General features: G+C 44.0%; 3 protein-coding genes across 16 annotated transcripts; 2 read left to right on the top strand and 1 right to left on the bottom strand.

Moving 5' to 3' along the window:
- The first annotated feature begins 57,813 nt into the window (after nt 1-57,813).
- On the top strand, nt 57,814-72,607 carry LOC120754701 (1-aminocyclopropane-1-carboxylate synthase-like protein 1). 2 transcript variants are annotated; one of them, XM_040068587.2, is made up of 15 exons: nt 57,814-58,530; nt 59,627-60,237; nt 61,723-61,782; nt 64,356-64,426; nt 64,965-65,034; nt 66,129-66,195; nt 66,644-66,741; nt 67,309-67,386; nt 68,398-68,498; nt 69,177-69,266; nt 70,252-70,297; nt 70,437-70,578; nt 71,181-71,323; nt 71,714-71,867; nt 72,078-72,607. In XM_040068587.2, the coding sequence occupies exons 1-15, from the start codon at nt 57,894-57,896 to the stop codon at nt 72,374-72,376; spliced, it is 2,667 nt and encodes an 888-aa protein (XP_039924521.1). In that variant the 5' UTR covers nt 57,814-57,893; the 3' UTR covers nt 72,377-72,607. The 2 variants fall into 2 exon arrangements, with proteins under 2 accessions (XP_039924521.1, XP_039924522.1); XM_040068588.2 differs by having other exon boundaries at nt 58,131-58,178.
- Nucleotides 72,608-79,105: 6,498 nt separating this feature from the next.
- On the top strand, nt 79,106-152,799 carry EXT2 (exostosin glycosyltransferase 2). 12 transcript variants are annotated; one of them, XM_040067003.2, is made up of 17 exons: nt 79,187-79,502; nt 79,820-80,139; nt 80,931-81,040; nt 82,211-82,770; nt 82,942-83,031; nt 87,764-87,880; nt 91,235-91,430; nt 94,720-94,859; nt 95,753-95,846; nt 112,718-112,849; nt 122,404-122,593; nt 134,939-135,105; nt 142,026-142,169; nt 142,685-142,813; nt 143,996-144,078; nt 150,044-150,224; nt 150,373-152,799. In XM_040067003.2, the coding sequence occupies exons 4-16, from the start codon at nt 82,235-82,237 to the stop codon at nt 150,180-150,182; spliced, it is 2,157 nt and encodes a 718-aa protein (XP_039922937.1). In that variant the 5' UTR covers nt 79,187-79,502; nt 79,820-80,139; nt 80,931-81,040; nt 82,211-82,234; the 3' UTR covers nt 150,183-150,224; nt 150,373-152,799. The 12 variants fall into 12 exon arrangements, with proteins under 12 accessions (XP_039922932.1, XP_039922937.1, XP_039922928.1 ...); XM_040066994.2 differs by having other exon boundaries at nt 150,044-152,799; XM_058420928.1 differs by having other exon boundaries at nt 81,992-82,770; nt 150,044-152,799.
- Nucleotides 152,800-160,179: 7,380 nt separating this feature from the next.
- On the bottom strand, nt 160,180-202,841 carry ALX4 (ALX homeobox 4). Of its 2 annotated transcripts, XM_058421222.1 has the most exons (5): nt 202,829-202,841; nt 201,324-201,722; nt 173,113-173,423; nt 165,492-165,620; nt 160,180-163,435 (listed from the first exon to the last, which is right to left on the bottom strand). In XM_058421222.1, the coding sequence occupies exons 2-5, from the start codon at nt 201,718-201,720 to the stop codon at nt 163,112-163,114; spliced, it is 1,161 nt and encodes a 386-aa protein (XP_058277205.1). In that variant the 5' UTR covers nt 201,721-201,722; nt 202,829-202,841; the 3' UTR covers nt 160,180-163,111. The 2 variants fall into 2 exon arrangements, with proteins under 2 accessions (XP_058277205.1, XP_039924658.1); XM_040068724.1 differs by lacking the exons at nt 201,324-201,722; nt 202,829-202,841 and adding an exon at nt 196,416-196,523.
- Nucleotides 202,842-288,358: the final 85,517 nt, after the last annotated feature.

Raw genomic sequence — 288,358 nt, 5'->3', positions numbered from 1 at the left:
ATGGGGCCACAGGTCTGGTTAAAGTCTTCCCATGCAGTCATCTACGCTCAGCATGCCTCCACCCTGCCTGCCTTTGCGGATGCTTTAACCTGGTGAAAGCTCAGGAAGAGCTCTGACCCCTTCGTGTTGCTTTTTTAGCATGATTAATACAGTGCCAGCCCCAGCTGCTCTCACTGCTCCTTGGAGATGCTCCAGCCACCTGCAAACACACCTTAACACCCTCACAAGCCCACACCTTGTAAAACAAGGGTTCCAACCTACCACAAGGCCCTCTTGTTTTATCCACTGCTTACGGATGCTGGAACACTAAGCCGGCACATCCCATGCGCTCCTGCTTGAGTGCACAAACACAAACCCACAGCTTTGTTTACCCGGGTGCTACATGTGTATGCTGAATGCAGAATGTGTCCTCATGGCATAGGGTTTGTCTTCCAAAGAATACGACAGCCTTTTGTGCGCAGCAGAAGAGGAGCCGCTCGAGCAGCTCCGTGAGAGAAGCAGCCTCCAGCCCAGTTTCGCTGCGGGGTGGCTGTGCTGCTGGAGCAGATTCATCTGGCCCCTGCCGAAGCCAGAGCTGCCAGCTGAAGACAAAGGCTCCTTGCAGTCTGGGGCTGCTGTGGCCAGACTGAGCTACAGAGAAAATCGCTGCATCAATACCTTCCCGACCCGCGCGCGCAGCTCCGTGTGCTGCCCAGAAAGGCACCTAGCGCGTGCCCGGCGCGCACGTTTCCACGTGCTTCCATATGTAATCCGTAAGATCGGAGGTGCCCTATGCAGCACACAGGAAGCCACGTGCAGACTCCAGTGTGTGTCACACCCCTGAGTGCCAGCACTACTCATGGCACCGAAGACCTGCCCGCGTGCAGGGACCTGCAGCCGCTGGCACCGTCCGTAGAGCAGGAGTGGGCATGGCTCCTGGGGATGGCCGGTGGATAGACCTCAAACTGAAATGCCACTGGGGTTTCAGGGGTGGGAGAGCCTCTGGTTTCCTGGCATCTGAATACCGTGTATGTATCCTCTTTTTAGGAACGAGGACATTAGGAAGATGTTTTTCACGGAAGGGGTGATCGGGCGTTGGAATGGGATGCCCAGGGATGTGGGAGAGGCATTGTACCTGGAGGTGTTTAGGTAAAGACTGGATGTGGCACTTAGTGCCGTGGTTTAGCTGACGAGGTGGTGTTAGGTTGCATTTGATGATCTCAGAGGTTTTTTCCAACCTAGCTGGTTCTGTGATTCTGTAATTATTGGATATCAGCTGGCTAGTGGTGAAGGGATCACCAGAGGGGGAAGGAGTTGCCATTAATGGCAGTGGCACTGAAAGGCACAAGTGAAAATCAGCCCTTGGCTTGTTGAGAAGAGACTTATCCCTTGATCCTCAAAACTGAAAACCATCAAAAGAGCACAAATAGCCCTCAAATCACGACTGCTTGCTCTTAGATCATTGTGTTTTACTAGCAACCTCACAAGGACTTAACCTAAGGCTTTGATTTCATATCTCTCTGGGCTGGGGGAGAAATTTCTGGAGTCTTCTCTTGCCCCAGGAGTTTGAAGCGACCATGAATAAACTGAAGGATTCAGGTGGGTTTTGCTAAGGCACAGAGTGGGCTGGGCTCCTGCTGGCTCAGCTCTATCATGGAATGTGTCTGTCAGCCCATGGAGGCAGGAGGTTTGGGCTCCTCCTGTCTTGCACAGCCACTGTCACAGCATGCCTCTGAGCCAAGGTTTCACCCCAGGTTTCTCATACTTTATGTACATGCTGGAACAGAGAAACAACCTGCAAGACAAGGACAAGACTGAGTGTGCAGGGGGCTGTTAATAGGAGCAAATTTCCTTGGAGGAAAATTGAAGGCATGAGTAGTTGCATTTGAGGCTTTTGAGATGGACAATAAAGAACAGGAACCTCAAATATCCTTATCATAATCACTCAGGTACCCTCCACTGCTCTCAAACAAAATGAAATCAGAACAGCATTACCTTATGGTAATTTGGGGTTCTGACCATTGGTGCTCAAATATTTAAGGCTGGAATGGTCAGGTGAGGTAAGTGCTATTTGTTCCAGGGACTTCAGCATTCTGGGAAGGATTCTTGCTGGAGGCAATATGAAGGTGTCAGAACTGTCTGTTCTGTTCTGCCTTCAGGAAGGCTAAATGTGGCAGGGAAAATAGTGTAAGGTTGGATGAAAACAGGGCTGAATGCTACAAAGGCTTGGATACTGTGGGCATCTTTGTTGACACCTGATGCACAGCAATGCTGAATCGGTGAGAAGCTGTAGAAACAGGTACTGCTCTGTATCCTTGGAAAACCACTGTGAAAGAAGATGTCTGATGGCATCAGGCTGTGGAAGAACTAGGAAGGGCAGGTTGGGCTCTGGGAGGCTTGCTGTGCAGATGGTAGTACACATCAAAAAGAGTCCTCTGTGATGTGTTTTGCCCTTGGTCTCACCACTGAGCCTGCCTTGAGCCCCACTTCATGCTCTCCACGCTTTCTGCGGGGATATATCTGAGCTGAGGTCAGGTTTCTCTTGCTGTTAGCTGGGACAAGAAGACAGTAAATAAAATCCAAGAGATAAATGGTGCCTGTTAATCCCTTCTGTGTGTTCCAGTGGACTGGATTTGTTGTTTAACAACCAGCAGCTCTCCCTCTGTGCAATGTTCCCTGGAGACAAAATGCTCAGCTCCTCACATATCAGGTTCCAGCAAACAGGGTTCCAAAAAGGCTTTTAGAAGAGAGGTTTCTGCTCAGTCCTGGGTTATTGATCAGTGGAAAGAACAACATGCTCCTCATGCTGTGGGAACCACATATCCTTGTATCTTTAGCAATAAAATCAAATGCTGGCTTTTGAAATACAGCCAGGGCATTGTGTGGCAGTCCTAAGGCTGCTGCTTCTCACTGGGGCCCTGCTCGTGACTTCTGCTTCTAAGAAGGGGTCAGCAGAGAGGGTTTTGCCATGAGGTGAGAAATGTGGTTAGTGTTTTATTCGTGATTCTTCCAAAGTCTCTGCATGAGTGGGGAGCACAGCTCCCTCTTCTCATCTGCCTGCTTCTTTTCCCAAGAGCCTGACCATAGCAATGGATGCACTTGATGCACATCAGCATCCTGTCTGCAGGGCATGAACCAGGGGAAGCAGGCTGGGGCTGGATGTAATCCTACCACAAGTCTGATCCAGCATTTATCTCCTGGCTAGGAAACAACTCCCAGGAGGTGCTGATATTTTGAAGGAAGCGATGTGGATTGAAGCACGTTGCACTCGGCATGGGGGACTGGCTTGCTGCAGAAAAGGTTTTCTCTGGCCTGGTGTGACAGAACATCCAAGCCCAGACAGAATGGATCTATCCTTGAACCAGCACAACCTTCAGGGAAGAAAAACATCTGTCAGTATTGGTGGGCCTTGGCTGTATAACCTGCAAAGGGTAATTGTGTTGTACATTAGGGATGTACTCCGTAATCATCCAGGCAAGCTTCCCTACACGACCATGTGGTACCTGAGGGTGCAGCAGCTGTGTGTGCAGCTGTGCAGTGGCAGAAGCTTTTACTGTGGCCTTGGGGCCACCACAGACTTCATGGGACTATAGCTGTCAAAGAAAGGGTGCCTCTTCCCTGGGCTGGCTAGCTGGGCTGTGCTGGAGTCGTGCTGAGAGTGTGAGACCTTCCAGTGTGCTCAGCTCTGGGCAGGTTTATCATTTAAGGCATAGCCTCAGAAAACTGGATCCCAGAACCAGATGACTCAAGGAGCTGTTATTTATTAATTTAATTCATTTTTAATAGATCTATATTAATATTGTGTATGTAGTTCTTCTTTAATACATCTTCCTTTTTGTTTTATTAATGCATTTCCCATTCAGTTATCCGCTTAGTGCAGGCATTGGAGTTAGTCATGTCAATACCAGGCATTGAATCTGTTGTCCTGCCAGATATCAGAGGGCAAAGCTAAGGCTGAACATCCACCCCAAAGTCATCACTTGCTAGTCCTGGAGGACTAAATCCAAATGGGACCCATTGTGTCTTTGGAATTCTGTACCTAACATTTAAGTGTCACAGTCATTCCACCTTAAACCTGTAGGTGCTCAGCTAATCACGATAATCAAGTTTTGGGTTTTCTGCCCAACACACTGTCTGAAGTCTCAGACTGGCCTGATCCCATAACTATACTCAGAGCAGGTCACCTAGAATAGACCTTCAATAAACGTCAACAAACACTGGCATTTTTGTGCTACTTTGGCCTGCAGTCCAGCAGATAGCCTTTGGGGGCACAGAAATGAAGACTTACTTCCCATCCTTACTCTGCCTGATTTGGCTCTGGGATTAAACCTGATTCCACCACATCCTGGAGGGAAGTGTAGGCAGAGGAGACAGTGGAACCCCTGTCTGTAGCTCTGTGTCTGGTTTCGTCACCCTAGCCAGGCTCTCAAGCTCCGTGGTTCTGAGGAGAGAGACGGGCTGCTCCTAGCCTAGAGGCTGCCACCAAAGCCCTTCTCCTTGGCCCCTCCTGCTATCTAGCTGACTTCCAGCTTCCTCTGCCTCTACCTTAACAATCTCCCTGTCTTGTACAGTGAACCCTGAGAACCTTATTCTTGACTGAACCTGTCCCTGGGTGAAAAGACACCAAGGAGCTTGGCATTGCCAGGCAACTTGTGAGCTATCTGTGGGCTACTTGGGAGCGCTGAATGCTACGACCCCCTGGGAAGCTGTTGGTGGTGAGGCAGCACAGGGCACAGCCAGTTAAGCCCTCCATGGCTGCTCAAAGAATCACAGAGAAGGAAGATGATTTCAAAACCGACTCCTGACTCCGGAGCTCACAGGAAGCGCTTACAAAACCAGGGCTGGTCTCAGGCAATGAAAGTCTTTAAGGTCCACACCTTATGGGCGATGAATGCGATATTGAGGAAGGGTACAGGGCTTTGAATTGCTCTTTGATATTTATAATCCTGTTGGGTTTTAAAAGCAGTTTTTCTGGTGTGTTTAATACCAGGGGCACAAGGAGGACTCAAGAGGCCCAAGGCAAGAGAGAGGATTACTCTTTACATCCAGGCTCAGCAGAGCGATGTCCTGATGTAACAGGATCAGACACCTGATTCATTTCTTCATAGAGGACTCAGGCAATCAGCCCCATTTGCCCCTGCCTGCTCAGCCATGGCCTCAGGCTGTGGAAAATAGGAATTATGTGCAGAAAAAGATTTGATACTAAACAAAGTATTAATTTTGGTTTCTTCTTGTTTTCAACTACAGTTCAAGAGACTCAAATACTTTTCTATACACAGGAGGACCAGAAATGTGGTGGTTTTTTTCTGAGCAGAAACTGACAATCTTATTCAAAGACAAAGATTGGGATTTAAAGATAGTAATGAATGTGTCTTGAGCTATCATGAAAAAACCCCGAAGCACATGGGTCTGGATGAAGTGCAAGACTGGAGTGTGAGTGTTTGGGTGCAGTGGGATGAAAGGAAAGGCTTTGTTCTTCTGCAGCCCAGATGTTAGCCACAAGCCAGCAGTCTTGCTCTTGAAGTTTACACCCCTTTTGCCAGGTCTACACCTTCCACATTACAGCACCATGTCTTCTTTCCCACTTGGCAGGTTCTCCCAAGGTGCCTGAGAGGAGGCCACACAAGTCCTGTGCAGGAAGGTGCTGCAGAACCCTCCAGCTGCAGTCCTGAGCTGGTGGTGCTCCCCCTCATTGTGGATTTGTCCCATCTGATGTCCTGATGAGAAGGTAATTTCAGGGCTGTTTCACACCCAGAGCTACACCTCTGCCCGTGGGTCAGCCACAGTAGCTGCCCCTCTGCCCTTGGGACACAGTTTTGGAGCCACCTAAGAGCTGCACCCAACAGTTTTGCTCTTTCAGCAGAACTGGGGGGTGCAGGGATGCCTTTGCCCCTACACTGACTTACTGCCAGCAAGTCCACATATAGATCTTGCTATATATAAACAAGCAGGGTCAGAGCTCTATTTTCAGCCTAGCTCAAAATATATCCCTCTCAGTGCATTTCTTGCCACCAATTTCTAGGTCTGTCTTCTTGCCACAAAAAGCCCTGTGAGGTCAATGAGGTCTGTCAGCCCCGAGATCAAAGTGGGCAACAGGGTAGAAAGTTTTCCTATGGGACATCCTCCAGTACCATGCCCTGCCATGAGCAAAAAGTGAGCTGGGCATTTGTACTAAAACATCCCTTTAACATTTCAGGTGAGAAAGTCTTCAGGACAATTTTTAGCATTCAGAGTCAACCACACTGTAAAATGAAAGCTGTGGACATGGGGGGAGTATTGAGAAGGAGTGGATACTGTGGGACACTTGTCCCACCATTGTAAGTCCCTTCTGCTGTACCGGGTACATTCAATTCTGTCCTCTCTAGGGCTGAGCTTGGCTTTCTCCTGTAGCTGATAGGATCAAGGAGTACAGGGCAGGGGTGTCCCATTTATCTTGCGCCAGTACATGATGCTATTAGTGCTGCAGTGTGATGGTTCCTGCCATGCTTCAAACATTTCCTGGAGCCATCATGGCAGTGACAAATGGAGCGCTGCTTCTGGCCTGCAGACCAGGGCAATTTTGGGGGATTCTTCATTGGCTTTCCATTTTCCTAAAGCCAGACACCTTTGGAGGTGTTTGCAGTACAGCTGATGTGTCACTGCTGCTATTTAACCTGCCTACACGGGGGCAGGGGGTGGCTGACCTAAGGCTGGACAGCAGCTTTTTCATAAGGGGAAAGGGGTGGAGGTGGCAGGTGAGAGGGCAAAGGGAGCAAAACCTGGGGGCCATGACTCCTCCTCTTGCAGTGACAGCTCTTGCCCCTGCCTGCACACTCTGCCTGCTGCTACAGCCCCCGTCCTCTGGCTCCCGGGGAACCTTTTTGAGGAGGGCACAGCCTGCTCTGGGAAGGTGCAGCGGAGTGTCCTGTGGTCATCTCTCCTGCTTCTGCTGCGTGCTCGGGTCCCCCGGGACACAGACATCCCTAAGGGACAGTTTGCTTTGAAGGGCTCTGGGTTCTAAAGGTTCTCCCACGCTCCCTGGCTCTGCCATGCCATTGCAAGTCCCAGCGCAGCTGCTGAGCCGGGCAGCTGTCTGAGTGTACGTGCTGCAGCCCAGGATGAGCAGATCATCTGTCCTAGGTTACAATGTAAAATGTGCCCAAAGTATGTATTCTATCACCATCTACATGAAATGTTGTTGTGCACCACTGTTTCCCGTGCCCCCTCCCTCCAGACTATCTTCTGTTAATGGCCCATCAATACCGTCCTGCATGACTCATAGATAACTCTCCCCAGGAGCTATCTCTGTTTAATAGGCAATCAAGGACCCATTGCAAAACTGATAAAATGATATCAGTCCATTGTGAGATGCTCCGCCCAGGGGGAGGAGCCAAGCATTCCCACCTGGATATAATCGGGGCCTTGGGACAGCACAGGCAGCCTTACCCACTGGACTCCCAGAGGACAAGAGCTACCAGACCTTTCTGCAAGAACACTGCTTCAACAAGACCACTTCATCTGGACTGCCACCACCACGGTTTCAGGTTGTATTCTGACTCTGTCAGTGATCTTTTGTACCATTGCATGTGTTTTTATTTTACTTTTTTTTTTTTTTTCCTCTCCTATTAAATTGTTTTTTCTGACTTGGAGTCTCTCGCTGGTTTTGCCTTCAAGCCAGCACATATATTTTGGTGCCCAACGTGGGGCAGGAGGTACTGAGAAAAGTCAGAATTACAATTTTGTAGTGAGGAAAAAAGAAACAGCTGTCCGCTATGATGCTCAACATGCTTTCATATATCTTATACCTAGCTCTCTACATTTTCCCACACATGGGGCAGTATTTGCCGGTCTTAATGCTCATGTGTAGACCAGGGTATGGTACCAAAATTGCTGTATTGGTCTATTATGTTTATTGTATGATAACCTCTGAGGCAATGAGCATCATTCGGAATATATACTCTATTTTGTGTTCTTGTCCTGGTCCAGAATGCTACATCTGGGCTCTCAATAATCGCACCCAGCCCCTGTGGGGAGGGGTAAAGAATGATTTTTTCCAGTCTTTTAGGTATGGCACAGCAGTTTTCAAAAGTATTGAGTTCTCTCTAGGTGCCAAGGACAGCATAATATTGTTGTTAGTTCTGCTTTGCCTTCTCTGCACGGCCTGCACCATGTTTAGAAATCAAACACTACATGGGGTGGTGCAGCGTCTCCTTGAGGAGGAGGGAAAAAGAAAGAAATGCAAAACAACGGCATCCGTGTCTACACAAACTGTCGTAGAGGAAACAGGAACCGCATCTATGCAGACTGTCACAGAAGAGAAAAGAACCAAAAACAAGGCAACAGTTTCTGCATCTACTCAGACCATCACAGAAGAGAAAGGAACCAAAAACAAAGCAACAGTTTCTGCATCTACTCAGACCATCACAGAGGAGAAAGGAACCAAAAACAAAGCAACAGTGTCAGTGTCTACACAAGCTGTCACAGAGGAGAAAGAAACCAAAAGTGCCATCAGCATCTCCACACAAACTGTCACCGAAGCAGAACAACCTAAACCAGTGGCAGTTGCCCCTGTTCAGAAGAAGAAATCAAAGAGCAAATCAGTCCGCATAATGACTGATGAGGATGTGGCAGGACCTTCGCACCCAGCAGAAGAGACAGAGCCAGAGATCATCACCCGCTCTCTATCCCTGGGTGAACTGCGTGACCTGCGGAGGGAATTCACCCGCCAGACAAACGAGTCCATCCTAACCTGGCTGCTCCGCATCTGGGACGCTGCAGCCAATGACACCATTCTGGATGGAAGTGAGGCCAGGCAACTGGGATCGCTGTCTCGGGATGTGGTCATTGACCAGGGGATCGGGAGAACCCAACAAACTCTCAGCCTCTGGCGGCGACTGCTAACAAGTGTGAGGGACAGATACCTTTGTAAAGAAGACCTCCAGGTGCACCAAGGAAAATGGAGCACAATGGAACAAGGTACCCGATGCCTGAGGGAATTGGCTGTGCTGGAGATCATTTTCTCAGAAGACGAGAGATTTCCTAAAAGCCCAGATGATGTCCAGTGCACATCGCAGATGTGGTTGAGATTTGCACGGCTTGGACCAGAGATGTACTCCCGTTACCTGGCAACGCTGCAGTGGAGGGAAGGTGAGGACAAGGTGGGCGTCTTGGTCAATAAACTAAGAATTTACGAGGATACTGTCACCGCCCCATTTCGTACCCATGTCTCATCCGTGGAAACAAGGCTGGCTGAGCAAGTCCGGAGCTTGATTGAAGAGGGCCATCAGAAACTAAAAAAGGAACTTAAGGAAGAAATTTACCACATCTCGCCGGAACCAACAAGAGTCTCTGCCATTAGGAGCAGGTACCCACCAGCCAGGGAGAGAGCATACACTCCACGGGGTAACCTCTGGTCTTTTCTTCGGGAACATGGAGAAGACATGAGGAATTGGGATGGAAAACCCACCTCCTCCTTAGCAGCCCGGGTACGTGAACTGAAGAGAGAGACACCTACCACGAAGAGCTCATCTAGAGCCAACATTGCTCCAGTCTCAAAGGCACAGAACCCCAGACAGTATAAGAAGAATGATATGACTGATCCACTTGAAGGGACCTCAGGAACATATTTACAGGAAGAAAGCAACGTGTACCATGACCAGGAATAGGGGGGCCCTGCCTCTAGCCAGGTAGAGGAAAGGGACAATCGGATCTATTGGACTGTGTGGATCCGATGGCCTGGCACATCTGACCCACAAAAATATACGGCTTTGGTTGACACTGGTGCCCAATGTACCCTGATGCCATCAAGGTATGTAGGAACAGAATCCATTTCTATTTCTGGAGTGACAGGAGGGTCCCAGCAGCTGACTGTATTGGAGGCCGAAGTGAGTTTAACCGGGAATGGATGGCAAAAACACCCCATCGTGACTGGCCCAGAGGCCCCATGCATCCTTGGCATAGACTACCTCAGAAATGGATACTTCAAAGATCCAAAAGGATATCGCTGGGCTTTTGGGATAGCTGCTGTAGAGACAGAAGACATCAGACAACTGAGTACCTTGCCTGGTCTCTCAGATGACTCCTGTGCTGTGGGACTACTAAGAGTTGAAGAACAACAGGTACCAATCGCCACAACAACAGTACACCGACGGCAATACCGCACCGACAGAGACTCTGTGACTCCTATCCATGAGATGATTCGGAAACTGGAGAGCCAAGGGGTGGTCAGCAAGGCTCGTTCACCTTTCAACAGCCCTATATGGCCAGTGCGTAAGTCCAGTGGAGAATGGAGACTGACTGTGGATTACCGTGCTCTGAATGAAGTCACCCCACCACTAAGTGCTGCTGTGCCAGACATGTTGGAGCTTCAGTACGAGCTAGAGTCCAAGGCAGCAAAGTGGTATGCGACCATTGATATTGCCAATGCCTTCTTCTCCATTCCTTTGGCAGCAGAGTGCAGGGCCCAGTTTGCCTTCACCTGGAAGGGCATACAGTACACCTGGAACCGACTGCCCCAGGGGTGGAAACACAGCCCCACCATCTGCCATGGACTGATCCAGACTGCACTGGAAAAAGGTGAGGCTCCTGAACATTTACAGTACATTGATGACATCATTGTATGGGGGAACACAGCAGGGGAAGTCTTTGAGAAAGGAGAAAAGATCATCCAGATTCTGCTGAAAGCTGGTTTTGCCATTAAGCGAAGTAAAGTGAAGGGACCGGCCCAAGAAATCCAGTTCCTGGGAGTAAAGTGGCAAGATGGACGGCGGCAGATTCCCACTGAGGTCATCAATAAGATCATCGCCATGTCCCCACCGACCAGCAAGAAGGAGACACAAGCTTTCCTAGGCGCCATAGGTTTCTGGAGGATGCACATTCCTGAGTACAGCCAGATTGTGAGCCCTCTCTACCTGGTCACCCGCAAGAAGAACGATTTCCACTGGGGCCCTGAACAGCAGCAAGCCTTTGCCCAGATCAAGCAGGAGATCGCTCATGCGGTAGCCCTTGGCCCAGTGAGGACGGGACCAGATGTGAAGAACGTGCTCTACTCAGCAGCCGGGAACAATGGCCTGTCTTGGAGTCTTTGGCAGAAGGTGCCTGGGGAGACTCGGGGCCGACCACTGGGATTCTGGAGCCGAAGCTACAGAGGATCTGAAGCCAACTACACTCCCACAGAGAAGGAAATCTTAGCCGCCTATGAAGGACTTCAAGCTGCCTCAGAAGTAATTGGCACTGAAACGCAGCTGCTTTTGGCACCTCGACTACCAGTGCTGGGATGGATGTTCAAGGGAAAGGTTCCTTCCACGCATCATGCCACTGACACCACATGGAGCAAATGGATTGCCCTCATCACACAGCGCGCCCGTATTGGAAACCCGAATCGCCCTGGGATTCTAGAAATTATAACTAACTGGCCTGAAGGTGAGACTTTTGGACTATCTTTTGAAGAAGAGGAAGAACAAGTGACACGTGCCGAGGAAGCCCCACCGTATAATGAGCTACCAGAGACTGAAAGACAATATGCCCTTTTCACTGACGGTTCCTGCCGAATTGTAGGCACTAACCGGAAATGGAAGGCTGCAGTATGGAGCCCCACACGACGAGTTGCACAAGCTACTGAAGGACAAGGTGGATCAAGTCAAATTGCAGAACTTAAAGCCATCCAGCTAGCTTTAGATATTGCCGAACGAGAGAAGTGGCCAAGACTCTATCTCTACACCGACTCGTGGATGGTAGCTAATGCTCTGTGGGGATGGCTGAACCACTGGAAAAAGGCCAATTGGCAGCGCAGAGGGAAACCCATCTGGGCTGCTGAGATTTGGCAAGACATCGCCGCCCGAGTAGAGAAGCTGACCGTTAAGGTTCGACACGTGGACGCACATGTGTCCAAGAGTCAGGCTAATGAAGAGCATCACAACAACGAGCAGGTGGACAAAGCCGCCAAGGTGAAAGTATCACAGGTGGATCTAGACTGGCAACACAAGGGAGAAGTATTCTTAGCCCGTTGGGCCCATGATGCGTCTGGTCATCAGGGGAGAGATGCAACATACCGATGGGCCCGTGACCGAGGGGTGGACCTTACTATGGACAACATCTCACAGGTCATCCACAACTGTGAGACCTGCGCTGCAATCAAACAGGCCAAGCGAGTAAAGCCTCTGTGGTACGGTGGACGATGGTTGAAGTACAGGTATGGGGAGGCCTGGCAGATTGACTACATCACCCTTCCCCAAACCCGCCAAGGCAAGCGCTATGTGCTAACTATGGTGGAAGCCACCACTGGATGGTTAGAGACCTACCCTGTACCTCATGCTACTGCTCGGAATACTATCTTAGGCCTTGAAAAGCAGGTCTTGTGGAGACATGGCACTCCTGAGAGAATCGAGTCAGACAATGGGACCCATTTCAAGAACGGCCTTATAAACACCTGGGCTAGAGAACATGGCATTGAATGGATATATCACATCCCTTATCATGCACCAGCTGCCGGGAAAGTTGAACGGTGCAATGCGTTACTTAAGACTACCCTGAAGGCGCTCGGTGGGGGGACTTTCAAAAATTGGGAACTGAACTTAGCAAAAGCCACCTGGATGGTCAACACTCGAGGGTCAATCAATCGAGCTGGTCCTGCCCAGTCTGAACCCTTGCACACAGTGGATGGAGATAAAGTCCCTGTGGTACACGTGAAAGGCATCTTAGGAAAAACTGTTTGGATTAATCCCACATCAAGCAAAGGCAGACCCATCCGTGGGATTGTTTTTGCTCAAGGACCTGGTTCCACTTGGTGGGTAATGCAGAAAGATGGGGAAACCCGTTGTGTACCACAGGGAGACCTAATTTTAAGTGAGAACTGAGTGTAGGGTTTCATTCTGTATATGTGTATATTTATCTATCTAGCTGTAAGAATGTATTAATTTAGGTATAATGTAGATGGTCATAGAATAAGGGGTGGATTATGTCCTAGGTTACAATGTAAAATGTGCCCAAAGTATGTATTCTATCACCATCTACATGAAATGTTGTTGTGCACCACTGTTTCCCGTGCCCCCTCCCTCCAGACTATCTTCTGTTAATGGCCCATCAATACCGTCCTGCATGACTCATAGATAACTCTCCCCAGGAGCTATCTCTGTTTAATAGGCAATCAAGGACCCATTGCAAAACTGATAAAATGATATCAGTCCATTGTGAGATGCTCCGCCCAGGGGGAGGAGCCAAGCATTCCCACCTGGATATAATCGGGGCCTTGGGACAGCACAGGCAGCCTTACCCACTGGACTCCCAGAGGACAAGAGCTACCAGACCTTTCTGCAAGAACACTGCTTCAACAAGACCACTTCATCTGGACTGCCACCACCACGGTTTCAGGTTGTATTCTGACTCTGTCAGTGATCTTTTGTACCATTGCATGTGTTTTTATTTTACTTTTTTTTTTTTTTTTCCTCTCCTATTAAATTGTTTTTTCTGACTTGGAGTCTCTCGCTGGTTTTGCCTTCAAGCCAGCACATCATCTTACTGCCTTTCATCACGGGCTAAGCTTAATTTCATTTGCCTTGCAATAGTCCTGGCTCTTCCTGTGTGCGTGGCTGGTTACTCATGGTAACTCATGTCACGGTAACTCAGCTCTGAGCCCCAGCTCTGGCAATTTGACTGTAAATCTTATGCTAGTTCAGGATTTTTTCTGACTCTCTTGGCTCCTGGAAGCCTCTGGTCTGGCAAATATCTGTCCTTTTGCTTCTATAACACTTTCTACACTTCCTGTTATGGAAAGAAAGAGCATTAAAATGGGATTCCAATATTTTTGGTAGACTGGGAAAACAGAGGGGAAATGCATCAACTCTTAAAAATAATCATGACTTTCTAGCAGTTTCATATCAGAGGGAGACAAAGGTTTTGAAACAACCTATTCTGTTAACTCCTTTAATGAACCATGGCTCTTTGCGAATTTATTCCTGTCAACTGAAAGGCAACAGAAAACTAACGGCATTTTGTCTTTCTTAATGTTTGTACAGGGGTTAATGTGGATTTCTAAGCAGGAAAACTGGAAGAATCCTAGAAGATCAGTCAGTGGAGCAGACTGTTGTGAACCCCAGTGCAAAGATTCACAAACTGCAAATCTATACCAAAAAGAAGACTGTGCACAGAATCTCGTCAGCAAATATGTGGAGGAGGAAGGTAAGGATTATGAAGATGTGTGGAACAGACAGCTAAGTTCTTATAAGTTGTTTACAGTTAGCCATGATGCTGTTAGTGGAAAATACATTAATTTATGATTCATTGCACACACAGGATTAATTTTCTAACTCCTTATTTGTAATCAACTAATAAATATGTAAAGCACAAGTCTTTCAATGCAAAAATGTATTTACAGGGAGGCAAGAGGCTATTGCTATTTAAGCAGCAGTAAGCTTGCCACCTTGGGTTGAGTACCAGTATCAGCTGTAACTGATTTTTTCATTCATGGCCTGATGACTACCAGAATATCAACTAGGAGAAGAAAAAGCTGGTAATGTAGGTTTACTACGGACTCCTGTAGCCTAGGAAGAGTCTGGAGACTGCAGAAAACAAGGAAAGACAGCAAAGCTGTTGAGTCATAGTGTGCCTTAAAGAAGAACTGCCATTGAGCAGGGTACCCTGATGTCTAGAAGGGCACACCTAGAATTTCCTGCCTGACTCCTGCCTCCCTCCCACCACAGATCACAGAGCACTCCCTGCACACAGTGCATTCATTGCAAACTCACTTCAGGCAGCGTAGAGGATAAAACCCGCAACAGCTTTGAGGTGCTGTGGGAACAGGATGTGAATGATCAGGAGCAAACCTGGTGTTCTAGGTCCCAGCTGCAGCAGTACAAAACTCTAGGATTATTCTAAGAGACAGACTGTATCCCACCTCACCATGAAGCCAAAATACATTGCTCTGCCTGTGACCTGTGACATCTGATGAGGTGCACAGACCCCCGGGAGGTGGGGGAGAAGCAACGAGTAGTTTGTTGAGACTGAAATGGGCATCTCTTCTGCTGGCCAGCAGGGCCTCATGGTGCTGAGGAGGTGGGCAGACAGACCAATCAGCTAACCCCATGGAGATAGGATCCCCATCTTCCTCTGTTTGGTCATGTCTGGGATTTGGTGGGGTTGTCCCTTTTGAGAGGGATTAATTTGGAGAGCTGAGCTGCAACAGCTAACTCTGGAAACAGCAAAAGCTCCTGAATTCGTGGTGGATATTGGGCCAAGAGACTCACTCTGCTCCCAGTGTAGTGCATGGCAAAGTTCCCACCACTGTTGTCAGCTACTGTCTTAACAGTAGTTAGTAAGTCCCACAGCAGTGGGACGAGCTTTTGGAAATCCTGACCTGCCAGCTTGTCTTCTAAGACCAAAGGCTCCATTTTTTTTTTTTTTTTTTCCACTATGCACCTGTTTTCTCACAGCATCAGCTCACCTCTTCCTCCCAGTTCCACCATTTAATTGTATATGGCTATTTAGTGACTAAAAATGTAACGGGAAATTGGCACTTTCCTTCTGTTAACCCTTAAAATATCTCCCTTCAAACTTCGGCATTTCTCTCACTTCCAGGTATCTGTGAAGGGAATATTTGGATATCCACAAGACTAAGAGCAGGATCAGGCAGGCAAAAAACCTGGCCAGTGCCTAGTTCCTGATATATCACCATTTTGTGGTAAATGGAGAATCCATGCTGTCTGGTGGACACAGTGGCCAAAGCTCAGATTCCTTGGGTCCATATCGTGGGGAGGGGAATGGATGAAGAAGCAGAGAAGATTAGAGTTTGAATTTTGGCCACGGCCTGTTTGCAGCTCCCATCTACAATGCCCCAAGTGCTAATTATAATTCCCTTATTCTTCATATTTGGCCAAGGCAAATGACAAAGTGGGGTGAAAGCCAAAAATAAGCAGCCGTCAGAATAGCCCTCTCCACATCTTCCTGCTAATGGCATCTCTGAAGAAGACTGCTTGTTCCCCTTCAGACAAGCTTTCAGAGGCTATTTTAATCCATTTTTAGTTGCAAATAGAACTTATCAGAATAAGTGTGGGCTGGTTGCCAGCTCCTTCAGATCTTTGAGGCCTGGAGGGGCAAGTCTCTGAAAAATAACTGAGTGTGCTTCTAGCGCATGTTCCCCTGCCCAGGGGATTTTGGGGACATAATAAGGAAGCATTCATCTGATGGAGCAGAGTCTAGGAAGCAGTGCTTTACTAAACCAGCAATTCCTCTGTCATCAGCACTTGTTCCCAGGAATCAGAGCACTTGTTTCTGTCATCAGTGGAGTTGCTTCAGATTCAATTTTGCAATCATTAGGAGGCAAAGAAGCAAGGTTGGCAAAAAGGTTAGAGAGTCCCTCATTTCTGAGTCACTGCTTAGAACATGACCCTAGCTAACTGTGTTCAAAAATCCTTGCTGACAGTCATCTCATGGCCACTCCGTGGTCTCCAGTGAGTTCGCCATCTTTGCCAAGTTCATAAACTGTTCAAAGTTATATTTTAGAAAATGCCATATTGAACGTTAATTGGCATTCCCAGGGAAAGGAACCTGGAGCAGGCTGAAGATAAAATGATTAATTATTTAAAAGATTAAATGTCCCCTTTCCCTGGAGAAATTTTGATACCAAGCAGTACCTGGGCAGCTTGCCCTACCTCTCAGTCCTGGACTCTGGGGCTGTCATCTTTCATCAGTTCTAAATCAATTCTAACATATCTTAGGAATAATACGTATGGTGACTTACTGCCCGACTTCCCTGGGAAAGGGGTGGCAGGCAGAGGAGAAAACCCCAACAGAGGGCTGGGGGGTAACATGAGGGATCTTGGGGTCTGATAGAGGTTGCCGTAGGAGAAATTTGGGAAAATACTGCTGCATTCATGGTGCATTGCTATCCTCCAGCATTTGTCATAGTGACTTTGAAGACCACTTGATCTGGCCTTGATCTATTTATATCTCTTATATTCAAAACCAGGCATCTGAAATGCAGATCAGAAGGGGTTCATGAACAGTACCATGCAGAAAGCCTGTTGAACGTGTGATACCTGAGACAGTTTTGGATGCATGATCCTGGCCCTGGGTCAGCATAATGACGATAAATCCTTTGCTATGATGGGGGGAAGCGCTGCATTTAATCAAGAATACAATGGTACCGATCCATTTTTCTCTCTCTCCTGACCTGAGACCCAGTTATCCCTTTTACCATGTGCAAAATATGCGTGCGTATGTTTTTATAGTCACAATAAACATTTCAAGATGATATGGGAATTTTCACAGAGCTCTTGTTTCTTTATTATTTAAAAGGGTAAAGCCTGGTAGGGACAGAACCATCAGACTTTAATATGTAGATGCAAACAAGCCTTCAAGGAATATTAGCCAGCCTTTTTTTCCCCTATTTTATTTCACTGTTTGTGAGAGGAAAGAAGACTTGGCCGGAGGTGAGCAGGCGGATCGTATTTCTAATTATGTCAAGTTTGAAGGCTGGCTAGACAATCCTTGTGGCTACTGTTGACCTCCATCCATTCACTGTCAGGCTCTTGTGACCTGTCATTTGTTGCCTGGAAAATGCCAATAAACCTGACTTGCCAGTCGTGTGCCATCCTCTCAACGCCAGTAGGGCAGTTACAATTTCCCAAATAAATACTGCTCCTTTAACTTGACTGTATGAGGGTTGCAGCAGAAACCAAAGGGCAGCCCTTACCTGCTAGCTCGTGTCAATCCTTTTTCACACTGCTTCCACAGATGCATTTGGCTGATGAGCAGGGCAGTCTTTAAAGAGTGGAAAGAGTCGGGGATGACTCACTGTGCCGCAGCAAGCTGGGGATGCTTCTGCTCGCTGCCTCCAGACTAATTAATTTATCACGAAAGTGGAGGAGTTTTGCTGAATGTCACCATGCTTGTTTTCCCTGCCTGGGCTTCTCCCATTTTTTCTAGGTGGATGTTTAATGGATAAATCGGGTCTGCCATCTGTAAGTGCACCCGTCTCTCTGATGATGTTTCTGGCCTAAATGGGAAACCCCAGCAGCATTTTTGCTTGCATGACTCCAGGCCCTGCATCGTGACAGCGTGCCCAGGACACGTCAGAGACCGCTCTGCCGAGAGTGGGGATAGCACCTGAAGTCCCATGGAGAAGGCAGCTGCTCCTGGCTCACTGCCCCACATTCTTGGCTGCTTCCTGCCTTGGTGCCTTACTTGTTGTGCCAGCTGGAGCCTTGGGGGAGCTGCTGCTGATTTAATCGTTCAATAAATTCCCCTGTGCAAATACAGATGAAAGCGTCCCCCTCTCAGGGAGGGCTGGTGCCAGGAGTGTCAGACAGCAGTCCAAATAGTTGCATGGAAAGCTGGAAAGGACATTTTATCATCTTACCAACAGGTTTGAGTCACAGATGTCCTTCCAGTCATGCACTCCTGAATTCAGAACCTGAAGTGCCAACTGCCTTGTCACAGCTATTCCTACTCAGGACAAAGATGGATTTACTCTGATGCAGATTATTCATGGAAGTCAGCTTTGACGTGTGTTTTATGTCGTAAAGCTTGGGCATCCTCATAACTACCAGAAGTTCTGCAATGCTTTCAACTGGGGAATAAACCCACATTTTTAATCTTGGCTCTACTGAATTCTCTCCCCTACATTTTCAGGGATGGGTGCTGTTCCTCACCTAGTGAGGGGGTATTCAAGACATTGAATTTAAGTAGAAGGTTTAGCATTTAGAATTAGAAGAAAGCTTGCATCTCTGAATGTCTGAAAGTGGTAGATGATGAAATAAAACTGAATACTTGTGGGGAAATTCTTTATAGGCCAAATGAGAAGGGATGAGCTCTGACAGTTCGTATTTGACTACACCATCTGCAGAAGGTCAGAGGCTCCATTTTGTGTTGAGGAAATGCTGAGGGCAGACTGTGAGAAGGAAGGAGGAAGCAAGCAGGGGCTTAAGGAATAAAAGGAGAGGAAACCAGAAATGCCACTTGAAGGCAGGAAGGCTGATGGAGAATGTCAGCTCCTTGCAATCACAGCGTTGCTGAAACAAAGGGGAGGTACTACCTGAGCAATGAAGGGAGCAAGGTCTGTGTATCTGGGCATCGTATTTATCTAGGTTTTTTGAAAATGCACTTAATGTTTGGTTCTGTCTTTGGATATTTATATAAATATGGGGGTAGAACTTATCTTAAAAGGCTTTCATTGCAGTCTGGTAAGCAAAGATTCCTTCTCATTTCCCCTAGTTCCCCTGAAGTCAGCTCCCAGGGCAGAGGCAGTACGCAGTGTGCGCGTATTCTAGGGGTGGCAATACAGAAATGAGTAAGCAAAGGGCTGCCTCTTGCTTCGAGTTCAGAGCACTCGGACATGCTGTCCTGGTGGCAGGCACACACCAGAGACAGGGGGCAAAGTTTACTCATTTCCCGACAAGCCGGAGCTGTCTTTAGCATCTGAGTTCCCACCCTGTCCTCCACCGCCCTCTCGTAAAGGGCACTTGGACAGAACACTGTTTTGGATGGGCTTCCAGAGACCTTTTAAGGCTGTGGGGTTTTTCCTTTGTAGCTACAATTTACTGGTAAAACTTGTCTGAATTATGCAGGCTTTTTACGGTGAAATGGGTTCAGGAACCTCTATTTTTAGTCCAGCTCTAAACAAGTGCAAGAATTACCGCCTGCTAGTCTTGTGTTCCTCTGTGGCCCTTTCCCTCACCAGGGCTATCAGCTCTCTGTGCCAGGTAGCCGTAAGATGGCAGGAACAGCCAGAGAAACCGGACTATTTAGTCTGAGAGAGACCCTAAGCTGCTTTTCCAGGACCGCAGAGAGCCCATCAATCCTCTTGATTTGTCACAACAAGCTGATGTGACATCAGCTAGCAAGTCCAGGTTGCTCTCCGAACAGGATACCTGAAAAATGTTCGGGCTTTAGGGAGATTGCTCCCGGCTGGGAGGGAGCATGAGGTAAATGTGAGCATGTAGCGCTGCAGCAGCGAGCGTGTGTGTGTCTGTGCACGGTTGACGTAGCGATGTGTCTGTGCACGGTACGTTACAGATATTTAAAACACACCTCCCATGACGGGGAGAGCTGTACTTGAAAACCCATTTGCAATCATAACAAGGACTTGCGGAAATGTTAACTGTGGCGGAGTTCCTTACTCCAATATCCGTTTATATAAAGCATGTGTGTGCTGTCCCTCTGTTTTATATACAAATTGACATGGAGTCCATCCCAGGAAGATTATGGTCTGGGCCTAGCACTAAAGGGTGCTGACTGTGGCACGGATGGGAATGGCTGGAAAACACACAGGACCCCACCTTCAGAAGAGACAGTGATTGCCACGAACCCACTGAGCTAATCCTTACCCATATTGTTTCTTGTTTGACCCCAGATCCAGCAGGTATCAAGCAACCTTGCAGCACACCTACAGCCAGCTGTCCCAGGAAGAGCCCTGGGGAGCAGGAATGATGGGCTACACCGTCCCAAGGCTGCCTCTGCAGCACACACATGTGTGTCCTGTCCCAACATCAACCTAGCCTGTTGCCTCCTCCTCAAGGCTCAGCTGCAACTAATCCACCAGTGCAGCTTCCTTATATATACCTCCTTGAAGAGATGATTTTGTAGTCTCTGTGAAAGCAGCTTCAGTCTCCTGGTCCTCTCCTTGGTACAGGGGTGGTCCTTGGAAGTGCAGGAAGTGTGCAGTCACCTTGCAAAGCCAGTTCCCTACCTGCTGGACTTCTCACCACTGGCTTTATGGCTGAAGTTGCTCAGGCTGCTGCTGCTCTATCAGGCAGACCCCTACGGCTGAGGATGGGATGGAGGTGTGAGAGATGGTAAGCCCCAGGGGGGTTGCTTGACTTTGGATGGCTGGGCTGTGTCCCAGGGCTCCTGTGTCACTGGATGCAACTTGAACCCTTATGCTCAGACAGTTCTGTAGAACAAGCAGAAAGGCTCTCAGGGTGAGTCCAGCAGGGCCTGTGTGGAGCTGGTTTCAAGAGGCATTCTCACACAGAGTTAGGTGTGCATGGAGGGAGGTGACACGCTTCCTAAAAAGCTGTAGCCCTCAGCTCTTCCCCCTTGCATCTAAGTAGCGAAAACCCATGGGGACTTGAGTAGGTAAAACCTGTAACTGTCAGATCATCTTTGCTTTCTCTTGCCAAACGACCATTGAGAGCTCAGCACAGGCCCTGTCCTCCCTTCTGGCACACTTGGGAAAATATTGCCTTGTCTGTCTCAGCTCTCTTCTCATGCCTCCTTCCACGTTTCCCCAGCTCACGAGTGGTTCTGAGGCTGTGAAAGGAAAGGACAGCTTGTATTCCAGCTCCCAGAGCATAGCCATGCCCTGTGGTGCCCCAGGGGGATGCACCTAGGGCTAGAAGAGCAATAGCAGTAGGTATTGTCAGGGTGCAGCTCTGGGGCTGTGGGCCAGCTTGGCACGGCACAGCCCCCTGGGTTGTAAGTCCCAGGGGTGAGTTCCATGTGGATAATTGTCTCTCTGCTTCCTGCAGAGCAGCACTGAGGCATCTGTTGCTGCTTTTCTGCTCAAAATATATTCATCTGCAGACTGAAATGAGAACCAGCTGGTGGTTGTTGGAATTTATTTTAGAGGAAAAAAAAAAAAACAACAAAAAACCAACAACTTCTGTAAGGCATTATTCTGTTTTGAGTTCCTTTTTCCTTTCCCATCTGCCCAAGGAGCTGGATTTGTAAGTCTCCCACCGTCTGCACGTCCTCGCTCACGGCATGGCTCCTCTGTGCTGGGTCCTGGTGTGGCTCCAGTAGGAATGCTGGGGTTACTTTGCTCCCCAGACGTGCACAGGGGAGAGCTTGTGCAAACTCTGTTTGTTAGTTGGGTATGTTTTCATCTGCTTATGGTTTCCCTCCTCCCGAGTTTCCTGGATTTGAGCAAACCCAGAAATCTCAAATCAAAACACCACTGAAACACCATCTGGTTTCACATCAGAGCAGCGCTTCCCAGGCAATCCTCTGCCAGGGCTTGAGTCTCCCTTGCAGCCTGAAACTGCGCATTGTCACTGGCACCAGCACAAAGTGGCTGGTGTGGTGGTATTCTGCACCCACAAATCCTCTGCAAATAGACCAAAACACAAGGCACAAGGCCAGCTTTCAAAAACTGGGAAGAGCAAACTCAACCGCATTGAGCAATCTCTAGACTATAATTTTTACACCTTTCTTTGTTTTCTGTGTTTGGTTTTATGAGAGTAAAATCTCTGCCTTATTTGTTTAAAATGAGAGGCCAGGTGTTGCTCTCAGTTGCACCAAAATTAATCTACATTTACACTTCAGTTTTGCAGAAAAGGAATACTTCTGTGACCTCTTCTTGTTTGCTACAGATGTCCTTCTTCTTTTCTTCAGTTGTTGGCAGTAACGTGAAGGATTTCCTCACTGGACTTTTAATATTTATCAAAGAAATTGTGGCTTTCAAAAAGATTTAATTTTCTTTTGAAACTTCTAATAGTAATTAAAATCTCTTTCATAACACAGCACAATTTGTTCAGATATATTTCAGTGCTTTCAGAGGTTTTTTTTCTGTTCTTCCTGGGCACTTTTCATATTTTTAAGACCAGAGGGAACTTTACGATTATCTGTTCTGACAATAAATCTCACCCAATAATTTCTGCTCCAACATTTCCTGAGATGCATTGTATCTTTGAAAAAAGGCTGTTTTTTCTTCAATTCAAGGTCTCAAACTGTGGAAGCTTATCCCAGTCCTATGTAAATGGTTCTATTATTTAATGGCTTTTGTTAAACTCCCTGTAGTTCCTCTGAATTTGCTTGGCTTCTAATCACCACATCAAATTATATTCCTGGGGTTTTTTCTCTACTTTATTCAAAAGCCTTATTTCTTATACTTTCTTCTGGTGCTGGTAATTACAAATCATCTTTTGACCTTCTGTTGGATAAACTTGGATTGACCTTCTTAAGATTCTTGCTAGAAGTATGTTTTCCAGATGCTGTATCTTTCTTGAAGCTCTTCCCTGAACTCTTGACCATTTCTGTGTTGTTTTTATACTGTGAACACTGACATAAAACTACACATTCTCTTTCGATACAGCGGAGTTGTTTCCGCTGCTGTTTCAATGGCAGTGCATACTAGGATAATGCCACATCTCTCCTATTGCAGGGTATTTTTGTGCTTTTAGGTCCAAGAATCACATTTGTTCTAGCAACAGGATTGTTTTTAACTCTGTACCATGACCCTTGGGTTGTCACATTTTAACCATCCCTTATGGAGATGCTATTTTGCAAGGGACCGTCTTCCACTGTGTCCGTGTAACCCTCACCATCCTTTACTACCATATGAGTGATCCAAATTTGAATGCATTAACTGTTGTAATATACAACTTAGTTTATCATGTTGGGCAGGCTTCTAGGTGGGCCTGTACATCTGAGCATGCTCCTTGTCTTTCCAAGCTCACTGTTTTTTGTATCATAGATAATGCTACCTGCTTTCCGTGAGCAATATTAATGTCGTGGATTGCTGTTTTCATATGACAATGTCAAGCCAGGCTGTAAAATGACTCCTGACATAAATGCACTGATAGAGTTATCTACATAAAATAAACTAGTGATGTCACCAAATATGGGACTGTGTCTTACTAAGACCTGATCTCATAAAAAGATCAGCACCTTTCCTAGAGAGAAAGTGGAATTTTTGTCTCTGCAGGTACTAAAACAGAACCAGACAAGTCCCTGAGCAGCCTCACCACCTAATGACACCGGTTTGTGCGGAAGCTTGGATGAGGTGACTTCCAGAAGTCCCTCCTAACTCCAATTTTTCTGTAATTATATAATTATGTGACTAATATATGTGACTATAATTAGGTCACTACTTTTAATAACTGTCACTATTCTCTACAGTCACCTTTCTGCATTTCACCCTGTTTTGAAGACAGGTTAACTAGAATAGGCCCTTCAGATTTAAATATCTTTTGCAGCAAATCTACTTAGAGAACTGTGTTTATGGATGAAACAGCATTTCATTAACAGGTAATCCTGCTCATGCCAAATACAAAACAGAGGTGCTTTCCAAAGGTGTGTTTCTCTGCAGGCTGACAATGCTGTGGTGGGTGTCTACTGTAAGTGCGTCTTGGGGGCTGACACTGGGGTGCCTGCAGACATTTGTCAGGGGCCTCTCTCTTGCATTCTGGCCAAACAGATGCAACCAGAGCCTGTGGCTGGACTCCTGTTGTCCCTGGAGCAGGGCTACCAGGCTGGTAGTCTCCAGGAGAGGTCACTCCTGCCTGCCAGAAGCTTTCGGCACTGGACAGGGAGCTGCCTCTTCCTAGGACTCATCTGCACCCCCGCCTCTGCAATATGTAAAGCATGGTGGGCAGGGAAAGCATCTCTTGAGAGTGGAGAAAGGTGCCTCTCCTTTTCTCCTCAGTCTGGCTTTCCCATTCTGGAAGCATCCAGCAATATCAGGAATGTCAGGTGTATATATGACTGGCCTGTGATTTCAGTAAAACCTATTTGATCAAGTTCATTTTAATAACAGAGTATTTCCAAGTTGTTTTGTCTCCCTAATCACAGTTCTCTTCCTAAGCACTGTGAATAGCCATTTTCAAGCTCCTGTTCTATTCCAATTCTTAATGGTAGCTTTTGATCAAACACCATTGTTTTAATTTGGAGTGGAAGAGATCTCTGAAGATCACCTGGTCCTTCCATCCACTCAAAGCAAGACCAACTGCAAAGTCACTTGGGGCCACATCTGGCTTATTACTGAATATCTTCATTAATGATGAATTCATAGACTCTCCAGGAACTTCTTGCACTGCTTGACCAGCTACATCAGGGTTTGTTTTATGTCTTAATACCCAAGGAAAATTCCCTTGCTCTGTCCTTTGTTGACTTTAAGTAATCCTATTTTTGTGCTCTTTATTGAGATCTTCTAATGTATTCCTGCATCCACTTTCCCTTCCATTCCCCATATTCGTCTTGCTGCCCTTCCTGAAGTGTCTGAACCAGCAGGGGCCAAGCATCTACTTACTGTACCCGGGGAAGTCTGGGGCACTACAGCTCCGCAAGTGTGCTTCATTTTGAGAAATACGCTTTGGTGCTGGAGAAGCATGCTAGAGCAGGAGGCGGCGGGAACCTCTGGCAGCTCCAGAGGGGCCTCTGGGGTGACATGGGGGATCACATGCCCAGGGCTGTGTTTGTGCAGCCATTTACCCACCTCTGTGATGCAGCTGCTGCTTGGTTACCGCTGCCTGAGCCAGGCATTGTGTTCCGGCTGCCTTCCCTGTTTGTTTTCTTCCTTGTGGATTCGGTTGTTTTGCATCTGTAAGGCTGAGTGGGTGGTATGTAGTTTCTGTACAGTCTGTTCTTTCACTGGGTTTGGTTTAGTCTGTGTTTTTAAATGCAGGTAGTGCTTCTCAGAAGGAACATTACTGTCATCGAATGGCATCATCCATCTAAATACCTGGTTTAGATTTTACACCAGAAAATCTGATGAGATACCAGCTGACATCTTCTTTTCTTTATCTGGTTAGAGGAAGTCACGATGTTTTTTCAGGGAAATCTTTATTCAAAGATCTGAAAATGTATAAACAAGTAGATACTTCCTCTGCTTTCCTTTGTCAGGCTGTCAGAATTTTCCCAGGCCACACTGGTTTGTGTTTTTCACTTGTTATTCCTTCTTTCGGATGACAACAGAGAAATGAGTTGACAGGCAGTGGTATCTGAGGCAGAGACTTGCTCTGGGGAGACAAGTGTTCAGCTGAAAAGAAAACTTTGCTGTACTTTTGGCAAGGCTGGATCAGTGACTCTGCCACAGAGCAATGATGACTTCTGTCCAAGAGTGTTCGTACTGCTAAAATATACAAAATGCCTGAAAGAGCTGTTCCCTGGGACTGTCCTTTGTGCATGGGAAGGTGTGCACAGCTTTTTTCCAAGGGATATAGGCTAGGCTACAGGATATAGGCTGAAAACGTAAGCATGGGCTGACTTAATTATAAAAGACTGCCAGGAGTTCAAATAGCATATTGCTTTCCAGACTCCTGAGTGTAGGTCCTTACCCTTATTCTGCTCTCACTTACGCTTTTATTTCAGCAACAGGAAGTGTTGAACCAGTAAAAGTGTTGGCTCAAGCCATAGGCTTCTCATCGGTTGATTTTGTTTGGACCCAGCCAGGAGTCTGAAGGCTGAGTGCAGGGAATCGACTGGGACAGCTGAGGTCCCTCTGGCCTTCGACTGTCAGGATCAGACCTTAGCAGGTCACAGGATCTGACTCTTGTTAGATGGGAGCAGGAAAGCGTGCCTCCAGCTTGCACAGCTGTATTGCGTTGGTTTGAGCTTAAAAGAGGAAAGGGTGAGGAGCAGTGGCTGGTAGGGGTTGTGCTAGCCTGTAACAAGTCCATGATGACTGGAGAGAGCAGTCAGGCTGGAAAGGAGCTTTGCTAGGCTCAGGAGAGAAGAGCAGGGAGAGGAGAGCCTTTGCCATGAGATGGAAAGGGCTTGACACAGGTGTAATGGCTCTGTGTTTTAGAAGCCCATGTGATGGGTTGGAAGTTACAGGCTGTGGAAAGAGAGAAGGGTGAGGAGTAGAACATGAGGGCAGAGAAAATGAGATTGGAAAGAAAGAAAAGCTGGAGTGGTACAGACCCCTTGAAAAGGGAGAAGTCAGGCAGGTGAAAGATTTTCTGTGTTGCTTGTTGAAATTTGTGATGGCATCCAAGTTCTAAATATTAATTGTGCAGCCAGACACAAAGGACGTGCAAGGAAGCTCAGGTCTCGGGACTGTGACTTGTCTACTTGTCTTGTCTCTTCTTCTTGTTCTTCCTTCATCTGTCAGCCACGCTCTATGGCTGAACAAAGCTGGAGGTCTCCAACCTTCTGCACATGAGCCTTGTGTAGAGAGCAGGACCTGCTGCCTTCCCTCCTTGTTCCCAGGGAACCACTAACCATTGCTGTGAGGCACACAGGAGCATGTCAGGCACCTTCTGAGCCAGGCAGCAGCCAATCAGTTACGTGAACGAGAAACTAGTGACCAAGAAAGGGTGCGGGAGTTATGGGGATGAACATGAGGAGTGTGGGGAGGGAAGGATGCACGATGTGGCTTTGGTTGCTTGAGGTAGTCAGGGAAGTACCCGGCAAGGTGCTGTGTACACTGCCTTGCCAAAATCCACACCAGATGCCAGTGTTGCCTGTGTAATAAATACGATAGACCAAATTCAGTAAATCAAAATTTAAAATTTTATTTTGAGACAAAATAACAGTCTCCGATAGCCACAGTTAAAAGGTCAGTGTCGAACCCCGGGGTTTCGGTGCCGGGTGAACACGGTAACACACTCTGTCAGTCTGTCACCCCCCAAGTTCACATTTTGGTCTGGGGCTGCTGATTTTTATACACTGGTTCGCTGAGAGAAAATCAGGACCCTAAGACTCCCCCTTCCAAGGCAGCTTCCTTAGATATTCATGTTCGGGTTCTGGTGGGGTTGAATGGATTTGTCTGGAGAACAATGTCATGATTGCTGTGTCCGGGGATGGTGTAGAGATGTTAATGTCGGGCGGGGACGGATAAGATATCGATCTGATGTAATCATTCGGTCCTCCGGGTTCTCCATCTCCCTTTTCCGTCCTTTTGTCCTTTTGTGTTCTCCTCTAACGATTCCCGGCAGAAGTTTTCTCGTGTCCCTTTTTGTGCAATTCCTGGCATAGCTTCCTTGTGTCCCTCCATGTAATCTTCAACAGAGAATTCCCTGTGTCCCACCATGCTGTTTTAGTCACAGTTAACCCATTGTATACTCGATTAGAAATAAAACTTGCTCCTTATGGTTATCATTACATTTACAGAGAATGAATTACATATTATAACATTTAACACAAATTAACTTTAGGACATATATCACACCTGGACACCATAGGCACGGCCATTCCTCTGTTAACCTTCAGCATCCCGTGCGGGACTATGTATAGGAAGGAATAAAAGCCAAAGGTACACATGTTCTCCTGTGGTGAGTGTGAAGCCACAGAAGAATGTTCTGTAGCCTCATACAAAAGTTACTTGGCAGCTGTCTGACAGAATTTTGTCCCTGTTAGAGGAGGGTGCTGTGTTGAAAAGTCGGAGCAGAGTAATGTACCTCCTCAAGAGCGTCCTGGCCTTGCCTGTTCTGGAAGTCCTGGGTATGCTCTGCTGAGCCCATGCTGCGTGGTGTGGGGAGTCAAATGTGTCATGGCTAATGTCCTCTGGAGCCTGTACTGAGAGCACAGAGTTGGAACACAGGTCTAAGTGGCAGCTGTCTGGCAGAGGGTCCACTGCAGGGGCACCTCTGCTCCCTCAGGCCCACCACTGAACAGCGGTGCCTTCCTGTAATGCCCAGGTCAATCTTTCATGGGCTTTGTTTTGCACCCATGAAGCGACACCTTCCTGATGTAGACTCACAGCTGGCTGTGGCTCATGGTGTGCATCAGCCTGTCATTGTTGTGACACTGATCATGTATTTCCTTCTCTCACCCTCTGCCTCTCCAAGGGGAAGCTGTGCTAATGACAGGTCTACTTGTTCTTTGTCACAGAAATTGGGTATAATTGCTCCATTTTGGCAGCTTTAAGATGTGCAGCAAGGGAACAGGCAGGGTCCTTTCTTAAGACATCAGTCATCTGAAGCATTTGGTAGATGGCACATCAGAGCTGGGAAATGACTCAACCGTCTTTGTTAAAAGCCATCACTCGGCTCTGAGAATAAAATTAGAGGAAGAGAGCCGAGGGAGGTGCAGGAGGGGAAAGGACACTTGAGCATCAAAAACAGAGATGCTGCATTCTGTGTCGCTGTCACAGCACAAGTGTTTCTTCTTGCTAGAGCTGTATCTGGATCATCCCTTCAGTCAAGGAGCTATCCATCAGCCAGCCTACTCAAGGCAAAAAAGGGCAAGGTGTCCCAGGGAGCAGAGGAGGCCAGTGGGTGCACCTGGGCTCAGCACAGCCACACTGCTTCTGTCAGCAGCATGAGGGTGCTGGGTGCTGGGCTGAAGCTCCTTCATGAGTGACTGCAATAGTGTAATTTCTGTGAGGGTGTTGGGGTGAGCTCAGACCTCTCTCCAAAACCTCTGGGATCCCTTAGAGAGGTGTGTGGAAGTGAGTGCTCTGATGTCTGCCTAGCTCTTATATATCTCCTGTTTTCAACTTAGTGTTGAGGTCTCAGCAGAAGAACCCCAGCTTCCCACCACTGTGGGAGCCAAGACGGGCTGTTATTAGTGGAAAACCTCTTTATGGGAAGTGAGGATTGCCAGGGAATTACATGGTCTGATTAAACTGGCTTCCTGTTCTCAGCTGACATGGTGCATTGTAACCAGGGTAGCCTCCAGGTTAGCCCTCTGCCCAGGGAGCCTCTAGCCCGTGGTGTGCTGCCGAGTGCCTGGATGGGCTGCAGCTTTGCCCTCCTGTCACAACAGCAGAAACATCCAAAGTGGGAGCCATTTCTCCTCCTGTCTGGGCTCACAGAAACCTAGATGGGTTGCTCTTGCCTGCCAGTGAGCCTTTGCAGATCTTGTGTGACAAACCACTTTGTGGCAAAACAAGCTGCTTCTCAGTGGGCGTAGCAGGAACTAGCTTTGTTTGTTTTTCCTGCTGCCAAGGCCTTGCTTATCTAACCTCCATTTCAGTTCTGTTCCGAGTGGAAATATTCTTATTTATGCAGCTGGGGCAGAGGTCCTTTTTGTTTTAACTCTTCTAAGTTCGAACTTGTGGAAGAAAAAAAATCTCTCAGGGTGGCTCTATCTTCTGGATGAAATGTGGTGGCTGATATATGGGTTGTGCAGACGAGCACAGGTCATTAGATCTGTCCCCTGGTCAGTAGTGAGCCACAGTAATTTCTTCAGTGCATTTAAACATCTACTTAATTGCATCCAGTAGAAGTTGACTCGGACATTCTCTGTCCGAGTCACCCCATGTCAGTAACATCCAGAGGCTCCAAACCTGATTCAAGCTATATATAGGAAACAATCCCTGCCCCAAAGACAACTCAGAGGTGTGACACCATAGCTGAGAGACTCGTTCAAGAGCGCCCTGATGTCATCTCAGTGGGGTGTTCTGTGCTTGGGCACATCTATTTAGGCTACTCTGCAGCTGGGCTGGGGGCTGCTCATGAGGAGACAGGTCACTGGGCACACAGTGCTTGTAGCCACCCACACCCCACATGAGAAGATGTAGCCATATATCCAGGAGATGCTACCACTTTGTCCCGATGTTCCTGTCTTTAGTGTGGGTACCAGCATCCCTGCTGGCCAAGAGGGACTTGGCAAGGACTGCTGTGACAGTGAGGACCTGATGATCTTCACACACTGATGGACCTCTTGGATTGTGGGAACTAAAATGACTGGGTTTTCTCTTATACAGAAAGAGCTGTATTTTTAATAGCAAATTCAGTAATTTTCAGAGTTATCTGGTGCCTCCTACATGGCTGACTGAAGTGTGAGGACAGCCCCAGTATTGCGGCTGTACCCAGTACTCTGCGTTCCTATGTGGTACTGTGAAAACATGCAGAAATGTGATTTCTTATATACTGCTTCCTTTTATAGTCTCTCAATGCACTAGTTTGTGTTTTTGTTTAAATGCTCCAAGCTCTAGGTTTGCTTTGTTCAGCACAATCTGTTCAACACAAAGGAAAGTCACTCATTGGTGATTAAGTGGAACATGCTTTCCTTTCTTAGCTGGGCTTTTATGGACCGTGCAAGTGTCTGTTTCCAAAAAAAAAAAGGTTGTTTCTGTGACTCCACTCTGAACAGCATCTACCTGTGTTAGTTTATTACTCCACAGTAATTAATGAAGGGTTGCAGAGCTGGTCAGTGCCTTATTTAGTGTGGGCCAGTGTGTTTCTAAGTACTGTGACAAATTGGTTAAGGGAGCATGTGTACAGGATTTGCTACAGCTGATGAATGACAGTAACAGAATTACCCTGTCCATCTGCATGCTCAAAGGATCTTGATATGGTCCTAATGACAGCTCTCCTATTGCTTGTGTGAGAAGAAATTGTAATTTTGTGGGCAAGCAGAGCTAAGTAGAGCTTGTTTCCACAAGCTGAGTAGGAACTGAGCAGGAATGTTTCAACAAAGCTGATGCAGTTAGCAAACGTGTGTGTGCTGAAGCAGAAATGTTTCAAGGAAACATATGTGGTCTGACAAATTTCCATTGTCAGTCTCATGTTGGACAACTTGCCTGTTGTATCACAAGTTTGACCTGGGAACAAAGCTGCTGAGGTTTGCCCAGGAATTGCTGCCCTGTAGTCAGTCCAGCATTCTCTGGCTGGCTGATGTAGGACTTGTTTTACTTGTTTTAGAACCTGGAAATTTGATTCTTGTGTGAGGCTGATGGGACCCTTCAGTTTTGTTCTTGCTCCCTCCCAAATACTTTTGCCATCCTCGTTCACTGCTGAGCTGCCATGATATTGGAAAAAGATTGAGCCATGGCCAGTTTTCTCAACAGCTATTGAAGTCCTGGTCTGCATCTAATGTTTTGTATGTAATTGAAGTCCTGGTCTGCATCTAATGTTTAGTATGTAACAGCATTTCTGAAATAAAATCTTACAGGATTTCAGCTTCATAGGAAACTCGCAAACTTTTTTAATGCCTATTTAAAATTACGTTTCAAGCTAGTTAAAATGTTTACAGAAAGGAAATCCCATTAGTCAGCTAGCCTGGGACCTGAATTCCACTTATTTTTGCTGAAATTTTGAGTGGAGGTGTTGTGACAACCACTATACTCTTAGACAGTAGTTGCTTTTATTGCTGTTTAAAATATAATTTACACTGAGGTTTTCTTCCACACAGGCTCCAGAGGCTCATCCAGTGGAGACTAAGGGTAGAACAGATTTGGCCATTTCTGAAATTCTTTGCAAGAAAGAAAATTGTTTTACTGGTTCTGATAAGATATTGTTCTGTTCTGTCTCTACAGAATGAGTTTTGGAACTCAATACCTCCAACAAAAAATAGTGTTAGTATTTTTTACATTCAGGAGATGTTCCTTTCTTGGGAATTTGGTCACAGGTATATTTAGGGCTTGAACAAAACCCCACCCCAGAGAATCAAAACCTCTAGGGAAGTTTAATTGTTGGCTGAAGAGATCCTATGACCCAATTCTATGGAGTTGTATCAAATCTGAAGTATTATGCCTCCAAAGCCATGGCATGCCTACTGTTTCATTTCCAAGTTGCTTCACAGGATTTTGAAGTTGTACTACCTGTGAGATACTTGAGTTTCTCTGTGTGCAGTTTTGCCAGCCTTAAGTAAACAGAGACAGAGATCTTAATGAAGTGGAGTGAATTCTAAGAACTGCCGTCCTGTAAGAAAAATGAAAAACTCACCCACAGCCATCAGTATTTACCTTCTAGATCAAATCTCAGGTCAGGCTTGGAGTAAGGTGTCGAGAATTAAAGTCCTGACCTAGGGACAGAACAACTGGTTTTGAGTCAGCTCCTCTGTCAACAGTTTTATGTGAAAAATTGGGCAGTTAGGTTTCACCTATTCTTGGCTCCTCATTTTCAAAGCGGGGGCAGTAATATCTTTCTGTCTCACAGGCGTGGGAATACAGTACAGCTTGTGAGGCTTGGTCATTACGAGTTTGGAAGTAGGACAAATCCACCTGCTCTCCTGATTTTACAGATGGCAAAGGCAACGTGGGGAGCTGGTTTTGTCGGAGGCTGTGCTAGAAATGATGGACTAATCAGCACAGGGAATAGCATGTTCTGATGCCAGATCCCTGCTTTGGCTGTCCTGTTGCTGTCTGCTATGCTTGGCTTTGCATCTGGGGTGCAGAGGAGTTTCACCTGGGGGAGTAACTGGAGGTAAAACCCCATAGTTTCTCTCCTCTACCAGATGCATTTTCTTCTTGGAACAGTTTCAGATTAGCTCAGTCATTAGGTTCTCTAATTCCTTTAAAGAAGCTTTGTTTTTGCTTTCACATGCTGACAACATGCTGATGCTTGTCACTTGACTTGGCTGTGTAGCACTTCCCATGACCCCAGCAAGATATTTTGGAAAGGGTATTAAAACAAGCATAAATTGGCCCTGAAGAAGAGCATGTTCAGTAAGTGTGTGTTGCAAGCACTTACGTCAAGGAAGCTAGAAATCTGTGCAAAACTTTTCTGTCCCTGAAAACCTTGTCATGAAGTAATTTTCTGAGGTGCTGACTGCTGATACAAAAAGACCTTGATGCTGTTTTTGTAAAATTTGGTTGTCCTTCCCTCTAGTGTTTAAAGCACCCTTGTGGATCCCAAACAGCCTTGTTGATCTCACAAACCAGAGGAACACAGGAGGCTTTGCTCACATGTTTCTTGAAGCATTGTACATCTGCCTGGTACCACACAACTTTGGGTTCTGCCACACAGTGGGTTTTCCTATTGAAATGTTGCTGACAAAGCTGCATGTGGTCAAAAAAAGTGTGTCCATTTTCATCACTGATCAAATGAAAGAATAATTAATGCGAAGATATGAGAAATTAAATCCGGAAATATATACATATTACATTTTTTTCTCCACCTTACCAGATTTTCTTTTAATTTTGCCAAAGACTGCAGTATCCAATTGCTCAAAATGATTGATTAGTTTATGTAAAAACAAGCAGATTGTTTTGTCTGTCTATGGCTGAATGTAGACTGATCCATTTTTTGATGTTTCTGTAACAGGATATTCCACGTTTTGCAGACTGGGTTCCTATGCAGAACTGGCTAGCAGTTACTGCTGGGTTTCCCAGTCCACCCACTAGGGCAGAAGATCTTTTGGTGTGGGAGACCCATATCCAAGCCTCCTTTGGCAAAGGCTGATGCCCAGGTGCTTCAGTCACCAGGGGGTCTACATTAGGTTTTGTTGTAGAGATGGATGATGGCTTCAGAAGCAAAGCCTGAAATACACAGGGAGTATATCTGATGCTTTGTTGATTGGGACCCTGTAAGAGGAAGGGTAGTTAGGGCAGATAGAAATACACGTACCTGGGATTCTCTCCTACATTATAAACAATAAGTGCCGGGGCTACTCTGCTTTCTGTCTCTGCTGAAGCTGTTCTTCTTCATTTCAAATAACTCCTAAGGTCAAAGTGGGTTCCATGGCCAGGTGCTTGGCTCAGCCCAAGTGGTATTCTCTCTCTTCTGAAGCCTGGGAACAGTTTCTGCTCTTTCAGGAACCCAGCCATGCTGTCTGATTCCTTTGGCTTTTGTAGAAAACGCCTCCCAAGGGAAATTACTTGATTTCCACCTAATAAAACATTTCACTTAATCTGAAGCCAAATGTATCCAATTCGCCAGATATTCCAAAAGAAGTGATTCTCAGGAGGACCCACAACAACACTTCATTTTGGTTTTTTTTTTCCTGTTTCATTACAGAACAAAATTAATTAACTAGTGCCTCACCTCCTCTCACGCTAAAGGCGAGGCAGCAAAAGTGGCAGAGCTCTCTGCCCTTGCCTTGCAAAGTGTGCTCAGGCTGAGGGAAACACTGGGGGCAGTGATGAGGGGGCACCCTCTGACCCCGAGCTCCAGCTCACATCCGAGTCCGTCACACCTGTCCGTTTGCTTCCCAGTGAAAAAGCAACCCTGCAATAAGATGTGAGTGGTTCAGGGCTGTCCTCTGACAAACAGATGAGTTTCACAACACCGTTTATCCTTTGGGCACCTTTTTCTCTACCCACTGACAGCTGAACTGCTCCTTTCTCATGCCATGGGGCCACTGAAGTTCTCCTTTAAGCTGTCTGCCTTGCTTGAACAGTGTGAAGGTCCGAAGTTCCTGCTGTCATGACAGTGACCTTCCTCCAGGCACCGCAGAAAGTGTCCAAGGAAGAACTGTGGGCTCAGTTACATTCCTCCCCTGCAGCTGCTGCCTCTGGCTCTCTTGTTCCCCAGCAATTCTGCCTGCAGGCAGAATGATGCCCGTCTGTGTTATGGGGATACCTTCACCTCAGCCTCCAATGTCAAATCTGTGATTTCACTCACCAGTCTTTTCTCTCCTGATCTGTCATTTGGGCTGTGATAACACCCCTATGTTCCTCAGGAAGGACAAACTGTCTTCCAGCAAAGCAGGAACATAAAGCTGGAGCTGCAATTGCAGTTAGAGAGCACATAAAAGCCCTAATTTCTTTGCCAGTGCACAGCCCAGAGACAAAGCCTCTGCAAAGCCCTGCTGGCAACCACCCCAGACAGAGACATCTGCGTGGCACATCCCCACAGGGGTGCAGAGCAGAGGGGATGATATGTCTCTACTCTGCAATTAAGGCTCTCATTTTGTCACTTTTATTCCCTTCTTGTGGAAGTGGGTAAAATGCTTTGCTTCTTCCCGACTCCCACTCTCAGCGCAGTGCCTTATGGTGTTTGGGTGTTCCCTCCCCACTCTGCAGAGCAGCTGCCACCCCATCTCCCGTCCCCACTATCCTGGCAGGGCTGGGTGACCTGCCACCCTGCCTGCTTTCAGCTGAGGGATAGTGCTCCAGCTCTCCTGACCACAGCTGACCGGCACTGACCAGCGCAGGACTCTGCTTCTGGGAAACCACTGCCTGCAGCCTTGCTCCGAGGCACACTGCAAAGGCTTTTACTATGTTTGTTTGCTTCTTGGGCTTGGAAGGCCTGTCCAGGCCTTTCCCTGTTGTTATTTCAATAGATTTATTTGGATGAATCTTCTCTTTCTATGTCTGTGATGTAAAGCACTCAGTAGAGTGCAGGCTCCATGCTATAACCACTTGCCTGTCCAGCTCTCCTGTCCCACCTGATGCTGCGCTGCCAGGGCACACCAAAGTGCTAAGATCTGAGTCTATGGGCTGCACTGCTCAGATGCACAGCAGCTACTTCTGGGATGTTATTGATCTGTCGTGGCTCTATGATTTCACAGAGGCTGAAATCTGCACAGACCCTGGGAAGAAGTCAGGTCTGCTGTGCTTCACTGTCCCATCACACTAACATGTGTTGCAGGCTTCCCTCTTCTCGTCTGCAAGATGATGTTGTACATCCTTTATCCTTCCTCTGTGTTCCCTCACACACAAAGATCATTTCCAAGCAGGATTGTATTTCTCAGCATCCTAAATGAGGAGTCATCAGGCAGAATTGAGTCACTAGTGCAATTTTCCATAGCTTAATCTAAACTTTTAGGGCCTGATTTCATTATTTTTTTCCTACTTTAAGTGCTTTCTTCCTTTGTGCTGAAATCAGCAGGGTTTCTTGTTCACTTGGGTGGAAGGTTTTTAGAAAACACACAGGTTGTTTCAGGTCAAGGGGAGTGAAGTACAGGAAGAAGTGCTGGACAAGTAAACAGTGCTGGTGATGAAAGCTGGCTTCAGGCAACCTTTTTTCTGTTGCATGTCCTTTTGTGTTACTTAAACATTTGAGTGATTGAGTAACTTCTGTGAGCTCCAGACTGATGGGCTGGCATGCAGTAGGGTGGATAGGTGGCATTCAGTGGGCAGCCAAGAAATGCCATGTGTCTTGTGGAAATGTGAAGATTTTGGAATGCAGGGAGTTAGACACAGTGCTGTTCTTTGCATTTCCTTTTCCAAGAAATCCTCACTCAGGAAATGGAATAACTTCACCAGGCCATCAGAGCTGAGTACTCCAGAAAAAAAACATATAAGTCTTTGAAAGTACCCAAGGACCTGATACCCTTTCCTCACACCTCACAAAATAGATCTCTGTGATTTCTCAGGAAGTGTACATGCCATTACATCATGTGGAAGGAAAATTAGAAAAGGAAAAGCTCAGCTAGAACTCCATCTGACCACCAGTGCGAAATATAATAATTAAAAGAGACTTTATAAGTACTTTAACCACAAAAGGAAGGCCAAGGAAACTCTATATTCTTCATTGGATGGAAGGCAGGAGGAAAGTGTGTTTCCAAGGATGAGGAAAAAGCCGAGGTACTTAATGGCTTCTGTGCCTCAGTCTTTAGGAGTGCTTATCCTCAGGGTAACTGGCTCCCTGAGCTGGTAATGACAGGGAGCAGAACAGACCTCCTGTGATGCTCACCAGTCTATGGGACTGAATGTGCTTCATCCAAGGGTACTGAGGGAGCAGCAGAAGGGTTTGCTAAGCCACTCTGCATCATTTTCGAACTGTCCTGGCTAACTGGGAGGAGCCCAGATTACTGGAGGTTGGCCAGCGTGATGCCCATCCACAAGATGGGCCAGAAGGAGGATCCAGGGGACTTACAGACCCGTCAGCCTCACCTTGGTGCATGAGAAGGTTATGGATCAGATAATTTTGACTGTGATCACACAGCATAAGCAGGTAAACCTATGGGATAGGGCCCATCCATCGTGGACTTGGGAAAGGCAGTCGTGCCTGATTGATTTTTATGACCAACCTGATTGATTTTTATGACCAGGTGACCTGTCCAGTGAATGAGGGAAAGGCTTTGGGTGCAACTAGCAACCAGACAAGAGGACTAGTCTCAAGTTGCTCCAGAGAAGGTTCAAATTGAACATCAGGAGGAATTTCTTCAGAGAAAGGGTTGTTAAGCATTAGAATGGACTGCGCAAGGAGTTGATGCTGTCACTGTCCCTGGAGGTGCTCAAGAAAAGACTGGATGTGGCACTTAGAGCCATGATCTAGTTGAGAAGGTGGTGATCAGTAAAAGGTTGGACTCAGTGATCTCAGAGGTCTCTTTCAACCTCATTTATTCTGATTTTCCAGCATCACAGATCATTCCTCTTCCCTCCTATCCTTTCTGCTAAAACAAACCCAGTCCCTCTACAGGATTTCCTAACATTGTGGCAAGTCTGACTTAAAAAATACTCTAGTACTGCACCTTTCAGACTTACTGTATTACATTACCTTTTCCCTACTCACATCTTTCTTCTTTTTTTCAAGTTAAGTCCTTTTCATGCATTAAAAAAAAAAAAAAAAATCTTCTGCTTATTTCTGCCATATTTGCAGACGTAGGAGCATATCTGTTTTGTCTCTCAGCCAAATGGCAGACACAGCTCAGTTCTGAGAGTCTGGCTAGAATTTGTTTCTCCTCTCTGAATTCACACTTTGGTAATGTCTTACTAGCAATGTGCTACACACAACTAAGTGTAAGTATCCCAGAGAATATCATCCACAGATCTTATCCAGAAGGATTGTCCCTTCTTTCCTTCAGGTCAGGATATATTTTCTCAGATTCTGTCGAAAAAACTTTTGCAGAATAGCTTCACCTCCCACTACCAGAGACTTGACTTTTTCAAGTGCAGCTGAGGAAGGAAGGCTTTGACCCTGCCAGATCTAGGGCAAGAGACCCCTGGGGATACCAAATCAGGTCGTGGACCCCCACTGCACTTGCGGCAGAGCACTGGTGAGTCAGGTTGGTTACTGTGTTCCCCAGTGAGCTCTGCCCTACTTCCTTTCCTTCCTTTATCCCTTTTTCTCTATTCCTTTTCTCATGGCAGAAAGAGTTTGGCCCATTTTTCTTCAGTTAGTAACTTTTTTTTCTTAATTCAGTTCAATCTTCCCACGCTGCAGAGATTTTTTTCCATGCTGGCTGTGATATCACTCTGTATGGAGACCCTTCTCTTTCTGTAACCCTTGAAAGCATGGGTGAAAACAGTAGAGTATATTCAAATATTTAGAGAAAGCGTACAATAATAAAAAGCTAATAAATTAATACTAGAAAATTCAATGTTCTAACTCTCAAAATGATTAGATAATAGAGTAGGTCAAAAATATGCCTGCCCCACCTTTTTTTTCCCCCTCCACTTTCCTTATGTTCCATTTCTGTAGTTTTTAATCCTTGTAATAGCAAATGCTTTGGGAGCAAGAATGAATCCCTCGAGACTAGTGGACTTGGAAGGCCTGTAGCTTTTCCTTTTCCTGAGGCAAATAGTAATTTTACCAAGCTGCATAATCTCTGAGAATATTCTCTATATAAACCATAGGATCTCCCAAGCTATTACTTGGAGTAGAAGTTGTTGAGCGCAAAGGCTGTGTTTCGGATGGAATGAGCCCTGGTTTTTAGGCTGAGGTGCATGGGTAATGAATAAGAATTGCCCTTGCACATTATCCCAGGAAAGTGTGTGCACTCATTGATGTTTTCTGTGAGGGAATAGCAACACTGTCCTAGTTTTGGTCATGACACAGATGTTAATCTATACCACCTCACATGGTTGTTGAGGGTGGAGGAAAGGGACTCTCCGTGTTAGTAAAAGAAGAATGTATCTTCTCGCCAAAAAAATGGGGTGGGCAGAGGAGGGAGGGTAAGCTGTCTGTTCTTCATTGTCTTGGGGTCTGTGGTGAGCGTTTTTGCATGTGAATCACCCTCTCTTTTGTATACTTTTGTAATAAATATTGTTGCTTTTACTGTTTTGTTTTGGTTTTTTCCTTATATCATTGCTGTTTCCAGTAAATCGTTCTTATCTTATCCCATGATCTTTATCTTCTGTATCCCAGTTCTCAACTTTATCTGCCAGAGTGCGAACAGGGAGGAGAAGGGGAAGCAAGAGAGTGGCATGCGATTTGAGAGAGTCTCAGTAGGGGCACTGAACTGGGGAGTAGCATTCCTGAACCATGACAAACACATAGGTGAAATCCAAACCAAAGAAGAAGAAAAGGAGAGTAGAAGTTGAGCAGAAGGCAGGCTGGTTTAGGAAGAATAGAGTAGAAATGGAAAACTTTTCCCACCAGGTTTAGCAAAAAGTAAAAGAGGGGCGATGAATGGGGTGGTCAACGCCAGCTGAGCTCTTCCCAGATTTGAAGGTGATGCTTGGGGGTCTGGCAGGTCCCCTGGGGACAGCAGCTGATATGGTTTCCTCTTTGGCTCGGTGTAGACTTGCAGCTGGAAAAGTCTCATGGGCTACTGAGGCTCCATCTGCTCCCTGTTTGTACTGTGATATGCTCTGCATACGGACTTGTTGAAACATGGACTCTCTGCAGAGAGAACATCCCTTGTGCCTCGGTGCATTGTGCCTTAAGGAACAGGCATAAAGCTGCTCCCTCTTGCCAGAACCTCCACCGGCTCAGACCTCCTCTGAAAATACAAAATGCTCAGGTGTTTGTTACAGCTGTAGGTTTGAAAAATCTATTCTTCTCAGTGTATGTTGTCTTTAGGGATCTGACAAAGAGGTGTGAGTCTGAACATGGTGTACCACCTTCTACAATATTTATCAGGATCTAGAAGTCTGAAAGTCTTAGAGGAAAAGTTGTCCTTCCAGAGAGACTACCCTAGACCAGTCAGCTCTCAGAGATGGGGCTGAACTTGCCAAGTTCAAACTCTTACACCGGGCTTTGTTATTGCTCCAACAGAGTTGTATTTGGAAGGGGGCTTTGGGCAAGTTCTGCTTGCTCATTCTTAGTGAGAGAAAAATTTTCTCATGCTTGCCCAAATTGTGGCCTGAAATTCCAGCGCAGAGCCTGGCTCACAACCCAGCCCACCCAGGGAAATGGGAGTGAAATTTCCAACAACTGTGGCTGCCCTGACCTGCCTGGATGTTTATTGACCTCTCACACGCAAAGTGGGTTTTTTCTCAGAAGAAAAAAAAAAGAAAAAACACTCTCGATCTCCCAAAACAGTCAGTTGTGATCAAAGTATAACCCAATTTGACAAAGCATTTGTGAACTTGAGCAGACCTGGCCTTCACTCCGGCTTGCAATGAAACCCTGAACCGGGAGCTCGTTGCCTGGTTCCAGCCTGGGTTTCACTCACCAGCTGGGATCAATGCAGCCTCAGCCAGTTGGGTTCAATTGCTGCAGACGCCTACGCTGTGCAGGGGGATGCAAAGTGGAAAACAGCCTTTCAACCCCTCGTGTTCTCAACAGACTAACACGAAAGGGGTCCAGTGGCTTCAAAGGGCAGAGGGTTTGGATGGGAGTCACAGGGAATTTGCAGGGGGAATTCTGGTGGAGCTAGGTTTGCGCAGGGGCCAAGAGCATTCCTGGTGCAGCACTGTTGACGTCAGTGCCTCATGCGTTCAGCATCGCATCCTCATTTGTATTTTTCCCTGAGCTCACAGGGCCTGGCATCTAGTTTGTGCTTTTGTTACAGCAGCTGTTACTGGTCTGGCTGCCTCAGTAATTTCCCCAGTCCCTGGAAAACCCACCCATGAGCCCATCTCTAGAGCTCTGTGATTGCACTCTTAAGCACAGGCTTCCCGGATTGACTCCCTCTCCACAGACTAATTCATCTGACTAATTATTCCCTCCTTGGTGCTACTTTGTTTTGAATGCAGAAATTTGGCCGTTGCAATTTGTTCTATTCTTTAAAATTCCAGAGTCATTGAACAACAATGAATAGAAAAAGCCTTAGTTCAAATTTAGCAGTGACAGAGGCAGCCTCTCTGACCTGGCATGTGAGACTGTCTTTTCTGAAAAAGTGAGGCTGTGGCCCCAGAAATTCATCTGCTTCAGAGAAGTCAGGCAGGAGGCTCCCCCTTGTCCGGTACTGCAGCAAACACTGCTTGCAGGCACTTTCTTGTGCAATATAGAGGAAAATTATTGGGAGATTTTTTTCAGTGGGGAAAAAATGAAGAAGAACCACTGACTCCTAGAAAGGAAAAATGGATTTCCCTCAGTGGAAGTGGATTAGAAAAAGAAATATTTATCAGCACCTTATCAGCACAGCACTCTGGTACAGGAGTTGTCACAGTGGCTTAGACAAAAGGTTTGTCATTGAGCCCAGCTTTTATTGCTTCAAAGGACAGCACAAAACACCATTAAAATGGACATTGGGTAGCACCATGTTAGCAACCATGTTTGAGTATGGAGAGTACTTCTGTTGTTCCCATAAATCTCTGCTAGATAATTTTGCATTCCTGTGAGCACTGTTTCTCAAGTGAGATCTTAAGACAAATGTCTTTCAAATTCCTGTGGAGCTGTGTTTTAATGTGAGGTCATTAGGGGTGCCTAAATGATCTCTTACATGAGTATGCTTATGTCTGCCCTCTTCTATTCTTGCTCATCTGCTTTCTTTTTCTCGTGAAAGAACCTTTCTCTAGGTCCCTCTCTATGTTTTTATATGGATTTTCAAATCTTTCTAGTTGCCCCTTCAAAAAATTCAATTTTATTTTGGCTGTTTCTTCTGAAAAAGAATAATGAACACTGTTATTTTAGTGTAAGTGGTTAATTTTGTTCTTCAAACACCAGCAAAGGCAGTTTGCTGAGTTCTTTTTAGAAGTTAGCACCTTCTGAAATTCTTTCGGTTACCTTTTCTTGATGTCAGGGGTAAATGATGTACTTCTTAGTTCAGATACCTCTATGCCAAAATGACTGTTTATGCCAGATTTGCACCTGATGCATTTTTGCTTAAATGGGTATTTTGAAATTATCTGGATGAGCATTCTTATCCCAATATCACCTACATTTAGAGAAACCTGTTTATGCCTCTCTGAGAGTAACTCACAGACATTCCTTGTTTTCTAGAAGGAATATGACTACAATGATGTTTTGGTTTCATGGAAAGTAAGGTAAAGCTAAAATTCCCTGAAGGAACTCAACAGATTGACTCAAAGTCCATGAAAACCTTGTTATTGTAAGGCAGCCCTGGAATGAAGGATGATCTTGCTTCTGTCACCTTCCTGACTCTTTCTTGAGGTCATAGCAATCAAGCTCTCACCTGGTGTTGTTTAGTGGCATGTCTCAATCCTGTTCCCTGGGGCAGTTCTGCTCCAGACAAAAACCACCACAGCTTCTGTCTCATTGATCACATCATGAGGAAAGTGAAATTTGAGGGAGAGATTGAGTCCATTGCCTTCTGATCTGTAGATGAAAGACTACATCCCTTTCCACCTACCTTAAACATGTTAGTTTAAAAGAGGTGGTTTTATTATTAGCTCTGGATGTTGCCTTGCTAGGTGTCTCTTATGTTTCTTCTCCAAAACTCTGTGATATGCAAAGTGACTTATGGTCAAAATATTTCCCGTGGTTAACTGTAGAGAGGACCTGTGAATCCAGATTTAGACAATGGTGGGTAAAAAGAGTAGTGAGACATGGTCATGGAGAAATGAAAAGAGTTCCTATGAATGGAAGACTTCCTATAAAAGACCACACAGTATTACTTGCTTATCCCCATTTGTCTCCCTGGAAAGCTTTAGGTTGTGCTGGAATACAGCCTTCTCACATTATTTTCTGTCTATCATGTTATCTTCTTCCTCTGCTCCTTTCCCCCTGTCTCTAATATTTTTGTTTGAGTTAAAGCTGGACACAGTGGGAGAGAGATTTGGGTTCCCTACTTTTCTTCCCCCGTGATCTCTTATTTATGTGTGTAAATGTTTCGTTTTATTGATGCACATTTGCCAGAGAAATGCTGGGCTCAGCTCCAGGCAGTCTCAGTTCCCTCTTCCATTTTGAGACATTCCAGACCTAAACAGCATAAGCTTGCACAGCTAAATATTTAGGAGAAAGCAACAAATCTCTGTCACCAAAAAGCTCTAAATATCCCTCAGAATAAAATGATATAATTTAGTATGTGCAGAAGAAGAAATATCACACCGTTTCTATGAAAAGTCTTGGATCAGATTAGGAAAGGTTTATACGTAAACTATGAATCATTGTAATCAGCATACCATCTCACATCAGTCTGGTATCAGAGGTAAAACACCACCATACTCATCTCACTTCTAACCCCAGAGCATTGAAATACCAGTGTGCTGGTGACTTCTTGATTCTGTAGGATCCCAGACCCCTCCTAGCACAGATCAGCCTCTTTCACTGAAGATCAGCATCTTTATGCTGTTTCCATGCATTCCTCTTTTAATCTTTTGGTACTTTCTATGAACATGGAGAGGAATTATGGATTAGCATGATTTGTTTGGAGCACACACTGTACTGCTCCTCTTTGCTGAGATAAACATCACTCACTGCTATGAGTGCTGAACCTGACACCAGAGACTTTGTCTGCGAAGGTTTCTGAAATTTCAAAACTTCTCATAGAAATTGGTGCAGAACTTTGCCAAAGGTTGCCACAACCTATAGGAGTGGTGAACTTCAGGAGAAAAGTAAAGAATACAGATGCGACTGTCTGCCTTTCTTACACTGTTGCAGTTAATTTTGACAGAGGCAGTGAACTAGAGCACAAAGTCTGAAAAAAGTACCAGAGTTTTAGAATATTTTCTTCCGACTTTAGTGCTTGTACGAATCAAACCTTCAGACTGGACATGTCCGTGAAAGCTGTTCTTTTTCCTCTACTGCCACATGGCCTGGGATATGAAGGCAGTAGAGGAAATGGAAAGCAAATGGGATTCTGGAAAAAGACATCCAATTTATCCTCAGTGATGCTAGAGTAACTCAAAATGGAGGATCCTTCATGTCCAAATGCATGAGAGAGACAATGACTGGCTGCCCGTCTGTGCTTGCTCTGCCTGGTAGTGACTGGAGCATGCTGCATCCTCCAGTTGCCTCCTGCCCATAGTAAAGGTTTTTAGAGCTTCCCTCATCGAGTTAGAGCCATGCTGTATTTAATCAGTTTCCTGTCAGCCAGCACAAGGCCTTGAAGTGGTCTGGGAGAGGAAATGCAAACACTGCACACCTGCTTCCAGCCACTGCCCAAGATACGCTCAATCACACCAGCACTGCCATTGGAAATACCTGTAGCACATTGTTTCTGGGCTACAACCAAAGGCTCAAACAGGGCTATGGGTTACACAGACGTGCAGTACTCTTTAGCTCCTCAGTTTATGGGAAACATCTGAAGCCTGGTCACATGCAAATAACTATTCCCAGTGGATAAGAGGCAGGAAAGAGAGCGAGAGAGAAGAGCTAAGGCAAAGGCTTGACTGACAGCAAGTGGGAGAAGAAGTGAACCAGAACTGCGTTGCCAAAGTCTGGGATTCTTCTATCGGTCCTGTGGTTGCTTTTGTTTTCCTTAATGCCTCAGCTTTATGGAGTTCAGTGTTTATTTATTAATATTTAAATAATTTTTGAATATATTCTAACTCAATATTTTGATGGAATATAGATGCTGATTTGATTTCTAATTTTATTTATTGGAATAGGGACACACAGGCATCAAGAAATTAGATATTTTTGTATCTATTAATATATTTTTTTCTTTTAGCTGAGCACCTAATGTAGAAAAAAAAAATCTATGAAAGATGTAAATAAAAATTCTTTTCTTCCTCTCTTCTTGCAAATTGTTCTGTAAATTGCTATGGTTTTAGACTGGAGGCCAGACCTTGACCATTTAATCAGTGGATCAGCTGTGCCTTTTCCCCAGCATCATTTGTGAGCATCTGGCATATTCTCTACGTGGGACAGGCATGTGGCTTGCACCTGGGTTTGGAAGGGAAACAGCAATAATCTTGCTCTTCCCCCAGTGGTTTGGAGCACAGGAGAGTGCCTGGTGACACAACACGGCTAAGGTGACTCCTGCTTGGACACCCAAGGTCTTCTATGCCTTCCACTCCTGGAGATACATAGGTGATAGACAGCGCTGCCTCTGGGGTACCAAGTGACCACTGTCATTTAGCAAAGTCCCTGCGTCAAAGGTCAGTAATGCAGATGAAATGTGGAGTGGTTTAAAACTAGCTGCTGTTATTAAAGCAGATTAATATTAGCTTAAAGAGATGCTGATGCTTTCTGAAAGAGGTATCCCTCTGTTTGCAGACAAAGGAGTTCAAAGTGTGCTAATGAGGGGAGCTGGTTTGGAAATTTGTGATTTCTTTCGTAACATAATTATACTCCGATTTCTCTCCTTTTGTATATTTGAATTGAGTGAAGTTTAAGGAGTTTCATGGAGGTAGAATGAATGAAGTCCCATCAGAGTGAAGCAGCCTGGGTGCAGGCAGAACGCATTTCAATGTATACTGCCTTTGCTTGCCAAAATATTTTTTCTTCTAATTGGAAAAAGGCAAGGTCCTCTGTGGGACAAACAGCCTGCTTGAGTCATGACCTCTGGGCCAACAGCAGACTTAATGGTTTTTCTATTAGGTATTTATTCATCATTCCTAAATAACTGACTCAAAATGTAACTAATTTCCTTCATAAATATTTCTGTAATTTTGGTCACTTCTGAATGAAAGCAGCTTCACTCAAACTGAAAAACAGGAAAGCAGAAAGAAGAAAGATGGTAATAATGCACATGTTTCAAACTGAAAGCTAATGTGTGTATTTCTTCATAATTACCCTATTCAGCTGCAGTGGAACCAAAAGTGCAGAGGGGAAGGGGTGAAGGCACATGAACTAAATGTGATCAGTAAGATAACTTCAGGGTAGACTCAAGTTTGGGTTCAGTTAAAACAAAATCTCTTTAGGGTGAGGATACTCAAGGAATGTACAGTCAGATGACAGGACAGACTGAAAGGCTTAGAAATTGGGAAAATCATGTGAAGACTCTTCTTCGTAACTCTTTGACAGTACTGCAGGTGAGATCACGTTCCCTCTCTCCCACATGTTCTTGATTTACAAAGGGTGAAGGCTGCTACTACAGTCAGGGTTATAGACATCTGACTCCAATTCAAGCCAAGCAACTCACATCTTTAATACTGGTCAACTCTATTTCCTTCCATCTGTCAATGAGGGTGGCGATGGTCCTGGACACGTTCCAGTAGTCTGGAAGAGAGATTTAGGTGGAACTGGCCTCTGCTTAGTTTTCACTGCACAACACTCATGGCACAAAAGAGTTCCTTTTCTGAAGTCTTGGCAAATGCATTGAAGGCTTAAATAAAAACTGAAAAATGTATTTTATCTCTTGCAGTCACCACTAGTTTTAAGCTGTGCAATGGTGGCAAGTCGCAAGGGGAAATCTTCCTTTGTTCACTGAACGTGACATGCCCTTTCTGGCTGCACTCAGGGTATGAGTACCCTGACTCAGTTCACTGCCACTGCACTTACCTACTATTTTAAGAAACAGCTTACTTAACCAGAGGAAATTCTTTTGCTCCTACAGTGTATCACATTTGGAAAGTGACCTCAACATATCAGCAGCAGAGACTGGCTTTCAGTGGGCTTGAGGCAAGCACCTGCAAAGGGTGCTGGGCCTCAGCTTGACAGAGCTTTATTAGCTTTGGAAAGAGGGGTTTCAAGTATTCCCTCAGGCTTTGGGGTCGGAATTTGCTGTGACAGTCTTGGGTTGGGGGATGACCTCTGCAGAAACCCTCTTTGCAATTCTGAAGTTTCTGAAGAGGCTAAAAAACAGTAAGCATTTGCGTTCTTCAAGGCAGCAACATCTGATTGTTACTGACATCTCAACAAGTGAGTAGATGAACACCTGTCATTTGTAGACCTAGAAGTATTTTCTTACATGTTTCTAGAACCTTTCATGAAGTTCCCTAGAATGAATCATTGTTTAAAAACAGCTTAGTAAACATGATAGAGTTAAAATTATTTGAATATAGCATAGTTAAAACTAAGACTGAGTTTTCAAAGAAAAGGTTTGCCAGAAACTGCAAAATAAACTGTTCTTTTCCTTAGTGTAAGAAAACACCTGTCCGCCTCCAAAGAACCAGATTTTCAGAAGTTTCTAGCAATAGCTGTGAATTCTGAATACTCACTTCCACCCCAGAAGGCATACACCTGATGATTGATAACCTGCACATATTCTGCTCTTTAAGTACTTTGAGGAAGCCACATGACTCAAACCAGGGGCACAAGAACATGGCCTCTGATTGGGAAAACCTTCCAAGGGGGGTAGGGGGGTGGTGTGTGATTCTCACACATGCTTTTCTGGGACCTTCTTGATGCAATCTGATGAACGTACCTGACAAAGTAAATAAACACCAAAGAGAGCCTTTCCTCAGCCTTTTTCCAGAGTTATAACTGCAGCTGTATCCAGGATCATAAGGCAAAATCTAACTGAGTGTCAATCCAATTCTTCTTCCAGTAAAGTATACAGGTAAGAACAAACTATTACTATCTTACTCTAATTGTGTTTTGCTTTAGCTGTAAGGTATGAAGAATTATTTTTGTTTGCTTAGAACAATGGGTTTAATTAATTTCTGGGGCATTCTCGCTCTGGATAAATGAAACTTGTTATCATGAGGCACTGAACTCTGAGAAGACATCCAGCATCTTTGGTTGGTACTTCTCTGCAAGAAGAATCTTAGGTTAGTACTTCATCTGACCTATGACAAGTCACTGAATTGCCCTGTGGCCCTCTTTGCAAAGTGGAAATAAACTGTATGACTCTGTTGTAATGTTGCAGACCTAAACACACAAGGCATTTGCCCATTCTGTAGTAGCCAATGAGATTGGTGTGACCACGAACTGTATTTTTAAGAGTAATTATTTCCATTTGCTTACCCTTTTGGAACTGGACCAGCATGGAGGGATGTGTGTTGGTCAGCTCCCCATTGTTTGTCTGGTAGGGAAGAATACACTATTTATTGGGATGAGGAAGCTGCATGTTGAACCAAACTAGACACAGGACCAGCAGATCTAAGTCATTTTGTGGCAATCTCCTGGATGGGTCTGAACCTCTGTAAAGCACACTAGTGAGAAGAAACAGTGGAGTCTGGCAGAGATAATGAGGTCATACTCAATATTGCACGAACGTGGTTGTTGTGGCTTTGAGGACTGGGTGGGCTGATAATCAGTGTCAGAGGGAATGGGCCTCTGAGAGATTGGAGCTGGCTTTGTGTAGTACCACACAACCTGAGGATTGTTCAGGCACTGCCTAGACACATGTCTTCATGAACCCATGATGAAGTCCATCATTAAGGGAACTGGCTGAGAAATATTAGGAAATATTTCTGAGCTATCACAGGAAAGGGATGAGATTCCAGAGTATAAGATAAGAGTGCATGTAGTGATAGAGTTGAAGAAAGGAGAAAAGGAAGTGAAACGAACTAGGCAGTAGTCACCACAGTTGCAGTTTCTGGAAAAAGTGGGGGAAATGCGCTGTGTGTAAGCCTACAGAAGATAACAAAGTGATAAGTCACAGGCACACATGCCTGTCAAGAAGAAATCCTATCAGAGCCATCTGCCCTCTGTTTTTTTGACAGAGGACCCAACCAGGGAAGAAAACTATATTCTAACTTGGTTTAGGTTTTCCATGTTCCTTCACATGATACCCATAAAGCAGCTATGGACTCAGACCCCATGTGAAACTCCAGGAATTTCAGTCACAGTCCCATGGAAAAGCTTATTTACTGGATAGTCCTTGGAATTTGCATGGAGTGGAAGGCGGCCATGAGGGGACTCTTGCCATTAGTGGCTTCATAGGTACAGCAGAGGTAATGCTTATCAAATGTGATGGCAGTGTCACGCTGACGGGCATAAAGCACACGAGAGAACAGGGTCAGAATTCAAAGGGGTCTTCAGGTGCTGGAGGACCAAATGAAACAAGATTCAATATGGAGAGGTACAAAATAGGAATTAATAATCCACTGCACAAATACAACATAGGTTGTATTTGCAGGACAGCAAGAAGGTTTTAGTGATTTCAAGTGATCACAAAATGAACATTTCAAAGGCTTTGCTACTGTTAAGAGTCCATTCTTATTCTGAGATGAACAGACATGAATACAGTCTCTGAAACAGCCTCCTTTCTCTGCTTTGCACTGGTAGGTTTTTCGATTGAGCATTATGCCTAACTATGGATTGCAAGTTTCACAAAAGCCATAGACTAGTTTCAGAGAGTTGAGGCAAGAAAAATAAAAAAATAAATTTTAAAAAAAAAAAAATCAGATGCCTACAGAAGATATTCTCTAGATTTTTTTCAATTTGTTGACAAGGCTGTAAACTAATCTCTCAGCTTGTTGTACAAGAAAGAACAAAATATTTTCTGAGTCAGCACTAGACAGAATAAGAACTCTCCCTTACAACTTAGATTGTAGCAGGAGAGGTAAGCGTCAGCTTTTAGGAAGCCCTTCACATTCCAAATGTAGAAAAGCACTAAGTTGCTTAGGAGAGTTTGTGAGCCTTTTAAGTGAGATTTCTAAAACTTTGCATCTTCCAGGAATTGTAATGATAGTGCTGCCATTGGTAGAGATATAAATAACAAGAGAACAACAGGGTGCCCAGATAGGATAACTGTGCAAACCAGGCAAGCCTTTGGGCAAACAAGTTTCTTTTCCAGTCTCAGGCTCTTGGTAATCTTACTGTGGAACAGACCAGACAGAGCCCCTGCCAGTCTGTGCCAAGAGTAGAAGAAATCACTCAGTGAGAAAAGAGGTGCTTGTCAGCCTGTTTAGAAACAAAGTTAACAACACCTGCACACTTCTGTTGACTATTTCTGTCTTATTTTAGTCTGCAAATACTAATGATGGGTTGTGCAGCTGCTGGAACAAGAGGCTCTTCTCTCCAGCTTCAGTTTACGTTTCTGGGGGCCACTGGTTTTAAAGAGATTTCAAATTCTGGTTCTGGATCCATGTGTGAAATTAAAATGATTTCCAGTCTTGGGAGACTTGACTTGCATCCCAAACACTTCCACATTTCTTTTCCTGACCAGTTCTTTTCATCCATGCGCTACTTTGAAGGGAAGATAGACTCTTAGCTGCATTGGCAAATATCTACTTACAACTACCAAAACCTTGTCCTAATCCAAATTCTGGTTACCTCTTCTTTCCAGACAGAACTCAATCCAGTGTGGTGATATTAATTTAAGCATTAGCATAACATTGCTGCCAGCCTTACCTAAAAATTTATTTCAGGCAGCTCAAAAACCTCCCTCTCATTCACTCCCTTGCACAGCTTGGACAGTGGTGGTTTCACCTGCCTGCTTGCAGGAAGTTTGCATTAAAATAATATTTAAAAAGAGGACTTTATTTTTGGTCCACATCAAGTTCAGATAATGATAACATAGCTGGATGAGATGCGAAAGAGTTGTGCAGATGAGGCAGTGGCCATTACACTGGGGCAGTGTTGACCCAACAGGGTCTCAGGCTCTTTCCTGAGATTCTGGTCATTACAAAAGGACAATAATGCTCCTGGGAGTAATTGCTGATTTTTTAAGGGCAGCATCACTGAAGCTCTCACACAAGATAGGGAGAATGACGGCAGAAGAGAAAGGTCTCTGTCTCTCATGAACTGACTGCAAAGAAAAGCTTAAAAAGAAAAAAAAAAAAAAAAGGATAAAAAAAGTATTTAGTAAGAGTTGCTAAGAAAGCATGACAACTTGTGAGGGGACCACCCCTTATTGGGGGTTATATCTGGCTCAGGAAAACAGAAGCTGAGCACAGCTGAGCCGGATGGACACATGGATGCTGTCTTTGTAGCCCTCTGAGCAAGGCAGGCAGTTACAAGATCTGTGGCTCAACCTCAGACACAAGGCAACCAGGAAGTGTTATCACCATTTGTTATTCTCAGGCCTGGCAGAGAAGAAAAGAAGGCCAGGGTGAGGACGTTGATCTGCTGTCAGTGCAGTGAGGCTAGAGCAGAAAAGCTGTGGGGCTCCAGCAGGATTGAGTTGCACCGGCAGAGCCCTGTGAAAACCAAGGACACCTGTAACAGTGGCTGGTCTCAAAAAACTGCATTGATACCATCACCCCTCCCTAGAAAAGGCTCTGTGTGAGTGAACAGGTCCTTTTGAGGGGCATTAGAAGTATCGCGCTTGGCTCTTAGTTATGCTACAGGAAACAAGATCCCAGTTTCAGCTCAGGTAGTTAACTCAGGCAAAAGTAGTATAAGCTTCTCACTATTATAAAATACAGAAGAATTCTCACCCACAGTTTTATATAGAAATTGAATTCTAACTGTTTATTGTATGAGACCAAACATGGAGGTCTCTGTCTATCTTTAGCATCAGATAAGGGCAGTTAGCCTGCTCTTCCTTGAGTCTGGTTTTTCTCTTTTAAGGCAAACGCAACAGATCCTGAATATGCCTTACGTAAAACTAGAGAGACCAAAAAAAAAATCACGGCAACTGAAGGCCACAGTCCAACCACGCACTGGGAGAGAAATGGGTTGATACCTGATTTTGTTGTGTTGTTATTTAAGGAAATTTATCTCTTGTATTTACTTAGTGATGAGTTAATCTGAGTTTGGGGGCTACAAAAGGGACAGAGGGGTGTCTGGCTTGGTGTCTATGGGTTCTGAAATGACCCATGTCTTCTCTTCAGGGAGAAAACATTTGCAAAGAACTCCCAGACCAGAGTCAGTCCAAGCAGCAGTAATAGCCAAAAAAGAAAGAAACCAGACAAAAATGCATGCCTGACTAATATAAACAACATGTCAAGATGGAAGCAACTTCTAGTCCCCATTTTCTAGCTAGAGCCAGTAGCTCTTCTTTACCTCTACTCCCTTGAACATGGCTTTTCCTTGCAGTCGTCTTCATCAATCAGAGACTATGAAGAAACTGCAAACAGAGGTCACTTTGTCAGATGCCACACCGTGTCCTTCATGGTGAAACCTCTCTGGGTTTCTTTATCTAGGGCAATGCAAAATCTCTGTGTTTAGAAAAGCAAGATTTCAATGAGCCCTGCAAGGAACTTAAATGTACGTGTGAATCTGGAAATGCTGAGTTGTCTTTGCTTGCCTTGGCCTTGGGTGCCTGGCAAGCCTTAGTGGAGAACATGAAGAACTGCAAGAGCTTTCTCGGCATATAGGATGACAAGTGTCAGTGTCACATGGAAAGTTAAATTTATTTGCCCTAATAGATATATTTGGTTTGATTTTTTTGCCTGTGGTATCAGTCAGTGTTACTTCACCCTGAAGAAGAAAAGGCCCTGATATTACCTTGTAGTGTGCTCAATAGTTTATCAGAAGTGCAATCTGCTCCTGCCCTGAAATTTGCCGCCACTTAATCTGTAACATAAACACTTATTCAATCACAACTTAGAGAAATCATGTTATGGCAGCTAAATCTACAAAAATTTAGGTATCTTGAAGAAGAGGAGGTTTTATAGGAACCTGGATCCATTTCTTCTCTTGAATCCCCCCTAACAAATGAATTTAGACACTTAGATTCCCTTTAGCTCTGTTTTTAGCCACAGGTTTATCCAGCCCTCAAAACACCCCCATTCCAACCACCATTTCCTGCTCCAGGGAATACCAGGAGTAAGCAGACTTGGCTCTTACCAAAGTAATTTGCACAGAAAATATGTATACCACAATTCCTTAATTGTGTAGCTGTTAACGCTGATTTTGAGGGTGGAAAACACTCTGGACTTCCAATAGCTCCCTCTGCCTCCAGCGGGACAGGTCCTGTGGGTCTGCTCAGAGTTTTATCAGAAATACAATGTGCTGTTTAATCATGTACAAAACTGACTTCGGGGGAAAAAAAAAGAATCAGTCCCATAAAGTCTAGGAGATAAACAGCCAAATTTTTCTTCTGCAGTTTTCTTTGTCCACCTCCACTTTACAAAGTATTTCTGAAGACTGTCCTACTGCCCTCTGTGGGCTTTACGGTGAAGTACCTTAAATAACCCAGTGGGCATGCCCTGGGATATGAATCCCTCAGAAACTTTTGCTTCTCTTCTCTCATGCCCATGTGCTGCAGCTGCTTATTAAGTGATACCTTAATTTAGCAAAGCCAATTGTCGACTCCCCACGTCTTCATGTGCCTGCCAATGCAATAAGAAGCCTAAGAGAAGGTATCTGTAATGGCTGTTTGGTCTTGTTGGTTCTGAAAGCCAGTGAAATAAAATAAACTCACCTCTAAATAAACATACAGAAATAGAAGAACTAGTAATAAGTTTGGGAGGAAGATCCTGGTACTTACGAGATCCTGCCTTAGTTTTGGTTGAAGTGCTTTGTTTCAGTCAGCATTTTGTGGTTTTCAGGGGCTGGCCTGAGGGGATTTGCAGGAAATTGAGTGGATAATGAATATTATTAATAAGCTTTACACCTAGAAAGCCTTTGAAGCAGAAAGGGTGTTTTCCATTTCTTTACAACGTCAGTTTTTAAAGAATATAAAAATAAAGGCTGCTTTGGCTTCAGCTATTCAGTGCTTCTTGGCAATCTGGGGAATCAGATGGAGAACAGAGAGTGCCTAGGGGTTCTTTTCTGTACCATCACTGGCCAGAGCAGTAGCTCAGATCCACAGAAACTAGCAGAATTAAGGGTTTTAACTTATTCCCATTTGTTTGATAACATGGCAAAAATAAAATATTTATTTATTTTAACTATCTACCAAACTAGGGAGATGTATGAAGTTGTTTGTTTGTTTGTTTGTTGTCTCAATGGTTGATTTGGACTTTAATTTGTAAACTGCAATTATGGCAATGAATTTTTACTAGATCTACCTCTTAGGAAATAGACCTCAGTCGGCTCAACTTGTCTGGTTCCAAAGCAGTATGTAAATGGCCATCAGGTGGTTGTGGTTTTGGTCACGGTGCTTCTGGGCTTTACTTAAGTGCTGCCTGCAGCCACTTCACATCCTGGGGAAGTAACCTTCCTCTGATCTACAGCATCGTAAGAGCCAACCCAGCACCCTTCCCCATGCTGGAGGCCCTTGAAAACCATTGTGTTTTATTGCAGCAGAAACTTCCCTTTACACCGAACCACGAAGAGCCACGTACGGAACTTCTGGAAAACAGGCCTGCCAGGCGACTGGCCCTCCTGTCAAATCTCTGGCTAACACATTCCCAGCCTGCCAGGGTCCCCCATAGGTTCCTTCCCACCCGTAGATTTCCAGGCAAACCCACTGCGCCAGGCAGAGGAGCGTAGCTGGGGCTGGAGCACCCTCTGCAGGGACCTTCCTCCCGTCTCCGCGCCCGCCACGCCTGCCTGGCAGGGACACCCCAGGCCACCGCGGCTTCTCCGCGCCGCCAAGGTGCACGGGGACAAAAGGTCAGAGAGGTCCTGCTGTGCGAAGCCTTGGATCCGGGAGTGTCAGCAGTGGGAGCTGCCAAATGCCCTCTCCTCCGGGAGGGGATGCGAAGCGCATTCTTTGGGAGAGGGAAGCAGCGTGACAGTGGAGATACTAACCCAAATGCTGCTTGGTGTGAGCCATCCTCTTTGCAGCACGAAGGCATTTTAGTTTTAAGGGATTATTATTATTATTGTTATTATTTCCTATGTAATTACAAAATAATTTACTCTTACCATCTGTCATTGAACTGAGTTGCAAGGCCTGTATTACTTTTGTAAATTTTTTCCCTACCAAAACCATCATGATGGTTGTCGTATTTCCCAGCTGAAGGCCTGATACTCAGTGAGCCCCTTTCTCCCAGCTTGCAGATGTGGTGGAGACAAACAGAAATTCTAGGGCTTTCATTTCAGTGCTGTCTGTGACCACACCATCGAAGAAGAAATTTGACAAAACTTTATTTTAAATATCATTGCTTATGGGCAACGGCAGAGGAGCACAGACCCCTGCTCTGATGGCCTGCAATGTTTAGGGTGAGCATTATTGTCTTAGATTTAGTTGATCATCAGGTAGTTGCATCAATGCCTTGTAGTCCTATAATAAACTAAAAATAGTGAAATAGTGAAGCTTAATATAATTTTTTAGAGGCAATATGTTCAGGATCACATGTCATGGCTTTTTAGAAATGGAGTTGTGATATGCACTTTGCTGGGAAGGAATGATGTGTAATGGAGGCACTTGGCTGTCATCGGTTGAGATGAAACTGAGGCATGGAATTCTCTGAAAATAAGGAAAGAACTTTATGACAGCATTTGGTTTGCATTCCTGAGATTGCTGCATGAAAAGAAAAGGCAGAGAGGTGGTGTTTTTTTGTTTGTTTTTTGTTTTTTAACAAAGGAATATTAAAAGGATTAGCCTATCTTGGATACATCAAATTAGGTGGCACCTCTACTTTTGTCACTTAAGGAAGTGTACAAAACACTTCAGAAGATGAAGTCTTTCTTTTTGGTTTTGCAATTTTCAGCGAATTGCTCTGTGCACATTTTAACATCACTTCTTGCACTTTGGGAACACAGACCCTCTCAGTTCTCTTCCATTTGAATTGGAAAAGCAGCTCAAAGAACTGGCAGGTGAAACAAGTATCTCAGCAATATAACAGCACATGATATGTTCCTTCTCAAATTGATGCTTGTCTATAACTTCCATGGTTGCAATGGAAGTCCTAATTTTCATTTTAAAAATCAAGTTTCCATTTCGCAAGGCATAAGAGGATGAAAACCACTGAACCATGAAAAAGAGTTCAAGATTTATTATATTTTTTTATACCACAAATCTGGGTTCCATTCCTTTTAATGTTTGCATTTTGAAACAGTGCCTTTTCCTGATGCCAGGACATATGACAAGTTACTTTTGAGAATAATCTGCTGCTGCCTGCCTAAATTATGGCCCTCAGGTATAACAGGGTCTAGCCAAGCTCTCAGGCTTCTTTGAAAAAATGACTTTTTAAATGACTATTCCATGCTGCCTTTAATCTATTTATATTTACTACTAAACTTCTATTTATATTTACTACTAAACTTCTATCATCAATGACTCCATTCATTGTTGCCCTGGTCTTTGTGTACTCCAGTATACAATCTACCTAAAAGTCCTTATGTAATTAGGTGTGTACTTGTAGAACATAGAGTGCCATTCTCTTGAAAAAAAATCCAGGAGAGTAAAAGCACACCTTATGGGCTTATGGGCGTGTGGAAATACAAACTTTAGCTCAGCAGACCACTAAAAAATCCAGACTACTCCTCTGGTCGTAATTTATTTTAAAAGGCAGTGTGATTTTTAAAGCTGTCTTTTTTTTTTTTTTTTTTTTTTTTTTTTTAATTGCCCCTGTCCCCAAGACAGGGTTTAAAGTATGTAATGAAATTTAACAAAGATAATTTTTTTTGTTTCCATTTTGCAGACTGAGAAATGGAAACATAGAGGTTGTGAATGATTTATTAAAATCCAGAATGAAGGTAATAACAGTTGGATAAAAAAACCCTAGTGCTGCATTAAAGTAGATCTTTTGGTCCAAGAGAAAAATTACAAATTTAGTATGCGCTTCACCTCTTGTACGTTGGTCACAAGTGATACAGAATATGGACACACTAGGTGGGTTCCTCATTAATTGCTGGTTTATGTTTGTACTTGCTGCCTTAGGGCTCAGTCCTTATCCTGTCAGACTGGGGTCTGGACTGAAATTTCCGCACCGATATGGCACGGTGCTTCTACCTCTGTCCTGTAGCGTGGCTTGAGGCCACCTTCACGGCTGATGCGGCAGGATAGCTCTGTGAAGTCGAGTTCCGCAGTTACAGATCCCTGCAGGGAATTCGAGATGGTGTGGTGTAGAGGAAAAGGAAGAAATCTTGCATTCACTCTCTACAGTCCGATAGCCCAGTTAGAGATGCGGGTACTTGGAAGGATCAGCTCACTGATGGTGGGGTGTAAACAAAGGAACGAACTGCTGTAATGCCTGGTCGCTCGGGACGGCCAGACTGGAGGCACGAGTCCTTCGCTGGTGTCCAGGAGCGGCGGGCAGTGTCTCGTCCCCGTGCGTGTCCCCGAGCGCTGCCCGAGAGACACAGGGGCAGCGGGGACAGCCGCTGTCAGGGGCCGCCGCCGCAGCCCCGCTGCTCTCGCCAGGCCGGGCCCGCCCCCGGCAAAAGCGCCCTCAGTGACCCGGGCCCGGGGCCGCGGTGGGAGCGGGGCCGGCCGCTCCACCGGCGGCATTCGGCAGCACGGCTCCCGAGGTCTCCGCCTCGCCGGGGCCGCAGCCGGGGGGGATGCGGGCGCGGCCGTGCCGGGCCGTGCCTGGCAGCGCCGGGCGAGGCGGGGCGGGGCGGGGCCGCGGAGCCGAGCGCCGTGAGGGGAGGCGCGGCTGTGGCTCGGCACGGCCCGGCACGGGGTGATGCGGCACGGCACGGTCGGTGCTGCCTCCTCCCGGGCCGGGGCGTGCCGAGGGACGGACGGCAGGAGGCAGGGAGGGAAGGAAAGAGGCAGGGTGGGAGGGACCCCACGGCGCCGCTCGGAGCCCGGCCCGGCGCCGGGAGCGCGACAAGCGCCTGGCACGGGATAAAGTTATCCCGGAATAAGGCTGCACGCATGTGCGTCACCCCGGATGTGAACATGTCGGCCCGGCTCCCCGCTAGCTCGCTCCGCCTGGCTCCAGCGGATGGGCTGAGCTGAGCCGTGCCGAGCCGAGCCGTGCCGAGCCGTGCCGTGCCGAGCCGTGCCCGAGGCCCTGCGGCCCGGTAGGGGCTGGAGGAGGCCGGGCCGCCCGGGCGCCCTCGAGGGCCGAGGTGCGAAAGCCCCTCCCGGCGGGCCAGGGGCAGGTGCGCAGCCCGGGGCGAGCAGCGGGCGGGACACCGGGAGCGATGGATTTTCGTGGGAAGAAGTACGAGCGCGGCAGTAACTGGTCGGACCCCGAGGTGGTGGAGCTGCTGCAGCTCTGGGCCGACGAGTCGGTGCAGATAGAGCTGGAGAGCTGCTTGCGCAACCAGCACGTCTTCAACCGCATCGCCGAGGTGCTGCGGGAGAAGGGCATCCACCGGACGGGCGACCAGTGCCGGGAGAAGATCAAGAAGATGAAGCTGGAGTACCGGCGGATCAAGGACAATAGCAAGGCCCCGCGGGGCGGGCGGACGTGGAAGTTCTACGAGGTGATGGACAGGGTGCTGACCAGCCGGCCGGCCCTGGCCTATGGCTCCCTGAGCGGCAGCATGATGGCTCAGCAGGTGCTGCAGGGCAGCATGGTGGAGAGCTACCACCACCAGTTCCCCTCCTCTGCCCTGCCCTTTGGACACTCCCAGCACCCTGAGCTGATGGAAATCAAATGTGAGGAGGTGAACTCTGATGACCACAGCTTGACCCCAGAGCCCCCACAAGCCATGTCTTACCAGCAGGGCTCCCCTGAAGAACAGGAGATGGAGAGAGCCTTCTTGGAGAGGGCCCAGAACGACTCTCCCATCTCCAGGGTGGAGATTCCCATTGAAACCAGTGTTTCACCTTCAGGTAGGGATAGCCTTTTACACTCCAGCATAAGGTTTCTGCCCGTTTTCCCAGAAAGAGAAGATTATTTCTGGTGCAGAGATAGACACCTGGTTTTCTCATTGACATTTGGATCCTTATTTTTCCACATCCCCCAAAGATTTAAAGTAGAAGGCTGATATCTGAATTTATGGTGTTTTGGCCACTCCCAAGATGCAGGTATCTCACTGCAGGTAAATATAGTCTAGAATTACTGAGCTAGGCAAAATACTGTGTATGAAATCCAAAGGGCTGTGTAAGCTGGGCTAGTTACATTTCTGCGTGCAATGCTGACAAGTAGTTGCCTTATTGATAAAAAAAATTTGCATGCTTTTTTGGTATCACTTGAACATAACCAGAGCTGTCTGCTCTCCTCGTGCTGAATTGTATCAGGACACCCTCTTCTGCCATGGTTGCACTATAAACCTGCAGGTGAAACTGTCCTTGCATTGTTTCAAAATATATTCCAGACCTAATATTTTAGCGCACTCAACAATCATTGCCTGACTTTCTGAGCTATTCAGTGGCACCTGGAAAGAAGATGTTTTTGAAAGTCATTGGCAGAAACAGTGTATTTGTTTACAGGCGATGAGATTCTTCCACTGAAAATGCAGTTGGCATTGCTTAGCTGCCAGCAAGGGTACAGTCTGGGAATCCTGGGGATTTCAAACCAGTCTAGGACAGGCTGATGGAATACCATGAATATTTGGAGAAGAAGAGATGATAACAAGTGTGAGGTTAATGTCTGAGGTCAGGAAGGAATGGTATGTCCTCTTGGTTGTGGTGCTTGCATAGTTAGCCTAGTGGAGGGAGCTGGTGATCATTCAGGTTAATACGGAGGCCATGTAAGGGGCAGGGGCTGGCAGCATCATGGTGTTCCCAATGTCTGATGTTAAAAACAAACTTAAAAAAAATATGTTTGCAAACCTCAGGATGTACCTGACAGGTTTTACTTTGTTTTTTCTATAAACTCTACGGTAGATAGAAGGGTGTTCTTAGGACAGGCAGGAGAAAGAAGCAAAGCATGCCCATGCCACTTTGCTTGCTGCACTTTTTCTTCTTTGCTTTTGTGTATTCACAGGTTTCAGTGAGCCAAACATGGCAAACCCATCACGGATCCAGAACGTTGTTCCCCGGCCTGGCTTCTCTACCTTGCATCGGCTGAGAAAAAAGCGGAAAGGCCAGCGCATGAGGGACCCACTCGATGATCTCCTGCTGAAGACTCTGACATCTCAGCGGGCCATGGAAGAGCGCTTTTTGCAGATGGAAGAGCGCCGATTTCAGCGAGACTTGGACGTGGAGGAGCGCCGGATGCAACTGGAGCAGCGCCGGTTTGAACTGGAGCGAGAGCATGAGTTTCGCATGTTCAATGTCTTTGCTCAAATGCTCAGCATCCTAAAGCAGAGCCATAGCGGCTCCTCCTCTGTTGCCATGCCTCAGGGTTTGGACTTCAGCCAGGCACTGTCTGAAATTGAGGGGATGGGAGGAAGAGGGAGCAACCTGCAAGAGATGAGGGTTCGGCCACTTGCCAAGAGGAGCCTTGACATGCACGGCTTCTGTAACCCCAGCGGCTTCCAGAGAAGCCCCTACCTCTCTGCTCGCGGCAACTTTGCCAACATTTTTCAGGGCTCCACTGAGGAAGGGTACAAAGCCTATCACGCTGACAAGTATGATGAAGACAAGAACCCCAATGTGAGTAAGAACCTCAAAGTGTTTTCCTGGCTTCCTTGTTAGGAAAAAGTAGTTTCTTAGAGGTTTGCTGACGGATGTGCTTGAAGTGTGGGGTTTTTTTGATCTCCCTAATACAAGGTGCTTGTTTGAGGAAAGGAAATTAAAAGTAGCTTTGCAGATCATCTAGATACCAAAGATGAATGCTCTGTTCAGCTCAGGTTTGCACATTCTGATTTCTTTATCAGGGTAGTAATATCAGTAGCAGACCTTGAAAGACATAAGAAATCTACAGGAACAGAACTCATGTTTCTCCTTCACCTTCATCACCTCTATTGCCCACTGAGGACCATCTCTGATTATCTGATTATATCTGATTATTTCAGGTGGTGGCTGCAGGAAGCAGAACTACTTAGTAGCCTTTTTTTTTTTTTTTTTTCTTTTTTAAATTACTGTTAATAACACTCGGCACTTCTGCCCGTTTACACTCAGCTGCTCAGTTTTAAGTAGCTCATCATAGCCCTCTTGTGGCACAAAGGCTGTGTTAATAGTTCATGACAAATTATTACCGAGTAACAAGGATAGTAAATATAAATAATTTGTATGTGGATTACTTTTAATTAGATCCTTCATTCACATACTGAACTACTTGAAATTTTAAAAATATTTTATTATTAGCCCTGACTTTAATTGCCCTGTGTTGTGGGGGTGAAAACTAGATTGTTAAACTAGAAACACGCAGGGAGGTTTTTGTTACAAGGTGTATTATGAGGTACAGGCTGTTGCTTCTATAAACTGCTGTCTATGTAGGAGGTAGTTTTTTAAAACAAATACCTAAAATTAGACTTGTACTTTAATAACTTCAGAAGTGTACAGTTGTTTAGATTTTCTTTCACATTTTAAAAATTTCTTTACCCAAACTCTTCCAATAATAAGAATGTACTTGTAGATTTGAATTCTTCAGGATCGAATACCATGCTGTATATGGCCAAATCATAAATCTGGAACTGTAGGGTCATCTCTCCAGTGGGTAAAATCAACTACGTGTTTACATGACTAAATGTTTTTTGAGCAAATCAGTAGAGTGGAATAGTAATTAATGGTAAACAAATGCTTTTAAGATAAAGAAATTTATCAAAAACCTTGTTTAAAACTGCTATTGAAGGGTAAACCTTGCTTTTTCAGAGTTATTTTAGGGTTTCTTTTTTAGTTACATATAATAGTGAGTGAATTCAAGATTAAATTATGCATGTTCTGTAAAGAAGTATAAATTATTAGTACATGTTCATTTGCACATAGTTAATTGAGTCAGAAGCCAATTGCTTGGGTTATATACTGAAACTTACACACATAGATGCATGTCTTGAGTTATATATGGCGAAGTTTGTCTGAACTGTTTATCTAACTTATCAAGGAAAAGCTTTTTGGAGGCAATTTAGTGAAATGATAGCTAAGGTGATGTACTCACATGTTTTATGTGTTTATAGACAATACTGTTTCTTTTTCTAGGGTATAATAAATTTTGGCACCAGTGAGAACAAGCTCTGCTTTGACCTGATGTCCAAGCGGGTAAGTTCTATTCCAAAATAAATTACTAAATTTGCTCTGCAGTTCCTCTTCAAAGCTTGCACTTTTCTAGAGTTACTGCTGTTACTCAGGTTTCTCTGGTAAAGTTTTTCATTGTGAGTTTTAGATTTGTTGGAAATAACTTTTGACTACAACTGCTTCTACATTTATTTATTTTATTTTTCCAGGAGGATAGAAACATGGGTGCTTTTCTCTTCCTCTTCATGATGGGTTTCCCTCTGGGGATGTACTTATTTCAGAAAACTAGATGAAAACAGGAAGAATTTTATTTTCCCCTGCTTACAGTAGATGATTTAAATAACAATGTTTTGAAGTTAGTTTTAAACTCTATTCAATTTTGAGTATCTTTACATCTGTCCATTATAAAGTCACACAGCTTGGACACCTGGTGCTGAACTCACCTGAAATGTGCAAGTGTGGCAGCAGTGAACTCTCTCAAAATCAGACTGGATCAGCTGCTACCTGCTGGCTTTGCACCAGGCGGAGGAGTGGAACACATAGCAGAGCTGGAAAAGTAGCAAAAGACAAAAAGAAACAACAGAACTGTGCTGTACAAGAATGCTTCTAGATTGCCATTAAAATCACTTCCCAGGTGGCAGGCAGCCTTTGAGGTGGGCAGGTAGCGCCTTTTCCTACCTGTGGTTGTGTGCAGGGAGGGGAGGCGACTCAGGCTTGGACAGTCAGTCTCTGCGGCTTGAAGTTCACGGTTGCTCCCATTCCACCACTTCCCACCCTCAAAATGTTCCCTGTTTTATTTCTGCCTGCTGCTCCACTGACTTGGGGGATGCTGCCCCACCACTCCACCTTCCAGCTAAAAGAACAGGTAAGGCAGAGCTGCTGCCTGCACGGAAAGGTGTCTTCCAGGCTGTCTAGGTGGTGCCTTCCTTCCTTCACTGTCTTTTCCCCTTTAAACTAACACCACGTCTGCAGTAAGTAGTGCAGAGGGAGACAGTAATCAGATTCATCTTAATTAGCCCTTCTGTGAAAATGAGTTGAGATTTTGTCAGGTGTAGTGTTCATGCTTGTGGCAACAAGCAGAACAAAGGTGTTGTTGCCAGCTTCTCCGTCCTCGCAGCCTTGAGTAATAGTATGGATTCACTAAGTGCAGCATCAGCTGGGATTGTAGGCAAATATTTTTTTGCTATTTGGGATTAAAAATACTTACTGCTGCCACTGGATAATGTATCCAGTTTCTGATTTCAACTTCTGACCCTTAAATTAGAGAATACTTAACATGTTACTTTTAGGTGTTGTCCTCCTATTAATTCATAGTCATTTTTGGCCAAGTTTGCTGGTATGCCTGGTGTTTCGTTCTCTAGATAAGTTTAATAGAGAGATGTAAGGAGGCACAGTTCTTGGAGTTACAAAGACTGCAAGAACATCTACAGCTGAATAAAGGAACTTTTATCCTATAATATCAGGTTGTAGTTCTGCGTGGGATAAGGACATTGTCTTTAAACTCCAGAGCTTGGCACCAGTTATTAAAACACCTATAGAAAATGTTATGGTTTTGTTATCATGTGCAAAACTTTCACATTGTGTGTGGAATTTCCCTCCTCCTTTGCACTATCACCTACTTGTGTCACCCCCACCTTTACTTTTTTTGGGATTAACTCATAGATTTGGTTGCCATAAAATATTTGGAAGGGATATTGTACATAATGCTTGTTTATTGCCTTTTTGTTTATCTAAAATGTTCTCTCTGCCTGTATCAACACTGTGCTTTCCCTTGAAACTTCACAGAACTGGATTATGTGAAACCCTGATACTTATAACCCTGAAAATATTTAGGTAAAAGCAGTGTGCATGGTTTATCTAATTATGAATATTAAAAAGGACCTCCACAGTTCAGGTCAATCTGTCTTTGAGATCAGAAGGAACTTCTCATAAGGAACAAAGTGCCTGCCCCAGGGAATAATTATTAGGAAGATAATTTCATTTTTCTCCTGTGTTTTGAAAGCTCCTGTTACACTTCAACACTTAGCAAACTGATCAGAAATATAAATCTGAAGAAGCTGCAGTAACTTTGAACTGAGACATAAATGAAAGCTATAATTCATTAAAAATTAAAATATTGAAAGTTTATTAAAGAAAATACATATCTGACTCATTCAAGTTCCTTTCTAACTTTTTCTGACAGTCTAGACCTGAGCTTTCACAACGGAGACTTATTTTTCCAGCTAAAAGCTGTTGTCCTTGGGCAGAACAGTCCTGGGTTTGCTTCATTTCCTGAGAAAGACTTTTGCAGGTGCCTTGGTCATGGGCATTGTATGTTGTAGATTTCTGTAGATTTCTTTGCAGTTAAGTTTTGGCTGCATTAACTTAGCAGAAGCCCGTATTCCGTACAACCTGAAGGTATCACAGATCAGTTTGCTGGTCCTTGCTTCACCAAGCTACATTCATTTTGATCGTCAGTAGCTTTCCCAATCCAGTTTTACAACTGTTGATGTTGCACAAGTGTCTGTGCAGGTGTGTGCCTATACGTGGATCCTGTCTATATCCATATATCCCTTCTTGGTAACTGGGCTTTTGATGATTCTTCTCATTTCTCCCAGCTGACACAGGCTGATATGAATCTGATGGACCCTTCACTGCTGCAGTATCCTGACTGGAAAGGACATATGTTGTAAGTCTTTTCTGTAATGCTTCTCTTTTTGACTACTTGTTTAATAAACAAATGGATTAATACAAACCTCTTCTGCTACATTCTCTAGTTAAAACTTTTCTAGGTCACTTAATCATCTTTTTCTTTGCAAAACTTTACATTAGCTGTTCTACCAGCTCATCCAGTTAAAAATCCTTTTGTATGAGAGAAGACGCAAATTTTCTAAAGCAGAGTTTTAAAAGCACTTGTATACATTAACAAATTGGGTAACTCCAAACAATTCTTTGAAGCATAGTGAACACTTGGGGTTGTTAATCCTTCTCTTCTGTGCCAGATTAAAGCTCATCAGAAACACATGCACCATTATAGGCATTATTCGTGGCACCTCTGCTGGGTGTAAAAATCATGTCTGTTCCATGGCCAGAGCTATCCTGTTTTCTAGCTATTTTCACCAGACTTTACTGTCACTGACTTGACTTTCCTGAGATGTGAACCTGGTTTGGAAGCCCAGCCTCTTGGAGAATATTTGAATCAGTATTTGCTTACGTGTATTTTTCAGTTTACGGGAAGAAGTGGCTCGATTTTTGACCTATTACTGCAAGGCCCCCGCACCTCTTAAAGCAGAGAATGTAGGTAACCCAGTGTCCATTGGTGTCTGTTCTAATGTATTGCCATTTGTTGAGAAACAGTTTCTAATTCTGTTTTTTTTAAACAAATGATTTAGTAAGAATGCAAGCTGTTATCATGTAAATGAGATTGATTCTTCATTTCAGTAGCTTTTCTGCCAAACTCTTTCAGGTCTACTGTATATTTGCTTCATGTTTCACTTCTGTGTGCTATCTCCTCCTGCTGGTACTCTCAATGGGGCTTTATATTCTGATCTCCCTATTTAGCTCAGGGACCTGCTCTGCCTGTATTCCTCAGCCTTGACAAAGAGTGCCCACTGTTTCAGTTGATTTTCACATCATCACATTCCTCTGTTATATCTCAAGACAAATTGTAATTGAGCCAAGAGTTAGTTTTAGCCTGTAAAATTTGTGGGAGTGTTGCTAGAAAGACATTAAGATCTGAGTCTCTGCAGGACTTGCTGACTTGTGAGAGATACAGCCTGGATGAAGGGGCCAGTGGAGGTCAGGGATTCCTGTCTCTGCTCAGTGCTGAAGGCAGCAGGAACTGGTGCAGCCATTGCTTTTCTGGTTGGAGTAATTCAACAGAACTGAAGACTTCATGGGAACTGAGGGCGCCCCATGTCAGTTTGCTCATCACTGCCTCTTCAAGGCACCAGATTCTTCCTGATACTTGGGATGAAACTCACGGTGCCTGTGAGCATTTGTCCTGTAGAAGCAGGAGCCAAACCTGCTTCTGTATGAGATAGTAGTTTACACTTTTGTACAAATTTGGCAGGAGATCAGAACTGCTGTTACTATGAAGAAATGATAACATATTAACTGTTGAAAAGTATTTTGCTTTACTAGCATCTCAGAACTGCTCCCCAACTTTTTCTCTACTTTAAGCTTATTCTTTTTCTAAATTGCTTATTAGAATCACAAATGGTGAAAGAACAGGATTAAAGTTATTCTGGTAGAAGCAGGATTTCAGCAGGAAAATTCTAATGGAGAATAAGGGATAAAATTTATTTCAGTGATATTGTCAGGAATTATTATTTTGTAGTGTTGAGTTTCTATGTATGGATTTATCACTAGCTTCTCTCTTTCTTCTGTAGGTGATTGTTTTAAATGGTTGTGGCTCTCTATTTTCTGCATTAGCTACAGTCCTTTGTGATCCAGGGGGTAAGTGGATAGTTGGAACATTGTTTTGTTTTATTCTGCTGGGAAATAATGTTACTTGGTTTAAATACTGTTAGACGGAAGTGAAGTAGTAGAATTGGCATTGGCCTGCTGCAAAGTTCTTGTTTCCTGCAAAGTTGTGCTGTGAAATTCTTGATTTCCATGGTTTGCAGATGTCATGCACTCACAGTTGGTGCCTGCCCTGTCTGCCTTCACTGTTTTTGTGGTGCCCTGTTTAATTTGCCAGACTAGACGTGGGTGATACTCATGGTTACCTGTGCTCTTGCAGAAGATTAAAGAATTAATGTAAAAAAAAAAGTGAAGAAAGAGGCAGTAGAATTACAGTGTTTCCAGGGGACACAGCTGTAAAAAGGCTTTCATCTTTAGCTAAATCACATTAGGAGAGAAGACTGTGACCTGTTGATAACCAACTTTGTTTTCTTGGTTCCAGAAGCTGTCCTGATTGCTACTCCCTTTTACGGTGGTATTACCCAGAGTGTCTTCCTCTATGGTAATGTCAAGCTGGTGTATGTCTATTTAGACAGTAAGGTAAGATCTGAGAGAAGGGAATAACAAACTCTGTAGTTAAACTGGAATGCTAAGCTTTGGAAACCTCTTAGCAGTTCTCAGAACAAGGGTACGCTACAGCCAGTGAACATTTACAGTTTATTGCTGGGAAAATGGGCACATAGTTTACAAGAAAGTCACTTGAGACCATGAATCTGGATTCCAGTTTTGTCCTTTTCTTGTATCTTACTCCCAATAAAAGTCCTTGAAAGGAAAAAAAATACCATTTTGAACCTTGGAGAGAAAAGTTATGCTGTGTCCTACTGTCTTACTGTGGTCTCAGCATGGAAGAGCAGATGGAGATCTTACATTGCTTTAGTTTTTCAAAGATAGCAAGAAAATTCTGGTTTTGGCCCGCCTATGATGGCCTTTTCTTTGGTTTTACTTATTGATTTATTTATTCTCTCTGTAGTATAAAAGGATAAGAAGATGGTTGCTAGGTCATTATTGTTGGGGGTTTATTTTCTTTCAGACAGCATTTCTCAGTGGATTGGCTCAAGGCAGTCTCTATTGAAACTTTGCCTTTTTAATCTTTTTTCTGTCTTTCAGATTACTGGAACAAGCACTCGGCCTTTTCAACTTACAGTGGAAAAACTGGAAAAAGCTTTGCAGGATGCCCGGGCAGAGGTGAGTTTAGCTGAGCTTCACATTACCCCCTAAGTTTACAATATATTGCAGATGTCACATCCCAGAAGCGGCCTAAAGACCAAAGCATCTTCAAAACCTAGCACCTGGCTTTCTGGTTGTCCTTGTAGACCACCTGAGATGATGGCTTGCAAGCTCAGGGGCAGTTCTAGGGGGAATCGCACAGTGTTGTGTTTGTCCTGTTTTGGTCACAGCAGAAAGGATAAACCAGACTATTCACAAAGCACAGGAACCCATTCATATCAACAAAAGAAATTTACTTGGCTGTGCACTTCGGATTACCCAGGATTTCTCCCTCAGAAAGGCCAGCTGGGTTACCTGAAAAGTGACTGCTCTCCACAGCAGGGCAGATGAACACAATAAGAATGCTGAGAATTTTTGCAGGACAGAACTCTAGAGGATAAAATGCAAGTGAATATCACTTTTCTGAAGAGTTGGTCTGTAAGGTTGGCATTGTCCTAAGTCCCATATATTTTTAGCTGCACCTTTGAATTGTTACCAGCTCTGACATCTCCAACCAAGTGTGCTCTAAACAAGTACACTTTGCATCCGCCTAAGTCAAATTCTCATCTTTCTTGCCACTTTCATGGGCAGTCTCCAGTAATTTATTACTTCCCAATTACTACGGCAGCATAGAAAAAGTACTTCCATACTGAGATCATGTGAGACCGTTTTCTGATTAACTGGTTGACCAGATGGCAACCAATTGGTGGTGGCAGTTCCCTCTCTTCAAAATCATACATTAATTCTATAACATTTTGCTCATTTCACTTTGCAAATGATTTAAATGTAAAAAAAAAAAAAAAAAATTTAAAAAAATCATAATTTGTGTCTGAAAGTTTTCTCATGCAAATGTAACATACGAGGTGAAAAGTCATGGTGGAAGCTCCAGGGGAATCCTGTGTCACACTCAAATTGAGGGATTGCTCAAATAGAGGAACTGAAAATTTATGATAGGCACTCTCCTAATACTATGGAATTTGTATTCTGCAGGGTGTCACCGTAAGGGCCTTAATTCTTCTGAATCCCCAAAATCCCCTTGGGGACATCTACTCCTTGTCAGAACTACTGGATTACCTGGAATTTGCTAAACGGTATGTCAGTTTGGAGGGCTGAGATATCCTGAGTCAGATACGGCTTTCAGAATCCGGTGGACTACTTGCTGTCCCTGAATTTATCTGTGAATATCTTTTAAGGCAGGCAAATAGTCTGCTCTTCACATACATTGGTGGATTTAAGAAAGGAGAGAGGAGTGCTGGGATCATTGACCATGCAGTCATCTGGGGTGGCAAAGCAACTTGCATCAAGGCATGCAAGTTTTATTTTTCAGTAATGCAAGGGAACACTATGGCACTGTGCTTCCCTGACAGGAAGCTGAATTCTTTTCCTCTCAGTTTCTCTGTATCTGTAAAGACAAGGAAGTAAATTAATATGGGTTACCAATTTCATCATGGAGCATAATACTCTTTGAGATTCAGATTCTTTAAGATGCTGAGTGGATGTGTAGTACATATAGGAATTAATTTTTGCATTGACAATGATGGGATCTTTGTCTTGTTACATGGTTACTTACAGTGGGTGACAGTTAAGCGGGTATACCTCAAATCATTTCAATGTACACAAAATAAATCTAAGTTGAGAAAAATTGCTTTATTTCTGCAAAATTTGGCATCCCCTCTTCTTTGTATAAAGTGAGTGTTTGTAGGCCTGAATTTACCTCTGTTAAACCAGAAGCAGCCTTATTTTGTAATCTCCATTTTGTCCTTTTGCAGACATGAATTGCATGTTATAGTAGATGAGATCTACATGCTGTCAGTTTTTGATGAATCAGCCACGTTTCACAGTGTCCTAGGCATGGACAGGTAAAAGCAGCTCCTACTTCCTTGGCCATCTTGCAGTGACCGTTCAACATGAGGCCTTGCTGAGAATTTGTGACTGGAAGTTAAGTCATGAGCTAGCAAATTCTGAATCCACCACTTTACATTGATTTCTTCTTTTTTTTATTTTTGTAATTTCTGAATGGCAAATGCATTTTGCGAAATACAATCTAACAAGTAAAAAATGGTAGCTAGCTTTTTATTGTGGTATACTTCTCAATGTGTGCATCGGTACTTGGTTATGACAGTCCCCAAAACTGAAAACAGATTTTTCATTTGTTGAAGGTGATGCTTTTCTTCCTATCTAAACATCTTTTTCCCATGTTTCTATTGATGCTCGTAAAGACTTTCTATTGCTGTTTACTTCCTAATTTTCCAGAGTAGTCCCAGATCGCAGTAGTATTACAGACTGGATAGTGGCTTTTATTAGGTATTGTTTTAATGAGATGAAAAAATTTATAAATATTTTTTAAAATACTGTGTGGTGTTGAGGTTTTTTTGGTTTTTTTTTTTCTTTTTTTAATTTCTAGTCTTCACCAGTGGTGCTAGATTTTTTTGTGCTCAGTTGCAAGGAAATAAAATATACTCAGTTAAGTGTTAGCTCAGTGTTGCTGAGCTTACATGTAAAAGAATGTTGCTTTTGATTCTTGACAAATACATTGGCAGAAGCCTGATTTCTAGCATTAAATGTACAAGCTTCATATATTCAGGAAATCTGCATGTAAAATGTAGCACTTGTAAACATCTCTGTCTTTGAAATGTTTAAAAATTGTGTCTGAAACTACTTCTAAGAGGTTCATAGCTTCTAAAGTTATGTTGCATTTGAATTTTCCCTGCTTGACTGCTGTTCAGTGGTGCACTGTCTATCATTGTGTAATGCTGCCTCTCTGTTTCTGCAATGCTGCACTGGTGATCCAAAAGCTTCAGCACCTATGACACTAACTGCCCATCTGCATCCTTCTACATACAGATTGCCTGATCCACAGCGGACTCACGTGATGTGGGGCATAACCAAGGTGAGTGCTGGTTGTTATCATGCTGTGCCTTTGTGGCTGGTAGGTTTTGGTCTGGCTTCCTTGCTGGAAAGGTCAAGTTTGTAGTAATAGGATCCCAGTTGTTCAGTGTGATAAAGTAGTCTCTCTGTGTCTTCTGCAGGATTTTGCTGTTTCTGGGATTCGTTTTGGTACTTTATACACAGAGAACCAAGATGTTGCTAATGCAGTGGCTTCTTTGTGTTATTTCCACGGGGTTTGTGGACCTGTCCAGTACAAGGTTGCACAGCTGCTTAGAGACAGAGGTGAGTCAGGAGTTCCATGTGCAGTCCTCTGCCATTCTGTGTGTCTTGGTACCTGGAAGATCTCCCCTCCCCTTATGTTCCTTAGTGATCTCCTCTTCGTACACCTTAATTGACTGTCTTGCATTACCCTGAAGTTGCCCATGGAACACAAGGCTGACAGCTCTGCAGAAAATGACCATTTCTGCAGAGCTCCTTATCAGCAGAGTTAGAGGAGCAGCTTGGAAGAAGCATGGTGGCTATTTGTACAGAAATTCCCAGTGTTATCTAGAACCAGATGAGCAGAAATAGAGAATACAAGCTTGTGGGACAAGGGAAATGGAAATGGCATTCTAACTCTGCCCAGGGTGGAATGCTAACAGTCCACTGTGACTAAGAACTATAAATGTAGGGAAACTTCCTCAGGAAGGTCAAGGACATACTCTTCTGCACAGACATGAAACTGCAAAATACTTCTTGGCTGTCTTTTTGTTATTTGAGGAAACAGAACAAAAGAAGGAGATGAAGTGTGAAGTAGAAAAGATGCTGAGTGTTTTGGAAGCTTGAACAGATCTGAATACTCCCTCAGTTCGTGATTCTTTTCTTTATCTTCTTCTTCTGGTCAGACTGGATCAACCAAGTGTACCTGAGGGCCAACCATGCCCGCCTTAAAGCTGCTCATACGTATGTGACAGATGAGCTGAAGACACTTGGGGTTCCTTTTCTCAACCGCAACGCAGGCTTCTTTGTCTGGATTGATTTCCGAAAGGTTAGTAGTCTTAGGAATTGGGGCTTCTCCCTCAATTGAGAGGGCAGGCATGGAGTGCAACTGCATCTAGAGGAAAGGTTAATATTGTGTAAAACAAACATTTGGTTTTAACAAATCTGTCATCTGATGAGGAGAGGGATAGGACTGCCAGATGTTTCAGTCTATTCTTTTTCTTTCATCAATCTGTGAACTTCCCTCCTTGCAGGAATCTAACTACTCTCAAGCCACTTCCCTCCCCATTTCTTCCTTTGTATTACAACTGCTGTACTTCAGAGGTAAAAGGTGTCTCCCTTGGCCTTTGCAGACCTCATGGGAATCACAAATTCATGAGGATCTCAGTGATGTAGTCTATATGGTACTAACCTCTGGCCCTTCTGATGACTCTCCTAGTACCTTAAGACAGGCACATTTGAGGAGGAGTTGCTGCTCTGGAAGCGTTTTCTGGATAATAAGGTCCTCCTATCCTGCGGAAAAGCCTTTGAGTGCAGTGAACCTGGATGGTTCCGCATCATCTTTGCTGACAAAACCCACCGGTTGCAGTTAGGTGAGTAATGTTCTTTTTCCTCCCACCACAATTTCTGCAGCGCTGTTCCCTTCTCAATCCTAAACTTAGCCTATTATTATCCTCTTGTCTTCTCTGTTTTATCTTCCTTTCTCCATTATCCTTTTCTGGATCTGATGGATTTGGAGACACTCGTGGCTTAAACTAATCCACTGGTGTCCACTGGTGTTTCTCCTCCTTATACCACTGCAGGTATGCAACGGATACGCAAGGTTTTGGAAGAGTGTGAGCAGGAGATACTGGCTGAGGAGAAGGAGCAGCCTTGTCAATCAGATCAGGATGGCAAAGCAGATAGCACAGATGAAGTCATTTTTGTATCCCGCCACCAGGACCCTACCTGTGCCAGTAGCTCCAGCCTTGGTGACCTCATTGGCCTCCTGCAGCAACAGATGCGATCATCTGACTGGCTACAGAAAAATACAGCCGAGCAGTTTGCCCAGGAAAAGCCAGAGATCTATGATGTGTTCAGCAAACTGGTGGGGAAGCAGTAGCCGTCAGTGTGCCTTCAGGGGCATTCCTGAGCAGTGACCCTGGGCCCCTAACAACTCAGCAGTGACTTCCAGCAAATAATATATTTTCTGTATAGCAAGAAAATTACTTTGTAGGCCCCCTCCTCTCCCCCCTGTTTGAGATCTCTAATTTGTACAATATAGGTGTGTTTCCTTGCATTGGGGTGAGGGTCGGGAATGGGGGGGTGTCTTGTTTGTGTGCTGCTCTCTGTTCCGCGGCATCATTGTATTTTATATTTCATTTCTAATGAATATGCTCTTAACTCTCTTATAAGGTCCTGTGGTGTATTTTTTATTCTTCTTTACACTTTCCAAAAAGAGACTTTAGATTTTAAGTTATGTGAGGTTTCCCTTTTCTTAAATGATGATCAAATGTAACTACTTTGGGGCCAGCTGTCTTGAAGAGGTCTTTTTGGGAGATAGAATCTAGTGTCAGCCCTAACATAGCCCTAGCTAAGGGTAAATAAGCATGTGCATAGATTCATCTTCATGACTGAGGCTCTTAGAACCATGGTCATCTAAACTGAGTTCTATAAATCCTTTTGTTTTGAGCTGGTTTCCAGTCTGACCTCAGATCAGGCAGTATCCACTGCCCTTGGCTGGTGAAATGCCTGGTTTTATTTCTATTCTTCTTTTTTATATTTATATAAATAAACTGCATCCATTGTCCTCTTGGCAGAATGTCCAGAAAAGAGCTACAAATGGAGAGGCAATAAAAAGTCGATGTTCTTTTTGCACTTTTTCTGTTCCTAGAAGTCCATCCCTTGTGGTTAACAACATATATCAGCAAAAGAGTGCAGGGAATGCTTCTGCCACCATGCTAAGTATACCTGCAGGTACAGCTGCTTCTATTGCCTACCACAGGCACCTTCAACCATTATCATGATAATTAATGCAATCTTTTTTCTGTGTTTCTCAGTTTGCAGGGTAATTTTTTTTTTTTTTTTAACCTGAATGGTATTCTTCTGTTTCCTTCTCTTTCCCAGTTTAAGAAACTGTTTTCTGTATGCTGGTAGTAGAGTATTTCAACTGGAAAGCTTCTTTTACAGATACAATGCTCTTTAATTTCTGGTACTATAAAAATTAGGTATCCTAAAGGAATTGGAGCTGTTTTTTCTGCATACATATTAATCAAGGGTTGAAGGAAGTTGTCTATGAAAACTGAATAGAAGTGCACCTTTCCCCTCCTCATAGATTTTGGCAGATGGGGATGAGTGACAAAAGCACATCTGCATCATAAAGAAAATTACCGAAGCATAGGCAACAAATAATTAATGCAACCACAATTTGCTGTGTGATGATGTTGGACAACTGCTAGGACAGTGAGAAGGAAAGACTGAGCAGTGTCTAAAGAGACGTTGGTGCTGCTTGTGACTGATGTGAGCAGCAACCTGTTCCTCCTTCAGTGAAGAGGCAAGGTTAGTGAGGTGATTGGTAAGATCAGTATAAGGCATAGTTATAAACATAGTATTTGTTAATTAGTTTGGCATCTGTTCGTGGACAATATTTTAAAGTCCACAAAGAAAGCTATTGCAGAAGACAGGTCTCCTTAATGGAATGGGGGGTGAGATGTACAGCCAAATTACCAATGGACTTCCTGATTTTCCCCTTCTTTTTTTATGTACCCTAAGGAGGACCTGACCAACAAAATTTTAGGGAGCAAGCTCTTTGAATTCAAGAACCAGGTAAGACATTAGTTAAAGTGATATTTTAGGGGATCCCTATAACAAATTCAACCCATTAATTGCTCCTAGTTTTCTTTTGTTGTTCTAGTCATTCTTACAGTTGGAGTATATGAATATACAATAGTAACAATTAATATAGCATTTTTCACCCATATGTATTTACTGCTCTGAAGGCAGGTTTATTGTACTGCTCTGTGTGGATTCAGCTAGTAAAGCACACCTCTGCAGAGGGTGTAATGTGCTTTCAGAATCCTCACAGCTCATATAATATGGCCCACAGTTACATCTGAGCTTGTTGTAACTCAACGGAACACACACACACTTTGTTGCATGGAGTATTTTGTATGTTTTTTTCAAGTTTAACACCTACCTGAGGACCTTGCCACTGGCGAATGTTAGCTTGGTCACAGAAAATAAAACTTTAGCTGGAAATGAGGCAAGAGAGAAATGTGATCATAAGTCCGCTGTTGGAAAAAACAATGGGCTTGTACAAATTCCATACATTTTGTAAATGGCCTTAACTGGTTTACAAAGATTGGTAAATGTGTAGAAAGTCCTGTGCATATGTATATAGAAGCTAAATCAATTCCTACTTGCTCTAAGAATACCCCCGAGAGGAAAAACACGGGTTCTGCCTGTACAAATATTTTGTTCTCTCTGTTACCTTCATGTTAGATGTTTTCTCTGCTTGATGTATCTCGTAGTTCTCATTAATGCCCTTTTCTTTTTCTGTGAGGCAAATCTCTACAGACAGAAATATAGAGAAAAGATTAAGGGCTTTCCCATGGTGTCCCTGCCCTCATATTTCTTTTGACCTGTTTGTCAAACGGTAGGCAAACAGAGCAGCACCTCAAATGAAGCCAGTCAGATCTGTTTTTAAAACTGCTGCATTTCATCTAAAATAAGAAATGCCATCAAAATGAAAATTAACACTGTGCTTTCATTGCTTGTACTCATTGTAATCATACAAGATGATAAAATCCACTTTACCTACAATTTTTGCATTCCAGTTACCATTCATTTGAGCACAGAAAGGATCCTAGATGGTTTCATTGTCCTTGCCATGTTCCAGTCACTCCCTCTCTTCCTTTCCCTCTCTGTCCACCTCCTCTGCCCTCTTCCCCATTCTGTTTCTCTTCTCCAGAGAAATATTCAGCACTTTTAGGGTAGAGGTGGGAATTTCCTGTGCAGCACTGCTCTCAGTCATAGAAACTTCCATAACATACATTTCGGGCATACACTTGGCATGTTCGTGTTTGTGAGAAGGAAAAATCTGTAAATCTCCAAATTATTAACCTGTGTTACATTGCAGTTAAGCAGACAATGTAAGCAAGGCCCGTTCAAGATAAGTATTTATGAAGAATCATGCATACTTGAAGAAAGAATCTGTGAAGATGAGTTTTCCCTTAGAGAACTTTAATAGGTCCTCAGCAAAATATCTATAAAGGAAAATATTAAGTGTTTTCCACCTTAACTGAAGAAGGGCAGTTGCTCAAATGTACTGTGTGATAGACTATTTGTAAAAAAAATAAATGTTAATCCTTTAATCGTTATCTTTCTCCCTTGGAACATCCAATAGGTTGCACAGTTGGCCTGACTGCTGTGTATTTCCCCCATTCCCAAAATAACCCAGTTTCTTGAAACTTGCCTTGGGGTCAAATTATCATTTATATCGACAATTTCTCTGACAATTTCTTCCTCCAGTTACTTGGTTACCGAATCCCTCTGTTGCTCTCATCCTGCTGGCAGAGTGGTGCTTTCGTTTCATCAGAGAGATAGTGGCACACAGAGGCTCTGTGATAAAAAACCTCTTATGGAGGAAGCTATGTGAATCACACCCCTGTAAATTTCTGCATCTGAAGTATCAGGCATACAAAACTGCTTTTGCACTTTTAATTACATATGCAACTATTTTTGTAAGATTGGCTGACCTAACAAGAGGTTGTTTTGGTTATTTCTGAAGAAGTTCAGACCACATCATGAAGAATGGGGCAAGGTAACCTGCAAGGATTATATACAAAATGATATGTGTTCCATCTGAGAAAGTCAGAGTGGCAAGATAGACTGATTTTCCATTCCAATTAATGCTTTATTTATTACTGACTTACATAAAACACTGGCAACTGACTGATGACAAGATCATAGATTATCTGCAGCCAACAAATGTACTAAAGAGTCTGAGGAGGTTATAAATACTCTACTTTTTGTCCTCAGTTTGCCGGGATTGGTTATTTTTAGCAAATAGCCAGTCGACCTTATCAAAATGAAGAATCAAAAATAGTCTGGAAAAACACTGCAAGGAAAGGCTATTTTTAGCTCTCCATCTATTCCCTGCTGCTATCCAGCAAGGTCTGATGGCACAGCTCATGCACGACTGCTTAGTTATTCTAGGCGAATGCTTGTTATGACCTGTCCTTTCCCTGGATGCCTCACTGCAGAAGGCATTCAATTGATTAAAGATTAATGCCTCTGCAGGCCATGACAGCTGAAAGCTTTAGGGAGGGGGGAACACACACTGACAGATTGTTTCTATCTGCATCCTTCTGCCAGATTAATAGTTTCTTTGAAGGGAGCTCTTGCCTAACCGACTTTTCTTGTGTCTCATATCCCTCAGTGGGAGCTATTGCAGCACCCCTTCTAAGTATATTTACACTTCTTTTTCCTTTCAGTTCAGGAAAGCAACAGAAGAAGTAAGCATTACAGACATAAGTTAAATCACTGTTTTGACCTGTGCCATCCATCACAACCAGTAGTACTGGAAATGTATGATGGACTGGATCAAGAGAGAAAACCATGCAATTGGCTGCTAGATATTTTATGATCAGACTACTTAAAAACTTCACTGATATAAATGAGGGTGCCATTTGGTTATAAGACTTAAACCAGAACAGTGAACCAAAGCAAGGACCTGGCTGCTACAATAACTTTCTTCCTCTTATGATAGAAACCCTCTAATTTAGTTCACACCTTATACACTGGAAGTAGCCAATAACAAAATTTTCAGAAGAATAAACCGAGCCATGAGTTTTTAGTTATGTTATGCCATAGGTAGAAAATAAGGTCAAAAAGATATCCTCAAACCATTAGATTTCCTCTTCATATTTGCCTTTTAAAATTACCTCCTTTTATTATAAAGGCATTTTCAGAATGTGCTGCTGGCTTCACAGACTGCACAAGGTGCACCTTTATCTCACATGTGGCTTCTTTACATGTGGAGACACGGTAACTAGCAAAAGGTTTTCTTCTCTGTACACTGAACATCCCAGCAGAAAATGCAGGAGGATGCTGTATGCGACAGCAGGCAAATGTATGGTGTCATGGTAAAGCCCTTAAAAACTAATTCCAAATGACTCCCAAAGAGCCACATAAGGCAGGATGTAAAAGGGCATAGCAAAGAGAAGTGAAATACCTGATTTCTCCTGTGCATTTATAAAAATTGATAGCTGGTTATCCAGATGCTGATGAATATTTTCACAAGCTATAAATGGCAAGCTGGAGTCTAAAAATAGATGCTTTGCCGCAGACTTGTCTGGCTTAGCTACATCACTAGCATATAAACAGGCTCCCTGATGTGGTTTCAGGGAAATCTCCATCAAGACGGGCTACATCCTCCATTTTTCTTGCTGTATTTTGAAATAAAATAGCTGATGCCTCTTGCATTTGTTTAATATTAGAATATTAGCTTTTAATAAAATTGCACTGATTTTCAAATTTTCCGACAGGGGTGAAAGGATCATCAAGTCTCCGTGAATATTTCAGCTACAGTTGATTCGATGCACTTTCTTCTCCCTGGCAGAGCAGGGAGGCAGAGGAAGCGCCTGCGGGCACTGCGTGGGCTGGCACAGGCTGCAGGCTGCATTTGGTGACCCCCACCCCTCCTCCCTGCCGCTGCACGTGGACCAGCCAGTGTCCCTGTCACGCGACAGGGCTGGGAACCCCTCTCCTTGGCTCAGGCACATCCAGGCACTGCTCATGCTGCTGAATCCCATAACTGCAGACATCCAGTGCTCATCCGTGCAGCCCCAACACGTGAATGGGGAGCCTTCCAGTTCACAAAAAATCAGACACAGTCCAACCATCCTCCTGAAGGAGAGTTCCTACCTCTGATTTATGAATGGGGCAGCTTGCAGCACTTGGAAACTGATGGGTTATGCCCAGAAACATTATGTGCTCTAACAAGCCCCCTGTAGCTTGTATTTGCCAGGAGGAACAAGCCAGTACCTGAGGAAAAAGCCAGTACTGGCGCTAAGAAAGATGCTCTAAGATCTGTGAGTGCTGTCTGTTGTTGGTTTGAATGTCACAGACAAGATGAAGAAGGCAGCAGTGAGTCTGGGGAGAATGCTACATCACCTGCAATGCCACGTGTGTGAGGAGAAGTTGAAAGAAAGAAGAGAAAGCACTGCAGCGACAGCGTTTTGCCTTTCTTGTGGGAGTACCGAGCTGTCTCTGTGCGTGCATGTGGATAGCTTTGCAGAAAGCAGTTTTCCCAAGGGCAGGTGAAGTGGAAGAGAACTAATCTATTGCTGACAGTCAAGGCTGTTTAAGGACACTGTACTCAGTGTGTGTGTGTGTGTGTGTGTGACAGATTCAGTTTAGAGACTTAGAGCAGGGATAGGTGCAAACCCCCATTCTTTCACAAACACACATTATAGGATAGGACATCATCACGTCACCATTGTACATAAGATACAGATCTATAAAAAATGACCACAAGAAAAATTGAAAAGCGGAAAAATACATTTCCGGCCAGCAAAAGCTGATGCTGTTACGAGATACACATGGTGAGAGCCTTTTAAACCACCAAGGACGGCAGGATAGAAGCAGAACTGGCCTGCATTGTATCCCGGAGGGCAGAGACTGGAAATGCTTTGGCTCAGAGATCAGGGGGCCGAATGAGCTGCAGGAGAAAAGGCTGAAAAAGAGAACTTTTTTCGGCAGGACATAACTGTTGAAAACAGTTCTAACAGTGCTAACAGCTGAAAATTGTTTACAAGTGAGAGATACAAAGTCAGCCCTGTTTCCACCTGGGTGGCACTGAAGGTAGTCAGAGTCTGTTGTTTCAGCCCAGAGAGCAGAGGATAAAGAACATGGTGTCACATGCAGGGAAACCACACCGCTGCTGCAGGAATGTCTCCATTGTACCATTGCCCTGTGCACGGTTCAGCTGCAGCATTTTGGGGTTGTTCATCCCGAGAAGAGAATGCTCTGGGGGGACCTTAGAGCAGCCTGGAGGGAGCCTACAAGAAAGCTGGAGACAGACTTTGTAAAAAGACATGTAGTGATAGGATAAGGGGGAATGGCTTTAAACTGAAAGAGGGTTTAGATCAGATATCAGGAAGAAATTCTTCAACTGTGAGGGTGGTGAGGAGAAGTTGACCCAGAGAAATTGGAAATGCATCATCCCTGGGAATGTCCGAGGCCAGGTAGGAGGCACTTTGAGCAAACTGGTCTGGTGGAATGTGTCCCTGCCTATGGAAGCGAGGTTGGAAGTAGATGATCTTTAAGATGGTCTCTTTCAATTCAAACCATTCTATGATCTTACCTACTTGAGTGGTTTTTGTTTGGTTTGTTTTTATTGATGTTGTCTTTTTGCTTTGGTTTTTCTGTGTTTTTTTTGTTGTGTTTTTGTTTGTTTGTTTTTTGTTTTTGTTTGTTTGTGTTTGTTTTTGGTTTTTTGCTTTGTTTTGGTTTTTTTTTTTTGGGGGGGGGTGGTGTGGTTTGGATTTTATTTGGCCTACAGACCAAGTCAGCTCCCATTTTTGGGAAGGAAACCAGTGTGTCTGATTCCCACACGGCTGGACTTTTGTGCAAAAAAATTATCCTTCTCTATCTTCTATTAGAAGAAGATACTTCCAGTTACTTTTGTGAAGGGTTTGGGGAAGGAGTACATTTGGGATATCTTCTCGCTGAAGTAGCGTGATCCAGCAGAAAGCGACACACGACCCAAAGGCCCTCGGTCAATGAGAAAGCCCAATACAGGTTCGGAAAGGCACACAGGACCGGAGGAAAGCGAGCCAAGAATACGAGTGTGTTGGAAACCACGGTGGCGGTGGTTCATCGGTACGGATTTTGCGGATGAACGCCGGCGTGGCGCCCGCGCCCGTCCCGACGGGAGGAGCCCCCATCCCTGCCGGGGCGGGCTCCGCTGCACGCCCGCCCTCCGGCCGCGGGGGGGCGCTGAGGCGGCGGGGCCGGCGGCCGCGCGTGCGCACCGGCCGGGCCGGGGGCGGCGGTGCGGGCGGGCCCCGCGCGGAGCGGCCGGGGCGGGCGGGGCGCGGCCGGGCGGCCCCGGCGACTGCGGGCGGAGGTGAGTGCGGGCGGGCGGGAGAGCATGAGCTGCGGGAGCCGCGGCGCGGCGGCGGCCCGGCTCCTGCCGGCCGGGTTCCGGGCTGCCTTGGGCCCGTCCGCGCGTCGCGTCGCTCGGGAGGCGGCCCGTCCCGTCCCGTCCCTCACGCCCCGTAATGGTGTTGCCATATCTCTGTCTGCTGCGTCTCGCTGCCGTTACTCCCGGTACTCCAAGTGCGGGTACACCTTGTCCCGTGCTTGCAGTTGCCCGAGTGGATTGTGCGCTGTGTAAAGGGAGAACGTCTCCGTGGATGCAGAGGTACCTTTCACTGGGGGTTCTTCCAGCCGGGCTCAGGTGTGGGCAGAATTGCCGAGTTACTGAAATGCTCGCTGCAGAGCGACCTGTGTCATCGCGTAGCTGGTTCTGGTGCTGTGTCGGGAAGGAGGAACAAGGGACGTGGTTAACAGATGGAAACATACGGAAAGTTTTCAGTTGTAAAGCTGATAGTAATGTAGCATTCTGGCTTCTGTCCTGATAACAGAATGACATGTATTGCCTTATACAGGAGATTTTAGAAGCTTCCTCCAGAATCAGATTGTGGACCTAAAGTGATGAGAAGAGCCGTTAAAAGTGGAATGTTTGTTAGCATCTGAGATTATTTTAGTGCTACTGTGTGTAAGTACAGTCAAGTCATGCATTAGCCACCTCATCCCAGTCTTTTATTAAGAACACAAAATAAACATAATTCAATTTGTTACACCATTTGATTAATAATGAAATTAATGCTTCTTTCGTTCATTGGTACTTCTTTTATCCTTATTTGTTGTCTACTGGACAATTGATAAGTCAGACTTTCTTCCTAGTTCACAAAGCAAGAAAACATCATATTTGTCCAAAAGAAAAATATATAATTATGCTCTTCATGTTCTTTTTCTGGAAAATGTACTTACTACTCTTAAAAGGCTCACATTATGGAGAGTTCAGGTAGAATTTATTTGTTATGAAAGTTTTAGTTGAAAACCTAAGCAAGTTGTTGCTTGCCGGTTTTTCAGTCTGTAGTTAACGTAGATTGTCTTTTGCAGGAATCACAGTTCTGTGTGTAGGAGCTTGTAAGAAATATCAAAGATGACAGTAGTTTGTGATACTTTATATTATGTTTTTCATTTCAACTGTAGTTCAGGCTATAGTGAACTATTTAAATGCTTTTCTCAATGTGGCTGCAATGGCAGCTCGTAGAACACTTTTATGCCCCGCAATACACATTGACAAAGATGACAAATTAATTCCTTTTTCTTGCCAGAAGTAGTTTACTGTCATTCTAATCAGATATGGTAGGGCTCCTATGAAATTCAGTTTAGAAATACCTTTACCTTAGAAACAGTATCATGGTCCTAAGTTTTGTGTGATGCCTTGTTATAAGGCCTTTGCAGGTTTGTTTCTCTTCTCTTGTAGATAAGCATTTGGGTTTTTTTTATTAGCATTCCCTCTGAATGTGCTTTCTCGTAGGTGCAGTGGGACCTCTGAGGTCTCACCACTCCTGCAGTGTCTGAGATTTCCTCTCCCTCTGTCTGCCCAGGCTGTGCCTTTTTCCGTGGTTGTTAATTGGCCCACATCATTTCATTTCAGCCAGGCCCAGCAGATCAGCCTCAGCTGGTGCTTGCCAAGGGGCAGTCCTGGATGGCATCCTGCCTTTCGGTGGCACGCATGAGCATCTGAAGAAAGCCTGCTGCAGTCTCCTGAGACAAAGACCCTTCCCTGGAAGCAATAACTGCGTGTTTCTCTGCATGGTGATAACTATGTATCTCTTCTAGAGTTCATCCTAAAACCTCTCTCTCTATTTTGTAGCGACAAGAGATAATTGGTTCCATTATGTGTGCCTCGGCCAAATACAACACCCGGGGTCCAGCCCTCATCCCAAGGATGAAAACCAAGCATCGCATCTATTACATCACTCTCTTTTCCATAGTTCTGCTTGGCCTAATTGCCACAGGAATGTTCCAGTTCTGGCCTCACTCCATTGAGTCCTCCAGTGACTGGACCGTTGAAAAACGCAGCGTCCATGATGTGCCTGTGGTCAAGCTTCCTGCTGATAGCCCCATTCCTGAGCGGGGAGACCTCAGCTGCAGGATGCACACCTGCTTCGATGTCTATAGATGTGGCTTCAATCCCAAGAACAAAATCAAAGTGTACATCTATTCGCTGAAAAAGTATGTGGATGAATATGGGACGTTGGTGAGCAACACCATTTCCAGGGAATACAATGAGCTGCTGACGGCCATCTCTGACAGTGAGTTCTACACTGATGACGTCAACCGGGCCTGCCTTTTTGTGCCATCCATAGATGTCCTCAATCAGAACGCCCTCCGGATCAAAGAGACAGCTCAGGCTTTGGCACAGTTATCCAGGTATGTGCTGAAACTTCAGTGTGTGACTGTGAAGAACACAAAGTGAAGAAAGTAAGGCTAATGCAGGACGGGAGAATGCAGTGAATTAATGCCAGCACTAGGTTTTGACAGAACTTGGCTATATAGAGAGAATACCTTTCTAATTGCAGTTCGTTTCTTCTTTTGCTGTAGGTGGGATCGAGGCACAAATCATTTGCTCTTCAATATGCTGCCTGGAGGGCCACCAGATTATAACACTGCCCTAGATGTTCCTAGAGATAGGTATGTGTTGCGCTATGTGATGGACAGATCTGGGTTTAAATGCCACTGAAGAAGCAACAAACTCAGAAGGGCAATTGATAGCAAAGGATGTGCTCCTTAGCCTTTACAAAGCTAGACTATGACTTGCTTGCCTCTCAAAAAAGGAAAGTAAAGCCTTGTGTAGAAGAGGTGTTTACTTTCGAAATCTGATAGTTTAGCCCCATTCTTAATTTTATAAGGAATGTGGTTGACAGTTTGCTTTTAACTCCTGAACTTGCTGTAAGGTTGGAGAATCTTGATCTGGTGTGTAATTATTATTTACAGAATGTCCCATTTGCTGAAAATTAGGAATTCAAAGATGATTCTAGCAGCAGCTTTCTAATGAAAGTCAGGTGCTTCAAGGGCATTTTAAAGCAGCTGCTCTGCTTGACAAAACTATGCTGAATTTCAATAGTTTCTTCTATCTTAATAATTAGACTATATTAGTAATTGGATAAATGATCTTAGTTATTCTCTGGAAAGTGTGCTTTAAAAATATTTGCCAAGAACTTTAAAGGCATACATTCTGAGCTCAATTTTCACTTGCGGGATAGTTTAGTTTTGGAAGGGGAAGAGGGGTTGTAGGACAAAGAAAACTGGTAAGAGGAAGGTGATACTGTTACTGAGGATGTTTCTAATCGGTCAGTCTGTGTGACTTTAGTTCTGCTGAGTGAGGTCCATTGTAACCAGTGCTTTTCTTGAAGGTCGAAGTTAACTTTCTTCTGCCCAATGTTAGCAAAAACTTGCCGAAGATACGGGATCTTGGATTTCTTTGCAGCAAAGACAATTCAAAACATCCTGCAGTCCTGGAACATTTTTTTTGTTGTTTGTTTGTTTTGTTTTGTTTTTTTTAAGAGTAAATTGGCTTGTTGTAATTACATCACTGTGAAGTTAAGGCTTTAGTTTTTACCTTCTCTGTATGAAATATGTTGTATGTATGGATTGGCCTGGAGAGGGCAGTCAAGCATCAGTCTCGTGTAAACAGGCCTGTTAATCTGTTAGTAAATACTTGCATTTGTTATCTTAGATTTATACTTACAGAGAATTTGCATTGGACAACAGAATGGACTGCATGTTTATGGATATATGTGTCTGTCAAAGAAGTGAATTTATTAACTGAATGTAGATATGCTGTGGAACTTTTTATTTTTACTTTTTAATCTCAAAGCTCCATTTACATTTGGCCTTGAATGCCTTGGCTTAGCAGGCAGGAAACCTGTTATTTTGGTAGGTGTTTCTCCTAAGTGTTTGTCATGCTAACGTGGGAAAATGAGTAATTTAAGTAAAAAGCTAAAGTCTTTCTTGGCATTCAGCTCTTGTAGTTTGCCAATCTGACTCAGTCCACAGCTGTATGATCATGAGCTGTAATACATAGGACAGGCAATAACAGTGCTTGGGATGAAAAAAAAGTGGAAATTCCTTTTTGTAGGCAGTCAACAGTTGGACTGTTTGATGTACAGAACCTATTCTACAGGTCACAGGTGTGAAGAGCCTGTGAAAGAAGTTGGGAGTGTGGCCATAGTCCTGGAGAGGCCTGAATGATGCAGTATGAGCTTTCAGTATGATTTTGGAGACCTGTGGAGTTTTCAGTTTGTGTGTAATGGAACAAGCAACATGGGTGTGTTTTGTTAATTTGAGAATGTCTAAAGGTGTTAGGAATGTGTACTTAACCAAGTGTAAAGACAGTTGTTTGTAGCATCACAGGATGAGAAGCTGCTGGCCAAAATAAAGGTGTGCTGGCAGAGTTAGTTGGTTTGGAATGACTTGTCCTAACTGTACCATGACAACTCCAGAAGGACTACATTTGTGGGAGTTTGTGGATCACTTGTGAAATACACGGGTAATATTTGTGAAATTTTCACAGGGAGTGTGGCCAGCCTTCTACACTCAACATGTCTGAGATATCATACACTGTTGAACTGTAGGGGATCATGAGGTTTAATAGACTTGTGTTCTATTAATTTGCTGCAGAATATTGATCCAGGTAAAGTAAGACCTTATACACAGGAGGGAGTTCAGTTATATAATAATTTTACATCTGTAAAATTTCTTGGCTAAGGTACTTCACTAAGGGGTTGTTTGTTTATTAAATCTTTAAGTCCAGTTTCCAAAGACAGTGTAAATTATTCCATAGTTTCAAAGGTGAAAATATGCCTTGTGGGCATGGAGGTTATTATTGCTAGTATTAGCTGCCATAACATATGTAATCTCCTGCCATAAAACTTAAAAGATAAACTCTATATTATCTGTTAATTAGTGCTGTTGGATTTGGTACAATTATGAGGTTGAAAGGATTTCTTTTGCAAAGCTATTCTGGTGCTATAGAATTGAATTTATGAACTAAGATACTTTTTATTTATTTCTGTTTCAGTCCGTGAATTGGGTTCAGTGACTTGTGAAGTTTGGCAGAAAGCTGCTGCAGATGGCAGTTGGACAGAAACATTTAGAGTACAGGCCAGCTGGAGCACTTCATGGAGAGAAAGAAGGATCAATATTTGAAAAGTGGTGAAAAGTTGTTCAGGGGCCGTCATTCCTTGCTGATCAGTACAATTTAAAGATTATTTGTCTTGAGTACATTAGGAGTTAATATTCCTACTCTCTTAATGCACTGTGCAATGAAAATCCAAGTGGAGTTACTTAACTGGTGTTGGTTCCCTGTGGGTTTATTTAGGTAAAAGTCTGCATGACACACACCTGCTTTCTCAAGGCTGATGAGGTGCTGTTGTGTTTTTACTGGATCCTATTAAAACAATCTGGTTCTGCTTTCCCAGTTTGGGGGGGGAGGGCTGTGAAAAAAGAGAAGGGAGATATGAAGTGCAAGAACAGTAACACCCAAGCCAATTTTTTTTCTCTCTTTTTGTAACTGAATGAATATGGATAAGACATAGAACATGCAGTGTCAGCAGTGAGACTCAAGTCATGGCAGTGTTGTACATGTCACCAAAAGCAGAGGGATGGGGGACACTGGAAAGGAATTGGAAATTATTTGGAACGTAATTTCTAAACTCAGCATGTACTTAATTTATCATCTGATTCTCAAGTTGATTTTTGCTCCTATCATAGTTTGTGTTCTGAATGAAGAGTCACATTTGTGGCAAAGTGTGATCATGGTGTTTGAACACTGAACAATTGTGTTGCAGGTCAGAGCAGGAAGTGAAGTATCCTATGGGACATCTGATGGGGATTAGAACAGGCACAACGTACTGGTGTTCACCCAGAGTGTCTTGTTCTGAGGGGAAAAATCTTGGGTGATAATTCGGTATAATGATAATCTGTTGTCCAACGTTTGTGGAAAACTGCTCCTCCAAACACCTTACCAAGGATTTCATTCAGTGATATCTGAAAACAAGAATATTAGCTAATGGTTGTTGGTGCCCCTTCCAATCTCATGTTGACTTTTTGCTCCTGTGTGTGTTCTGATTACTGATAAGACTTGTGCCTGCTCTGATCTGAACTGTGACAGTAAGGCTTTCCACTGTAATCGTAGCTGTCATAATGGGTACAGCTCCTCAGGATCCTTTCTTTAATGCCTTGTCTAGTAATGTATTTATGTCCTGCTCCTTTCCACAGAGAAGGAGACAAACTGGAATTGAGAAATATGGTATCTTAAGCAGAACCAGTACCCAAGAAGCAACTAAAAGTATAGCACACCCTCCTCTTGAGTGACAAAGGACTGAAAGTTTGATCACCTCTTTGAGAGGTCTCACAAAAGATGTTGAATCTGAGTCTCTTTTGGAACTAGGATGATGTGTTCCTGATGTCACCTGGTCGCTGGACATGAAATGGCAACAGAAAAACTCTTGTCCTCTACTAGCATATTTCAAAGAGGCTTGATTTGTGATAGGAGATTGTAGCAAACTTTTTTTTTTCTGAAATTGTATATGATACACTGCTTTCTTCTATACGTATTTTTCTTCTATTTCTTAAAGCACTTCTGTGTGGCAAAAGGTTGTCCCATCTAGAAAAATGCACAATGTAGGTTGCCCTGTTGGAAGTGTGAATTACATTTTAGTTTATCAGTCCTTGATTATTCCCATGCTCTCTAGCATACAGTGTCCCAAGCAACCTCTACTGTTAGAACTTAGTGTCATGACATACAGTTTTCTCGTTCTCATGTTTTCTGTCTACAGAATTTTTGTGTAATATAAAAATGAAATAAATTTCACAAGCATGATAACTTTGAAAATGCAGTTGCAAATAACTTCATTTTATTTTTCATTCTGAGAAGTCCCTGTGAGATGCTAAAATACTGTACTGTGATTTGTATCTGAAATATAGCTTGTTTCAAACACTTTGGAAGTCGTGCTATACCCAATTTTTAGTACAGGCATCAAGGAATATCTTAACTAGTATAAATAATTCAGATTGTATTTCTTCAGACTATAATTGACTTAGGATATGTTAGCTTGCAAATTGCGACAATGACAGCAATATATTAGATTTCCCTATATTAATGCAAAAATAATCCTTTCCTCAGTGATCATACACAATTGTAAGCACTCTGTTGGTTACTAGATCCAATTTAGCAGTAAACCAAGGTCACAAAAACTAAAGTCGACCTAAAACTAGCATGAAAATATGCCACTGACAAATGCTGAGGGAAAAGCTTACCTCAGAGCATGCATCTTCTTGGTCTGGTGATGACAAGCAGTGAGTCACTGGAGTTTGAATGCTATACATTCTCAGTCTAAACTTACTTTCTTGTATTTTCCAGAGCTCTGTTGGCTGGTGGAGGCTTCTCCACTTGGACTTACCGGCAAGGCTACGATGTCAGTATTCCTGTTTACAGCCCATTGTCAGGAGAAGTAGATCTGCCAGAAAGAGGACCAGGGTAAAGTAATTCCCATGAATTGGGCGAAGTATATTCAATGTCATGTTTCATAATGATGATTATGCAATATAAATATAGCTGCTAACTTTATGGTGAGCTTGGGCAATTTTGTAGGAGTTATTTTTAACAGCTCTTGCTATTAAAAGAGATGATGCTTTCAATGCTGATGGTTCCAGAGCTAATGGTCTTGGTTCAGTTGCCAACTGCTCCCTCTAATAGGTTTATACTTTTCATATAATGTGATGCCCAAAACTGTGCAGAGGACTCAGAGTGGGACAGTCCCCTCCTTTGACCCGCTGCCTGATGCTCTCCAGGACATGGTTGGCCCTCCTGGCTGCCAGGGCACTGCTGACTCATATTCAGCTTGCCATCAACCAGGACCCTCAGGTCTCTTTCCACAGGGCTGCTCTCCAGCCCCTCGTTTCCCGATCTGTCCATACCTCCAGGTTTGCCCTGTCCCAGGTGCAACCTGGCACTTGTCTTTGTTAAACTTCATGCTGTTGGTGATTGCCCAGCCCTTTGATTTGTCTATGCAGGGCTTCTCTGCCTTCAAGGGAGCCAACAGCTCCTCACAATTTTTTATTGTTGGCAAGCATTCTTAGTATCCTTTCCAGTCCTGTGTCCAAGTTGTTTATGAAAGTGTGGAGGAAGAGCTCAGGGCCTAAGCTGGAGCCCTTAGGAACCCCAGTGTGACCAGCCTGATGTAGCGCCTGCCATTTGCACCTGACCTGTCATTAAGCTCATGAAAAAGAAGGATGAAAACTTGTATGTGTGATTATGGGAATACATCCGGAGCTTAGAATACTGATTTTATTTGTTTCTTTTTTTAAAATAATGGAGTAAGTCATAAACACAAACAGAACCCTCCCCTCCCTGAACCTTGTAGTTAGAAGTAAAGCGAGACAGCTGGGAAATAAAGCGCTGATTTTCTCAGAGCATGTAATTAGCCTTTGAAATGAACTACTCTGGTAATGGCTTCTCTAATCTATATATGTCTTCAGAACAAGAGGAGGTAGAAGTCTGGAAGATGTGCTTTAACTGGTTATGGAAGGCTGTTCTTTTTATATTTCATAAATCTTCTAATTACACAGCTGAAAAAGTTTCACTGTAATAAGGTCATACCTCTGTTATGGTTTAAAAGATGGGCAGACAGAGGCAATGGGGATCAATAATCTTTCTGCTCATCGTGAAGATCAAGTTTACAATTATAGAAATTTTAGGTCCTTTTCTTCTTACACCATTCTGTAGAGAATATGAATTTTCAAAGCTGAAAACTGATTGAAACAGTGCAGCCTCTGTTGGACACAAAAGTTATTGGTCTTTGGGTTCAGCTGTCTTTTTTGGTAAGGGCAGTGTTCTTGCTGTTGCTCTTGGCTGCTCCAAGTATGATAATGCAGTCAAAACAAACCTATGCAGCAGTGATATACTTTGCTCACACCCTTTATGTCCCTGCTTGTGATGCCCCTGGATTATGCCAGTGATACAACCAGTAATCTGGTTGCATCCCAGTGGATGTTCGGAGGTCTCACGTGTTACTGCATTCTGACACAGAGTAAAAGCTTGCTCTGTTTTTGATGTCTGGAGATGTGATGATGGGCTCCAGCAAGTATAGAACCAGTTGTAAAGAGAGAAGCAGTCATATTGTTCATGTCCATGTAGTCAGCTAAACTCTGTTTCTGATTTTGAGTCAGATAAGAGAGACAGGTCTTGTGTTCAGTTAAGGCGTCGGAGATTTAGTTTCTCAAAGCTTTTTTTTTTTTTAAATTGTGTTGGGCAGCCTGGTGTCCGGAGTGCCATCCAGTGGCCAGGCAGCGTTACTGGTGAGACGGGCTCCCAGCCTCGGCTGCTTTGGGCGGGAGGGGCGGGACCAGGACACACGCTCTGAATCCAGGCGTGCTTGGGATAAACGTTTTCATCACACTGCGTTAGTGTGTTATTTCTTGGGAGGGAGATGGAGTGTGCTTTCTTTTGTAGCAATGTTTGATAAGCTAGATTTTGAGTGTCGTAGAGTGAGGACAGTTTAAAGGCAAAATTTGGTTTTAAACATATACGCAAACAAGGCTACTTTTTTAAAGCTGATTATTTGGATTTATTATCACTCGTGTATCATTTCCTTTTTTTAAGGCCTCTCACAGAGCTGAACTGAGGGGGTTTGATTTACTTGCATTTTTAATTGGATTGCTTAAAATCTACTTCTGCTGGTAGCAAGTTGGTAGCAGCTGGAGACTTGTGAGAAAGAATGTTTAAAAAAAATACTATGGATCTGTTAATTGGAGCAACTAAAGTGACCAGCATGAAAATGAGTAGAAGTGGTGAGAAGAGCAGCAGGAGAGGTCTGACTTTATAAAGTGTGCATGTTTGTGTGTTTTCAGAGCTGTAAATTAAAGATAGCATCACGTGGAGTAGAACTGGAATCCTAAGTACGGGTCTCGTGCTTCCTGTGTTCTTTTGGCAGCATGAGGGCACTCACTCACCATGTGTGTCCCTTGCACTGGTGGAGCAGTCTGATTTAAGCTGACCTGTTTTAAAAGGAAACCCAAGTAGATGAATGTAACAATTATATGACATATATGACATGCTATTTCCCAGTATTGGTATCATTTTTTTAATCAGCAAGCACCTAATTTGAGCTTGTTTCCCATGTGGTTTACCTCCAGTGTTAATTACTTCAGTATTTAAAATGTTCAGAACACTTTAAATATTCATGGTTTTGAAACATGGTAGGAGTTGAGACTGTATGGGATAGCATACACCATATGGACCTTCAACTTTTCCTTGGAAATGTTGCCACTCTATTGCCCCAAGGGTCAGAACTGAATCACGGTTAAAAAAGATGAGCTTGTTCTATTGCTGCTGTCACCATATCAAGACTGAATAAGCCAAATACTGAGTTGTCGGTTGAGCATCTTTTTTCAATTAAAATTCATGAGAACATATATGGGAGGAGAAACTAGAAACATTCAGTGTCCTATCTACTTTGTTTTAGTGCACGAACACCAAACAAAAGTACAAAGAGTCCTGGCACCAGTAGCAGGCTGATTTAAAATGCAGCTAAATAATGTTTATTTAAGTTTATAATAGAAGTTATAATGCAAGTGTCTATTCTAATGTAATAAGCACTCTTACCAAGTACAAATTTATTCAGAATTGTAAATAATGTTGAGCCACTTACTGTCCCAGACTTAATTATATTTCATCATTACCCTTTCCAGCCTTGTCTGGAAATATGGTCTTGGCAGCATGTCCACGTTTAGTTAATCTTGCTCTGCTTTTCCAGGATGGAAGGAAATGTGTTCTTGAGCATCTTGGAAGTAAACTTGCAGTGCTGTCAGGTAACCTGGCTGTGTTTTTCAGTCCTCGCAGGTATTTCATTCTCTCATCTCAAATGGCTCTGCACCCAGAATACCGCTTGGAGCTGGAAGCTCTCCAGGCTGAGAATGGGGACTCGGTGCTGATCCTGGACAAATGTACAAACCTGTCAGATGGGGTCCCTGCTGTTCGCAAACGCTGCTACAAGAATCAAGTCTTTGATTATCCTCAAGTGCTTCAGGTAAGGCTATCTCCCCTGCAGACTTCTCTTCCCAACAGTGTCTGTCTTAGCTGTGATTCTGTTCCTGTTTAGCAGTGGTAGGGTGCTTCCTTGTATTTAAGTAATGTCTTGGATGTGTTTTAAAAATGCATAATTTGTTATGTTAGCTTGAGCGTTATATTTAAGAGGGCCAAAAACTATGTACTCCAACTTATATGCAGACTATGCTTATATGGGACTGGTCATGGTGGTTTAGTAACACAGGACAGTGTCATGTAAACTTAAAAAAAAATAGACAAAGATACTGCCAAATCCAGCAGCAATGTGATGCTAAAATGGAGGAATGGGAAGAAAAGCTTTTGGAGGCAGATAAAGTTGCTCACTTCAGAACTGGAGAGGAACATTGGAATCTACACCTTCTGAAACAGCTGGCAAAAGGGCTTTCAGCAGGCATGAATTTGGAATTGATTTCTCAGATATGACAGTCTAGGCCTTGCTAGATGAAGCTTGGAGCTGAAGATGGCTTTGTCAATTGGATAGGAGGTTAAAATGAACTTTAAAGAGTTTGTGCTCTTATATTTGGGCCAAAAAAGAGTGTTAAGGAGAGTTAGTCAGATTACATTTTTTGTATGCAGCTTAGTAGTTAAATTGTACAAAACTGTCTGTGTAGATATGATAGACTGCGCTAGAAGGCTTGTCAGCATGCAGCTATGAAAACATCTAGGTGAAATGTGTTTCGTGGCCTTGGCCCAACTTCCAGAGGCCTTTTGATGTGTCAGTGAAGATAAAACTAGATAGTGTTCTCAGACCCCTGTGTCTCTTGGCAGTTCACTAACGGAGGTGCTTTGGCATGCAGTGTGGTGAAGTGAGTTATGCCACAGGCCACTGTGCTGTGTCTGTGGCCACCAGCATATAATCTGTCTTTGAACTTCAGCAAATGATGGTAAAATAACAAACAAGCTGAGGAAAGGCAAAGTTTCCACCCCTCCTGTTATGTTTTGTAGGAAATATGTTTAAAATTCCATGTGGAGGAGGAGGAGAGGGAGGAAAGGGTCACTGTGAGTCCTAAACTTTGAGTAAAAAACCCCACTTGTTTGCTTTATTTCTTTAAATGCAGACTGAATTGCTAAAGGATAGCAACTCAGTGAATCTATATCTATATCTTTCTATATATGATTTTATAACTCAGAAGAGAGCTGGCACATGCTGAGATTGTTAAAATACTTTCCCCTGCATTCCCTTTGGAATGTCTGGCTGATAACAGTGGTGATGTGAGGAGATGTATTTATAGTAACCTTTGTCTAGACAGGAAAAATGGTTATCTGGGCAGATGAGCATGTGTGTCCACATCTGGGCTTTTTTTTCCCTTTTCTGTCTCTCCCAGACCTTACTAGTCTCTTCCACCTGCTGATGTGTGATCTAGTGAGTCAATGGTTAAAATGTGTGCTCATTCTCTCAGCTCCTTCCATTCCCCACACCCTTCTTTTCCTTCTCTTCCTGTCTAAGAGTGGGGGAAGGGGAACTTGGATCACAGTTCATCCTTTCCAGCACTGCCTTTACAGATGTCCTACTAGACAGACTCTTGGACCTCTGGGTTGTTAATGCTTCCTGTTTGCAGTCTTCTCTTGGATGAGATTTTCAAGACTCTTAGTGCTCTATGGCTATGAACATAGGTCTTATGATTGCATCAGGAAACAAGCAAAGAGCCAACAAAACCCCATGTATTTCCTAGTTCCATCTTGATGTTTTGCTGCCCTGCTGAGCCTTCTGGCTCCTTTTCTGCAGGCCATGGAACACAAGCTGGAAAAATGTTTTCTTATCTGTGGGAACCCCTCTATCAACTTTATAATTTTTCTTTCTTAAATTAGGGATAATACTGACCTGGGATTTTTCCCTCTTGTGTAGCTGAACTCTACTAGCATTTATTTTGCAATCTTGAATCTGTAGCAAGGTTCCTTAGTGGCAGCGAGAAGTAAAATTCCTTAATACAGGGTGAGTGCTACATAGTCAAGAAGTTTTCTCTGCTGCCGGTTAAACTCATGGTATTTTGTCTTGTGTGTTGTGGACATGAGTAAATGGATTATACTCTTTTTTGCGACAACTTTTCTATCTTTGAAGCTCTCTTCCTCCTGCCCTCATTCCTTCAGAATAAGTAGCATTGATAGAGTCAATCCTTCCTTGTGCTTTTAAGGTAAGTAATCATCCTTTACTTACCACTGCAAGTGCATTGTCCAATACCAAGCCCTGCTCTGAGGTCTTTTGTAACTGTGAAGAGTAAGTGAATCCTTCAAATTTCTTAAATTGTATGTCTTCTTGGACTGTAATACTACTTGTGGGTGGAGTGGTTTGTTTTTTCAACAGTACAACGCTGCTGTCACGTGAATACCCTTCCTTTGCCTGTTCTTTTGTAGGAAATGTCCTCTTCTGCAAAGTGCAAATCTTAGCCAGTTACTTCATGCTTTATATTTGTGCAGTTTGCTATTTTTCGCTAAGTGTTGAATTCTATATGTATCAGTATTTCTTAGTTGATTTATGTGTATGATGTCAAAGTCTAATCATGGTATCCATTATACCTGCTAATCCTACAAAATCATAGGTATTGTCAGATCTAATAAGTATGGTCTTAGTTCTGCTACTCAGTTAACTAAGGGACACATTGAATGCTGTTGCACTTAGGAAAGATGACTTGATCCATCACTGTTTTACTTGTGAGCCACTGCTAACTACTTTATACTTGGAGTTCTGTAATTGCAATTTATGTAAAGGCCATGAGGGCTTTATCTAGCCCCTGATTTCTTAATTTGCCTGTGAAAATGCTGCCAAATGACTTGAGATAGGAAATCTTTTACTTCCTTGCTATCAACAAAGCTGCACCCTCTTATAACAGAAGAAAATTAAGTTGGCTCCATACAGTTTATACTCAAATTAGTTCATCTTAATTGTTGCTCATCTTGTTGTGCCAAACTTTTGAAATGTTTTAAGCTTATTTTTATCCTTGACTTTTCTCAACTGAATTCTAAAGTTTGACCAATTAAATAAAGTGGAGAGTTGTCCCACCAGCCCATTTCTCATTCCTCCACTTATGATATTTTTCCTAGCCTCTGAAAGATAAGTTGTAATATTATTGAATTAGCTAAGAAGTCAGAATATATTGATTGCAGAGAGCAAGTTGGTTTTCCTTTTGACTTTTTTTTTTCTTAATGAAGGGAAGGGCAGGAAAGCATAATGCATATGTACATATGCATACTCAATGCAAATATAGCGTTTCTTTTTTTTCCTCATCTGTGTGTTGGATACCATTTATTGACAGGAGTCTACATTCTGTGTTGTTCTACGTGGAGCCCGCCTGGGACAGGCTGTGCTAAGTGATGTTCTTCAAGCGGGCTGTGTCCCAGTCATCATTGCTGACTCCTACATCTTACCTTTCTCTGAGGTTCTGGACTGGAAGAGGTCTGTACCCTCACTGCTGTACATCGAACCACTGCCTGGGATACTTCACTGCCTTCAGTGATTTGAATCAAATCTGTGTGATAAGTCAAGTGTACTGGGGGTTACAGGAAATAAAATACAGTAAGATGCACACTGCCTTTGCCCTTGATCTATTATGTATCAAAAATAGGAGAGGAAAATAAATGAGATTGATATGACAGAGCATTTGATTATCCTGTAGCCAGTAATTTTTTCTTCTATAACAGATTTGCTGTATAATCCTGTGCTTGAATTCAATGAGGACTGGTCTTCATTCAGGCTCTTTTAAGGAAAATATACACTAAATATTGCATCACAGAAATGCTGATTCTCTGTATTGCACCATGATTCCCAAGTTTATCTGAGATGGAGAGATATCATTACTTTGTGACTGAGTGCACTGTGTTGGGAGTTTAGATTATTTTTCTATGTATGCGCTATGCCCAGTTACATGATCTTGTCATAGGGATAATATGTACAAAAATTATTTGTTTTATGTGTAACACTATATGCTATTACTGTTTGGTTCTTCCAAAAATCTCTGCTCACAGCAATTCAATGGCAATCCAGAGATGAGAATTCAAGATTTCTGAATCTCTGTCCCTTCCATAGTTATTTGATTGTCTGGACAGATCAGTGTACAAACTTTGGTGGCATTATCTGTGGGCAGACTGGCAGGTGGTGGGAAGTAACTGTTACAGAATATTTTGTTACACTGAAAGACTATTTCTTTTTGCTTATGTCTTTTGAATATATCTTATTAAAATAGGACAAGATTCTGTGTTGGAAAACAGTCAACATCTTTTAATGTAGAATTTCTTTCTTTTCACTCTGCCATGTTTTCTTTTTTTTTTTTTTTTTTTTTTTGCTTATAGGGCCTCTGTTGTCATCCCTGAAGAGAAGATGCCTGAAATGTACAGTATTCTGCAAAGTATCCCCCAGAGACAGATTGAAGAGATGCAAAGACAGGTAAAGCAATGAACAATTCCTTACTTTACAGTTGGAGTGTAGGTTCATACACCTGGCTTCCTCTGAAAGCTGTTGGAATGCAGGAGCATCCACTGTACTCTCATGTTAATATTTTTATTATTTGATCCTGTTCTTTCTTTATGCTAAGCATCTGCATTTGCTATCACTTTTCAGTGGGATGGAAGCTCTCTCTGAATGTAAGTGTACTGCCTACTGACATCTATTAACATATTTCTGATGAAATTACGGTGTATATTTATTTCATTTTTCTACATGGTATTTAAATTGTAGTAAAGAAGTTCAAGTCTGTGTTTACTTCAAAAGAAGATTTGGTTTGTAGAAAAATTTTAGTCACTTAAGATATGAGGGGAGCATTAAGTGCAAAATATTTTAAATATTTTATCTACATTGTCAATTCCTCTGAGAGATTTTTCTTATTTGATGACTTCAAGAGCTGAGACCATGAACTGTCAGACCAGTAAAGAGGATATTAGCATGCAATGTACACTTGTAGCTAGAATATTTCATCCTTGACATCTTATTGTACCTGAGCGTATATGGTTATAAGGTAAGATGGTGCTCTTACTGCCGCAGTTCCTCATCAGGAGAATCATAGAGGAAGTAAGAGCTAGGTATTTAAGGAAAAAGTTAACTGTTTCATCTCAGGTGACTTTTCAAGATGCATAGGACTTCTTTAGTCAAGTTTCTGCAAGAATTGTGCAGTGGTGTCTGAAATTCCCTTCCACAGCCTTAGTGACAAAGCTGTCTTTTGCGTGGTCCTTGTAAAAAGTGACCCAAGACATTTTTTAGAATGTAGCCCACAACGCTCTAGTTATTTCTACTTAGGCAGTGCTAAACGCTGCACAGTGTATACTAATATTGATATATGGGGAGAAAATAGACGCTCAAGTTTAGAAGTAAATATCTTTCATACTTGAATTCTGTTGCCAGCCTCACTTCATTCTGTTCTGAGTCTGCAAATACCACAGCAGCCATCAGGGGTCTCCTTTCTCTTTAGTGCCTTCACACAAATGAACCATTTTGGTGGGGCCTGCTGGCAATACCAGCGTGCCACCAAAACAAGGAGGTGAGAAAGTAACCTTGGTGTTAAAACTCCTAGAGATGTGATTTTTGGTTTAGAGATGTTAGCACTAGAGAGTTTTGCCTAATAAAGCTTTAAAACTGATATTAATAGTCTGTCGAAGTATGCAATAATTATCTTGTTGTCTATTTCAGTGATAACGTAAAACAGTCATTTCCAGGATAGTGTTCTCCATTAAGGACAACCTAAACACCAAAGTATGAAATCAGGCAACTCCCCTGTAAAAAAAAGCCAACAAAATAAAGACAAAGGAGCAAACCCCCCAAATATTCACAACAAAACAAACCAACACTAATCCCTTTAATTAGGATGATATATACACTATATTACTTGTAACTCTATTAAATTAACTTAAAATAGATGATATTTTAGTGCTCATAATACAGATACAATCTCTGTTCAGTTTGAATTTTGTTGGATTATACATGGCTTGTGATAGTCATTGTCAGTAGGTTCAAAACATCACTGAACATCATTGGAAAATGTGATTCTATTGACTGAAGAAGTGATGTGTTTTTCTAAAGCTTCTTCTCACATCTTGATGCTTTTATTGTGTGTTTTGGTAGTAAAAGTAACAGGATGAAATCACGAGGTCTGTCTTTCATCTTTGTGAGTTTATTTCTGTTTGTGTATTGAGGATATTTAAACATTATCCATTTCATGTCCCATCAGCCTTATTGACAAGGAAAATCCCTGTGTAAGTGTCTCTGCAATTCCCTTGCTGATAGGTGTTCTGTGTTCTAGTCATCCAGTATGGTGAAAAGTACTTAATGGCTGATACTGTGTGGACTGTATGTCAGTAACCTGACATGTATGGATGAGATCATCCTTTTCTAGGCAAATAGAACAAATCCTTGCTCTGAATTTCTCCTGGCTCAAGCATGCATTTATCATACCTATCAGACTTGTTGGGTCTGATAACCTTAGTGGGATTGGAGTCTTGCTGTCCGACTGCACTGGTTTCAGTGGTTGTCTTATAATTCTTATCCTTATTTGGAAAACATCAAAATTAAAACAAATATTACTGTAAATGTTAGATTGCCAGTTTTCTTTATTGATTGCTTTGTACTTTTTTGCAGTATTTTATCACAGGAGATTCTCTGGAGATCATACATTAAGATTAAAATGTAGACATAAACATATAAGTGTGCACCTATATATCCCTGTATACAATTTTTTTTCAAGTTGAAATAGGTTGTATACTTTTAATGAGTAAAATTTTCTCTATGCATATTTTTTTTCTTTGTCTCTGGAGATACTTCTAGCTATACATCAGCTGGGGGAAAGAGAAACTTTTGTAGAGAGAAGTCATTACATTTAAGTTATATAAGAACTCATATTTGAAAGTGTTTTCTTCCAGTTTGTATACCTGTCATGGACATCACATAACACTGTTATGAAGAGGATAAGATACTGGAGTTTTAGTTTTGGAGACGTCATCTGCTAGGATCTGTGGCTGGTGTGACTTGAGCTGTGATTGCCTACAACACAATTTTATTTAGCTTAGTTTTTTTATCAGACAGTACGTGGTATAAACTGGGGAAAAGATTCATTGTTTTTGAGCAGAGCTTGAGTGTGGGAAATCAAAATTAATTCTACTGTCCTACATCATACCTGATTGCACTGAGGTCTCTGGAGATCAGCTATATTAACTTATGCTTTTATTGTTCAAACTTGCAGAACAGTTTGCTCTCAACAATTCCCAGTCCAGTTTCCTGTCTGCCCTCACAAAAGGGAATAGTTTTTGTGCTTGTAGCCTAGTGTACACAGTCATAAAAAATTCATACATATTTTCAATACTGCATGTACAGCCTCTGTCCCTGAAAACCAGATTCTCGCATGTAACAGCTCTTATAAACTGCAACATTTTGACCATCAAAACCAGCCACTGCTGATTGAGCTGCTAAAATTAATAGCAGTCTGGATGAAACTTATGTATCTCTGGGATTTCTGCCTTGTCTGCTTTCTACAGTAATGTTGTCATTCTCATTTTCTTTGAAGCTTCCTTGAACCATCCCCCTCTCACAAATAGTTCCATATGGAGTCTGAAACACTGGCAGAAGTGCCCAGAGGCAAGTTGATAAGCAGCTTAGCTGCGCAGACTTGATGCTGCATCCTTATGCTTTCATTTTATCTGCACCTCTAACCAGGATCCAGGTAATAGCAAAGTTCTAGAGGCAGAGGGGAAGAAGTAGATGTAATGGGCCTGTATGATGAAGAGGAGAATTTGAGATTTTGTCTTGCTTCCACAGAGTGGTAGATAAAGGAAAAAAAGCAGAACAAAACGTTGCTGGTATCACCCTCTCTTGTGTAGTTTCCCTTGCAACAGATTTTGTTTTGGTTTGGTTTTTTTAAGGTTTTGCTCTGAAAGCCTGTTAGTCTCTGGAAACATGTTTCAGCGCTATAGTTGATATATAGATAGTCTTTAACTAGTGTGAAAGTTTTCCTCAGCTTATATCTCAGCTGCTGTGCTTTTTTCACCCTCTTTTTGTGAGGTGAGTCTATCTGAATATAGAGGCATCTTGTAAATGTTTTTCTTCACTTAATATCAACAAACTTAGAACTCTTTTAGCAAGAATAGACTCATTAGAACATAGAATCAGAATATGGAAGTGGGAATAGAAGACGTATTCTTCTGTTTATTTAGGTATTCTTTTTCCCAGAAGAGATATTAGATAAGAAGTTTATTTTCAAAAGGTGGCTTTGCCTGCTCGTTCCTTTTTGACTTTGTAATGCTCCCCATCTCCCAGAAATAAAACTTGTGAATTCATATCTGCTCTGGAAGATTGGATGAATTTGTGTGCTCTGATGGCACAAGGATGAAGAGCTGGTGTTCTTGAGTGTGGGAATTGTTTTCATCCTGGTTTTCTAGGGAAACATTGGTGTGATCACATACAATGTGATTTCTCTTCTGATTTCTGTTACTGCCCAATTTCAATCAAACAGAGAAGTGGAGAGATTGAGGATAAGAAATTCCATTAAATTAGGTACCTGTCTAGGAGTTGAGCACCCCAGAATAACATGGCTTTTTAAGAAAAACTTTGTAGCTTGAGCTAAGTCATAGAAAACCACTTGCATTTATCCATTATGAATTATCTCCTTTGGGAAAGGTTTTATTTGGAAATGGCACAGCTTAGGCACAGAAATTCTGGTACAAAATGGCCAAATGATAAAGTGATAACTTAAATTCAGTATACAAAGGGGTATATATGCAATATAAAACAGCCTTCTGATAGGCAGCTTTGGCCTCTCAACTAGCTGCAATCACTTGGAAAAATTCTTAAAAGCTATAAGAAATAGTTATGTGAAAGTATAAATTCCATAGTCAATTACATTAAAAAAAAACAACAAAGAATTTTTAGAGAAGAAGTAGAGAATAAGGTGGAAAATACTATGCCACTATGTAAATTTGTTGTATGTCTGCACCATGAATACAGTCTGTAGTTATAGTTCTCCCATCTTGAAAATGATATAATAGAACAAAGGTGATCAAAAGTTTCAAGAGATGACTAATTAAATAGTCTAACACTCTTCATCTTGAAAAGAAATGATCAGTGGTGGTGAAGCAGGAATATAATGCAGGATTCATTAAAATAAGGGAATGAAAAAGTGAGTGGATGTGGCTGTACATTGTTTGGTACAATTTCATTTGATGTCTCACAGTACTTTTATTATTTGGAATCTGGTCTAAAAAACAAGGAGACGGTCTCACGGAACTAAGAGGTTGTCTATGAGAACCAGTGCTTCATAACTTTGTGTGAGTGAAGGGGTTTTATTGACATAAAAGGCAGAATGAAGAAATCCAGAGAAGGAAAATCTATCAGAGATGAATGCAAAGATATACCCTCTGGCTTAAAAGTTCCTGCATTGCAGACTTCTGGAAGCTGGAGAGTACTCTTGAGGAAGTGGTGGCTTATGCCTGCTGTGTCTGGGAGGGGGCGTTCCTAAGGTACCTGCTGTGGAACACTGTCAGAGGGAGAATATGGGAACAGAAAGCCATTTGGTCATAGCTGGCAGCTTCAGGACTCACGTTTACAAAAGGCTTTAGTAATATATTGCCTCGTGTAATAACGTTGTCGGATAATCAGTGGTTTTTAAAATGCATCTTGACCTCACTGGCTGCCAAACACTTCAGTGGGAGACTATTGAAAGTGATGTATAATTTCCTTCTTCAGATGAATGTGTAATTCACTTTCCTGAAGCCCCACAAGGTGCCCTCTCAAACAGTGGCCACGTACCATTCTTGCTTTTCATTAATTAAAGTTTTAGACCATCACAAACTCTTGTGTTTTTAGCCTGAGGAGACAACAAAAGGCTAAAAAAGGATGTAAATTCTGTGGATCTAAACATGTAGTTTGCAATGTTCGTTCCCACAGCTGGAATACCTGGACAAGCTGTTGTGGTTTTTCTTGTGCACATCCCATGTGCCTCAGCCCTGAACTGAGGAGAAGTTCAGGCTCCAGGTCAAACAGAGCCGAAGACACAAGCATAAATCAATGACTTGTTTTAGTGCCACGTTAAAACAACATGAGTGGCTGGCTTTTCTGACCCTCCTCCCTTTCATTTAATGTGCTTCTTTGGCTCTTCTTTAAAGAGGCCTCTGTAGAGTAATTTCAACTCTTATCAGCTTGCTGACAGCTATATGAGCCTTTCTGCTGGCTCCAGGCAATCACTGCCAGCGTGTGAAACATCCCATTCTTGCAGTGAAATGGTCTTGGATAGAGTTAAAGCGAATGGGTGGTGGAGTTTTCCTGTGGGTGGTGCAGCTTACATGAAAGAGATGGGATTTAGTTCTTGTTAACCAATTAACCAGAAATTCATTTCAATATCTAGATGCTCTTTGAGCATACTTAGGCTTTTACAAGTCCTTTTAATGAGAATATTAAACTTACAGCTGCAGTTCTTTCCCTGACAGGGGACAGCTTCTGTCTCTGTGTTCTGTAGAATCATCATTATCAAATTTAAGAGAACTTTCATCTGTCTGCCATTTGTAGCATTTTAAGGAGTGCGACTGCAGAGCCTAACCCTGCTTTAATCCTCCCAGAGTGCTTCAGTGAAGCTCTGGGTCCCCCATAAATGTCAGGCCTGGACAATTTGCCATCTTATCAGATGCAGTGAAGTTAGTTCCAGCCCTCTCACCCCTCCCCCAGAGGAAAGATTTGTTGCTGCAAACAGCAAAGGAAAGAAAAAACTTTTTCCTGGCTTTCTGCCAGGATCGCCATGGGAGTTGTAGAATCCTTGGCATTTATATATGAGACTTTCATTGCTCCCCTCTCCCTTCAGTTGTTGCAGAGTGTCCTTATCCTAGATTTTTTTTCCTCTTGCCTGTCCTGCCTTGTTTTTCAGAATAAAGAAAACTGTCTTCGTGGCAGCTCTGAGAAACAGCTCTGAAATTTGAGACCAATCAGCACCTCCATGTATAATTTTATAGGATACATTTGGACTGCTTTTGTATCTACATTGGCAGCTTCTAAACAGTAAAAGGTTAAACTTAACTGTAAGAGGAAAATTATGCTATTCAAAGACATTTTTTTTGTTTGTTTTCAGATTAGATTTTAAGAGTCTGTGTTTTAAGAATCTGTATCTTGTTGCACATTGGATTTTTGGTACTTAGCCTTTGCACATTGCTATACAAAACTTGAATAGACCACAGCTAAACCAGATGACCCAGAAATTGGCAAGGCACGTACTTTATAAAGAATATCTGAAAATATTCTATCATGCACATGAAGCAGCTAGCTGGAGACGAATGGATCCTAAAGCCTATCTCCTGGTGTTGCACTCCATTACTCTGTGCATTCTCTCTGCTGCTGTATAGTCTGTACTTTCCTTATCAAATCTACTTGCTTTGTTTACCTCCTTTAATTATTGAAAGTATTACAACTTTAGCATTTATCTATACAGCATAAATACACTGCACTGCTGTAGTAATTTGCATGTGAGTATATTAAATAGAGTAGTAAATACACCTTGATCTTCTATCCATTTTACTGATCAGTAGATAGATATGTAAATAACTTGTACAAGGTCAAATCTTAATATTAATAATGGAATTTAGAAATTTAGATCCTGTTTTAATGACTGTATCAAATGTATCTTACAAGACAGTAGGAACATCTGGCTTTTAAATTGTTTTCTATAGAAACAATTTGCTGCCAGATCATCTTTAGCCAGCTTTTCCTTTAATCTTTGTCTGTAAATTATGTAGATATATTGAATAGTTTCTTAGATGCCTGGAGGTAGGAAAATTATGTGTCTTTTTTACAAACTGAATAGTGGGCTGGTTTAGGAGTATACTGTAGTGCCCCTTGGCTTTCAAATGGTGTCATTTGGGGTTTGGCTTTTTTTTTTTTTTTTTTTTTTTTTGTTTTTTGTTTTTTTTTTTGTTTTGTTTTTTTGTTTTTTTTTTATTTTTTTTTTTTTTTGTTTTTTGTTTGTTTTTTTTTTTTTTTTGCCTTTTCTTTTTCCTTAGCAACAATTTTGAATGCTCTTTAGAAATTAAATTGGCACCTGGCATTAGTTGTCTCTGAATCCTGGTGACTTCGTTCTGTAGAGATGCTATAGGCAAAACGATTGTAGAGGATGTGCATATTCCAGGATGTTAATGTTGGAGTAAGGAATCATGGATAGAAGTTTGGCTTCATACAGTAAAGAGCAGCATGCTATTCCAGATGTTTACCAAGGAGAAATAAATAACTCTTGTTGATGTCTATCAAAGATTTTTTTCATGTAAATTTATTTTCAATCCTGTTTCATTGTAGTGAGACTGCCACATAGTATTATCACAACCAGCAGTTAATATTCACCTTCCCCATTTCATCAGATAGCCATACAGCCATGTGCAGTTTGAGCCATGAAGGATGAGGTATTTTTATATAGCTCAAGCTAAGATCAGTTATTTTTAAGATGTGGAGGAAAAAAGCAGCACCATGTCCTAAATGGAATTTTTCCAGTAGATGTGGAAAAAAACCTCATGACTGCCAGTCCTTCAGCTTTTATCCTCAGAGAAGTCAGTAAGATATATTTGTATTCAAGCAGCACTGGCAGTAATGTCTGTGGTTAAAGTTGTCCAATGTTGAAAACTGGCTGTATGGGGTATGTGTATTATGTTTGTGCTTATATAAAACAGAGCTGTATAGCTTACAGGAAACTGAGTAAAACATGCCTTCATCAAAAGGGCAAGTTCTTCCTGGTATAGAGCTTAAGCTCTGAAATTGAGGTATGTGCTGATTTTTGACAGCTATAATATGGTGGTAACTTTACCTGTTTTTTTTTTTCCTTCCTTCAAAAAGCTGTCCTTTCATGTGTGTGATTGGCACTGGGCTTGCTTTGTGTTTAGCTTCTCTAATCAAGGGAATTTAAGCTTCTATTCTCCCAGCATTAGTACAGCAGTCATGGGAAATCTCAAACAAGCCAGATCTTATTGCAGCAGTTGACACAAATAAAAGCAGTTGTGCTTTTATTTATTTATTTTTGATGCTGGATGCTGATTAAAAGTTTCCAAGCATCCTTCAGCTATGTTATAAAGCCAACCAGCAGAGAGCAGGGCAGCTGCTGAGGAAGGGAGATGCTGGTGGACACAGGACAAGATCACAGTGGGAAGCATCAGTGTGTGTAACTCAGAAAGCTGGGAAAGGTGTAAACAGATCCCCAATTTATCTATAGGGTGGGCTCTCCAAACACTGTTTTATTGGCCAGTGGCTCCTGCTTTACTAACCTCTAACCTCTGCAGTACTCAGAGGTGCTGCCCACCAGCCAGCCTTGTCTTTGAACATCCCTTGGCTCCTGCCACCTCAAAGACTTGCAGTCAGATTCCTGTGTTTTGCTTGGGACCTCACCTCTCAGCAGGATGCCTGCAGCAGGGAAAACTGATCTACCCTGAGAACATAGACATATTTGAAGGCAATACCCCTAGGACTAGAAACCTATTGCTTTCAGTTTCAGGAGCTGTCCATCACTTGTCAAAAAATCTGGATAAAACATCTTCCCACCCCCCAACTTCTGGTCATGAAGTAGTTGAATGTTCCCTGCAACTACATACATATATTTGGTTTTTTGTTGTTTCCTAGACTGCTATTAAATCAGTGATAGCATAATTCCAGCCCACTGTAGATCTGGTTTGGTGTAGAGTGTGTTGAGAACAAACATCATAAGGATGATGCAGGTTCTAGTATTTTTGATACTCTCTTGGTTAGGTGTGCCTGCCACTTCCTTTACAGTAAAATGAAATTGGAGTAATTAGAGAGCCATGCGAACTCCTGGAAACTTGAGGGAAGAGAGTGGGCTATTTTTTGTGTCTCTACATCATTATTGATGACTATGTAGATATAATGGCTTATCTGGAAGCTAGAGTAGTAGCTATTTCTCATTTTCAGCTATTATTATTTTTCAGCTATTATCGTGTTATTTCTGTGGTGTCAACACATGCCATTTGCTTTGGGAGCAAAAGGAGTCCAGAAAATGGCAGTCATTTTTTATATCACATTTTTTATATAGTTATTAAGCTATAAATGCTGCATGAAATTTGGGGGTTTTGTTTGGTTATGGGGTTTTTTTTGGGTTTTGTTGTTTTTGCCTCTCATCCTGCTGCTTGCTTTGCTGGCTCTGTGACCATCGTTTGCAATAGTATTCCCAGCCACAGCTGAGAATGGGGTGGGTTCCTTGCTGCTCACAGTGCTGGTATCTGCTTGTTGGCTCCATAACTGAAAGTATTTTGACCATGGATTTGTAGGGTACCAGGACAGTAAGTCAGATTTCCGGGCTGGTGCAATGTTGCCTTCTGCAACAGAGTTGCTAAGTTGACATACTCATTAATCAAAGTAGCAAGTTTGAGGTGCAGAAATATATGGAAGGAGGGGAGAACACCAGTGCTAAGTGGTATTTTTATCCCTTCAAGTCTTGTGTTCTTGCTATTTTTAGAATTAAGTTGCTATCTCTAGGACAAGGAGTAGTGGAAATCTGTATTTTAAGGGTAAAGATAATGCAGGATTTCAAAACTGTATAAAAAGTTGCCATTTAATGAGAGAGAATTAGAACTCTTTTACAGAAAATAGCTTCTTATGTGATGTATTTAAGCAGAAGGTGGCTCTTCGTGAGAAGATGAAAACCTTAGAAACACCAAATCAAAAAAAAAAAAAACCCTTCAAAACCCACTACCCCTAAGAAAAATCAAAAAAACCCCTCAAACTCCCAAAGTTATGTGAAAGTTTGGAAGCAAGAGTGAAAATGTTAACAGATAAGCTCTAAGAACCATTTTGGTATATGCGCAGTATGTGTTGTATGTATGGATTACTACAATTGATGTGATTCTTTTCAAAGCACCAAAGAGGAGAATCTGAGGAAGGCTGCAGTGCAAGAAGCCTAATTTTAATATCTGAGCTTGCACTAACATTTTCTTTTAACTCTTCTAAGAATCAGCAAGTAGTCTCCAGCAATAAAACTGAGAGTGAGTAAAAATGAGTTATTCCCAAGTGGCTGGTATCTGAAGGGTAAGATTAGCATTTTGAACTCTGACCTCTGTCCCCTTATGAATTGGCAGCTTCAAAAAGAAAAAGGAAAAAAAAGAAGTTTGGATAATGGAAAGACTCAGTTTTCACTCTCTGTTGTATCTGAAGGAGGCAAATGTGCTTGTTTCATAGCTAAAATTACTGCAGCAGAGAATATTGAGCCAAAGGATTAAATCCATTTACTGCTTCACTTTTGGAGAGATTGTTTTTGAAACTGAATTACAGTAAAATCTAGCACCATGAAATGTCTGTCTAGAATCTCTTTTTAAAAATATTTGACTGTAATGATACAAATTATGGTTTTGTTTGCTCATACTGCTGAAGTGTCTTGTAATGGAAGTATATTCCTCTATAGGCCACTCATATAGTTTGTATAAGTTAAATAGATGAATTGAGTATTTTCAGAGCTTGAGAATTGTGCATAACTCAGAAATATGGAATGAAAGTTCAGAAGTAATATTAAAGGAATAACGTCAGAAGCAAACCTTAGAGCTCAGGTTTGCTATCTGACTACTATATAACATCAGCTATATTCATTTGCATCTTGTGTATAGAGCAAATGTACAAAAATTCAATTTATCTTGAACCTCAGTAGCCCACTTAATCCTACTGCCCAGTGGAAGTAGTTTGGGGGGAAGTGAGGTTGCCTAGGACCAATCTGAGTAGTTTACTAGATGGGAAATAATGTGCTTTGTCTCAGTAACTTAGACAATGTTTGATTATATTACAGTATGATCTATAACTTTAGCAGGTCTTTGTGGATGCACTTCCATGTCCAGAGCTCTCAGATGCACAGCTGAGCTGTAGTTATTTGCTGTAGTATCTTTGGTATCCCTGTTGAAGGTACACTTTTCAGCAAAGGGTTACTGCAGTCCGTTACTTCAGTTACTTAGCTAAGTATTTTATTAGTTTAAAGCTTCTATTTACAAATAAGAAAAGAAGACAAAGTTTGTTGGGTTTTTGTTGTTGTTGTTGGGGTTTTTTTGGGGTTTTGGGTTTTTTTTCCTATTCTTCTATCCATCTCAAAATTTCAATGGTTTAGAATGGTTAAGTCTCACAACATCTCTTTGAGGTCAATATTACGCATACTGCTGAGAGGCTGCAGTAGAAGCAAGGAATCTAATAAATGCCAAATTTTTATCTGTAAATAAGTAGCAGAGTCAGGGTTAAAAGTAAGATCACTAAGCTTCCAGGCCAGTGCTGTTGCAGCAGGTAGGCCACACTCTTTTTCTTGGATAGAATTCTGTAATCCAGCTGGGAGTAAAAACCAGGAACACCAAGAGCCATTAAGAAGGGAAAGCATTTAAGTAGAGTCACCATAGGTGGTGTGAAAATGGTTGTACTTCAAGGGCTTGTAAACCTTTTCAAGGCATTTTGGAAACACTGAACTGCTGCAGTGGAGCAGAATCTCACAGCATCATGGCGCCTGACCTAAAAGTTGAGAAAAGTGGTGCTTTATGGGCAGTTAAATTTTACTACTCTTTTGCGAATTTTGTTTTTACCCCTCTTGCTACTTTTACGAACTCCCACCAAATCATGGGCTGTGAAAAGACAGGGCTAGAAAGTTCCTTTCATGGACTGTTTTCCCCTTGATCTAAATGTTGCAGAAGGTAGTCCTTTCCTTTCCTTATGCCCAGTGTTGTTGTTTTTTCACAAACCAGTGGAAAGATTTACATTGATCTGTCTTGCACTTTATACCAGGGCACCATTAATGGCATTAACACTAGAACTTATAAACATTATATCAATGGACTCTGTAACCTGATGCTATGTTGGCTTGTAAAGAGCTTTTAAAAAAGATGCTAGGCCCCCAAGTGTGTTTATTTCTAAGGACAATAACACCTTACCTAAATAAATGTTACTTTCTCTGAGTAGGCTGCCCTGTTTCTGCATGCTGCTGCCTGTTTTCTGGTATGAAAATAAGTGCAAACGCTCCCTTCCCAAGCTCTTGCCTGTGCTGGTATGTCCTGAATATTGTCAGTTTAGTTTCTTCATAGTCTGATTGAACTGAATCCTGGAACTGAAAACTAGTGGAATTGAACTTTTGGGTTGGATGCTTGTTTACTTGGTTTAAGGGAACATCTTACTGATATTACTAGTCTTTCTTAAGGTACATGTGTATTTGTAGAGATAAATTCATAAAACTACAATATGTTAAGAAATTTTGGCCTTTACAGAAAGTGATGGGTTTTCGTGGCTGATCTAAGAGGATGCAGCAGTTGAAAGTGGGGCAGGAAGAAGGAAGAGAGGAAGGGCAACACCTTAGTACTGCTTACTGGCATGGCCATGTTTGTGAACTTGGTCTGCAGAGCTCACTGCTTGGCGAGAGGAGAGAATTTGGTCTCCAATTCCTTCGGTATTTGGCTTCCATAATGAAGTTGTCATGGCTTTGTTAAATTTACTGCAGAAATTAAATTCAGATGAACTAATTTCATGGGCAATCTATTGTGTAATGAGAGCTTCCAAGTCACTTCCAACCCATTGGGGCAACCCAATAATAGAATGTATTTCTCATTGTCAGTCAAGTCATACAGTATGCTAGATTTGACTCTTCAAAGCATGGGGAAATTGTTTTTGAAAGTAATGCTTTTCTGAATTTCATTTTGGATCTATCCTAGACTTTCTATTTATCCAGAAATTTAGAAGAAAAAGAGAAACTATATTTCTATAAAATATATAAACTATAAAACTATATATTTTCTTCAATTCCTTGTAAGCCATACAGGTTAATGTACGTTGATCTGTGTTGTCTTGGCAGTTGTACAAAGTAGATGTTTGATCTCTTTTAACCACCTAGATTGCCCATGGCCTAAGCAATATTTGGGTGTATACAAAGCTAGCTTTCTCTACAAGTCTGTGGTCTACATAGTTTGTTCCCTTAGAAAAATCTGGAAACCTCATCAAGCAGGCTTCTAGAGTACTAGAAGCTAGTTTCAGTTCAAGTTGAAAGGAGAAGTCTGACTTTATCATAGTTGTAGTCTGTGTGTAATCAATGCTGTGTGAAAGCCAAGGTCTGCACTTACGGATTGTTTATTTCAACATCCTGAAAGGCGTTCAGGTAGCTCTAATTAGTGCATTACAATTTCCATACCTTAAAAACGTTGCTTAGTGTATTAAAGTTACTCTTGAGTTTTCTGGATTCATAGACAGGGAAAAGAGAAACAGAGAGCTCAGTAAAGCTAGTTAAGAATAGTAAGAAAGGTGACATAAGAGTCTGGAACAGAAACCTTTTTCTGTTGTTGTTGTTGGTACTCTCTCCTGTATCACAAATGTGTTCATGGGGCTTTCTATTCCCTCTGTTTCTTGTGTTCCAACGTAAGTTTTTCAACCTCACCAAGTAGAGTAGAAAATACGTCTCAAATGGAATCAACATACATCTTCCCAATAGAAAACTTTCCCAAAATATTTAGTAACTCAGCATGTGGAGCAGCAGACACTAGCAAGCCATGTTAATCAGTTCTGCTTTATAAAAGCAAACAAGGTGGGGAGGAAGTAATGAGACCCTGAAACATCTGTTTGGGGACTTCAAATCCCCTTAGAAGGTTTTGAGTTCTGCCTTAAAGAAACACAACTCCAAAAATATTACAACCAACTGTGGGAACATTTTATGGCTCTTTACAAAAAATTAATTGCATAAATATTAGTCTATAAAACATAAATTCCCTCTGCCCTCTTTGCCACATTTGCTTGTGGTATAAAGGTGTAATCTTCCCTGACATTGCAAGCATTCTTTAAGCAAAGAGGAGCTAGATTAGAGCCATCCTAGTTTTGCTGAAGGAGGAAAACCGTCTTTGATTTTTGTGAAGCTTGATAGTAATATCTATCTTCGAACTTTATAGGAACACTGTCATTTAATAACAATGGAATACATAATCCTGTATTTCACACTATTAATAGTTACTTAATTGCTTATAAAGTTATATGTTAAAAGGCTACATAAAATAGTTTCTTCTTCCTACCTAGTGCTGCTCACAGCAGTTGTTCTAAACTGTTGTCTATCATGAAAATAAAATTTGGAATCTTTTTTATTTAACATACTTGAACAGAGAAGTTAGCTGTTCTGGTCCATTTTAATTCTTAATCTGCTTCTGGTTTTCTTTTAAGATAATTTGCTGTTTGATAATATATATTTCTTAAGGGATAGGACATGGGGAAAGAAATACCAATGCTTTTGCTTAGCATGTGGTGTTTTATTTAGTGTCTTTATTCTTACCCATTTATATAATTCTTCTGCTTTTACACTTGAATGTGGTAGTAATTTTGTTCTGTGTTCTTGGTAATCAGACTGTTATCCAGCTGTTAAGTCCTATCAGGAAGAGAAATAAGGAGAGGGAAGTGCTTCCAGTCTAAACTGAAGTTGCTTTTCACTCTGTCTGGATAACAAGCTCAGAGTAGTGTAATTTTGGACATACCCATCACTCCCTGCATTAAAATTTTGAAATAGCCTGAAACAGAGTTATGGCTGCTTGCACAGTAAATGTAGTGCTTCAGAGAACACTAATCTCTTTCCTAGTTTGCTTTTTAAATTGTAACATGGATCTTTTTCATCTTAAATATCTACAGATATATTCTGCAGAATCTGTTTTACAGTTTGTTTTTGTTGGGTTGGTTGGTTTTGGGGGTGTTTGTTTTCTATTTTTTTTTCCCCTCAGGGTAGTTTTAGGGCTGGTGGTTCGGCAGCAAGTCTGTAGTTCTAAACCCCCTAGCTCACACTTGGAATAAAGTACAGGGTAGCATAAGCATGAATGTGTGCAAGTTTGTGCTTATAATCTTTCCTCTATCCTGTTATTTAGTCTAGGAATATCTAAAAGAAAGTGTATATGCAGGAATCACTGTGTGCCTTGTGTTAAAAAATACTGACCTGCAGAGTGAGATCTGTTGGCATTTGTTAACAACAGATAAACAAGGGTTATTTTTGGTTCATCCTAAGAACTGTGCCTCCAGAAACTTGGTATTCCTTCAGTGATTAAATAAGGTAAATAATACAGGAACTAAAAAAGATAAATAATATTATTTAATATTTTCATAGCATGTTATTAAAACTGGCTTGTCTGTAGAGCCTTTTTGCTATTTAAGAAATCTGTAGCAAGAGTAAAATACACTTGCCCAAATTTGTGTATTGTCCTCAGTCGTGTCCTGACTCTGAAAGCTTCTAAAGGTTCCAGTTAATGAAAAAATGCATTTGATTTAATTGCTCCATCTCCTAGATGCAAACACATACTCTTATAGTTGGTAATTAACCATAGGGAGATTGCAAATTAAATTAATTTCTGGAGAGTTCAAGGTGCTGTAGTTTCCTGAAGAAAAGTAAATATGAAAGTATATGAAGTAAATATGAAGAAGTATATGAAAAAAATCATATATTTTGGGCCAGAACTCTTGAACTACATGGTTTGGTTAAGCATGTTTCCTCTTGGTTTGGATGGGGATCTACAGGATCATTTGATAGTTCTAAGGTTTGAAAAAATATGTTTATATCTTTTAACAGAGAGTCAGATAAGTCAGCATTTTCATTTCCAAACCCCTGCTTCTGTCATTTCTGACTTGCACAGAAACTGGGACAAGATGAAAACTTGTATATGACCTTAGTTTTAGAGCAACTCATCTGTGAAATTCAGAGCACCTGTGTCTAACAATCTCTTGCTTCATTTCAGCAGTTTTACACTGTGCTAGAAATTAGCCTGGATTAACAATTGTAATAAACTGGCATGTACATTTACTTTCATGTGAAAATCGTAATGACTGTATAAGTAATATTAGGTTTATTGGAAGTCTTGGGAAGCTGTTAGTCTGGTAGGATTCATAACTACTGAAATTCTCTATCTGATCAAGTGTCTCTAATACTGATGTTAAGAAAGGCTGAATGCTTTTATTTGTCTATTTAACTGTGCTGTGGATTCCTTTGCCTTAGAAAAATGGAGTATAACAGTAATTTATTTTGTTCTATGGTCAAGATGATTTTGACATTTTTCAGGAGGAAAGCATATGATAAAAATGTGAAAATACTTGATTCCTTCAAATATTTTCATTCTGTTTAATCATTTGCAAAATAATGCCACTGCTTCTTTTTATTTGCTGTGAGTCCTTTTAAGGGGTGGAGTTGAGTTTGAAGCCTTCAGGCTTTATGGAAATAGTCTATGTACAGTAAACATGCCTCCTAATTTAATTTCCACCTGACATGTAGACTGCATGGAACAGATTGTGCATGGCAAGCCAAAACTGATTATTAAGCAATGTGAAAGTGAATTTTATTCTCTTTACAGGCAAGGTGGTTCTGGGAAGCATATTTTCGATCAATGAAAGCAATTGCTCTCGCTACTCTTCAGATTATCAATGATAGAATTTACCCATATGCTGCCATTTCTTATGAAGAATGGAATGATCCACCAGCTGTGGTAAGTAAATTCGTTTGATTTACTCATAAAACAAATTGTGGTTTGGGTTTTTTTTCTTTTCTCATATAAAGTGTATGTGCTATGAAACTTGGAAATAATTCTGTGTCTGAGTTTGTGTGTGTATATGTTGTGCTGGTAACTTGCACAGATGAAGCTAATATATTTTATGACAGCTGGCAAAATAACTAGCAGTTTGTTTTATATCCTGGCACTAAGATGAGAACTTTTAACTTTTGCTATTGAACACATTAAATTGCTTCCTTGTTTATATATTTATTTATTTATTCTTGATACACGCACACATGCACACACACTTTTCTTTATTTCTGTTTAATTCAGGGAGAGTTTGGAGCACTGTATGTATTTGGACACAGTATGACTGCAGAGAAAATAGTGGAAATGCTGAAGATCTCAAAAAGTCTGCAGGGATCTTTCATTTAATTCTGTTGAAAAAGCTAATTATTCTTGTGCCTACAATTTTCTCCATGTTATTTCTTAACAATTTCTCTTATGCAGAAACTGATGATCAAAGTTTTACTTTTTTTTTTCCTGTTTTCTGTTTAATTTAAAGTTTCACTGGTTGAACTCACTTCTGTTAAGAGAAAACAGTGCAGTATTAATTAACCTCCTGCACCAAGCAGCTGGTTCTGATTTTTTACTATATAAAAGCTGTAGATGATTTTCACTCCTAATCAGTTAATTTTCTCTGTGTCAAAATATAAAAAATAGTTTTGTTTTACTAATAAAACCAAACTTGTTAACTGTCTTGCTTTATGTAGTTTAGAGAAAGAAAGCTGGGTAGGAGTACTGGGTAGAAGTAAAGCGTGTTTTACTATAAACTCTTCAGACCAATGGAGTTTGAACAGTTGGTGATGGAGAGTTAGAAGCTCATTGCTGTGCTTCAGAAGTTGTGTTTCCATTGCCTAGCCAAAGGCATTAATAATCTCCTGTTGTCATTTCTTGGAGAGGAAATGTGGCCCTGGTCAGTATTTAAGGAAGAAATTAATCTGCACAAGTGTGTACTCCACAAGAAGGGAAACAGAATATCTTAACACCTTTACAATTATGGTAGCAGAACCAAGCACCTTTAAACACACTTAGCGAAATGAAGAAAATGCTTTACAGATTACTCAGTCTTTAAAGGGAGCTTAGAAACAAAAACATCTCCTGGATTCTACTTTTTTTTTTTTTTTTTTTTTAATAAGTGCTCTAGTTAGAGTTTCAAAGTTGTCTGCTTGGTGGGCAGTAATAATCTGCTTGAGCCTGTGTCTCATCTAGCTCCTGCCTAATATCTACTCATAGCACTGTTACAATTTCTAGTCAGCCTGGATGAAACATTATAGTTGGAAGGACTTACACATGTACATTTGAGGTAGCAGAAAATGGCAACTATATCTTCTAACTTTGATAAGAACAGGAAGTAATTAATATCCTTTTTGTTTACAAAAAAACCTGCTATTTTCTTCTCTAAATAAACTCTATAACTGAAGATTTTAAAGAAAATTATTTTAGATCTGTCTCAGGGGTGGATACAGCTAATTGTTAAAATAAGCACCTGTGAGTCAACATTATTATCACAGTGAAAAGTGTGAGTAACTGTCATAAATTCTTATGTTACTGCCCAGAACTAACCTCCAGAACTTGGCATGTGTATTCTGCCTTCAACCTCATCCGACTCAGCAGCCAGTTCCTTTAGTTCTGCTTGTTGTTCCATGTGGTGTTGTGGTCAGTAGGGATTAAGTGCAATGCTCTTCTGTATGCTTTTGTTCCTGTTACATGGTTTTGATAGGAGCATAAAGGTGCAGAAAGAGTATATAGAAGCTGTAGGCACAATAACAAGAGCTGCAGAGGTGCAATCACTCTTCTAAGGGCTTACTGAAGTTAGCCAGAAATTTCTTTGGTCAGTACAAGGCTGTTCATAGAGCTCAGATCCCTGTGCTCTGAATAGTGAGGTTTTGAAAATAAGAGCACAGGTTTGCCTTATGGAATATCTATGCTGGAAAATGCCAGCTTTAAGGGATTAATTGCTAGGACAACTTCACCTATCTGGCAGAAAGAAGAGCTTGCTGTGCAAGATCATTATGCAGAGAAGGATACTTAGAAAGAACTCCTGGCCATGGTTGCTTACCTGTCTGCCTTCTTGGTTTAAGGTGGGTTTTTTTGTGTGTGTGCTTATAGGGGTTAATTTTGCTTGGTAGGTCACTAGAATCCTGAGAAATAACAGAAAAAGTTTGGTAAAATGTTCTGGTCAGTAATTGTTGTGCTGCTCAATTGTTACAAATGCTTCAAGTGTTAGACAAAGCAGTATAACAGTTATTTCTACTTTGACAATTAGAATGGCTCATAACTCTCCAAGGTGCAAGATTTATTTTGCATTTTGTTGAAGTATTGTAGCTTCATGTGTTTTTTCCAGGATTAGTTTAATCATCCGATTTCAGTCTTTTTCTATGTTTTTAGATCGTTCTTCCATTTAGTATTTTGATTGTAGTATATTAGACTAGATTCTATTTTGAGTTAGCAAACACTTAGCAGATGGCAGCATGTAAGTATGCTAGATAAAAGAGATTTTTGGAGGTCTCAAATATTCAGTTAAGTTAGTTTGTAATAGCAGCACATATGAGGAAAAAACTGAGAAAGCTGCATCTTTCACAAAAGGCTGCCCCAAGTTTGATGTCAGTTGCAGAGTAGGATTGACAGCCTTCTCTGCTTTTCTTTGAGTTTGGATACTTCAAAATAGGAATTAAGACATATCTACAAGCATAATAATGATTACTTTTTGGGTTTTTTACTGCAAAATTCCATGGATTGCATTGATTTTTGTATCTCCCCCATCTGAGGGGATGGCTGTTACCTTGTGTAGTCAGCATGAAAATGATACTTGCTTAAAATTAGTGAGGCATACTCATGGCTAGATCTGCACATGGATAAGCTTTATTCCTGTTCCTGAGATATTCCTCAAGTCCCAACACAAAGAAACATCAGCCCATCTTGCGCTGAGTTTGTAATTTCCCAAACGCTTTAAGCCAATGTAGTAGGTACTGCTGCCCAAAGAAGCAGTCCTGCACTCTTCTACAGTTGGGTAACAGTTTCCTCTTTCATGTGCAACCTTTTTTTTAATTTTTTTTTTATTGTTGTTGTTATTTCTATTTCATTTGTGGTGAATTAGCCAAAATAATGTTCCTTATATAAAACTTACCAGGCAAGAGAAAAAGAGTGGGGGCGTATGCAAGGGAGGGACAGGGTGGCTTGAAAGCTGCTTTTCTTGGCATTAGTTTGACTTATATTGGCTCAAAACATTAGTAAGACTGTTGCCTGAGTATCTTCACCAGAGCGTCTATCCAGCAGTGGTACAGGAGGGTGTTTTTCCAGGAGGAGGTAGAAGGTATGCAGAAGATAAATGCGTATACAGTTAATTCCATACTGAGTACATTGCACAGGGGATGTGATCCAAGGAGTTTTATGTGTTTTTATAGGCTGACTGAAGTCTGTTGGCCTTTCTCAAGCAAAAAAAAAAAAAAGTTGTAAAGTGGATTATTTTTCTACTTATTCACTGTCCTGTGGAGGAAGTGAAGTGGAAGACTAGTAGCATATAACTTGCTAATATGTTGTGGAATAATACTTTGAACAAAAATGCACTATGACATATTTTCTTCTTTTAATTAAGAGGAGCAAATGATACTTTTGGGGCCTGAAATTCATTGTTGGAATACTTGAGCCCTTAATGTCTCAGACAGTCTTTTGTTGCAAGCATGGGACTTTAATGTCTTTTGTATTTTTTGGCCCAACCATTATCCGTTAGGCAGAGGCAATCAGTTACATCCAAGTAAGCCAGAAAGTGAATGATTCTACGGCGTGCGTTTTGATCATTACCAGTTTGGGCTGGATTAGAAGTAATGACTTGGGCTTGAGATGTGATCTGTTACCTTCAATTAAGTACTTTGTTATGCTCTAATAGAGGTAAATTACTTCCTCACTTATGCTTCGTTGTAGATTGCTTAAATTCTCCTCTTCACCTTATACCTCACTAATATATATGGGTTTCTGAAAAATGAGTAAGACAGGTTTTTTTCCGAATTCTTCAGCTGCTTTTGTTGAAATTCTTTCAAGACTGTTTATAATGTAGACCTGTGAAACATTAGATGGTTTTTTTGTCAGGGCCTGCTTTTGAGCTCTGACCTTGGATGATACAGACCAGAGTTTAATAATCACTTGAGAATATCAGTATGCGAACAATAAACATACCAGACTTCATTTCTTCCAGTGAGGCAGAAAACAGCACCATCATTTGGTGTAAACTAAAATAGCAGAATTATCCTCGTGCCCAGTATGCCATTCATTTAACAAAGCCTAAGTAAGATGTTCATTTACAGAATACTTTGTGGGTCCTGCCAATTACTAGGCACTTGACACTTGTTAAAAAATTAAACTATTTCTAACCTCTTTGACTAATATTTTATAGTCCTCAGTCTACAGACAATGCTACGGTTATAATTGTGCTTCCCTCCTAGTACCAAATGTCATCTCCAAAGCATTAAGCAAATATTAACATCCACATTTTTATCTACCTGTAAATGAGGCAAAGCTAAGCTAGCACTTTTCTGGACAGTGTATATCTAATATTTTTTCCATTGAACAATATTAGATTTCTGTTTCTGCTGTATTTTCCAGCTAGTTCTTTGGTGGTTTCAATCAGCTGGATCAAATCTTGCTTTATTTATTATATTAGAAGATAGGTATTCTTTTTAATATTAAATAAATTTCAGGTGGGGTTTTTTTGTTGTTGTTGTTATTGTTGTTTGTTGTTTTTTTGTTTTGTGGGGGTTTTTTTGTGTGTGTGTTGGTATTATGGACTGGTTGAATATCCCACATATTCAGATGTAAACATTGGTATTTTTATGTCATTGTGAAATGTGAATTAGCAGTTGATTCTTAAATTTACCTGCCTAGAGGTTAGGATACTTTTCTTACACAGTGGATTATTCTACAGTAGATAGAAGTTCCTGTCTGTCTCGTGACTAATTTTTTTTGTCAGGAGGGTTTATGATCTTCATTAAAACATGAAATGGTGGCCACTGCAGCTCTGTTTGTAATTCTGTTGGGTAAGAAGTAAGCACTTCGATTGGCTCTGGACAAGTAAGGAGGGTTAAGTCCTTTGGGTTTGCCCTATGACCACTTGAGGATGGGAAGCATGATGAAATACTTTCTCAAAGTATTGAATAGAAACTTACCATAAATAATTGGAGAAAAATAGAATAAATCAAGGCTTTTTTTGGTCTGGTAATTCATAATTGAAACCATATTGAGATGAGATTGATTTTAAGAACAACTTAGCTGAAAAAGTCTTAACCACAGTGCCAGGGGATGTATCTCTGTTTTGCTTAGATGTATAGGACTGCTCAACTACGAAGTTCAACACACTGCTGTCCTTACCTCTGTGCTTTTAAAAGACAGTGAATTGTTGTTCAGACTATGTTGTTTCACTTAAATGTAGTTTACAGAAAGCAGGCTAGGTGTTGAAAATAAAATACACTGGTGGGAAAGCTCTCTGTCTTCTTCATGGGAGCAGTGAAATTTTATTCTTTGTAAGTGCTGTTGCTGAGCTTTCCCACTAACTGATAGCTGGGAAGTTCTTGATTCTTCTTTAATACGGAACATCTTACACAGCCTTGTTTTCCCAGAGACCATTCTGTGATGATGTTTCTAATGTGGCTACTGTACCTTTCTTCAAGTCTCTTTCCGTGGTGAACAACCAGTTAAGAAGTTTTGGGGTAGGGCCGAGTCTTCATTATCTCTGATGCTTTACCAATATCTTTGAGGCTCCATAGAATTTAAATATTAAGATTGTCCATTTCTCAGTCCACTTGTGTTCATTGATGTCATGAAACTCCCTCCTATCTCCCTTCTGTACCCTGCTAAGAAAGGTCTGTTATGAACTTCTTGCTAAGTTGAACCTGAAGACTCTACATTAAGTCGAGCCTGAAGCCTCTCACATCATGGGAATTCAGCTCCCTTGATACATCGTCCCAAATGTATTTATTTTTTTTTGAAGTAGAATCAGGTTTTTTTTAATGACCAAAGGAGGACAATATTTGATTGAGTTATAGGAAAGGAAGGTGCCTTGTTTCTAAGGCATTATTACACATGCACACTTGTAGAAAGCATGCACAGGATAGCTGCAGCAGTCTGAATCCTTATGTACACACATAACCATTCCTGACCTCTCTCTTCCAGCTTCAGGCCATTCTCAAGTTCTCACTGTCACTCTCATTCCAGTACTTTGGATTTTCGTATGAACTGCAAAGAGCTGTCAGACAACTGAGTCTGCGAGACTTAAGTGACATGAAATTACTCTTAGGAAACTAACATTTCAATTTGATCCTTTTTGCCCATAAAAATGATTCACGGCAAGTAACCTATTAATCTTGGATAAATTATCCTGGCTCTTCTAATGATATTAGCTGTGAGGGCAATAGTGAGGGGTTGTCTTATCCATATCTGAATGTCAGCACTTTGTCAAAGAAAGGTGATGGATGATCAATCTACTGTTGCTGTTTGCTCTCATCTCTGAGAGTGAAAGTTCCTGTGAATTTCCATCAAGAATGTTAATAAAGACGGGAATGGAGCAAATGTGCCTTCATCACTTGGTTGCTTGAGCAATGACTGGGGGAACCCATCCCTATGTCATTAGCCATTTCATGCTTTGCTGCCATAATGGAGATTTAATTAGGTTGCTGTTGTATTAATTGCCAATATGGTTTGCTTTTCCTAACCAGAAATCTGGAAGACTTTAGCAAATTATGGAGGCTTGAATTTGCCTGATTTCCTGCAGAAAGTGGGGTCAATAGGTCTCAGACTGTAGACACACTCTTCAGGCAGGCAGCAGGGGGTTGACTCTTAATGGCACTTGAGAGATGCTTAATTGCCTTTTTGAAATGTTTTTCTCAAATGAGAGGCATGGTTCTCCCATCCATTAGTGCGTGTCTACAGGCTTTTCCCTCCCTCCATCATCCTTTAGTAGGTGCAGAAGCAAAACCTTCTTTCAAGTTTCCTTATTTTTCCTAAGTTATGACCAGCAAGGGAGAATTTTCATGCCTTTCTGAAAGTAGTAGAAGTTGAGATTTAAGGAATGTACCTAAAATTCAAGTTTATAAGAGAAATTCATGACCATTTGAGGTACATATGCATGTGCTTGCACACATATGCATGATATATTTCTTTCTGTAAGTACCTAAAATAGTCTTAAATTATGGAAAAGGAATAATCCTTTCCAAAAGGTATTATAGCAAGCAATTTGTTAGGAAGTGCTGTAGACAGAGAGAAAATGTTTCTAGAAAAACTTCAAATGGGAGCCATTAATCTAGGTAGCAATTCTCACCCGTAAGTGATAAATAAAACATTGACTGCAGATGCCTCTACCAGTTATTTCTTCTTGTAGGACAGAAACATATTATTTTCTTGGCACTCTGGTTATTATGTTAAACCTCTGTTTCAAGTATTAATGAAAAGAGGTTTCTGAGAGTTGTGTTAAGAAAGCTGCTTGACATTACCAGGGTTGTTTGGATAATAGCAGTCTTGGGGTGGGGGTTGTGTGGAAACAAGTCTGTAGTAAAGCTTTAATGAGGTGGATTATGCTCTGGCAACATTTAGGTTGTGATTTGCTGTAGGAATTATTGAAGCTACAGCAAAATCAGAGGGCTGTCCCCATCTGCCACTAGTCATCTTGTACAACTAGCAAAGTATGCACAAAAGCTTTAATTTTAGAAAACCTAATAATCTGGAAGATTTTTCTCTGCACATACCAGTTGCTGAAGTAATGGATGTTTATTTCCTGAATTACTAAGTGTGCTTTCACAGGTAGCCATGTCCCTTTCATGAACCAAAGTTCCATATCGTATCATTACTGTTTCTACATTATCCTATTATTCCTTTTGGGTAAAAACTAGAACTTTGTGTTTTCCATTAGGATCCTCACAAACAGTTTTAAGATGAATGCTGCTTTTACCAGACCTAACAAAGTGTGTGTAGCTGAAGGCCAGTCTGTCTTTCCAACTATTTCAGGAAGATCTACTAAAACATATTACTCCTACTGGCAGGTCCTTGCCTGGAACATAATCTTAGACCATCCTGGACAAAAGAGTGTCCCAATACTATGCTTAACTTATCCAACTCACAAATTTATCCCCTCTTCAGTTTTGAGTTGTTCATAGAAGGAAATCATATTCATATAATTTTTTTTCTCCTTTACCAAAATGGTCAAAATGTTATGATGTCTAAATAATAGACTCTTTATTCTCCTCATCCTTGAAGTCATTCTAGTTAGAGGTGTCAAACCATTAAACACGAGCAGGGTGATTTTTGGGTGTATAAAGTTAACCAAAGACTAAATAGGGAAACAGAAAATTTCAAAGTTTACTTCCTACAAATATGGCCTTGTAACTCTGAGTCTGTAAAACTTGCTTTATTCCTGATACAAGCTGGCTTATGGTATGAGTTTGGCTGGAGAATTTCACAGTGTTTCTGTAAACTGCTGGTACTTGCTAACCTCTTACGAGTATTCATAGTTTTTACAGGCTAGGATTCAAAACTTCCTTGCAAAACAGCATCACTCAGTTTCTGCTTTCCCAACTTCCCTTTTCACCTTGTCCCAAAGGGTTTGGTTTTTCCCTTTGCTTCTCTGTCCGACCCCTGCTTGGAACGTCAGTTGGAATGGAAAATTTGAGACTAAAAATGCTGGTGTTTTCATTCTTGTCAAATGGTCCCTTCACTGCTTCCTCCCCCATGTTGTCAGTTCCAAAGAGGATTGGCACATTCAGTGGGAATATAGTTGTCTGTCTTGTCTTTTGCCGTCTGGGCTGGCTTCCCTATGCTGTGTATTGAAATAAGACCTTTGAAGTCCTGGAAGGGATACACTAGTTAAAATTCACAAGGAGCAGATAACTCTGAAATTCATCTTTGAATCTCCTGTCTTTTAATTTATTTTTTTTTTAATGTAATAGGTGGGTTTTTTCCACCGTTGAACAAACTTTGTGGAAACTCCTTTGTGTTTGCTCCTCTTTGTACTGCTTTTTCCCTTTTTGCTCGGGTGCACATTTTATGCCAAGTCTATGGGTTTGTTCCTTTAGCTTTGTTGTCAGTAACACTTTTTCACTATGAAATTGTTGTGCTGATTAAGTTTCTCTTTGTTTATTGAGTCCTGACAATAAATATAAATGTCTTGAAATAATGATTAGTAAATGAGAATTGAACCATGCTAGTTGGGCTCAAATTACCTTGGTTTTCCTTCTCCACAAGTCTGTTTACCTCCTCTACTTTAGTTTTTACCTTAACACCTATCTGGTTGCAACATTACAGCTAGACAAACGTGAAAATTGGAATAAGAAAGAGATTGGAATAAAGATTTTGAGAAATTGCTTAAGTCAGAATTGGAGAGGCAGCCTGTCTGATCTGAGCAAATTATAAATCTGATGCTTAGGGTCTGGCTATATGAATTACTCCCTACTGTGATAATTCACTTTAATCAAATAGTTTTGCTGTTTTGTTGTTTTCCTTCACAGAAATGGAGCAGTGTGAGCAACCCACTCTTCCTTCCACTGATCCCACCTCAGTCCCAAGGTTTCACAGCCGTCGTTCTCACCTATGACCGAGTGGAGAGCCTCTTCCGAGTTATCACGGAGGTGTCTAAAGTGCCTAGTCTATCCAAATTGTTGGTAGTCTGGAACAACCAGAATAAGAATCCACCGGAAGGTAAAAAACCCATGGGAGGGGTGGTGGAGGAAGGTGAAAACGGGAATAACGTGTCTGTTGACACCTGCTACAGAATGACCTTTCTTCTACATCATTTATATTCAAGAAGTATTTCATGGTTCTTTCAAAATAATCGTTTTGAATTTTTTGTGGCAAAGTGTTTGAAAGTGAAATAAGAGAAGCCAAAGTAGATAACAAAAAAAAAAACAAACAGTGGTTGTGCTGCTAACTACTGAATCAAAACCTATAAATACAATATTACAATAAACTATTCTGTCTTTAACATTTTTGGAGGGAGTAGTAAGGAGAGGCATATTTTTGATCTGTCAATACTTGCTTTAATTTCTTTATAGACAGTCTTTCATCACAGTGTCTATACTGCTGCTACTGGACTGTTTCTAGAGCAAATGTGGTTCAAAGCAGCAAAGCAGTTTGAATGCTTGGAGCGATAAAATAAGTGAATATTTTGATTGATTGATGAAATGAAAATTTGGGATGTTTCAGGTGTCCAAAATGGGGTTTCCATACCACTAGAATATCTTGTGAAAATGCTAATGTTTGCTCAGTAGGACAATACATAAGTGCCTGTTTTAAAACATTTCTCTTTGCAACACATAGGGTATACTGTGCTGCTCTTTGTAGTATGTGAGTGAGTCTGGTATCATCTGCATGGTTTTTAAATTGTTTTTTTAATTAGTGGTTGTTTTAAAATGAGGACTCATTCACAGGCATTTTCCCTAGTTATTTATATGTGCAGATTTTTGGAACAAGGTTTGTTTTCCAAGGTATACTAATTACTCCAGTGTGAACTCAGTGCTGTAAATCTCTCAGTTATTTAATTTTCAGTAGCTGTGGTGTGCTTTGCCAACCTGGCCTACTGCTGCTGTACTATATCCCCTTGTGCCAGGACCTCAGTCTCAGGCTGCCCAGTCCTCACAGCTTGCTGCCTACATTTTCAAACCCAAGATCCTTATCCCATGTTTTTTTGACTCCTTCCATCCAATGGCATTGTACGCTCCATGGGCTGCTCTGTGTCCAACCAACTCCCTTCTTTCCCATCCCCAGGCTGCCTGCCTCGCAAGAACATGCTGCTCCTAATCTTTTCCCAGGTTCTCAGCTGGAAACAGGTCCTGACATTAGTGAATTCCATTATGAAATCGCCATGGAATAAATGAGAGGTCTTGCCCCATGTAAGGGAAGCCAGCTAGGCTTGGCCTTTGGTAATCCTCTGCAGTGCTAGACAGACTGTCCAGCGCTGCTCATTTTATTTCTACGCTTACTGTTCCCTAGGGTGACTTTCTTCAAGGTCTGAACACCAGTACTAAAATCCTGAGCATTGTGCCAGGCAATTAAAACCTCCTCTTCTCATTCTGGATTAAATACTGTAGGTATAAGAGCTGTATATGAGCCTGGTTCCCATGTGCTGTACATATGGATCTGTCATTCTCATCTGAAAATGTGGTGGTTTTGGGACAAGAAATATTGCCTTCTAGGAATAAGTGCAAAAAAAATGCTGTATTGTGGATTCTTCTGTCTTGTGTAGTGAATGAAATGTGTTGTTAGGATTCCTCACTTTATAATTCTCTTTCCAGAGGCTTCAACTGCTTCTGAGTTCTACTCTTCAAAGTTAGTTATTCTGCATAGCAGCAAGATACAATGTAGAAATTAATCCCTGACCACTTGCCTCAATTTTCCATCTCCTAAGAGCCTCTCAGAGCCAAGCCATTGCTACCATTCACTTGGTTCATTTGCCATTTTTGCAACTTGCTACAGTTTAATGCAGAGTAGCTTTATTGTTTACTTTTTAAAGTGTTCTTTATTCCTTCTGGGCTAAATACCTCAAGTTCAGTCATATTTTAAATCTTCTGCAGCCCTTTAGAGTAAAAATTGTTGTGTATAAATTGATAACAACAGGAATTTTTGCAGTAAGCCGTTCTTTTCTAAAAGCAAAAAAGCTTAGTGATTTATACAGTTATGTGATCACTGAGTGTGGGCGGATTCAACCCAAATGAATTGTTTCCACATTTCCATCAAGTGAATCTGAGATACAGGAGAGTTGAAGCAAATAGACCATTACAATGACCTTTTCAATCATTGTATTAATCTTGAAAATCAAAGTGTGTTTAATTTTTTTCTACTACCACTAAATCAAACTAATTAAAAAAAACCAAAACCAACCTGTGGAGCTTAAAATTGTGGACTTGAGAGTGCAGTTGAAGGCATAAGCAGTTTTGTCCTTGCATTAGCCTAAGCATTGCATTGAAGTGAGTAACTATTTGTTTTTAGTGTCCTGTGTCCCTTTATTGCTGTCACAACCATTGTAATCTCTTGGTCTATGGCTAGAGAGAGGTCAGTTTGATTAAATGAACTTCTTTTATTCCAGATCCATGCAGGGCATTCCACTTGGCTCTTCAGCCAGCCTCATTCAGTCTGTCTATTAGTGATCCTAATCCTCGGACTTCAAAGCTACTGCTGTTTATAGCCTGTTAAAGCCAGGAAGTTTCTGATGGATTAGAACAAGGAATGAGTTTGAAGTTTGTAATGTGCACCACTGTCACTGATAAAGTCTAGTTTATTACCCTACAGTAGTATCTGCACTTTTATGGCTATTCATTTTTAATTGGCTGTAGTAAAGCAGAGGCACTTAACCTTCTAGAGCATCAAGTGCTGTATTTCTTGGTCCTTTCCACGTAAGGGACGTGTTTCGGCACAGAAGCTGATCTTGGCTTTTGTCATTGCAACCTTTCGTGTCTTTGTTTTGTTTTGCATGTGTAAGTGGGAGGGCTGGGTGAAGAACTTCCAAATTGCCTTCCTTAGTGAATATGTGTGCTAAATTGAGAACTGGGTTTAGGTTTCTTGGGAAGCAGCTGGCAAAGTGCCACACAAGTGACACGTGGCCTTTCCTTTCTTTCCTCTGTCAACACCAGAAAATTATTATAATTGAAAAGATCATTCCTATCAAAACAATATGCTATGCATTTGCAATAATGCCTTGGTGTAATGATACTCAGGACTTAGGAGAAAAACCGAATGAAAATTAAATACTCTAAAAATTGCACAAAATTTAAGATCATTGAGAATTTAATGGAGTCACGGGTGGTCACTGCCATTAGTAGTGTTGAGCATCCCAGCTGAGAGGCTGTAGCTGATCTCAGCTGCTGTGCAGTGGTAACAGGTGTAGGGAGTGTGCAAAGCATCTGGAAAAAGTCTTCTTTCAAAGCTAGACCTCTCAGATGCAGCTCTGATGCGACAGAATTTTTTTGTTGTGCTGGCTGATAAAAAAGGTAAGCGGGTAAGAGGGCGATAGATTAATTAAACACTTGACTGGAAAGTTTTCAACCAAATAGCATGTAAAAATATAAAATTGAAGGACTACATGTATGTGGGCTGGATATCAGTAGTAATTTTAAGATTGTTTTTTCTTTAGTCTTAAGAGTTTGTAAGGATCATTTTTTTAACTTAATGTCTGAGAGCTATCTGTGGAAGTCTGAACTCATGGTTCTGTGTTTTCTTTAGAGTCAGAGAAAAGAAACAAGATGAAGCTATGAGAAATACAGGTGTCTTGTGCAAAGACAGCAAAATTTGAAGCTTAGACAGCGTTTTTGATGGTAAAAATATTAAATCTTCTTATATGTGAAATAGCAGAAAGAAAATATCACATACAGTGATGATTCTAATCTGGAACCTTAAAACATTATAGAATTAGCTTGTTATCCTAAGTACTTGATGAATTTAGGTGGCGTGATCTCTGCTTTGTGTCTTTGGCTGAGTTTTGCGTATTTTTCTCTCCCATGCATTGTATGCAGGAAGCCCCTCAATGCAGCAGTAATGTCAGTAGGCTCATAACTGTGTGTATAATACTAATATAAATAATAAAGCCTTGAAATATTACAGGAAAAAAAATCAATTTTTCCCCTCACTCACTCTGGATCAATTAAAAAAATCCATTGTGGTCCAAGTGCCTGGTGCTGGGAATATTTCTGTAGAAATCATGATTTTCTCCATCAGCCAAAAAACCCCCATTTTTTCCCTTTTATTCATGTTTTTCTAAATTGCTAGTCCTGAAATTCAAGAAAATAGTCTGTGATAGGAATTTCCACCAACATTTGTTTCAGACAAGTGAAGAAACCGCTTTGTCTACCACATAAATCATATTACAGTGTATAAATTCATTACTGTTAGTAAATATGCAACAAGCTACAAATCATGTATGGTAGCTTGATTCCTTTTTAAGTTCAGTTTTATAAAAATGAAAAGCGTATTTTAAGGAATTTGTATTTTCTATTTAGTTGTGGATCCTGGAGCTAAGTTGCTGATAAACTTCTTAAGGTATTACTGAAATAGTCTTTGTATTTCTGTTTGATGCTGTTAATGGACAACATTGATATAAATGGGGATAAACCAAGTGAGTATCCTTTGGATTGCTGTGTCTTAAAGTGTTATCTTAAAAAAAAATAATAAAAGCATGTTCAGTGACAGGTTTGGGGTTTTTTTCCATGCTGTGTCTTTGGTAGTCAGCACTGGTAGGAGTGCTTTTTTTAACTTCTCTCTAAGTTTTCAATTAAATTGACTTCTTGATGATGGAATTAATGCAATTTTCCTCGATTAGCTAGAGAATTAATTCATGGTGCTTTTATTCTTCTATAAGGCATATTACAAACATTTTGCAATATTACTTCCTAGGAAAGTCTAGAAAGTTAGCCTAACAAAGCCCATCTTAACAAACTGGGCCCTAGTGTCCTAGAACCAAGTATTCTGTTATATACATGAGGAATTCTGTGCATTTCTGTAGAGCAATATAAACATTGTAATGTGTGTAGAAAGCACCTGTTTTGAACTCTGAACAGACTTTTTCACTCAGTCATAATGGAAGGAATTCTGATAATAAGTTGAAGAGGCGTGCTTGATGTTGTTTCTGACAGTTTTTTGAAACTTCAGACTCCAGCTAAATTCTGCCATTCAGTATTAAAGACTGAAAAAGTATTAATTAGGTTTTATAAGCAATGTTCAATTAGGTACATTCATGCAAACTGCTATAAACCAGCTAGAATAAGCATCAGATGAGAGCTTGTACAAAAGTTCAGGTATGAGAATTGAGTATGTTGAATGGGATTCTGTGCAACTGCAGGTATAAGCAGGGCATGTTTAGAGATGTTTTGTGCCAGTTTTTCATCACTCTGTCTACCTTGCACTACTTCTGGAGAGGTTTTTTCTTTTTATATTTCCATATGGGCTCCATAGAAGTTTTGGGATGTCAGAGCGTTATATGAATTAATATTCTGGACCAATGTTATCACTACTCATTAGATATTTTTAGCTGTTATTATTGAGGCAGTAAAGCAGAAAAAGAATGATTGTTACAAATGTCTGTATATGAGTCATTAAAATGCTGTGATTTTAGCCAATAAGTGGATTTTTAAAAATTTGTCATATTGGTTTTAGTACTGACAGCCACTCAATTTTTTTGCTGTCAGGAGTGTACACTGTATTTCCAGCTCCTCATTATCCTTACCTGCTTCTTCCTATTGCAAATGCAACAAACTATCTGTATTCAAATATCACTTGCTATTTTTTGATCTTGATACCACTTAGAAGTGGTGTCCCAAGAATACTGGTTAGCGCTGTACAGCCACTGTACTGATTCTCATTTTTCCTAGGTTGAGTACTGAAACTGAGAATGGATGATTAGAACGTAGAGCAAGTAATTTCCTTTGTAAATACGCTTCAGTCTGCTGACAAGATCAGCAATGGTGTGTGCTGCAAAAGAACTTCTTCAGATGTTATTAATTTCCCAGTTTCTCAGAAGCAAGGATACAGAGAATGGTGCTATTTAACAACACGGTGGTGTGTCCTGGTTCCGGCTGGGACGGGGTTAATTTCTGCAGTCTGTGCCTCCTCACTATTCTGTACTACCTCACTCCTTTTGAGGGGAAGGGCATCTCTTCCAAGGAGAAGGGTTTTCTTCTGGTCAAGAAAACTTGGTGGAAGGAGCTTGTCTTGTAGAAGGTATTGTCTTGTTGGCGTTTTTTTCCATGTGAGTAGTTTTTTTTCTTGTACCCTTTTGTTAGTACTGTTGCCACTATTGTTCATTTTATCTCATTGCTGTTTCCTCAACTTGTGATCTTTGCCTCCAATTCTCTTCCTCTCCCTCCTCCTGCAGCAGGAAGAAGGAAGAGAGTGAGAGAGGCATGTGGTTTGGAGAGTCTTGGTGGGGGCACTGAACTGGGGAATACCATTCCCAAACCGTGACACAGTGCCATTTCTCTTTGAAAAGAAATAATATATTCCATGGAAATACTGGGCTCTGTTGTTTTTAATGGTCCCCCTTTTAGGTATGATGTAACAGTTTGTTCAGTACTGAGAAACAGGGCTGGATTTCACACCAAGAAATCAATTTTACGTATAGACAGTGCACAAGCTTATGTTAGTTACCTTTTCATTACAAATATCTTGTCAAAAGCCTAGAGAGGTATGGAAAGTCAGAGAGCTTTTTTTGTGTGAGAGGATATTCCTTTATTTTATAATGAAGTTGCCTCTTTCTCGTGACTGTCCTCCCTTCTCTTATTTACATGTGATTCACTGACAGTTGTAGCTGAGAAATGCATAATTAGAGGATGGGATTTTTTGCTGCTCTTTTAAATGTGAGTGTTTTAACTGGGAATGTAACTTTGGCACCTTTTTATCCTGCTGTTTAAATCATCTTGAAATCATGCTTGAAAATTTTGCTGTCATATGTGGACTTGCAGGACTTAATGGTGGAATTGCAGGCTGGCCAGAAACACGACCATGTATGTGGTTGTTAGGGTCTGTAAGCCCATTAGGAGAGGGAGCTGCATTGGGCAAAGCTGGGAAACTACTGATTTTGTGTTTAGAGGACCACACGCTGTTTTCTGTGGGCTTCTCCAGCAATCAGTGCATCAGTAGTCCTAAACAGCACATAATGCTAATCATGACCAGAGTCATTACCAGGGAGCAAGTATAAGTGTTATTCACTCTTCTCTCATGATTATTTCAGTATGACACACAATAGGAAGTGCCTGTCATTCTCTTCAGAATCCTTATATACATAGTATTGTGTTCGCTCCAGAGAGCTTTGTTTCCATAATTTGCTTCTATTTTCTACTGCATCACAGAGTCCTCACTGATCTTTTAAAAAGTGAGCATAGTCCAATCATGCATTTTTACTTTTGTATGCCTAAAGGATCTCATGCCATGATGTGAGATTCTTAAGCTTCTTTTGTATTTATTATACTCTGTTAAAGGTCTGTCTTACTGTAAGAATAAATCCTGTGCTTTTACCTTTGTTATAACAGAGTCTACTAAATGGAGAATTTCCTCCATATATGTTTTGCTAGTGCAGAGGTTTCTCAGAACTTTCCAAGCAGTATCTGAAAATTCAAAGTCTGATGTTATAGAATTGGCACACCCTGTTTCTGATTGCTCTTTAAATACAAATACTTTTCTTCTGTGGTCCTTTAAAATAAATATAGGCAATCTTCACCTTCCTGATGGATTCTAAAACTTTGACTTGTGAAGTGACTGTTGTCTTTTTTATATATGTATTTCTTTTGGAGTTCCTGTGCCAGAGCTGATTTGTAATACTTGGATCTCTCACTGGAGCCTCCTGTCCTTTATGGCAGTCAATTTTGCCCAGGTTGCCAGTTGTTACCCAGGTATATTGTGTCATAACATCTCCTGTGTGCTTCCATCTCTGTAAGGGCAGCAACCTCCAGTATTAAGTCAGCCTCTAGGCAGCTGTGCATTTTGCATGCTGCAGAGTAACTGGTACCCTAACGTCTTATTCAAAGTTTCTCCAAAACACTTATATTTTCTTTTCATTAATCTAAGGCTAAATTCAGAAACTTTATATTATGTTTCTCAAAGCACAAATATTTGACAGTAACATAGCCGTTGTTGAGAACTGGTCATTTTGAGAGACTTTCCAAGACCTTAGTAAATCATGTGGATTTAAGAGGATTTGCAGACATCTGAGATGCGTGCTGATTATGATTAGATTACATCTTCATTTTTCATACACTTTTCATTACTTTTTATTCTATAGCCATTTTTTTATGCAAGTGGCGTGTCTGTTAGTAAGCTATCAAATAGCTGATTTTTCAGAAGAGCTGGAAGTTTAATGTTTATATGCATGGCTATTTTTTCTGAATTATTATTTTTCAATCCTAGTGATTTTTCAGTTTCAATTTCTGTTTTGATATATTCCTGCATTTTTTTGCAATTTAGTGGTCATTTTTTCAACATGTGGTAGACATGAAAAGAAAAAAGACAATAAAGAATGCTTAACATGTGTCAAATGTAAACTTGGGTGCTACATATACATACAAATTTACAAATACATGCATATGAATTGGCAATTCTGATTGTATCTAAAACACTTGTAACAGTATTTTTGGGATCTATCAAGCTGTTTAAAATTATTTTATACCAGTCCAGGGGTTACATTTGGATAATTACAGGCAATTATCCAAAGGTCTTTAAGAAGCTTGTAAATATTACATAGTCTGTATTCTTTATGAGGCAATGACATCTGTCTTTGTGAGGTACCTTTAACTATCTGTTACCATTTATAAAATGGTACTTGCATGTTGTACAGTAAACCAGTAAGAAAAGAGTGAGTGAAATCAAGAGTACTGATTTGCAATAAACACTTCTAGTCATTCAGTGTCACTGCCTGCTGAGGTTACAATGGCTAGTAAGCTGAAAATTTTGGAATTTCAGTAGTCTCCTACTGGAAACATCATTTCAGATTATGATTCATGCAGGGCTTTTAAAGACCTTACAATGCTGAGAATAAAATGAGCTCATAACACTATAATTGGAATCAATGCTCCATTTTTGTAATGGGCCTAAGGAGCTTGCTGTATCTCCCAGCTGGTGGTTGACCATGACTTCCTTTGGAGTCCACCACTAATGGGATTGAATCCCTCCAGCTGACTTCTGGTCACTATCACACTCAGATGTGCTAGGAGGGCTAATGCCTTATACCTTCTAGTAGAAGGACAAGAGATGAGTAAAACAGGACAAGAACATGCATACATGTCATGGTCTACAAGACCACACAGATAAAAGTAGATTTGACAGACACGTTTTCAACCTTACAGGCAAAACCTTGGGATAGGAAACTGAATACTGAATAGAAATTTTGCCAATAAATATCACTCTGTTTTCCTTTTTTTTTTTTTTTTTGGCCACCCATGCATGCCAATCCTTCTTTCTATAATACAGCTCCAAGAAAAACTGACTTTTGAAGACTTGCTGTGGTTTGGAAATATTACTTTGTTTTCCCCAATGAAGTAGCGTCAGACTCTGGTGCCTTCTAGCAGTGTGCAGATTTGTGGGGTTTTTGGGCATTGCGTGAGCTGTTAAATCTGAGAGGCCCTGTGTCAATGAGGATGTGGACACTTCTTCCCGAGACCAAATTTTACTTGTACGTGTGGGAATGAAGCAGCTTCTCTTCTTCCTGGTTCTGTCTTCCTAGTGCAATAGACTGGCAGTGGAAAGAACGCAAAACTGTCTGGGTGTCAGACCTGATTCACGGTTTTAATGGAATTGGAAGTGTGTGCACATAATTGTATCCCATTATTTTTGGTGTTGTCCATCAGTCAGCAGTCTTCAGAAACTTCTATTGAGAACAATTCCAGAATATGATCATATGTTGTTTAAAAAGTTAAACCATTTTCTCAGGTTAGGACTTCTCTTATTTTTGTCCTTGCAATGGCTTTTTTCATTGACACCTATTTTAACTTCCACTTTTCATTCTCAAAACACAGAAACAGGGATCTTATTTCCTTATGCTCTTTTCTGAATTTCTGTATTTGCTCCCCATGTCTTGGTAGTTTTATTCAAACTTCCTATTCTTATCCTGGTGACAGTCAACAATCCTACTGTTCATGGAGTTTGAGGCAGAAGGTGCAGTAAGACCATCTGGGTTGACCTGTGAGTCATGAGTCACCACAATACCTTTCTTTTCAGTTCAGTGACTTCCAGCTTGACTGCATCTTTTATAATAATACCCAGTCTTGTTGAGTGACAAGATGTACAGAACCAGCTGTTGTTCTTTTTAACTTTTGCCAGAGGTTAACCACTGTTACTTTTAAAAATGTCTGCCTTACTTATATTTTGAATTTGCCTGCCTTTAGATTCCAGTCATTGTTTTCTGTTATGTCTTTTTCCAGTTTGTTGAAGATACGTGTAATTTTCCTTCTTGTGTCGGTGCTTGTACATGTTAATAAAATCTACTTTTTGTTCCATCTTTTAGTAAACTAAATAGATTGATCTCCACGTTCTACCAAAAGGCATTTTTCCTGGCCTTAAATAACTCATGCGATTCTTTTTGCACCATTTTCAGTGTTTTAACATGGTTTGAAATATAAAAACACCAAAGTGAAACAGTATTTTGGCATCTGTCTGTCTGTGTCTGTATACAGGTAAAGTTGCCCTGCCCCCTGCCCCCGTTTCTTACTACATACCCATCTATACATACAAAAATTAGATTAATCCATTCTGCCACAGCAGCATGCTGAGAACTAATGTCCACTCTGTCCCTTTAATCCTTTTCAGAAGCCGCTTTTAGAGAAAAAGTTTCCTTGGTCCTAGTGTTTAACTGTGTGTCAAATGTGTCAGTGTCTTTTGTTCAAATGCACCTAGTTCACTAAGCAGTCCAGTTGTATAGACTTTAGTAAGCTCTGTATAGTTTTATTGTCCACACTATTTTTCACGTCTCCAGGCTTTGTGTCACTTGCAATTTGCATTGGAAATTTATATGTATTTCAGACATGAAAATTCCAGTGGCTTCAGGCCCAGTATCAATTCCTCTAGATTCCTCTTACCACAGAATCGGAGGATGGCTAAGTTTGGAAGGGACTTCTGAAGATCAGCTGTCCAACCCCCCCTCTCAAGCTGGAACATCTCCAGCAGGTTGCACAGAACCATCTCCAGATGGCATTCAGTATCTTCAGGAGTAGAGATTTCTCTACCTCTTGGGCAACTTGTGTTAGTGCTCAGTCACACTCACTCTGAAAAAGTCTCTCCTGATGTTCGGAGGAAATCTCCAGTGTTTCAGTTTGTGCCATTGCCTCTGGTCCTTTCATTGACCACCAGTGAAAGGAGCCTAGTTCTCTCTTCTTTGCACCTTCTCTTCACGTATTTGTACATATGGTGAGACCTTCCTTGAGCCTTCTCTTCTCTCGGCTAAATAGCCACAGCACTCTCAATCTTTCCTGGTAGAGATGTTCCAGTGCCATCATTACCTTCATGGTTCTTTGCTGAACTCTCTCCAGTTTGCCCATGTCTCTCTTGCTTTTAATTAAAATACTTTTTCATGAATAGTTGCTTTTGGGATGCATCATACTGTAATAATGACTACTGTTAACCTTTGTGCTAGAAACTGTACATGCTTTAGAATGTACAGTTCCATTTAGAATGAATGTTTAATATTCAGCCCTTACTTCCATTTCCTTTAGCTTGGTGCTCTATACTTACACCTGCAGTTATTCTTTTGTAGGAATAGAATAGGGTTTTGAAAATTTTTGAATATATGCAGAGGCTGTTAACGTAACAATTAAGGTGCTAAATGTTAAACACGTAGGAGAAAATGGAAATTAATCCCATTGTAGAATGAATTGGATCCAGTTTTGTATCTACAGGGGGTTTTGTTGCCATTTAAATCTTCATTCGACTTGTGATTTTTAATATTTGTGTACTCCAGTGCTCTATTCTATTTGGAAGAATGCTGTAGGGCACAAGTTAGAATCCATTTCTATTAATCTAGTTTTATATTATCACTTTGACTTAGGAATTTGAAGATGAAAGAAATTGCTGAGACACAGAATCTACTCCTTAGCAATAGTCAATAGTGCTAAACAATTGATATAATAAAATTTATTTTTCTCAGCCCTTAATAAAACTAACATTCTTAGTCAAATTCTTTACAACCCTAGGCTTGCAGTCAGTGATTGTATGCTGCTGCTTCAAATTATTTTAGTTGCAGTTTAGTATCTTTTCATGCTGTGTCTGCTAAACCAATACATATTATCCCTACACTTGCTCTGTGAGTGTTGCAAGTTGCTGGTTTGGGCAAGCTATCCTCTGTGTAGCTGCCCATGAAGCTCTTTGTTGAGAGATACAGAGGGAAATGTAGCTGAACTTCTGTCTCTTGCCTCCATATGTGCTCTTGTTTGCCAAACTGAAACTGCTGTAAATTAGCCATTAAGAAGTGTTTCTTTAGATGCAAAGATGAGAAGCATAAAAGCAGCTAAGATGGATATGTAGATTCAGAAGTTAAGTATAAAATTGAATTATATTTCTTTTCATTTTTCTCTCTAGATTCCCTCTGGCCAAAAATTCGTGTTCCCTTGAAAGTTGTTAGGACTGCAGAAAACAAACTTAGCAACCGCTTCTTCCCTTATGATGAGATTGAAACAGAAGCAGTGTTGGCTATTGATGATGATATCATTATGCTAACCTCAGATGAACTCCAGTTTGGCTATGAGGTAAGAGAATTGGGTTTTTTCCCTGTCTCTTAGGCTGTCCACTTCAACATTGTATATAAAGTGGAGGGAGCACTGCACAGTCTGTTGATTCAGATTGTTACATCTCTCTTTACCATAACAGTTCAATGCTGACTGAAATAGTTTTACAGATAGTCATTACTTTATTGAAAAACCTGCCAGATAAGAGGTTTTCAGTAACTGGCATAGGAGTGCCAGGAGACTCCAGAAAATATTGCAGTGGAATTAGTGTAGTGGAAGCAGTCTGAAGACTGAACTGCATCCTTCTTAATAGCTTCAGATAAATCAGAAATTCTAGCTAAGTGAACACATCTTGATATACAAGACAAGTTTCAGAGATTAAGTGTTGGGAACAGAGGAGGCCTCTTGAGGACATGCTGAAGTAAGGTGGAGTGCAGTGAAAAGAACTGAAGAATTTCAAGGAGGGGACACATGGATCATGTGCTTTAAATGGCAAAGTTTCAACAGCTGCTGTTGTGATGATGGTATGGACAAAAAGAAAGCTTGTCCAAATCAGTTATCCATGATGGTACAAAGAGGTGACAGTCTTCATAGGTACTTGAATTGTTTGTTAGAAGTATACTTGAAGCAACGCTTATCTTCCTTCCAAAACTGTGTTTTGAATTAGGTATTTTTTGTGTTCCATTTGTATTTGAGTGTGTGACACAGTCCATAATCTAACATTACTGTTATATGTGTGTATTTAAGACAAAGAAGCTGTATTTGTAAACAAATCAGAAACATTAGAAAATGTAATACCATATTTTAAGAAAGCTTTGAATTATTTAGTTACACCTATACTTGCATTATCAACAGGAGAACAACACTGCACTTCCTATGTGAGAGCTAGAACATGAAACTGTTACCTAAGTTGAAGGAAATTATGAAAACTGCTTCTCTAAGGTGGAGAAAGTTAGAGAAATGTAATGTCCAATTTTTAGCAATCGTAAGTTCAGTTAATACAATATTTTTTTAAAAATATGTTGTAAGTATTTCTTTAACGTATGTACATGTGTGGTAAAATACTGTTCTTTCTCCCTCTTGAGTAAAAGAGACTGTTAGCAAATAAAAAGCTTTTGGGCTCCAGAAATGTCTTGTGATGATGTAGGTATGCTGAAGAAATAACAAAGATGTTAAGTAGTGGAGACAGAGGTTTCATCTATCATGTGTGTCTCCAGAAAGGAAATACTTCCCTTGCCAGGTTAAGAGCAGTGGGTTAATACATGAAGTGTGAAAGATGGAAGGAAGAGAAGACAACCGAAAGTAGAGGATTTTGGCTACACAGACCTTCTCTATACTTTGTTGTCTACACTGGATGTTTTAAACACTGTACTGCAACAGCAGAGCAATCAGGTGCTGGCGGTTCTGCAAGCTGACTTACTTTTGCCTGTGTTGGTGCTTACAACTACTCATTTTGAGGGTGATCTGATGGGACAAAAGATAGCAGATCCATAATGTGCATGCTGCATAAACTCTTGCTCCATTTGCAGTTTGATTTCCATTTTCATAAAGCTGTCTCAAATAAAGTGACTACTAAGAGTAAGGAGTGACTTACCAAAGTCACCTATGTGACCGATTAAGTAGTTCTGCTAATGACAGAGCAGGCTTGAAGGGCTTTGAAGCAAAGATTCAAACTGCAGCCGAGTTCCAGCTGTGTCAGCCAGAATTCATGCAAAGCAGAACCTTGGTTTTTGTGCGTCTGTTAATTTTAACACCCTCAGTGAACAATATCTGTAACATCACATATATTGAGTCTGATCACTCACACAGAAAGGAGCTATCCTCATGGAAAACAAAAATAAGGCAAAGAAAATTTGATGGGAATTCCCCTGTAGTCAGTGCAATTAGGGGATAATTGGGGCCTGCAACTATCTCCTAGGATTAAGTCCAACACCTCTAGCACTGACTGTGCTGGCTCATTTATTGGCTGTATGGCCACGTGCCTTGGTTGCAGGGACTATCTGAGTAAGAGTCCTTATATTCTGTGTGTGAATGTAACTGTTTGGAAACGAGATTGTTTAGTTTGGCAGACTGGAAACTATTTCTTTTGCAGTTTTTTGCATTTTATTATAAGTCCTATTTCTTTTTGATTCTGGGAAATCAGCTTAGTGCACAGTAACATTGATGGAAAATTAAAGTGCCGTATTGAGAAGATAATTGAGACAAACCTATGAGTGATTTGAATCTTTATGTTTTGAGTTTGACTTCACTACCCTACCCCCACCCCCTCATAAATTAAATGAATAGAAATATCTTTGAATACAGAAGCAGAGCAAATTATTTTAGAAATACACAATTTTCCTTGTATAGGGGGTGGGTGATGCAACTCCTACGCTCTGGCACAGAAATCAGGGGCTGAAGATTGATCTTTCCTGTCCTTGAGTGTCTGTGACTTGCTTGACAGGCCTGAGCTGGCTCCCAGATGTTAAAATTGTCCTCAGCCTGTGATAATTTATTTATCTGTTTATGTGTGTTACCAGAAAAGTATCTCTCAAACTCGTGACTCATTTACAGGGGAATCCAGAGGGAACAGTAGCAGCATATAAGGTTACTAGAAAGTTTTCTTTTAAAAGTAGGTCTGCTTCTGCTTTGGTCATATGAAAGGTTGGAAACGTGACATTCAGTAATTTTCTTTTCTCTCCTTGCATTCTTGAAGCTTTGTATTTAAATGTGTGCAAAAACCCCTCTGTCACACACTCATCTGTATGTATAGAGCAAGCCTAACAAAAAACAAAAAAAAACCCGGAAAACTTTGATCTCTGTACACTTTCAGCCATAAAAAATTATAGTAACACTCAAAGTGTCAGACATTTTTTACTTGTTAAAAGTGAAGTATTATGGTACAGTGATTTATGACCTTGCATAAATCTATGGAAGCAAGCAGGAAAACAGTCCCTGTGAGCTGCTGTATTAAGGTAGCAGAAGAATATTCATGATATTCTGACTTTGAAAAAAGTAGTTTTGTTAATTTTGTTAAGTTACGTGACTTGGGACACTGAAAAAAGCCGTTATGTCTAGATAATTTTTTCCCCCACTCACTGAATTTTGTTGTTCACAGAGAGAGTATCAGAGAGACCCCAAGTAATGGAACAAGTATTTAGATTATCATAATCTTAAAAAATTGAAGCAGAACCATTGGCCACCTCTGAAGTGCTTGGTGCTAGAATACAAGGCTGAAATCAAGCACTGTAACATTTCCACCTCTGTGTCTCCGCTGGCCTCGAGGCAGATGTCTTAGCATTAAGTAATTTCTTATCACACACTTATGCAGTGTGTGATATCCTTAGAGAGACAAAGTATTTTTATTAGATCAGTAATAGAAATAGTCTAAATGGGGATTATTGTTCTGAGCCTATGTCTTTTGTTCATAAAATGTACAGTTTGGTGCATTGCTAAGTTTGCATTTTTTCTGTTGAGAACTGTTGGCCTTCTGTTGGTAGATGATCTTATTCTGTCTCAGAATTGTTTTCAGTGCTTCGTGTCTCTGGCATTCTTTAAAAAAATCTACTCTCTGAGTTGCATATTTTGCTGGGCTGAAATTTTCATGAAGTTTGAATGCTGCCTTCAGAAGAATTCTTCCTTGCTCATTTTGACTTTAAAAGTTCAGTTTTCAGCATTCCTTTGTAGGACAAGTACTCTGCTTAACAAAAGAATTATTCACTGCTGGGCACATTCAAAGCTCTTCTTCAAATTGATGATATTTTACAAAATGTGTGCGTGCAAAGCATCGTGCGTCTTTTAATGGACTGTGTTTACATTTTGCGTTATTTTTTTTAGTGATAGCACAAGCCATTCCTTTGAGGACTGGAAAAAATTGAGAGTGGATGGGGCTCTGGAAGGCGGGAGTATGAATGGGTTGAGTTTGTTTTCATTTGTAAAGAATAGTCAGTGATTCATTATTAAAATGTTGTCATGGTAGCTTTGGAAATGCTGACTATTATTCTGTTTGTTAAATTGCTGAAATTACGTGTGACTTGATGTTGTCTACTGAATTTAATGCATAAATATTTGAGAGTGTTTTGTAGGAGAAAATGCTTCCCTGCCCTTCTGACTACATGGAGAGTTTGCTGTTCTGATGGCACAGCAAATTTCACAGAACAGTTGAGGCTGTGAGGCAGAAAGAGCTCTAGAAAGATAAGGCTGGAGGGTGTTTTAGCCATGCAGTTTATGTCACTTGGGAACTCAGCTTGGAAACAAAATTACCATCATTTCCAATTGGTTTTCCTTACAAGACTTTTAGTAAAACTACTAACTCAGAACTTCTATTTGACAATTCATCCGGGAGAAGCTTCATCCAAACATATATATCTTTAGGGCTGACTAGCAAAGTCTTTGGAATGACTTGTCTGCAGAGAAGCATACCTCCTCTTCACTTGGCAAGATGTTTTTCCTTGGATGCGTCCCTTACCAGTATTAAATCAGGCCTTTCCTTCTTAGTCTGAGAAAGCTAATAAGATCACTGGCTAAAATGAAATGTATTCGTGACAGGCTAATAAATTATAGGCAACTATCAAACAAAAAAATGGACAGTAGTACAAAACAGAGAGTAGTATTAGAATCATTACCACTATTTTTATTCTGAAAGCTTCCTTATAAGCAGTAGCTGTATATATTGATTTTGGCACAAAGCATATGTATGGATTTGGGCAATGAGCTGGATGGAGGCATTGGGAGCCTTTCCAGAATTACCATTGAATGAGCTAGTGGTGAACATTATGAAAAAGCCAAGCTTTTCCACTGACTTTGAAAGCATTACTTCTAAAGGGAATCTTTGTTCAAAACACCAAATTTATTTTTTAGAGACAATTTTCAGAGCCCAGGGATTTTTTTTTTACAGGGTTGAGTTGATATTTAGAGTGACACAAGGACATGTGTATGAGTAATGTGCATTATAGTTGGCTTTTATTTTATGTCATTTGGACTCTTGAAGATGACACCAAGGGCAAAAACTAGAAGGGACATGAATCCAGGGTTCTGTGTTGAGAAGGCACTGCAATCCCGTGGGAAGCAGTAGCTGACTTTAATCTTTCTTTCAGCTGCTGTTAATATGCATGCCATTTCCTCTACAAGAATTCTTAGCTCAGTACGGTGCAGATCTGTAGTGTTCTGTCAAATCCTTTGCTGAGCCTCAGTAGCTTATGTGGTGGTGCCTTCCAACAGCTGGGAGATAGACATTTTAATATTCAGGTTTAAAACGAAATAATTAATCTTTTGAGTCCTGAAGAGTGAGGAATAAATTTTTCAGTATCGTACATTTAGTTTTGTGTTCTTTATTAAGGTTTTCTACATCATGTCAAAATAGATATCTCAAGCCCTCACTGGCTTGCCTGCCAGACGTCTGTATTGTTTTAGTTAGCTTATGGCACCAGCTTGTAGGTGTCCTATGAATTCTCTTCCTTCAGTTCCAAGTTATGTCTGCTTTCAAGAACCCTCTGTGTTGGAGCGTTGTCATATCTAAATAATATCTCGGTACTTGTGCCCTAGAACTGTCTAGAAAGATTGATTTCTGGATAAAATAGAAGTCGAGGAGTCAGAAGATCTGGTTCCCATTCTTGTTTCCTGTATGATTTTTGGCAGGTTTCCTCATCTGGACGTTTGAAATAATAACTGCTCTCATCATGGGATTCTGAAGCTGTATTAACTGACAGCAATAAAATGTGTTGAGATGTATAGATGAAAAGGTATATAGTAATGCAAAATTACAGAAATGTGGATGCAGAAGCAGTAACTTAAAGCTGATTGTTTTATTATATTTACTTTGACAAAATACTTTGCATAGAGTCCTTATAGTCCAGTCCTCCCAACTGAAATGCACTGACACATAGAAAATGCCCAAAGTGAACTGCTGATGAAGTGACATTTGCAGGATGGTGGAATTCCAGATAACACTTTCATTACTGTACATTCAACTGTAAGGTTCCTTTGTCTTTTGTACAGACAAAAGAGATTGTGAAGGGATCCTTGGGGATTTTTGAGGTACTTTGTTCTTGCTGTTAATCTTGCATACAAAAATTTCATTATGTATGCATCTGTTTGTTTATACGTTACCAACCTGAACCAGAAACTCTTGTAACCTAACTGTTAGAGAGTCAAGACTCGTTCTTCCAACAGACCTAGCAGTTATTTGGATTAAGGGACAATTTGAATAATTTGTCTTCAAGTAATGCAAACAAAGTGTTATCTAGCAAACAAATATCATTCAGACCCCTCTAAATAATTATAATCCTTCCTCCCTTTTTCTCTAATGCAAAAATTGTCCATTATTTAATGTGGCCAGCAGCGTGGAGAACTGGGGTTGTGTTAATGATGCCCTTCTCCTTGTTCTTGTCTACTGTATTTGATCCTGTAGTCAGCTATAAAATAATGTATGGGGTGACAAGGATGGTATCTTGATTGTATCCAGCTGTCTGGAACAAGTCAAGGGCAAAGCAGCCTTCCATGTAGCCAAGCACCCACTAAAGAATACCAGAAATATTAAAATTTAAGCAGTTCCTGACAAAGGAAGCAGGTTGGTTAGATCCAAAGCCAGCTGTGAAAGTAGTTAGGTTGTAGTCATATCTGCTGAAGTTAACATCAAAAGTTTCATTTTAATCATGTTTGGGTTTAGTTACAGTTAAAATCTCCTTGAGTAGTCATTTGGGCTTCCCTGTAACAATTATTTTAGTATTCCATTAGTGGCCTTTTGCTCTGGGATGTGGCCTCTCTGAGTTGTAGGGTCCTTCCACAGCAAGCTTGTTCTTTTTTGTACTTTTTCCTGGCAAATTTCTGTTCCAGGAATTTGGACTTAGAAGAATTTAAGTGATCTTTGCCCCACTGAAACTCTACCCTTCCAAAGCAGATGCGTTGCATTTGCTTTCTGTGCAGGCCTGGTTAACAGCACGTCATGTTTTTTTTCTCTTCAGGTCTGGCGTGAGTTCCCTGACAGGTTGGTTGGATATCCAGGCCGCCTGCATCTTTGGGACCATGAGATGAACAAATGGAAATATGAATCAGAATGGACCAATGAAGTCTCAATGGTGCTCACTGGGGCAGCCTTTTATCACAAGGTAATATACAACTTGCACTGTACTAATGCACAGTGTGTACATTAAAAAAAAATCTATGTGTTTCCATCATTGTTCCATCAGTTTTTGTGGTGCTATGATTATGTTTTTTAAAACAGTTGGAGAATTGATTGCAAACTTTCCCTAGACCTCTTCCAGTTGCTGTGAAAACCACTGATTTGTCTCTGCCAGTGAAATAAAATCATTACTTACTTTTATGAGCTTACAAAACTCCTGCCAGTTTGCATGACCTGAAAGTACATAGCAAATTTTGCAGGAATGTAGCTTTGTAGCTGGCAGGTTCAGAAAAGAAAACCAATTTTAACAGAATTTGTGTGGTGGTCAGGAGAGGAATAATCACGTAGTTTAGCACCCAAAAATTATTTTCTATCTGCTGAAGTAGCTCTTGTCTGAAGGCACTATCACTTAGCTGCCTGCTGTTCCATGACAGAAATATTTAGTCTTGCAGTTACTGTATCTATGTTTAAAATAATCTCCCTTCTCTCTCTTCTCTGCAGTATTTCAACTATCTTTACACCTACAAAATGCCTGGAGACATCAAGAATTGGGTGGATGCTCATATGAATTGTGAAGATATTGCCATGAATTTTCTAGTAGCGAATGTCACTGGCAAATCAGTCATTAAGGTGGGGGTTTTCTGCTGTTTATCTTTACAAAATTAAAAAAACCCCATGAGATACATACTTCAATTTATTCAGTAGGCTTCAATATGTTACTTAATCCTTTTTCTCTCAGTTTCCCCCAGTATGATATCTTGGTCTCCTTCCATGGTAGAAAAGTCCTTCTAGTAAAATTTTTATGTTAACTGAGAATAGTTAATTATTTATCACCAGTTGGTTCTGGTGGTTATTTTAGCCATCTAGATGAGCTATAAAAAAGATAATTTAAATGCCAGCTGTACGCATGTGTGTGTATATGTATGTGCCCATGTAGATATATTTTAACTATTTGAGATCGCTAGAGGAAAGAAATTGCCAACTGTCCACAGCTCTCTCTATCGTGGCCTGACAACAGCTGATTTATAGGAATGTTAATTGCAAGAACATTAATTGCAAGATCAGCTTTAAATGAACTTTTTATCCCTGAATTAATTTCCTGACATGTTTCGACACGTTTTCAGGTCTAGATATTCACTCGGTACATTCATTTCAAAGTGTGTCAACTTGGAATGAGATTTAGAGGCCACCAGGCATTACTTCAATTAGCAGGGTCCATTCTCCCAACTGTCCATCATCATTTACTGGGACTGGTGGCTGCATTTCCTAGAAAAGTCTTTAGAAGATAAAGCGTGTGCTTTAGCTGAAAAAGTTTTTGAGCTGTATGAGGGCACAGCAGAGTAATTTGGCACCTCTGTGTGATTCGGAGAGTCTTGCAGAGTTTGCCAGTCAGCTCTTAACTGGAGAGAGCAAAAGAGCGCCTGTTGGATTAACGTTACGGTGAAGTATGGGAAGCTATATTTCATCGCTGTTATGGCTGCAAGAACAAATGGTGTTTATACAGGGACCTTGGCAGTGAGAAAACAGTCATTAAACAGGAATTAAGGAGCTTGTCATCGCCACTTCTTTTCAGTTACAGAAGGAAAAAACCCTCCAAGCTGTTTTTATTGGGCCCCTGTGAATTTTGCAGTCAGCCGGGCCAGATGGAGCTGAATGGAGGAACAGAGTGGCTTTTTTTTTGTACACCCCCTCTTTTTGAGACAGCTCAGCTTACACTGCAGGCATGTTCAGAGGTATTGCGCTGCTCTCTGTGCAAGGAGATTAATGTCCCTTCTGTTGATATTTGATAATATCTGGCGTGCCTTTCTGCAGGTGACCCCACGAAAGAAGTTCAAATGTCCAGAATGCACAGCAATTGATGGGTTATCACTGGACCAGACACACATGGTGGAGAGGTGAGTGACCACTCTTTATTTCTCTGATTGCCTTCTTCTGATCCCTAGGATCTTATCCTGTGTCTCATTAAATTAGGATCAAAAATGATAGTGTTTTTATAAATTACTAATTTTGAAAGAGTGTTACATGGATTCAATCAACAGAAGTCATTCCTACAATGGGTGATGTATCACTGAAAAGTAGACTACTACAAAAAGTGGCTTTAGAAGGGTACAGTTTTTAGCAGCTTTGCTGTAGAGCTTATAGGACACATATATGAAGTTCAGGTTCTGGGTTGGCAGTACTGTCAGTAATACTATATTTCTCTTTGCTGTGGAATATCAACTGTAATAAGTATGATTTCTTTTTAAACCAGACAGCTTTTAGCTTACCAAAGAGCAGAAAGCTTATAAATTATTAATATAGTAATTTGAAGAGATTTTTGTACGTTGTCTTCTCTTGAAGGGTTGTGAAGCATATTGCTTCTACTGGTGAAGGGCTGAACAATTCCATGTTGCATTATTTAACAATAGCAGCATTATTATATTTTTCTGAAAATTTAGTTTTGAAATGAAGTATGCATTTGGAAAGGCAGTGGATGCTTAGAGTGAAATACTGAAAGTTTTTAAGTATGAGATTTGCATTCCCTGCTTTACAGTAAAGGGCTTTCCAGCCCTGACCAAGACACTAGGCTTCTCTCTGCCTTGGCTTTTGAATGTGTGAAATAAGGGACAGTTTCTTCGTTTTGCAGTTATTAGGTGGAATTAACCTGAGATTTAGGACCGATAAAGGCATCTCACTTCAGCCTTCTTGGATTGTTGCATCTCTCCTGCAAACCTTGGGAAAAATTACTTGCAACTGTAGAACTGATGGGGTAGGTAAACAGGGGGAAGAAGTCACCAGAAGAAACAGACAGTTGGACTTGATGATCTTAAAGGTCTCTTCCAACATTGATGAGTCTATGATTCTAAGAGGTGTCAAAAAAAAAAAAAAAAATCTGACCTGCATTTAAAATAGGCCATTTCAGATTTGTGTGGAGAGGTATAACATGGTTATCTTACTAGTTATCATTTTAACTGTGAGCTTTTTTCTGTCCTTCTCTGCAGAACTCAGAAAATTTAAAGTGTTGTATGGGCTTTAATAAGACTTCAATAAAAAAAGGAGTATGCAACTCAGAAGTAAAACATAGCCCATTAAGATGGTAAAAATTACTCTGCGGGAAAATACTTGAGAAAGGGATGGGAAGTTTTGTAGATCTTAAATGTTAGCTTAAAGAGAAGCACAAGAGGTTCCCCTGTATCTAACAATTCTGACCTGGCTTACAGGATAGACTACACGAAGCCAGTTAAGCTTTCCTGTGGTCAAAGTAGTAGCACTACAGCAACACGTGGGAATTTTAGTTATGAGCTAGGTTCTCATTAAGGTAAATGCTCTAAAAACAGAAGATGAAAAAGTGCTCTTTGCCTTGAAGTGCATTATGATGCTGGGTAAAGGTCATTTTTCCATGTCTATAGCAGTTCTTGTATCCTCAGAGTAAAGTGTCATTGACAGTTTATTGAGAACATGTTTAAACTGTTGTTTTGCTTGTCTGTAATTTTGAAAAGTGGAGAATACTGAGTTGTGGGAAGTGTTAGATTGACTGCAAATCCTCATACTTTCATCTGCCCGGCCAAAGAAATACATACTGTGGTAGAGTCTGAGTGCAGGAGAATCTGGAGAGATAGACAGTTTAGGTATATTCAGACTTGATTTTGAAAGTCTTTAATATTATACTGAAACTATTTGCTACACCTAATGCCTTCTTGCCCTGTGTTATAATCTACCTAAATATAAGGGAAGTTATTTGAGAATAAAAAAGGGTTTATTTTTTTGAATCCTCTAGCTAGATATTAATTTAAAGTGGATAATAAATGGTAACAGCTACTAGAGCAAATTTTCCCAACTTAGCAGTGAGTAAGGCTCTCATATCTATCTATCTATCTATCTATCTATCTATCTATCTATCTATCTATCTATCTGTCTATCTGTCTATCTATCTGTCTATCTACTAATTATTTTTCAGGGTCAGGAGAGAAGCTAAATGGAAAAAAAAATGCATGCATCAGGGAGTCCTTGTCATTTTAAAAGAATAACTTTGTACTGATAACTTTACAGTGTTGGGTATCGAGACCAATACCTGATGTGTCAGGCAAAGAGCAATTATCAGCTTTACTTGCAGCTTCCCCAAGTGTCTGACTCCTTGCTTTTTAGCATTCAGAAATAACAAACAGGTAGTCTGAGCTAATTACTTGCCTGGATATCCAAGGATCAGCCTACTCTTTGTGAAACAGTTTGTCAGGGTTGGCACATACATTTAGTGTTAGGTTTCTGGTTTACAAATAGCAGAGAGATGCCCAGCAACTGCCTGTTCGTTTTGGAAATGGAAAACGTATAGAAGTCAGTTGTGGAGATATGTCCAGGAAAGATATGTAACTAACTGATTTTTGTTGGGCATTTTGACGTGTTCAGCAGAGACAAAGGAAGATAGCACAGTTGAACTCTGTCTCTTATTAAGAAATTTTATTCTTTTAGCAATACACTGAGTCATGAGAAAGTCAACTCTGCTATTCTTCCTGCTGTGTAATTTATTTGTGATAAATAGAAGACTTTAGTCCTCAGGGTTATCAAACTCCATCATTAAAACACATTAACTGAAGAAAGCTTTGAATGAAGAATTCCCTTCTTGCCCTAGGTTAGTCTTTACATCAGGTGACAGGAGAAACTGCAGGGAGGTCTCATAATCCCTGTATTTACAGGTGTTTAAGTAGCAACAAGTTTACTGCCTTTAGCATCTTTGCATCTGGCTCTCAAAAATTGAGAGCTCTGTAAAACACAATCAAGGGGGCAACTGCCAGTACAGTAAATACAGCGAAGGGCTGAGCCGCTTCTGCAGCCACAATAACAGCAGTGTTTTATTTAGGACATGTAAGTATTTGTCAGAGTCAAAATAGGAAACCATTCTTAAGGGGCAAACTGCCCAGGTCACAGCTGGCCAAAGATTGCAGGTACAGGGTTACCCTGCCAAAAAGTTAGTTGGATTATAGCAGTGAGGGACCTGATTAAGAGAGACCTTAACAAACACCAAGTTCATCCAGGGGCAATAGGGCCCTCAATTTCTGAGTTCACACAATCTTAATGTCTTACTGAGCTGAGCATGACTGCATGTTGTCAGCAAATCAAGGAAAAAGAAAAATAATTCTTGGAAGCAAACATGCCTCTGTTACTTTGAATTTGCAAAACTATTGACACAACTAAGAGAAACACCTTCCCTCTCTATTGAGATGATGTTACATTCTCTTGGCTACCTAGCTTTCAGTGTTTAATGTTCTAGATATGCTTTCTGGTTTATATTGTCCAAAAGCGGCAAGGACTTCAGAATTCAAGTGATTTAGTTCGGTGCTAGAGATGAAATTTTTGGAAAGTGTTTTTCTTTCAAACACATTTTGTGGCTTGTGCATGACATTACTTTCCTTTAAAAAGGCCTGTTTCTGATTTTTGAATTGGATATTTATTTATGGAGGGCTAACTTCTGCTTCAGCCAGAGTGTTTAGAACATACTAATTATTCCATTTTTAATTTTTTCCATTTCTTTAACAATGAAATGGTTTCTTGGTGGTTAAAGATATTGTACTGGTAGGCTTAAATGGACTTGCCACCAAAGTTTGGCTGTAGAAGAATCCCATCTTGATATTTTGTCATAAGACCTCACTTTGATTTGGGAGTATAACCTCTGGAGGGAGGAGGTCAATTTTGTCTGCCCTATCCATTTAGTTTTATCTTTTGCTCTGAGGGTGCCATTTAGTTCTGGTTGTGACAATGGCTGGTCTGATGTGGACACCTGCCTACCAGGCAGTAGGCTTAGATAACTAATTCATTTCACACCAGCCACCAAGCAGCTGTTACATTACAATGTCTTTCAGTCATTACTGGCAAAGGCAGGATTTGAACCAGTAGACTAAAAATATTCTTGTATTCCAGAAACCAGTGAAGGCCAGCAGCTGTGCAAACTTCTCACATGCACATCTCCCAGTGCATCTACCTCATTGCCTGTGAAGTTTGTGGGTTTCCTGCCACCAGGCTTCTCCAATACACGGATTAGTTGACCAGGTTTCTTACTAGTAACAGATTATTTGAAAGTCTGACTTTATCTAAAAATCAGATGCGTTTAAGATATCTCATGGTGGGCACCCTGTGGAAGCAACAAAAACTGCTTAATGTTCCTGGAGAAAATGCTCGGTTCCTGCTGTCTCCATGACCTACTGCAACCTTTCAGTTCCTGAGGTCCAAATCTCATTCTCTGGATGGTTCACTTTGTTATAGCAGATATTGAACAGCTACCTGGGTCTTGCTTCAGTCCTCACTGGTGTCTCCTTTGCTATTTCAGATCTGTGCTGCACTGGTGCAGATAGTGCTTGTCACAGGAGTAGAGGCTGTGTCCCACTGTACATGATTTTCTCTTACACTCTGAATTCCTTTTCTTTTGTTTGTGGTCCCAATGACTTGAATCTAAAGACAGAAAGGTATGAGGTAGGACTAAGTACGAGTGGATGAGAAGGCAGCAGAAAGTGAAGCAACTGCATTTACCTGTATAAATATTTTATTGAAGTATCACTTCATATGAAGTAGTTTTCTGACACTTTTCTCAGCACAGAAAATGGTCTGAATTATGACCGTTATACTTTGAAACAGCTATGTAGTTGAGGAAATAATTTTGAAAACTGCTCTTGCTGTTCTGTCTACTTCAAAAGAGTTTTTGGGGCAGTGTTGAGCAGTCCCCATCACAGAACTGTCACACTCAGTTGGTGTGATTGACCAGGTCCTGATGAGGAAAATTATCCTGGAGCCGTAGTGACCCCCTAACCCTTAGAAGGGGTCGGGAGAGGGTGCAGTGGTTGAGAGAGTGAGAGACCTGCTCTGTGACCGCCTGCAGCACATCAGTCTCTGTAGCTGAGTCAAAGTGCTCCCTTCTTTTTTTGTTTTCCCTTTTAAATAGCAAAAGATGTCACCTGTTTTCATGTAGCTCTTTGTTATGTGTAGTGAACTGTTGTCATGATTCTTACTATCTGAAGTCCTTAGCAGCTGTTTTATATAGCAGGCAGCTAATGTTAGCTGTGCATTGGCTGAGGTGAGATGAGCCAGGTTTTCTCTGCCTTGCTTCCACAGGTACAGCTCCGTTCAGTGAAAGAGTTAAAGGAGCAATGTAATGGTTAAACATCTGTTTGCTTGTTTTTTGAAGAACATAGATGTTCCTTTCACATTACTGACACCTGAGATTATTAAAACTGAAAGAGTCATCAGTGGTGCAGTTTTTTTGTGCTAATGTGATGTCTTATTGTTCAATATATCTTTATTTAGACAAGGAAAATAAATGAGTTAGTTAGTTTCATTTTATAGTTTTAATTCAGCTTCACCTCTAAGTTACAGTCCAATCAGCTCTGCCTATTCTCTGAGGCATGTTTATTTTTTTGTGGAAAAAGATAGAGCTTCTGAAGAAGCCTGAAAAAAGACAGACTTTTTTTTTTTAGAATTGTGTTTTCACAAAGCCTTGGTTTTTGCAAAACCTTCGTTATAAACGAAATTGACCCAACAGTGGCCCTTTAAGAGACATGTTGGCAGTTAATCTGTTCTGGTTTACAGCATGTACATTGCTTTAAGAATGACTGGAATTCTAGGGGGAGGGAGAAGGGAAGCTTTGACCTCCATGTGCACATGTGCTGCTGCCAGCATCTCCTTGCTCGTCTCTGTGATTAAACGGATAAATCAAAGAACACCAGCTTCTTTTCTGTTCTCTCTACATTGAGGCTTTCTTTTTATTTATTCGTAGCCAGCATGGTTGAAATACTTCCAAGTGCAAGAGGAAAGGTTTCTACCAGTTATTTTGGTATGGGAGTTGGTAGTCAGCCCAGTTGTTGGAGTTCTTAATTTTACTGCTTTCCTTTTTACCAGATCTGAATGCATCAATAAGTTTGCCTCTGTCTTTGGGACCATGCCTCTCAAAGTGGTGGAGCATCGTGCTGACCCCGTCCTGTACAAAGATGACTTTCCTGAGAAACTGAAGAGCTTTCCCAATATCGGCAGCTTGTAAAGAGTGAGACAAACCTCAGTGAGGAAAACAACAGCTGAAAAGGTGCCATGAGGAGTATAAGGCCCAGAAGAAAAAACTTGTAGAGAGTGGGTTGCATCTGAGGGAGATGGGAATTACTACTGTTGTCTTCCTTTTAAATTGCACAAAGTTGTAATTGAAATCTGAACAACTCCTTCTCTGTTGCTTGCAGAGAACTGAATCTATTTGCGGGTTCTCCAAAAAATGTCAAATACACACTTTAGTCCAAAGGAGGCTATACACCTGGAAGAATAAAACAGAATCTTTCTCTCTGTGGTCTGACTGGCGTGACTGACCTCTTCTATCAAATGTGCCGCAGGCTCTCTGGTTAGTGAGCATCGATCCATTCAAAGCAACTGTCTGCAATGTAGAGCTGTTCTCTTTTGGGAGGGGTTTATTTCCTGTGTGGCTGGTGGGCCTCTGGCTTTTGAGCTTTAACTGTTGTCTTAAGTAACTGTGTGACAATTTCTTCTGTAATATGAGACAAATGTTTATTTTTTTACAATATCACAAACAAAAATCTCTGTTTTCACCTAGTTTAAAGAGCAAAGCATTTTGTGTTACTTAAATTATTTTGATGGAGATGGAGACACAGCGGCCGGGAGAACACTCTCCTTCAAAGCAGAGACCTGCAGGACAGAACTGCAATTGCTGCATTTCCTGTGTAAATCTCAGGTTTTCTGCTGCACTCATGCAGACTCTGACTCTATATCAGAACTAGTTGTATTATACAGAAAATGATTTGTCTTTAGTCTTATATTTTTTATTTTCATTATTAAACCAGCAATCATGTTACAGTTTTACATTGTAGCCATCCATAGAGATGAAGTATGAAATAAATTTTTCATGTCTGAATCCTCTTCAGCAAGCAGCATACTAATTTGTAAAACACCTATATTTGAAGAAATTCACGGTTCCAGCTTCAATGTACAGGCACATGTGTTTGTGTAAGACACTTAACGACACTTACAAGCTCCTGTAAGTTACCACTGTTGGAAAAAATACTGTGTCTTTGCTTGTAATTTAGGAAACCCATTGCCACAGGCTGAAACATACAGCTTAGAAGGTCTTTTGGAGAAGATTTACATTTCTTGGGAGCATTTGAATTGTTTCTCCATACTGAAATGAACCCGAATGAGAAATCTAAATGCAACAAAATCAGAAATAAAGTTGCCTGGACTGTTACTCTTGCCCTTTAGTATTAACGAGGGTCCTAAGTTAGGCTGAGAAAGCAATCTCTTTTCTAGCTCCACTGATAAAATGTTTATTACTAGGTAAGTGTGATTTTCCTGACTTTTGAAACCTCTGTTGCTGCTGGTTACAGACACATCCTATTTGATGGGCTGCTTCTCTGTTACAGTGCAAGCAACCTTATTCCTCAGATTTGCCAAACCCCAAACAATAGGACAAGTGTTAGACATCACAGTTCTCCCCCTCTCCTAAGCTGGATATGCAGCAATGACAGAAACCAAATGAAAGTCAGGCTAGAAACAGGAAACATCTGCTCCTATTTGTCTCACCCCCACTAAGACTTATCTTATTGCCCAACGCAGTGGATGTGCTGTGAATGAAAATCATATTGGAACAATAGCTTTGAGGGGATGCTTCACTTCATAACCTCCCTGGGATGTGCCTGTAAACTGTATCATCTGACTCTCTGGGAGTGTTTAATTACTAGTAAATGTTTTTTGCTGCACTCTTTGTTTCATTCCTGAGTTGCTATGGGAGCTAAAAGGATAGCTGTTGCGGTGACAACTGCTGTCTGCACAGTGGCTATCACAAGAGAGAGAAAGGTTTGTTACTCATTATTTTTCCTTTGCAGCCTTTCAGGGTTATTAACATGATCCTTCTTATTGAATCTTCCTTTTGATTTGTGTGCTGGTGCTTGAGCATCAGGAGATAGCAGAGTAGTTTCCTTGAGAAGTTTGCTTTGAAAGGGTAGCTGTGGCAGTGCAGTAGTCACTTCAGTTTTAGCCGTCCTTTTGGAGCTGATCCCAGCTTGGCAGGCCCTGGCAGTTTAACTGAGTTATGACACCTTCCTTACAGAGCTGTGAAGCTGCTGTAATATCTTGATTCTTTTTCAGTAAGCCAGTAAAAAGTTCCTTTTGCACAGTGTCTTAAAAGACACTGAGGATTTGAAGTAGTTGAATAGTTGAATATTTTTAGATGTAGACAGCCAAACCAGTCCTGCTAAGCTGAGTTATAATCTCCAATCAGTAAAAAGGTAACAGGTCCTTGTGTCTGCATCCAGGAGCATCTGAGTAGTTTCCCTTTGCACAAAATGTCCAGTGACCCCTAACAATCATGTTTTATCCTTTGGCCTTTTACAGGGCTAGCTCATTTACAACCCCATTTGTCTCTGTTTAGTGCCATGGAGAAAATTGGGCAATTGCCCATAAAGAAAAATTGTAAAATTGCCTACTTACTTGCTCTCTGCATTTATGATTGTGATGTTCTTGGTGCAAATTCTGTAAAGGTAAGGTGTAATTGTATGTCTGATTTGGAATGGGTTTTTTGTCAATCTTTAAATTAAGATAATTTTTAACTTTTCATTGTATATATCATATCCAAAAAAGCTTAATAATTGTGTATTAAAAATTAAATCACATGAGTGTTTATTGTATTTCACTTCTGGAGTGGCACAAGGAAACATGAATTAATTCAGAAGGGAGAATTTCAGTGACAAGCTCTTTTACTATATAAATCTGTGTTAAACTTGAATATCCACAAAGTACTTCAGAAAGATCTGTCAATATTTTGTCTTCCCTATAACTGGAGTTTGGTGGTTGTCTTGAAAACAGAAGTTTGGAAGTTTGGTCTGCATGAATTCATCCCAGTGACCTTTTGGGAAGAGTAGTTGTTACTCTAATTCTCTGCCAAGGTTTGACAACAGCATTTATCTTGGACAAATATGGAACAGATTTTTTTTTTTTTTTTAAGCAAAGAGTTGCAGCAGATGTTAAATAACTGTGCTTTTGAGAAGAGATCTTTGGCTGAGTCACTGACAGTGTGGAATCCAATGTGGTGGCAGCTTTTTGTTTCCAAAGGCGCTGCAGCACAGTCCCTGTGGATCCTGCCTCAAAAGGACAGTGTGTGCATGGCACACCTGGCTGCTTGTGCATATCAAGGGGGATGTGCTTCAGAGCCTGCCCTGTCAGTCGTGGGGAGTCCTAAGGATGCTTTTTTAGCATCACCAACTCTTTTTCCTTCCTCGCAGCTCCCCCATTGTATTATAGGATGTGAAAATTCAGGCCCTAATGGTCCAAATGACTCTGTCCTTCCATCTCTAGATTCTGCTCTGGAACCTCCTGCCATCCATCAGGCTTCTGCTGTTGTGGTTCAAATATGCTTTACTCTAGCAACAAGTGTATCCCTCTTAATTATCCATTCAAGCGCCTTTTAAACTCAAGGACCTTGAAGACACATATGTCAAAATAATTGTGAGGTGGGATTTAAGTGGTGTTCAGTACTTCTGACTCATTTTGCTTTTAGGCTGTATTGGTGAGTGTTGAGCATTCTAGAAAGATGCTGTACTGAGACACATGAAAATGGATTTAGATGGGCAATTTTAATGTTAAATATACCTCCAAGATTTGAATGCTCTCCATAACAAATGTCTGATACCTTGGGTACTCCTCACAGGCAGAGCATCTTTTGATCAGAAAATATCTCAGAATAGTTAATGCATACTGCATAAATCTGTCCAGCCCTCTTGCATGGAAGCTGCTCTCACAACCAAAGCACAATACACACTAAAAGCAAGAAAAACTAAAATCAGTGATGCTGATGAGAAAATGGGATCAGACAGAGTGAGTATGAATTTTTTCACTTTTCTTTTTGAAGATTTGCATACTTAAATTTGACTATGATTGCTGCAAAACATGTTCTTTTGTAAACTAAAATGTGAATTATGTGTAGTTCTTGTAGTCGTGGATAGTCTTGTCGGTGTACTTAAATCACAAAAAAAAATTCTGCAAACTTATGTTTGATTAAATCTATGCTAGAAAATGAGCAATTTTCCAATTCCATTTGGTCCAGTTGTTCACTTCAGTCTGATCCTGAAGAGCTGTGAAGAGCAGAGCAAATCCTGGCAAGTATTCCACCTATACTGCCTTTTCATTTCAATTTTTAGGCTGAAAATAATAATTTCTGTCAAAACCTGCCAGAAAATGCCAAACACAATACTCTGTAGGATCTGCAAGTTATCCCATGAGCAGGTGGTCACTTCAAACCTCTTGCTAACACTGTCATGTGACAGAGATAGCATTTGCTTAGCAGAAAATTCAGGTAGAACACTTTTGCTTTACTATTGATTCATAGGTCCTTAAGTTGTATCTCGTGCTGCTGGGAGTGCCTATAGGACAGTGTTAGTTCTTTTTATGATGCCTGCCACTGCTGTATCTAAGTACAAGAAAAGGAGCGTCATGGTCTCATGGTCCTCCTGCGTGGGTAAGATCAGCCTCTTGTAGCTGCAGATAAGGAAGCAGAGAGAGGTGGTCAGATACCCTTTGGAGATGTGTGGGTAAAAACAGGATTGAACACCAGTATCTCAAGTCTGGGATTTAGCAGAACAGCTACACTTTAGTCTGAATTGTTGTTGGTTTGGAGTTTTGGGTTCCTCATACCAAAGTAGAGGACTGTTTGCCTTGACTTTAAAAATCAGCAGACTTCAGCAGGCCCTGGCTTGAAGCCATTTAGAGACATTCCTGGTGCACTCTGTGTAATTTCAGCCTGATGGAAATGGCTGTAATGCAGTCCCACCTCTGCTGATCTTCAGGATTCCCCTGTCTGCAGCTTCTTGTGGTTGCTTTGAAAGTGAGTTATGTTTCCCATTAAAGGATAACAGGGACAATTGAGGCAATTACGTGGACTGGCTTGGAGCTAGCAGCAAGAAGGGATTTTTCCGACTGAAAACAGTGCTGCTCAAAGGTTCTTCCTGCAAGGTTGCCTGTTTGCTGTCTTCATTTGTCTGAAAAAGGATCCAGTAATTGTCCTTCAAATTTCCTTTAGTTATGCTAAATGCCTGTTTACTTGCATAAACAGGAAGTGCTCCTGCTCCAGACAAGCATGACAACTCTGTAGTGACTATGGATAGAGATCAGTGCAACTTGGTTATGATTTTATTAGGTCTATAAACTTGTTTCAGTGCTCAGTACCAGCCCTATGCAGAGGGGATGTTGTGACTAAGAAAATACCAGCCTAATTATTGAGTCACATCTATTAGATTTTTAACCTAAATTTCAGTTGAGGGGGGCTGGGCAAAGGTCAGAGCTGGATTATTTGACCAATGAAGGCATGAAGAACTTGGGATATGCAGACCCACATGGGGTTTTATTTGTGTCATTGAGGTGTGGATTCTGTTGCATCCTGTGCTTTTAAGGATGAAGCTTATCTCTTCTAGCCTCTTCCCTCCATTCTGTGCAGTGATGGGAACCTGTAAAACTAAAAGCTTGGGACTGACTGAACAAAGTGCCACTTATGGGTATTCAGCTGCCAAGGTGAGTATCTTGTGATCATCCAGGAGATAATCCCATAATGCCTTGGAAAGATACCTGAGCTTTTCAAGCTATCTTCCCTCCCATGTGTCCTTGTGTATATGTACAATACACTCAAGAAAACCGCTGTTTCTCACCTGCTTGGCTGGCTGTTTGTAAACTTACAGGTCCTTCTTTTCTGAAGCTTCTTTTTGGAGGTGAGGGCCAGGTCTCAACTGGGTGCTGGGCACAGGTGGTGCTGGGTGCCTTCAGCTGAGGACTGATGGGAATAACTGCTTTGCTGCACTTCATACAAACAGGGAGGGGGGAAGGTTTGAAGGAGAAAGGACCATAAGATGAGATCCAGGAATTCAGCAAGGCTACAGCAAAAGGAGCAGATTGCTAACTCAGAGCATCTGTCTTTACCTTGTGAGTAAGTTATGAACTGCAAAGCAAGAGAAAGTGGAAGATCCTTTCACAAATAATAAACACTTGTTTGTCTCAGATTAAATGCAACACCTTTACATGTGGGCTCCAGCTGGCCATAAGCAGATGCACCTTGCATGGCTGTTACCTTCCTTGCCAATGAGAAGGTTATTGAACATCCATCTGCTTAAAGGTTAATAACCTGCTTTTAAAAAGAGGAAGAAAAAAAGGCAAATCTGTTTAGTTTACAGGGATAAAAAATTGTTTTTCATTTAAACTGCCCGAACTTTGCCCTCCCTCAAAGTCATATTCTCCAGCAGAGAAGGAACACGTTAACCTAGGAGCTGTAGCCACATCTCCCAGAGAGAAATTTTTCCATGTGTTTTAAATAACTCCTGTAACTCCACTAAGAAAGTGCAGCTCCAAGAAGAAAATGAACATTTCTCATCTGGATTCTGCCACTATCTAGTTCAGAGAGATATTTTTTTAGTTCTCTGGCATCATTTAGGCCAGGAGCAGTTTCTGATGTAAACCCATACAAGCAGGATGTTACTGAAACGGGCTTTAGGCTCTCAACACTCTGAACTCTGCCAACATCTGGAGAATCTGGCTTTGAGTGCTTGAGGAGGGAAGGAATTTTTCTCCTATAAGTGAGAGGAATGGATAAGCTTGCAACAGCACCTGCATTATCCATTTCTTTGTTAGACAGAAAACAGCCATGCACCATCTGAAGCAAGCCGATGCTCCCAGACAACTGATGGAAAGGCCAGAGGGGCTCTGTGGGTATTGGTGAGTTGCTGGCAGCTGCTGGGCACCTTCTCAGCTTTGCCTGGACAAGAAAAGCCCTTTCCAGTCCACCCAGCATCTGGGTACAGGGACTTGAGCTCTTACTGATCCCAGTGCTGGTGGGTCTGTGCAGTCTGAAGGAAAGAGGTTTGCAGCTGAGTTTTTTGGTGGAGTGTGAGCAACAGAAAGAGCCCTCGCAGAACCCAGATATCCCCGCAGTGGGACAAGAGCTGTGCCCCACCTGTGAACCAGTGGGGCCCAGACAAACCGTTCCCTTTGTGTGGGGACAAGTGAAACCCAGAGGGCTCAGTCTGCCCCACAGCAGCTTCTGGCTGCAGGCGGGCACCTCTGGGAAACCTGAAGAGCCGCAGATGGGTGGGTGAGGCTTGGGTGGCTCTGCTGAAGTGGAGCTAGGAGGGGAGGGAGCGTGATGGTCTGTGGGAATACGGGAAACACTGCCAGCCCCAAGGTCTCTTCTCGTAGGGCTTCAAGAGCCCTTGTGCTTGGTGCCCCGAGCATGACTGTGCTGTGTAAAAGGAGTGGTGCCCCACCACGGGCCGCTGAGGGTTCCCAGTCCCGCGGCCTCTTGTCGCCAAGTCAACTTCCCCCTGTGTCAGCTGTGATTGCCGGCTGCCTCATTAAGGACTGCTTGAGAAGGGCGCGGAGACCCGCAGGAGCCCCGTGAGGCTTAAGCTGTGCTGGGAGCAGCAGCTCCAGGGCAGCAGGCAGGGGAGGCCGTCCCGCTGCCTGCCCTGCGGCGGGGTGCCCTTTGTGCCGGCCCGTGCCGAGCGCGCTCCCGGAGGCGGCGGGGCCTCCTCGGCCGTGAGGCGGCCGGCAGGGCGCTCCCGGGCCCTCAACATCTCCGCACGGGGAGAGGCGGCAGCCCGCGAGCTGCCACCTGTTGTTAATCTACCCCCGGCTAATCCATTCTGGACTGCGTCAGCAGTTCAAAAGGGCACTGTTAGTATTTTTTGCCAGCTTCAATTAACGTGAGATTTTGGAGGCCCCTCTGATCGCGTTTCATCTGTCATGAGTCAGGAACAAACCAGCCGGATTGCAGTTGAGAGGAGAGAAGAGAAGGAGTTTATTGCAAACCAAAACAACAACAGTGTTTGTGTCCCCTTGGCCGGGGCTGGGAAGCAGGGACCTTCCCAGTGATGCCAGTCCTTTCAAAACCTGGAAAAATAAAAATTGGTGACTGGAAATGCCAGCCCTTCACCTCAAAAAAAAAAAAAAAAAAAAAAAAAAAAAAAAAAAAAAGAAGCTGCAAGTGTAATAATTTACTTCAAAAATTTAAAAAGAATCAAGCTGCAAGACTGTTTGTTCTCTTTTAATATTCCACTGTAATGAACTGGTAATACATAGTTGCATAGGCAATAACATTTCATGGCACAAACCTCATGTGGCAACGTTTTAAATGATGTTTTTTATTCTTTTTTTTTCCTGAACCTTTTTAAAACTTTTTTATTTTTTTTTTATATGTTCTACCCCAGGCCGTTAAGCTAAAGAGAAAAAAAAAAAAAAAAAATAAAGGTAGCATTTATACAAGGTTACAATATTTTACAACAAAAAACCAATAATATTGATTGAGGTTTGTTTTCTTTCTTTCTCCCAGTCTCTCTTTCAAGCACTGCACACCTAAACCGATATATTATTATACATTGAAAACTGTCCTTCAAAATCAGTAGTATAAAAGTCCTAGCTCTACTTACCTACCTAGCTATGTGGGGGGAGTGGAGAACCATGTTACCAGCAAAGAGTTAAGGGGGTGTAAGGCCGCTCCCTTGCCTCCTCCCAGCTCCCTTTGGAAAACTGCAAAGGGTTGAATGACTTTCCATCCGATTCTACCCCCTTCCCATTTGGGTTTAATTTCTCCCTCGGTCTGTTTGCTTTTTGCTGTGTCAGTCAGAGCAGCAAAATAAACATGGGGCTCTGCCTCTGCCTGATTATTTTTCAATCCTTTTCCAAGAAACTACCTTTTTGCCTTCGTTTGTTTGAAGAGTGTTTTACAATGTGCTGCCCGGTCTGAGTGTACTCTGGGAATCAGGGGACTGCTCCTCCCCACCCCAGAACACCTCCACTGCAGGGGGGAGCCAGCAGACAGCCCTGCTCGGCAGCACACAGCGCACTCCTGGCCCGGGTTGGTGATGCGTCCCCTCGGCTGATGGGGCAGGTGAAGCCATGTGTGCTGCAACTCTGTGACCTCACACGTGACACACTGTCACTGCGTGTGGCCTTTCCACAACACCCTGCCCATGCTGATGGCTCAGGCCAGGCGTGGTCCAGCAAGGACGTGTCATCTGGCAGGGATGCGCATTCCAGCAGGGATGGACGCTCGCTCACACTCTGCCACGGGCTTTAGAGGAGAGGGAGGATGGTTCTCTTTTTATTTTGCTGTCTTGGTCTTCCTCCCTGTAGGCTCTACCCAGGTAGGTGCTGGGGCAGTGGGACCTGAACTGGGTAGCATATTGTGGAGGAGGCAGCCGGAGCCTGGCTGGAGAGCCTCATGGGAGTGCAGGTGAGTGGCACTGCTGGCAGTAGGTGATGTGCCAGGGGACTGACCTGGCTCCTCTCCAGGAGCTTGTTGAGGAACAGCAGCCCATAGAGTCTGGACCCCACAGGGCCCAGCAAGCCCAAGCCTGGTTCCCCACTGGTTTGCAATTGCTACCAAAGCACTAACTACTGCTCGTAGGCAAGAAGTGCCTCCGAGTGCTTGGCAGCGAGTGGTACCTAAGCACTTTTAAGCCAGTGCCAGGAACCCATGCTGCTCTTGCTATTTGTATCCTCCTGGTCTCAAAGCTCTGGAACGTCTCTGGGGTTCCCAGACACGGGCAGTATAAGGCAACCACCTTGTAGGATACCTGCTGCATAGCCAGGGCCAAGACTGCTTGGGAGAAATGTTTTGCTACCTCCATGAGGCTGGAGGGAGCATCTGGGTGAGCCCAATTAGCTGGGCTGCACCCACAGGAGATGCCACCATGGGCATGGCAGGTGTTGGGACAGCTGACGCTTCTGAGACATTTTGGTGGTGGATGGGGACAAAGCTTGCAGCTTTGAGGGCAAGTCCAAGCCAGGGAATTGTGATTCAATGTATAGACGGGAGTAAAATACTAAATAAGAAATAAATAGAGAAGAAAGTCATAAATAGAATTGAAAGGTATTAAAATAACAACAACAATAATAATTAAAAAAGGTATCATCGTGGTATGTGAGATTGCAAGAACAGCACTGACCCTGTGACCCTTAAGAAATGCAGTAGCTGCAGGCTGGCTAAGTTAAGATACATATATATATAAAAGTATATATATATATTTGTACAGTTGTTAATTTAACAGCTAGTTTTAAAACCCCTTTTAAATTAATTTCAAAAATGTGTGTAAGTACAGATGCATGTAGCTTAAAACTACCGGAACAACTGCTTTTGAAGATTTGGGAGGGGCACCCCTTCCAGCATTACCAGAAATGTGGGTGCAAGGGACTGTGCTGGAATGGCAGCAGCACCCAGAGGGGTGAGGCAGAGCCCGATGAGCAGTGGGGCTGTGTGCAGCTGGAGGTGGGAAGGGAGCCCTGCAGAAGGGGGTCCAGGGAACAACATTCCCCTTGCCTCACAGTGTTTTCAGGCAGGCTGAGGGCTGGGCATGCGCAGTGGTGTATAAATTAGACTGAGTCCAACATGTGCTTTCCACATGAATTTTAAGGTGAGAGAAAGTGGGGGCCAAGCTTCTCTGAATGCCAAGTCTGCTGCCAGGAGGCTCTCTTCTCTCTCTAACAAGATAGGGATACGGCACTTAATCCTCCGGGCTGTTAAACAGCTCAGATGAAATACTGCCCCTGTGGAAGTCTGTGAGGAAAAGCTACCCTTTAACTTCAGTAGGGAATGCAGCTAAGCTCTTGAATACATACAGCCCTCCACTGGAGCTGCCTTCAGAACTTGCAGGCTAAGCGAGACCTGCCCCACTCCCCTCTCATTAGCTCTGCTTGTTGCTAATTTGCCTTATCAGCAACGGTACTGGACCGTTCAGGCAGCAGCCCCCCACTGATTGCTTGCTGATGGTGGGAAGCATCAAGCTCCCGAGTGTACCTGGAAAAAGGTTCTCAACTCTGTGCTCAGCTGTCTGCACAAATCTCATGGACAAACTGCCTCCTGCCACCAGTCCCTGGCTGGCTGGGAAGCTCAGTGGCCTCTGGGGTACCCAGTGGGGATGTATACACCTCCAACTGGTCAGCGTGATCCTGCCTGGTTCAGTGATCAGCATCACTTTCAGCATCTAAGCCACCATGCCCGAGGCCTCCGCTGAATGTTTAGGCTGGGATGTAAATCCTGGCTGCTTGTGATGGGAGAGGCCCTGGATATGCAGATGGTGTGGTGAAATGCATGCCGGCTCCCTGTGCGTAGCAGGGAAGGCATCTCTTAGCATTTCTGAGGAGAGAAAAGAAACAGTACTGCTGGTGTTTTCTTATTCCAGTAAATATATTACTTTTGACATAGCAATAGTCTATCATTAAGGTAGTGTATTGACAGTCTAGGCACTATGGAAATACTTGTATGGTTCATTAACCTGAAGCCTGACATTTGGTTGTAGCTTATTTGTAACTTTTTCCAAGACCACTAGATATTCCTGGACCTTAAACTATAAGATTCCCTAACACTGAACATGAGGAAAGAGGGTAGGGTGACAAACCAGTTTTTATGGGAGTAGTATCCTATAATTCCCTTGTGAATCTCGGAGATGGCTACCGCAGGCTCAAGCCCAGACTGTAGGGCCACACTGTGTGGGTGGTAGTGCTCAGCTGACTTTCAGCTTCTCCTTGGTGGTATTTCAGTGGGGTAAAAGGATGTTTCGAAGTTATTCCATGCACTATGATCATTGAAAAACTTGTAAAAGGTTTAGCCTTTCAAAGGAAATCTTACTTAACAACTCTGGGCAGGTAAGAGCACTGAGAGGGAAAAGCGGACAGGCGCGTTTGTTCACACAAACCAGAGAAGTTCTGGTCTCTTCTACTTCCTCTGCAAAGTGAAGACAATCTGAGGTGGCTGGAGATGGGGCAACATCACCTTGTCCTCCCTTGAGCCCCTTCCCAGCCTGTTCCCTTTGCTGTCCCTGGTGCAGAGATGCCCACAGCCACTGTGTGCAACAGGGCACTGGGGTGGAAGGCTGAGGGAGGGCCTGTCATTGCACATGTCTGACCCCAGGATGAGGTGCATGAGGAATTTGGTGGCCTTGTGCCACTGTGGCTGTGTGCTAGCGCTTGAGCTCTTCTTAGAGCAGTCTTTCTGGGGACTTGCAGATTTACATAGCAATTGTGCTTCCCTGCCAGAGCTGCTGTCTCTAAATTGAAGTTAATAATTCCTGACCCAGTAAAAGACAGAAGAAATCTTTTCTTGTACCACCATACTGATGAGCCTCAACACAGACCACAACCAGGGAAAGGCCCAGGCACTCCCTGGGGCATTGAGCCATGCTGGGAAGCTTTTGTTTGCTGGGGTGTATCTCCATCTGGGTCACCAGAGGGCTAGCAAAGACTCTCAGCATGATAACACCATCCATGGTGGGTAGAGAGGCATCCCCTTCACAGGCCTCTACAACTCTGTGCTTCATTTCAGAGTACAAGATGGAGAGGAAGCAGGGAAGAAGGAGGTGGGCTAATATTGCCCTTTTTCTAGCTTCGGTTGTCTTCCCAGCCCTGTTCCCCACTCGGCTGTGGGAAGTTGTAGCTCCTGCTAAAATGCTGGTGGCAGTATGGGGGAGTCTCTTTGCTGGTGCCAGAGTCCCCACCTAGTCCCCTGCTCAGGGCAGAATATGTGTGTGTGAGTGTGTGTGTGGGCGGGTAGTGGGGTGGGAAAAGCTGCTGAAGAGCCAGTGGGCTCTTGCTCTCTGGAAAGGCAGAGGTGGTGTCAGAAAAAACAGCGGGAAGAAAAAATGCCCAGGTTATTGGGGAGGTGGCAGTGAGAAGGGACGCATCCCATCCCAGATCTTGATGGAAGAGGTGCTGCTCCACAGCCTCCCTCTCCCTGCCCGATCCCAGGAGGCCAGGAGCTGCCACGTTCATGCTGGAAACACTCCACTTACATTAACGTATGTACTTTACATGCCTAGGGTAGCTAAAAGTGCTGCATTCAGATCCCCGAGGAGGCAACTGCTGTCTGGAGTCCGAGCGGATGGATTCATCGGGCTGTCCCCGTGCGCTCTCTCCGTGTCCCACGGGCACTGGGCCGCAGCCCTGTCATGTCGCCCAGGAGATCGCGGCGCTGTGCTCCTTTGCTTTCATCCTCAGGGCAGCGATGCTGGAGGTCTTGCGGTCCGGCTCGCTGTTCAGCTCGTAGCCGTTGAGGCTGGGGCTCATCCCGGCTGCGCCGAAGAGGCCACCCATGTGAGTCTGTCCCACGTGGCTGCCGGGCCCAGAGACTCCGAGGAACTCGGAGACGCCGCCGGCCGCGTGGGGGTGAGCATGGGGGGACATGCAGGAGGGCACCGTCTCGCAGGGGACGACGCAGGCGGGCACAGGGGAGGCGGCTCCGTTGTTGCCAATCCAGGAGGGGTTCTGGATCTGCGGGCGGGAAAAGAAGCGTCAGGGCTGCCTCGTGCAGGATACCTCGGGCAGCTGGCCTGGGGGAATGGAGTGTGTCCAGCCCTGGCCTGGCAGGGCAGCCTAGTGGAGGGGAAGCCAGTGAGATGGGCACGCAGGCTGCTGGCCCTGCCAGCTGCGGCACCCTCAGCCCTGCTGCAGCCAGCAAATCCACTCCAAAACCTGTATGCCAGCCTGGACGGGGCAGGGAGTGCAGCAGGGTTACTTGCTGGGAGCAGGATTGTGCTCCTTCTCTGCCACAGCATCTATTTATTTATTCCTCTCCCAGACATATCTCTTACTTTTTTTAGTACCATGAGCGCTTTTCTCAGCAGAGGAAGCTTTGTGTCATCCATGGTGTTTCTGTGGCCCTACTCATTACAGAGGGATCAGGCAGAAAGCGGTGCTGTGAGGCTGCTCATTTACCTTCCTTCTCCAGCTCAGGGCAGCTGTGCCTAGCAAGGGCTATTTTGTACCACACAGACATGCCTGTAGGAGCTGAGCTGCCCACAGCCCCCAGCACAGGCAGCTTCGTTTTCCCTCTCCCCCAGCAGTGCCCATCGAGGCGGGATCACACACCCTGCTGCAGAGCAGAGCCCTGCAGGGCCACCTCAAGAGACCATCTGGAATCCTGCAGTGTCACTCATAAAATGACATTGCAGAAGAAGAGAGGAGCGCTCAGTATTTGGCAGTGGGAATAGGTGTGCTGCAGCAGGGGGCCTGTAGGCATTCAGGATGAAAGCAGGGAGGAGGTGAGCAGCTGGCTGGAGCAAGAGGGCAAAGGGCCCTTCATCCCACTGCCCCTTTCCACTGCTCGCCCTTGGGCCCTCTCTGATCTCTTACCTCCTGCAAATCGCTTTTCAAATTTTTGATCTCTTGTGCTGTGAGAGGAGGGCAGTATGGAGGGAGAGAGCAGTATAAGTTACAAAGGTGAGAGAAGGACACACTAAAAAGGCTGCTGAGAGTGTTCTCTGCTTGAAAAGCTGCTTTGGCATCTCAGCTGTTTCAAAAGGGCTTCTTGTTCAGTTTATGGGAGATGCCAAGCAGGAGAGAGGTCAAACACTCCCGGCTTGGCTGCGGGGTAGCTGTGGTGCAGCACTGGCTGGGGAGGCAGCTGACAGACAGGGTGTCAGGGAGGGAGGGCTTCCAGCAGATCTGTGAAGACAGTCAGGTTCAGAGCATTATGCGCACAGAATTGCGCCCTCGAGCAAATTCTGGGTGGTGGGAAGAGGAGTGGAGGATGGAGGGAATGCTTTTTGGGGCACAGCCTAGCCCTGGAGCTAGCAAACCCCAGTCTGCCTGGCATCATCTGAAGTGTTGTGAAACTGGGGCTGGCCCAATGTTTAGGAGGCTATTGTGCTGACAGGTTTCCAAGACAGGAAGCTAAAGGAGGGGAGGCAGCTTCCAGGATCAGGGCAGGAACGGTTTCAATAGAGCTCAGAAGCAGCCCCAGGTACCCCAACAAGGCTGCTCCCTCCCTTCCTTTGGAGCATAAATCTACAATTCCTTTGGGAAGCATCCCCAGATGTCAGCAAGTGTGCTGTGTGTACCACAGCCCATCACTGGGAGACGGCTGTGGGAATTTGCCAGGGGAAAAATGCTTTTATCCAACCACCATGTCCAAGGGGCATGGAAACCAGACATGGTAACAGGAAGCCTCCCTGAGATCTGCTATTCTTTAGGCATGAATTAGCCTTTTGGATCTTTTTCAAACGAGCAGAAAGTTAGTGGGCAGCAGCACACGTGGTAGGATGTGCCGAGCAGGGTGACCTGTGCCCAGGGGTGCTGCTCTATGTCACACAGCGCTGGTACCTGCTTTAAGGATGGCTAAAGACGGCCAGGGCATGAGGGATCCAAGACGGACACCTGACTAAAAACTGCCAGCCCTGCGGTGCTTGACAGTACAGCCCCGGCGTCCTGGCAGCCTTGCCTAAGGGCAGGGGGATGTACCTGAGAAGCGAAGCATGGCTTGGGGAGGACCGGGACCAGAGGCAGCGTGTCCAGCAAGCCCTGTGCCCAGGTAGGGGAATGCACTCACCTGGGCGTAGTTCTCAGCACGGGTGAGCAGAGGCAGCTCGTAGGCGGTGGAGAAGTGGGTCCGGACCTGCTGCATCTGCCCGAACCGCTCCCGCTTGCGCCATTTTGCTCGCCGGTTCTGAAACCACACCTGGGGAGAGCGACAGCAGGGCTGTGAGCAAGAGCCCGGCAGCGGCTGGGAGCCCGGCGGCCCTGAAGAGCCCAGCAGAGAGCAGGGCCTCACCAGGCGGGTGGGTTTGTATGGCACAGAGGTGGGCACTGCTCCGCACATTAACTCTGCGCGGGAGTGGCAATCCTTCCCTGCTTCTCTTGCGGGTCTGGGGCCAGCCTGTGCTTCTAGAAGGGGAGCACTCCAAGCAATAGGGGACGCCCATCTTCTGGTGCACAGCCTCTCTGCGGACATTCCCAGCTCTTGCCTGACACAGCCTGATTTGCCCTGGGATAGCCCATCTTCCTCTCACCCCTAAATCTGCGTTACCCCGGCTCTGCCTGCAGTTCTGCTGTCAGTCAGTCTGAGATGAGAAGCGTGAATACATCCATGTGTGCTGCTGCCAGGCTGAAAACAGCAGTGTCAGGGCTTTCCCCAAGACTAATCCTGGCTATGATGATGCCATTGACTGCAGCTTGCATTTCTCACCAGCTCTCTTAACCGCAACAAGAAATACAAAGCCCAAACATCCCTTCCCTCCTTAGCTGCAGGAAAGGACAGGTGTCCTATAGCATCCTTTGGTTTACACTGAGTTTTCTTTGCAGGTTTTGCTATTCTTTGCTTCACAGTGCTGCTCAGATCCCTTCAAGGCAAAGACCAAAACTTTGTTTCTGCTCTTATTTTTACTGGCTTGACATCAGTGTGGATTATTGCACTGTTGTCAGCACCATTGCTCCTGATTTGCATCAGCCTAAGAGAGATCAGAGCCTGGCCCAGTGTCTTCAAAGCCTCTTGAAGCTCGTGAGTCAGGGAAACACATCAATCAAGAGCTGCTTTGAAGGCACTGAGAGATGAGGGCCATCACCAGGGGCTGGGTTGTGCAGGTCACGCCAGTGCATGAAAGGAGCACTCCTAGAGCCTCTCAGCTCTGCTTCAGGTTTTACACGGTGACTCGCTGGGGGGGCCAGAGGGGGTATTGCTGACAAGCAGCTTGGCCCTTCCCACGCCTGGCCGTGGGGCAGCTTCGCTGCTTGCCAGGCACCCGGGGAAAACAGACACCAGGTAGGAAGCTCATGTCTTTGGAGGATAGCAGGACAAGCCAGGTGCTTGGCACAGGGTGGGATGGCAGGACAACTTTTGCAGGGGACAGGAGAGCCGTGGCACCTGCAGCCTGAATCAGTGCAGCCATAAGATGTTGCGGGGCGGGATAAGGGGCTTGGGTTTCTGGTCTGAGCTGACTTTCCTGCTTGTGCTGGAAGAGTTGTTTCAGGCTCTCCTGCTTCAGTTTCTGCCTTCCACCACTGTGCTGGTCTCTCACAGCCAGGCCTGTGGTATGAGTAGGCAGCTGAGGGTCTGGCCATGCGCTGCGGTCTGCTTGGGCAGAGAGGCGTAATGCAGCTACCAGGCATGTGCTCCACATGTGGGCTGTGGATAACATAGGGTTTAGTGCCCAGCCCCGTGGCCATGGCAATGCCACTGGCGTGGGCCATCCACAAGCTGGCCAAAGCAGCAACCTGCTATCCACCCCCTACCCTACCCAAATCAAAAACCCTGGAAGTGTTTTCGGTGGGTGCAAAAAGCGTCGGCAGAAATATCCTAACGTTATCCCAGCTAAGCACACGCTGCACATGCAGAGCGTCCTACTGGAGCAGGTTTGATGCCTCAGGCATCTCTCTGTTTTCCTTCTACCTCTTCTTGGCACGGCCACTCCAGCCCAGCTGCAGGCCAGTCCCAGGGCTGGCCTGGATCACGCCGCTTTGATCTGCAGATTCAAAGTTAGCAGTGGTGACCCGGTTCCTCCTCAGGCGGAGGAGGCCCCGCTGTGCACAGAGGGGTGGAGAACAGGTAGGGAGCAGAGCGCTGGCTGTGCGTGAGGCCAGGAGGAACATATGCCGGGCATACGCGGCCGTTCCCTGGGCGGTGAGGCACCGGCTGCCGTGCCCGCCTGAGCGTCCCACCTGGGAGCAGGGCGGCCGAGCTCAGGCCCCACAGCAGCGTGCGGCTCTGCAGTGTGACCTTCGAAGCCACCGGTGCAGGGTCTGTGCCCTCTTCTTCCCAGGACAGAGCAACATCTGCCTTGACAGAGCAGAGTGAGGTCTGGCCTCTGCCCTAACACATTTATGCATCGGATTGAACAGAGCAAAGTGATTTAAACTGCCAGTTCCCAAATTGCTGCGTGGCTGGTGGGCTGGGAGGATGTGGCGAGTCATTGCATTAGGCTGAAGAAGAAGAGTGTCTTCAGTCCATGTGTTGGTGTCGCAGGCACCAGAGACACTCTGAGAGCTGACAGTAAGCTCTGAAGCACTTGTGGCAGGGTTTGGACCGCTTTTTAAAGTTCTCCTTTCTCCTCTTGTCCAAATCCTTATAGGCTTCTTGGTATCTTGCAGTTGGGTTTTTCCAGGCCTCCGCAGTGCTCCGGCGAAAACAAGACAGGCATGGCAATGTATAATGTGAAAATGTCAGCAAAAAACCCCAACTAATCCTCAGTATTTCCACAGTCTTAGAAGACACCTGCTTTTAAAAAGCAAATCTAAACACAAACAGAAGTTCATTTTCCTTTCATTGCCTGTCACTCCTTGTCAAGAGCGGCTGTTGTGGGATGGGAATGTGACAGCGGAGGTTGCAGTGGCTAGTGCAGCATGTTCTCTGGGGCCAGGGTGGGCTACTTTGTGCAGGGGGCAGTAGTTGCTGTGGGCTGAATTTCAGTGTTAACAATTACAGTAGGAGTGTGTGGTAATGTCATGTATCTGACTCCTGCAGACAATGCTTTGATAAGCCCTGGTGTACCCAATCAGCCCTGTAAAAATCTACAGAACAGAGAATGTTTCATGTCTCCATAAACATTCAGCCATGTGCCGGTACCTAAATCCATATGCATACACAGCTGACGTGCTGTTGGGGGTGGAGAGGCCAGAAGTGGCCTGAGACAAAGCAAGGAGGCTCCTGCTCACTCTTGCTGCCTCTGCCCTCTTGTGCAGTGGGCACTGCCAACCTGCCCCTGCCACCAAGCCCCATGTGCGCTGCACAGGGCACAGGTGAATGGGCTCAGCTGGGACTGAACTCAGGCCACTGGCCGTGTCTCATTGTTGGGGGCTGCATCACTGTTTTGTCCTTCCTCCAAGTTAAAGAAAAGGGTGTTTTCCCTCTTCTCCTACCCCCACCACAGCAGTGGTGGGTGAGGCTGACCTCTGCGCATGTGGCGGCGGGCTGGTGGCTGCTGTGAGGTTGTGCCCATGCCCTGTGCTCAACACCCCTCCCTGCATCATTGCTTTGGTGCAGTAAGGGCTGCCCACCATGTTCAAATCTCTTGTGCTTTTGCTCTCTTCTGGCAGCCTCACAGCACCCATTCTCCCCGTTCCTGTTGTCTCATCCTGCTACCCTCCTCTCTCTGCTCAGCCTCCATCTGTCTGTGTTCAGGACCCCATCCCTCTGTGAAAGGCCAGGCCATCTCCCCTCTTGGCAGAGATGGCCACCAGTTCTTTACTTTTCAGACTGCGAGAACAGAGCCAGAATTCATCCTTGAGTGCTGAAACTGGACACCATTTTATCAGTGGCCTGGAATGGGAAATTGGAGCCTGGGATGAGAGAATTGAATAACTCGAGTTTGTTTTCATTTCATGTTTAATTTCCTGCAGGCTTAGCTCAGTCTTTCCGCTCTTTCCACCAGCCTCCCAGGGTTTTATGGGGGAAAAGGGATCAAGATATATTACTTCTTGCTTTGCTTTTTTTCTTTTCTTTTTTTTTTCCAAGGCAGTGATTTTGCTACAGTGGAGTTTGACATTTCCCTCTCACTTTCAAGCCCCCGCCGCATCACAGGGTCACCGCCAAAAACATTTCATTAATGGTCCCAGCAATCATAAAGCTGGCTCTGAAGGGGGCTGGCTGATGGATTATATTCCCTGGCTGTGAAGCCTTCTCCCAGTCCCATCCCTTTCTCCTCTTCCAGAGAGCAGTCCAGGAGGAAGATACTGATAACCCAAGAGAGATAAGCAGCCAGGGCCAGGATGGCATGGGCTTGGGATGTGGCTGTGCGTGCTTCTATGCAAGGAGAAGGAATACTCTGTGGATACACTTGTCTACCTTGTTTTTCTAGTGCCACTGCCTCAGACATCTGCTGCAGACCTGGATGGGCTGGAAGAGCGTCAGGCAGAAGCTCTTTCTGGGACTCTGCAGCCCCAGACATGGAAGAGGAGAAGAAAGGAATGGGATATTCATGTTGTGTAGGACCCAAATGAACACACCCTCTGCACCCTTGCAGATTTGTGGCTGAGCTGTAGCAACCTCTTCCTGGCTGTGCCTCTGCACAGGGCTTATGCATGTCTCTCACTTCGGAAAACAGGGATGTGCAGTATCTTAATAGTACATGGAAACGAGTGGCAAGGTTATGGGGAGTAGACAGGAAAATGTTGCATTGCATCATGGTGGGAATTAGCTTTGACACTGTCAGACACCAGTACAGATGGCTGGAAACTGAGGCAGGCAGGGAAATGGAGCAGGAGAGGGGCCAGGCCATGGAATGTCACTGCTTCACAGACAGTATGGTCCACCTCATGTATGCTGCTGGCACGGGCTCTTCTAGAGGCACCAAGAGCTCCGGCAGCTCCTTCTCTAATAAAGCGTGAGCTTGGGAAAGGGATGGAAAAATCAGAGCTGCAGAGCCTGTCTGGGCTCTGCATCTGCTCCTGCCTACAGTGCAGCTAGTTATGCTCCCCAGGAAGCCAAACCTGGCCAGAAGGGATGACCTCCAGCCAGAAGCTGTGGGAGGTAGCATCACACCTTAAACCTGTGCCTCACATTTCTGCCACTTTGCTTTTCCTAGTTCAGCTTTGCAGGCAGCTGAAGCTGACTTCCAAAACATCATGCCAGGGCAGGATTATCCCTTAGATGACCATATCTTCCTTGGGAGAGGGACTACTGTGCTCCCCTCAAAGCCCATGGGGCTGCAGTATATGTGTGCCCAAATGTCCCAGAGCAGCTAGAGCCTCTCCCAGCGTTGTGGACAGTGTCTGAGTACCTAGCAGCTCTCTGGCTTGCAGGGGAAAAGTAGCGAGGGGCTTGTGGCTAATTTGTGATTTCCACCCTCTAGCCCTTGGTTCTTGGTCCTTGCAGTAGGCATTTGCTTCACCATCAGCCTCCTGAGCTGCAGCCCCATGCCTGTACCCACTCTTGGGCTGTGAGCTAATGGCCCTTGATGGCACACTGCTGGTGCTGGAAAACCTCACAGAGCAGAACTGCCCAGGTGGTGGGAGATCAAAGTCAATCCTAAACAAGATGTAGCACAATCCAGAAGTGGAGGCAGGCAATAGGGTGATTCACTAAGCCTTTGTCTCCAAAAGCCACCCTCACAGGAAGAGCAGCCCTGTGCCATCAGCAGAAGAGCCCTATGCCACCTCAGGTTGCACCTCCATGCCTCCTGGGGGCTGCCACTGCCATGCCAAGGCCAAGCAGCTCACCAGCCAGCAGCCTCAGCCCTGGGAACACATTTGAGATGCCAGCACCTGGGCTGCCTCTGGGCCTGCCCAGCCAGCACCCACTGCACTGGACACAAGCCTGCTGGTTCTTGCCCTCCAGTGCTGGGAGTGTGCACTGCTACTGACAGCACAGCAGTCCCTCATCACGAGGTGGTGGCCTGGTGCCAGCCCACGGCCCGAGTGAGCAGGTCCTTCCCAGCAGAGCTGGGGAATGACTGAAATGCAAGTGCTTACCCCTTTCACCACGGGGTAAGTGCTCGAGCAGCCAGGCCACTTGGACAAGCCCTTCCACAGCTCTGTCACACGAGCCCTGTCATCGCCATCCCAAGTGAGGGGTGTGCGCTGGCAGTTGCAAGAGCAGGGAGGCTGCTCTTGGCTGCCTGTGGCAAAGGGCTACTTATCTCAGAGCAAGCTGACATCCCTCTTTGCCAAATATACTCCTGGCTACCTAGGGAGCTCTTCTGCCCTCAGCTGAAGTGTGATCCGGTGGTAAAGTGGGGAAAACCACCAAAATTAAGGGTCATATGTAAGGAACTTGAGGATTACGTCTGCCTCGCCTTCCCTGGCTCTGATGGCCTGCCCTTCACACTGCCTGGTGACACAGTAGCTGCAAACCCTGGCTCAGAAGCAAGCAGGAGGAGCCCGCCACCCTCCAGCACCTCATTCTCATTCCTGAGCTAAAGGAATTTCATGCACTGTGCAGCCAGTAACCCGATGCTATGTCTGGCCTCCCAGGAGATCCCATTAGCACTTGTGGTGTGTTCTTGGGAAATCAAGAGCTGCATCCAGTGGCACAAGTAAAGAACTGATGTTTGTAGCGCTGCCTTGCTCTGCCCATCCTGTAGTGCTCAGCATACTACGCTCGGGACCAGTGGGAATTGCACTGCTGCCTACAGAAATGCAGCCATGGTCCAGCCTGAAGAGGAACAGCTGTGGGGAAGAAGAGCCCTGCAAACCAATTTAGGGAAGCAGACAAGAAAAATCCTGCTTCTGGTTGAATCCAGAAGTGAATGTACAAATTAAAATGGACTTAAGCACTGATATGGACCTTATTTGCAACAACTCTTGTAAAGCAGAGGCTGCCTGGGAGCCGAGAATATTCCTGGTATAAAAGATAGAATCAGGTGTTTCCGTGGGCCAATTATTCTTGACGCTAATGCAGGTTCTGGGGGTGGAGAGCTGACAAATGCCTGCAGACGGAAGTTACAGGATTAGTTGTGCTGGAGAAGGAGCTGGCCACCAAGGTGTGAGCTGCAGATGTCTGCTCCGTGCAAGGGGACTCCTCTGCACATGCTTCTGAGCTCTGACAGGCCTCCTGTTTAACCTTGACTCAGAGGAAAGAGCGGTAGTCAGAGAATCATTCCCTCCTCTGATGTGGATTTTGTTTCTGCTGGCCCCCCAGGTTAGTTCAAGGGAGCTAGTTTATGAGAGCTGGCACCTGTGTGGGTGGAGGTGATTGACACTGAGTGGGGCTGTTTGACTCTCCTGCTCCTCCTAAGGTGGTGGGTGCACATTTTGCCTCCAGATCTCCAGCTTTTCATGCAGTTTCAGCACCTGCCAAGCAGGCAACAAGAGCTGCCTCTCCTGTATCTCCTGTTCTCTGGTACTGAACTCCCAGTTCCTCTGCAGCCCCATCTGCCAGAAAGAGCCCATCCTGTGGAAAAGCTTGCTCCCACTCAGACTAATGAACTTGTGTCCCCTGCAAGCCTCCTGAAGAGAGCAGGTTTTGTGCAAGATTTGTCCAGGGTGAGGCTTACCCACCTGCTGTCCCATCAGATCAAGGGCAAGAGGTGTTTCTGTGAACCATGGATTGCAGGACACCAGACCAAATAAAGGAGCTGGCACCAGTGTCAGACGTGGAGGTACCTCTTTGTGCTCTTGCTGCACCACAGGCTCTGTTTAGGGCTCGGCTGCCTGCAGCTTATGGTGGCGCAGGCAAGGGAACCTCAGAGGTTTTTTTCAGCTCCTCCGCCCCTCACCCAGCCCCAGGATTTCCCCCATACCTGTACACGAGCCTCAGTGAGGTCTGTCCTCATGGCTAGCTGCTCCCTGGCATAGACATCGGGATAGTGGGTCTTCTGGAAGACCTTCTCCAGCTCCTCCAGCTGGTAACTTGTGAAGGTGGTGCGGTTCCTCCGCTTTTTGCCCTTGTTGCTCTCCGAGTCGGCCTTGTCCATGGGGCTGGGGAGGTCTGTGCTGGCCCTGTCCTGGGGCACTTTCACCCCGGCCTCCTTCACGCTGAGGTAGCTGCTGTCCATTGCTGATGGGTCAGAGCTCGGCTGCAAGTCAGCCTCTCCCAAACCGCTTTCCTTACCTATTTTGGTGGGAGGTAGGAGAGGGAAGAGGAGGGCAGGTTTGACAAGAGGTAGGGGGCAGGGAGAGAGAAAAAAGGAAAGAGATGTAAATATTTTGACCAATTTTTCCCAGCACAGATGGGCAAGAGGAGGTGGGGGCAAGCTCTCCAGCTCGTGCTCCCCCTCAGAGACCCAGGGGAGAGGATGAGCCGGGCACACTCAGGTGCATACACCCCAGCGAGACCCTCCTTCAACCTCTCAACACCCACATCAGGGCTGAATGTCATGGAGCACTACATTCCTTGGTCCTGACCACAGGAGAGGTCTCTGAGAGGTACCATTTGTGCCTCGCACCATGTAGGTCCCCTGCCACCAGCCCATCTGTGCTCCCCTGCTGAAAAACACAGAGCAGAAAGCCAGGAGTACACAGCAGCTGCATGTGGCGCTCGGTGGGGTCTGTTTTCTGCTCCTGCATGCTCAGGCAGTGGTGGTGTCAGCAGAGGTGCTCCTGACTGACACCTCCAGTCACCCCCACAGACTTCCTGCACTACTTTTGGCAAAGAGGCTGGGAACGGGGCTTGGTGCCACGGAAACACCTGCAGAAGCAGCACCCCCTGTGTGCCGGGCAGAGGGAAATGAGAGGAGTGTGACAGCAGTCTGGGGGGCTGTTCCCACCTGGTTGCCCTCATCAATTAATAATTAATGATGCATGAGAGCAGTATGGCAGCACAGGAGGAAGAGGTTTCAGCCACTAAACTGGTTCCTTTCTAAGGCTTAGCAGCTACAGTAAAATCACCTTTGAGCCTTGTAACGGGATATGTGCATCCTCAGGTGCAGGCACAGTGTGTGTCCTCTCCTGCACACCCCTTGCCTCCAGTGACAGTGGTGTCCCCTTCATTAGCAGGAGTGATGCTATGCCAGCAGGACCCTGGTGGGGACCCATGGCTCTCCCTTATCTGATGCCACTGCTCTGCATGGTGGGCTGAACCCAGGACAGAGGGATCTGTGTGAGTGACTGGACACCTGGCACATAGTGCACAGCCAAATACCACACCTGGCCACATTTCTGTCTGCAGTCTTCGGGCAAAAAAACATGGTAGCCCTACTGCAGGTTTTAACCTTGAGCGACTATGCTCAGTTCCTGAATGTGTGGGAAGCGATACTGTGATATTTTCTATCCGTTCTCTCTTTACCAAGCCAAGAGCGCATCAAGCAACTTTCATATTTTTTTGAAATTTCACTTTAGTCTATTTTTAAAAGTTACCAGGCCAGGATCAATCTTTCTGGGAAAGAAAGTTCCACTATTTAGTGATGTCCCCACTGGGAGCTTTTCCCGGGCAATATGATAGCCAGGTTCATTAATGCCAGTTTAGGCATCTTAGCCTGTGTCTTTGGCAATACTCATCTCTTGTTACAAAATCCTTTTGCTAATTCACTGTATATTTTAGCTTAGCCCTTCTGTGAACAGCTCTGTCACATCCTCATGGCCAAAAGCTCATGAAAACTGTTGTGAGAAGGTGTACAGAGTACAAGTCCTTGCCCGTCTCTCACTCTTGCAGCTGAAAGGCTTCACTGAGATGATTGGGATGAAACCAGGAGGATGAAATGTAGCTGTCACCCTCGGGCATGAGAGCAAGGGTGGCCCAGGTTTAAGAATGGGGGGATGAGCTGTGAAAGGGATTTGAGAAGAAAATTGCCCAGGTGGTACAGAGGGCTTGTAGGCAGACCTTGGATGAAGGCAATGGAGTTACCGGCCAACTTTCACCCTACTGTGATTTCGGATTTATTGCTTTCTCTAACATTGTTCCTTCAGACTTTTGAGGAGCTCCCTCTAAAACTTACCAAAGGTTGATGTCTATCTCAGATCTCTTCGCTTTGATCCTTGGGAACATTTTTCCAAAATTTATGCTCCCTGGGTTCCAGGACCAATGTCTAGGCCAGTGACTGATACACTGCCTCCTCTTTGAACCTGCCTTCTCCAATTGGCTGACCTCTCCCACTGATCCTGGGGGATACAGGTGGACAGACCTGTCCCAAATGGGCTGGGACAGTGCCCTGCCCCACAGCCTTGGTAAATCATATGCTACAGGCATGATATTTTTGATTTTTACAACTGAAAATAAAACAGTTCCAGAAAGTCTGTAGCAATGGACTACCACCTATGAGACTCAGTAGAGACTGAGTAATAAATGAAGTATTCCAAAAGGTTGTGGGGTTTTTTTTTCCTTTTTCTCTTTCTTTTATTATTTATGATGTCAGGAAGCTCAGTACATTTTCCCCCATGGCTTTGTGTTGGCTGCCTCCCTAACTCCTAAGTCCCTTGCAGCTCCAAGCAGCAGCAAACACAAGACCAGAAGGCTCTCCTTGGGAACCCCTCTGCTGGCTTTTTATCTGCTTCAGAAGCTCAGTTAGCTGGGGAAAGGTCTGTACAAACACACACAAACATACAGAGAGAGAGAGAGAGAGACAAAAAAGCTCTATGTCTGTTCTAATTTTGCTGACAACAAAGCTCAAACTGCAGCTGAGAGCTGTGCCCCAGACTTTCAGCAGTGATAAGTTATCTCCATCACAAACCATGAGCCCCAAGGAGCAAGGACTGTCCCTGCTGCGCACACAGTGGGTGTTCTTGTGCCTGCTCTGCCAGTCCAGAGCCCTCCTTTGCAGCTCAGCCATGCTGCTCTCGTGCTCCTGCACTGCAGCAGACGTGGGCTTCCTCACCTCTAGCCCCTGGGGGCCCTGGTAGGGATGAACTCTTTCCATGGGAGGGGCAGAACCTCTGGGATGGAGGGCAGGATGGCAGCACAGGTAGGGCATGGTGTGCATCCACCCTCAGCTGAGCATCCCAAGAAGTCACTCTCATTCCCTAGAAGCAGGCTCCCTGACCTCCAGTCATGCTAACTGCTGAAGTGAAACAAATTGCATACATCTGCATATGGATATGCCCAGACTTCCTGTAACTGGAGATGGCCTCAAAGTTTCAGTGCAAAGTTTGGGGTGTCTGTTTCTAATCAAACCTAGAGAGACCTTGTGTTACATATTGTGAAGATCTCTATGACAAGGAGTTAATGTGAGCCCTACTGCACCCTTACAAACCCGACAGGAGTGCTTGGTGCCTCCTTCACTGCTTGCCAATCCATCCTGGCCCTTGTAGCAGTAGAAGGAGGATATTTTCTGACTTCCCACAATTATACCCTGCTCTCCCTGTGCCTTGGCTGCCTGCTAGACCATCAGCGCTCCCAAGACCTTCCCCGAGTCACCCTGTGTCAGCTGCCAAAGGGCAGGGACAGTTCAGGATAACTGGGCATGTGGGCCCCAAGCATCTTGCAGCTGAGGCCATAAGGTAAGGCCCTGAGATAGCCAGGCATTGCACTGCTCTGCTGACACTCTCCTGGAGGGTACAGCCATATTTATCATGCTGTCAGAAAGTCTGGATTCACAACTTGAATGCGTTTTGTTCCTCAGGTATTTTGAGAGGGTGATTGAGTAAAATCTCCACTACGTACAATCTTATCAATGGAATTTAATTTAAAGAAAAGTCAGCTTGATACACCCACGGGGATGGAGATTGGGACATTTCCAACATGCAGCTTTGGGCCCAATTGAGATGTTAGGTCTGGTTTGCACAGCACATGCATGACAAGGCACAACTCCTGCAAGATAGGCTCCTTCACACAGATCCAGTGACAGTAGCCCCACAGCCCATAATGCTGCTCAAAAAAAGTCTGATGGGTCTTGGCACTGCTAATGTACTGCCCTAGCAACATCTTGTCCAGGCTATTACAGCCTCAGTGAGGAGCTGATGCTATCCCGGTCCTGGGAGGTTTCAAGAATATCCTGGAACACCTACTGGCATATGGCAGCTCACAGACAATGTCTGTCTATGGACGACCCATGTCCAAAGACCACGGCACAGGTGGCATGGGGCTGCACCAGCCCGCCCCTCTGTTCCCACACTAAATGACCGTGGGATCTTCTGCCTTCCTGTCCATGTGTGGGCACAGGAGTGCTCTTCCTTGCCCACCCCAAATTCTGTGGCTTCCAGTGCTTAAGTAGCAGTGATAAGATTTTGCCTAGAGAGGGTTCAGGCAGTGTATTTTACATTTCTTATTGAGGCAGATTTGCAGCACAGCCCAGCCGGCACTCAAAGACTTGGCCGACCATAGGAACCTTATCCAACTCCTGTGATCTTGCCTTAACACGTGCTGAATCCATTATACTTGTTTCTAAGCTGTCTGTTGCAGTCTTCTGCCTCCTATCTGTCATTAAAGTCTAGAAGTCAGCACATGACTATTATTTTAAAAACATCCACATTTTGGTTTATATAGGAAAAAGCAAAGTAATTGAGTTTTAGAGATATAAAGACCCAAATATTTAGGTTTATTTCTGTTCAGGGAGTCAGTGCTCTTGCAGTCTGCACATGTAGAAAAGATTTTGACACTTTTTCAGCTTTATGTGACGTCACTGATTTTATTAACAGTGATCAGATGCTTAATCATGCTTTCACTCCTGTGCCCAACTGGAGTGTAAAACTGGGCAGCATTCATCTCTTAAATGCAGGTGGTATAATTCTACATAGGACACAAACCATTGGCCTTATTCTGGAAGCTGCAGTTACCATTTGCTGCTACACAGGAGCTGGTTAGAGTGTCTCCATTCCAATTCTGGATAAGGATGAATATAAGGCCTGTCCTTCCCTCCCAGACAGGCACCTCCTTGGTCGATTCTGCAGAACATGAAGGAAGGCTGCAAATTGTTTATGCTGTTCCTCTGCTCATGATACAGCACTCACTGACTTCCCGTTGTGCTCAGGAGACCACTGCATGAATGTTCTCATCCGCATGGACACCATCCATCTCCGCTGAGCTTCTCAAAGCTGCTGGCACTGCTGCCTGCAGCCTCCTGAGACTTTACAGCAAAGGGAGGGCACACTCAGCCGTTACTCATGGTGGAATTCACAGACTGAAAACAGCAGTGAAACACCTGATCACCTCGGGGAGCTAACTACAGACAGAGCAAAGTCCTACAGAAAAGTTTACTTGTAGAGGAATGAAAGAGGGAAAGGAGTGTTCCTCTCTACTGTTCTCCTGATCACACCTAGGGCCCTCCTCTTTGAGAAGATGCATACAGCAGGAACAATACTAAGACCTGGAGCAGAAAGGTCTAAAAGCCTCCTTCTGTTCCTGAAAAGCAGTCTGGAGACAGTGTCAATGGTCCCACATGGACAGTAAGTGCAGGAGTGGTTTTATGGTGGCCCTGAAGCCAGTGTATAACTGGCTCTACCTCCACTGTGTGCCTTGGAGAAGTTTTTGTGGGAGTCAAATTCACCTCAGCCCTGGCTGCACTTAAGGCCTCTTGTTCCTGGCTGGCTAATTCTCCTGGAGTAAATCACTGTATGAGTTTGGGGACCAACAACTTGATGAGCATTAACTCCAGTGCAGATGAGAAATTTGCATCGCAGCAAGCCTGGACAATATGCACTATTTACTTGGGAAAATTGCTGTTCCTCTCACTTTTATTCTGAACTAGGTTTTTTTTCCCCTAATACAAACATCTGTTTTTGAGGGCATGTGTTTCTTTATTGCCTGATTAGCTGGATTCACACACCCTGTGGCTACTTGGGGAGAGCACAGCGTTGTCTGTACAAATGCAACATGTGCTGCTTGGTCCTCTTTCATGTTTTTTAAAGGAAGCTAACAAAACTGGCTTTTACATAAACAAATCAATCTTGAAAACTCTGCATAGAAGCTGTGGCTTGAGAAAAGGCACAGCTCATTCCTCAAGTCCTTTTTCATGTGGGACATTCATCTGAAAAGCGGGAAAATGCTATCAAATTTTGAAGGGAAAAAAAAAAAATGCTTCTAGAAACCTGTTGCAATTGCAGGTGACTTTCTGGCTCTCAGAGCATGATATAAGGAAATACCAAGAAAATGTACTGTCATTGCCCCCATGGAGAGAAAATGAAACTGTTCCATTGCATACCATGGCTCCTTCACTACTGAATATGAAGGGAGATTATTGCTTATCCCAATATTCTGGAGTTGGACATCTCAGTTCTCTCTGATGAGCCCATTAATTTCCCAGTGACATGGTTTTGTCCTCTCTGACACCTGAAGGTCTTCAGTGTTGCAGGGGGTAGCACAGTGCCTTGGAGATATGCCAGGATCAGCCACAAGATGACATTTTAAGTGACAGCAGATGGAAGTGAAGCCACCTTGGTGACATCAGAGCCTCATTAGATCACACACAGATATCCCCAGGCACAGGGCTGGGGGTGATCAACTACAGGTTTGCAGCATGCCAGGCTATGTGCAAAATTTAAAAGTATGACAGACAAGATGAGTCAGCTACTTAATTTTAAAATGTCTCATTTCCCATTGTAGGCATGACACAAACAGCTAGGGAAAAAATGGTGGATTTCTGTTCCATTCTACTTGTATCTCTGCCTAAAGCGGTGCATGTGAGCTGAAAGCCGTCTAGAACATCTGAACTGATGAATCCCTAGTGAGTACAAAGGAAGATGGACAAGGCAGGCAAGGATGGGAAGGGGGCTTGAATAGGCTTTCAGTTTCCTCTTTGCTCTGGTTTTGATACTTTTTGGATAAGTAGTCTCCTCCTTCCCAAACAGTCCTGTGTGCCTTGCCATGACAGTGATCACCCGAAGGTCTTGGTTTTTCCTAAGCTCCTCAGGACCAGATGTAAGCACCTAACTGCTCTGAAGACTTGGCTCAATGCTGAATAGATGAAATACGTGATTTTATTAAGAAAAAAAAATCGGCATCACTTGTATTGGACAAAGTATTGAATGGTGTCATCTCAGTCACTCATACCTACACACAGGCTATTGACTGTTTATTGGGATTTCAGTCCAGAAGAGTCCACACATGCTTGGGTGAGTGAAAGACAGAACAGACAGGTCCTCAGTGCTGTTTGCTGAAGACTTTTGTTGTCGACAGACAGGCACTGTAGGGTTTTGCACACTTTGATGCTCTATCCCAATGTGGGAACTCTGTTCTGTGGGAACCCTGTCTGAGCTGAGTTCTCCTACTGGGACATCCTTACCAACTGTCAGCATCTGGAGCAACATCTGCCCAATGCATCTGCCCTGCCTTACTTTGGGATCATTCAGTTGGGATCATTCAACTCTGCTGTGTTGTTTTTAGAAAAATCTGGATCCAGCAGGGTTGCTTCTCCTCTGCTTGGATGCTATCTCCAGCTGAGTTAGCGACAGTAGCATCTAAGGTAGCCAGGATTCAACCCCCTCCCTGTGCTGGGGCCCCTGTGAAGTCAGGCCCTGCACCTGGAGCAGGGAAAGGTAAGTGCTGTGGAGCTCTGGGGCTGGCAGCAGGCAGTGCCATTCAGTGCCTGCAGTAGCACTAAATGCTGTTCAGATGTGAGTGACAGATGAGGTTGATGCAGGGCTTAGGGCTAAGCTCTTGCTCTGAAAGGAAGAGAATAAGTGTTCCCATCAGATGCAGATTTATGTATTCATCTTAACCTCACCCCTGCCATTTGGCCACTGCAAGGATCTGAAAAGATCCCTCACCTGAGCACTGCAAGAGAAAAAGGGGCTCTTCTCTGCAAGCTGTCATCTTCTCCAGAGGTTTCCCCCACAACCAGTCAGTGCCTCTCTCTTCCCCACAATATGCCCTGGATATATTCCCTACAGTTGCCACCCCAGGCTGTTTGCTGGGTGAGCAGGACCTCTGTTCTGTCAGGGTGAGAGTGAGGTATGAGGCAGTCATGCAACCTTCTACATCTCACTGTGTGTTGATTTCCTTGCTAACAACATGCCAAGTGAGGTACCACGGGCCATCACCTGGAAGAGAAAGTGTAAATCAGCCTTCTAGTTAAGAAGGGAGTGGGGGATTCTACTTCCTGCTGGTGAGGAAGGCTGCTGAGACAAAGCTGCCTGAAGGGAGATGATCCTTGTTCTGATGTCTGGCTGTTGCACAGTTTAATTCCCTGCTGCCAGCTTGCAGAGTGATTCACCCCATCCTGTGGGTCGGTGCCTGCCTGGACGCTGTTCACGTCACAGGGCTGGTTGGTCTGTCTGCCTCTCTCTGCATTCTTCTCTCTGCTTTGCAAAAACAACCTCTCTGCGGCAGAGACAGCCACGCATTGCTGAAGTTTAGCTGCCTCCCACAGGTGCCTTCTTCTTGCCTGTTTTGTGCTGCTAGTAGCAGGGTTGACCCGCAACCTGAAGTTTCCGGCTGAGAAGAGGGGCAGGAGGAGGGAGGTTAGGGGCATTTTGTAATGGGCTGGGCAAGAGCTCAGCTGAATCTGCATTATGAAGTCCTGGTTCAAATTAATGACAGACAGACTTCAATGGCTTGCGGGCCCTGGCCAGGGCGATGTCTGAGCAGGCTCTGCCCAGCCGAAGCAGCCAGCCTGTGGCCCTAGTCCAGCAAGGCACTGCAGCATCTGTGTGTCCCTGGACTACCCTTGCACTGAGGAGCAGCGTTATATACTTCAGATGAGCAGCCAGGCAAGCCCAAACAAATCTTCCCAACACTGCTCCCATGGTACTCCTTGTCCTTCTCAGTTTGGGCCCCCAGGTGCCCCCATGGGGAAGATCTGGGGACTCCTGAGTCTGGATGAGGTGCTGTGGCAACCCCATGGGAACTCAAGTACAGCACATCTCGGGGGGATTTGGGTGCTACCAGTTACACTTGGAAATTGGAAAGCAGGAGTGATAGAAGGCTGGAGTAAAAGCAGAAAACAACCAAAGTTGGCTGAACGTCACAGAACCGCAGAAAGGGTTGAGTTTAAACATTGAGACAAACTTTGGGCAAGATTTCTTAGCAAAGTAGTTCTGTTGTTCTTCAGTTTTATGCAGCTGATTAGTAAAGAAAGGCCCAGACAAGGGAAAAAAAAAACATTCAGCCTTCCACAAACCTGCCTGTTCTTGGAAGAACATCTATAATTTATTTCCATTCCAACTGCACATTGCAAAACTCAAGGCCAGCCAGGTCTGGGAAAATTCCTACAAGCACTAGGCTTTTAGAAGCATTCCAGAAAGAAATTAGGTTTCTGGCTACCAAACCCACTAATTCACAGTCACTGAGCCTGGGCAACAGACTGGCACCAGCTTTTACTGGCAGAGAGTAATAGGGCAGCAAAATTCCAAACTGAAGCAAGAAACAGCACAACCAAACTGGGAACTTGCCAGCCAAGAAGCAAGACACAATAACCAACAGCAAACCTGAGAGCAGCAGGTGGTTTCCCCTGACCTTTACACCCTTGTCATGAGGTGGGGGCAGTGCTGCAGCCTCACAGGGCTTTCCTGCAGAGGAGATGCTGATGCCAATTGGGGTGGGAAAACCTAGACTCCTGACAGGGTCTGAAGGTTGCAGCAGCAATTCCTGGTACCAGGGACTCTCATCCCTGGTCTCCATGATCCCATGTGCAGCACAGGGAGTACACAGTGACCTCAACGTCTCTCTGAGCATGAGAGTTGTTTTGAGGTATTGAGGACACATGGCTGCACTGCATGGCCTGGCCATGCACCAGTGTGTGTCTACGCTGTAGGTGTGGAGAAAGGGCAAAGACAGAAAAAATCTGTCTAACACTGGCTTGAGAACTCCAGTTGACCCTGACACAGTCTAAACAAACATTTTTTTAAATTACTCAGAACGCCCCAGTCTTCTTATATGTATCCCCAAAGACTGTCATAAAATGTCTACCGAAAAGACTCCGTGAACCTCTGCTGCCCTGCTCGAGAGGCACATATTTCAGCTCCAGTCAAACTGAAGTTTAATAAACCCTTGGTCTCTGTAGGTTCCCTCCAGCCTCTGCAGCAAACAGCTCTCCTCTGCCCAGTCTAGCTCTGGGTCTGTGTCCACCACTGGTGTTTGCCATGAGCTGCCAACACTGCTGCAGCCTGTGATGGGAGACCACTGTTAGCTGTGAGTGCTATGCTCTTGCATCTCACGTGTGGGGTTTTTTGTTTTTTTTTTTTTGTTTTTTGTTTTTTTTTTTTTTTGTGGGGTGTGGTGGTTTTTTTTGGTTTTTGTGGGGTTTTTTTTGTTTGTTTGTTTTTTTTCCCTGCTGGGGCAGTGAGGAGTAGGAAAAGAGTGTTTGAAACTCTCCCTCATTTGTCATCTGCTCTGAAACACATACCAACCTAGGACTCCTCTGGAGCTTTAGGTCCATATTCTTCATTTCCAGGAAGAGAGAAGGTATATGTTGACTGTAGGGGCCAGGATAGTCTAAGTCTTTTGAATTACACTAATAGCTGGTGCAAGCAACTGTGCTTGGTAAAATACTGGGAAACCCTGCTTGCATCATAGTTTAAGGGCAATGCTTTCTTCATCCAAAAAACACTTATGTGTTATTCAATAATCTCCCTTTAATGAAGTTTTGCCAGTCCATCAAGGAGTAAAAATTATGCTGCATGACTTGGCCAATTACTCTCATGAGACACTTGTGCAAGAACCCAAACACATGGCTCCCAAAGGAAAAGGATGAAAATTATTTACAGAAGCGGTGAGGCAAAGGTTTATTGATAATGAGGCACTAAGAGGAGATGGGATGGATGTGCCTAAGATTCCTCTAGTAAACGAGCAACAAATAGTATTCACAATCAGCAACTTACAGTTTTAATTTTGAGTTGAGAATAACAATATTCACAGACTCGCAGATTATTCTGAGTTAGAAGGGACCCACAAGGATGATTGAGTCCAAGTCTGAAGTGAATGTCACATATGGGGATTGAACCCAAGATGCAGGTCAAATGACAGTTATTAAGGAAAAAAATCCATTAGGTAGTACTGAGAGAGGAAAACATCCCCATAAGTGTGCTCTTACTTGTGAAAGGGGAGTCATGAATTGCTCAAAGGGTAAACTGTGCTTGTCAAGTAATTCAGAGAGCTATGCACTCTGAGGTCAGAGAAAGGGTTTTTGTTTCACTTGAGAACTACTTCACCTTGCAACACATATAATTGTCACCAGGGGGAAAGATTAAATTAAAAAACAAAAAACCAAAACACCACAAAAACCCCACCAGAAAAAGGTTTGCGTGAGTCAAGAGCATTTGACCTTTATTTTCTACTCCTTCTCTGTGCTTCAGTCCTTTTCCCAGACTGTGCCTGGTGAGCCACATTCCCACTGTGTCTGCCCATCCTGCTCATGCTCTCCAGCTGCCTGACCCTGATGGCCAAAGTTACCAGAATCTGGCCACTCTCTCTACTTGGTGGTGACCAAACCAGGCCAAGATGTCGATCTCTGGCCATCACCTGTGCCACTGAATTCATTTATAAAGCAGCCCTGGGACCAAATTTTTTCTAGGGATAATTGTTGCCCCTGGTGCTGTTAAAGGTTGCAGATGGTTACATTGTGTGCAGCCTCCGTCCCTGACTGCCTGGCGCCACAGTTAAACAATGCCAGGACCAAACGTGTCCACTAGACCCAAGAGGATGAGCAGTGAGAGCACTGTCTGAAGGGCTTTTGTGCCACCCCTTTTGCTTTTTTCCCTAAAAAAATACTTCTTGCTCTCTGGGTCTTTGCAGCACAGACGCTGGACCCCTCTCTGTGGGGAGCGCTGCTCTGTCTTCTCATCATCACCCAGTGTTTGAAGGTGATCATTACTGCATGGCATCCACACCCTGTTCAGCAGTGCCCTCTGGGCTTCCCACAGCATCCACCGAGCTGTGCCAGAGGGTCACGCAGAGATGTCCGAGCCGCAGAGAGCCCGGTGAGGTGAGGCACTGCTATTTCTCACGTTGTGTGGACGGCAAAGTGAGACAGAGCCACCAGGCACACAACACACACTCTGTCTAGGCCCGAGTTTAAAAAGGTATTTAGCACTGCCTAATATTTTTGTAGCTTGGAGGTGAAGGTCCCGTGCCTCTCGGATGCCCTGAATCATGCCATACCTTTGTATCTTCACCAAGTGGATCACATTCAATCCAACACACTCAGTCTTCAGAACAAGTTTCTGCCACATCAAAATTCCTTATCTTTATCCCAGCCTTTGCTCCCCTTCTTTGCCTGGGTCCAAGCAAGGCTGGACCGACTACTGGGGTAAATGGCCACTGCAATAAGAGTAAATTCAGATCTGGCTGAAAACACTCCTACAACATGAGAAATCTGCAGTGTCTTCAGGTGTGAAAATCAAAGGTGTCACTGCTGAGATAGCTCAAATCACAGCTCCTTATGGCTAGTTGTTGGATACTCTTTCAGAGGAAAGGCACAAAGCTAATTTTCCACCCAAAGCCCAGCTCCACTGCAAATCTGATGCTGTTGCTCCACAGCACTGTGCAGCAGAACTTATGAAAAAAGTCATCATTGGATTTTTTCCTGACGTGGAGAAAACAAAAATGCGCTTAGTTTTAGTTACATTCTTGGAAATGGCTTAATTGATTCAGAAGAACTTAAAAAAAAAAAAAAAAAAAAAAAAGTATTGTAAAAACAGCCGGAGGCAAACAACTGCTGTGGGAGCTTTTAGGCAAGATTGTTAAGTTTTGATTAAGTTAGAAGAAACTGGACACAGGATTGTGGTATGAAGTGTCAGACGGTAGACACAAACAACAGTGACTCTGGTAACACATTTTCCTCACAGAAAACACAAAAATCATGACTCTTGGAAGAAAAGGAACTCCTGGAGCACCACTAGTTCTCAACCAAACTGGATGATTATGTGAAATATAATGACCGTGAAAATCAGTCTAAATTAAAAAGCTGAGTTCATGCCCACTTTTGTGTTTGCTTCCAGTTAACATTCCAGGACAGGATCATATTGACATGAAATGACTACAAATGTGAAGTAAACATTAGCAAATATTTACAGAAACCATCTTTAGGGACTTGTGAAAAAGAATACTTGTCCCAGAAACCTGCTTCAGACAGAGGTGCTCAACCAGCCAGGGAACAAGGACTCATCGTTTGTGTCCACCATGTACCTGCCTTCCACTCACCACCACAGACACCCTCTCAGCTGCCTGCTCTTTGCATCAGTTCACACTCACACAATCTGCTGACCAAAGATGACTCACAAACATCATCCCAAAAACAATCCTGTGTCCCAGACAGGCCTCAAAAACTCATACCTTGTTCACAATTTGCAAATAAAACACACGGGGCATTCATCACTCCTGTTCCCTGTCTCCCAAAACACTTCCTTAGGGAGCCCTTATTGTGGGAGATACTTCATCTCCATAAGGGTGGCTGTGTGCTGACGTGGACCACAACTCAGAAAGTCTCTGCCTACAGACATCGTGATGCCAGTGCCGCAAGCAGAGCTTCGGTGCTTAAAAGCTGTCTTTTCTAGCAGGGTGGGAAGCAACAGGAGGCCTTAAAAGCAGGTGGAAAGAGTGACTGCAGGCAGGACAGCCTAGAGAGGAGAATAAAATAACAATCAGAAAACGTGGTCTGGAATCCATACACCTGGAAAGCACCAGTTGGAAAGGTATGTGCTGTTTCAGTTTCCTAGATGAGAGCAAGCAAGACCCTTTTTCACCAGCTGTCTTCCCGTTCTCTCTGAAAACAAGCCTATCTGCAAGGGTCTGGAAAGGCTGAAATTTAGGAAGAACAAACACTTCAGTTTCCAATGTCCGAGGGCTCCTGGAATTAATGGGACTGCTAGGCACCCTCTGGTCCCTGTTTCCCCAAAAAATTTCCAGCTCATGGGCTCAGAGTGCTTGCAGGGAAAGATGCTGGGGGCTGCAGTGGGTTGCTTTCTCCTTCCTTTTCATCTTAGACGAGGCTTCCCACACACTGCCTTCTCAGATTTACTATCTCACAGTACATTTGGGTCACGGTTTTTCAGACTTCATGAGAGGCAAACACGCCTGTGTGGGAATGTGAGATTTCTTCTGCAATTCATTTGGTTTACAGGGCTCTCGGGAGAAAATATACAGTCGGATGTAAATAATAGGACTCCATACTCCAAAACCCCTTCAGTGAACACAGTTATGAGTACATAGCTTCCAAGAAACCAGGGGTTTAGAGCCAAGGTAGAGGAAACTCCATCCCAAAGAAAGGAGCACAGCCCTGGGCTGTGCCTGCTGGTAACAAGGGACTTGCCTGGAATCAGGGACCCTCTGAGTATTTGCTGCCTATGTCCTCTGTTTTCCAAAGCAAAGATTCAGCTTCCTGAATTGGCTTAAACAACATTGTTCTTCCCATAGACACTTTCTACATCTTATGAAGCTGAGTCTTATAAGCTGCTCTACAGTCCAATTTGCTTCAAACTGTAGTACTCTGTGGACTACATAACATGAGTTTATAACTTTGTCAAGGACATGATCTGACAAACAGAAAAGAAAAGGTTGCTTCCTCTCCTGTCAGCTGACGGACTGTGGTGTTTGATGCTACAGTAGGAAGCTTCATAGATTATTCCCAGGCAGGGAGAGTCTGGAAGCCAGCATGCCATCTTTTTGTTTAATGGTTTTTGCCCCAGGAGAAAGCTGGGCCAGGAGAGCTGAAGGCTGTGGAGCAGAACTGCTTGCCTGGAAAAGCGGTGATCTGACATCCCTTTGGGCAGGACACAACAGAGGGAGGAGCAGGTCTCCTCAAGCATAAGTGCTACACTGTCATCCTGCCAGGTCCCCTGCTTTCCCCTGCTGCCTGGGCCAGGCATGCTCTGGGATGTGCTTTGGGCAGCCTTCAGTGCCCAAGCTCACACCACTGTGTTAATACTTCTGCACAGGAGTGAACAAAAGGGAGCTGCTTTGCTCACCACTGTCAGGCATCCATGCAAAAGCATGCCCTGCTCAGCCTCCTTCCAGAAGGACCCAGACCATGGACCTACCTCATGCCAGGCATGCAGGGAGGAAGTGCCAGAGCAACCAGTGTAGCTCTTTTCACACTCATATCACGTTTTCCTATTGGGACATTTTCACAGAGCTTGGATTGACTTTGCTCCCATTGTGATGCCATCACAGGCTTTCAGCTGCTGCTCCCTTTTCTTTTGAAATTCTCCTGAGGAGGAGTTCTCAGTAAAGTTCTTGGTTTTAATAAAATCTGTGGGCTAAATGAGGCCATTCCCTGTTTTTCTCCTGTGGGGGACTAATTTCTGCCAGACTCAACACCCTTAGCTGTATTCTTGGCTGTCAGGACCCACTCAGTTACCCCTCATAACTTCTCCTTGGCCAGGACCCACTGGCCTCTTACATGTTAATGCATGCACACCGTCAGTGCTACAGACCATGGTTCATCTGCTGCAGCCTCCTAATACCTCCATCTCTTTGGGACATGCAATCAGCCAGGTTTCCACTCAAAAGCCTACCTCAGAGAACATTCATATTGCCTGAGGCGCTATTTTCATCAGATTTTCTCCAGAAAAACCTAGGCTGTTCCACTTGATTTTTGCAGAGTCCAGATAGGCAGGACTTGCATGGTGCAGATTTATGAATTTCTCACTAGGAATATGTGAGAACTGTGCTCTGTTTCCTGGCTAATGTCTGAAAAGGAGAACTGGGGTCAGACAGTCCTTTCATTTACCCTGCAGATCATTGAACACCGACAGAATAGACAAAGGGCTGGATCAGTCCTGGTCCTTTTTTCACTCCCTTGTGAAGTGTCTGGGAGGTGATTCAGTTGCACACTCAAGGGGTTTTGGTGCTGTGCAAAACACACTAAGGTCTCTCAGTGTGGGGCAGGTACCCAAGCCTTGAGGAGCAGTGCAGGGAGAGCAGGGAGTGAAATGGAGGCATCTCAGGCCAGGTGGCATGCAGCTGGCTCAATGCCTTCTCTCAGCACCAGCCAAGCTTCTCCTTCCTCTCATCTTTGGGATGCTAGACTAGTATCTGACAAACCTGCTGAAATACTTCAGCATCAAGGCCTCTGCCTTGTTGCGTGCTCTTTGTGTCTTGGTCTCCAAATATGGTGAAAAACTCAGCTCTTAGAAGCTTGGTTGCTATCTCAGCCTCTTGGTTCCTTTTTGGGTAAACTTCAGGTCATTTTCTAAAGAAATCCATAGCTACCAACAAATATTGTCTGGCAGATTCTGTCTCAGGCAAAGGCCCAGCAACCTCAACAGCAATGAACTGCAGTAAGGTCCCCAGGAGACACTGCTTGCTATGGGGTTCTCCCCGTCTTTGGGGACCCACTTTAGAAATACAACACGTGCAAGAAAAGCATCACACTTCCTTGTAGTAATTTTCCGTCATCTGTCTGCATTTTCCTCAAGACCAGTTCTCTCATGGCATGACTAAAGACTTTGCAACTTCAAGACATCATAGCAAAACACCAGAACCTCTTTTTGGAGTGGTTTGGTGATGATGAGCTCTCACAAGGGCTTGTCACACATTGTTTTATTTTCCCATATCCTGTACAACATTTCACCATTAAATTCCAAGCTTTCCCACCATGACCTGAAGGCTTTTGCCTTGCTAGTCAGAAAAGAGCCAAAAAGCAGACAAGGCTGCCAGGTAAGGGTTTGGGTTTTTTAATCACACCTTGTTTGACACCAGGAGCCTTTTTGTGGAACACTCCCTCTTAGTTCCATGAACTCTGCTCTTGCAAACTTACATTTGTGGATGAAATAGGAGAGTTTTCATTCCTGCACACTCTGGAAAAAGGAGGTAAAAAAGGATGCAGTATCAGTTTTTTCTTGCTGCCCTGCTGAGGGAGGTATCTATGCAAAAAAAAAAAAAAGCCTTTGAACAAGGCACTGGTAGAACTAGTCTTTGGTGATTGTGCTCTTGTGTCAGTGCTGTTCCAACCCCACGGGCACCCCCAGCTGTGTTCAATGGAAACTGCTTCAGCCCTGAAAATGCCTGGCTGCTCTCCTTTCACTGTTGGGGTAGCTTTCTCTTCTCACAAGGGCAATGTGAAGCTTTTGTAATCCTGGCAAGCCTGCAGCTGAGCCTCTAGGAGCAGGATCCTTCAAGGCCAGACAGGCTGGCAGTTCCGTGCTCCTTTCCCTGACATCGGGAAAGCGCTGCCCTTTGCTCCAGGCTCGGTTTGCCCAGGGTGCAAGTTGTGCCTCTCTTCATCAGCTCCCATTGCTCTGGGTTCACTTTAGCTTGGCAGCCTGGAGCTCACGACAGCCTGTTGTTTGTAAAATATCATTGGTTCCTATGAAAGGGCTCACCCCACACCAGGACATCCCAGCTGTACCACGGGGACTGGGGTGCTGCCTGTGCAGTACCTGCTGTCTGGGTCTATTGAGGGAGGGCTGCTGTACACAGGGGATGGGAGACCCACACTGCAGTATTTTAGGGACTTGTGCTAACATGAAAGCCATTTTTGCCTCCAGATATTACCTGTGAAAACCAAAATGAACCTAGTAAGGCACATCCCAGATATTATCTAGTAAGGGTAAGACACAAGCACCCTCTGGTTAATGTATCACACAGTGAAGCTCTTGCTGGCCTTCTTTTCTAACCAGGACAGCTGATGGGGTCCAAAAACTGTGTAGAAGCTCAAAGAGAAGATCAGGGCCTGCCCAAAGCAGCAGGCACTACAAACACATTGCTCAAACCTCTTTCTTTCACATGAGCCATGCTTTTGAAGGAAAACACTGCAGGCTGAAAGCCCTGGTGCTGACTGACCAGGTCCCAGCCACAGTGATATATATGCTCAGTGTTAGTTCATCTTCCACCTTGGCTATGCTGAGCAATTTCCTGGACCCCAGCAGTCTGGTCTGCTGCATGCTTTTTTTGTCAGCAAGGACACTTTCCTCAGTCCCTGCCTATCCCTCAGACCCACGTGAGGGTGAGAGCTACATGTTGGACTGTCCCATCATCTCCCTCTCTGGTTACTGTGACCGACTGCAGTAGGTCATGGAAACTCATCTTTGGGGACCCACTTTAGAAATACAGCACATGCAAGTAAAGCATCACACTTCCTTGTAGTAATTTTCCATCACCTGACTGCATTTTCCTCAAAAAACAGTTCTCTCATGGCATGACTAAAGACTTTGCAACTTCAAGACATCATAGCAAAACATCAGAACCTCTTTTTGGAGTGTTTTGGTGATAATGAGCTCTCATGAGTGCTTGTTGTACGTTGTTTTATTTTCCCATATCCTGTACAACATTTCACCATTATATTCCACACCTGAATGAGCAGCTGTGATAACTGTAAATTGCACAGGTGATAAACCACTCTCCTGCTACTTGGATACTCCCATTGCCCACCCTCTGTGGTGGACTGCTGGCAAATGGAGAAAAAGGTTGTTCAACCAAGAACTCCAATTTTTACCACAGAGGCCAAGGAAAAGGGGATTTCCAGGACAACCAGCCACAAAACCAAGCTAATTAAAGGCTGCAAGGGAACAGCAGGGTTCTCTGGATAACAACTTAACATCCAAGCCTAGGCACAAATAAGCCTTGTAATAGTTTCAACTCTAACTTGAAAATGGCATCATCCAACTTTGCAAGTGCAGCTACAGGTCTCTCTGTTTCCTGAGCTGACTTTGGGTCTTTCCGTAGATTTTTATGAGGCTCTGTCCTGACCAGTCATATATTTATATACAACTTACGTACCATCTATATTTATATATACCATTTATATTTGCATATATTTATAACAACCCTCTCTGCAGATATTTCCCCTCCCCAACAGAGCCACAGTTAACTGAGTCACTGCACTCATGTTTGACGTTGCAGCCAATGCCCTATTGTTTTCTATCTTTCCTAAGTCCGCTTTTCTGATAGCTTGAAGTGGTGTGAACTGAATGGCAATACTCATTTCTCTAGCACAAGACCTCATACCTATATAAAGCAACCAGCTTTCCTCTCTTCCAGTAGCAGCTTTCCAATTTCTGTTCAGGAGCTGAAAGGCAATATTTAAGCTCTGCCATAAATCCCACAGCTTCATGGAGTGCTTCTGGCCTTCTGCACAATCTGTCTAACTGTCTAGCAATTGGTCCATCGGCTATTTATCTTGGAAGTCCTCACTGAAGATGTGAGAAACACAAAATATCTGCAGGTCCTCTGCCAGTTTAGGTATGTTCTTCTTCCTCTTGCCTTCTAGCATTTGGCTATGTCCTGTCTAGCTCAGACTGATATCTGGCTCCAATCTGCTTACGAAGGTTCAGACCAAATCTTGATAAGCCAGGTTATGTCTATAGTGCCGTGCTTCTCAGCTCTCAGCTATGAGCCCTTGCCACAGCTGTGCTCCTGACTCTACTCCAGGAAGAGGTCTGGGCATGCATCATCCCAGGCAAGGCTGGAAAAGAACCACACGGTGCTCCAGAAGGTCTCGCTGCCTCATGAACCGTAGACCAGCACTGCAGCCCAGGCTCTAGTGCATTCCCTGCCCCACTGTTTGGCCTCAGGCTCTCCTCTGGGGACACTCTCTGTAGAACAAGGCTCTGCCCAGTTCCTCTTTCCAGCCAGCCACACAATGGGAATGGACACGCATCAGCCTCCTATGCAGTATTTCTTGAGTGGCAGCTCTGGGGCAGGAAAAAACCTGATGCTGTGATCTTCTGCACACACACTGGAAAGGACCAGTCTCATAGGTGACCCATCCCCACCTGGCAGACCCAACAGCCTGAGACCAGCTCCGTGGCCAGCAGGAGTACCTGCTGTGGTGTAATTTTTGAAATGCTTTTCTTTTCTTTCAAAAACCTTGCTGTGGCACAGGTCTCATATTAAGTTTTGGGACAAGCAATATTTCCCCTGTTTTGTAAAACAGCTTCTGGCCTGTGTCACACACATTCCTCAACACCTTGCAGAGTCACGGTCTTGCTGATGGGCCTTCAGATCTCTCTGAGCACAGTTCCTGACAAAGTCATTCCCTGATGATTTTTGATCGTCTCTGGGAAAATTCTCGATATTACACTCTTTCCTTGTGCATACTGTACAACTTTGGTTTGTTTTGATTTAGTTCTGGTGCGAATTTCTTTCACATCTCACTGCTCCTGAATAGATTAGATATCTGCAAACACTTTTGTTATCTGATCCCTCCTGCATCAAAAGATGTTTGTTTTCAAACATCAAAAGATACAGTTCCCCATTTCCCTTTTTGGAAACAATATCCTACCCTAAAACCGATGTTACAGCGCCCAAGTGAGGCAGTCAGTCGATATCTCAAGTCCCGAGAGGACTGCTTCCACTACAGGGAGAAACTGATGTGACACGGGATATTTCTTTTAAGCAGCAGTGCTTGTGCCTAGAGCCCAGATCAGGAACAGCAGCAATCAGATAGGAGTTATAATGAGACCTTACAAATTTATTTTATTTCCCTCTGACACCAGTCTGCCCGAAAGCATTTGTTCCCTTCCTCAGTTTCCTCATTCCCCAAATAGCACTTCTCTCATGGGCCTTGATGCTGTTGACTCCCTGCCCTTTGGTTGTGTAGGGTTTTCCGACTTCCACGGAATAAAGACGGCTGTTGTCTTAAGTGTGCAGAGTTTGCACCTGGGCTCAGCATACAGCATACAGCCTGTTGGTGAGCAAACCAGCTTACCTTTCAGACTCGACCACCAGCTCACCCACTGCCTTACAGCTAGTGAACCCAGTTCTTGCTATTAAAGAATATATTTAGAATAATACCGATCAACCATCTGTTTCCAATAAGAAAGAAATCGTAAAATATGTAAGACGTAAAAATAATAAAAGATGTAAAAATAATAACACTTAAACAGCATCTTCATTAAAAAAAAAAAAAACTTATTAGATACAGACTTAAATAGACATTTAATACTGAGTTGGGTAATGCAACAGTCTCCAGTCAATGCAGATGAGAGACCATGATATACCAACTTGTCATGACTAAGTCCTGCTGGGACCTGAAGACAGCGGCTACAAAATGTTGAATCACAGCTATTCTCAAGAGAGAAATAAAAAAATTAATACTGGTGGGTTCATACTTAGATAATCCATAAAATCAGTTGCAGACCACCTTCCATAATAATGCTGAGTTTGTCCACTGCTTATTACCCATCCAAGGTATCCCTTCCTCTTCTTCTTCTTCTTCTTCTTCTTCTTCTTCTTCTTCTTCTTCTTCTTCTTCTTCTTCTTCTTCTTCTTCTTCTTCTTCTTCTTCTTCTTCTTCCCCTGCCTCTCCTCATTCATCTCTTCTCCTTCCTCTCTCCATCCTGTTACCCTATTTCTCACTGATTCCTCTCTTTGACCAAAAATGACTTTAGAATACCATAGTGATCACACTTGCTCTTTCACATTGTGTCTACTTATGTGACAGTCAAAATATGAAGATGATTTACAAGCATGAATGAAAAATATGGCCAAGCAGATTCACCAGTATGTATAATATTGAGTCATCTGAATTTACACAGAAAATAAAGTGGAGATCATTTATTTATTATATGTAAGTAGCTTTCCTTCTTTACTTATGAATTTTCCTTTACAAGTTGAGGTTGCTGAGACACATGTAACTATGATAAATTGCTCTGACATTTTATTGGTATGAAATATTCCCATCCATCTCTTAATAAGTGTTTCTCAAGTCACAGGGGTCCTATATCAGCTGCATTACCATTCAGGCTTCTCCTAATCTAAAACGATATCTTTTTTCCATTTGAAAATGCATCTACATAAAGATATTAGACTTGTGCTTTCCAACATGATTAACAACTGAGATGGGATTTTTTTTTTTTTTTTTTTCAGATGTGTAGGAGAAGTATCTCAGAAACATATGACTTTTGGGGCAGGGATTGCTCAGCATTTTCTGAAAAGCACGACTCATATCTTGTGTTGGCCAATATAGGTTGCCTACGCTGATGAGTTGCTTTTAAAAGATTAGACCATTAACGTGGATTGGCAGGTTGAGCCGATTTTACTTACTGAAAAACCCGAGGATATGAGAACAGAATAAGGATATGACTGTCAAGAAACCTAAGTTAAAGCCGCTAGAAAATCACACACGGGACCTCTGCTCTGTGAGTTTCTGACTCCAGCAGTGAGCCCTTCTCAAGCCGGCTGAGTGCCTCTTTCTGCAGGAGCCACGGCCCTGCGAAGGTCACACTGATGCCACTGAGTGGCCACAACTTCACCTTGCACAAGCCGCTCGGGTATTCCAAGTGTCAGTTTTTCCAACCGTAAAATGAGAATGTGCCTCTTACCGCCCCGAGGCACATTCACGCTTTTTATCTGAGGGTTGCTAAGCTTCAAAAATGCCCCGAACAAATAATAAAGCATCTCAAGAACTCCAGGGAGAAAAACTGGCTAAAGGGCCGGGATCTTGGGTGACCGAATGGACAGTTCTGGAGATGTCCTTTAGCAGCAGACCTTGGCTCCGAGCCTCTCAGACATCACCTCCCTCTTACAAGGGAAACTCATCATGGCTTTGAACGCAGGGCTCGGAAAATGAATAAATCCTCACGATCTGAGGGATTGAAGTCTGCACATTAGCTCCCCTTAAACCGTGGGTGCATTTAACTTGGGAGGTTAGAAACCACAGCCAAAGAAATCTCTTTTGATTCACAACTTGTTTTGAGCAGTCACCCATAAAGCAGCCAGTGAATCACTCCAGCCAGTTAGTCATGCAACCACACTGAATGTACACTCAAAAGGCTGCACAAAATAAACAGCCTGCAGCTCCAGATAACACACACACAGCTCATTTGCGCTATCTGGCATCAGCATATATTGTTAATGGGACTCCTACACCAAACCCTTAGGAAAAAAAACCGCACGCAAATAAGCATCTCCAAATATCTCTCTCCATCAGTATTTTTCTCGTCTGCTTCGCACTGTGTTGGTTTCAAAATAATTAAGACTAGTAAAAGTTTTAAGACTCTTTCTCTCTCTTTCCGCACCTTTTTGTTGCTGGTAGCGTCCCGCTGGGTTTACAGGCGTGCGCTGCTGAAGTGTCGGGCTAAAGCGGAGTTAATTCCAATCAGCAGCGGACCAGTCGAAAATAAACAGCTCCAGTGCGAAAAGAAATCTTCCTGCAAGGAGGGAGCGGCAGGGATACAGGGGGAGGGAGTCTCCCTGTCCTTTGACACATGAGTGTTATAAACAGCTCGGGTCAGGAATCCCATAAAAGCCTCCAGCCAGATCTACCGTCCAACTCAAGAGAAGCGCAAAACACCTTTTGGAAAGAGCCGCAAAAAAATCTTCCTGCGTGGCCCTAGGGGTAAAGAACGTGAGCCCTACCTTCGCGTCTGGCTCCCTGAGGAAATCCCGCAGGTTTCCGCGGAGGAGATCCCGCACCTCCGAGTGTCTGTTCAAACAGAGGCTTAGCCAAACTCCTGGCGAGAGCTCCCTCCCCTCCCTGGGAGGGTGCCGGAACCCTTGAATGGCAGATCTGGTGGCCCTATTGTGGAAAAGAGAGGGCTATTGCCAGGGCGGCGTCAGCAGCACGCCGGGAGCCGGCGGCCGGGCCCCGCCGGGCAGCCGGTCCCACATCAGCGGGAGGGAAAGGCTGGCTCTGCCGCCCTGCTCCCTGGAGCTCTCCTCGCCTCCCCGCCCTCCTGCCTCCGCTTGCCGGCTCCTGCTCCCTGATGCCAGCTCGGATCACTGCCACCCTTGCCCGCTTCCCCCGCTTCCCCACTCTCGCCTGCCTCCCGCGCGCTTCTCCCCTTTATATCCCGCGGGGATCGGGGCAGCCGCGTCTCCCCACCCCGGCGGGGAGAGGTGCGGGGGAGGCCGCGCACCCCGCCTGCCTCCCCGCCTGCGCTCTTGGCCGCGGCCGGGGAGCGCGGGCAGGAGCCGGGAGCCGAGATCAAAGCCAAGGGAGAGGGAAGGGGAGGCAGGACCGAAGGGCCGCCGCAGCTCGGGACACCCCTCCCCAAGCCCTCTGCACCCCGGGCTCCCGGCGGGCTAGGGGCAGGGGCCGCCGTCCTCCTCCTGGCACAGCCGTTCCTGCGGAGATCCTCAGCAGGGCGGCCCGGACGCCGGCGCGGGGACGCGGCATCGCCCGAGGTGGGGGAGCCCTGCGGGAGTCCCGAGGGGAGCGGACGGCCCCCGTCACCCCGTTCCGCTCCGGGCTGCGGCGGAAGCCGGGGGAAGGGGGCAGACGGCGCCGGCCCTCCCCGGCTCAAGGCGAGCTCCGCAGAGCCCTCGAACGTCGGCGGGGAGCCCCGAGCGCCTGGCAGCGAGCGGTCTCTCGCGGGAGGCGGAGAGGGACCGCCAGCGAGCTCGTTCCTGCCGCGCCTGCAGCTTACATTACACCAGGGAAGGAGGAGGAGAAATCCATTAAAAGTGTCAATTTAAAAAGCACGCAGCGAGCCTCCGATTCCTATAGCAGTGGCTTTCTGTATTTCTAATAATAACGCGCTTAGGGCCGCGCTTTTTATTTGCTAGCTAAATTTAAAAAAAAATGGTCGTTATTTGCATAACGCGGTACTTAAAGAATTTCCTCCGCTAGAGAAAGCCGTTTCCTTTCTCCTGCTTCCTTTTGAGCAAGTATCCCCATCACGTTCGCCTTCATTCCCAAAAGGGTTTTTTTCCAGCCGGCATTTCTAGACAGCAACACACGTATACATTTCTGTGTGTATAGCGGTATTTGAACACATATGTTTCAAGAGATATAACTTACTTCAGCTCTACGCAGTAGAAAAAGCAAGTCAGATTACTACAGCACATAAATCATCAGAAAGCTTTTTCCCCCTCCTAAACCAAGATATATAACCTGTTCTCAGGACTGGATGATCTTGAAGGTCTCTTCCAACCTTGAAGATTCACCGATTCTGTGACTTTTTATTTAAGAGTTCGGCTTTCACGGCCCGTGCCGGTTTGCGGAATGACCCGTGCCCCTATTCGCGGCAGGGAACGCGGGGTAAGCAGGGCGAGGCTGCCGGCCCTTCGCAGCGCAGGGGCAGCGGGCTCCGGGCAGGCACAGCAGGAGCCGCGCCGGGAACCCCACAGGGCCAGGCCGACAGCCGCCACTGGGGCCGCGGGGAGGCCGGCCGAGAGCCAGGGCCGCCCGGTGCCGCTGTCCCTGCCAGGAGCCGGGCTGGAAGCGCTCCGTCCGTGTCCTCCGTGTATTTGCGACCGCAGCTCTCCCTGGCCTATATTTATCCATACAATGCAGTGCAAGGTCTTAGATCTAGAAATAGAAGCCGAGAGCAATAGATGGCAGGCTCGGGCTTTTTATACCTCAAAAAGACTTGTTTATTAAAGAAATAAAATGAAATTAAACAACTAAAAAAAAGGAGGGGACACCCTGTCCCTCCGGCGCTCGGAGTGCGCGCCGTGCCTGCCGTGCCCCGCCGGCCCGGGCCCGCCGCAGCGCCCGGCCGCTCGGCTCCGGGCTCACACGGGCCTCCCCAGGCCCGGGAAGGGTGCAGGCGAGGGCTACGGAGCGGCCGTGCGGGGAGCAGCACGCCCCAGGAGGGGACCGGCTCGGGCGGGGAGCGGACCGGGCGACGGGCCCGCCGCAACGAGGGCGCGGGGAAGCCGGCCGCGTGAATATCGCCTGGCGGGAGAGCCTGCCTGCTGCTCGGCCTCGGTTTGTGTTTTGCTTGGTTAGAGGGGTTTTTTTTTTCCTCTTCCCCTTTGGGCGTTTTGCTGTTTTTAAAACTGAGGGGTTTGCATTCACGGTGTTCCACCACTCCAGCATCCTGCTGAGGCCCGGGACAGCCGGGGACGCGGGCAGCCAGCGGTCCCCGCCGCGCTCCTTCACCTCCGCACGACGCGCACGGCAGCACCAGCACCGAGGCTGTAGCGGGGTGTCGGCGGGAAGCGGTGGGTCCGCCGTCTGTCCCCGGCTTCCCGAGCAAAGCTCTCCGGGAAGCTCTCCCTCCTCAGCCGCCTCGAGTGCCGTGTGCGCGCTGCGCTGGCTGGCCGCGCTGTGCCCGCCGCAGAGAACGAGGACGGCGTTCTCTTCCCTCGAGCTCACCCGCGCCGAGGGGATCTCCCCCGGCTCGGAGCTTTCCTCGACCCTTTAGCCCTAGCGGGGTTCCTCAGGCGCAACTCCTGCGGTGGTCTCACCGTTGGGGAAAAGGCGGAGAGGCGCCTATGGATGTTGCAGTCGTTCCGCGAACCCGCGATCTGTCTGTTATTAGCGAGTCTCTCTCTCCAACCATTAAGCACTATTATTATCACTATTGCTATTAATTATCCTTGCCGAACCATGTGTCTCTCATTACAGCCCACCGTGCCCAGCCACATCACAAGGGGCTCACAAGGAGCGCGGGCCGGGCCGGGCCGCTCTGCCCTCCACCGCCGCGGGGCTCCCACTGCAGGAGAACCCCGAGCCTCGCTTGAAGATAAATCAGGGGAGCCCCGGCGGTGTTAGGAGGGCAATAAACTCGTGTGATTCTACCGCGGGCTTGTAATGTGTCACCACACGCTATGCCGGCGCCCTGGGCTTTGCAACCTACAAAAACAAGAGAGCCGGTTAACAGAGGGAGGATGTCAGGGCGGCGGGGAAGGCACGGGGGCTGCCCTGCGGTGCCCTTCTCGGAGGGAGCGGGGCCCGGTCACCTCCTGTACGGGCAGCAGCCCCGCGGATCTCCCCGGCCCCACCGTGCGTCCTCTCCCGCGGAGCCCGGGCTGGTCCCACAAAACCTCCGCGGACGCGGAGCGGGCCTGGCGCTGCTGGGGGTTGTCCGCCCACGGGGAAAGGGCAGGGGAAGAGAGGGAGCGTAGGAGAGGGTCAAAGCCCCAGCTCTGGCCAGAAAAAGCGTGCAAGCAGCCCTCAAAGAGAGGCCTCAAGCCGTGAGGAGATAGCCGTGGGAGGATGGCGGTGCCGCCGGGGGTGGGAAGGACCCGTGCGGGTCAGGGCAGAAGCCCGCCCGGGCACAGCGTATCTGGGCTGTGCCTGCGGCCCCCGGGCACTTCTGTGTGGAGAGGACTCAATGTCCATTTTCTGTGAAGGAGAGTCACCTGTGCTTGGGGGAATTGGGGCTGTGGATCTGGATCCCGGGACACCTCCGCTGCAAGCAGGGGGCGAGGGACGGCGCCTGAGGGCAACCTGGCAAGCCGAGGTTTGGGAGAGAGGCAGAAGCAAGGCGGCTCTACCCTCTTTTAAGTCTAGAGATGGAGGGAAAGGGTAAAGAAGGCAAAGAGTGCTCAAATGACGGCGAGAGTCTAGAAGTGTGATTGCTGGCCTGATCCGGACCTCTTCCATCTCCTCTGTGACCCCAGTCCGTAGTCACTGTCCGTTTTAGGGTCTCCCTGGAGACAAGGTCCTAAAGCTGTCCTTGCCTTTGGGACTAACGCATCGAAAATGGGACCCCGTCAGCAGAGACGCGCTCTGAATCTAAGCCGGGGCAGCCCCTCTGCCCACAGAGAAGTCACCGGGAGGGAAAGGAAGAGCTTTCATTCCCACCTTCTCTTCCTGGGAAAACTTAGGGGGGTGTTATTTGTTTCATTGTTGAATTTTTTCTGTTTGTTTGTTTTTAGGGGGGCTGTTTGTTCGTTTGTTTTGCTTTACCCTGACCGCCCCGACACAGCGGAAACCTCCCGAAGAAGCCTTTTAAAAGACACGGTCGGAAACGACACGAGAAGCGCCCCCGTTCCCGGCTGTACTGTCGAGCACCAGCGCGAGGGAGTGTCTTAATTGCCGCTAATGACCCACGGAGGGGATGCGAGGGGGTTATCTGCAGCCGGGCTGAAATCAATTAGGGGAGTGGCAATTAGGGGAGAAAGTGAAAGACAGGAGAGGCCGTTACCGCGGAAAGTGATGATTTCGGCGAAATTTTCCAGAAATTCTTTCTGTGGAAACGGTTCCCTCGCCGAGCGCACTGCGCAGCCTGGCGCTCCGCTCGTTCTCGTTCTGTGCCTGTTTCCGGAGAGCTCCCCGCACCGCTCAAGGGCTAAGGCTTTGCGGGAGCACATCGCCCGCATTCCAAAATTACAATTAGGATCGCGGCTAAGCGGGACACGGGGGAAGGGCGGCTTCCCGCTGGCAACGCGGGCTCCGGACCCGGCTGCGAATGAAGATATTCGTGGGGCACGGCGGCGAGAGGGGGCTGCGCGCCAGAGCCGGGCAAGGTCTCCTTGACCCCGGCAGGGTTTGTCCTGTCCCCCCCACGTTCCCGGGAGGCCTTTCCCGGGCCCGGGAATCTCTCTCCGCTTTCGCCTCCGGTGTTTCCCCGCCGCACGCCAAGGACTCACCGTAACAGGAGACCTGCAGGGCTCCGTTGTGGCCGCTGCTCTCTTGCAGCTTGATGTTGCTGTCCGGGGGGGTTTTGCAGGGGCCTCGTTGCATGTAGAGGTGCGGCGGCTGCTGCTGCGGAGGGTATTTGTTAAAGGAGGCCGGAGACCCGGCGGAGCCGGGAGCCTGCACGCTGCCATCCAGGGACTGGCATTCCTGCTGGCTGTAGCGGCTCCGGCACTTAGTGCTGCTGTCACCAAAGCCTTGTCCTTTGCTGGCCAGGAAAGTAGGGCTGAACTTGTCACTTGCTTGAAATGCCCTAAAAGGCGAGGAGCCTTCTGTGTCCTGGGAGGCTGCGTTGTAGTAGGAATCCATGGCAGCCGGATCACAATAAGAAACACAAGTATCAGCATTCATTCCTAAAATTAAAAGGCCCGAGTGTCCTTAATGCGCTTGGAGGGGCACCAGGAGCCACTCTTTCTCTCTCCCTCTCGCATAGACACACACAGCTGGGCCGGGGAGCTCTAAGAGGATTCAGATGTTCGTGAAAGCTGACCAGATCTCCAAACCCCCTTAAGTTCTCGCACAGTAAAAGGGGTCTTTTTCTTCCCCTCCCTCTCTCTCTCACATACGCTTGCCCTCCGTGTCTCCCTCCGAACTACACTCTACAGAGGCTCTTCTCTGCACTTTCCCCCCCCACCACATAGGAGAAAGAAAAAAAAAAAAAAAAAAAAAAGAGCGAGAGGGAGACCTCTCCCCCAATTAATATGTAGATGATGACAGTGGAGGGGAGGGGGCCCAGGAAGGGGGGTGTGTGTATGTGTGTGTGTGGAAGCAGAGGGAAGGTGGAGGTCATATCTTTCGCGTTAAAAAAAAAAAAAAAAAAAAAATTAAACCAAACTAGAAAAAGACACCAGCCCCCAAATTTTTATGATTAAAACCCAGAAAATCATGCAGATGACTTAGAGGCCACGAAAGGATGAGTGCGGAATCCGCGCCGGCGGAAGCGGGGCTATTTAATGGTCGGGACACGCTCTGCTCACTCCGGCCCTCCTCTGCTCGCTGCCCCAGCTGTGGGGACCCTCGCCTCTGCGACCCCATCCTCTCTATTAAAGGCAATACGGATTTTCCCCGCAGCTATCTGCCTTTAAGCCTCCCGTTAACCCCTTCAGGGCCGACAGCCCTCCCAGAGCTGCCGTGAGCTGTTTCCCCACGGTGGCACGGCGGTGCTGCGGTCGCCCCGCACAGAGCCGGGCGAGCTCTCCGTCGGGTCTCGCCACACGTTTATGACGGTCATTATTTATTTACCTCTAAAAACGTGCTCTCTTCAGGTGTAAAACTACTGGATCCAAACGGGAGGGGAGCAGGGACGGATTTTTACAGGGTCACCAAGCACACAGAATTGGACCAAACTTCTGGGATTGCCAGAGGTGACTTGCAAAGGGACAGAGGCTGGCGGGAACCCTTTTTGGTTTGAGGGGTCAATTACAACCCAGAAAGAGTTTAAAAATAAATCAATACTCACCTTTCGTCGTCCTTCTCCCCCGCCCCCCAATTCAACCTGATTCCCCTCCTCCCCCAGTTAACTCCTGCTACCCCTTACTTACTTTTACCCTGCCTTCCTCCCATCCCCACATCTGGTTTCTATTGCTCACTTACCTTGAAGTTTTCAGTAATAAAGATATTACGCATACTAAATCCACAGTTCTTCGGGAAAAGAAAAGAAAAGAAAAGAAAAGAAAAGAAAAGAAAAGAAAAGAAAAGAAAAGAAAAGAAAAGAAAAGAAAAGAGAAAAAAGACAAGAAGAACCTTAACCCCTTCGGGAACGGGGGCCGCAGCGGGGCCGGCTGCGGGCTGGGAGCGGGGGCACCGGCGGCTGCTCTGGGCTTCCAGAGGGCTCCCCCCGGGGCCCGGACCATGTGTCCTCCCTTCTCCCTCGTAGCTTCCCCCACGCCGTGCAGAGCATGGGGGGACTCGTGGCTTTCATCTGTGTGTGTGTGTGTATATCTGTGTGCGCGAGGGCGAGCGGGATGCGGCTCAAGGGGGAGCGGGACGGCAGAACGGGAATGGGCTCGGGAGGGGCCCGTGGCCACCGCCACCCTTCAGGCCTTTGCTCCACGAGCAAGACCGGCATCGCAGTTTTCATTAGGTCGGATCTGACAAGAATAGGCCCCCACCCCTCGCCCCCCAGATGCAGAAGGGATTTCTAGCGACGTCGTCATTAAAAACAGCCAGAGACGGATTCATTTACGAGAATTTAAACCATTTTGTGAGTTTCCCTCAGAGAAGGGCCGGGCTCGCTGAGTTTTCTAGTCCAAGAAACCTTTCAGCGGATTTGCCTTCCTTATTCCCTTTATTACCTCTACTTAAATCTTTTCTCGTCCTTTCTTTCTCCCCACCCAAATTCGCCCACCCCACTGCAGGCCCCTTTCTTTCCCACGTCCACGACATAATAAAAAACAAACCAACCCAATGCATGAAAGCCTTTCTAAAATCCGCATCGGGGCGGCCAAGGGTGCTTGGGTCCTGCCGGTACCGGCAGCCTGCGAGCGGCTCCGCCGGAGGGCGGCTGCCCTGGGTACCGGGAGCACCTCAGCTCTCGCATCCCAGCTCCTCCGCGGCGGACTCGCAGCGTCGCTCGCGGTGGAGGGGGGCTTTAAATACGTGTTTCCCAGTTCCACCCCCCTCGATTTTTGGGGGGAACTGAAAAGAAGCCTGAAAGAAATGATGTGAGGGCAGTTCTCGATGCTACAGCGCTATACTCGGCCTCGGGATTTCTCTTCAGCAAAGTTAAACAACACCAAGAGCGAAAAACGAAAGGGAGAGGTTTGGGGATCAGGCAGGAGATTATAAACACACACACACACACACACACACACACACACACACACACACACACATTCACAAGTGTGTCTATATACATATATATATATATAAAATTTTTATTCAGAAACGCTGCAATGCACTGGCTCGCAGAGGCAGCGCAGCGTGGCCGACCCGAAGGAGGGCTGTGCAGGGTCCCTTCCGTCAGAACGCTCGGCTAGCCACTCCTTGCATTCAATTACAACGAAAAATCCATTAATTTCAGATCAGGACTAATCCGCAGCCCTCGGAAAGGACAGCAATGGATCCCTCTGTCTAAGAGCCGATTTGCGTCCTTAGAAGCGGAAGGTGAATTCGGGAATCGTTACCGGGGGAAAGGATGTACTCAAATACCTGGCGATCTAGCGGGCGCGGGGGGAAATAACCGGGAAATCACTTTTCCTGACTGTTTTCGTTTAGCGGGACTAGGTTTGGGGTGCAGTTCTCTCAGCAAGTGTGACGGGAGGTTCCCCTCAGCCCCCGTTAGCCGGGAGCGGAGCCCTGCGAGCACAAAAGCACACAGGGAGTGTGTAGCCTGCAGTTAAAGGAGGCGATGGAGCTGCGCGTCGCGGAGCAGCCGGGACATCCGTGTCCGTCCGGCCGCGGCGTTCTGCCCGCCCGGTGTCCCCACATTCCTGCCTGCGGGACCCAGGATCCGCAGAGCAAGGGCGCAGAGGAACGAGCACCACTTGAAACACGATCTTATCACTTTTCTTCCGAGTGACCCCCAACCTGCCCACTCCCTGCATCAAAAGCATCCAAAAGGGAAGGGGAAAAGAGCGGCCGAAAAGGTCTGTGCTCCGTCCAACCGGCTGTGTACGTGGGCTTTATATAGAGACAGTTTTGAGGTAGGGTCCCTGTTAGTTTTGGAAGGGGTCGATCCCGAGGATCCCTTCTCTCCCAGAGCTGCGGGAGCCCATGTGAGAGCCAACCGGTCCCGCCTTTATGGACGGCAGCACACGCCGACCGGGGAATAGATGGGGGAATCGTCAGGAATCTACAGTTCCGGGCGTTCCAGGTATCGCCTACCGGCGACACCCCAGGGAGAAGGCACAGCCCAGGGCAGCCCTGACTGGCTTGTTTCCGAGGAGCCGTTTCCTTTCCGCCGAAGCAAGGGCGGGCGACGCTCTCGGGCGAGGACCCGGAGAGAGGCGCCGGCGATGGCGGGCATATCCTGCACTTCGATTTCTGGAAGAAAAATACATCTTTATTCCCGTGTGATTTAAACACTCAGGCTTGTGTCCAGTCCAGGGAAAAGGCAGAGGTTTCCGCCGGTCCCTGCACACCGGGAGAGGCAGCGCAGGGCTGCGGGGAGCGGGCAGGCGGGACGGCAGCTGGGACGAGCCCGGCTCTCGCAGGAGGCCGGGGGGAGGACTGGGGAAGAATGCTCTTCCCCACTTTCCCAGCCACCGCCGAGGGGAGCCCGCCGTGTCCCCTCAAGCCTCCACCGTCCTCCTGGTATTCCCGATGGCTGCAGAGAGAGCGGCGGCGGGATGACTGAGGAGAGTCACGGCAGGACCCGGGGTGCCGCATCCAGCACCAGGGTCCTGCCCCTGCCTCTGAGCCGTGGGAGAGTAAATACCTCGGTTCAGAGAGCGGGGTCATTTCACTGGGGAGGGCGATGGAGAGAGGGGGGATCTTTCGCACCGTTCCCTCCCGGCACTTTGGCAGAGCCCTGCTCTTGGAAACTGTTTCGGATTTGTTTCCCCAACGGATTGGTTTGTGTGGTCACTTCAGAGCTGCGGGCTCCTTTTGTACTGGACTGAGATCTGAAAGCGACCTATTTATAACACCCCTGCAAGGGGGTAGTGAGGGAAAAAAGTACTCGTGCTAATCTCCCCCAACATTTTTTTTTTTCCAACGGGGAAAAGGTTGCATCTTTATTTCGGGAGTGGAACTTGCTTAGTGACAGTGCGGCCGGTACCTGCCGCCTTGCGCTCTGGCTCCTGCTTCCTGCCGGGCACCGGCTGGGGCCTGAGCTGCACGGTGCGAGGGCTTTACCGTCCTGCCTTTTGAGCCTTTCCTCGGGAATAAATATCGAATGTTGTTAAAACACGTCTCTCATGTGACGAAAGCGCTTGCAGGGAACTGAAGCTAACCCGTTCCCCACCTTTCCGAGAAAACGGAAGGACCAGGTTCCCAGGCTGGCCAGGCTAGCCCCTACCTCTCTGAGCTTGTGCGGGCAAAGCTTTTTCATCCACCTCCTTAGATCCCGCCTCGCTGCCTCTTACCGCCACCTTAGCAAGAGCGAGCTTCTCTTCCTGCAGGTTCTCGCCCCTCAGCCCTGCTGCTTTTCGTCTGTCCGCGGCTCTCGGCCCCACTCCGGAGAGCGGCCCGTGCCTCTGCTCCGGGGACGGAGAGCTCCATGAGGATCCACACGGGCGCCTGTGGATCTGTACGCGGTCGCCAAAGAGGGCACCTGCTCGGTGCCCGGGACGCTGGGTGAGGGACTCGCCGGACCCAGGCTGCCTGAGCAGCCGCGGCCTGAGCAGCTCATGGTGGGGCCCCGGTGCCCGCTCGGGAGGAGGCAGGAGGGGACCAGAGCCACCATGGCCTGCTCCGCTCGCACGACGCCGGCGTCCCTAAGGTGCCTTAGGGGACTGCTCCGGTCCGCAAGGGCTTTCCAGACGTGAATCGCGGTGGGTTTTTTTTTTTTTTTTTTTTTTTTTTTTAATTTTTAAATTTCACTTTCTTTTCCTGACGGTGTGGAGCTCGTGCCCGGCTGCAGGCAGCGAAGGGTATTTATTTATGTACCCGGTCCTGCAGGCAGCCCCTCAAGCTGCCGTGGCCGGAGGAGGGTGGCTGGGCCCACTGGGGGCTGGGCTGCGCCCTGCGTTGTCCGGGTGGTCAGCGGAGCCCTCGATCCCGTCCTTTCCCTAGTGTTCCTAGAAAAACATGGAAAATCACCTCTTTTGGCATCGCGGGGGCCAGGGTGACGCCAGTATGTGAGAACCAATGGGAAGATGGAGCAGGGGCGGCCCCGCGCCCCCCGCACCCTGCTCCGCACCCAGCCGGCACCGTGTCCTGCTCCGGGCTGAGCCGGGTCTGAGCTCCATAGACAGGCTTAGACGGTAGAGCCGGGCTGAGTTAAAGCCGTGCTCACTTCGTCCCGCTTCAAAGCACCCCGGACAGACCTGGGAGGGGAGGGGTGGGGATGTCTATATTTAATATGTCATCCCTGGTGGCTGTCAGTAAATTCCTTCACGCGGGGAAATATGCACTTGCTGTTAATTTGCTCGATACCTTCCTTTTGCGTGTGACCTTGCCAGCACCGGCTCTGAAATCTGGGGCTATTTCTTACTTCAGTTCGGGCGCATTGAAGGCAGGGCTGCTCTGCCTTCCGGGGAAGCGGTGGTCCTCGGGGCGGTAACACCGGGATAGCGGCCGAGTTTTCCCCGCGGCTCCTGCCGAGGGCTCGGCGGCACCATGCACGGCGGCACCCACGGGAGATGGGGGAGGCGGCTGGCCGGGCGGCTCGGCGGGGCAGCGGAGCCCTGGGGATGCGGCTCTGGGCACCGCCCGCCCTTCCTGGGAATGTGCTGCGGGACCAGGCGTACCCACAGCCCCAAGCGTCCCAGGAACGGGATAAGGACAGCCCCCGACACTGGTGACCTTTTGGGGCCGGGGCCGCGATGTGCCGCGGGATAGGCATTTCCCCTTGGGGTGCGTCGGCCTGGGAATGTCCTCCTTGCCCTGCGCTTGAAACAAAGAGGTCGGAGAGGAGGGAACTCCGAGCCGAAGGCATCCAGTGGCAGCTGGTGCACCTGTCAGCGCGGCGAGAGCGGCTCCCCCTGACCTTTATGAGCAGGTCAGAGCTGGGACAGCCCGCGGCGGCGAGGGCAAGGGAGAAGAGACGGGGACACGCTGGGACGGGGGCGAGGTTGAGCGAAAGGGAGCTCGCCCCCGGTCCGTCGCGCCTGGTGCTGAGACCTGGCCTCGCCGCCCAGGCCGCGGGGACGACGCTGGCCCAGCACGGAGACCCACCTCCAGCATCCCTCGGCGAGCAGCAGCTGGTGCCTGCTGCCAAGGGAGGAAGAAAAGCTCTCCCAGAGAAGCGTGGATACATTTTAGTACAAATATGAGGTGCTCAGGGCAAGGCGACTCCAGGTCTGGGAGAGGGGTGCAGATCCGCGCCCGTTCCTGCACTCTGCGGTGCCCTGCTCGGCATCCCCGAACCCTCGGGCTGCCGCGATGGAGCGGCCGGCTCAGCCCCGTCCCCGGTCCTGCCTAGCCCCTGAATTTCGTTTGCTCCTCTCCTTGCCTTTCTCTCCGGTAGACATTTCCCGTGTTGTTTGTAAAAAATGCACCTTTCTCGTTGCAATCTCCAGCAGCTCTCTTAAACCATCTCTTAACCAAAAAAATCAGATCTTCCCAAATGAAGCAACTCCTGACCCCGTGCTAGGAATTATAATCAGGATTTTTTTCCCTGATAACAATCGCGTACCAATTACAGATATCGCAGCGCAGTGTTAGGCGGAGACTGCGCCACGCACAAACTTATTTTCCTTGTGACCTTTCCAGCACCAAAATCTGCTGCCCAACACGGTTTAAGTGCTCAGGGCGATGGCTCAATGCGCAGCGGAGCTCCTGGGCTCCTGAGCTCCTGGCCCGGGCGAGCAGCGCCAGCGCTGGGCTTTCACGCTTGCTCCGGGGCCACGGCAGCGGCTTCCTCCCATCCCGCTGCTCTGAGCGCTGCTTTCCGGGGCGCTGTCGCGGGGGGAACCCCCCTTTTTATCAGCAGGTTCATTCTAGGAGGAGTACAGGAAGGAGAACGTATGCTTTTTGGGGGGCTCAGGCAAGCCCTGGAAAAGTCCCTTCCAGAACTGTCTCGAAGAGGGAGGGGAGCAGGACAAAGGGCATTTGAAAATAAGATGTTCGCTTTCTTCGCACGCTGTCTTCTCTCGGGACACTTCGCACCTGCCTTTGGTGGCCGCGGGCACAGAATGGGCACACAGAGAGCACAGAGTGGGCACACAGAGGGCACACAGAGGGCATAGAGCAGGCACAGAGCAGGAACACAGCGGGCACACAGAGGGCACACAGAGAGCACACAGCAGGCACACAGCGGGCACAGAGTGGGCACACAGCAGGCATAGAGCAGGCACAGAGCTGACATACCGCTGGCACAGAGTGGGCACACAGTGGGCACACAGCAGGCACAGAGCTGACACACCGTGGGCACAGAGTGGGCACACAGCGGGCACAAAGCAGGCACAGAGCAGGCACACAGAGGGCACACAGAGGGCACACAGAGAGCACACAGAGGGCACACAGTGGGCACACAGCAGGCACACATCCCTAGGGCTGCCCGGCCCCGCCACGGCTCCGCGGGGGCTCAACTTTCCGCCACAGCTGGGTCTGGCAGCCGCAGCGGCAGGATCTCTGAGTAGATGTGATTCCTAGGGGCTTCATGCTGCTCTTCCAGTCTCCTGGACCATAGATATGATCCCTTCTTTCCTATTACTTGTTTGCTTGTTTATTTTTTAAGCCTTCCAGGAACACAGCTATTCCTTTCTTTTTTTTTTTTCTCCCCAGCTTTTTCAACTTTTTCAACTTCCAATTCCTATCAAGGCATATCCTATCATGTCAGACCCCTACCTAATTAAAGGGGGTCGTTTCACAGGATTTGCAAATTTCCTCCACAGGTTGGTCCAGGATTGGTCTTAGAGAAAGCATCCAAGGTATTTTGCAAGCAGTGGGGCAGGCTGAGGAGATTCCTGCGTGGACATCCCATGTGGATGTCACTTCCTTACTTTAAAGTCTCACACAGAGGGAAGCACCCTTGATTTAAGGCAGAGAAAATGAGTCTCAAGCAGTGATTGCCCGAACACAGTCACAATATCTGCTGTCAACTGGAAGCTGAGAAAGAGCCCAGGAATCCTGTGGGTCTCTGCCCCTTCCTCCAGTGAGCAGCTCAGCAGTAGCAGCCACCTGCCCAGGTGAGCAGCTCAGCCAGACTCTGAATTTCAGGCAAAAGTACCTTATCTACTGACAGACACAAGGACAAAAGTCACTAGTATTTATTTCTCTAGGTCCTGAGCTTCTTCAGCTTTCCCTGGAGCCTGAGAAAGCTGCAGCAGCTCACCCAGAAATCTGTACTAAGTTATCAACCTTGGTGAAATGCACCCAAGCCTCAAAATGGCATGGTGACAGCCTTGCCCTGTCACAGCAACAGACTTCTGCCCAGCTGCCGTCCTCAGCTTTTAGGGGTCATCCATTCATGAAAACTTCTCATCAGGACACACTGCTGCCAGGGCACAAGAGAAGGTCACTGAGAAAGTCCATAAAGGAACAGTGTTTGAATGACACCATTAGGAAATTTGCTGTCAAAGTAAGAGCAATGGCTCAGTCTTACTGTTCATTTTCAGTGGCTTAAAAATCAGAATGACAAAAAGAGGGAGTAAACTCAACAGCAACGACAATAATGGCAAAAATCATAGAATGGTTTGTGCTGGAAAAAAACTTAAAGATCACTTAGTTCCAACCCTTCTGCCATGGGCAGGGACAGCTTCCACTAGAGCCGGTTGCTCAAAGCCCTGTCCTCCCTGGCCTGGAACACTTACAGGGGTGGGGTATAAACACCTTCTCTGGGTAACCTCTTCCAGTGCCTCACCATCTTCACAGTGAAGAATTTCTCCCTAAAATCTAATGTCAACTTACTCTCCTTCGGTTTAAAGCCATTCCCTCTTGTCCTATCACTATGTGATAGGACAAAAAAATCCCTCTCCCTCTTTCCACTTTAGGTACTGTAAGGCTGCTGTAATGAAGCAAAGGCAGAGCCTCCACAGGCTTTGCAGTCTGGGATGGAGACAGCCTGTGGCTGTGCTGATGCTGGGATGGGGTGGGAGGACAGTCAGACAGACCTTCCCCAAGTTTAAAATGACAGTCCAGTCAGCTGAGCCCTGGGGCCACCTGTGTCCTCCCTGCTGCTCAGATTTATAGAGTGTAACATTTTAATAAAAAACACACACACCTCTCCACTTTGGTGCATTAAGAGATTTCTAGCAAAACACAGTAATGTTGCTATAAATTTCCCTCCCAGCACCCTCACAAGTAATAACTCAAGCCCCAGCATTTTGCATTTAATGTTTATTTTGATGGCTGCATTCCAGAAAGAAAAGGGAAAAAGAGGCAAAATCTACTCAACCACTCTCCCCATTGCTATTAGCCTGATGTTTTCAATAAAATTTAGTGCAAACTGGGAAACAAACACTTGGAAAAAGAAAGGAGGAAAACAAGCACACTTGGGCAAAATTCTCCTAGACATCTGCCAAGGCCTGGGTTAAATCCTGGCTTGAATTACAGATGCCCTGCCATGGGTTCTCATTACGTTCCACTCCCTTGGCATGTTTGAACAGCACCCTAGGGAGCCATACCTGTGTTGAGCAAGGTTCCGTGGTGGGATGCTCTGAAGGACTGAGACATATGGAGGCTTAAGGTTGAAACGGCCAAGTCTGGAAGTTAAAGGCTGAGGCTTCTTGGCCAAATAATGCAGGGCAGAATACTAGGAGTGCTGCCAGTCATGTTTGAAGTATGTGGCAGAGCTATTTAAAGCTTTCAGAGCACCTGCTTTTCTGTGAAGCCACCAGTCCTTCACGTGCACCAGCACTAAGCCCACATTTGCCACTGAAAAAGGACAAAACCATGCAGAGAGATAGTGATACACCCAGCCAAGCCATGGGCATTTACTTGATGACTCCTGACTCTGCCGAGAGCAGCTTTAACCCTCCTGTGATGGTGAATGTTTTCGCAGATACAGTTAAAGCTTTTGATTGCTTACGCAGAAGTAGCAACCCTCATTCAGATGTGATTAACAAAATGTGCTGAGAGCAGCAGCACTACGTAACCGGCTTGGTCACTACTGAGAGATGTGTACCAGCCCCAGGTGAGGCGTGTGGGTGAGGTATGCATGGGCCAGTCATGGAGGACTGCACATCCAGAGGATGTGAAATACATCTTTGTGCATCAGACCAGGAGAAACCAATTGTCTTAAGGCATTACCAGGTTTAAGTGTCATAAAAGATTTTGTGTTGCTATTCTCCAAGGCACACATCACCTTGCATTCCCTGTCCAGTAACTCAGACACCTGATGGTGTGGCTGTGTCTCTGCCTTGAGGTGTGTATCAATCCAGTTGTGGCTAGACCTGGATTTTTCAAGTTTCCTCCTCTCCTCAGATCACTCTGGACTCCAAGTAGATTCAGAGACTGATCATACTGTGATGTTTCACTGAACCATCAATGCCTGTACACACTCCCTTGGAAAAAATTCCGTTGGTTCCATTCCATGAAGTTGACACCCACTCAACCAGCTCTCCCTTTTCCATGGTGTATCTCTGATCCCTGAGTACTTTTATATGACATTCACTTCTCCCCATTTTTCAACAGTGAAATCAGAAAGATTCCCTGCCCTGGGTCAAGGGCACCAAATCCACCAGACAGTTCTGCTATGCTGGCACAGAGCGACTTCATCCCCTTTTTGTGTTCAGGCCATATGTTCCTTGAGTTCACATCCAACACTTGAGGTTTCTATGGACAAAATGACTATCTGTTGTTTGGCTTATGATATTAGATTCATTGGACAAGTGTTATATAATAAATTAGATATTGGGGTCATGACTTCCATATGTGGAAGAATCTGTTATCTCACACTAATTCTTATATTTTGACATAAATGACCAATTTGTAAGTGTGCACAATACCCAGATCCTCCTAAAAGGGACTTCATGCTGTCTGTGACTCTCTGAAATTTCCATGCCATCTGAGTGAACCTCTGCATTGAATCCTGTAATCAAAGGCAAAACCCTCCCAAATAAATCATAGAGAGACAAAATACATTACTCCTGCCCAAGGCATCTTGCAGTGTTCCTCCATTTTTTCCAGTGGTATGAAATGAGCATCAAGACTTGGTTCTGAGCACACTGGTCAGAATGAAGGTGTCACTGCCTGTAAAGGCCAATAAGGTTTTAGATCTCCATCTTTGAGCTAATGTGATTATTTCTATTTGAATTATTCCTAGTGACACACATCATGACTGCATGAGGCATGCACAGGATTGTGAACTCATGTCTACTTTACTGGAAACAAAAGGCTCATGGCAGTGGTGAGCTGCCCACCAGCAAGCACTCTACTGACAGGTATGGGAACAACTCTCAGCTCCTTGCCAGTGACTGTCAAAAATATGTTTGCTGCCAGAACGTGGCTAGAAAACATCAGAATTTTGTTTACTTCAAGTTGTTAGCTCTCTTGGTTTCAGAGCGGTTTCAATGAGGATAACACTAGTTTTACACCTAGAAGCTGGACCTTTGCTTTCTTCTCACTCTCCTTTTGAACAGAAATTTAATTAAACAATTAATTAATCATAGGCTTTAATTAAGCCTACAGATCTGTGGGGCAAGTTTTAAATAAGATGACAAAGCAGTATTAATCAAACTCTTCTGTGCTGTTACCTGGAGAACATCTGCTCGGTGAACAGTGTTTGTGACTTTTTGACTCCTTTTGAGAAACACATGTGCCTGTGACCCCATGGGTCTGAAATACGAACCTGCTATTTCTAGAGGAGTTAAGGAACATCTTTTTACCTCTTATATTTTCCCATCTTCCTCCCCAGCAGAACTGCCTACAGCACCCTTAGAGTACTGAATACCCAGGACGGGTTTTCACCTCACAGAAATTGATGTGGCTCTGATGGTATCATGGCAATTCACTCAAGGCATTTGACTCTTCAGTATTTGTCACAATTAAAAAAAAAAAAAAAAAAAAAAAAAGTCTATTTATATTTAAAAGAAATAATGTCGCTCAGCAGGAGGGCAGCTTGGGTTTGGGTTGATTGTATTTCAATAGTCAGAGTCAGCAAAACTTCCAACCAAGCTGGACAGAAGGAGAGAGTTCAGTGGTGTGTCTATCTGATTTCTCTTTTTTTGTACAACACACAGCACTGAAAAATATTGGAAGAGGTATAGTAGTTCCTCTTCAAGGCCTCAAGCAGCGTGAGGGAAATAGATTCACTAAAAACCTTAAATCGACCCACTCAACTGATAGTCAGTTCCAAGAAAGTCAGCATTTTTTTTTTTTTTTTTCTTTTTTACCGTGGTTAATATTATTTTTATAAGGAGAATGGGAATAAAAAAGTTCACTCTGGATGACTGGCATGATTTACTTCAACTGCATCAGCACTCTCCTAGGTCATATTTGAGGCAATTTTTCAGTGATATTTCCGGGGGAGCAATGGAGTTGTGTGATGCCATTTAAACAAAACAGAAACTGAAATATGATTTTTTTAGGTTCCTTAAGGGACGAGAAGAGATTTGTTTTGAAAACCTTCAGCCACCTTAAATCCATAAATTTATTTTACCTTGGGACAAGCAGCAAGGATGAGATCACTGAAATGGACAGATAAACAGAGACCTCACAGATACCAAAGAAACATGAATCCGTTTTCTTCCATGGCTGAGGATGAAATGGAACTCCATCCATTGCCTCGTGTCCAGTCTCTCCTCCCCAAGGGCCTAATTTCTGTGTTACCCTGGGTACAAGCCTGGCAGGCGGAGTCAGTGCCCTGGCTTTGGAAACTACCCAGGAAACCTGGAAGTGGGGACAGTTTGGTGGTGTCTTCTTGGGCCCTTGGCCCTGGCCTGTTTCATACCTACACATGACAAGCTACCAAGAAATGTCTTGGTTTGCTATCAGAAACTAGATGGGGTTTGCCACTCTGGTCCTTCTGGGCTGCCCTCTGAAATCCCTAAATAGCTATAGCAGGAAAAGAAAAATGGTGTGGCTATGACTGAGTCTGCAAGGTTGTGTCCTTCTTTGTGCGGCAAGTGTGGTTGTGGGGAACTGAATTTACCTGGAGATGAAATTAATCCCCAGGAGGAAAAGCCCTCCGGTACAGTTCGCTGCAGTGATGTTGCTGCTCAGCTCTGCTGAGGATACACCTCTTGCATAGTGTCCTTACAGGAGCAGAGGACAATTCAAGGCTGTTTCCAACTCCTGAGAGATTCCTCTGGTGAGAATACAAAGAAGGACCACATACACACAGCAGTGTGGAGTCCCTGCAGCTGTGGCTGCTCACAGTGTTAAGTCTGTAAAAAGATGTCTGACCTTGAAGAGTGCAAGAACACGCAGCAGACTGGAGAAGTGTTAAAAATATCAATTTCTTCACCCTATCTTTACACAAAAAGTACACCTACACATTTGTTCTACTAGTACTGGTATGCAGACTGTAAAGTTTGCTTTCCTATCAGCTGAAAAGACAAATATATGTTTTTTGGAGCTGTCCAAGAAGAATACATCCAGGTCTGTGAGGGAAGTTGACTTTTGGGAACTATCTCCTTCTTTTAGTCATATGAAACTCCAGCATTTGAAGTATTTGGGTGGATGTGTTTCCAAAGGGAAATCTCCCTAACCTCTTGAGACTGCATTATGTTGGCTCATACAATCTAGATAGCGACTTTTCCTAATTTCTCTGTGCCTGGGCCCAATCTGGCCTGTGCTAACGTCAATAAAATTTTTGCTGTTCAACTTCTTGGCAGCGGGATTAGGCTTTCTGTTTGTATTACTTCTTTATCTGTGATTTCGATTTTCTGCCAAGGCCTTTAACCATTGATGTCAATTGATGATAGCAAAAGCGAGAGGAGAGGGAGAGATGATTTATTTTTTACTTGAAATATTATACACTGAGCGTTTAAGCATCTAACTAGTTGTGTACAAAACTCATAGTTCTTATGCAAATGCCTGCCTTCCCAGATTACAATAACTTGGCAAAGTTACTCTGTACTTCGCCTTTGTGTAACGGTTCTTAAAGATACTTGTTCATCTTACACACTTAGAGTATTATGAAAATAATTTAAGAGCCAAGAGCAGGAATATGCCCGTGAGTTGTTCTTCAAAAACTGGGTAAAGAAGAATCTATAGTTAAAGTTCTTTCCTCTCTCTCTGCTTCTCTCTGTCTCTGTCTCTGTCTGCCTCATATGGGCCATAAACCAATATCCTCTATTCTCCAGAAGCAGCAGGAACAGTGGCTAGTAGCACAAACATGCAGATATTAAAATTTGAGCTTGTTCAACCATAATTGAACAAAAAGAAAATGAAGTGAAAACAAAAAGCTTAGTTACACAGCTAAGAAAAAAAATAATGTATTTCCTGGACACATAAGGGTACATTTCTCTCTCTCTCTGATTAGAAATCCTCAGGAGATTTGGATTTCAAGTGGGGTTAAAAGCTTTATGATTTGTTTAGCCAACACATGTAAACCCAAAGGCTATTTTTGGCCAGGAGCGTATCCTTGGTGCGGGGAGCATTTGCAAACAGACAGGGACACTGTTCCCTCTGTGCTGCTGCCCAGCTGGTACGAGAACATCCTTTGTGTGCCGTGCTGGGAGGCAGCTGCTGGAGAGGCAGCTTGGGAAGGGCAGTCGTGGGAGTGGGGTTTCTGCACCTCATGGGCAAAGACCAGGATGAACAAGGGCTCTGGAAGATACCGAGAGGACGCTGTGTCCTGGCGGGGGCAGCTGAGTTACGCCCTGCTCTGCAAGCACAGAAAGGAAGATTGAGTGCCTGAGGGTTGCCTCTGGCTCTCAGTCCTTCCTCCCTCCTGAGCAGGAAAACTTTATGTCCAGTTCCAGGACATGGAGCCTTAACACAGCCCAGCTCCCCAAAATTTTGACAGGCAGATGCTTTTACATTAAAAAAAAAAAAAAAATAAATCAAAGAACAAACACATTTTTTCTCTAACATAGTAACAGACCTACAGGCACAGGAATTTCTTGTGGGTTTGGATCATCGCTGCAAAATCTTACTGCGAAAGTATCCTCGCTATGTCCCTTCTCCAGCATGGATGGTTAGACAGAACTGCTCCCGAGTGCCCAGGCTGGGCTCTCAGTTACACAGAGGTAAATCCAGGGCCAATCCACAAGACTTGGTGAATAAATGTTGCTGAGTCTGGGACTGAAAGATGATTCAGTGATCTATAGACAGAGCAGCCTGATATTGGTGATGGATTAAAAGTGCAATGGTTTTCATAGACAGCAAGGACAAAAGTCTTTTGCCAATACACTGTTTCACGGGAATGGGTCTTGTGAGAGGAGCTTCTTGTCCTTTTGAAACAGGAATACAACTTGCTTGGTAAAGTCAACTTACATTAAATCCAACTACTCACATTTCTTGATGATGCCTGTCTTAATACTGTCAGATTAAAAACTTCTAGTATGTGAAATTAAGATGGAACTTTATAAACTGAAAGAAAATTTGCTCATGTATTTTAATGAAAACACTGTCAGTGTGACACCAGTAGATATGCATATTTTTGGGAGCAGAGCTCCCAGAAATGACAAATGACACTTGGTAAGGTTGCTATTCAAATGTTGCACCCAGTTCTGCTCTCCTCTGGCTGGACAAGTGCTGGAGGAAGTTGAAAAGATTTTAGCAAGACAATCTAATAAACTTCATAGAAGGAGGCTGTGTAGAACGTAATCCAGTAATTTTATTGGAGACAAAATGTTGGGAGATCACTGACTGTGTGCACTTGCAAACAGAAATATCCATCTACATGGGGCTTTTCCATCCTGCAAGCAAAAGTGTTTTTTATGATGCAGTAGCTGGATTCTAGAGTCCAGCAAGTTCTTCCTTGGAGGGAGGTATCATTTTATTGTCACAAAGTCACCTCTGCCTATCCTGGTCTCTGTCCTGTAGCCTTGTGGTGCTTGGGAATTTTAAGCTTGGGCAGCTTTCAGATAGACATGCTTTAACCCAGCTTGTGGGAAAATTGCCTGTCTAATACATGAAGCAAACAAGCAATCCCCTCTGCTCTGGGAGCCTGGGAATAGAAGAGTGGAGGTGCTTTGCTTTTGCAGTGGCGTGTGGTGATACGAAAGCTTCTTGGTCACTTAAGAATTTTGGGGTCTTTATTTTATGGGCAGGGATAATGTCTAAATACACATTATTTTTTTAACACCACCACCCCCTCTTGTGCTTTGTAGAGTCCCAAGCTACAGTTGCAGAGCTGTGGTCAGGATAAAAGCCGACAGTCCGACCATAAATCAGCCAGAACCGAGTTCCTTAACCTTTCATATTAACCTCTTGCATTGACTTGAGTTAGGTGCTACGCTTTGCTGCTATAAATTGTCCTGCAGTGAATTTATGAGCCTCAGCACAATAAAGGAGTTTTTCTTTGCCCCCCCCCCACCCCTGCCCCCCACTTTTCTCTTAGTGCATTTTAGAAATTATGCAGGAAAGGCCTAATGACTGGGATCTGTGAATATTCCTGACTCTCCTTCCCCAGCAAAGGGATCTGACAGGAAGATGTGGGGGTTGGGAGCGGGGGTAGAGAAATTCTTAATTTCATGTATTTGTGACATGACGAGGAAAGCCTGTTCTAAAAAACCCGAGAAACTGTTAGCTGCCACTTGGAATAAGGAAAAAAAAAATCCTAGCAATTAAACCCATTTGAGGGTTAAAATAACAATCCATTCAGGCAGTTGCAGTCATCAATCTGTTTCCCCCTCTCCTCAAATTATTTGGTGCATAAGGCGGTGGGATGCTTTGCCCCATGGACCCGCAGCACTCTGCTCAGGTCACCCCTGCACGCTTTCCAGGGGCAGAAACTCTCCGTGCTCCTGAACGGCGTGTGTAGGAGCCAGGCTGCGGCAGCACGAGGAGAACCCTTGGAACAGCACCTTCCTCTCTGCGTATCTCCAGTGAGGCTGTGGCACTGAAACGAGAGCCAGCAAAACTCCATGGCTGGTGGGAGTGCAAATGTGCCTTTCTGCTCCCAGGCGCTTGGGAGGAGAGGCAGGGCTGGAACCGCTGAGGATGGGCATGCAGGTGAGATGGCTTTGCAGTTCTTTGGTGCTGTTGGGATGGAGGAGATATTTTTGCATAGACATCAAGCACCATGGATGCCTTTTGGTGTGAGTGGGGGCCTGCCAAATCCTTCCTTCCTTCCTGCCATTAATCTCTAATGCTGCAGTTCACTATCTGCTGCCCTTCATCCCAGAGCTGGCTGCATTTCTCTGCTATTCAGAGGTTTGGAAGCATTTTGAGATATTTATACAGTGATAAAGTATGTGACTCACATCTGCATCCTGGTGTCTTTGAGCCTGTCAATCTGCAGTATTTCCATGGCTCTGGTGACTGCAGCACCTGACCCAAGAGCTATAAAGAGTTCGGTGTCACTGCTGCTGAGTTTGCTCCTGCCTCTGGATGTGACCCTGCAGAGCAATTAATGCTGATGGGCTTCACATTGTGTGGATGACCAAGACCTGCTTGGCCTTCAAACCCAAGCTCTCTGACCCCATGGCTAAAGCCAAGACATTGTGCCCTCTGAAGCTTTTGGATGTTTTTGCACCCTGATATTTTGATGGCTGATGTGACAGCTGCTCTCCTACACAGCAATGCTGCTGGGAATGGGGGGTTGGAGACACAGCCTTGCTTTTTCCAAAGCAGCACCTCTGGGCCCCACACCGTGAGGTGGCGTGAACCAGAGGTATTCCAGTTAATTCAGATGGACCTACCTTGGAGGCAAAGCATGAGCATCAGCATGGCCTGGCATCATCCTGAATTATCTACTTTTCTGTGGAAAATCAGAAAATGAGCAAAAAATGAGCCTTCTTCTGTCCTGCCTGTGGTACATGCAATTGGCTCTTTCAAAGATGAAATGGCCATTTCAAGTAAACATAACCGTAGCTCCAGAAGGACTTATTTTTTTTTTTTTTTTTTTTTTCCACCAGGGTAGTGATTTTATTCCATTATCTGTGTTTATAAATATAGCCGGTTTTTCCTAAAATTAGAGTGATGTTGCTGAGATGCAGGGAACCATCTGGGCTCTCCTGGGTGATGGTGGGGAACAGTGGCTGCTCCCTGAAGCTGGGGATAGTTTGGGGAATCAGTGTGGCACTCCCAAAGGAGAGGTGCAACCCTGAGGACTGTTTCCCCACTGGAAGAGCATCGCAGCCGTTCCACGGCTAACCAGGCAAGTGCGGCTGTGTTAGGGAGCCAAGCAAATATCCAGCAAGGAAAAAGTTAAAAAGAGCAGGTTTCCATTGAGGTACAGGGTGAGAGTGAGGACCTGCATATTTTTATGTTTTTGGTGTTGTTTTTTGTTTGTTTGTTTGTTTGTTTTCCACATGGAGAGAAGAAAACCAAAGTGGGTTTAGCTGAGTTTTCCTCGTGCATTCTGTTTCTCCTGTCCTGGCCTCTGCTCTTGCCTCTGTGTCTGTGTGTGAACTTGTTGCTTCTCTCCAGCCCCAGATTTCTCCAGAGCAACCCCGGTGTGTCCCTTCTCACCTGCCCCTGGGCCGCGCACCATGGCCAAGCTGCGCCCAGGTCCCTCAGCCCGGTGGGTTCCTCTGCCTGCGTGGGACTTTTCAAGCTGCAGACGACCCTGTTGAAGCCAGCAGTTTGTGATGGTGAGCAAACGCTCCCATTCCCCTGCTCTATGGTGGTCTCAGTTCATGTTATCCTCCTAGTGCTGAGAAACGCCTTGCATCTCAGAAGCTGCGGTGCACCAAGGGCAATCTTTGGTCCAGCCCTGGGCTCCTCTGTGCCGGGGCTGGCAGCCTTTCCCGGCTGCTCTCCTGAACCCCACAGGGCTGGGCGGCATCCCCAGCCCCTGCTCAGGTCCCCTCACAGCCCAGACCCGGGGCACCTCCTCTGCCCCTGCCCCGGTGATGGGGAAATGGCACCGAAAATAAAGGGGAAACAACAAAAGGCCGGACCCCTCCAGTCGGATCATTCGCGGGTATATTTCTAGTTCCCCGTTTGTTTACCTTGTAGAAAAGTTAATTGGCTCCTTTTGATCTTACAGTGAAAACCACAAAGGAAATTTTGTTAGAGTAGGAGCAAACTGAAGCCTGTGAGTTTCTCCGATATTCATTAAAGCAATTCTGTTCGAGACTTAATTTAAAGAAAACATTAAATTTTTTTCCCCCTTGCTTATTATTAAGAGCCCACTACGTCCCTAGGCTAAAGCGCTCGCTCCACAAATAACCTTCCCGACAGCTGCCAACTGCGGTGCAGTTTATAACCTGCCTTTGGAAAATATATATTTTTATATATATATATATATATATATATATATATGTGCATGTACCTGGTAATACAAAAAGAGCTGTGTTTATAGTGGTATTGTCTTTAGAATTTCCAAATAGGCAAGTCAAGATTATTAGAAATTTTAACGGGCTAAAGGAAAATCACTATAAATTTAGAGAGTGCTACTTCATTCTTTTTAAATATGAGTCTTCCTAGTGTACTGAAATTAAAACAATTTTTTTATTCCAAGTTTGAGGCAATTAAACTGAAAATGTGATGAGAAAATATTTCTTTTCTGAAGTTGATTTAATTAGCAGAGCTATATTAGGAAAGCAAGTAATGCAATCTATTTATGGACAGATGTATCTCTACATAATAATAGACAATAAAAATAAATTAAAGAGAATCACGAGGCAAAAATAGCTTATGTTTTACTCAAGTTTCTTCTAGTATTTCTTGAGGGCAGTAGGCAGCACATCTCTGATGCTTGCATTTTTTTTTTTTCCAAAAAAAATAATTCCCTCATTTTTTTTAAAATGAAATCTCTGTCTGTTTTTATGAAAATAGTTGAGGAAAAAACAAATCAACCAGCAGTCACCCTCCCACCCCTCACTTCATTTATAACTATTGTACAGCAGCAAAATTAATTTAGTGAAAAGACGGCTTGTGACAATCGATGACACAAAACGAACAAACAAATAAGACCTGACCTCATGCTCTGAGGGGAAAAACCTCCACATTTTAAGCAGATAAAAACCTAAAGGACAAACTCAGAGGAAACTCGTGTGCCAAGCACACAAGCCCCAACGGTAAAGCAGTACGGCTCAAAGGCAGGGAAATAACGGAGCGGGTTCCTGCTGGATTTCTTCTTTTCATTGTAAAACGCGACTATACGCACTGCCCATCCCTCTGTGCGCGCACATACGTGGGGACAGAGAAATATCTATCTGTAGCTCGTTGTCTGGACATGCTGCCATACAAATGCAAACTCTTCTGAGAGAAGAAATACATAGAAGACAAAAAAATAAATTGCCACGTAGGAAAGTTATTGCTGTGTGATTATCAGAGAAGAATAAAGCAGGGAGTCATTCTGGGAAGGGAACGAACGCGCTGTGCATAATTACAACATCATGGTCAAGATATTTTATTTTCATTTTAAAAGGCTGCATAAGTATTAACCAAAATGTGACAAGGAAGCACTACTTAAATATGTAACATATTAAACAGAGTTTTACAGCTTTCTTGTTATGTTTTTCATTGGTAAATTTTAAATCAACAAACGGCACATATCAGGCATTTAAAAATAAATTGCAATGTTTGTCCCCCTTGTTTAAACATGCATGTATAAGAAATACGATGCTGTCAAAATATAGTTTTAAATAATTAAAAGAATAAAAGTGGAACTAAGTTTGCTTTTTTTTTTTTTTTAAATTTTATTTTTGTAGCAGAAACAGACTTTAGAAATCATCCTGGAAGATGTTACAATTATTACAAAAATTCTTATGCTGTTTTTGACATTTCTAGTTGCCTTTTCCAAACCCTGAATAGTTTTCTTCTTTAGTCAATATAAAGATGCTCACGAGCTATTATGTCAAGTAAAATAAAGGCAAGGAAATATTTTTGACTGGTAAAATGGGAAGGTATGTTTCAATATTTTTAGTGAAAAAAACCCCCACAATAAGAGCACATAAATGATGTCTAAGAAGAAACAAATCCTACTTGAAAAATAGAAGGAGCACTTCAGATTTATCCTTTACCCTCTCCAAAATATTGTTCTAAACAGCATAATTTTCCCCATTTTCACCAGGAGAGAAAAGTTTGTTGAATTACTGAGAAATAACTTTTTTTTTTTTTTAAAATTTATTTTTAACATTAGGAGGAACAAGGAGAACAAAAATTTCTGCAGGTTGGTGACTAAAATAAGATAATCCTTAGAAGGGAGAGAGAGAGGGAATGAGAGTGTTGAAAAGCACAATCAGGCAGCAAAATACAAGTGCCTCCCTTGCCAAATCCAGCTCAGTGTTAAAGAAAATAAGTTACTCAGCAACGAAAGAAAAGTTTGGACCCTACCTTTGTCAGCTGAAAAGTAATGGGGAACGTCTTCCGATACTGAGAATGACCTGCACTGCCTAGGGTACTCCTTACCTTAAAATCTATACATTTCTAACCAAAACAGCTTGGAGCAATTCACATAAAGCAGACCCAAATGTTGCCCATTCCATGTAAAAGATCAGGTTTCTGTCTCAGCTCAGCCTGTGATATCAGACTTGGGCCTTTTTTTTTTTTTTTTTAAATATGTATTCTTATGTTTCCAATCCTCCAAGACACTTTTTTCATCTTAGTAAGGTTTGCTTTTTGGAAAGGGTGTGTGGGAAGGATTTTCAACTTGTCAGGACTCTCTCTTTTCAGTACAATTAAGCTTTCACTTGATCATTTTGCAGGCCGGAATGATTTGCTCTGGTCACCAGCTCCTTATTATTAATATTGTTTCAGATACATAAAGTTTACTGCAAGCTGTAAATATGTCAGGTTTTGCCACGGGGTTTACTAATAAAGAACTCTTAGAGGGGGATTATTGATGGGAAAGATAATCTTTTCAATAAGGGTTCCAGCCTGTTTTGTTTCCCGGGGTGAGCGCGGTGCAGGGCGCTCCCCGTGGGGGATGCCCCGATCTCCGTGCGCGTCCCTGCGGAAAGCACAAGGATACTGGGCAGGGCCCCCCTGCTCCTGCCTTCCTTCCAGCCTGACACATTGCTGTCTTTCTGCAGGATTTCTAATGACCTATTAACTTTTTTAGTACCTTTGGTGCTACGGTTTTTTAAATGGGTTTGTGACCATAAGGAATTGATTGATTGTCAAGTGACACTTCCAAGTTATTTCTGTAGGTGTCACCTTGGGTTAGCGTAGTGTTATTAAATGTAGTGAATACTTCTGTTTCTTTTGAATATGGCCACACAGCTCAGCTAATTAGTTATATTTTTTTTAACAAACAAACAAGAAAGAGGCATATATGTTTGAGTTTCTCTTCTGCCAGCATTTCCCTTTCTTCTTTTGAAACATCCTATTATTAAATGTGTATATATTTGGTCAAGTCACAATAAATGTCTGATCAATCATTCTTAATTCACTTTGGTATTTACTGTAATAACAATAAACAATTTCAGGCTCATATGGTGTTAATGTGACTGTCATATGGCTGCCCAGAAAACTTCTATGCACATTTACTATTAACGAAATGCATCATTATGAATTGAGAAGAGAAAGATGAAGAGAAGAGAAGAGAAGAGAAGAGAAGAGAAGAGAAGAGAAGAGAAGAGAAGAGAAGAGAAGAGAAGAGAAGAGAAGAGAAGAGAAGAGAAGAGAAGAGAAGAGAAGAGAAGAGAAGAGAAGGGAAGAGAAGAGAAGAGAAGCGTGGAATGCTGTCTCGTCAGAAGCTTAGTTAGTTTACGCTGTATGGGGAAGGAGGGGAGATTAATGGTGAGATAAGGCTCTATTGCTTCAGCTGTCACTTCAAATCCAAAGCTTAAATTTTTCTGTCGACTATATAAAATCTACCCAGCACAATTATCTCTAGATTTTGCAAGTCTGTTTGGAGAATTTCTTTATTCTCGCATAAGATAACATCAGGCACTACAAGATGAGGGCAGCACTGATTTTACTTGACACCCTTCCCCTGTTTCCATGCTGCTGATTTGTTGGGAGGTGGGGGAATTTTAAAGCTCACAGGGAAGGCGGAAACCATTTGTCTTTTCCCAAGAAAGAGGAACAGGCTAGAAAATAAGCTGCATTAATGTAGGAAGGACTCTAGGGCCCTAGATGGGTGTATTTAGGGCCCTATGTCTGTTGAGCAGGACAGGCTGGGGAGGCAGTGGGAGCCCTTGTTCTCTGCCAGTGGGACAGGAGGTGATGTGAGGGGATGAGGTGATGTAGGGGACTCTGGTGCACCTGTACCTCGTGCTCAGGTTTTAGCTGCCAGCAAGTGGCCATTCATGACCCCCAGGCATCCCCACCAGAATGGAGGCAGCTGAGCAGCTGGTGCTGCAGGAGGAGTCTGCTGCAGGAGCAGGAGGTGTGATGGAGCTCGCTGAGCAGGACGAACTGGCAGGGGCAGGCGTGCAGTGGGGATGGCAGGGCTGAGCTTGCCACGATGGAGAGGAGGGTGGGGGGATTGAGCTCAGCAGCCAAAAAACCCCAAACCTCAGCTGTCATCAGGATAAAATAATGAATGTTTGAAAACCAGACTTGGTAAAGCAAGCATATTCAGGAAAGCCTGTAACCTCATGCTTGCTTTTGAGCCCCACTAGTATCAAATCAGTGTTGTCCTGAGGAGTGGTAGATTTAAGCATGTGCTTAAGAGTTTCTTGGATTCATGGCTCAGGGTGGAGGTGGCTGGTCAGAGCAGCTGCAGGCTGCGGGCATGGATTTTCTTCCCATGGTTGTGGCTGCAGAGGAGCAGAGCTGAGCCTGCTCACAGTCAGCTCCGAGTTCTGCTATATAATTGCAAGCAATTCTCATCCAGGCTCAGGAAAGCTGAACAGGGGCCTTGTTTACTTTACCCTTCTTATTTTTTCCCCTGAAGGCAAGCAGCCAGGGTTAGGTTTCAGCCTGGTGGTTGCTTGGGCCAATGACGCAAAGGAACAAGGTCTCGTTTTCGCTGTGATGGTCTCTGGGCGCTACAGCCTGACTAGTAATGTTAATGAAGTCCCTCAACATAAACACTGCTTTTCTAACACACTCCTCGGGGACATGGAAAAATCCCTCGGCCTCAGCTCAGGAAAAGGCTGGGGCAAACAGAGACACATAGTGGGTATAGCACACTGGAGAAAAAAGAACTGACTATTTACAACAGGTATAGGCAGTTGTTTAAACATGATCTTTGCCTTGCCTTGTGCCATCCTTGCAGGGAGCAGTGAATTAAACTGATTCAACATTTTGGCTTCTTTGCATTGCCCTCTTAGAGGTATCCATTGATCTCATAGAGGTATCAGGTCACACGTGCCTTACACCAGGAAGGCATCCTGCTCTTCTAAAAAGCAGGAATTGTTTGATAAAGAGAGGTTGTCTGCCATTGTCTCAGGCAAAATGGCATGTGCTGTTTTTAGTGGAGAGAACCTGGAAAAATGGTAAATCGTAAAGAAAACGGTTATATGTATGGATTTTAAAATAAGGATTTATGGTTTTCTTTGTAAGCAATGGTAGCAAACATTTTAGAAGTGTAAAACTAACTCAGTTTAACCAAAAAAAAGCAAAACACAAGGCAAAATTAAAGTGAGAGAAAATATTAAATCGTTTCCAATTGCTTTGAGTTGGAGAAAGCATTTGGTGCTGGAACAAAACAAAAGACAGGCGTTTTTTCCATTGTTCCCTCAAAACTTAAGATTTTAGTTTTATGCCAAGCCATCAATTCAAACCTAGCCCAAATTTCAGCTTGGCATCTGAATTAAAAAAAAAAAAAAAGAAAATAACCTCACTAGTGCATTGTTAGTACTGAGCTAAATTATCTGCTCTGACTTACTCAGACCTAGAATTCACCTCTCTAAATAAAATTCTTCCTGAAGTTTTACTGTGTGAAACTTATTCCTCATGCTAGTGAATGGTCATTCCCCACTGGTCAGGTATTGGCATCTGTCAGAGCTTCCTGCTTGGACCTCTTCTGCACACTGACCCCAGCGGGACAAGACCTAATGTCCTTGTTCCACCATGGAAATGGGGCATGGGGGTGTAACTACAGTGTCCTGACATGATGGAAAGCACTAATATTTCCCAACAGAGAAGACAAAATTTTCAGTGTGAAAGCCACATTATTTCCCTGGTCTCGTAGCAATCCACATGGCCTTCTTGGAGACTTGGGACAAGTAGCTAGGCTAGAGTCTCCAGGGCAAGGTGAGTGTCTTCTCGTGCCTTGCTGGCTGCTGTGGCCTGGCAAAATTAGGAACAGTCCAGGTTTAAATAAGGTTTGTTCTTTGGGGATGAAGAGCAGAATAAAAAGTGCTGGGGACCAGTATGAGCCCTCAAGTCTGAGAACAGTAGTCCTTGCTTAACTGCACCCACATCTCCAGTGAAGCAGCTGTAGGGCTCTGTTTTTCATGACTGATGCATTTCACTCCTCCAGGAATCGTGTGGGGAACTTCATCTTTTGGCCAGAATCCACATGAAATTGGTGCATTTTCCTCTTCCCTTGAGAAGGCCCTTGAAACTGATAGCCACCACCCAAAGAGGCCATGAAATCCTCGAGCTCGCTGCGGCACATCACCCTTTCCCCTCTGAGCAGGTGATCGACGGGAGCCTGCGGTGCATCCTCACATACACCACAGCCTGGCGGGGCAGAGCTGGCAGGCAGGGTCTGGGCTGGAGGCCACCCCAAAATGGGCCATCTTGAGCTGCACCCAGCCCTGTCTGAGAGAAGCAGAATGGCCTTGCTGAAACAGGCACTGCCTCTTCTCTGTGCAGAGCACCTGCCCTCCACACCGTGCTCCCCAGGGAGAAATGAAGACTGCCATTGGCAGAGGGCCTCTTCTGCAGTAGCATGAGATCAGTTCAACATAGCTAAGCATGTGAAATCCACTTAATGTTCTTATTTGGAAAAGTTCTTATTAGGTTTTATTTTGATTTTTGATTTTTTTTTTTTTTTTAATTTCAAAATAAACATTTTGAAAAGAACATGATAAAGTACCTAAAGTGGCCAGGTGAAATTAAATCCCAAAGCTAAGGGAAAAATAACCAGTGTTAGAGTCTTGCTTTAACTTCTGATGTTCTAATATCTCACCAATATTTTAGGTGGTTCTTGTCATGGAAGGGACACGAAGTTAATGCATTATCATGATCATCAATAGTGATTTTTCTGTGGCTGAGACATTAGATTTTGGAGGCTTTGGAGCCTGAGATAATTTCTTTATCTGAGGATCTGAGGAATATCTCTGACATATCATTTAACATACCTCCTGAAGTACCTTTCATTTTTAGATCCAAGACGAGAAGGTGACAGAACTTCAGGCTGCTCTGAGACGGCAATTCTTACATTCTTACTAAAACATTAAAATATAAAATTGTGACATATTTTAGTGAAACTACTCATGTTTTCTTGCAACAGACAAACCAAATAAACACATTCAGACCAACATGAGCTTTATTCTTCTAGTACCTTTTGCAATATAATTATTAATTACCTATTCTTGGAATAATAAAATTGGACTGAAAATTATTGAAGGAAGATAATAGACAAGGATTCTGTGTATTACTGCAAAGCTCAATGAATCAACAACCAATCACCTTCTGTTCAAATCCCCTCCACTGAAACAGGAATTGAAGGTGTCATGGAAAGCCGGTGCAGAGTGGCAGTGCCACCTCTGCCTCTCCACGGCTTCAGCAGAGAGGGATGTGATGTGCTGCAAGGCTTCAGAAACCACATCAGCATCTTCCAAGTAAGGTGCAGATCCAGAGCAATGCTGTCACCTGCTGAAACGATGGCTCTAAGCTCTCTGTGCTCAGTTTGGGGCATGAGAGCAGAGGCACTGGGATGGCAACCCAGGAAGAGCCTGGGACTGAGGGAGAGGTAAGAGCAGCCCACGGACCATCCCTAGAGGGGATATGTTGGCTGGAAAGCAAAAATGATAAACGTAATAAAGAAGGTGAATGGGAGCGGGAAGGAAGGTTGGGTGATGAGGTATGGAGCAGAAAGGGGAAATGTTTAATTGCAATTCAGCCGCAGTTTGATTTCTGTGCCTTTTGTCTTTATGAATATTTCTTAATAAATTCAGGGGACATTAATTATCCTTCTTGCACCATTTCAAAGATCTGATCTTGAAATTCTCTTGCAATGAAAGTCCTTGAGCTGACACTCAGTGCCTCCCAGAGGCAATGATAAATATCAGAGTGAAGTGGGGTGCCTGCCTTTTAGCTTTTCCCAGGATCTTGAGCTGCTTCTACTTGCTTGCCTGTTTTATTTGACTGTAGAAATCCTTGTGCTAGATCTGATGAGCAAACTGGGTGGTGGCTGTTGCCTACTGCTTCTTAAGAAACTGGGAAATTATAATTTATGGACAATTTTTGGGCTAATTTTCTAAAGAGATTTCTTTTTCCTCCAGACCTCAGGCAGCTGGATTTTGGCCTGTTTTGAAGCATGCTGTTCCTTATTGTTAATTACCTTAGTGCCATCTGGATGTTTTTATTATTAACATTAAATCCCCACTTTAGAAGCGAGTAGATAAAACCAGGCATTGGGATAGGTGGGAAGGATCCCATCGATGTGTCCACCAAATCAGACTTATCTGAAGTGAAGACCCAAGAAGAAGTGAACATGGAAGCCATAACAATTTTAAAAAAGAGTTGATTAATATATCTACAGGGTACTTGAAGTTCAAGCCTTGTACTGTTCCAAATGGATGGCATTGCTTAATGTCGGCATTTCATAAATTCCCTCCCTTTGAGCTGGAGAGGCCACATCTTTCCTCAGTGGTGGGAGGACACAGATGCATTTTTTACAGCCTCGATTGACTAAAGAAAGCCACAAAGTCAGATTGTGGCACAAGGGACCACAAGCCAAACACATTGGAACATTTTGTTCTCCAAACAGTGCATCAGTTTCCATGGTCATGGCTTTCTGCCTTGCTGCGGTGGCTGTGACACACTTCTGCACATGGACAGATGCCAGCACTTGGAAATTAGCAACTTTGACTATTCCTGTTCACTCTGACCATGGGCATGTCTGACCTTGGTTCAGCTGTGGGTTCTGTACCCGCAGCATTGGCAGCTGTCATCAGCCCAGCTCTGCAGCTCCTGGTCTCATGGAGCCCCTTCCCTGCAGGCACTAGGACATAAAGAGAGGTGCTGCTCTACCAAGGCCTGCAGTGTGTACATCAAGATGGGTACTGAGAGGTGGCCTTGGGCAGCAAAGCACAAGTCAGCTGAAGACGACTAAAGCAGTCCTGAGACTGCCCAGTTTGGCAAATGGAAGTTCTTTGCAGTGACTTGGGATGACTTATCTCTCTGTATGTCTTGAGGGAAGATGCCAGGGAAAAAGGTAGAAGGTGATGGCATTTGAAACGTTAATACTTTTTTTCCACACTTTTGGGCCTCACTCCCATGCTGACGTCTCTGCAGTCCTTAGCCCAGCATCTTTGAGCAGACCTTCTATCATCTGCTGGATTTTCAGCTGTCTGAGCTTCCTTAAGATGTGGGTGATTGTTTTGTCAGATAAGACACATAATGTAGGATGGGTATATTATTACTGTGTTATTTTTCCTCTGATCATTTCATTAAAAAGCTTATACAACTTCATCACAAACTTTTAGGTCATGGGTTAAAACAGGAGAAAAATATGCCCTGGCTTGTGGAAGATAACTTGTTTACAAGGGTAAGGGGAAAGGCAGGTGCATCATGGGGTAGCAGCAACCAGATAAAGGGGAACAACTGGAAGCACGGCAATGCTGGCTTGTAGACTTTGTACAGAAATAACTTTGTTGGTTTTGTAAAGGCTTTTATATGTTTAGAGGTATAAAAGCTTTGTTTCCATTTTGCTTTTAGAAGAAAAATTATTGCTCTCTGTCTGGAGGTGGAGGCAGTAACATAATTTCCAATCCCAATTGCCTTCACTGACCAGTTTCTGCCCCAGATGGTGAATGGTTTTGCACATTTTGATTTGTGCCTGTGTTTTCCTGGGGGTTGAGATGAAATTGAAATACTTACATTGGTCTCATGCTGCCTTCTGGCCAATTTCATGTGTCATTGGCCACATTAAGATATACAAATGTGGCTGGACAGGACAGTTTTCCAATCCACCTTTAAGAGGAGTTGTGGTTCTTGAGTTGGCAGGGGAAAGGCATAGTATGAAGAAAATAAGTGGAAGACAAGACAGGTACTGGCACATAATTTCTACATTGTCTGCTGTGGAATACAGACTCCAGTGTTGATCAAAACCTACCACTTCATTCTTTAATACTTTTTTTTTTTTTTTTTTAAATATAATTTAAAACCATTCAGTTTTATCTTTTAAAATATTGGATGCTGATGAATCACTTGCCTCTTTATTTGGGCTGTGACATAAATTCTCTGTTTCATTGTAGGCAAAGGGCTGTAAAAGATGAACTGTAACAAGACACAGTTGTGGGCTGTGTTTCAGGCAGTCCTCAAGATACATCAAACTCTGTAACACACTGTAGCATGAACTATGAATAGACAGGTTTGTCCTGCCAATTAACCAGAAGCTTCCCCCAAAATGTGTTCAGCCCCTCCTAAACCAAAGGTTTAGAAAACAAGATGATGATTACTGTTCCTATGATCAACAGAAATAAACACCAGATATTATTTTCTCTTCTTACAAGATGCCTCTCTCCTCCTTTTTACTCTTCACTAATTTCCATACACAGAATCTAAAAGTGGCAATGTTTTCTCCCAAATGTCTTAGGAAGACACACAAACTCTGTATGACTGATCTTCTCCCCCTTCTATGAAAGGCTCTGGACCTTCTGAAAACCAGAGGAATGCCTGGCAACTATAGCTTTTCACTCTGAAGGGAAAAGTTTAATTACAGTATTCACTTTGTGTCTAAGTAGTTTTTGCATTTTGTCTTTCTATTCCAATGAATTAAAGGTTTCATAAAGGTATTTCACAGGCAGATTCCTTCCCACTCACCCACCCCTTATGGCTAGAGTGATATTTATTTCCTTCCTTCCTTCCTTCCTTCCTTCCTTCCTTCCTTCCTTCCTTCCTTCCTTCCTTCCTTCCTTCCTTCCTTCCTTCCTTCCTTCCTTCCTTCCTTCCTTCCTTCCTTCCTTCCTTCCTTCCTTCCTTCCTTCCTTCCTTCCTTCCTTCCTTCCTTCCTTCCTTCCTTCCTTCCTTCCTTCCTTCTTCCTTCCTTCCTTCCTTCCTTCCTTCTCCTTCCTTCCTTCTTCCTTCCTTCCTTCCTTCCTTCCTCCTTCCTTCCTTCCTTCTTCCTTCCGTTCCTTCCTGGCTTCAGCTTCCTGTCCTTCCTTCCTTTGCCTTGGTCCCGTGGCCCTCCTTCCTGGCATTCCTTCCTTCCTTCCTTCCTTCCTTCCTTCCTTCCTTCCTTCCTTCCTTCCTTCCTTCCTTTTCCACAGGAAAGGCAGGCTGACAGCCTCCCACTCAGCCCCACAAGCCCTTCCTCTTCCATCTCCTGCTTACCTTGGGCAGAACTTTTGTTCTTTCCCTGCAGTGGAGAAGAGGGGTAGAAGGGACCTTACGGCATAGTTCAGCTATGCTGAATTTTTCTGTTAACTAATACAACATGTTCAAAGCTTTGACTTTGTATAAGCAGATTCATCCAGAGGAAAAGCACTGTTAGGGAAAAACAATTGTCAAAGATAAAGGAGTCACTTGAAAGTGATCTAGCCAGGCTGTGCTGTGTTTGTCTCCATGCATGGGAGAGTCTTTTTGGGTCTGGAGAAAGTTAGCAAAGTGTAGCACTGCGCTGTGGGAGACGGATGCAGAACCACATATGTTGATATCTGCTTTTGACAGAGTGTTGACCTGAATGGCAAAATTCATATGTGGATAAGAATCATCACTAAGATACTGCACTTTAAGAGATCCCAGTTTGATTTAAGAGTGCCTCTGATGAAGGAACTCACATTTAAACTTCAGCGGCAAACCCAGAAGCTCTGTTAAATTTATCCGGGCTTATGTTTTAGTGACTATCTGCAAATTTGGCAAAAGTTCGTCCGAAGGCTCCCAGAGGTTCATGAGCCTTTTTGTTGAAGATGTCTGAGTGAAACCTGGAAAAATTAAAAAATTTACACAAGCTAATCTTTGAACATTGTGGTTCAGCCAAATCCCTTCACCAGAAGGAATGGCAAAGTCTGAAAAGTTGCACAGCTTGGTTACATACGCGGTAGAGATGCCATCTCTGCCCCAGGGAGCTTATGGTATAGGCTGACATTGGGGGCCCCTCAGCTGTCTGCATTTCAGAGTACTTACTCATGGATAAATATGAATGACAACATTAATTTACCACCCAGGGGCTGGGAAGACAGATCTGATAGTGCTTGTGGGGGGTGGCCCTCTACACTACAGAAACCATAACATCAGAGAAGAGAAACAAGCTAATCACATCAACACCTACCACAGAGTATCTATTTACTGTAACTCTAGAGACATGAGGGGTCACTAGGGACCATTAATACCAGTGGGACTATGGCGCAGTATTGATTAACCTATCAAATTTTGGTAGAAATTTTCTGTAGAAATGCTAATAGAATTTAAATAGCTGCAAAAGAAGAAAGCACAGAGTGAATTTTGTGCATCTCCATGTAGATGGGACAAATTCTTTAAGAAAGTATCGTGGGGGGTTACATTGTCAGGCCCCATAAATGCTTCTTGGTGCAGCAGAACCAACATCTTTAGTTGTGAGCAGTTCTCATGAAAGACTCAGCTCTCATGTTGCATAAAGTGGAGGCACTTGCTCAAGTGGGAGTATTAAAAGGAGAAGAATCAGAAGTGAGGAGGAGGATGCAGAGGAGCTTGCGTTCAGCCTGTAGTCTGAGATGGACTGAAATGGAGGTGCTGATTTAAGGGACACCCCAGCACTTAGCTAAATGCCTGGATGTGGCAATTGTGACTTTATCCTTTAAGAAAGGTTACAAGAAAATTTCACAAAGTCCCATAAGAATAAATGTAAGTAACTATGGCTAAGTATAATACTAATATCACGAGCCATGTGTCTTTGTAGTGGGAAAGTAAGTTCTAAATCTAACAGAGCTCTTTAAAGAGTCAGTAAACACATGGAGGAAGGTAGTCTAGCAGATCTAAACCACTCACATTTTCAAAAGAGCATTCACAAAGATTGACTAATGAAAATAAAGTCTCTTGGGGCAATAGGAAAGCTCCTCTCTTAGAATAATAGCAAGTTGAAGGGAACAGGGAAGCAGAATAGGCTGAAATAGTCATCTTTCACAATAGAGGGAGGTTACCCACAGTGTCCTTCAAGAATCCTTCTGGGATCACAGTTCAGGGTATTCATAAATGATCCTCCACAAAAATGGCATAAACAGCAAGCTGATAAAATACAGATGATATAATACTGATCTGGGTAGTCAAAACCAAAAACTAAATTGAAAGGTTTGCAACATGGCTACAAATTATTAGTTATAGAATAGGAAATTAAATGCTGCAAAAGTAACATATATGCAAAAATCCAGTCCTGACCATACAGACCCAGCAGCAATCTTTAACTGGCTTGTGACCATACCAAACAGTCAGATGTGAGAGCTACCTGAAAACAAAGGTGGCAGTCAGGAAAAAGGAGTGACTATTGTACGGATTGCCCTACAGCAGATCTGCAGGCTCCTGCTTCACAGAGCAGGTAGACAGCTTGCTAAAAAGAGGGGACAGAGTGGCAGGAGACATGCAAACCAGAAAAACTTTCCTCTTCAGAAAAGAAACAAAAAGTTCTCAGCATACAAAACCTCCCACTTACATAATCAGGTTTGTAGAAACGCGAGCGTTCTACTGGAATGCTGTGAGCTAACTGAGACATCTGCAAATCAGACCACTTCTTGAAGGGCCTTGAAGGTGCAACTTCACCTCTGGACAACTATTGCTATAATTTTCTGAAAAAATTGAGCCACTGTGTCTAACTTCCCGACTTGAAGCAAAGCAGAGCAGTGTAAAGAGGCGCACCTCTCCCAAAACTTGTCTAGGCAACAGGAGACAGGCACTTTTCTCATGATGTCATTGTCCTGGAAACTTTTGAAAGCACATTGCAAAGGAGGAAGCCTTGTGGGTCTGAACTCCCCATGAGCCTCTCCAAATGGGCCAAGCTTTGATGAAACCAACTCATTATCAAAAGCGGGGAAAAACATGTTGCACGTTGTTTACTACTGAGATCACCCTAGTGGTTCTTCCAGCCGCCTGAGGATATTAGTGAAGACAGAAGGAGGGAGAGATGGAAAGAGAGAAAATGACTGTTTTGAAGTTTCCATCCTCAAGGTGACATATTTTCTTTCAAACTCTTTGTTCTAAAAAAACCTCTTGAAAACGCGTCTTCCCAAGGTCTCTGCATCTCGCGTTCTGGGTGAGGTCCATGGTCTGAAATAGTTTCTGGCAAACGTTGTTAACTTTTCAGCATGTTTAATAGCTTTGCTTTCCCTGTTCAGCTTGGCATTGGAGTGGACAACTCTGACAAGAGGAAAGTGTATATAATGATTCCCATACAATTAGGGACAATGCCAAGTTTCAGCTTTCTTGACATTATGGTTAAGGCCTAAGAGTTTAAGCTCTGTTCTGCTAGGAATTGCCACATTCTCATGTTGAAACTCTGGAGGATTTCACAATATATGAAGCTTATCATAACCAGGAATGAGAGCTTTTTCCCTGTTGTATATACAAGAAACTATGAGAAATGCAACCAAAATCCTGCCAGAGGTCTCCTGTCATCCTGTAGTTAAATTTATTTTTTTTTTTCTCTGAGTCATTAGAAAACAAGAGCATGATGAGGCTTTTTCCAGTTCATTTGTTAATGGTTATCTGAACCACAAGGTGACCCAGAAAGGGCCAGGCCATGGTCCTGTACTCAAAGCAACAGACACCAGTGGATTTACTGAAATAATCATCTGTATCCAAAACTTCTTTATGGTGGAGGCTTTCATACTGACCTGTATGCCACTAAAATCTGAGCTCTCTTCAACAGGAACCTGAGGGATGAGCACTTGAGGAAGAATCAGAGAATGGAAAATCTGATGAGGGCTCAAAATGTGATCCTTGACAAATTATGGAAAGATGTTCCTTTGGGAGAGGTGATAGAAAATCCTACCTAGTAGAGCGGCATAGAAAGCCAAGTGCTGATTTGATTTTTAATTCTGAATTCTCTTGTCCAGTCATCATCAAAGACAGACAAACTTGGTTTTAACTATTCCCTGATATGCTGAAAAGGACCGATCACCAAACTTTCAGTTCCCAGAATATGTCTGCACTACTTTAGCAGAAGACCAAGCAAAGAAGGCTTGGGAATGAAATTTTAAAATTTCTGGAGACATGGAAGGGTGAGTATACTTGGCTTCATTAAGGAAGGTGTTTACCCAGGTGACTAAATGGCTAACAAGCCCAGCTTCAATTGATGGGTTGATATCTGGCCAGCTGGGCTGCTGAAATGGGTGGCACTAAGCTATTACCCTTTTGCTGGGCTCATGTTGCTTTGGAAATTCATTTTACACATGTTCTATGACTTGAGGACATTTCTTTTAAAAATAAACCAAGAAATGTTGCAATCATAGACTTATAGCAAGAATATCTCAAGGGACCCTTAAGGATCATCAAGTCCATGTCTCTGCTCTTTTCAGGACTACCAAGCATTAAACCATATAACTAAGAAAATAGTCTAGATACTTCTTGGACTCTGACAGACAAAGGCTTAGGCAAGCATCTATTTTTTATTTTTGATAGATGTGCTCCTTACACTTTGGTATTCAACAATAATGTCCCACAAAACAGCCGTTCTTCTGGTATCTAAGTAATATATCCTCTTTCCACTGGAGGCTGGCTAGGGATTCTACAGTATTTTTCACTCTCTCAGTATAATTATTTTTAACCTCTAGATTTTGGGACACCTGAGTTACTTCGCTTTAGAACTCTAAGTACTTTATTATACTTTGGTTTACCTTAGGATAATCAGTAGTGTAGCAAGATTTGGATTTCTTTTGTTTTCAGCTCTGTATAGATACAGGAAGAAGTCAGATTCTGTCAACAACATTCAGAAAAAGCACTGGATTTGTCCTGCTTAGGAAACCCTATTATTAGGAAGAGAGAAGGTTTTGCAACATGCTGGGCCATTAATGGAAAAAATAATACAAAAAATATATGGCACCCCCCCACCCCCCCCCCCCCAAAAAAAAAAAAAAAAAAAAAACCCAAAAAAAAACCCCCACCAAAACCCAAAAAACACCCAGTATGAATTATTTCACTTAGGTTTCTTAAGGCAAAACCAGTCAAATTGAAAATCTTTGTATCTTTCTGCTCTGCAGTAACTGCAAGGGTGTTTATTTACAGGGTAGAATAGGGCTTGATAAACAATACGGTCTTTACATGCATGAATACAACCTGAAAGGGATTTTTCCTTAATTTTCCCATATTTTCTTTTCCTTTCCTTTTTCTTTCCTTTCACCCCCCTCTCCCCACCCTCCATCCTCCCGTCCTGCATTTTTACAAAAGCAGTTAACTTAATTTCAGGAGCTTGTGTGGTTTTCATTAGGATTGCAGTCTTTTGAAATGTCATGAGAACACCCAACAGGAACTGAAATTGATATAAAAGGGGTTGACTCAAATCACCCTCTGCACCCAGCCATCTTGCTTCAGCTTGATTGCTTTTGGGTTGGAAAGGGAAGGATTGACGATTTCTGGGGAAGAACAGCAAAAAGGAGAGAAAGGAAGGGGAATTAAAGGGAGATGTAAACCAGTTTTCTCCAGTCTTGTTCTCTTTCTGACCCTGCATGATTAGTACCTAGTGCTGTGCAGAGAATATCACCACTTTGCTGACCTTTGAGGTGGGATATACTGGATGAGGATGCTCTAGGTAATAGGGATACAGCAGGCAGGAACAGAAATGTGGTTATGCATCTCAAGGCAGGCAACAAGGACATAATCTGACACTGTATGCATCTTGCCAGAACAAGACCTCCCTGCACAAAACATTTTCTTAAGTCATCTAGGCTAACTAGGATTTGCTTCCCCAGTTTGACTGGGAATTATGCACACAGACTGATGGGTGTGACTGGTCTGGTGAGGGTGTTTATGTGAGCAGGTACCTGTACACCCCCCCCCCCCCACACACACACACATGCACACACACACGCACACATCCTCTTCAAATGTTACATGAGCTGCCACAGAGCTGTTCTTTTTGGAAAAGAAGGGACTGAATATTCACTGAATATGCCATCCTTCTTGCTTTCTCCAGTCACCCAAAGGCAGGCATATCTGCACTCTGGGCCCATTTTCCAAGCCCTCTCAGTCAAGGCTTGGGACTGTTGGTTATGACAACAGTCTGTGTGGCTGGGTCCGAGCTTTCACACGTGTGACCAAGGAAGATCAGTCTTTGAATGGGTGGGTATGCTGGCGATCAGCTAAGGATAACGGGGTTTGTTTGTTTGTTTTTACTCCTAAACCTGAGTGTCACGAACATTTTATCACATCATTCTTGTGAATGGTGTCTCTGTCACCCGACCAGTAAGTGTGTTTGAGCATGGAGAGGCAGAAGTTGGATCTGCACAAATGAATGCTGAACATGGAAGGACCATGGCCACGATGGAGCAACACTGCAGAGATCCTGCTCTGCTTCTCTATCCTGGCCCTATGCTGCATTGCCCACTGCCAGCAACTGGGGCAGGTTGGGGGGCTTTGTGCCATGCTTTATTGCACATGAAAGCCACAGCCTTGGATGCTTCTCCTCTGAACTGGCTGAATTTCAGACAGAAATTTGCACCCTTAATAAAATCTTGTTTTACTGAACACTAGGTCTGGCCTCAGAAAGATACTCACGCTGCCTGTTTTTGAGTTACAAGGTTACAGATCCAGGCATTTCCACTGTGGAAAAAGTCATTTGAGATGGTGTGTTGTTCCTTCCAAAGTGTGTTAGTCATGGGGAGCAGGCAGCATGTTAACAGAGATCCCAGGCCCATTAAGGCAGAGAAAGAACAAAGTAGTCCTTCTCTGCAGAACATACAAGGAAACATTTACTCCACATTTGCCACTAATGCTGCAGAAGTGCTAAAAGAGAGAGGTAAAGGGAGGACATGAAATGCTGGGAACAGTTCAAATAGGAAGACAAAAGAGGGGAAATGAGATTTCTAAAACCAGCCTGCATCTTCTGTCCAAAATTTTAGACTTAAGGGTTCCTGGACAGGGCATTGGTTGTTCGTGGTCCCTCAGCAAATCGTGCCTCTAAGTAAAAACTCAGATGACCTTTCCAATTGCAGATTATTGAAATTTTAACTCATCCTGTTGTCACATACCTTTTCTCTGCAGTCTCCTAATGGAGCCGTGCTTTGTAAATCCTCAGGTTGAGTGACAATAAGCATGTCAGGAAAGAGGATTTAGCAGTCTGAGATAGAGGCCAAGAAACAGTTAGCCGAAGAAGAGTGTTTCTCTTAGTAAAGACTGGAAAAACTGACAATGAGATGCTTTGATACAGAGACCTACACCCTGCAGTGTGTTGGTATGAGTCTGTGTGAGAGAGATGCAGGAGGGAGGCTCTGTAAAGCCAGTTGCCACTGGGGCCCTGCAGCTCTCCAGCAGAGGAGGATGGATAGATTACAGTGCTAGGAAGGCTGAGAGCTGGTATGATACTTGGAGCTTAAACAGGCACATCACATGGCATTTATCATTCATTCGTCCTTATTCATTCCTGCAAACCACAGCAGGGATAATGACCTCTGCACCAGCTGGAGGCATGTCCAGGCCACCTCAAAGGGGACCCTGGCCAGTGCCGTGACACCAGCCAGGTTCATGCCTGTGAGGCCAGGAGCAACCCCATTCAGCCAGCAGCTGTGGCCCGGGGAGTTTGGGATGCATCAGTGGTTTTGATTATGTTTGAACTTCCTCTCTTACAATTGACAATTGTCATAGTCTGGAAATGTTTCTTCCTACCAGTATACTAGGGAAAAAAGATAAATAAATGATTTTTTTTTTTTTTTTTTGGTTTGTTTTAGTTGCTGCTGGCATCTTAAGGGTCCCCAAGCAGGGGTCACAGAACACAAAAGAGAAAAGAACAGACCAGCTTTCAGGGACCAGCTGACCTTTCAGACCTCTTGAGCCTTCATAAAAACCTTGCCAGTCACAAACCAGCTGTGGAATCAGGAACTCCTCGTGACGTCACTGCTGAAAAGTCCAAATTAGATAATTTCCCAAACCATGCAGGTCTCAAGTGCCTCAGCTTCACCTTTAGCCCTGACCAAATCTCCCAATTTAGTGGTTAAAGGTTCAGTTCTGTGTCAGGTCAAAGGCACTCTTGAGAAGCCACCTATTGTTCCAAAATGGGTTTTGCCATCTGACAGCATTTCAAGATACCACCTTCCCTGTGTGCTTCCAGTGCCTCAGCATTCAGCACAGCTGCTTTCAGGAGAGCAGCAGCAGTGAACTGTCTTTCACCTTAACCGTCCGAGCAACCTTCACCTCCTAAGCAACCATGAATAAAATCCAGCTCCCCAAGAGGCATTTGGAAAAACTACAGTATATTTGTATGTATATGCCATTGCAAGGAAGATGATAATAGCAAATAATAAAAGTAATAAGCCGGTCTCCTGGCACAATGTGCCAGTGCTGTGCTTTAGGAACAGTACCTGTTGAACTAAAAGCTTTTGGATGCACTTAACACATCTTTAAAACAGAGTGAACCTGTCACATGCCCCTGAAATGGGTGGGAAATGCAGTTTGGAAAATGTCACTTGAGACATGTGAGTTTAGGGCACAAAAGAGAGGAGTATTCCAATATTAATGAATGACCAAGTAATATGTTTCTTGTTAAACAAATGTGGACTAGCTAAAGAAAAAAACATTTTCCCTTCCTTCCACTCCATTTTTTAATCTTTCCTTTTTTATCACCTTTTTGGTTAAGTCTAGCCTTATCAATTTCATTTTAATTCACTATTTCACTCTAATTTAATATTATTTCAATGGAATATCTGGGTTTACTTCCCCCCAAAAAGAACAGATAACTAGGCCCCTGTTTTTAATCCACAGCCTTGGTTACAGTAGTGGTGTGAGATGCGTAATGCATGCTTGCTGTTGTGCTAAATTCATTTAAATTCACCCCCAGAAAGCCACAAGACAAAGAGGAAAGGTAAAACCACTGTGATCAGAAAGAGCGCCCTGGGCCTTCATGGGGAGCAGGAGTACAAATGGAGACATGTGATGGCACCATCGCCGTGTTTATCTGGAGATTTTCTTTTTAGTGAAAATCAGAAGGGCCTGCCAGATCTCTGAGCTGCAGGTTAAATGTTTTTTGTTTGTTTATTCTTGTCTGCATTCCACTCATTTTTCTGTATGCCCTAAAATATCATCTGAAGTTTATTACAGTCACTCTAAGAAAGTTCATGTGGTAGGTTTGGCATGATGTCTGATTTTTCCTGTTGCCCCAAATTATAGCATTTTGGGGTTGACCTTTGTCTTCTGTTGCCTGGCTGAATTTTTGGAGGTAATTCACTTTATTTTAATATGACACTCATTCCCCTTGTCCACAAACAGATAACGGGCATAAGGAACTCTTATATTGCTCTAAAATAATAGCTCACTTCTTAATGGTTTTCGTCTGGATGCTAATTATTTAAAATCAGAGTCAACGTGTATGTTTTAGAAGATTTTCAAATTTTTGCCATGGACTCAGAACTAGTGCTTCTAAAGCAAAGTCTCTACAGAGGTCCCCAGATTACACAGGCAGATCCCCTAATTTTAAAGTGCATAAAATGAAACTCTCAAAATTACTGGGTAGAGAGACACCTGAAATTGTTCCCCATGGCATAATACTTCACAACAGTCCCGCTCTGCCACCTGGGGCCTCTGCTGCAGAGCAGGAAAGTCCCAGACTGGGCTCACTGGTTTGACACTGGATCCACAGTCTCCCCTCAGCAAGGGCAAACCTGAGTTTTGCTATCTAGGGGTGACGGGCTGAGTGTCCCCCACCACAGGAAAGGAAGGGGAAACAGTACAGTGGAGAGCCTGCAGTGGTGATTTCTACAGGTTCCTGAGAAGTAGCAGCCACTCACATAAGCCAGTCCTCAGCCAACATCTGCACTAGCCTGACCCAGTTGTGAAAGGCAGCTTCCCCCTTTGCCTGGATTTACAGGGCAGCCCTTGTCTGGTGGTTCAGTTTATAACTCAAAAAACTCTTAAAACAGAGATTCCTTTTTAAAAAAAGGGGTAGTGGAAATTATCAAATGCCACCTGAACCCTTGATGAGTTAGCTGGTGAAAAGGACCAAAAAAGGAAGTAGGAGCCACAGCTGTGCAGAAGAGTGCACTCTGCAAGAAGAGAGCAAACGCTGCTGCTGTTGCTGCACAGTCTGTGGGGTGTCTCCTTATTCAAAGACAGAGGAGGCTGTGTTGGAGTTCTTCCCCAGGAGCCCTCGAGGCAAGCAATTTTCATGAAAATCTGAATAAGCACGTGGATTTTTGAAGCACTTAGAAAAACTTTCTGGGTAACAGTAAATCTTGATCTTTAATTACAGCGGTGCAATTCCCCCATTATAGCTAGCGGGGTGTGCGTGGGAGGAAAACTCTTCAGTTGCCTCTGTCTACCTGAAACTTAAAACAGAGAAATACAGAAATAAATGGTCAGAGATGCAACTGCGCTAAAATGCAAAAAAAAAAAAAAAAGAAAAAAAAAAAGAAAAAATGTTTGCATGTGTGTGCATATATATTCTGATTTGCATTACTAGCACTTTTCTTTTTTCTCCCAAGAAGACAGTCCTCTCTCCCAGGCTCCAACTCTAAATTTCCTAAGGCATTGACTTAATCTTCCCTCAATCTGTCCTCATCACTGGGATCACTGGAACGGAGGCCTGGAAGCAAAGCATCCAAAACCTCACAGCCAAAGCAAAACAATGTCTCCTTTCCCCAGCCTCCTAATAAGTTCAAGAAGTTATGTGAAACCAAACAAAGTTGTGACCTGGTCACATAGCTGAGCACTCCAGCCCCCGCGCTGTGCCATGTCGTGGCATGCTGTGCCTTCCTGCCAGGGCTGGCAAGCCCCTGGCAACCGGTGGGACATGATGGCAGTGGCAGAGCATGGGGGGTCTGGCAGTGAAACCCATGCTCCAGAGGGTGTTCTTGCTGTAAGAGACCCCAGGGGCACCAGTCCTTGCCTTGAACCCACTCAGTGCTGCTCCTGGGGTCCAGGCTGGCAGCAGTGTCCTTGCTCACCTGTATGATGGCACATATGGTGCGTGCAGGAGCATTGGCACAGCCTGTGTGCCCTGCACTGCTGGGCCACACAGGTCTCCAGGAGTGCAGGAATGCTTTTTGGAGGAAATCTGGTACTGTCTGGTGACACAGCAAGCTTTCCAGGACAATTCTTTGCTTTATCTTTCCATAAAGCTTGCTGATTTACAGTGTTCTGACATTATTTGGTCAGAAGGACTCAAACTAGTCGCTTGTATTTGGCAAATCAGAAGAGCAGTATTATGGCAGTGGATGGTTTTGGGGATATACAGTTGTTTTCTTACAATTGTGAGCCATCAGACATTTTAGAGTTACTTCAGCTGGTATTCCCACCAGTACTATAAGCCTTGGTTTGCTTTGTGTGTAGTTTGGACAAGACCTTCTAGCTGTGTGAAGAAAATCCTTTCAAAGCAAGACTTTATGTTGTGGTTCCAGAGCCTGCAGATCACAAATCTCACACGAGGAATTTATTGCACTTTGTTGTGTCACCCACGTGAGTGGCACACCCAAGGAGACAGAGCTCACTAAGACACCACCACAAAGCTGAACATCTCTTCAGTTACCAACACAGCTCCCAAGGCATGTTGGCACCTCAAGGATATGGCACTGCTAACAGCAGTGAGAACTTTGCTCTGTTTAGCAGAATTATGACTGAAAAGCCTTTTTCCTTTTTTCTTTTTAAACATTCACTTGGAAAAAACCCACCTTTCTTAAGAAGCTGAATATTGCTTCAAGGCTTTGCTCTGGCTGCTCTGACCTGCTGATAATTCAGAGCTTCAGTCTTGGCACAGTGCAGCTGCTCCTGAGCACTCATACCATAGACTAACCAAGGAAGGAGCATGCCAAGTGACTGCAGAGCAGATGCTGTGGTGTGGGCCCTGAGACGGCCTCCAGCAAGCTGGGCTGCCCTGGGAATGACAGATTTTGGTGTCTGCATGGAAACCATGGAAACACCAAAATTTCCCCCTACTTTGGGGTACTGTAAAAAAGTGTGTCCTTCTACACCTGACCAGCTGGCTCACATTACAACAAGGGGCTTGCTGGGTGGCCAGGCTGCTGGTCCTGCCCTGCCATGGCTCTGTGAGCGACACCAGCCCCTTGCCCTCCTCTGGGGTGTCTGTACTGGCAGAATTTGTGGGGCTGGCAATGGCACTGGCACTGTCAACACGTGGGACTCACACCCTTGTCCTGACCTCCCCAAGCATCTCTGTGCTCCGCCACATGGACCCTCACACACGGGTGCCCTCCTGCCTGCTGGGAGAGGAGCAAACACTGACTTGTGAGGCCGAGTTTATGTTAAAAATAGTCATTGTGCCTGAAGGAATGAATCTTACATTGTTTTTTCACTTCCCTGCTGTGCTGCTATTTTTTTCATCTTGTCCCTCATTAAGTGTCTCCCTGCCACAGCATGGGCAGCCCTTTACTCCCCAGTTTCCAGCTACGTGGCGTGCTTTATAGTTTTTCCCAACTACTACATGAGGACTTCCAGATGAATTCTTGGCATGAACACTGCCTTCAGTAGAGCCTGAGAGATTAATTAATCTTTCCAGTAACCTCAGTAGGTGGGTTAGTAGTGGTCAACACTGCTGCAGAGGACAGGATCAAGTAGCTGGGGGTCTTGCCCAAAGCTGTGGCAGAAGTCTCAGAATTCAGTTCCCAGGCCTGAGATCTCACTTTCTCATTCGGTCTCAAAGATATGGTTTTCTGTGACCTGGTTTTCCTTCAGAAACTCTTGTGAGGTGGTCCAGACTGGCATGAGGGGTATCTGAAATGGGGAGGGACATTTTCCTGGGGGGTCTGTGTACTCAGGCCTTATTTCTTCTTGACTTGCCTACCATGCAGCCTCAGCTTGCTGGGGACAATAGTGTTTTTGTTACTCATTACAGAACTTGAATTAACTGAATTAATAATTCAGACTCTATCTTTAAGAGTTCTTAATTTAATAGGTGTAATGTCAGGGAAAATCAGTGTGAGTCTGTTTCCTCTCTGTTCATTATGCACTCCATTACACAGCTTTTATGTTCTGTTTATAGGTTGGTTGTGTGTTTTGTCTTTTTTTTTTTTTTTTTTTTTTTTGGGTTTAATTTATTTTAATTTTTTTAATAGAAGAAACATTTTTACATTTATGATGTAAAGCAAGCCTGGCTGAGAACCAGCAGTAGAAGAAACGCGTTTGGCTGGAGCAAGGAATCTGTGAGACCACAAACATCAAGATGTCCCTAGCAAGAAGCTCTGTGTAGGGACACCATGGAGAGGAGGTGGGTGGGGAAATAAACATGTTCCAGACAATTTGCTGATTGCAAATCTTCAGAGGTATAAAATGTCCCTAAATTTTTGTGTCCCCTCTTGCGGTGTTAAGAGAGGTTTGATTGCCCAACCTGGAAAGAGAAAACCACAAGCAACTTGTTAATGTTTCTGTCTCACCCCTACAGTGAGGAGCAAGAGAACGCCTTTTCCAGTTCGTAAACACCGCCTGGTTGACTGGAGGGATGCTCTTGCCCGGATGTGGCAAACTTTATAGCCGTGTGAATAAGAAACAGAGCACGCAAAGGAAAGTATTACAGTTTAAGGGGTGATAAAACTTAATGCCACTCTGCTCCATTCCTCTCCTGCCCTATGTTTTCTCAAAATGTCCATTGAGAACCTTTGACTTTGGTGAGGCCTAGGAGGCAAAGAGGACAATAAAACAAAATCTGGAGACCAGTAGAGATGTCATCCAGGCTAATGTATTTATTTTCTTTGAGTAATGGAAGATAATAGCCCATGACTAGATTAAGAGTAAAGTTTTTCATTCCTTTTTCCTTTGATTTACCACAGAATTGCTCAGCAAAGTTATTTTGTTGCTGGATTTCTCAGTTTTTCCCAAGTGTACTGTGGGGACAAATCTTGTCCTGCTTGGGCTAAGGCTGTGAAGGTTAATTTGCCATTATTTGTAAAGTGTTTTGTGTCACTGAGGGGCAGGGGATAATGGACAATGATAATGGTGTTGTAGTTGCACTGCTAAGCCACCTCCCACACTGCAAGGCCATCCTCTGCATTTTCACTGCTCTACCCTGCATTTGCACACATTGTCCAAGCATCTTAAAGTCGTGGTAAAGCCTCCAAAACTTTCTAGCTTAGGAAGACAAGCAAAGGGAAAACAATTTTTAGGCAGCTCTCATTGGGAATCTGGACTGTCACCACTTCTCAGTAAAGAGATTTCTGAGCAGAAGAGAAGACGGAAGAAATTACTGAGCATCAGCAATTCTTGCACAGAAAATACCTCATTTGGAAAAGTTGCTTACCAGCAGGAGCAAAGGTGTCCACTCAGGATTTACAGGGAAAGTTGTCATGTCAAAGTACAGAGGACTTCTTCCATGAATCAGGTTGCTCTTCCAACTGCAGATGACAGCGGGAAGGTGCTAATGGTCAGTGACAGTGACTGAAAACTAAGGACTATTGCTGCAGTAACCAGGCAGAGGCAGGCTGGGGAGACAGAGAAGGGAAAAAAAAAATATGATTGAGGTGATCATGACAATGATGACTTTATGAGGAAGGTTTCAATAGCAATGAGTGGAATCATTAAGGTGCCACATGCCTTAAGGAATGAGTCAACAAGGTATTAGGAAACAATTCAGCACAGCACTATGAGGGAAAGAGGAGGGAAAGGAAAGGAAGCTACAGAGCAGGTTGGGAAGATCTCTGCTAAAGTAAGGATAGTGGGGCAGACTGCACTGCTGTGCCAGTTGCTGTCATGTCACACCACCAGGATGGTGTGTGCTATGACAAGAAGCCCTGCTGGGGAATGCATCTTCTATGGCCTTCCCGCCAAAAATGCATGCTTGCTGATAGCTCTCTGCTGTCTCAGAGGATAGAAATGTTTGGGATAAACTTGAAAATAACATCTAATCTCATCATCGCTCAGACAACTCCAGCCAGGTGTCTAACTAAGAGATCTCCGGACATGGAGAGGAAGGCAATCTCTTATTTCTCCTGAGCATGTACAATTTTGCAACATTGAAATGCATCAAATGGTGGGGTTTTTCAAATATTTGTCTGTTCTACTGAACTGATAACTCATACAGAAAATGTAGGGAAAACAAACAAACAAACAAACAAACACACAAGTAAAAAAAAAAATGTTTGAGAAAAATCTCATTTTGTCACCTGAGGACAGAGACAACTTAGGAAGCTGTGCTTGGTCTCCTTGCCACTAGAAAGTGGTGAGAAGAGCAAGAACCATGGTTTTGCAATTATCCTCAATCAAACAACTACAGGTTTTTTTAAGGATTGAAGTTTGGATCATCTAGAAGCACTGAGTATCTTTCTGAAAGATAAAAAGCTAGAAAAAGGCATAACCCTCCACACATGAGACTTCATTGTATAAAGTATATAGTAGTGGGGATTTACACAGATTTTCTTGGGATGGGCTCCAAAATATTGATGTATGTCTGATTAGTGTGGTTTGTCTCTTTGGCATTCATTATACTTTTGTTTTTGACTTTTTGTTAGGGAAAAGATTTGGACATGTTGACAAATCAAAAACACATCAGAAATTCCTCAGGAATAATTAAGCAAATCCAAAGGAACAGGTCATTCTCTGACTCCTGTCTCTTGGGCCGTACCCAGAGAAGTTTGTCTCTGGCAAAGAAAGCATTGGTTACATTGGTGATCATGTAATACAGTCATTAGGAATTCATGCCCTTGGATGGTTAAATAATTGGATGGAAATTAATGCTCTCTTTCAAAAACACTTACAAAAAACCATTTACTTCACTTTTTGTTCCATTTAAAAAGACTACAAAAGGAATATTTTTTACTTTGTTGCAAATTGTAACTAGAACATCAATTAAAATCAGAATATGACAGTTTTATTTCAGAATTAATTTATTTGACTCTAAGTTTTTAAAACTAAAAGACTTTACAAATAAATATAAAAAAAATAAACTATAGATTTTTAAGACATTCTGTTGTCCTTAATGATGTTTCCTATTTCTTACCATTGAGCAGGGAGGTTAAAAGTAGCTATGCTTTCTGATGTAACAAGCAAGAAAAAAATACCCCACCCCAAAATCCTTGATGGGCAATCTTGCTCTGGAGATTAAGGGAGAAGAGCTCATTTTCCATAAGATCTATTGCTTTTTCATAGTTCTTTTCCATTTTTAAGTAGGCTTAGTTCATATCTTCTTGTTTCTGTGTTTTCTTAGATACCTACTAACAATCCCAGGCTGTAACGTCTTCTCATGCATGTTAGCCCTGGCAATGTTACAAAACTGTCCCTGCCATCGGGGGCTCTCGTGGGCATTGCTCTGCACTGGTGGAGCGCAGAAACCATCCTTCCTACTGGACAATGTCCAAGAATCCAAAAGTCCGGTTACATGATCTGTCAGGCAAAGTACACTCCAAATCTAAATAACTTCTCTAATGCCTGAAATGGCTTTGCTTATACACCCGAGAAATATGGAAACACTGGAAATTATGTTAATTGAATTTTCCCTCCTCCTTCTTTCATCCTCAAACCCCACTGCATTTTAAAAAATTCCTTTTTGAAAGTAACTATCAGAGCTGGAAATTAAGTTCACATGAAGTGAGTTAAGGATGAGAGTAAACTCCTGATTAAATTTACTTGGAAAAAAAAAAAAGCACTATTGAAGGTGGAAGGCCAGACTTGTGTTAAGGCATGGGCTGAGCAGCCAGTGGGTGTCCAGTGCTGAGGCAGCTGAGCATCATGCCAGCATCACTCATAGCTCTTCCTGAGCAGTGAGTTCTTATCTCCACCTGCAGTGTGTGAGCCCAAACTGAGTTTGGATTTCTGTAGGAAGTGGGTTTCCCCTTGCCACAGGCTGTGTGCTTTCGCTGGCGTGAGAAGCGGTGTCCTGCCTTTTGACAACCAACACTAGCTAAGGCAAAATTTCTGCCTAGTGTGAATTTCCCAGTGCTTTGTCACTGTGATTGAAGCACTGTTCTTTCCACTGCTTCTCCTGAGAGACTTTCCAGTGCTTGGTACATCTGACTGTTGAAGCATTGCCTTCAGCATCCTCTAATTACAGTTTGAAATTAAGCTTTTTTTCCACCCTGGCTTCTACTGGTCTGCTGCTGGGATGACGTTTTCTAGAATAATTCATAGCAAATGAGTTTCAGAAGGGCAATGACTAGATAGAGAAGGGCAGAAGACGAGATTTTGCTTTAAAAAGACACATTACTCTTTAGGATTTTTCAGTGTTCCCTTTAAAATGCAAACAGTGCATCTGCAACAAAGTCTCATAGCATTGTAATCTTCTGGGTTTTGCACAGCTATGAGGGTGGGAGCTCGGTGTCTACACTTGTCTTGGACTTCAACCATATCTTTCTGACACCCCAGAAGTTCCCAAGTTTTCTGGTTGCCCTCTTCTTCCTCCTGTACTCGCACTGCCCAGACACAATCCTGTTTTCTACGCAGAGCTCATTCTCAGCTTCTTGAAATCAGTTAATCCACTCTCCCCACAGTGTTTGAGAAGGGGCCCAAGACCAGTGAATGAATGCTTCTTAAAGACTGAAGTGTAGGATGTATCTCCCATAATGGGACCACACAGCTGTAGTCTCCAATCTCCCTAGGGCAATTGGTACAGGCAGTTTTGCACAGGTGTACCTGAGGGCAGAATACTTGCCATGGACAATCTCCCTAAGGTGAGAAATGGGCAAGAACAAAAAACTTTTAACTGAAAGCATTTCTCGAAACCAAAATATTTCAGAGCTTAAAAAAACCATGCTTTGCTATTGCACAGCCAAATGGAAAACAAGCCATACAAACACCTTTTCCCAAACCTCTTGTCCACCTCCTCCCTTTCGTGCTCCCTGTCAGAAACAAACAACCAAACATTCTCAGTAAGCCTGGTGGCAAAGTGCTCACATATTGTGCATTTAAATCTTTGCCTAATCATGGGGCCTCAGCTCCATCTCTCTGTTTTCTAATGAGCATTTCTTTGACATCTAACATCTTTGCCAGGAGAGACTGCAGGCAGCCTGGCATCAGGGGCAGTAGACACATGGCTCAAATGTATGGAAAGGGGCCTCATCCCACTCTATCCGAAGGAGGCCAAAGTGGGTCAAGATTTGCCAAGGTTGGGCCTGTGGGCCTATCTTCCCTTGAACTTCTTCCTGCCTCTTCCCAGCTGTCATCAGATATGGCAGCCCACACGTGAGAAATGTTCTTTGTGAATCAGTCACTTTGGTGAAAAACTATTTTGCACCCCAAATTATGAACCAGCTCTACTGGAGTCATGCACAATATCACATCAACCTGGTGTTGGCTTCTCATTCTCTCTGCAACCAGACTAAAATATTTTATTTAAGGGACAATCTGAATGGCTTAGAAAAAGAACAAAAATCTAATTTTGAAGAGATTATGGTGAACCTCTTGTAAACTGTGCTCAATAAGAAGAGGACTTAGAACAAGGCCTGTAATGGGTCCGAGTGACTGTGCTGGGGAAACAGGTCATTTCCTGATGGTTAACAGCTAATTTTTCTAGCAATCAAAATGCAGGGATCATGCATATAGGTTTCTAATGGACACTCATGAAATAGTAGGAGGGTTGATAAATACCAGGCGGCCACTCTTCACTTTCCTATTATGGAAAACTCCATTTAACTCAGCAGGCAGTAGGATCTCTGACCCCCTGAATCTGTATGGAGTGTATGGGCAGTTAGTAGCCATATACAGTATATACCTCCTCTCCTGAGAAATAAAAACCTTTGATAAATGGCATCATTGCAGTAGCTCCATTAGAGAGAGCACCATCAAAACTATCCAGTCCCAGAACACAATTCCCTAAGCATCCTGGAGTCACCAGAGGTACCACTGTCAATTAACTCTGTAAGTGCTGGCTCATTGCATTGTTTTGCTCCTGGAAGCAAAAAACCAGGAATGTTGGCTCCATGGGATTACCAGTGCTTCAAGGGGTGGCCTGCAAAACTCACCACTGCAGGACCAATAAGGGAAATAAATACATTAGTATGGCTTTTTGTCAAACTCTCTTACCATTCTGTGTGCTGTTGACAGTCCTGTTTTTCAGGAGAAATGTTGTTTGTGAGTTCTATACACTGCTCTTTGTTATGGCACAGCTTACTATTATTAGCATTATTTGTAATGAGGTTAAGTTGAGGGTTTTTTTCCAGAAAAAAATACAGTTGTTCCTTGTAAAGGGAGACATTTTTTCCCTACAACTTTGAAAATTCTTATTAGCATAAGTTAATGCTTTATATCAGAATTCCATTTGCAAAAAGCTAGGTTGGTAGACTCCGCATTGTATTTTTCACTCAAAGTGCAGACCAGAAACCCATTCTGAGCCTTTTGCTTACTTTTCCTGGCAATAATGTCAATCCTGAAAAGGATTTTCATTCTGAAAATCAGAGTTCATTCATGGTTGCAGAGGTTTGATCATTGAGATTTATAGTTTGCAACATGCTTTCCACTTCCACTGGCCACCTCTCTTGCATTCAAATTTCACTTGCTTAGTGGCAGGCTAGCTTCACATCCTGTGTCTAGGAAACTTCTCTTGAGAAGCCTGCAGAATGTGTCCTTCTCCTGGTGCCACATCATGTAGGCTGCTCCCCTTTGCCATACAGTTTCACATGAATTTTCAGAAGCTTATAGATATACAATGAAATCCTCCTGAGATTTCTGCAGATTAGAAAAACTGATGACGGAGCCTAAATTTCTTTGGACTAGGAACCTAAAGAGAAATTTATTTCTGATGAAAATTATCTGTACAAAACAGCTGATAGATGCAAGATACTGTGCAGTTTTATATATGGTACTACATGGTAAATTCTATGAGGGCTTATGCTGGGATTTAAATCCACAGTGGTTAAGAACCTGGCTTGACATTGACATTTCCAGATGAGTTGTGTTGCCTTAAGACTCTGGAGAGCCACAGATGTTTTAGAGCTCTTCCCAATGAGTTTTGAGAAAAAGAACTGGGTAAAAGACAAGATTCTCCTTTTAAAGATGTTAAAAGACAAACATCTGGGACGGTTGTGGGAAGGCAAGGAGAGACAGGAGAAATGAAAAAGAGAGGGAAGATCAGTGAGAGCTAGGGCACATGTGGGAATGGAAGACAGACTCTGCTGCCCATGAACAGTAAGGCAGCAATCATCACAGAGCCCGTGCTGACTAAGATTTGCTCCTTTGCCTCTCCCGTATCTCTCCAGTGGAATTAATTCCTTGTGTTATGTAGCTGCTTCTTGGTCCTTCCTGGTCTTTTTTCTATCGTACAGGTCATAGTCTAGTGGTTAACACTTAAGATTGGGAGCTTCTTGTACTCTGCAGCTTTGTGACTGATACATTGTGCAGCCGTGAGCAAGTTACTTCATCTTTCTGTACCTTGGGTCCATCGTCTCCAGAGGATAACAGTACCGACTGCTATGTTGGAGAGATTATGGGGCTTAACTAATGCATCTTTAAAAGCTATTCAGACATCTTGGATGAAGAATAAATTGGTAATAATGCATATTGCTGCTCATGATGCAATGGTTATTAAGAAAATATGTTTGCAGGCTCTCAGAAGGGTTGTGGAAATCGTAAGGAAAATTATCTGAAGAAGGGTCACTCACAGGTGTACCAAAGCCTGAGTTGTGCTTTTTTCAAGTTTGCCAGATCTTACGAAGGAAAGAACATGTGAACAGTGGTTCCAACAGAGCCAGGGCATTTCCTAACTTACAGAATGAGAGCTCAACCAGAGCTCACACTCATGGCCAGAGGGTTTCTCACCCTTCCCTAATACAAGTCAGTTGTCAAGTACATACAAGAGACAGTTTTTGTGCCTTTATGCAGGAAAATACAAATTCAATCCAAGAACAGCTGTCAAGACCTTCACATGCTTGAGCTAAGGATACACGTCCTAGTCCTCATTTGCCACCAGTCTCTGTTCCTCGCAGCTGGAAGTCAGAGTTTAGGGAAATAAATTTCAACTTTGAGAGAGTCTAATAACAAAATTTTCTCCATATGCAAGTGGTGAAATAAGCCAAATACAGCCGCCTCCCACCAGACCTAGAATAACAGCCTCAGCTCCTCTAAACTGTCAGCAATAAAATTATATTTGCTTTGAGCAACACCTTGGAGAATGGAGTGAAATGACTTTTAAAGGAAATAAACCCTGTTTCGCAATATGTATTTATTGCACACACTACCTTCCGCTAAGTGGCATGGAGTAATATTATCAGAGAGCTTTGTATTCTTACAGTGATTTCCTCTGTGTGCTTTGGTGAGCTTATCTCCACAGTCCCAGCTCACAGCTCCTACTCCTGCCCTCACTTTGGTGAGAGAAGGTCACACTTGCAGACTGGCCAGAGGTTTTCTCACCCTTCCCTAATGCAAGACAGTCCATGAGCGCACACGAGCCATACAGATCATCCGTGATGACTGCAGATATAGCATTCAAAGGCTAGGAAGGAAACCTATTTCCCCCTCTTGCTGGGATGTGCCCAAACCTGCAGCCTCTGAGCATGTCCAGACCCTGGGATGGCTGCCTCCATGGGTAGCAATTTGCAAGTTGGGCACATTTGTATCACTCAAGTTTTTCCTACAGAGCATAGCCTCAACACAAGGGAGATGATCATGCAAAGAACACGTGTGGATGCTGATTTCTGTTGAGTGACCTACACCTTCCTCAGCACCTCATTACAGGTGTACGAAAACAAGTTGGTAAATGGCAACAATTACAGTAGTGTTATACCTGCCTCCCTTTCCCTTTGTTCCACTCATAAACACAGTGATTTTTGCTGTTCTGTGAGCTTTCAAAACTCCTGTGCTGTGTGATGGATTCACTAAACCTGATAGGGCTCAGAAACATTCCTCTTTCTTTAACAGGAGACTGCAGGGTCATATGTCCATGTGCATGTCTGCATGGCTAGAGGGTTCTGGATTACCACAGAGGGCGCAAGGCATCCTCTGGGCATATGATGCTGCTTATGTACTCTGCAAATGGTAGCAAGGTCAGTGTGGTTTTAAAGTAGTCAAATGAGCAAAGAGGACATACAGACTGATCTTAGTAGGGAAAAGATTTAGGGTTCTAGGACAGTAGGCAAGCTCAGTTTTAATGAGGAGTATGTGCTTTGCCGAGCAGAGGTAGTCTGGTTAAACTGGAATGTGAAGTACTATATTTCATTACTAGGTGGCTGTTTCTGGCACCACAGGTATACTTTGTGAGCTGTGGAAGGAATGTCAGGTACCCAGATACTCCTATGGATGTATTTCTGATAATTGGCTACCCTTACTCCATGATATATTGGCTTGAGAAACATATTAGGTCCTAATTTTGTAAAAGGTGTTTCAGATAAAGAAACATAAAATAGAATTCTCTCTTGGTAAGTGGCTGTGTGGATTCAAATAAAACCCACGTCTATGTTACACTTTGGCATCAAGAAAGCTCTCAAATATCCTTCCATGCGAACAGAAAAGCATGACCAGGCTGAAGACGGCACAGAGCTGGTTAAAAAAACATCCAAGATCATCAGCCAACAGCATGATGCTGTCACACAGCATAAAAACCTCCCACCAGCCTGATTTTGCAATGTGGCAAAATGAATGTTTTAGGCAAGGTAATTGCGCTGTTGTACTCTGACTTTGTGGCCAGAGCACCAAGCAAGTCTTCGGAAGGCTTATAGGCTTAAGGTCTCATCTCATTCTGGGCCATCCTAAATGCTGGGTTGTGTTAACTTAACTGTAAAATTAGTCTCCTGACAACTCTTGAATTGGGGTTTTCCTATACGTGTCAAGCAGTTTGCTCACCCAGCATTAGCTGAGAGACACGGAGGTGCTGTAAGCAGATGAGCTGCTTAGATACAACTTTTACTTTACACCCACATGGAAGACTCTCTTGTATTAGGCATTGCACTTTGGGAAAGATGTAGTGAAGACAGTCCAGAATAATAAGAGTTAGAAAACACAACTTCTGGGAAAGAGCAAAGGAATTTCATGTATGTTTGGAAAAGAGGGTGGTGGGAGAAGTATCGAAGTCCCCTGGTACATGAAGCTGCTTCTGGAAAGAAGAAGTGATTGTTCATGGTCCCTGTTAACACTGGGCAGAGGTAGAAAGAATGTGTTCAGTTTGCACTGAATAGGCTGCTTGAAATTGAATGAAGCTATTCTAAGCACTTTCAGTTCAGCACTGGGAAAGGCTGGGAGTACTGGGGATCCTCTTTCTGAAGTGCTGGAAGAAAAAGTTAAATGTCACTTGGTCAAGAATAAATTGGTTTAATCCTAGTTTAGATATGAGGGCTGAGCTAAATGAAGTCCTTACTTTCAGACCTGCATTTCCATGTTTTGCCTGACCCCTTTGTCTAAGAATCTGGAAAGCTCCAGAGGTTGGGTTGGTAGAAGAAGAGAGCTCTTCTGGACTATATACTGCACTGATGAACTTCTTGTCACTACAGTGTATTTTCTCTCCTCTTTCTGTCCATTTCCCAATATTCCTCTCTAAATGGCACAACAAGCACTTAGTATGGGTCTCTTTCTCAGGGCAGGACTCTCAGAACAACTTTAAAAGTCAGCCTGATATATCAGCTGATAGTGAGTATGTGCAAAAGCCCACAAAATGCATCACATGCAGCTGCAAAACTACTTATTAGTAAATTTGACTAACATTTTTAGTTTTGGGGTATTTCAATTACTTGTAACTTTGGCAGCTTCAACTATTTGGTGTTAAATTTTAGGTGTAGGGTGTTTGCCTCAAACTAAATTATTTATGGAAATTTCAGCCAAAATGACATAGTGTTTCTGAGAAGAAGCCTGGAAAAAAATACATTGTTTGCCTTGTTGCCTTTTTCCTTTTTTTTTTACAACCTTTTATTTGGAAAGCCCTGGAACCCCTGTGCTTTGGAAGTGCAATCGGACACTTGGCAGAAGAGGTGGCTTTTGTGTTGAGGATGGGCTTTGTCTGTCTCTGTGAAAAACTACTAACATTTGGCCAAGTTATAATACTTAGAAAAACCACGTGGAGAGAATCTGTTACTCCTGCCAGCTTAACTCCTGGCACAGCAACAGGCCCTCGAAAGTTGCTGTCTTGATGGCAAACCCTGTAGACATCCATGGTATGGGTACTTTGACATGCCTACGCTGGCCCCTAGCTTACTTTAAAATATAGGAAATAAGGCATCCCTGTCCTAAGGGAACACTGTCAAGGTTTTCTATTTGATCACTCAAAAGTCAGGAGTACTTGGATTAGGTCTATGCACAATGGTAATCCCACCCTTTTGGGAAGATCCTGTGTTACATTCTCGAAGCCTCTTTCCCACAGGTCTCCTGCCATGCTCTGGCAGAGGGGAGGCTGCCAGCCCCTGGACTTCTGCAGGTGACAGCAAGAGAGAGACAGCTGAAACAGAATGAGCGGTGGGAGGGCTGGTGCTGTACGTGAAGGAGTTGTGAGAGCAAAGCGTTTGGCCTCGCAGAGGCTAGGCTATTCTGCCTACGGTGAATCGTCCACTGAAGGCTCCTAGATGTAGGTTCTCATTTTGTGGGGATCCAGCCCGAGACCCTGGGGTCTCAGCTGGGACCGAGGTTGGCAGGAGCTCTGCTACGAAAATCTGCAATTCTGACTAATGACAAGCAAGAGGAAAAATCAAGACCTAGGCATCTCAATGACAGGATTTAAAATTAATGCTTACCACGGATCTTGTAGACACACTGTTGACCATATGGCTATGTCTATACTGTCAAAGGCCCTGAGGCTGCCTTCAAGACTAGATTCAATTTTGTAAGTTTGCAAGCGTGGCCGGGGGTCAGGCAGTGCACATGCTGAAGCCAGATGTAGCCTGATGGACCATGCAGGCACTGTTTGAAACAGTCGTGGGGCCTCAGAGGACACCACGGCTTTAGCTGCTTCGTAAACTGCACCCATGATTGTATAGACAGGGTTTATGCTTTCAGTTCAACATTTGGAGAATGAAGAAAATACCAACTTGCCTCCTGGGGCTGTAGCAAAAATAGACGAATTAATCTTTACGAGGCACTTTGATACTATTGTCATGAGTGCTATAGAAAAGCCCATGAGAAAACAAAACGATGTTGTTTTCAGAGGAGGATTTGAATAGTGCGCAGTCAGTAAGGCTTGAGGTCACAAGCTGAACAATGAAGAGAAAACAACATCTTGAATAGCTGTTCCTGTAATGAACAGTATCCCTCCTGAGCACAGAGTGAGGCAGCCATCCCATGGAAAAAAGCCTTGTCCTCATGCCGCTGTGTCATGAATAAAGCAAACACATGAGGGAGCCCTCCTAAAGGTGCACAGGTAACTGAAGTGGACTACGTAGCTTCCACCTCCATGGCTTTGCTACCTTGATTTCACAGGTTTTTGCCCATCCACAGCTCCCCCCCGACATGTGCAAGTATACATTCCTCACGCATCAAAGGTCAACGGCAATGTGGTTACTAGGCAAATTTTCCCCATTAAAACGTTACCAAAGGCAGATGTTTAGGGGCCTACAGGATTTACAGATTTGCTCTCCAAAGAGCATATTAGGGAAGATGACTGTTCTCCTGTTGGGTCGTAGGCTGTGTTTTTGAAAGCCTCAGTGCCCACCCCAGATTAAAGCAGCATGTTGCTGGAATACTGGGCCTCCAATGAAGATGCCTTTCAACAACGCAAAACCACTAATGAGAAAACATAGACAGAAGGAGAGCCAGCCCCTGATGCAGTGTTTTTCAGCTTTGAGTAGCTTCCAGGGCCATCGATGGCACAGGCCCGATGGAGCAGCGGGTCAGAGGAAAATGAAATCTTTGCTCTCAGCGGTTTTGACATTTGTCTGCAGTCGGGACACAAAAGGAGAGAAGGAAACAGAGCAAGTAAGAGAGAGAAAGAGAGGGAGAGATCCTGGTTGGCCACATACCATACATGCAGATAGTGTATCACAGTTTTCCAGGCTAGGGAGACCTCCTCTTCCAAGTGTTCCAGTAATTAACCTCACTTTTTTGGCTGGTGTTAATTTGTTCCAAGTATTTGGGCTTTAGATCTAACCATGGGAATCTCACTCCCTGCAGAAGCCTTGCCAAACTATTACTAGACATTTTACCACACACATGCAGGCCAAAATAAGCAAGGCTAATTACACTGCTTTTTGCACAGTGAAGTGTATTTGTTATAAGTTCAGCGTCTCCTAATAAAGGAGAGGAGCGGGAGAAAGCAAGGCAACATCTTTTAATGTCTGCCAGTGGGAGGAGGAGGCAGGGAGGAATGTGGATCTGCCTTTCGCTGTGCAGTACCTGCAACACAAATCCCCAGCGAGGCTTTAGGAGCCAAGGTGTGACGATCCACAGCATGAAACCAGAGAGGAAGAGTGCTACCAGGATTTTCAGCTGTAAATAGCCCAGTTCAATTATTTGGTACCAATGGGAGTTCTCTAAGTAAAAATTTAAATAGGGGAATTATTCAAACCAGATGTTGATTCCCCAGTACTTTCTTGTTTTTCCCCCTTTTGTGCTGTATGTGCTACCTGTTAAGGATAGAGTGTGTATGGGAGGAAAAACGTGTGTTTAAGAGTGTGTGTAGGGGATCTCTCTGACAGCATGACAAGCAACAAAGTCATACATGACAACACCTACAGCAGAAGAAATAGGTTATGAAAAACCCTATGGATTTTCAAGTCCAAGTGCCTGCAGTTTTTTGACTCATTCCTCACTGAATGAGTTTAAAAAGGGCCAGCAAGGTAAAAAGGGCTGGAGAGGCAGTCCTAATGCCAGAGTGTTGACATTTGGGATCTCTTATCAGGTTAAGTCCTTAATTTCAGTGAAAGTGTTTTTTTCTGCTTGTTATTAATTTTCTAGCTTTTGAAATTAACAATAAAATGTAATAATAGCTAGTACCAACATAAACCCTTTTATCCCTAGACCTCAAAGCAGTTAATAATGTTGAGTCAGTACTATTATCCACATTTTAAGCCCATCTACAAATAAGTTTCTTCAGGGTCTGTCTTTAAATCTGACTTTGTAATCCTTTGCTTAGTGCATTTGAATTTATTTATTTAAGTGGGTAAAGGTAAGTTGCTCAGACAAGCTTCTTTGTAACTTCTCTGGGACTGAGGTTGTTGAGTCTCAAATGAAACCAGACATCTTCAGTGTTTGGGAAGGCCAGAGAGCAGTTAGCAATAAGAAGGAAGCATTCACCTTTTTCCTGCAGCAAATCCAAGTTTTCTGACTTCTTCAGCGAAGTGGATGAAATGCTTGCTTCATGAAATAGTTCAAGATTTGGGAATTTGGTTTTGCTCCAAATCTGATCAACCCTACCCAGGTTACGATCTCTATGACACAATATTCTACAGAAAAATACGCTTGGGATCCAGTGAAATTCTTACGATTGATTTTGGATTTCTAAGTTTTTAACTGTTTTCTTATACTAAATATAGCATGACATAGAAAAAAAAAAATAGCAAAACTTTGTTTCAAAAAGGAAAGGGCGATTTCTCTGTTCCAGAATATTAAAATATCTTGTGTTTTTTACTGGCATTGTTGAAATTCCTTCCCTTCCCCCAGGTTTCTTCTTCACATAACAACAGCAGTATTGGTTTTATCTTGATGGAAAGGCATATTCTCACACAGTCCAATTCCATCAGCTTTCTCTGACCAGCGTCAGTTGCCAACTTTGCTTCTCTGTGATTTATATTAGAAGAAAGGCTGAGGTTACCCCCCTATAATCCTCATTCTATTCACATTGAATTGTTCCCCAAAGAAGGTCAGACACAAGACTGCTGTAAATTAGCACAGCTCCATTGAAAATAGTGTCACACCAGCTGAGGGTTTGGCTCAAGAGCTGCAGTTAGAGGAGTGTATTTTTGCCTCCATAAAGGCTGAGAGTGGCCCAGCCAATCTGATGAAGCAAGGCCTAAGAGGGGGGTGAGAATCAGTTGTTTTTCTTCTTGGTAACCTTTTTTAAATCGAGCATGTTCTGATCTTTCTAGCTTATTTGGAGCCCATTGTGAATTGAGGATGTGCCAGCGGTGGTGGAGGTGTTGAGCAAGTGGTCACACCATCCCTGTGTGCGGGCCGGGCACACGCGCCCGGTCTCAGCGCAAGATCGCCCACGGGTGATCAGCTCCATCTCAGCCCCACATGCCCCATGTGCCCTGACCAGCCCCCTGCGCCCTCAAGCAGGAGACGCCTGTGAGCCCACATGGAACAGCCTCTGCCTCCTCTCCGTGCTCTCCTACTTATTGGTAGCAAATCTTGTGTTTAAGCCCTCAAGCCCATTGATAAGTGTCTACTGCTTCCACATATCCGACTGTGTCCTCACCCATGCGTGTTTTGCCTGAGGAGATTCCAGGCTCTCAGCTGACACCTGGCCACACAAACAGTTGACTTAATGCTGTCCCACTGGAAGGGGCAAAAGATACTCTTATGAAAGGATTGGAGGAAAGTGGAAAACTTCTTGTATCTCTTATATTGCCTGGAGAATTTCTTCAACAATACATCCATAGCATGTTGTTCCCCAGTTCTTCCTCTTTACCTCTTCCCTCCATTCCAAAATTTTCATACCTTCAGGTAACTGTTTATCTGTATGAATTTTAACAAAGAGGCAGAAATGTTCAGTATTTTTCCCCAGACCACAATCTGGCTGTGAATGCCAGGACAAAAAAGTCTTCTCCTGAAGCCGGGGCTGGACAAACTGCCTGGAATGCGTTCACATTAGATACTGTGTTTTGAGTAATTTTGCTGTCTCTGAAAATATCCAGCCTCTTTTGAACCTTGCCATATGTGGAGAGTGAACAGGGGAACATGCTGATGGCAGAGATCCCCTTTTCGTACAAAGCTTTGCACGGAAACATCCCCCGTAAATACGTGTCTCCAAAAAATAATGTCTGGGAAAGGCAAAACCCCAGAGCCTGATGGGATGCTCAGGTGAGCTGCTGCTCACTGCTGTGAGTGTCCCACCTTGGCAAAATAAGGCCAGAAGCTTGTACTGGGGAGAAACAGAAATTCTGTGCACACGCAACAGAGAAATGGTTAAAATGAGACAGCCCTGGGATGACTGCACAAGTTTTTGGCTTCCCTCAGGGCCATCAAATGGTGAGTGCGAGCCTCTGGGGCCTTGTACAGCCGAGCTGAGATGAGAGGAATTTTTCAACACCCAAAGCTGGATCAAACCCTTCTTCCTGCCTCTAGTTCATAAAGCTTTTTAACTTTTGAAGGAGAGAAAAAGTGATCCCAGATGTACAGCCCTAATTACATACTTAGATGAAATTGGATTAAGGTGGCTGCTCCCTGTCCTTTTCCTCTGAAGATGTCTGGGACTGGTGAGGGGACTCTGGGTTGCTGATGCTGGGGCACAGACAAGGGGGATCTGATCCAGCACGGCACTCAATGAAAACTCCACCAAATGCTCCCCTTGGACTCAGGACAAGGCTTCTGATCATTAGGGACATTATCCTGACCACAGAGTAGATTCACAGTATTTTTCTAAAATTTGCCCTTCTCCATGATAAAGCTATGAGTGGGCATGGAGGGAGGACCTGCAAGTCTCTTCCCCCCACCAAAAAAAAATTAAAAAAAGAGAAGCAACAGTAAGCAGGGCACAATACGCACCACTGCTTTTAATGTGCTTAACATATGTCTAGTTATTTTCAATTCCACTAAATCAGGCCAAAGTTATATATCTCTATCGTGTCTGCCTCGCACCCATGTGCAACACATTCCAGTCAGCATACGTGAAAGGCATGGGAACTGTCTTTCCTTGCTGTAAGCTGAATGGCAAGTCACTGTTGAGCTGCTCAGTGGAAGCCCACGGCTCCCTGGGGGACTGTGAGGTTGCTGACAGCAGGAGGACATCAAGCCAGCCACATGGATCTGATATGGGTCTGACAAGCAGGCAGTATTGGGGTCTCCCTGCCCACTCACAGCCGGACGGTATTAGCAGGGCACAAATCAGTCTGCTCTGTGCTCCCTGTCTGAGCAGGATTTTCTCAAAATGAATATTTATGGCATTTCCATATTTCAGATAAACCCCTCAAGTCTCATTACGTTGTTTGAATCCAAATGAGGCTGATGGCTGCGGCAGAGTGCCCTACCACTCAAACCAAGTCTTGCAAATCTGACCCAGTGTATAGAGGTTTAAAGCTAAACCATTGCAGTGGCTTGAATGATCCTGTGGTCGATGCCAGACCAGCATGTTGATGGGCCCCCTATAAAACCTGGGCTGAGGTCCACAGGCTCAGGTAGGTGACCTCAAGGTCAGTTGTCACTTGTGAGTTCCTTGAACACAGAAACATTTCACCTCCTAGTCGCTTGTTTGAATATATATTTACATATTCTATACCGATGAAAGGTGAGACTTTTCCTCAGAGAAGCTATTGGTAGAACTGGATGTGTTGTGATGGCTTCTTAATACTGCTTCAGTGTCTGCTTTGAAGCTGTTTTAAGCGCACAACTGTAAATAAAGCCTCAATGGAGAAAATTGTTAAAGCAGAAAAAAAGACAGAGGGGTGAATAGCTTTATCGAAACACAATTTAAAGTTCACATAATTAGGGTTTGAAATGTTTTTTTTTTGAGGTGGTGGAGATATAGTCTCAAAACCTGCACAAGTTCATGGAACTTGTAACCTGTAAACAGCTCCAAGTGAGATAAATTCAAGTCTTTGAAGATTGCAGTGCCATCAAACTTATCCCTGTGGCAGCTGTGACTTCAAATAACCTTTTGTGACAGGAACAATAATTCCCTTCTGGACAAATATTCTGTTGTATTGAAACTATTTGGCTAGCATAAAAGGGGACAAAAGATAGTCCTGAGAGCTTGAAGACACGTAGCTGGTGGCAATAGAATAGTGATAGAAATTCAAGAGGTTCTGAGTTTCCAGAATTAAACAAAGTAGTGCTGGAAGGGACCTTTGGAAATCATTTAGGACAGTGTTTTAAGCTTAGGATCAGGCGAACAACTGCTGATCTGAAAGGCATTACAAGGCGTTTCACAAAACCATTGGGGGAAATAAACCTTCCTTCTTCCTGATATTCTCTGGCATCTGAGAAAGCAAGAAAATGCATTGGGTAGCATTACACAGAGCAAACTCTTAAAGGTCAGTCTAATTTGTATTTGGTTGGAAATGGGAACCACTGCAGCTCATGAACTTTTTTTCTAGAAGTTTCATTGAGCTAAAAGCCACCAATCTAGCCCAGTCTCTTGCCAGACTTTAACACCAGCCCACCCAGTCACTTCCTTTTGACCTTCCCAAGTAACTGTTATAGCTCCCCCCTGTAAACCCTCTCTGGATTCAGCTGCCTGTGAACCAAGAAGCAGAGCCCTGCCCTGATATGACACAGCTTCATAACCTTGATTCAGGCTGCTGAGGAGGAGCTGTGAGAAGGTCTGTAGAGACACAGGAAATGTAAAATTATTGACAGAGAAAGCACTGCTGAGATGGGCTCATACATCGCTCAAGGATTCATAGGGAAAGAACTACCATGAAACATGGGAAACTCTAAAGCACAAAGATACAAACCCCAAACGAACAAACCAGCAAAGGAAACTAAACACCGTGGACGCTTGTGAGGAATTGCAGTGTCTCTGTGTGGGGAATTTGTCATTGCAATCAGTGAAGCCAGGGGAAGATGACAATGGAGCAAGGAAGAAAGTTCCCAGGAGGTGCAGAGGCCAACCCAACCTCTCCTGAGCAGTGCCTGCCTGGTCAGACAGGACTCTGGGTGCCCTGTCAGGGTGATGGGCACACTGACTTTTACCCTAGTGGGTTATCAAACTCCAGATAACTATTCTGTGAGCCAATTCTGTCACACTCCTATGTGACATATTCTGCCGTGCTCAGAAAGTTGACCTCAAGGAAGGGCTGTCATGAGGGGTTCTCTATTTGATAGTGGGTGAAGAGGAAGTGACAGGTCTGATAGGCTGAGCTCTCCGTGGGCATGAAAATTCAGCATCAGCCCCAGCACCCAGAGTGTGAGCTTTGGGAAGTGGGAAATGTGGTGCCAGTGCTCTGCTCTCCATATGGCTCCCAGCCTCTGTGAGCAGAGCACAGGATAACTGTGAACACCCAATGGATTTGTCAGAACTTCCCCACCTCAGAGGGGTGCATTGTGAAAATTAATCAGTTTGTGTTTGACTTTTTGACTTGGCTCTCCCTCAATAACTTCTTTACACACAAACCCACAATAAACTAATTAGGCCTATTTCTTTGACAGACTGTTAAAGAAGAAAGAGAAGAAGGATGTGTCTAAACTGCTTGAAAGACAATATTGGATATATATGCCAACAAGAGGCATCAGTAGCTCTTTAAATTCCTTAATTTTGAAGCTGTGATGAGCAGAAATAGCAAATGAATGTCTTCCAGAAATGATGGGATATAGTTCTTGTAGCTGTTTGGCTTGTGTTTCTCTTTAAGGGATAAGAAGAAATAGAAGAGAGGGAGGACTATGAAAGAATTAGTTTCAAAGAAAGGAAGTATGTTATTTTGAAATAACTTACTCAATTTGAAAAATAGGGTAATATAGGCTATGCTCACAGCTCAATTTATGTATATAAATATATATGCATGTATATTGTGCAGAACACAAAATATTTCCATCTGGAGCACTGAGTATTGTCTTGCACAAAAGGCTTCTACTTGAGTCATTAATAGTATATTTTATTAAAGGAAAATTGGCTTCAAAAGTGGTTGGGAATTGTGGGAATAAAACTGGGATGAAAGTAATTATCCCCCTACCCTGTCTCTTCCCTTGTGTTCATTTTTCTGTTCCAGACACAGACGACAACAGCAGCTCCTCGGTCTTCTGTTCCTTCCATGTTTGATCTTCTGCCTGCGCTTTCTTCTGCTGGGTCCTGGAGCCCGTAGGAATGAGGGTATTGTGTCCATATTGCATGTGATGACATGTGTTTGAACGAGCACCAGGGCAGCCTGGCAAGAAAAGCTTGAAATCCAGCAGGACTGAACAGCAGGGCAGGTCCCTGCTGAGGAACAGCTCAGCCACTTCTTTAAAACCCTTTGGGGATAAAATAAGCAGGAAGAAAAACTTGAACCTGCTGTGGCACCTGCTTTTTTCTTCTTCCTAGCAGCTTAAGGAGGTCAGGGAAGAAACAGGGTTGAACATGTCAGCCTGGTCAGGGGATTCAGCACATTAGTAAAGAATAGGATACAGAGGCAATTCCTGATATGGGGAAGCAACCTGGGAATTCCCACATCAAGATGGATACGCTGAGTACCAGAGAATGGTGGATCACACCAAATGTCTTTGCAAAGAAACAGGAGACAACAGGTGACAATGAGGATCTTCCTGGGCAAGGCATTTTGTGTTGAGCTTTTGTAGTTCATCTTGGACACTCTGGCCCAGGAGATGGCCAGTGCAAAGAGACTGAAAAGACATTTCCTTTAGAATTCAAGAAGAAAGTGAGTGCAGTTCTTGGGTGGTAGAATGCCTCTGTGGTTGAATAATTAACTTGGAAAAGCTACAGAATGTTTTGTTTTTAACACAGCTACCCCCCCTTTTGCTTTTAATCAATACAATGACTTATGGATTGAAGTATCCTTCCAAAATGTCTACCCCATGGATTACTGGTCCTTGCTGAGAGGGCTGGTCATGAATTCTTGATGATGGTGGCTTTCATTTTACCCAAAAAAACATTGCGTGTCATAATTGAGGCAATAATTAATGCTCACTGGCAGTGCTGGATACTGGTTTATTAAAAAAACCCTATAAACCAATGGAGCATAATATAATGTGGAAAAGACTATTTGGCTCAGCAAAAAGCTGGGAGGAGAAAAAGGGAGAGACAGAAAAAGGAAGAGTTCAACAGAGACCATGACTCTTACACAAGGCTTAAACTGAGAAGGAAGTGGGAAAACTTACTTTTCCTCTTGTTAAAATAATCCAGTCAGTTAGTATTAGGTCAGGACAAAAGGTCAGGGATCTTCCCATTGTTAAACATTGCAGCTGGAGCACAGTATCATAGCTTGGGGGAATATACAACAAGTATTCCAAGAAAAAAACAATCCACTCACAAAATTAAGTAACAAACAAACAGGGAGTGTGTTAGTTTAAATGTCAATGTGGATGTCACTGTCTCTGCATTAAGGGTTATTTTCATTCACAGCACAGTAGTACTCAAAAGATCATAGCTGAGATCAAGATCCAGTTTCTCTTGCTGCTGTACTGAGGCACAGTTAGAAGTATTCTTTGCTTGAAACAAATGGTCCAGCCACAGTGTGTGAAGAGACCCACATTTATCTCCCTTTTACAGGTGGAAAAAATGAGGCACATAGACACCATAGCCCTGATAACAGAAGAAATCAACAGACATTTAGGAGTCAAATACCTTGATACCTCACAGATCTACCTTTGCATGATTGTCCTAGGTTTAAATAGGAAGCCTACGGCAAAGCTGAGAATTGAATCCAGACCCCCTGGATATTCAGCCAAAGCCTTTTCGAAAACCCAGCTTTATATGTATATGCATAAACCATTGTAAACTGTAAATGAACTCTCATTATGTCAATTAATTTTTGCTTAATTAAACAAATCTTCCACAAACATATGTGAGATGTTAGCTCCTTTTCGGTATGAAAAAGCAGACAGACAGCTATATGCACAGAGGGATGAGCTGATGATTGACTTTAGCAGGATAATCACTGATCTAAAATACAGGAGCCCAGTTCACAAGGGCAGTCTGTGCAGCTAGAACCGTGTCCTCTTTTGACTCTCTATGCATGGAACTGCTTGATAATCCAGTGCAGCCTGAGCGGTTATATGAGATCTTGACTACTGACTAATATGAGCTGTTTCTCTATGACATAAAGTAGAAACTGGTAAGATGCAGCAGGCAGTCACTTGCATCCATGTGCCACTCGCAGCCAGTTGGTGCCTTATCTGTAAAGGAATTTTGCAATTATCACCAAGCCTGGCAGAATCAGCTGGTTGCTCCACTGCCAGATCTGTTAGCCAAACATGATGTTGGTAACTTAGACAGGGTCTGGAATACCCCATGGTTGTAATCGTACTCCACACCATCCCTTGAATTTGGAAACCATCCCAGATGTCTATTTCAGGATCTTCTTGTGAAAGTGAATGAGAGTTTGTTTTAGAGGATGTTGGGTGAGGCTAACAACCTGAATTTGCTGTCTAGATTCCCCTTGATGCCCGCCCCACCCCCCTCCCCAGCTCCTTTAGATGAATGAAGCTTCTCCCTGAATGAATCTTGGAGGGTAAAGATCCACTTAAATTATTTATGGGTTATAGCCAATAAAAAATGGATCACAACTGTAATCTCTGGTCTGAACATTTATACTTCAGGCTTAACCTGAAGACCTAAATCTCTGATTTTATGAAATGAATCAAATTCCCCTATCCAGTCTCCTCTAAACACATGAAGTGAGAGTCAATCAGCCCACAGGAAGGATGAAACACTACGTCATAACGTCAAGACTGCTACCGGTACCTAAAGAAGAAAGTCCATGTTCACTTTGAGAACCACCCACTTAGCTGCAGTGAAGGGTTGTTTTCACTGTGATTTACACTCAGTAAATGTATCTGAAGTCAATACCATCTGACGAGGATTTTAATCCTGAGCAAAACCACATCAGCATCTCATGATCTATGTAGTTTTGTGCACAAACTTCGCTACAGGGAAGAAAGAATAAAGCCTGCATGTCTCTGTGCTCAGCTCTTGTGTGGTTATACAGTAAAAAGAACACAAAAACCTCCAGAGCAGAATTCTCCTAAGAAAAGTGTAGGAATGGGTCTCATGCCAGGACATACCATTTGAGTATTTTTAGGTGTCAAAGTGGGGTTGTTCATCAATGTGAAGGCCAGACTCCTTCACATGTGGTGGTAACCATGCTCATCAGTTGGTGAAGGTAAAGCTTGAGGTTGATAACTTGAGGTTTTCTCTCATGTTAGGTACTAAAGAAAAGAAAAGAAAAAAACCCCAGACTTCACTTACATTTCATATTGGATTATAATAGATGTTAGAAACAAATATCTTCATCAACAAATAACTGGAAATTATAGAAATTGAGAGAAGCTTTTCCAAAATCTCCATCTGGCTGATTCCATCCTCCCTTCTTTTCTGACCTTTCCCATACTACGTTCAATGAACCTTCCCATTTCTTGGTTTGGAAACATCTTCCCACAAGTGTCGCTTTTTTTTAAACTCTGAGATAAAAATGAAGCACTCACTAAAACTCCAGTGTAACTCCTCTTCTCAACTGATTTCAAAGAAAATATTCTCTGCAGATCTCCTTAAATGAACTGTCAACAAAGCATGCTCTGGGCAGCCAGAACTCAGAAAAGTCACCCAATGTCTGACTGGGGAGTAAGAAAACAAAACAGGGAGCTGTTCCCCCAAAAGAAGAGGAGATGAACCTTGTCCCACTGGAGCAACTCTGAACACTGAAGGTCTCCCTTTGTGCCTGGCTGAGGAATCCAACCCCTCACCTCGCTAACTTCACCCTTGGAAAGGTTATCTTGCAATCAGAAATGTTGCATTGCGTGACTTGGATCCATTGTTTATAGAATCGTCTAACCGACTTCATATGTATCTGGTCCAGGGAAACTGATGTTATTAAAACACAACACTGAGACATTGAGCTCTGATAGCAGTTCAACATGAACAAATAAAGCAAGAGTTTTCCCCAAAGTAAAGCAAAGCAAGGATCCCGGCCTTCGTGTGAACCGCAGGGATGAAAGGAGGATGTGATACCATCATCTGAACATTGACCTTTTCACTGTTGTTTCTTTTTCCAGCTCTGAGCCCCAGTCCTGGGTCTCTTCCACTCTCTTTTATCCCCTCAATCCAACTCCTAGCAAACCCCTGGAGCAGGTAAGCTATGAGCTGAGAACGTTTTTCTCATGTTTTGACTTTTTATTACTTTTGCAGCCTGGTCAGAGAAATGTCTGGATTCTTAGTTCTGACCTTTAACCCTCGATATCAACTCTGCTTGCAGAAAGTTCTGTAGCTATGGATGAAATGGGCATATGAACTGAAAGGCAAAAACTCACACTGCTTGGCTGTATTTGTGAAGCATTGATATCTCATCAGAAATATCTGACTAGGTTTTTCTCCATACGCTTTGCTCAATGTTAATATCAGAATTTATAGATCTCTGATATGCCTGATGACAACGGAATTAGCTCACTGAAGTCTCTGGTAGTCCTGTCATTGGTTACAGATGCCTCTAATACTGGGCATTGCAAAGAGAAAGTCACTTAAAATACTGTGTGCTCTTATTCTAGAGAAATCCTACCCCCAGAGCTGTAGTAGAAAGTGAAGAAAGTTTGATATTTCACAGAGAGGTGCACAGCTGATGAGTGAGAACTTTTTGATGACTGGAGAACTTGATTTGGTAAGATTAATTAACTCTCATATACATAGTTGCTTTCATCCAGAGTTCACAGAGCTTTTAGAAACAGAGGGCAAGGGAAATGCTTTGGCTATTTCAGACATTAGTGGAAAGAAGCCAGCTTTGAGAGGTAATATTTTTTCTAACAATGCACAAGGCAAGTAAATAATAAGCTATGCTTTGCTTGCACCGCAGAAGAAATTTCAACAGGAGCAATATGCATCAGCACAGCTAATATCCTTGTTTTCATGAAAAAAAAGCCCACCACATCTGTAGCAAGCACAGGTTTTGCCACCAAGCCAATGTATTGTCACTAGATTGTAAAGGAGGTTAGGAAGAAGCTGAAGCTTACCAGAGGGAATGGCAGAACTGTTTTCTTTGTGGCAGCTGACCACAGGTACTCAGGATTGCTCTTTATCCCATACCACTCTAACATGGAAAGTTTCCATTTAATCTTCAGTCTGAGTTTACGCTTGGTTTGGTTTGGAGTCCCCTGGGCTGAAGAATGAAGGGAACAAGAGCCACCCTTCTCTATTTTCAAGTCCATGCTGCAATACAGGTGAGGTATGAGGCATGGGGAGAGCAAGGATAACCCCCACTACCAAGTGTATTTTGTACCCAAGAGAGAAGTAGACTAGGATAGGTGAAAACACTGCATTTTCTCTTAGGAACAGAAGCTACTCTGAAAGCTCAGCTTGCTTCTGTGCTCAAAACCAGATGGATTGTAATGGTAATAAAAGAATTAAATCTTTATCATCTGGCAACAAAGCCAAGAAGAGAAGAAAAACTAAGCTCAAAGGGTTTGAAAAGGACTCCACATTCCCCATAGAGGAAACAGATGTAAATCTGGCAAGCGGTCATTTGGAGACCCAAGATCTGCGGGTTGAAATGAGGTCTGAGTTATTCAGCCAAGTTTATTGCCAAGCTCAATGGCAATTGTCATTTTAGTATATGAAAGGTTGCAGTCCTGGAATGTCTGGAGGCCTTTCTGCAGCACCAAGGGTTATCAGAGCTCACAACACCACTACTTTGCAAACTTGTTTTCGTGTTGCTGTCTGATGTACTTGTGAAAGACAGATGTCAATATTTTATATTGGTGAAGATGCAAATGCCTTGATCCTGTCTGAACACTACTGAGGAAGTTCCACAATCATACCAAAAGAAAAAAAAAAGGGAAATCTCACTATTTCAGTAAATTAAAAGGTATGATGGAAATGTGTAGGGTTTGGAAAACCATTAAGGCAAAACAGTATTTTTCTTAAACTCACTGCATCAAGTCTACAACACGTTTATTAAGCAAACCTTCTTAGCTTCTTAAAATGTATTGTAATAATTACTTGTGCTCACAGAAACATGTATCCCGGTCTTTAGCTTTCCCTGAACTATTTTGCCTCAATGTTGTTGTGCCTGTGTACTACACCATTAATAGAGTCAGGAGGAAAATTCTTGACTTCCTTACAGGAGAGAATCAGGCATTGCAAATGATGCTGATTTAGCTCACCAAGTTAGTGGGATTGAGATACACATTTCTTCATGTGCTTACAAAATGTCAGTCCTTCACCATACCATTAATATTTATAACCATTACTGTAGGTTTCCTTGCTCTTCATTTCATCTATACATTGACAGGCTGCTGGGCTGACAGAGCTTTGGGCTGGTCATGCCTGACTACTCTGTTATTTGTCCTTAAGTGCTTGGAAATTGCTGCATGAGAGCTGCTGGTTATCCAGTACTGCAAGATTTCTTAATAGACTCCTAGATTCCTGTGGGGCTGAGGCTATTTAGAGACTGGAAACAGTTAATCCAGCTCCCATTCACTGCCTGCCCCTGACTGAGAAGTCCCCCAGGAAGAGCATGTATATGCACACAATATACACTCAGAGCCAAGTTCCCACACCATATTCCAGTCATCAACACTCTGCCTGTACAATAAAACTCAGGAAAAACAAAAGCATCACTTGAGTCCTAGCTCAAGCATCTGAACAAAACAATGGGCTGGCTTCTACTGCTTCAAGGTATTCTTCTTTCCCTGACCTGTGACTCTGCAGTGGACCCTTAGGAAGTCAAAGGGAAACTAATGAAAAGCTCAGAACAAAGGCTAAAGCATTCCTGAAGGTAAAATAACACAAGGCTCTCTGGTCTGGCAATAGCTTTGGCTTCACACATTGGTGAAACAATGGTTCTGTAGACACTCTTGAAGTCAGCACCAGGAACGTTCCAGAGAAAAGGATTTCTTCTGTCAAGTTTCCTAGGCCTCCTGGGGAGTGATGTCTGGGCATCATCCATGGACAGGCTCTGCACTTCTGTTCTGAGGTGAGGAAGCTCTCTGGTATCTCTGCTTGCCTACAATCCACAGAAAAATCAAACAGAAATTTGGTCAACCAAAATGTTTTTCTTGGATTTTCACTTTAGTTTTGTATCAATGAACTGTGGGAGAGCTCCTACATTTTCCTGATGGAGATGCCAAAAGAGGATAGGATGACCATTGTTTCTCCTCAGAGTTCTGGTCCTCAGACCACAAGAGGCTCTGAAATTATCCCTTTCCTGGAAATGAAATTGTTCTGACAAAAACAGCTTTCTAAGGGGTGCATGAGTATTCATGAGTTTCTTCAAAAAATGCCTCCTGAGCTCTTACTCAGGAAGGCAGCTGTTGGATGAAGAAGGCTGAGGAAGGTACAGAAAGAGGAGCTGGCGCTGCCCTTCCTTTGGTTCATGGGGCAAACCAGTCCTCTCATGGCACCAGCTCCCACGTCTCACATGCTAGGTGGCAGCGGGGACTCTCGGCAGCAGACAGAAATCTGCTCCCATCAGCACTAGGCCCAGAGCTCTCCAGACACTCAAAGTATTAAATACCCTCCTCAGGCTATTCCATCTGGGCGAAACAGTGGGTGGCAAAGCAAAACCAACAGTTACAATGTTTAAATTACATAACAGACTTTTACAGTGTAAACCAAGGCTCTCCTCCTCACTTCCCCTTCCCCTGCACATCTCTTCAAATTTGCTTTTGTCAGTCAACATTGTTTTTTTTTAATAATCACGCTTTTCCCTCTTTGACCTGGTTATCTTGGCACTTAAGGCCCAATTGCTAGCCAAGGTAACTAAGTTTAATCCACAGATCAATGTGCCATTCTCGTGTATCAAGCTTCAGAGAAAAAAAAAAAAAAAAAAGAGGCATGAGACAAATGTATTGAATATGCATTTTAAAATATGTATGTTTGAAAATTCTATTTCGTGAAACAAAACGAACTCTGAGGAAGAGTTGGTGAGAGGAAGGGTAATTTTTTTCCTGACAGGTGAAGATGTTACCAAAGTGTTTTTGTATATGCTGTTATAGAGATATGGTGATTGGAATTCTCCATAAGGAAAACTTCGTGAAGGTATTAGCACACTGTTGACCCAGCAGATAATCTTCTATCAGTGCTGCCAAAACATCCCATCATCCATGCAGCTTCACCTGATTTACATTTGAGAAGCTGTTGAGGCTATAGAGGAGGCTGTATGCCAAAAATGAGCATAGTTCAGCATCATTGCAGGATGGAGACATTTAACAGAACAACCTAATTGACAAATTAACTGGTGTGCTTCCAGCTGTGGTGCTGAGGCATCATGTTGTAAATACCTATCATTATACAAACTGTAGTGTTGTTATTTTGCTCTGCTGCGTACAGACAAATGAATGGAGTTTGAGATGAAACACACACCTTGGACTAGCACTGGTCAGTTCTGAGCAGCTGGCTTGTCCCCAGCCTGTACCATCTGCTTTGTCAGTCACTAGGGAAACCAAGGTGAGAGGTCACTCACTCCAGTGGGGAAGCGCAGAGGACACCAGCATTTTCATATTTTGTAAAAGATTATTTTTCTGTAAGCCAGATTGATGTGCTGGATAAAGCACGTGTTTCTACTCTGATCAGGAGTGAGTTAATACAGTCCATGTCTGAAGAAATGCAAAGACCAGGCTAGAGAGAAAAACAAGGGAGTATAAGAGAGTTAGTGAGCTTGACGGAGCTTCTTCATGACTGGTTTCACTCATTTAAAGGGCAATCATGGGTGACCTACCTTGTGCAAGGTGTGGAGTGCATCAGCCTGTGGGCTGTCTCACAGACGCTCCAGTTGAAAGGGCTCAGGTTACACCTGGCAGGATAAGCCAGCCATCAGACTCCTTTGAGCATCCTGCAAGTAAATGCTTCCCAACATACTATGACTCCAAAACCTCCTGGCTTCAGGCAGCCAGAGCTGCTTCTGAGAGCATCTGCTGCTTGCCTGACCATGGCTGAGGAAACAGTTGCTGTTGTTACCATGTACCCTTCTGCTCAGTTAAATAACAAACAAACTTATGTATAAAAAAGAAACTTCTGGCAAAGTAAGGAGTTAATTTGTTGGTTACAAACTTGGAAACAAAGTTACAAAAAGAAGCCCCCAAAAAAATCCTCCAAAAAACCCAAGTGAAAGCAATGAAATGCTGAATAGCAACCTGCTGGCTCCTCACCCCTTTTTCCAGCTCTCAAGCAAGGTATATCAGCTGAAGAGAATAGGAGTAATTTGGAAAACACAGATTTACTACTTTTCTATATCTAAGTTCCTTGAACCTTTATTTATCCATGCAAGAAGACCATGTCAACAATCCATCCTAAAGGCTATCTTCCTTTCAGTGAAGATTTTTAAAGCTAATTTTGGTGGAATTGTTGACCTTGTCAGCACTTTACCTATCCCTACTGCAGGAACAGCTTGCTCTGGGCAAATGTCCTCCGGGCTGCCTCCTCTCTTGCCCTTTAGCCAAGGTGAAACTCTCTGGTTTCTCAGTTCCTGTTTGTCTTTAAATGCCCTTCCCAATTCTTCTGTCCAACAGGGACATAAATACCAAAATGAACAGGACTGTGTTGAGGATTTTGAGACAGATGTTGGGGTTAAAGCTTCCCAGAAGCGAGGTTAGAAAAGCATAGCCACAAACTGCTTGAGGAAGCTGCAGACCTTCTACTGCTGCAACTTCTACGGAAACAGTTGGACAACTGTTTGTCAGGAAGGACACAGAAATAGCTTGCCTTCCTCTGGCATAGGAAGCTGGACTGGATAATGCTTCAAAGCCTCCTCCAGGCTGCTTTTTTAATGGCTTTCACTTCTGGGTGTCTCTTTTTTTCCTCTTCCAATCTTATGTGATGGCAGTGAATCCGGGACTGTTTGCCTTAATACTTACAGAATGCATGTAAAAAAAATCCTAGTGTTTGTCTGGCAGGAGTACATTACAACTGACTGGTGCAATGCCAGTACACCAGATATTGTAAGATGCAGCCTTTATGTATCTACCTTATCAAACACCAATCTCCAGATCACCATATGATGATCTTCATAAGGACCCACATGACATAATAATCCTGTGAATGACCTCCAGTATGCTTTTCAAAGTCACCACCATCCCTACCCTTTCCTGGGTTTCTGGGCTAAACACATCACACCAACACGGCCTTCTCACTTGGCACTACTAAAGGACTCCAGCTAAGGAGACTAAATTGTGACCTGAAGCAATCTATTGCAATTTGAACACCAGGATCAATAATTGAAGCAAATACACATTTACCACATAGCCCAATTAGGCTTTCCTGCCTTCTTATTAATTCATTTGCAAAACCACAAATAAAACAGCCCCCAAATCCAAACCTTAAGTAGTTTGTAGGGTTTTCCTGGGTTTCAAGACATGGACAATAAAAAGAATCCAGTTTGGTTTGAAAACTACAAGTTTTTCACATGCACTTGTATATATGAACATATGCCTAGGAAGGCATATAAAATAAAGCACAGGGAGGAGGTATATATATATATATATGTGTGTGTGTGTGTAAATAAAAGAAATAGAAAGTGAAGAGGGTGACAGACCATGTGTTTCATGTGCATGCATTTGAACATATTTGCATTCAGGCACATTCACTCCAGAAAGAGCAAGATAAGAACAAAATGCAAATGTCAAATTTATAAAGAAAAAAAGAAATCACACTTTTGGGGAAATGAACATGTTTATATCAGTGAAACATTAAATACTATAGAGTCAGGCAGTCTGTCAAGAAGGAAGTGGTCATCATGCAAATGGTTTAGAAAAGAAACCCAACAGAAAAGTGATGTGTAAATGGAAAGTAAGTAAATTTAGCATAAGGCAGTCCTGCTTCCAGACTTGTGTTAATAAAGCAGATATTAGGTGGAGACATTGTGGTGATGTCTGAGTTGACTTGGTTGGCTTTTTTTCACTTCTTGCAAGACCCTAATCAGTGTTACTTGAAATGATTATTTGGGTTTTAAATAGCAAGAAGCAGTAAATTTTAATGGCACATCTGAATGCTGTTCCATTTAATTTCTATATGGAGCAATATTAAACCTCTAATAAATAACCTGTGTCTGAAATGGTCTCCCTCTCTCCCTTCGACACAGACACACAAGCCAGCTCCTAGAAACATCTTTGATGTTTTTGCCATGGACTGGGGAGAGATGGCAGAAGGAAGAACTAAAGTGATGTATGGATCAGATGAGGACAGCATTCTACAGGGAAAAAGTAGGTTTCTTAATTCCACCACCCCTCCCCCTGCCCCCTTCTATAGGAAAATAACGTTTAGGGAGTAATGAATGAAAATAACATCTCTGTCATGGGACAGCACAATCTCATTTTATGCTAAATCCTGCTTTTTAGCAACCAAAAGCCAAGATAAGTGGTGCTTGAGTTATTGTCAGCCTGGGGTGAAAGATCCAGACAGCACGTTCCGGGACATAAATAACTGACTTTCACTTCAGACAGATATGCAAGCTGAGAGTTTTCCATTCCTTTGAGTCCAGGCATAGCTAGATGACTTTAATAAATGGCACCGAGACAATGTGCACAAAGACACAAAAGGTGTGATCGTGATACAGTACCCTTGACATCATTCATGCCTCTGCCCCTGATCCTACCTCTGACTAACTTCTCAGGGTTCGTCCTGCCTTGAAGACCCTTCCTTGTGATATTTTCTTGTTCAAATACTGGCAACTCATCTTGCTTCCTGTGCGGTACAACCAGCTCCTGGATGAGAAGGGACTGATCCTTCCTGACACAGACTGTGGAAAGAGCAGTGCATCAGTGCCTACCTCAGCCCCAGGCATTCCTCCTCCTGCTTCATTTCTCTGTGTTTTGGCCTCCACCATTCCAGTCAGTCTCGTCTCCAGTGCTTTCTGACTGGAAGCTTCTTGGAGCAGGGAGCAGGGCAGTTTAGCTCTGCACAAGGCACTGTGCCACGCAACGTGCTGTTTTGCAGCCCTGCAAATTATTTTTCTTTATGAACAGTGGCTGACTGTCTGCAAAAGAACTGGATGCGGATTAAAATCATCTATTTCTTTAAACACACTAAAAAGAACTTGCAGAGAGAGTCAAATATTGTAATCAATCAACCCAATCTGGAAAATCATAGGAAGCAAGGTAGGGAAAAAGGAATTGCAGGAGAAATTTAGAGGACAGAAGCAAAGATTCTGCCTGCTTGTCTCTCTCAAGTGGGTGGCTATTTGAAAGCCGAAGGCTGTAAGTGGGAAATCCTAGATAAACACAAGGGTGTATTTATACCTTCCTCCAAGCTGGCTGACACAGGTGCACACCAGACATGGGTTACCTGGGTGGGCTGATGGTGGGGCCACACTGCTGCAGGGGAGGCAGACCACTGCAGGGAGCATCGCGTGCTGTCTGCAAGGTGTGTCTTTGAAATGTGCTGCCAGTCCATCGGGTACAAACTGCAAGAGCTCATTTGAACCCTGATAGTTCACTTGGGGAAATAATACAACTTTTTATTTTTTTTCCCTAACAGTGATACAATTCCCCCACGCCCACAGCCTGATTCCTCACCTGGACCTTCCACATCTGCAAGGCTTTTGTTATTAATGCCGTAAATCATAGTTAGTAATAAACAGCAGAGAAGCGCTGGGAAGTGGGAGGCCAATATCCCCACCTAGGTGAAAGCCCCAAAGTTTTGGTTCCTTCTCTTGCCCTAGTGGTTGTTGCCTCCAGCTCCAGCTGCACAGGGGCTTTGTGTGTGTCGCAGCATCCTCCAGCTGTCCCCATGTCCCCACCAGGCCTGTCACTCGGGAATGAAGCTGTCACTGCAGAAAAAGCCTTTGACTGTTCTTGTTGGCACCCCGGGGGTGCTCCATGCTTACCAGCCTCCCATCACACTATAGAGGGACGGGCCCTTTTTGAGCTCTGCGTGTGTTCAGCACAGAGAAAAATGTTTCCACTTACTTTTCCCCCTCCTCTCTTTGGAATATGAGGCACACACTTGTCATGCTTAAAGGAGTGGATTTATGGTTGACTCTGTCTCTTATCTCCCCACAGAGCTCACTGGAGCTGCTCTCCAGATGGGACAGTATTACAAGCTTCATCATATAAAGCCCAGTTCAGCCTACAGCCCAGATGTTCTTTGTTCCCAGAAATACTCCTTCCCAACAGTAAGTAAAAGGGAACTGGTGCTGGTATGCAGTCCCCGCTCCTGTTTGCATCGCTTGTCTATGGGTTACACCCCCAGTTCCAGACAACAGAGTTACCTCCCCAAAAGCCACTGATCAAACCTGATGTTGGAGCTCTGGGACCTGGGCAATGCTGGGGGATATGTGAGGAGATGGTGGAAAGATCCCAGCAAGTCCCTCACGGGCTCAACTACCATTGCAGACTACTCCTAATAAGAAGTGTGCCTTTCTCTTTCAAGCACACATATGGGTTTCTTTTTTCAGGCCAAACTGAAGGTGCAAAAAAAGCTCCCTTCACCCAGGTTTCAGAGGGGAAGATGTAGGATGTTGCCAGGGGGAGGTTCTGGCTAAGAAAACCACATCCCTCGAACAAGTCCACCAACGGCGGCAGCGTAAAAGCAATCCTGGCAGAGCATGCGTTTGCCTCAGCATCTCCAGGACATGCTCTGCAGAGGGTTGGGGGATGTACTGATAAAAACATCAGTGCCCTTTCTGAATGAATGCTGCTGCTCATGGCTTTCCCGCTGCTAATCTTCTGGTGGGACCCAGGGAGCTTGCTGCAGCAGATGTGGAATGATGATGTTGCTGCCTGGGTCAGTAGGGATGCTCTTGGGAGCTTGCAGGCTGCCAGCATCATCCCTGCTCAGGCACAGCCCCACAGCTGCCGCTGCATAGCTGCACAGCAATGGGGCCAGGCTGCCTCGAGCCCTGCCCGGTGCTGGTGGCCACGGAGAGCTGGCCTTGCCTCGTCACGCTGCGTCCAAAGCGGGCAGGAAGGTCCTGAGGCAGCGGATCATCCCCCCCGATAAAGAGTTCATATTTATGCAGCTTTCTCTGTGCCCTGAACTTTGCCTGTGTCTCTGGCAAAAGGGCAGTTACCTCAGGTCAGAGCACTGCCTCGAGCCAGCGCAGGGAATCGGCTTTCAATTTCAGCAGCGACTTTCCTTCCCTTTTTTCTCTTATCCCTCCAGCCATCGCAGAATAATTCCCATCCCTATTAGCTTACCCCCCTCCCCCTTCCTTTCCCTTCCCCTTTGAAATCCTCCCGCCTGTCCCCAGGACAGGGCAGGGGGAGGCGGGAGGCGGCGGGAGAATTCCTCCAGATATTACACAAAAGCCTCATGTATCCCCAGTGTCAACCCCAGAGGGCGGCTGAGTAATTTAATTAAGGCAAAGGAGCTTTTGTTTTACTTGCTTTCTTTTTTGATTTTCTCAAGTTTAAGACAAGAAAGGAAAGAAAGAGGGAGAGAAATGTTAGCCCTCAGAGGAGGCGCGGCGATTCAAGCTTTCCCGTCTCTGCCCAGTCTCTTACTGAGGAAACACCGTGGGCCTGTCACCCAGAGTCCGTGGGGCTCCCCAGCCTTGGATGGCTCCCGTCCTGCGGTGGTGATTTAAGGGACTGGCATATTCCAAGAATTAGAGTGTATTCTTCTTCAAACACATTCATGCCGTTCCCTCCATCTATCCCACATCGCTCTTTGTCCTCCTTGGTATCCATTCCTTTGTGCCTGTGTCTCATCCTCTCCAAATGCTTCTTCCTGCCTCTTCCTGACTCTTCCTTCTCTTGGTTACACTGTCAGTCCCCTCTCCCTGTCCTTTCTTGCTCTCCCTTTTCCTGCGCTCTCAGCATATCCACCACTTCCTCCCCTTTCTCCCTTCAGCCTTCCTCTCCCCACTGTTCTTGATGAGGGAGCCTATTTTTTTTCCCCAGTTAGATCATCTTTATTCCTCTGCCTGATATTTATTAATTGCAGATTTATCACAACTGATGAAGGACATGGCAGGATAGATTCAAATGTAGGAGAAAGCATTGGCTGCTTTCAAGCATGATGATGGGCAAAGCATCAATCCACCACGGTGTTAGTGGCAGCAGACCTCCCTTTGTTTCCTGTCTGAGAAAAAGAAATGGTGGCAGTGAAGGGCTGAAAGCTGTGCTAGATTCATCTTCTCATCAAGTTGCAGCAAAAGGACATGGGGACGCTGTATCAGCCCCGTGCAGAAGTGGAGTTGGCTGGCAAGCCCTATTCTTTGCCCTGGGGCCACTTCTAGTGCTGGCCCCAAGTCCAGCTTTGGCCCAGATCCACAGCGTCCTGGAGGGTGGGTAGGGAGGCTCACAGGGGAGTGAAGCCCTGAGGAAGCCAAAATTACCCCTGGTGTCAATGGTTAAACCTGTGAGCCAAAACTTGGGCCGAGTGCGCCATCAGGAAACCCTCCTGTTTGTCCCCGTTCTCTCAGCATCTCCTGAGGGAAGGCTGAAGCACACACAGGACACAGTCCTGCTGGGAGAGAAGGGCTGTCCTCTCTGGGGCCAGGACAGCCACAGTCTTCTCTTTGAAAAGAATCTCTTTCCCAGCATGGAATCCTGCTCAGGTTAAGAGCTGAACAGGCCTGTTCGTTCATGGGATCCCCCTTTGCAGCCCCCAGGCCTCACACTCTTACACATGTTTCTCGGCCCAGGGACTGAGATCAGCCCCAGGGAGTGGCTTTGGGGGACGTGTCCCATGCCATCAGACCAGTGGCGTTGTCCTTGCGGTTGCCCCATCACCACATCTGGAGGGGACGTTTCCCCCCACTGAGGTGGCAAATAAGGTTCCAGCACTATCCCCACGTGAGCAGAGGCTGCTTACCGCTCACCCCCAGAGCCACGGCAGTTCTGTCTGTGGGAATGACAGCAAAGCCCTTGGGCTGGCTTGGGCTGGCCAGACACTCCTGTCCTCCATTCTGCAGATCAGCAGGCTCCTCACTGACTCCGTACCGCCATGCCTCTGCTGCCAGGCTATGGCTACTGGGCTGCTTCCAGCCCGGCCCACCCCCGCTCGGAACCCTAAGTCCCACTTTCCCTCTTCTGGCATCCCAACGCGCACAGCTAAACCTTCACCATCCCAGAGCTTGGGGTTGGTGTTTATTTGTCTTTTGCTTCATAATCTCTCTGAACTGTTCACCCTGCTGCCTCCGCTCACCCCAGCCCCGGTCCGAGGAGCTGTGCGCACACCTCGGGGCTGCTGCGGGCCCCCGCCCGCAGGGGTTAACGCGGCACAGCAGGGCTGCCCTAAATCCCCCTCGTGTCCCAGCTCCCCCCTGCCAGGCGTCTCCAATGGACTCCACGAGCCCTGTGTCTGTGGCAGCCTTACCTTATTGAAGGGGACATATAGACCAATTAGTTGTTATACAATAGCTCTGGATAGCCAGGCAATAGGACCAAGGGCATTTGCTCAAATTAATAGAATCTGGAATTGATTTAACTCCAGCCAGGAAAAAAAAAAAAAAAGTTAATTCAACCTTTAGTATCTCCCTGGTATCTCCTCAGACAAACCAGGACAGGATTTCCTAGTACCCGTATTGAATCAATACATGCTGGTAAAAACCCTTGTTCCTAAACAGAAAACTTTGATTTTGAACTGACAAAAATTACATATTTTCCCTTGTGTTTAGCCCATCTGTACAAGAAAAGATCTTGCTTTCAGAAAAAATAGTGTGCTGAGCATAGGAGGCCCTTTTCCCTGAATGAGGAGTTTATTCATATAATAAAAGGCCCAGGAGTGAGAGGTGTCACGGAACTTCGCTGCTTAGAAAACATGTAAGCTTCCATAGTGTAAATGCATCTGTAGCCACCAAAATGTGCAGCCCAAAAAGATAGGGTGGAGGATCACATGCCCTATGACAGACAGGGGTGGAGGATCACATGCCCTACGACAGACAGGGGTAGAGGATCACATGTCCTAGGACAGACAGAACCACCTCAGCTGCAGACGAGGAGAGAGCTACTTGCCTATAGAATGAGGAAAGGGCCTTGGGGACACACTTGTTGGGCTCAGGGCACACCAGCTCAGCTGCCTGTCTTGGAAAAGCCCCCACAGCTCCACTGCTGTGACATCAGCTCACATCCCTCTGAAGCCATCTGTCTCCCGCCCCCAGTATGTGCTTCAGACACTGAGCTCCTTTGGTTTGTTAATGACCTCTTCATATGGGTCTTGACACACTTAGAAAACACAGACCAGGAATAAGTGGATTTTTTTTGAATGGCTAACTTCTTATGAAAGGAACCAAGGCTGGAAGATGGCAGAGACACGTTTCCTACAGTACATGGTGTTCATATAAAATGCGTTCTTGGCTCCTTTCACTTGCTGTTTATCCCGCCTGTGAAGCAGGAGGCAGAGAAACAGCACATAAAACTGTCCACACGAGCTGGCAGTGCTGGAGGCCTACATCCTGCTAGCTTGGCTCTCATGGCTACCAGGCTGTGTGTCTGTAACCCTTGCTGTTCACACTCCGTGCGCTACCCTCAGCCTTACAGGGAGGCTAGAGCCGAGATCCAGGAACCTCCACAGTGCCACTGATGTCCTATGTGAGAAAACAAACCACTTCTGTATTGAGTAGGAATAGGATTAGGATTCATACGTTTATCAACAGCTGCTCACAAATACTAGAAGTGGTTTGCAAGTGATTTTGCAAATTAAAGCACTGTCATGTTGTATTGCTTGCTTGCTGGAAAAGTTCAGATTAGGATGTGATACACAAGGAAACACGCAAATCTCCAGCATTTCACAGATTTTAACAGTATACAAGAAACACTGAAAAATTAGTAGCAGCATTTTTTTGGCCAGTGATTACCCTATTGCGACAAAAGAAAGCTCTCTGGCCAGGAAACAGCGTCTCTGTCCGCAGCCTTGATCTGTCTTGCAGTGAAGAGGATGGCAGTACACAGTATCATTCTCACAATAGAAAAGGATTCCTCACTAGTTAGAGAGCTAGTGTGCTGAGCCACTCTTACTGTATCAGCCAGTGAAAATGACATCACCCAAGAAGAAGCAAAATGCTAATTATCACAATTTTGATTATTACAAATGTTTAAAGAGCTTTTGGTGGGAAGTGTGAGAAGATCTGGAGGCTATTGACAGATTCCATTGTTATGGAAAGCTTTGGATTGACAGTATTAAAAAACAAAAGCTTTTTAAAAAAGGAAAATAAACCAAACTATGAATTACATTGTTCAAGAATGTGACCCAAGTAAGAGAATGATGGGAGGGAGGTTTGTCTTCAGGGAGCCGTGATTCCCTTAGACAAGCCTGCCTGGAGAAGCAGTTCATTAGGAGAGTAAAAATAACCCACTTTCTGCTGCTTGCTCCCTTTACTGGTACCTCTCTTGTCCCAAACACACTTTGCATTGTTAAAGGGTGAAGTAACATTGGGCTTTTGCTGCCTCTGAGCCCCAGTCAAGCCCCAGAAAGGAGCAGCGGGATCTCATGTGGCCGCTTTTCATCTTGGCAGCTTGTTACTTCTGACACAATGCAGAAGAGAAAGCTCATCCTTTCTGGGTTCCCTCTCTATCCTGGCACCACATCCAGTAGGCATATGCCCAAAAGCATGCATACAGCTTTCTATGAAGAAAAGAAGCCATAGGAAGTGCATCAAGCCAAGTTGTTACGCTGTTTGATATGCTGCCTCTATTCAAATAATTCTATGATCTGCTCCTCCAGTGCTGGAGTCAATCAGCTATTTATCTCTGACCATTTCCATTAATCACAAGGCTATGTTTGATGGGCTGTGGGGCAGATAGGGACCCAGAGGGGAGCAGCTCTACTTGTTGGAAGGTGAGATGGAAATACTTGGCTCCCCAGTCTCACCACTGCTGGTGCCTCGGCTACACCACAGCCCTCAGAGAGGGCTGGAGGATTAGGAGACTGGGGGGAATGGTTTGGGAAGAGTGCTGTCTGTGGGAAAGCAGTCAAAGCTGGCGGTTGAAGTTAGCACATGTACTGCAAAACGTCATCCTAGCTCTTCTCCCTCTCTTCTTTCACATACCAGCTTCCCAGAGCACTTCACAAGGGTCCGGGGCAAAGCCAAAGCAGCCATATCAGAAAGAAAACAAGGCATCTGGCACCCAGTACCTCTGCTAAGGGCTCCCTTGCCCTGTGCCTCTGAAGGAGAGCTGTCACCCGCAGGAGCCAAGGGTGACAATGAACTGCTTTCAAGAATCTTAAGTGTCTGATTTTACAAGGTGTGGGGGTTTATTTCTGAGTGCAATGTAATGTGCAGCAATTTAGCCACACATTTTCAGGGTGGCCTCCCTGCAGGATGCAGGGCTGCAGGATGTCTTGCTGCTGCCAGGTGAGGGGCATGGGCCAGACCCAGATATTCCTGTTGCTGCAGTGCCCCCATAACATCCTGTTCCCTTCTTTAAATCTCCCAACAGCTCCTCTGTCCTGATTCTTCACCCTGCTTGTCTGCTCTGGACCACAGGTTCTTCTGAGGACAGTGAGTTTTGGAGGTTTCCTGTATTTTGGATGTCAAATATATTCCCAAATGTCAGAAGCTGAGCAAAGTCCCTTTATAGGTCCAGTTTTTCAAACAACTGTTGTCTGAAGCACACCTACAAATTCCTGCATAAAGTTCCTGAAATTACACACCTTAAGCTTCTGAAGACAGCAGACAACAATAAAAAAACCAAACAACCCGACCTAAAAGTAAAGACGAGTAATCGAAATTGATCTTAAAAAATCCACTTAAACCAAGGAACTGGAAAGGAAGCAGTAACTTTACCAAGAGGCCTTGACAACAGCGGTATTTTCATTCTAGTTTGCACACAAGCCTACTATTGATATAGCAGGTCAAAAGTCATATATTTATCTCACTTTGTAGTGCTGAACTTTCTGAATGAAATTCATACTAGATTTTTTTTTTTTTTTTTTTTTTAGATGAGAAATTCACTTAGAAAGCATTAGGAAAATGAAAGGACTGACAACAATGAGTCAAGATTTGAATATACTCACCAGCTTAAGAGCTGGAAGCTAAAACACAGAATTTTCATAAAAGAGATTCTGAATTTTCTCTTTTAAATATATGTTTTTATTCTTTTAATGGTAAGTCTCTGAAGTTTTGTTTTTATTTTTTTTCTAAAGGAAGATAAAAAGAAAAGACTGTGTTTCAAAAGCTGAGACAATCATCATCTAGTTGCAGGTACCCACAACTGCAGATGACTTTCCTGAGAGTCCTTCCTGGAAGGTTAGAGGAAAGAAAGGAATCCTTTTAAGGGGAAGTTGGAGTCTGAGCAGGACATAGGGTAAAGGGGCAATTTTTTCCCTAGTTGCCCTCTATCAAAGACCATGGGAACACAGATTTTAGTAAATTTTGACTAACATCACTAAGATGGAAAACACAGAGAAGCAGGGTTTAAAAACCAGCACAAAGATAGACTGTGGAGACAGCTAGTATGCGATTTTCAGGCTTGATATCAGTATGCTGGATGGGATTGAGCAGGGGTGTAGGGCAACACAGTGTTGATGCAATTTCTGGGATCCTACCTTGAAAATAAGCTTCCCCATTTACATCCTTGGGCCATGATCTAGCTTCATGCTTAGAAGGTGAGTTTGTATATCAAGAACACAAGCCACATAAACAGGACATGTTGTCAGGGCAGTCTATTACAGATACGTTCTACCAGATATGGTCTAATTTGGTCAAATCCAAAGGCTGACAACCCACCAGAGACTGACCAAATCTGGTGGCAGGCACACTGAGATGTTCAGGAGGTGGTGAGAGCAAGTATTCGATGCAGGGCTCTCACAAACTTCTCACATTGAAGATGTGGGCTGCTGTCAGGCATTTCCAGCCCTCATCTCTTCCTGGACCTGCAGAACTTCTCCCTGGCAAAGCCCTGTGAAAAGCTCTGGCTGATTGCTGGCCATTTTTCTAGGAAGAGATGTGACACAGGCTGTCTCCCAAGGTGCTCATCCTCTAAGCTGTCACACACAAGAGAGCAAAGCCCATCGCTGTGGCCCATGGAAGTCTGCCAGCAAGGTAAAGTTCTGGAGACCCCGTGAAGGTTTCTCTCCAGCTGTGGCACCAGCCTTATTGCGCTTGTGCTTTCCCATGTTCTATTTACCCTCTCAGGTTTCGTGTGTTTTCCTTGGGCTCCCCTTGGTAAACGTTTGGCTGCAGCATATTATTAGGGAAACAAGAGCTTGGTATTAAGTGATGATTATGCAATTTATTCTGACAGCAAAAAACGTGAAAAGAGGAAATTGACATTTGTGATTTTAGTTATGCGCTGACAACTATAATTAATCTTAACTCCAGCAAGTACCAGATAAGTGAATGTGATGGGAAAGTTTGTATTTTCATTGCTGCTGCCTAGGGACAGCTACTTAATCACGGCAATAAAATGGCACAAGTTAAGGAATTAAAGAAAGCAGACATTTTAAGCTGTTTTAAATGCAAATAGAAAAGAAACCCATGAAAGTGCAAAGAAATTCAGGTGCATAAAATCACAAGTGAACTATATAGAAAAATACCATTGTACAAGGGTAAAACAGTAGGAGGTAATTTTATAAAATAAAATAAAAAAAAGTTTCCAAAAATCCAGAAAAGGGCAATTGTAAATAGAAACAGGAAAGGACTGAGCTGAAGTCTAATATACAGATAAAGGCAGAGCAGCTATTTTTCACCGTATTGATTTAAAACTTTTTAGGAAAGTGAATGAAGATTGATCTTTTTAATTTGTCTTTTGAGGAAGAAAATTTGGTTTTTTGATATGCCATTATTTTAAAATGAAAATGACTGGTGATTTTGAACAACAAAATGCATCAACCATTTACAGTGAAGAGGCCTAAATCGTCTTTAAACTCACAAAGTGAAAACAAGCATTTTTTTGGTAAGTGCTGGTGGAAAAAAGCCAGTCCTTCAACCCATTTCATTTCTGTTCGTTGTGTATCAAATTAAGAGATGGTACCCACTGCCTTCAGGCAAGAGGACAGGCTAGATGACTTCTTAAGCTTGTCTTTTCTTCTGCTTTCCCCTCCCTGTAATTGAATGGAATAGGATACATAGTGTTTCCTTTCTCCTTTCCCACTGAGCTTTTTTCTCCAAGCTTATTTAAAAAATGTGCTTAGTGCAGGGAGAGTGCCTGCTTCACAAATAGGGCGTTGACTGGGGTCCCGAGCACTGCCATAATGGAGATCAGAAGAGAAGGAAACCAACTTCTGAGGAACATTCCAGAGGTGTTAGTATCACCCTGCATTACAGCCAAGGCCATGGGCTCTCCCACAATGCAGATCTAGCTAGAGTTTTGGGTATCTTGTGGCTTCTAGGAGGTAGCTTCTCCTGAAAACCAAATATACCTTCATTTTTCTGAATTTAGTTTGTTACAAGTTAGAGTGAGACTGTATTGTTTGCAGCATGTTATATTGTTTAGGTGTATCCCTGTAGTAGAGCTGTGGCTCCTGCAGCTGGTGGAGAGGAACCCACAGGGCCAGGGTTTTTGGACATGTGTCTCACAGAATGTGTACCACCCCATGGAGCACTTCTGGAGCACCCAAGAGTTGGCCTCATGCTTCCTCAAGATCTGAAATTTGCAAAATTTTCCTCTGTCCCATTTTAAAACAGGTAAATCCACACACATACATGCACAGATTCTACAATCTATTTGGCTTCTAAATGTCTAATATTAACTCCTTTTGACATCTTAGGCACCCAATCTATATCCAAACTGAGATTCACAAAACCCTTCATTTACAGTCAGACTGTGGAAATATCAATCACAGAAAGTTGCAAGTCCAATACAATAAATAAAAAAAAAAAAACCCCAAAAACAAACCAAACAAACAAAAACAAACCCCAAAACAAACAAAAAACCCCAGTTAAATACATTTATGACTAGCATTTGGTTATATTTAGGATAAGCAAATCTGATGCTCCATGGCACAATGCCAAACATGTGAGACTCAGAAAGAGATTTCCACCACAGCTTATTTCTGTGCATTACTGCATAATTGGACAGGTGTTTCGTGTGATGTTTAAGCTTCCTTTAAAAAGAGAAGGTAGTGGTTGCCACTGAACCTGTTAATGAACACCAGCAGTCTAATCTGGCATTTCATTAATTCCTTTAATCCTGTAACTGTCTTCTAAGAAAGGTCAGTGAAAGAACCGCTGTATTTTTCCTGGGAGTCTCTCCTTGCAAAGCAAAAGATGTAAAAAAGGATGTGTATAAGAAACATGGGAGGGAGACTGCCTCCCCCCTTGCATCCATTCACTGTGCCATGTGTTTCACCAATAACGAAAATGGAGGCCGTATGTTAGTCCATGAGAATGATCATCCCGGGCAGCAAAGTGCACTTTAAAACTCTTCTACTTAAAGATTAATTTTTAACGGGTTACCTCTTCCATCCACCTGGTGGATGAATCAGAATACCAGAAGAGATTTAAGTTTTTTTATCAAAATATCTGATTTCTGTGACATGGCTGGAAATGAGGCTACCAGTGCTACCAAGCACCTCCTTGTACAGATCAACAGGTTAGAACTGACAGCCTACAGATTGCAGTACCGCATCTAAGCCATGGCACAAAAAACCTTTGTATCCTTAACTTCTACCTCCAGTACAAGAAAAATCTTACTGGAAGAAATTTTAAAATTGCAACAAAGACAATTGTGTAGCAATGTTGACATTCAAACAGCTTTAATAACATGTACCAGAATAACAATTTGGTTGAGAAATCAGATGTTTTGGGACAGATTTAATTGGACATTCTGTCATGTGTTAGGTCATAGATAACTGGGT

Source organism: Hirundo rustica, chromosome 6 (assembly GCF_015227805.2).
Source record: "Hirundo rustica isolate bHirRus1 chromosome 6, bHirRus1.pri.v3, whole genome shotgun sequence".
In the NCBI taxonomy this organism is placed as follows: domain Eukaryota; kingdom Metazoa; phylum Chordata; class Aves; order Passeriformes; family Hirundinidae; genus Hirundo; species Hirundo rustica.
Note: the sequence above shows the minus strand (reverse complement) of the source record. Positions and strands in the feature narration are given on the sequence as shown.

Bases quoted from the DNA above. Each gene is read 5' to 3' on its own strand.
- ALX4 (XM_058421222.1), bottom strand. From the start codon at position 201,720: ATGAATGCTGATACTTGTGTTTCTTATTGTGATCCGGCTGCCATGGAT. The intron at 173,424-201,323 runs GTGAGTCCTTGG...CCACCAAAATAG, and splicing joins CCTGCAGGTCTCCTGTTACG to GTAAGGAAAGCGGTTTGGGA. The intron at 163,436-165,491 runs GTGAGTGCATTC...TCCCGCCCGCAG, and splicing joins GTGCTGAGAACTACGCCCAG to ATCCAGAACCCCTCCTGGAT.
- LOC120754701 (XM_040068587.2), top strand. From the start codon at position 57,894: ATGGATTTTCGTGGGAAGAAGTACGAGCGCGGCAGTAACTGGTCGGAC. The intron at 67,387-68,397 runs GTGAGTTTAGCT...TGTATTCTGCAG, and splicing joins TGCAGGATGCCCGGGCAGAG to GGTGTCACCGTAAGGGCCTT. The intron at 68,499-69,176 runs GTATGTCAGTTT...GTCCTTTTGCAG, and splicing joins TACCTGGAATTTGCTAAACG to ACATGAATTGCATGTTATAG.
- EXT2 (XM_040066998.1), top strand. From the start codon at position 82,235: ATGTGTGCCTCGGCCAAATACAACACCCGGGGTCCAGCCCTCATCCCA. The intron at 83,032-87,763 runs GTATGTGTTGCG...TGTATTTTCCAG, and splicing joins CTAGATGTTCCTAGAGATAG to AGCTCTGTTGGCTGGTGGAG. The intron at 87,881-91,234 runs GTAAAGTAATTC...TGTGTTTTTCAG, and splicing joins CTGCCAGAAAGAGGACCAGG to TCCTCGCAGGTATTTCATTC.